A 269,362-nucleotide genomic window follows, 5' to 3' on the forward strand; every position below is an offset into this window, starting at 1 on the left:
GTGGAGCCACATGTTTTTTTTCTTCCCTTCTCAATCCAACATTTATATTATTGCGGTTTTCGCACGCAGAGTTCTACAGACTTCTGCTGTGGCTGGGTAGGCTGTCCCTGCGGGCGCGCTGGGCCAGGGGGTCGCCGGGGGGCTGAGATCCTCTCACCCATCAGGGCTGCAGGATGCGCGAAGGTGGCCCCGCGTGAGAAAGTTAAGATGTCCAATTGATGCTGCCCGGAGCCCTGACTCCCTTTTCGATAAGTAACCGGTAGGGGGGTCCTCTCCGCCCCCTCCGCAGCTGGAAGGGAAAAGGGGGGTCACGCTCCCTGGGTCCCGGGGACCCCGCCCAGCTCGCTCCCACGACGCGACAGAGCCTTCCCAGCCCCTCGGCGCCTGCCGCCCCGCCCCGCCCCTGCGCGAACTTGGCCGCACCCACTTCCCCTGGAGGCGCCCCAGTCGCGGCCGGGCTGACGTCACAAGGCACCCAGCTCGGCGCCCCGCGGTGCGCGCCCCGTGTCGGACCCGCCGCCCTCTCGGCGCCGACACCCAGGCGCGCCCGCGCGTGCCCGTCCCCGCCTGCGAGCGCCGCTGAAGATGGCGAGTCCCGCGCCTCCGGAGTCCGCCGAGGAAGGATGCCCGGCTCGGGCTGCCGGGGAGCAGGAGCCGCCGCCCCGGGCTCCCCCCGGGGAGCTGGGGGAGAAAGCGCAGGAGGAAGGGGCGGCGGCGGTGGCCGCGGGGCCGCAGGTGACGGAGGCCGCCGGCGAGGTGGCCGCCGCGGTGACCTGGCTGCTGGGGGAGCCCGGGCTGTGGCTGGGCTGCTGCGCCAAGGAGCTCCTGAGCTGGAAGAGGCCGCTGCGCACCTTGCTCGGCTTCGCTGGGGCCAACCTACTGTTCTGGTGAGATCTCAGGGTTAAGGCGGGTGTGTGTGTGGGGTTAGGGGACGTCCAGGAGGGCAGCCGACCTTAGGGCGCTTGGGGTGAGGGTGCTCGCTGGACATTGAGGAATAAGAAGTGTCAGCCTTGCCCCACTTTCTTGGTCACCTTTCTGAGCAGGTAGACACCCACTTCAGCTCTGCTCAGATGCACTGCCTGTAAACAACTGTCATCGTGTGTGTGTGTGTGTGTGTGTGTGTGTGTGTGTGTCCTGTCTCACAGGCCAGGTCGTTGGCTGACCCGCCTGCACCTGTACCAATGGGTGTGCCCACCGTACTCCGTAACTTGGGCTTCTGCTTTCTAAAACTCGCAGGTTTTGACCTGTTTCCCCAAAGCATGCCTGAGCAATCGTGCTTGAACTTGTATTCGTTCTTGCACCCCCAGCAGGCATCTCTGGACCAGCTTAGGTACATGCTCCAGACTGCCACCTGAGATGGGCACTGAATGATTTGTTTTTCCCTTCCCGGGAGGGTTGGGTATACTGTCTTTACTCCCTGATGAGAAAACAGGAGGCAGCCAGATGGATTCTATACACCCCCACCCCGGAGGTGTACTCAGTGTGGAAAACAGTCATATTTTTAGGTGAAGTACAGAGAGAATACACAGGACAAGCCCCCAATCAACAGGTTTGTCCCTCCATATAGACCCCATCACCGGCAAGGACAGGGGAAGTGTCTGGCTCCTTCCTTGAAGGACAGCTCTGTCATCTGATGGAGGGCGGAGAAAAGCCTTCTTTGTTTGCAACCCTGTCCTCATAAGAAGCATGACCCACACGGTGCAGATGAAGCAGGGTTTAGGTAACAGATACCTTGTTATAGAGCATAGATTTCTTAACCTTAAAGTTAGGAAATAAATGCACAAGACATACATACATAGCCGTCCAGCAACTCAAAGATTTTTCTTACAGATCTGTGCTAGTCCTGGCTTTCCCTAAAAACTTGCTGTATCTTATCAGGGCCCCTGAAAGTGAATTAACTTGACTTTGGGTCTCTTTGCTATCAGCATTTCTAGAGTTTTTTTCCGAATTTCTTTATCCTGTTGTGAAGTTATGTGAGCACTCAAATAAGGAGAATATGTTGTGTTATGCTAGATGGGTTGTGTCTCACTCATTTTTCCAATGTGGGACATATTTTTAAAATCATTTTTTCTTATTTTTAAATTTTATTTATTAAAAAAAAATAGCTAATAGCCTTATAGTTCAAAAGTTTGGAGGTACAAGAGGATAGACATTTTGAAAATCTCTTTCCCATGCCTGTCTCTAGTTACCCGGTTTCCTCCCAGAGACAACCAATGTTACCTGTTTCTTTGTATCTTTCCAGATAATGCTTATTTCTGCAGATACACAATATTCTACCCATTTCTGCAGATACACAATATTCTACCCACACTGAAGAATACTGCCTGTGCTATTCCTCTGCTTAGTGTATCTTGGTGATCACTTCCTTGTTCTTTTTCAGCTGCACAGAATTCCATTGTAAGGATGTCATTAATTATTGAACCTGTGTGCTACTGATGAACTAAGTTTGTTTCTAAACTTTTGCTATCTCAGTGTTACATGTAATGGCTTTGTACATGCACTATTTTGCATATATGCAAGTATTTCTGTAGGATAAATTCCCAGAAGTGGAATTGTTGGATCAGAGGGGACATGTACTTGTAATTTTGATGGATTTCACTAAATTATTAGGCTTCCTTAGAGTTCTACCAATTTATACCTCAACCAGCAATGTGTATGACTGCTTGTTTCTCTATACCCTTGCCAACAGCATTTTATCCAACTTTATGATCTTGCAAATCAGATAGGTGAAAAGGGTATCCCACTATAGTCTTGATTTTTATTTTTCTGGGGTTGAGTATTTTTCCTATGTTCAAGGGTCATTATAATTTTCTTTTCTTTGCATTATCTGTTTATCAATAACTTTTATTCATATTTCTAGTTGAGCCATTGGGGTTTTTCCTATTGATTTGTAGGAACTCTTTTTATATTAAGGACTTTAGCCTAATTTCTGTAATATGAGTTGCAAACATTTTTTCCTATGATGTATTCTTAATAACCTCTATTGAATGACTTCTGCATAAAATAATTGAAGGCATATGTGGCATTATTCGAGTGATGTCTTCTATCCATTTGGTTTTATGAGTTCTTTGGAGAGGCAAACAATGACCAGGCCTTCAACCCATTTATATCTTTGATCATCTCTTTCATTTCTTCCCAGTTTGCAGTGTCTACATTCCATGCATGTATTTTCTTTGATAGAAAAATAATAGTATTGCTTTTTAAATTCTGAAATATTTGTTAATTGGAATTTCTGACTTATTTATTAATTTCATTAAAATTTTGGACTTTTCCCCTTTGTTGTTCCTGGGGTTAAACACTTTTTGAGGACATCATTTCCTTTAAATAGTGTACTTTTTGTTGTTGTTGATAATTCTCACTTGAGAATATTTTTTTCATTGATTTTAAGAGAGGATGTAAGGGAGGGGAAAGAGAGAAAGAGAGAGAGGGAGAGAGAGAAACATAGATGTGAGAGAGACACAATGATTGGTTGCCTCCCACACGAGTCCCAACCAGAGCTGGGGATTGAGCCTGCAAACTAGGTACATGCTTTTGACTGGAATCGAACCCAGGATCCTTCAGTCCTTAGGCCGACACTTTATCCACTGAGCCAAACTGGTTAGGGCATAAGTAGTGTAGTTCTTATTAAGTGATCTTAAATGATGATGTTAAAACATTCTGTGTCCCAGTCACTCTAAAGCTCCATATTTGTAATGAGAAAAACAAAAAGATCAAGGTTAGAAATAAGAGGACCCCAAATCTTATCTTAAGCGAGAGTGATGATGTTTGTACTTTAATTAGTATTATTTCATTTTTGTGGAGACCAACTTTTCAAACATAGATTTTTGAATGATTTAATACCTGGTACCAGCAGTAGCTTTCAGGATTTTGGGTTTGAATACAAAAGCTCTAATATATATTGCCTGCCCATTATCTGCAAGATTTTAGTACTGTGAACTACAAAAACCAACATCGAGGTATGGCCTTAACAGCTACAACTCAAGGCTGTGTGAAGCAAGTATGTTAGAAGAGTCAGAGAAACGCCCAGCTGGTGTGGCTCAGTGGTTGAGCATCAACATATGAACCAGGAGGTCACGGTTTGATTCCTAGTCAGGATACATGCCCGGGTTGTGGGCTTGATCCCTAGTGTGGGGCATTAGGCAGCTAATCAATAATTCTCTCTCATCATTGATGTTTCTATCTCTCTCCCTCTCCCTTCCTCTCTGAAATCAATACAAATATATTTTTTAAAAAAAAGAGTCAGAGAAAGGGTAGGTTATCCTGATGCAGTTTCAGGGGAGTGGTGGCATTGTGGACAGAAGAGGTTGTGGGGTCTTCTTGGACCGATCTTGATGGATAGGAATGTTTTGGGTAGATCTAGTACATGGTCAGCAGCCTTCCAGCCCTTAGGAACTGTACCTGATGTTTCAATCAGTATTGCCAAACTGATGTAATGGCACACGGATTGGTAGAGAAAAGTGGGGAAAATGAGACTGGCTAGGTGTTTTGGAAACACATTTTGGGGCAATGGTTTCCTTGAATGTCATGTTATGTGTATGGACTTGTCTTTTCTTTAGACAATGGGGATAAAACAAAAGCCACCTCATTAATGTATCCGTGAATATTATAATGGGTAAGTAAATCATAGTCCATTTTTTCCTGCCATCCCCCAAGTACTGTATAACAAATAAGCTACAGTGATAGGCAACAACATGGATGAGTTTTAAAAATGTAATTTTGGGCAGAGGAAGCACACAGTAATATGTGCAGAATGATTCAGTTTTTTAAAAGTTTCAAAATGTGCAAAGCTGCACAGTATTGATTGGGGATATATACATAGGAGATAAGAAAGACATTCTTATTCCTGAAAGCAAGAGAGTGGTTGTTCCTGGGAGGAGTGAGAAGGTGTGATCACAGAGGGACATGTGGAAGGTTCTGGGGAAAGGCAGTGTTCTATTTTCTGACTTGGGTTGCGATTACATAGTGTTCAAGTTATAAGTATTTTATATCTGTGTGTGTATGTATTCTTATCTATTATCTATGTATCTTATGGAAAATACTAACGTATTAAATTATGCTAAGAAACAGTATTCACTCAGAGCTCCGAGGAGTTTGATAAAATGCAGACCACATGCAGTGTTTGCTTCAAGGACAGCATTTCCACAATAGATGGGGTAGCACTTAATAGTAGTCTGAGGGCTGTGTCTCCCTTATTGTATCAATGAGGGACATGTTTTTAAATTCTTTCTCTTAAAAAATTAAATTTTATTTATTTTCAAAAAAATTAGCTAATACCGCCTCACAGTTCAAAAGTTTAAAAGTACAATGGGGCCAACAGTTTGAAGATCTCTTTTCCCACGCCTGTCCCTGGCTACAGTTTCTTCCCAGAGGCGATCAGTGACACCCGATGGTAAACACAACATAAAATGGAATGAACCCAATGAAACGGAAAATGCCCATTTGGTTTTGGTTTTAAAGAATTAACTCTTTGCAGTATACCATCAATAAAGTGCATAGATTCTTAAGTGTACAGTCCAATGTCACTCCTGTGTAACAAAGGCAACCAAGATCCAGGCCATTCATTCCATCACCCCAAAAGATTTCCTGTCAGTATCCACCCTGGGGACTGACCTGCTTTCCATCACCACAGATTATTTTTGTCTTCCCTAAAGTTTCACATAAATGATACCATCTATTATGATGTCTTTTGTGTCTGCCTTTGTTTGCTCAGCATACAGTTTTGAGATTCACCCCGTTGTGCATATCAGTTATTTTTTTTCCTTTTTGTTGTTGACCAGGATGCCACTTCAGGGATATTCCACGATTTATTTATTCACTTGTCAGTTGATGTTCATTTGGGTTGTTCTCAGGATTGGCTATCATGAATAAAGTTATTGAAAAAAATTCCGACAGAAGTCTTTGTGTGAAATGTCTGGTTTTGGTGAGAGGAGTGGCAAGCTCTGACGCATGTTTTCTGTGGCCACATGACAGTTGCCTTGGACAGGCAAGGGTTGGAGCAAAAGGCCCCTATTCTCAGTCTCCTGGCGGGTCACAGTGCTGAAATTGGATGCCTTCCAACGCAGCCTCCCTCTTGGGGCATGCTGTCTCTGCAGCCTAGAAAGTGCCCTGGTGTGATTTAGCATTGAACCCACAGTTGGAGGCTTGGCATACAGAAAAGTCTATGCCTTGGGCTTTTTCCTTAGAGCATCTGGCATTGCATGACAACATTACCCTCCATGGGTGTGAATAGTAAAACTGGAAGAACGAGATTTGCCTGAGGTGACCACACAAGGGCAGGAGACCTTGGATACTATGCCTTTTGTGACGTCTCAGGCTAGGCACCTGTGTAATCTGGAATGCCCAGGACCCACTGGGAGTCCTTGGAGTGCTGGCGTTGATTTGGAAGGTTGCAGGATCCAACACACACTTGGTGTCAAGAGTCCCTCTATACCATCACTGATGGTTCCTCCAGCTTGTTAGAGGAAGGCTGAAAGGGCTGAGCTTAGAAGGGCGTGGGGACGGGGGGAAAGGTAGGCGTGCCTGTAGTGGACGTGGCCAGGAGTCATGGGACAGTGGTGACTAATACCTCTTTGAAGGAGGAACGGTCTACTGAGATTGAGAAGGTTGAGTGAGGACGAGGCTGGCTATATCTTTCATGGGGAAGGATAGCAGGAAATCACAAATAATTGGGGGGAAATGCTGGATGACATTGATTTCCTGGCTTTATTTATGTCTGGCCATTTCTATAGTGAATATGTTTTTATCAGGTCCCTGTATTTTCATCTTTGTCCTCATAGACCAATTTTTTTCAAGCTGCATTTTTTTTATGGAATAGTGCTAACTTTAGTATGGTGGCCACCTCTAGGCTGTTCTGTATTAGTAGTCAGTATTGTTCGGGAAATTATAGAAGCGAGCTCAAAAGTGTCCGTAGTATCTACAGCTCTTTACATACATGCTTTTAGAAGCATAAAACTCTTAAGTGTTTTTCAAAGATTCTTCAGGAACATTTTCATTTTCTTTTCTTTTAAATATAGTTGTATTGATTTCAGAGAGGAAGGGAGAGGGAGAAAGAGATAGAAACATCAGTGATGAGAGAGAATCATCGATGGGCTGCCTCCTGCACACCCCACAAGGAATTGAGCCTGCAACCCAGGCATGTGCCCTGACCAGAAATCGAATCGGTGACCTCCTGGTTCATGGGTTGAAGCTCAAACACTGAGCCATGCCGGCTGGGCAAGATTTTCATTTTCTACATGCTTTCTTCTCTGCTCATTTCAGTTTATTAGGGAAGGAAATGTTTGTCTCTTGGGGATGAAGGCAGCACTACCTAAATGAAAACACGCTGGGTGAGGTGTGGCCACTTACATGCTCCAGGCGGAGTCTCCAAACTGGGAGAAGGAGCTGCAGCCACCCAGGGGCCAGCCGGCCTCCCCTCTCTGCCCAGACACTGAGCGAACCTTTCATAGGAAAGATGAATAGATGACGCCAGCACTCACTCAAGTTGTGGCCACGCCTGGGTTACTGGATACACCGATTTGGCTGCTGTGTAACAAGCCGGTGTTCTTTTGACAAATTTGGGGGCACACTTTCTGTGGCCTTACATGACTTCACTTGGGGATACCCGCAGTGATCATTGATTTTAACAATGACCATTGATTGGGCTCCTGCTTTGGGGCGCTTGGCATAGTTATTATTTATTTCTCACACCACCCAGCAAGGGGTCATTGTCCCATTTTGCAGAGGGGAACATTGAGGTTCAGGGCATTTAAGCCACGTGCCCCAAGGTGACAGTATGTGGCAGAGCTTGGATTCCAACCAGGCTTTTGTACATTTTCCCCCTATCAGCTAGAGCCTACTGCAAGGGGAGGCTGCAGCATAAAATGAGTGTGATGTTATATGGCTTATCCCATATGTCTTCTACAGGACCGAGTGAATTTACTTCTCAAAACATCGCTGCCCCCCACATAGCTGGCTGTCTCTTATCTGCTTTCAGGAAAGAAGTTGATTTATTTTTCCAAGTAAAATTTCATCACTAACCGCAGCTCCACTCCATCACCTTTGTTTTCTGTTTTCCAGCGTTAATTGCAAAATCCAGAGTGCATCTCTCTGAGTTGTCAGGTGGTCCAGCTTCATCATGTTTGGGTGCCCTTTTGTGTTTGCCCTTTTGACAGGAGGATGGCCCTTTCTCTCCAGGTAAAAGGTCCTGTGGACCCCTGCATCTTCTCAGGTGGCTGTGCCACTTGATGGTGTCGAATAGCACCTAAAACATGTGTCCTTTGGGCTGTGAGCCTGGGTGCGTTTAGTGTTGGGGATGGCATCCTGTCTTTAAGGAGCGCTTCTGCCATACCCTGGGGGAGGGGAGCTGGGCTGTTGGCCAGCATTCACGGTGGTGTCTTTATTGACAGAGCAGGGGAGGATGTTCGGGGACCCGGATCCCCTGCTCCTCTGGCCCATCTGCAGAGCCTCCCTGCTCTGTCTGAAGCTCTTTCTGGCCCCGAGCCTGCTCCTTCCGCCTCTGAGGCTCTGCCTGTGTCCAGCATGTCACCCACAGCCCCTTCATTGGCGTCAGTCCGTAGTCACCTCAGTGGGTCATCCCTGCCACCTTCTCTGGGTCTTGCCTGTTAATTTCAATATTTAGATCTGCTTGTATTTTTCATGGTACCTGGAACAATTTGAAGGTATTTTATTTTTCTGTGGGTTTGTTTTTCTAGTTTTTAGAAACTTAGTAAAACTCTGTTGACAACCAATTACATCAAAAGAAAAAATTAAAGCTACATTTACAGAATATGTAGTAAATTATGTGGAAAGTACTGCATATGAAAGTCAGTCACTCTCTGTCTACACATACATGCATGCTTTCTCTTTTTCGCTGTCTTTCAGATCAATCAATCCCAACTGACTTTTTTTTTTTTTTTTTTTCAAATTTTTATTAAGGTATTATATGTGTACATATCTTACCATTGCCCCCCACCCCCACCCCACTCCCATACATGCCCTCACCCCCCAATGTTTTGCATCCGTTGGTTACTCTTATATACATGCATATAAGTCCTTCAGTTGATCTCTTATTTCCCCCACCTCTCCCTAACCTTACCACTGTAATTTGACAGTCTGTTAGATGCTTTACTGCCTCTGTAACTATCTTTTTGTTCATCAGTTTATAATGTTTTTCATTATCCCCAAATGAGTGGGATCATGTGGTATTTTTCTTTCATTGACTGGCTTATTTCACTTAGCATAATGTTCTCTAATTCCATCCAAGTGCCTACAAATGGTAGTAATTCCTTCTTTTTTACGGCAGCATAGTATTCCATTGTGTAGATGTACCATAGTTTTCTGATCCAGTCATCTGCTGATGGGCACCTAGGCTGTTTCCAAATCTTAGCTATTGTAAATTGTGCTGCTATGAACATAGGGGTGCATATATCCTTTCTGATTGGTGTTTCTGGTTTCTTAGGATATATTCCTAGGAGTGGGATTACTGGGTCAAATGGGAGTTCCATTTTCAGTTTTTTGAGGAAACTCCATACTGTTCTCCACAGTGGCTGCACCAGTCTGCATTCCCACCAGCAGTGCACGAGGGTTCCTTTTTCTCCGCATCCTCGCCAACACTTGTCGTTTGTTGATTTGTTGATGATAGCCATTCTGACAGGTGTGAGATGGTATCGCATTGTTGTTTTGATTTGCATCTCTCGGATAATTAGTGACTTTGAGCATGTTTTCATGTGTCTCTTGGCCTTCCTTCTGTCTTCTTTCGAAAAGCTTCTATTTAGGTCCGTTGCCCATTTTTTTATTGGATCCTTTATCTTCCTTTTATTAAGTTGTATAAGCTGCCTGTAGATGTTGGAAATTAAACCTTTATCAGTGATACCATTTGCAAATATGTTCTCCCATACAGTGGGGTTTCTTGTTGTTTTGTTGATGGTTTCTTTTGCTGTGCAAAAGCTTTTTATTTTGATGTAGTCCCATTTGTTTATTTTCTGTTTGGCTTCCATTGCCCTAGGGGCAGTATCACTGAAAAAGTTCTTTTGGCAAATGTCTGAGATTTTGCTGCCTGTGGATTCCTCTAGTATTTTTATGGTTTCCCGTCTTATATTTAAGTCCTGTACCCATTTTGAGTTTATTTTTGTGTATGGTGTAAGTTGGTGATCTAGTTTCATTTTTTTGCATGTATCTGTCCAATTTTCCCAACACCATTTATTAAAGAGACTGTCTTGACTCCATTGTATGCTCATGCCTCCTTTGTCAAATATTAAGTGCGCATATTGGTTTGGGTCGATATCTGGATTCTCTATTCTGTTCCATTGATCTATATGTCTGTTCTTGTGCCAGTACCAGGCTGTTTTGATGACAGTGGCTTTGTAATACAGCTTGAAATCTGGTATTGAGATCCCTCCTACTTTATTCTTCTTTCTCAGGATTGCTGTGGCTATTCGGGGTCTTTTTTTATTCCAGATGAATTTTTGGAGAGTTCTTTCTAGGTCTGTGAAATACGCCGTTGGTATTTTAATGGGGAGTGCATTGAATCTATAGATTGCTTTGGGTAGTATGGACATTTTAATGATGTTGATTCTACCAATCCATGAACATGGTATGTTCTTCCATCTGTTTACATCTTCCTCTATCTCTTTTTTCAGTGTCCTGTAGTTTTCCGCATATAGGTCTTTTACCTCCTTGGTTAGGTTTATTCCTAAGTATCTTAATTTTTTTGGTGCGATGGAAAATGGGATTGCTTTTTTAGTCTCTCTTTCTGTAAGTTCATTGTTGGTGTATAGAAATGCCATAGATTTCTTGGTGTTAATTTTGTATCCTGCTACATTGCCGAATTCATTTATTAAGTCTGTTAGTTTTTTGATGGAGTCTTTCGGGTTTTTTATGTACAATATCATGTCATCTGCAAATAAGGACAGCTTTACTTCTTCTTTTCCAATTTGGATGCCTTTTATTTCTTCTTCTTGTCTAATTGCAGTGGCTAATACTTCCAGTACTATGTCAAACAGGAGTGGTGAGAGTGGGCATCCCTGTCTTGTTCCTGTTCTTAGGGGAAATGGTTTTAGTTTTTGCCCATTGAGTATGATGTTAGCTGTGGGTTTATCATATATAGCTTTTATGATGTTGAGGTATGATCCTTCTATTCCCACCTTGTTGAGAGTTTTTATCAAGAAAGGGTGTTGGATTTTGTCAAATGCTTTTTCTGCATCAATTGATATGACTATGTGATTTTTATCTCTCAATTTGTTTATGTGATGTATCACATTTATTGATTTGCGGATATTGAACCATCCTTGCATTCCTGGGATAAACCCTACTTGGTCATGGTGTATGATCTTTCTGATGTACTGCTGGATCCGATTTGCTAGAATTTTGTTGAGGATTTTGGCATCTACATTCATGAGGGATATTGGCCTGTAATTCTCTTTCATTGTGTTGTCTTTATCTGGTTTTGGTATTAGGGTGATGCTGGCTTCATAGAAGGAGCTTGGAAGTGTTCCTTCCTCTTGAATTTTTTGGAATAGTCTGAGGAGGATAGGTTTTAGTTCTTCCTTGAATGTTTGGTAGAACTCTCCTGTGAAGCCATCTGGCCCCGGGCTTTTGTTTGCCGGAAGCTCTTTGATGACTGCTTCAATTTCTTCCATAGTTACTGGCATGTTGAGCTGTTTAGATTCTTCCTGATTGAGTTTTGGAAGGTTATATTTTTCTAGGAATATGTCCATTTCCTCCAGGTTGTCCAGTTTGTTGGAATAGAGTTGTTCGTAGTATTTTTTAACAATCCTTTGTATTTCGGCGGGATCTGTTGTTATTTCACCTCTTTCATTTCTGATCTTGTTTATTTGGGTCCTCTCCCTTTGCTTCTTGGTGAGCCTGGCTAGAGGTTCATCAATCTTGTTTATCCTTTCAAAGAACCAGCTCTTGGTTTTGTTGATCTTTTGTATTGTTTCTTTGGTCTCTATGTCGTTTATCTGTGCTCTGATCTTTATTATTTCCTTCCTTCTGCTTACACTGGGCTTTTCTTGTTGCTCTTTTTCTAACTCTTTGAGTTGTTGGGTTAGGTAATTTATTAGCCCTGTTTCTTGTTTTTTGCAGTAGGCTTGTAGAGCTATGAACTTCCCTCTCAAGACTGCTTTCGCTGTGTCCCATAGATTTTGGATTGTAGTGTTTTCATTGTCATTTGTTGTCATGATGTTTTTTATTTCTTCTTTGATCTCTCTGGTAACCCAGTCATGGTTTAATAGCATGCTGTTTAGTCTCCATGTGTTTGATTTCTTTGGGTTGTTTTTATTGTAGTTGATTTCCAGTTTTATGCCACTGTGGTCTGAGAAGATGCTTGATATGATTTCTATCTTCTTGAATTTGAAGAGACTTTGCCTATGTCCCAACATATGGTCTATCTTTGAAAATGACCCATGTGCGCTTGAGAAGAATGTATATTCTGTGGCTTTGGGGTGAAATGTTCTGAAGATGTCAATTAATTCCATCTGGTCTAGTGAGTCATTTAGGATTGATGTTTCTTTGCTGATGTTTTGTTTAGAGGATTTGTCCAATGGTGATAGTGGGGTATTAAAGTCTCCTACTATGATTGTATTGCTGTCAATGTCTCCCTTGATATCCTCCAGGAGTTTTTTTATGTATTTGGGTGCTCCTGTATTGGGTGCATATATGTTTACCAGAGTTATTTCTTCTTGTTGGATTGCTCCCTTTAGTATTATGAAATGGCCTTCCTTATCTCTTGTTATGTCCTTCAGTTTGAGATCTAATTTGTCAGAAATAAGTATTGCTACCCCAGCTTTTTTTTCAGTTCCATTTGCCTGGAAAACCTTTTTCCATCCCTTCACCCTCAGTCTGTGTGCGTCTTTTTTTCTGAGGTGGGTTTCTTGTAGACAGCAGATATATGGGTCGTGTTTTCTTATCCAGTCTGTTACCCTATGTCTTTTGATTGGGGCATTTAATCCATTTACATTTAAAGTTATTATTGATAGGTACTTATTTGTCGCCATTCCTATTCTTTACCCCTGTGTTACTTCTTCGCTTCCTGTTTCTTTCTTTCTTTCTTTCTTTTTTTTTTTTTTTTTACAGTAGACCCTTTAGCATTTCTTGCATTGCTGGTTTGGTGGTAATAAATTCCCTTAGTCCTTTTTTGTCTGTGAAGCTCCTGATTTCACCTTCAATTTTGATTGACAGCCTTGCTGGGTACAGTATTCTTGGATTCAGCCCCTTCCTTTGCATGACTTTGTATATTTCATTCCATTCCCTTCTGGCCTGATGAGTTTCTGTTGAGAAATCAGTTGCTAGTCTGATGGGGGTTCCTTTGTATGTAACTTTCTGTCTCTTGCTGCTTTTAAGATTCTTACTTTGTCGTTGGTGTTTGCCAATTTAATTATAATGTGCCTTGGCGTCGGTCTTTTGGGGTTCATTTTGCTTGGGACTCTGTGAGCTTCTTGGATTTGTGTGGGTTTTTTCTTCCCTATATCTGGGAAATTTTCTGTCATTATTTCTTCAAAGAGGTTTTCTATTCCTTGCTCAGCTTCCTTTCCTTCTGGAACCCCTATTATGCGGATGTTGTTTTGTTTCGTGTTGTCCCAAAGTTCCCTTAGACTCTCCTCCTGCCTTTTAATTTTTTTTTCTAGAAGTTGCTTTTCTTGGGTATTTTTTTCCATCTTGTCTTCTAGCTCACTGATGCGGTCCTCTGCTTCTTCTAGTCTACTCTTGATGCTTTCTATTGAGTTCTTTACAGCAGCGATGTCATTTTTCATTTCTTCTTGGTTCTTCTTCATTTCCTCTTGGTTCTTGCTCATATTGTCGAATTTGTCTTCCATTCTTTTCAGCCACCTTATGACCATTTCTCTGAATTCTTTTTCTGGAAGGTTGCTTGCCTCCATTTCGTTTACTTCCTTTTCTGGTGATGCCTGCTTTTCTTTCATATGCGGGCTGCTTCTTTGTCTCCCCATGGTCTCTCTTCTCTGGGTGTCTGGTTATGTAGTTCTCTCTCTCCTGGGTTGATTTAAAGGCACAAAATACAGCACTACCAGGTACAACTCACAAGGCACTGAACAGGAATGTATTCACGATATTAATAACCTCCAATAAAGGTGACCACCAGAGAAAGGCAAATTAGGTGATAGGAGAGAAAAAAGAAGAGGAAAAAAGAAAGAAAGAAAGAAAAAAAGAAAAAAGGAGTGTGAAAATGAAATTGGGAAAAGGGAAAGTAAAGAGAAAAAAAAAAGTAAGAGACAAGAAATTGACTAAGAGAGAAAGGGGAACAGACTATATATATATTGGGGATAAAACTCCAATAGAACAATCACTAATCCCAGCAAATGCCAGCAACAAGTGCCTGGGGATTAGTACAAACTACAACACCAACTAATATGGAGTGAGGCAAGGTTAAGCTGAAGCACAAAACAAACAAAAGAATAAACAAAAGAAGAATAAGCAAAACAATCTCACAAAAAAAGCATAAAAATTGGATATAATCTACATTCAAGCAAACAGCAACAAAAGGACAGAGATAAGGACAAGTTTATGGATAACTCAGACAGCGAAGGGAGATGTGTATGTGGACTTGGAGCAGGGGATTGGAGATTAGATATGTAAGTAGGGTGAAATTTTAACAAGGGGTAAACAGAAAGAATAGGGAAAATCTAAAGCAGTAAAAGGGTAAGACAAACAGGACACTGAAAAGGGGGAGGTTAGGAAGAGAGTGATGGCCTAAAGGTAGAGTTGAGATAGAGTAAAACAATGCTAAAGGAAAGATAAAAAATAGAATGTAGAACCCTAATCCCAAAATAAAATGAAGAGAAAATAAAATGACACTTTAAAAAAAAAAAAAAAAAAGATAAAATAGCAGTAGTAATAATACGGATTGAAAATAAAAATGTAATCATTAAAAAGGCAAAATCAAGTGATGAAAAAAGAAAAAAAAGTTTCTTGATTAAAAGATGCAAAAAATGAAAATTAAAAAAAAATAAAAAAATAAAAAAAATAAAAGGTAAAAATAAAATGTGGAGTAGTGAAGGTCATTCACTTCCTCTGTTTTTCTGTTTGGCACGCCTGTTTCTCAGTCCAGACAGTATTGCAGTTCCCTGCGATCCACTGCTCTTCGGTGTTGTAAGCCAGTCCTGATTTTAAGCAGGCGGTGTGTCTTAATTTCTCGTATTCCTTTATTTTTGATTACACAAGAGTCAATTTGTGATTCAGCCCCTGGGTGGCAGTGTTTCTGGATTGACTTCCGGGTCTATCTATGGCCTCTCTAGGGAGTGTTAGAGCCTTCTTTCCCTGTGGCACTCGGGCCTGTGGGAGTGGTCTGCTTCAGAGCTGACTCTCTGATGGTCACTCCCCGCTCCGATCCCCAGGTTCCAGAAAAACAACCTTCCCCTGCAGTCTCCCAGGGTGTCCCCAACTGGGTGATCCTATGTATTGGGCTTAGTAATCAGAAGCAAGGATTTGAAGAGGAAAAAGCCCAAGTGTGCGAACTCCGGGACTGCGAGTGAGCCCAGGCACCCAGGGAGCGCACGGGCTGCGCGTAAGTCTGGACTGCCTGAAATTCTTAGGGTGTCCCTGCACTTCAGATCAAAATGGGTTGCTTTTTAGAGTGCCCTTCTCTTAGCAGCTCTGAGGACCCCTTTCCACAGTCACAGATCACGCCAGCCCCTACAGCCACGGATTTTTCTAGGCACAGACTTCCCTGGTCCTCCAGCTCCCGCAAAACGCGCGTTCCTCTCTCCCGCCGGGACCAGAGACCTCACCTTATCCCAGGCGAAATCTGACCTTTCCGTGGTGGAGTGTAGAGCTTCTCTGAACCCGTGTGCTTGCGCCAGTTGGGGAGCGTTGTTCTGGGGCTCGCAGCTGTTCCTGGGGTGCCGCAGTTGTGGATTCTCAGGCTTCAGATAAGCTCCACTTTCCGGATCAAGATGGCGCAGACTCCGCGTCCAAGCCCGCAGCTCCGGGAGGGGACCCAGCCGCAGTTCTTGCTGCCAGGTCAGGGGAACCCCGTTCAGCAGTCCCCCACCTCCTTCTGGAATTCAGCTGTCTCCCAACCAGCCAACAAACACTCCTTGCGCGACCCTCAGCTGTTCTTTCTTTCTGCTCTGGGACAAGGCTCGGAACACGTCTGTCTATTCCGCCGCCATTATTCTTCCCAACTGACTTTTAATAAAAGCAACACATGCTCTTGTCCTGTCGCTTTCCACTTCCTGGTTGTTTCTCAGAGCAAATATTGTTAATGATTTGCTTTTAGCTCTCTTTAGGCTTTTCTAAAATAGTATTCTTAAAATGCCATTTTTTTTTACATTTATAAATTATTTTTAAAAATTGTGAGGTATAATGGACATATAACATTATTATACTAGGTATACAGTATAATAATTTCATATTTATGTATATTGTGAAAAGATCACCACAATAAGCCTAGTCAGTAGGTTACTTTTTTAAAAGATTTTTTTTAGAAAAATATTATTAATGATTTTAGAGAGGAAGAGGGAAAGAAATAAATATCAATGATGCGAGAGAATCATTGATCAGCTACCTCCTGCATCCCCTCTACTGGGGATTGAGCCCGCAACCTGGGCATGTGCCCTGACTGGGAATCGAACCTTGACCCCCTGATTCATAGGTTGACACTCAACCACTGAGCCTCACGTTTTTTTTAAATGCCATTTCTTGATTGAGCAATCGGAGACATTATTTTGTTCCCTCCTACCCTAATTCACACACACACCCTCTTCCCCTCCTTCATCTACTGTAATGATATCACAATTTTCGGTTTGATCACTTACCATTGTGACCGTGTAAGCATTGTTTATACATGAACTAAGGAGAATGCCATGTTTACAGTACTGTGCTTGTGCAACTTCATTTTGCTGTTACTCTTAGCGATTTTTTCTATTTGATCTTTTTAATTTTCCAGCATTTCTGGAAAACCCCTTTTGATAATGGGTCAAATGTATCAGGCTGCCAGTTTGAGTTCCTCTCTTTTTTTCATTTCCCTTGGAGCCACCCGTCTCAGAGTCCTCACCCTACTATACTGGTCTAGTGTGATTGTCCCCAGGGCCTGCTGTCCTCTTAGGTCACAGGGGTCCTCAAACTTTTTAAACAGGGGGCCAGTTCACTGTCCCTCAGACCATTGGAGGGCTGGACTATAGTTTAAAAAAAAACTATGAACAAATTCCTATGCGCACTGCGGGCCCGGGACGAGTCGGCTGCTAAGCAGGACAGGCAGCGGCACCAGGCGGGCCAGATAAATGTCCTCGGCAGGCCGCATGTGGCCCGCGGGCCATAGTTTGAGGACCCCTGTTAGGACATCCGCATCCGTCACCCCGTTCCTTCTCTCCTCTGCGAGAGCCTCCATCAGTGGGCCCATGCTGCAGACAGGGTCAGGAGAAGTCACAGCCCGAGGGGGAGGCCCCTTTTCTTCCCCTTAAGAATACTCATGATGGTTTAAGGTTTTCTTGTTTGTTAGGAGTCTCTCATTTCTGTTTGTTTTTCCCTGTTACTGGACTCTTTCTTGGGGAACTCCTTCTGTACTGAGAGAGCACATTCTCCAGCTCTGAGAAAGCACAAAGGAAATACATGTTGTGTGAATGCGTGTGCAGGAAATATCTCTGTCTCACCCTTCCAGCTGGTTGCTAGTCTGGTTTGCTTTAGAGTTCTGGGTTGGAAATAATTTGCTCTTAGATTTTTGAAGCATTGCCCTTCCTGTCTCCTCTCTTGCTTCCAGTGTTGCGTTTGAGCAGTTGGACGCCTTTTCAAGGCCTTTCCAAGCTCTTGTAGATGATCGGTAGCTGGTCCAGCTATTGATTTCTGATGGCTGGTATTTAGGTAAACAGGGAGTTGGCCAGACTGCTGTATTATCACTAGTGCTTTAGTGCTTAAGGGCAAGCTTAAAACATTTCTTTTTGGCTTTCATACTTCCAAGACTCAACATTGGCCCTATAAAAGCTGCGTATGACTTTGTGGTCCATTGTAGTCACGTGGACTTGAACACAGGGCTTCTGTATGCCTCCATGGGGTACTCACACAGAGCACGGCTTGCGTGGCACCCCCTGCGGTTGTGCAGGGAAGTTGCCCTGGCTGGGTGCTGTGGGCTTTGCTGAGTCTTACCCTGGGAGGTGGGTGGCAGGCCTGGCTTTGCAGGAACTCATACAGTCCTAGAATAGACTTCACCTAGTGAACCAAAAGGAGGATAGAATTCATGCTTTGACTTTGCATGTGCTCAAAACAAACATCCTAACTTGTCTTAGGCCAGGATGCGGCCAGGATGTGCTGAGTTGGAAGTGTCACTGCTATTTACATTTTAGATTCGGTTGGGAGCTTCAGGCCACATAGGTGCCACTTTCTGCTGGTCAGCTACCAAAAAAGCACCCTGGCACTTCTGCTCATGTTTTGCGGGTCCAGGATAGCAGAGTTCAGCCAAAGAACCATAAAAGGAATCTATTAAAATCCTCTAGGACCCCGAGCTCCCCAGTACTTGGAAGGCACTGACCTGTTTTTCCGTATTTCAAACAGCTGATGGAAGATACTTATTTCTATGATCAAGTTACACCAGCTCTGACCTAGTAAACCAGGTTGTTTTGTTAGCAGCTAAACTCTTTCAAAAGACGGCATCTGTATGAGGAAACAAAAGGTAGGGACTCCGCTCCGGCTCCGTCATCACTTCATTGCATAGATGAAGAAACCGAGGCCCAAGGCCCCACCATGAGCTGGTGACAACAGGCCCCGCCTCGGGGCCTCCTGACCCCTTTTGAAAACTGCTGAGCATTGAAACAAGCATGATGAAACCTAGGATGGCAAAATAATAATTTCCCTGGTGCCAGGATCACTGCTCCGAGTTTTCAGGTCACTGTGGAAAATTTACTGTATCGATCTAGCCACGTCTTGGGGGTTCTTGAGCGTCTGGGGCAGGAGTATGGACATATCTCCCCACGGTTTGTCAGGATCCTCAGAAGCTCCTAGCTGTGAGCTTCAGACCACATCCTCCCTCCTTACCCCCGTCCACAGAGCCGAAGTTTGTTAAAAGTCAATTTTGACAAAAGGAGACAATTGAAGACTGTCTTGCTCTCGGTTGTAATGGCGCAACTTGAGCACATCTACCTGAAACAAGATGTTTCACGTCCAGCGAGTGGCAATACCGCCTTTTCTCACCCCATGAGGATAACTGCATCCCGGACACCTGTCGTAGGGAGACATTCTTGTCACTTGAACATTCATTCACTATTCGAAGGAAACATTTTTCTATATTCCTGAACTACAAACTGATACTTGTGTTTTCTAAAACAACCCCAGGACCCGTTAAAACAGGCATGGCCACTTCAATAGTTATATTGGTTACCAACTATGATTTAAGGGTTTTTTGTTGTTGTTAATGAAACTTCTTAAAATAGCTGTTGACTTCTTCTCATCAAGCTCTCCTGTAGCTAGTACATATAATAGAGGGTGTTCACAAACAAAAACCAGGCACGCATTCACTGTTTTAAAAAATTCAAGCTTTCATGGGAAATAAAATGTAAAAGTCAGGATGAGAGAGTCCATAAGAAGGGTACAGTTTAGGGACCACGGTGCATGAGACTGCACATCACCAGATCCGGGAGAGGGGACTTTCACCACTTGTCAGAAGGTGGCCTCGTGGCCTCTCGTCTGGGGCTCAGCATGAGTTGCATACAGTCCCAGTCCATCTTTGTATGTGGAAGAAAGGGCTTAAGAGCCGGAGGAGGGACGTTAGATGAGCCGCCTCCTGCAGTGCTATCCCTGCACCCTCCCTGGGTATCTGCTGGGGTCCTGACTGTAGTAGGAAAACTTTCTATTAATTTTAGGAATGATTATATATTTTCTTATATATTTAAAAGTTCACCTTTTAAATTTAACTTCCCAAAACTTTCTGGGCAAATTCAAAACAGCAACTTGCATTGTTGTGTATAATATCAGAAAGTTTTAGTGAGAGACTTTAACCACTTTATCATTATAGTTTATGCAAAATGGTACATGAAACTCTTAACCTTTTTAAAGGAAATGATATTTAAATATTTAAAAACACTTAGCAATACAATTTCACTTTTGGTTCATGTTCTAAATTTATTAGAATCCATTTTTAAATATAATCCAGTGTAAATGGAAAATATGATTTAAAAAAATTGTTTTTCTGTGTGTGTTTTTTTAATTCACTAGTATTGGTGGACACCAGCTTTCATTCATCAAACTGGAAATGGGTTATTTCCATTAAAATTTTCACTTTTAATAATGTCACTAAATACTGGGTAGCTGAAAGTTCAGCCTGTTTGTATATTAGTGCCATGTATGTCTCAGACATTGGAATCTGTGTCTATGCTTTTAGCTCTAATGTTGCCCATGAAATCTCTGATGTGCATTGAATTTGCTTGGTGCAAACAGGTGCACGTTTTAAGGCTTATGAACCCATGATTGCCACATGCCTGTGGCATTGAAGAGCATGGCTGAGGGTCGACCCAATATGCCAAGGTTGTGGGTTTGATCCCCGGTTAGGGCACATACAAGAATCAACCAATCAATGCATAAGTAAGTGGAACAACAAATCAATGTTTCTCTCTCTCTCTCAAACAAATAAATAAATAAAATAAAAATAAAGAGCATGGCTGTTAGAAGAACTCCCAAACATATATTGTGTATTGGTGTCGCTATCTCTGTGAGCATGGCTTCTTAGACTTGAAGGGAGGTGCATCTGCTGCGCCTCTGGAGACGAGGATGCATGAGATAGCGAGGCACCATCCCTTTGATCTGACCCACCACATCATTGCAACAGGGCTTTGGCCCAGTGGCAGTTAGGAGAGACAGACTGACTCCCAATCGCTAGTGAGAAGCCAGGTCTTCCCTTAAAGAGAAAAATTAATCTAAGCCAAGGTCCGAGGGCCATCCATGTTCTCAGCTGCTTCATGGAAGGTCTTCAAAAAATTGTATAGAAGTCTTTATGCTCCTCCATACGTTTTTGTTTTTTCATTTTGGCAAACTGTTACTGTTATAATAGTGTGCTTTAGGGATTTAATGTTTGATGATTATGTCAGTTACATGCGTGATTACTTGCATAAATTGACGCACAGTCATTTAACATATATTGAATGAACAACAACACAAAATGTATTAATTGAGCACCTGCTATTGGCCAGTTAGTGACCTATTGCTGGGGTGACATCAGCAAACACAGGAGATTGGACCCTTCCCTCATGAACTTTGCAGAGTGGTGTCAGGAAATGGTAAACAACGGACAGACAAATGGACAAGTAGGAATCAAGATGAGTACTAAGAAGGAAAAAGCATTACTCCGGGAAAGCAGTGGAGGGCTCTAATTTGATTGCCGCCTGCCAGGGAGACTGGTTTTCAGAATGTGTGGCTACCGAGTGTGACAGTTGTCCACGGGATGGTATCTTGACTCTATCTCGTGCCTTTGCCAGGCTTTTGAATTTTACCTCTTGTTCTCTTCTCATCTGACAGCAGCGCAGGCCTGTGATGGAAATGTGGATCCTGTTCTATTCCAGCCTCAGAGTCCCTGCTGGCTGCGTTTGTGGTTGAACTGAGGCGTTTTCTCTTATTGTTTGTGCTTAAGGGCAAATGTTATAAGCACAGAAGCTAAGGCGCTCACATGGAGAACTTACTGGGAAACGGTCATCTTTCCTTATTACGTATTCTTTTCTTCTTCCCCGCCTTGTTTTTCACGGGCGTTGTCTGTCTTGTTTGGAGAGTTAATATGGGCCTGGAAATCTCAGGTGGAATGATCAGCAGAGACGTGTTTTCCGTTGGAGCTTGGTTAGGGCTGTGCTGAGGGACGGCTTTGTCTCCCTTGTTTAATTAGAGGAAGTTGTTAGGGTTGTTTCTACCCCTGGCACTGCCCCATGTGGGCACACAGAGGGAGCAGGGACAGACAGACCTGCTGGGTAAAGGCAGCGCCTCTAACACACCCACGTGAGTTTGAACTCAGTGTGAGGAGGTGGCTTTGTTCCCTGCTGGAACACTTCCAATCAACACTTCTCTTTCTTCCTAGTTTACAGCTCCTCCTTGGCGAACAATGAAAAGACTGGAAAGCAAACAGACATCCCCACAGAGTCACTTCTAACAAGTCAGGGTGGTTTTCGGTCCGTACTGTGGTTCCGGTCTCCCAAAGGGAGTCTGGGTGGTTGTCTGTGCACTGGCTGCTTTACTTAGTCCTTCGCTGTGTTTCATATTAAGAAGATATGGAAATGGTCTCTGTGTTAGTTTGTCTTCTCTTTTGGGGTAAAAAAGGGGATTCTCATGATGAAGCATTAAGTCTTAGCCGGAAGAGGTCTTCTTGGACCCCAGTTTGTGGCTTTCTTCTTGCAGCTCAACTCATGGCTTGAATTCTTGTGGGCTAACCTCAGAATTGAGTAATCTGTTTTGTTTATTTCCCCATTGCCAATTTTCTTATCTATTTGCACTTATTCTGTGGGATTGTGGATATTTTGGCTCTCTCCACTGCTTTTTGGACTAAAAATATAGTGGAAATAAACACTCAGGGAGATGGGCAAGTATATGCATGTGTGTGTGCATAGGTGCCTCTGTATGTGTGTGTGTCTTTGTGTGCATGCCTCTGTGTGTGTGTGTGTGTGTGTGTGTGTGTGTGTGTGTGTGTGTGTATGTGTCTGTGGCTGGGGAATAGGGGTTCTGAAATGAGGTGTGAACTAGCTTCTGGCAAGGTGAACCCAGTTAAGTGACTCAGTCTTTCTGAGCTTCGGTTTCCTCATTTGTAAAAGGTGGGGACCTCACAGAATAGCAGTGAGGATCAGGAAGACGGCAGCCTCGAGGGACGGGAAGCCACTCAGGCCAGTGCCTGGCCCTGTGCGGCCTCTCCAGAATCCCAGTTTCCCACTGAAATATGTTCTGTTACATTTTTTTCCCAGTTTCCCACTGAAATATGTTCTGTTACATTTACTGAAACTTATTTTAAAAATCACTAAATGTAAAAGAAGACACTAAAGTATTATTTTAAATAAAAATAACTTTACAGCTGAAAGGAGCCCGAGACCAGTGTGCACACTCCCTCCGTGTGTGTGTGGGGGGGGGGGGGGTTGCGGGGGGTTGGAGGGGGCAGAATAAGCTGCAGGAACCGGGTCTTTGCTTGCCCAACTTCCTGAACCTGCTGAGGGATCCAGGAGGTCCCAGGATCAGGGGCTGAAGTTGTGGGACCCTGAATAATTGACAGCCATCAGAAGAGATTCATTCTAGTTTCAGGTTCACTCTCAGTTTGGAATGTTCTAGAAATAGAGTATAGGGTATTGTGAGGACTGAGGCCTGTGAGGCAGCCAGACCACTCATGCTTGCAGACTCATCCATAGGCATTCCCTGTCTCTGGATCTCTGTATCTCTCTCTCTCTCTCTCTCTCTCTATCTCTATCTCTATCTCTATCTCTATCTCTATCTCTATCTCTAACTCTGTCTTTCTGTTTGTTTCTGTCTCTGTGCTCCTTTTTAATTGGACCCTTAGGAAAGAATGAGAAAGGGCTTTTCTGCTTGGGATGACATAGACTCTGGCCTTGAGGTTGTCCTGTCATCAAAATCCAACTGGACAGTGTCCATTGGCCTGTGGGCCCACAGTGGACGTTCCTGATACATATATTGGTGCTCAAATATTTGCAGCCACTTTTTCCCGTGCCTCAGGTTTGGCCACAGAGCAGCAAGGAGTCATAGCTCCCCAAGCACTGGGCATAACGGGTCATGATTCTCCCCTTCTTTGCCAGCAACTAGAAAGCCCGCCACTGGACACACCACAAGCTCCCCCTTTTAAAAAAAAACTTAGGTTTTGAAAACATTTCCCACCCTTGTTAGTCAGAGCAGTTGCACCAAGTTGGGTTATGATCCCTGGCTTTGAATCCCCTGTTCCAGTGTTGCCTCTCATAGGGACTGACCAAGAGTGTCATCACTGTTCTGCCACTTAAATGCATCTTTGGAAACTACAGTGACGAGTCCACATCCAGCACTGGGTAGTGTGTGATTTTCTTTTTCAACATTTCATCATTGAATAAGAAATACAAGTGGATGCTGTGTCCCTGGGATGACTTCAGGACATGGTGTCCCTGAAAGGGGCATGCCATGTGGGGAGGCTGTTTACCTGTGTTCCTAGACAGACTCACTGTGAGGTACTTTGCTAGCTCAATCTGTTAGTCTTTCTGATGAGGAAGTAAGTTTCTAGAAGGCCGTGTTCATATGTTCTGTAGTTCTCTATAATCTCTACAGTGCCTTGCAGTTAGCAGTACATGATGCATTTGTTAATTTTCTATGAATTATGATTACATGAATGTTCATATCATTACTGGCTTGGCCGATTAACTAGTATAAAATGGGCTTCAACCTCCATAGGAAGCCTCAGCGCTCCTTGTGACTTTGCCATTCCATTCCTTGATAAGTCCAATTTTCAAAAAAAGTGCTATAGGGTCTGGATGCCGTTCAAGATAAAGGATTCTTTGTTTTTCTCTGGAGAGGAGGTGGGCAAATGGACAAAAGGGTAGTGATTTTAAGGAGAAGCGGTTATTAGCAAATTGAGTTCTTAGTAACGGCTGTTTTTGAGATTGGTGGGGTGTACTAGTTAAAGAAAGAAGATGGCATAAAAGTAAAACATAAAACGGAGGACAGGGCTTCTACTGTGGCTTCTCTGTTTGTATTAAGAGCCCTGTCGCTCTGCCTTTGCAGCCTATCATAATTCTGTTTCAGGTCAATTCCATTTTCTATCTGTTAGCAGAGCGAAATTTGGGCCGCACCCAAGGTAGCAGATTCTCTGCCCAAATTAGAGGGTAGAGTAGAAAGCCTAGCACAAAAGTACACGTGGATCAAGCGCTTTTATTTTCATGACATCGATGCCTATTAAATGACGTGGATGTGCTCATATTGGGGTGACATGAAAAGTGAAATTGTTGAGTGTGTGTCAGAAACTGAAACCATTTTTTTAAAAAAATAAAAGATAAAAATCCTCAGACGGAAATGATTTGTCTGTTTTTGCTCATAGGTTCCTTGCATTGACTCCATGGAGAGTGTATCACCTGATTGCCGTCTCGATACTTGGGCGAGTTATTACGCAAATAATAAAGGATATGGTTTTGTCTAGAAAGAGAGGTAAGAAAGCTCAGAATTCATTATAATGGGGTTTAGTTTTCTAGAGCCTGAATGTCTGATTTTTGTGCAGGCATCTGAACCAAGAAGTCCTTTGAAAAGGAGCAGGAAGCCAGGTGATACAGGCATTGACTTTGCTACTTTTAATGTTGATTAAATATTTATTTATTAAACATTTATTTAATATTTGTTATTTATTTAACTGATGTTGTCCCTAGTCATAGCTACTGCTCTGGGCAAAAGGTTTATATGTGTTGGCTTCTCTTTTAGCTCTAAGCACTATTATTTAAGTACCATTTTGATATTTAAGGATATCAGTGATGATAACAGTTAAATTTTTATCACATACTACATGATGAAAATGGGCCATTCAAAAATGGACTGGTTTATGTAAATTTTTTCTACCTCAAAATGAACAAAAAATAATTCAGGGCTTAAAAAACAAGTAAGTAATGGTTAACATTTTTTTTAAAATTGGTGATGAAAAATGAATTTTAAACATTAAGTTTAAAAGCGAGAACATACATTATTTACTTTTTCTGAAGGTGTTTTCTGACTAGTTTATCATGAATCTGAGCCACGCTTTTTCATACTCGGAGGGTCCTCTTCTACCAGGGTTTGAGATTGTTTTGTAAATGGGCAAAAATCCCTCCTTGGAATAATTGAGCCCTGTGAATGTGGTAAGATTGATTTGATCAAATATAGCTAAGAGAACATTACATTTAGGTATTTGACTTGACTACACGTAATCCCAAGTGGACAGGTAATTTTGGTTGGGGTTCACGTGATGAACGTGCATAAGACCTGCCCAGAGTTCTAGCCCTGACAGGGACACTGAGGCCTCTTTGTGGGGTACACCCCTCTCCTGATGCCAACTCTGAGACCAGGGATATCAGGTATTACGCATTTACTATCATAATGTGGACTGCAATCCAGTTTATATTTTAAGTCTCTATAGTTCTTAAACTAAAATTTCTTCATTCTAGTATTCTGGGAAGGTGAACAAACTTGTTTTTGTCCAGTTATTGCTTTTCATGAATCTGTGGATTTAGACCAGGGGTGGGCAACCTTTTTTCTGCCAAGGGCAATTTGGATATTTATAACATCATACAAAATTATCTACTTAAAAATTAGCCTGCTATATTTGGTCAAACATTTAGTTAACTCACCCCTAATGCCTTGGCAGGGCCAGATCAAATGGTTTTGTGGGTCTTATAGGACCCGCAGGCCGGATGTGCCCCACCCCTGATTTAGATTATATTCTTGCATGTGTTCTTCCTTCTCACCCTCTCTTCTTCTCTCTCTTCCTTAACCCCCTCTTCTGTGTCAGAGAACAGACTCCTAACTTTTAACCCTAACAGGCACCTGCCCTGATGCTCTCTGTTTACCCAGATGTGTGAAGGCCGCCCCGAGGTGGGGCATCTCGGTGCTATGGGATCTTGTACCAGGGTCGGTGGGATCAGTGCATGGTGGTCCCCATGTCTCTGCCTTGATTCATAACTGGTAGAGGAGAGCCTGTTTTTCTCAAATATACTTTGTCACATTTTCACCCTCCAGAACCTTCCTCTTGGAAATCTTAGTAGAAATAGCCACTGACAAATTTTATCCCTAGTCATTTTAGCTTAGTAGCAGAAGTGGACTCACAGAGCAAGCTGAGCGTCTCCATATTTTCATTGGTGCATCAGATTTGGTCCCAGCACAAGTTACGAGGAACAGACAAATGTGGAAGGCCCAGGATGAAGCTGAAAGACTTCTTAACTGTCCTTCTCTCACCTCGGCCCCTTACACAGAGATTGTGTTCAGCACTGACTCATTGCTTGATGTTCTTGCAAATATGGAACTTTCATATTCACGAATTACAAGGAACCTCTGCCTTGCAAAGATTTGGTCCTTTAAAAATTAAGGTGGCAGAGTTGGGAGACTTGTAGCCTAAAGGGTCTAGTTCTTGAGCTGATTCACTCCATTTCCTAGCTGTGGAGAGACCCCATCATAGGCTGCATTTGTGCCCAATAGCTGCTATAAGAAATTACCACAAACTTGGTGGCTTAGAACAACAGAAATTTCTTCTCTCATGGTTCTGGAGGTCAGCAGTCCAAAATCAGCATCACTGGGCCAAAGTCAAGGTGTCAGCAGGGCTCTGTTCCCTTTGGAGGCTCTAGGGAAGGTTCTGATCTCTTCCTTTTCTACCTAGAGTTGCTGGTGTCCTTGGCTTGTAGCCACATCACTCCAGTCTCTGCCTTCATGATCACATTACTGTCTCCTGTCTGTGTCAAATCTCCCACTGCCCTCCTCATACAAGAACTCTGTGACTGTATTTGGGGCCCATCTGGATAATCTGGGAGAATCTCCATCTCATGACCCTTAGCTTAATTACATCTGGTAAATCCCTTTGTCCATAAAAGTAACTTTTTACAGGTCCCAGAGGTTAAAACCTGATGTCTTTGGGAGCCATGATTCAGCCTACTACACTCTCTGAACCTCTTTACTCTATGAAATGGGAGAAGCCAACCCCTACTCCAGGGCTACGTAAGGGTTGAATAAGAGGGTGAAACAGAAGTGCCTTGGGCACAGTAACAGTCTACTCTGTTCAACTCTGCCACTTAATTGGAGCAACGTGGGCCCTCATCAGTCACTGTGTGAGGGCCTTTTGGTGCCAGGGCCTGTGTAGGTGCTGGGCTTCCGGTGCGATTCAGACACACCCCTGGCCTCTCCACCCAGTGGAGCTCTTATGCTCCATCCAGTGGGGCAGACATCTGTCAGTGGCCAATCTTTCTGTCAGGGTTTTCACCGGGCACGTTGCTCTGAATTCAGCATTTCCGCTCAATGAAAAAAACAAACCTGAGAAACTGGATGAATGAATGTACTTTCCCAGCACTACCCAGTCTATGACGGCAGAAACACCGGTACCTGCTTCGTCATCTTCGCCAAGCCTTTTAGGACAAAGACCCATCTGAGGCTGTAAATAGCTGGCAGGAGCCTGACTTCGCAGGCCGTTTGACCCAGGCCCGACTGGGATGAATTGGTCTCTGGGAGGCTCAGAATCAGCTTGAAATTAGATCCAGATGCAGTTATAGGAACACCATGGCCTCAAGCAGAACTGCCAGCCGCTCTCACTGGATACCTTGGCCGACAGCAATCACAACGAGGAAAGGAGGACCCAGTCATCAGGGCTCAGGGGGCTGCTCCATCTCCTGCTATCCTTCCACTTCTCCACTTGGCTAAAGATATTACACATCCACTGTTAAGAATTTAATTGTATTCCTCCACTCCCTCCATTATTAATTTTAATACCGTCTTAGATGCTTACTCTGAAATAGGTGAGCAAAAGGATGGAGATCCTTTTAGTGTCTGTTATGAGTCACCAGCATGGGCAACCTCCATGACCACTTAGTCTTGACTTCTCCTTGACCACCTCCTCCTCTCATTGCTAAGGCACCGAATGCCCGTCCAGCTCTCTTTAAGATGCCGTGGGCTCAGAAGGGCTCCCCACGGCCACCTGAGCAGCATTTCCACCCACTGTCTCTATTTACGCCTTTCCTCCTGCAAAATCTGCACTCCTCATTTGAGCCACGTGCTGGTTGCTACAGAACACGGACCTACCAGGAATTGTGGCTCTGCACTGTAGTCCTTTGTGCCCCTCCATTCCCTGTCATTCCTGCTTGTACCCTGTTGGCTTGTATGACAACCTGGGTTCGGTCACTTATTAGTGGCCTCATCTTTTACCTTAGCTTTGGGAAGTACAGTGTCTCCAACCCCTGCAGAGGCAGAAGGTCGGTTTTCAGTGACTCCTTTGTCCAGGCTCCTGCCCCTCATTGCGGTTGGACCAGCTCTTGGTGCGCAGTTCAAGTGTTTTCCTGCTCAGCCTCTTACACGGCACGGTCCCTCAGCCCTGTGCAGCCCCAGCCTGGTCTGTGCTCTGTGATTGCAGTGCCACTGTCCTTACTGTTCTCCGTGCTAGCAGCCATGCTCATTTTTCCAGTTTTTACTGGTAATAACAAAGCAACACCCAGCACTGTGATCTCTTTTCTCCACGCTTGGCTCCAGTGTTGTCAGAGAAATGTCATATGACAAGGAGAGTTGGTACTTATAGGATTTAGCTTATCCAACCTTCCAACGTTTGTCGAGACCTCACTAGTGCTCATAATTCCTTGTATTCTTTTGTGTTGTTTATTTTGATATTCCATCTAACTCCAAAATATCTGAGGCAGCCTATAAGGAACATAAGATTGCTGACAGGAGGTCTAGAAGAGCAGGAGTCTACCATGGTGACCATAATTGAGCAACAGATTTATGTCTGGGCTTACTGGCAGCCAAGGCAAAAAGGGAAACCAAGTCAGACGTACACTTCTAATAATCTGATGAAAGGATGCAAGCAATTTTGAGAAACATTTTCCTGGGGTTAAATTTTAAGCAGAACTTGTCACATAGATCTTTGGTAGGGGACACTGAAGAATAGGAGACATCATCTTTGTCATTTGATGGTAAATGCTGAAACTGTCTTATAGCCATTTCATTTAAGCTGATAGTTGAAAGTTTAATATTAAGGCATAATCTGATGAAGAAAGTTACTGGGGAATTAAGAAAGGAAATGAGATCTAGGTATATATTTTTTCTGTCAGTTTTATTTGAGCCCAGATATAAGCTCAAAATATCTAAAGAATGAATAAATAAAAACCCCCTTCCTCAAATAAAATGTCTTAGTTCCCTGTTTGTCAGCACCATTTCAAAGATCACGTTAAATGACGTCTCTTTTGCCCTGGATGGTGTGGTTAAGTGGATAGAGCATCGGCCCATGCACCGAAGGGCACATACCTGGGTTGCAGGTTCAATCCGCAACCTGTTGGGGCGCATGCGGAAGGCAACCAATTGATGTGTCTCACATCCATGTTTCTCTCTCTCTCTCTCTCTCTCTCTCTCTCTCTCTCTTCCCCCCCCCTCCCTCTCTCTCCCTCTCTCCCCCCATTCCCTCCCTTCCACGCTCTCTAAAAATCAATGGAAAAAATATCCTCAGGCGAGGATTAACAGCAGCCACCAAAAGTACCACCTCTGTTACAGGTGCTCTGTCTTCCCAGGACCCTCATGGTTTGTGCTGCTTGTGTAGTTTCTTCCTTGGTTCGCATTTACTTGAGGGCAACTTTTGGCTGCACCACCAGACAGTCAAGTCCTCAAGACAGGACCATATGGTATATGGTTTTCCCTTTCCCATGGTACCTATCCAAGTGTTTTGCATGTAGTGGTATCTCAGTAAGTATGTGTGGATTAATTGCCTGAATTAGTTATGATATCAGAGGTATACAAGGTATGATTGCAAAGTTCTAGAGTTTAAAGATGTAAGCATTGCCTTTTAAATAGGTCAGAGTATTTCTAAGATGAGAAATGCCTCCAGAGGAAAATGCCCTGGTTAAGTTTCACCTTTCCCTTCTCCTTATTGCAGGAGCACAGCTGTGGAGAAGCCTCAGTGAAAGGTAGGAGACTTCCTTTCAGTGTTGTGGCCAATGGGGGACTGAGGGGAGAGGTGACTGAGCCGCCAAGATAGAGCTCTGAAATAATATTTTAGGGACAGGGACTTAAGTCCTATAGGAATTTACAAGAATGGGAAAAGAAAATTCAAGCAAATCCAGTGGGGACTCGTTTAAGAAATAGCTCACATCTTGCTATTATATTGGGCAAGCTGAATATGTGCTAGTGACAATGCCCGAGGACTGGAAGTGAAGAAAGGAGGGTGGACTGGAAGCGAAAGAGGGGCATTTTCATTGAGGATTTCCTTTCAGACTTCGTTTTGGGGCATGAACGGCACTGCTGGGGAGAACAGGGCGACCCTGGGCCCTGAAACTCTGCCTGAACATTCCTGAAGGGCTGACCATGTTGTCATTCAGAGGACTTTGGGGTGGGAGGAGCAGGTGCAAGGCTCTGACAGGTGCTGGTGCAGCACATGTGGACTGACCTCTTGACTCCTTGCCCAGCTGGAGACAAGTCACTTCCCTTTTCATTGGGTGTCACCTCCCTGAAGTAGAAGTACATTTCCAAATGGCAGAGAAAAGAGCCGGGCAGTTGACGAGGGGAGCATAATTCACTTGACCAGCTGAGCATATGAGAAGTGGAAAAATGAGGAAAGCGGAAAGATTAATATTCGAGTAAAATGAATTTTATGGGCACTTGTGTGTTTTTCTAAATCCTGCCTTAAAGAAACATGCTTTTATTACTTAGAAGGAGGGGTATATATATATAAAGTGGACAGCATGAAATGAATGCCCCAAAATGACCAAACTGCTGTTCAAATCCTATAAAAACAAACAAACAACAACTTGGTATTTTATGTGCCTTGAAAGCTGTGCTCTTGGAAATATTGAGTACTTCAGGTGTAAAGGGTAATTTTATGATCAGTTGACTTCTGCCTGCTTATTCCTTCATTTTGGACCCCAAATTTCCATGGACAGAATGTTTGTGAACTTGACAGGAGACTCCAGAGGGAGACACTGGATGTAAGAAGAAAATTGACACCCCTACCCTCCCATGGTTCTCAGGTGGAGGAAGGATGGGTGGGACGAATGGCATGGCCCAGGGGGGAACCAGTAAGTTTCTGACAGTCATTGTCTCGCGACATTTCCCGGGGCCCAATGTTCCAGTCTGTGTGCACCTAAGGATGGGGAGCCAACCATGGGATTAGAGTGTTGGCATTTTCAGTCCTAACCCCTGACCTCTAGGGAGGAGAGAGGGGCTGGAGATTGACCAGTCACCAATTGCCAATGATTGAATCCGTCATGCCTGTGTAATGCCTCCGTAAAACCCCAAAAGGATGGGGTAGGGAGAGCTTCTGGGTCAGTGGACGTGTGGAGAGACCATGAAAGAAGCTCTGTGCCCTTTCCCCTACCTCGTGCTATGCATCACTTCCATCTGGCTGTCCCTGAGTTAGATCCTTTGTGATAAATTGCTAATCTAGTCAGTAAAATGTTTCTCTGAGTTCTGGTAGCTGCTCTTGCAGATTAATCCAACTCAAAGAGGGGATCATTGGAGCCGCCGACCTATAGCTGATGGGTCAGAAGCACCTGACAGTGGGACTTGTGATTGGTGTCTGAAGATGGGGATTGGAGGCGGGGAGGAGGGGAAGAGATATTTTCCCATATTTTTTTCACTGCAGTTTCCATTGTATAATTTCACTCCTTATCTATTCATCTCATTGAAGATGTGAAATTAAAATACGTATTCCTCGAATTCTTTTTTAAAAATATGTATTTTTATTGATTTCAGAGAGGAAGGGAGAGGGAGAGAGATAGAAACACCAATGATGAGAGAATCATTGATTGACTGCCTCCTGCACGCCCCGCACTGGGCATGTGCCCTGACCAGGAATCAAACCGTGATCTCCTGGTTCATCCAGGGGTCCTCAGACTATGGCCCGCGGACCACATGCGGCCCGCCGATGACATTTATTCGGCCCGCTGGGTGCCGCTGCCTGTCCTGCTTAGCAGCCGACTCGTCCCGGGCCCGCAGTGTGCATAGGAATTTGTTCATAGTTTTTTTTTTAAACTATAGTCCGGCCCTCCAACCGTCTGAGGGACAGTGAACTGGCTCCCTGTTTAAAAAGTTTGAGGACCCCTGGTAGACGCTCCACCACTGAGCCACGCCGGCTGAGCCCTGGAATTCTTTTGATGAAGATTTGTTAGGTTGTTTACAGTGATTCTTGGCATCTGCTACTGGTAGTGCTTGTGTTTTTTAACATCGGAAAATGTAAAACCACTTTATTTTAAGGATAAAATACAGTGTTGGATAAGAGGATCCTTGGAAGCAAAGAGCGCTTCCATGTGCACCAGGGGCTTTCCGCTGCCAAGGTCTCAGGTGCTGAGCTCAGAACCTCACTCTCACTTGGCTGTAGATAGAATCAACACCCACACCACGGCTGCACAGCTGATTCCCAGATTAGCAACCTAGGGTGAGTTTTAACTCTCTAGCACTGGGCAAGCAGTTTGTGTTCCACTTCAGAATGAGCCAGACCTTCTCTTCATGGGGCTCTCGTTGGCTCATTTAAGGACCGTTAAATGCACTGTTAAAAGGTTAACCAAATAATGGCGCGCTCTCCCTTCATACAGCCATTGTCAAGTTTTTACATTAAAAAGGAGCTCCTCAAAAAGGGAACCCTGTGCACTGTTGGTAAGAATGCAAACTGGTGCCACCGCTATGGAAAACAGTATGAAGGTTCTTCAAAAAATTAAAAATAGAGCTACTATATGATCTAGCAATTCCATTTCTGGGTATATAGCCAAAGAAAATGAAAACAGGTTGAAGAGGTAGCTGCACCCTCATGTTCATTACAGCCTTATTCACAATAGCCAAGATGTGGAAACACCGTAAGAGTCGGCAGATAAGTGGATAAAGAAAATTGTTGTATTTACACAGTGCACTAACAAAGAAGGAAATCCTAGAAAACGAATAAAAAAAAGAGGAAATTCTGCCATTGTTGACAGATGGATGGACCTTGAGGGCCTTACATTAAGTGAAATAAGTCAAAGACAAAATACAGTATGATCTCACTTACTTGTGGAATCTAAAAAAGCTGAACTCATAAAATCAGGGTAGATGGGTAATTGCCAGGGGCTGGGGGCACGGGGGAACGAGGAGCTGTTGGTCAAAGGGCACAAACGTTTAGTTATAAGGGGATCTAATGTACAGCATGACTATAGTTAACAATACAGTATTATATACTTGAAACTTGCTAATAGAGTAGATTTTAAATGTTCTTACCAAAACAACAAAATGGTAACGGTGTGCGGTGAAGGGTTTGGTAAACATTTAGCAATATATAAGTGTACACATCACCATATTGTTCCCCTTAAACTTATACAATGTTTTATGTAAATTACACCTCAATTAAGCTGTTGGGGGGTGGGCGGGGAAGGAGTGCCTCACGTGTTACATCTAGTGGCTTGTTACTTCACAGACTGTTGTTTACTCTTTGGGAACATTTGCTCTTGTCAGCTAAGCTCAGCTTAAAGAATTTCCTTCAAAATTGAGCAGGAGGATGGCAGTATACACGCACACCTATGCATGTGTAGTTTTCCTGGACATTCTAAAGGTGTTTACAAAGTTTACTGCGTAACCGTAAAGCCAGCACCTCATTTCCAGTATTGTCATCAGCAATCAAATTTGAATAATTTTAATCACAGGCCATTCACTTTTGGTTTTTGTGCCTGGAAAATTCATTTTGTACAAACGTGATTCTCGGTGGGTAAATTCCGGGAAGCGCTCAGGCTTGACCTATTTTTTTTTTTTTTTTTCAAATAACCAATAAGCACTAACTCTACAACCTGGGAACAGGATTTATGCGGAGCAGTCTGTCAGCCTAACCAAATTAACATCTTTTATGACTCATTCCTGGTATTGGAATGAAACCTGATTCATAGTGTAATAGCTTTTTATTTCTGCATGTGACTGTGGCCGCTGGCTGAACAAAACCCTCTGTTAGCAAAGGAAAAATAGCGCACATCCCTTTTTAATAACAAAGTTGTTTCCAGTTAGGCCACGCTTTTCCAACCCTAGTTCTTTAATAGTGGTGTGCGTTACAACCCAGATGAGGGAGCTTTTCTATTCATAAATCTTGTTTCATTGTTCAGTGCCAATTTACCAAAAAAATACAGGGTTTTTTTGTGGCATCTAATGATTTTGAAAATGGTGGCTGAGAGCTGTGGGATTTTCTGACTGACTCCCCAGAATCCCCGAGCTCCAGCCGGTCACCTTCATAGGAAGTGGGAGTGTAATGTAAGCCATGTAAGGAGTGCATTGGATCTACTCTGCCCAACCTTGAGCTGACTCGTTGTGGGCACAGTGGAGGGTTAACAGTCAGTCTTTCTAGAGCCAGCAGGGGTTAGCACCAGATGTGAGCTTTTTGCCTCTCTTGAGTCAAATTGCCAGGTGAGGCCTCTCAGCTTGACTCTCTCACCTACTCTCGTTATGTGGCCCCACTTCATGGGATAAATGCCCTTGTATTGTCAGGGTCCAGCTAACTGCTAAAGTGTTGTAGCTGGATTCCCCCTCTCTCCTGCCCCGGGAAGAAGAGCCAAGAATCTTTGGTTGTAAAACCCAAGTCCTGAGCTTGCCCCACCTCGTATGCCCAGAATGAACTGGAGCATTTAAGAAATGTCTGATTAAATCCTTGAGCCCAATATTATGTTAAAAATGAAAAGTCATCTAGCGTTTGCTAAATTGTCTCCTCTGAGGAAGAGAATTTAGTGTGAGAACTGCTTTCTATATTTATGAATCATCATTCCTCATCAAAATTTCGTAGACAGGGTGAATTATCAAGTAAACAGCATCAAATAGTCATGTGTGTTAAATAACAAAAATGCAACCAAGTTCATTTTAAAGATCCAACAGGCTTTGTTGAATAATTCATGAATCGGGCAGCATTCCATCTAGCAAATAGGAGTTCCAAGGAGCTGTACAAGATGGAAGGCTCGTATAGAGAGAAGGGAGAAGGGATTGGAAAGAACTGACAACCTCAGCATCTTTCCGGGGATGGAAAGGGCCTGTATGGAAGATGACCTCATAGGTACTCACCAGAAAATTCCAGACTGACTGGTTAAGATTATATTCCCGGGGAAAGTTGAAATTGCAATTAGGTTAGGTAGGAAACCTTGCTTTGGTGATGTGGGCATAGCCCAAGTGACTCCATTTTGGGCTTTCTCCACTACCCTCCCCCCCAACACATGGTAACTTGAAAAGTTTACTCTCTTTCTTTGCTGTTAGGTATAGCAGTAATTCTGACTCATGCATTGAAACTACTAGATTTTACAGGTTTAGGATTTTTGAATGTGTCTGATAAGTCACCTTGTAACTTGTATTTTGTAACCTTGTGCTTGTACCTTTCTAATAAGGCATAATATTTGGCAACTATTTTTAGTTTAATTGCAGCCAGAACGATAGACAGGGAACCACATCTCCATAAGCTTTAAAAGAAAACCTTGCTATGAAGCATGCATTTGATTGGATTAAGTGAAAAGAAAATTTCCTCAAGAAAAGAAATTCACTTAAATTCAGAATATGCTAGATTTTAGCAGAAGCATATCTGTGCTTGGGTAAGCTTTTGGCTGAAGATGTCTGGGCTAGCCTGGTAGCTAAGCAGCACTATTAAAGTCTCTACCCTGCCAAAGTAAAAATCCGAATAGGCCTTTTATTCCTTTCTAAAAAAAAATAATAATTGAGCACAATTCTGTAGTCATGTATTGCACAATGGGGAGTCAAAGCCCCTTTCTTCCTCCTCAGGAAAGAACAGATCCAGTCATTGATGGAGAGAGAGCAGCTCTTTTAGCCAGAGCTACTGAGGTGGGGCCCGAAAGTTTCCCAAAGGTCTTCATCCGGATTCCAATCTGTTGTGCTCATTTTTGAAGTTATACTTTGAAAATTACCCAACTTGAATACAAGTATGGGTCAAAGGACCAAAAGCAGTTTTTAAAACTGTTTTGGAGGACAGTGATATGGAGAATTCTGCTTAATTTTTTACCATCAATAGTGAACCCATATAACAAATTATTTTTTGAGGTGGTTTTTTAAAAAATATTTTTTATTGATTTTAGAGATAGAGGAAGGGGGAGAAACATGAATTGGCTGCCTCCTGCACGCACGCCCTGTCCTGGGGATTGAGCCTGCAACCCAGGCACGTGCTCTGATGGGGAATCAGTGAACTCTTAGTGCGTGAGATGACGCTCAACCAACTGAGCCACACCAGCCAGGGTTATTTATGAGTTTTTAAAATGCCTCATGCTAGACATTTAAGAGCCATTCTTTTCTCTCAAGAGTATATCAAACTAAAATACATGCCTACAATGTGAGTTTGGGGTGGGGGGAAAGCTCTTCCTGAAATTGACGTGGATCTTCATAACAGTAGTTGATAAATTTCCCAAGGCATCTATATATATAAAAGCCTAAGCAACTGGAACAACCGGAATGACTGCTGGACCATTCGCTATGACACACACTGACCACCAGGGGCAGATGCTCAACGCAGGAGCTGCCCCCTGGTGGTCAGTGGGCTCCAAAAGCCAACCTTCCGTGGTCCCTTCCTCCAGCTGGCCACCCCTCTCCCCCATAGGCCTCTATCGCCCTCCAGGCTGAGGGACCCCACCTATGCACAAATTCGTGCACTGGACCTCTGGTTCAAAATAAAATGAAAGAGGAAATACAATACATTTCAGAGCCCACTGTTTTCAATTGATAAGGGCAGTAAATTGTCAGACCTGTTCCTCCATGTACATTCCATTCATGAGTAACATATTCTCTATGTTCAAGCAGGTATTTCAAGTCAAAACATGGACAGAAACCCAGGGGTCAGGCTCTGTGTGGGTCTCGGAGCAGTAGCCTTCATGTGAGCCTAAATACTTAATACTTAGGACTCCTTAAGTGAAAAGCACTCATATTTTATCAAAATTTTTGTTTTTTGATAGTTTTTAACATTTCTTTAAATTAATGTAATTTTACAATAATCTGATTTAACATTAGTTCTAGCACCCCCCCCCCCCATTATTTTAGATCTGTTACATTTTTGCCTAATTAAGTGTCATTCCCAGTGGTAGCCCTTGGGTCTCTATAGCTACTTGATAACAAATGAAAGTTCCTACTCTGATCATTTTCATCCATGTTTCATCCATCTTAACCCCATAACCCCATGCTTACTAGATTTGATTAGGTAGTAGATCTTGAATTATTAAGGATTTGAAAATGTAGTTCATTTATAAATATATAAAACTAGAGGCCTGGTGCACGAAATTCGTGCATGGGGGCGTGTGTCCCTCAGCCCAGCCTGCACCCTCTCCAATCTGGGACATCCCTCTCACAATCCAGGACTGCTGGCTTCCAACTGCTCACCTGCCTGCCTTCCTGATTGCCCCTAACCGCTTCTGCCTGCCAGCCTGATCACCCCCTAACCACTCCCCTGCCAGCCTGATTGATGCCTAACTGCTCCCCTGCCAGCCTGATTGCCCCTAACTGCCATCCCCTGCAGGCCTGGTCACCCCTAACTGCCCTCCCCTGCAGGGCTGGTCACCCCCAACTGCCCTCCCCTGCAGGCCAGGTCACCCCTAACTGCCCTCCCCTGCAGGCTTGGTCCCCCCTAACTGCTCTCCCCTGCAGGCCTGTGTCCCCCCGAACTGCCCTTCCCTGCAGGCCTGGTTGCCCCCAACTTCCCTCCTCTGTCAGCCTGGTCACCCCTAACTGCCCTCCCCTGCAGGCTTGATTGCCCCCAACTGCCCTCCTTGCAGGCCTGGTCCCTCCCAACTGCCCTCCCCTGCTGGCCTCATCGCCCACAACTGCCCTCCCCTGCTGGCCATCTTGTGGTGGCCATCTTGTGTCCACATGGGGGCAGCCATCTTGTGTGTTGGAGTGATGGTTAATCTGCATATTACTCTTTTATTAGATAGGACTAGAGGCCTGGTGCACATGTGGGGGCCGGCTGGTTTGCCCTGAAGGGTGTCCCGGATCAGGGTGGGGGTTCCCTTGGGGTGTGGGGTGGCCTGGGCGAGGGGCCTGTGGTGGTTTGCAGGCCAGCCACGCCCCCCAGTGACCCAAGTGGAGGCCCTGGTATCTGGATTTATTTTACTTCTATAATTGAAACTTTGTAGCCTTGAGCAGAGACGAAGGGAGGCCAGGGTGGGTGGAAAGCTTGGCTTCCTCCATCGCTGGGGAAACCCAAGCCTCCTGTTTGCTCCCTGGCCACAGCCATTTTGGTTGGGATTTATTTATCTCCTATAATTGAAACTTTGTAGCCTTGAGCAGAGACCTGGGCCAGCCAGGGTGTGCAGGAAGCTTGGCTTCCTCCTTTGCTGGGGAAACCCAAGCCTCCTGCTTGCTCCATGGCCACAGCCATCTTGGTTGGGTTAATTTGCATACTCGCTCCTGATTGGCTGGTAGGCGTGGCTTGTGGGTGTAGCAGAGGTATGGTCAATTTGCATATTACTCTTTTATTAGATAGGATAATTAAACTAGAGTAATTGCTAACTAGTAGCATTCTTTCTCTGCTTCAGTAAATTTACATTACCAGAGAAGGAAGACTGGTAGCTGAAATTTCTCTTAACTTTCCCTAACCTATGTTACAATTATTTGAAAATATAGATTTCACAGGTAGTTAAAAGTTCCTTCCTTTCCTCCCGGCTTTCCTACCTTCCTTCCACATCCAAACCTGTAGAGAATTTTTATAAGAGTTTATTTGTGTCAAAATTTACAAAAATGCTGGGAAACAAGATCTCAAATGCTTTGAGAATGAGTTTTCAGTTTCTTATGTACATTTGGAATAAAGGAAGAAACATAAGGAAGATTACATGCTGGTGGGAGAAAAACCAGGCAGGGAGCAGTGGTTCTCAGCCTTTCTAATGCCGAGACCCTTTAATACAGTTCCTCATGTTGTGGTGACGCCCAACCATAAAATTATTTTCGTTGCTACTTCATATATGTAATTTTGCTACAGTTCTATCTGTGTTTTCCGATGGTCTTAGGTGACCCTGCTAACAGTTCTCAATCTGTGGGTCACGAGAACCGCTGCTATAGAGCCTAAGACCATTATTATTTAATGCAGCTATAGTAACTGGAATAAATGAAATATTGTGTAGCTAATTCAGATCATGTTGTACAAGAATATTTAAGGCTGTGAAATCTACCCCTTACTGCACGTTGTAGACTTAAAGCAAGTACAGAGAGAGAGAGAGAATGCATAATCCAATATAATTAATTATATGTTGGTACATAAATGTGGTATCTCTGTGTGAAGGGAATGTAGGTAGTTTTAATTTTCTTGATTTTGTGTACCCCGTTTACTACTTTTATTCTATAATGGACATGCATAGCCTTTATCATGAGGGGGAGACAAGATATTCAATGAAGGGGGGTGTCCCATTTGGCAGGGCGGGGCCTATGATAGCAGATGTGGGAGGTAGAATGGAACTCCACAGGCAGCACCACTTTGGGTATTCAGCTCACTTAAGTGCCAAAGAGCTGTGGTCCAGAGACAGGGCTCTGGTTACGAGAGAGAGCCTGGCTGGGCTCCGTCATTGGAAACAAGGTCAGGGCCCAGGTCCAGAGAAGCCACTGGGCCCAAAGGAGGGGATGGAGCCTCAGAAATCAGTCTGAGGACCATGTGTCACTGGACACTAAGCCTCACAGGATAGGGTTATAAAAAATTATTAATGTATTATTAAGTAAGATGTTGAAATCATTAATTTCCAAGGTCAAGTGGTATCTGAAGGATGGGATAACATTTCTGAAATTCTCTCTTTCTGTGGCTTAGTGACAAGCCCCAGACTGAGCCTCTGGGTACATGTGTAGGGGCTAAAGTGCATATTTTCATGATTTAGGTGTCTATCTTACAAGTAAGTTCTATTTACATAAAATGTGGAACTTCTTGAGTCATCCAGAGTAAGATATTTCTAGTATTATGCTCAAACTATAGTCTTTGGGCAATTCAAACAAGCATGTGTTCTCTTCAGAACAACTCACCCCTGGGTTCTGTTGGCCCGTCCACCTGTCTGTCCATCTACCAGATATCAGCTGTCAATCTATCAGTCTATCAATCTACCTACCTATACTTATTTTTTAATTATATTTTAATGATCACATTTGATATGTTGAAGAACATGTGGGATATACACATAGGTTATAAGACATTATAATGAAATGAATACACACGATCCTTTCCCCCAACCAGGACTGGCGCTATTGTGTCTCCCTTCCCCCTTCTGCTCCCTCCCCACACCAGTGGTCGGCAAACTCATCAGTCAACAGAGCGGCAAACCGCGGCTCGTGAGCATGGTCCTGAATTTTGTGCTCCCTGTTTCTATGCTTTTAAAATTATATACATATTTGTGTATGTATACATGTAAATATCTATAAATATACACATACATTTAAATTGCATTGTATGTATTTATAAATCAACTTTTTGTTTTTGAAGTCTATGAAAATGGGACCATATTTATGTTGTCTTCTAGAACTAGTGCCTTAGCGTTAAATATTCTTCAAGAAGATGACTTCCATGTCGCTGTGTATAGCTTTAGTTCAATCCTTTTTGTTGCTGTATCATATTCCATCATGTGACTATACCACAGTTTATTTAGACCTCTGTTTTCACTGGACTTTGGGTGTTTTTTTAAACCAGGCTGTCCATTGCTTCTTGAGTTTGAGTATACTATATGGCCATTCCGAAGATCACAAAAAGAAAATGCCCAACGCATAAGTGAATGGTTTCCTGAGCCAGAATGCTGTTGTCAGCATAAGAAACGCCCAAACCTATAGGAATGTTTATGAGTTTATTTGAGCAAGCTGATGACAATTGCCAGGAAGCAAAATCTCAGAGGATTGAGAAAATGCTCTAGAAAATGGCAGTTATACCACTTATTTTATATATCAGAATCAAAGGGGAAGATTTAAGGGGTGCATGAAATTCATTGGTGATAGACTAGGTCAGTGGTCGGCAAACTCATTAGTCAACAGAGTCAAATATCAACCGTTCAACAATTGAAATTTCTTTTGAGAGCCACATTTTTTAAACTTAAACTTCTTTTAACGCCACTTCTTCAAAATAGACTCGCCCAGGCTGTGGTATTTTGTGGGAGAGCCACACTCAAGGGGCTAAAGAGCCGCATGTGGCTCGTGAGCCGCAGTTTGCCGACCACTGGACAAGGTAGCCAGGAGAAAGCAAAGTGGGAAAGTCTCTGGGATTGGATAAAGAGTAAAACAAATAGACACATACTTTTTTTACATAGGTGGGTGCAGGATCGTTAACAGTTAGCAGTGAACACAACAACAATAACATTGAGGGGCCCCGTGGTCTCCTGCTCTGGTGGGAGTCTGGAGAAAGGAAATTACCTTGACATTCCAAAGGTATGTTATCATAGATGCAAAAAGATAGTAGACAGGCTCAGTGAAAATGAAGATTGATGTTTGTCAAGGAAGATACTGGCCTAGGGCATGCATGACTACCCACTATGACTCACTTTTAGTTGAATGTTTTAATGTCAGACCATCCTGTGTGGTTACTTTAGGTCTCTGAGTTTGTAAGGCCCACCATGCAGGCCTCCCCTGAGCTTGTCAGATTAGTATGTGGCCCCTTTTCGCCTGCACTGTACATTTGAGAGCTTGTGCAAAATCTGCCCCATTTTCTTGGGCTCTGACACCTATTTTACAAATATTCTTGCAAGACTGCTCTAGTGTTGGCTGCCACTAGAGGGTGCATAAGAGAAGCTAAGAATAACTTGGCTATGGTGAAACCTAGCAGCTGGCTCCAAAGTGTTATTAGTATTGCATATTTCAACAGGGCAAAAATAGTATTGCTCCTAAAGTTACAAGAAGAAAATACAATTAAAAGTTATGTCAATAGCCATAGACATATCCACGTGGGTACACATCTATTTTCATGTAGTAGCAGGAGTGAAGAAAAGGAACAGGGAGTACGATAAGGGATGAAGGGTGCATCAGTGGAGAATAAGACAGACTGAGTGGGGAGGAAATCCACAAATCAGTGACAGATGACTGTGCTTCTTAGTGTAGGAACAAGCTGATGGTTTGGGAGGCCTCCAGGAACTCAGTGGTACTCTGAGTGCACCCCCATTTCTATCCACTGTCTTCAGAAATCTTTTGGAGGCTGTTTATTATGTGCTCCAAAGTCTGTCCTTCCCTAACTGGGCCCTGACTTAGTACTAACTTCTTCCTCTCTTGGAAACGAATGGAAACATGGATTTTTCAGAGCTCTAGATATTCTTGAATCATGAATCCCAGAGCATGGCTTAATTTGCAGTTGTGTGGAGAAAGGACCTCTGCATGAATTGATCTATGAAATACTGAAGGCAAAGGTCTCTGCTTGTTGAAAAGTGAACAGAAGAAAAGGCTGCAGGATTGTGTAGTGTTTGTGGTAGACTGAACACCCCTCCCACCCCCACAAAAGGTGTCTACCTCCTAATGCCCAGTATCAAGAGGAAAACCTTTTCTAGAATTTTAGCTAACTACTTCTGGCTATTGATTACATTATTGATCCCATTTTCTAACCAGTGGGAGAAAATTCATTTATTACCAGCTGTGTATTCTTTCACTGTTGGGGAACAAGGAACAAAGACAAACTTATAAGCTGACCTCTAACTTTCCATGTGTTCCCCCCTACACACACACACACACACACACACACACACACACACACACACACAAAAAAAAAAAAAAAAATACAAATTCCTCAAACCAGGAACCCTTCTCCCCTCCATGAGGAAGTAGAAGTGGCCGGATTCAGTCACCAGTCCACTTCTACTGTTCCTCCCATGATATAGGGACTTCGAAGACGTGAATAAGTTAAGGATCTTAAGGTGGGGGATGATCCTGGATTATCCTGATGGCCCCATGTCATCATGAGAGGGAGGCAGGCAGGCAGGGAGAGAAGATGCTAAGCTGCCGGCTTTGATGATGGACCATGTGCCCTTCGCTTGTTATTTTAGTCATGTCTCCTTCCTAATTGTTTTTTGAAAGAGGAAGGAATATGTAGGAAGGGGGGACATTGAGGAGAAAAACATTATTGAGAGGTATTTGGTCAAAGGAGGAAAAGAGGCATATGATGTTGTACCCTTATGGAGTAGATTACATTACTACTCATGTGCTGTTTGTTAGTTTTGTTTGTTTTTTTTTGAAGGCTATTCTTACTTGTGCTTGTTTTTAATACCTGAACAACTGGGAGAGAGAACTTATAATCCTGCAGCCATTTGGCTTGTCTTCTTGGAGAGTATTTTTAAACTATAATTTCAGAGCCATCTAATGCCGTCACAGCACCAGCAGCGCTTTCGGCATTCAGTCCTGCTGAACTGCACGCTTTAGATTTAGAGGCGGCGTCTCATTGCTTCCCCTGAACACACTTTTTAAAAAGATCTTTTCCTTGATGATTGCCTTGATTGAGGGTGGGAGGGGGTCAGTTGTTTATTAAAATGAGTGATGATATTTTCAGTCATGACTTAGGAGTCATCTGCCTGGGAAAGAAAACTGTCTAAATTCCAACACTTATCAAGCTAAACATCCTCAAGTCAGAAATGGATATTTATTTTGAATACATTGCACATTTAAATACTTCTTTTCCCCCTGTGACTAAGTTGGAATGAAATCATCTGGCTTTAAAGGGCTTTTGATGGATGCATCATGCTTGGAATAGAACATGAAGACTCAGTAATCAAGAGAAGTACGAAAAGGAAAAGAAACTTGTAATTTTAAGTTGAGCAACAAATCTGAAACTGATTTGGGGTCCAAACAGGACTGTCCCAATCTGGGGCTTCATTAAGGTGGAATGGAAAAGGCTGCCCTCCTTCACAGTCTGGTTCATATGGGAGATGCTCAGCAAATGCCTGGTGACTGAATCCGGCCACTTCTACTTCCTCATGGAGGGGAGAAGGGTTGCTGGTTTGAGGAATTTGTAGTGTGTGTGTGTGTGTGTGTGTGTGTGTGTGTGTGTGTGTGTGTGTCGGGGGGCGGGCTGGGGGGAACACATGGAAAGTTAGAGGTCAGCTTATAAGTTTGTCTTTGTTCCTTGTTCCCCAACAGTGAAAGAATACACAGCTGGTAATAAATGAATTTTCTCCCACTGGTTAGAAAATGGGATCAATAATGTAATTAATAGCCAGAAGTAGTTAGCTAAAATTCTAGAAAAGGTTTTCCTCTTGATACTGGTAACTGATTTCTGGAGTGGAAAACAAGTGATTCTCTGGTAAGCAGGGGATTTCGAGAAGCAGAGGGAGGCCGGTGAAGAAGTGGATGAGGCTGCTGTGACCGGGTTGACACCCCAATATTGCATCAATGATGTTGCGCAGTGATGTTGCCCGAGCTCACTGCCTAGACTTTGCCTGACTTCTTGGACTGGGGTTCTGTTCCTGCCCATCTCCCCCATTTGGATTTTAATAATGAGTGTAAGTAGAGGAAATTAATTGGTTGACACAAGTCCTAGGAATATAGAATTGAAGCGTAGGATGAAAGTACAGGTAATCTGAGCCTCTGAAAAAGATTTTAATGGACAGTCATAAAGATAATCTGCCCAGCACTCAGATTCCCAGAGAAGGGATTGCTTGCTAGTCCCCTTGGTTAAATAGTTCTAGCATCTTAGGACCCGCTTAGACACAAAGAAGAAATGTCCCCTTTCTTATTCTTTTGGATACTCTTTCCTACCTATTACTATTGAGCTCTGAGTGTGGGAGTCCTGAATTACAAGAGTTATTTCAAACTCTTTGTTACTTTGGTGTGCACCATTTTCTTTTTTTAAAAAATATTTTTTTATTGAATTCAGAGAGAAAGGGAGAGAGAGAGATAGAAACATCAATGATGAGAGAGAATCATTGATGGACTGCTTCCTATATGTCCCTCAATGGGGATTGAGCCCGCAACCAGGACATGAGCCCTGACAGGGAATCGAACTGTGACCTCCTGGTTCATAGGACAAAGTTCAACCATTGAGCCACACCATCCAGACAGTGTGGACCATTTTTAGTCATATACTACCTTTGCCAGTTTATATTCTGATATCTTTGGGAAATAGCCACTAACGTGGGTCTGACTTTGTGGTCAGAGCTAGGGGTAAGTGTGGGTCATGTGGCAGGGTCACCTGACATCAAGACATCATCAAGGGCAGAGCCATTAACCAATCCTGATCACCCTCCCCTCCCCCAGCCCTGGAACCTGATAGAACCTGGCTCCTCATTCATGTTACAGGAGGAGAGAATCCAGGCAAACTGCAAAAGTGGCTCTCCATAATTTTTTTTTTTTTGGTCTAAAAGGCTATAATAATTGTGTTCTCAAGATCCTTTAAAATTTTTAAGCAGCAGTTCATGTGAAAACAAATAGAAACAGTATTGATAATGAATGCATGATGACTCTGATTCGCCATTCTTTTCTCTTTATTGCATAAGGACTTACCATGGTCAGGTTTTGCTGCATAACAAGAATAACAATCACAGTGGCAGACAGTCAGGATGTATTTCTCGCTCATGACTCTGTAGGTCAGCTGGGATGCGTCAGGTGTAGGTTGGACATGGCTCTGAGTTCTGGGTTGCATCCAGGTTGCCCCTCACTCTTTCAGCCCTGTTGGCCCCAAGGCCATCTAAGGCATATTGTGATACTGGTTTTTATTCTCTGTTTAGAACATTTTTGATGTATGCATATATATATTCACTTACAGGATATAAGCTTATAAATCTAGTATCCCCATTTATTTTTGAAGATGGCTATTTTAACGACCTTTTCCTAATCCTTGGTATTTTGTAGGTGCTTCTTGAATTTTTTGTCCATAATTATTAGTTTTATCCAGAACTAATGTTCAGGAATATATTCAATATGGTATTCTTCTCTTTTTCAAAATCAGAAGTTTTGCCCAGTAATAATTTCAGGATGTGATATTGTTGGCAAATTTGACGTCTCGATGACATATGTGTGTGTTTTCATTACATTCAGAGCAAAAGGGCCTTATAAAACCTGTGGTTACAGGATTGAGCATACTGTGTGCCTTTGTATTTATAGAAGGACTTCTGTATACACATTGAAAAAAGAACATGGAAGAATCAGATATACAGGGGTGGGCTAAAGTAGTTATATTTATTGTGAGTACGTGCAACAGAGCTAACAAAGCTATTGTAATAATCATATCCTGCATGTCTTTTTCCAGACAAACAGCTTTAGAGCTACTTTTGCCCACCCCTGTATGTATTTATCCATCTATTTCTGTAGCCTAAATGAGTGCTGCTGAAACAAGAGTTAAAGTTTTTGTATTATAAATTAAATTCCCATTGTTGGAAACACTCATGGTGTAAAAGTCAACAGAGAGCCAACTATGAACGAGGCTCTGTGAGAGTCTGTTGCAAAGTGAATGTAGAATGTTTTAAAAATGTTATTTTTATTCTGAAGAAACCAAATTTTCTGATTATCTTTACAGGAGTTCATTAGCCATCTATTCTTTCCCTCCATAAAATATCTTTTATGTTGAGCCTGACTCTGAAGTTCTGCACTTAAACCTCTGGCAATATTTGTAAAGGGATGAAGCACTTCATAAATGTCAACCTTTTTGTTTGAGAATAGAGAAAGGGAGGTGACCGTTTCCCTGGGCTCCCTCTAGGTCTCTAATGGTTGCTATTTTGGGTTCCTGCTTAAACTCTGGGGCCATGGCCCCTGTTGGTGTCTTGAGCTTGATCAGTGGCCCCATTCTTCCAACACTTAGTAGACGCCTGCTGTGTATTTGCTGGAGATCTGGCCGAGTACCCATCTCATGCCAGGATCTTGTTGTAGTTCCCTTGATGTCAGAACAAGGGGAGGAGGTCTCAGTGTCAGAGAGGTGGGAGAAATAACAAGAATGGTACATTGTTAGGCAGAGTCTGAGCTGTGTCATTTCACTTTTCAACTAATTCTAAAGAGATTCCATTGCTGTTTGTTCTACATAAAGTGAGGGAGCCTGTGGCCCAGAATAAAAATAGCTGTAAGTATTACATCATCAGAAAAGGTTTTCATTGGTATGTCATGCCTTAAGGGAAAGAAGTCCATGATTGTATTTATATTGATTCTGTTTTGCTTATGGAAATGATCATTTTAAGACAAAATAAGAAAAAGAAGGGGAAGAGATCATTGAAGAAGGCCACAAAATTTATTTTGTACACATTGATCAATATTTCAAAATTGTGGTTTAGTGTTAACATTTAGGTATATTGAATCAGCACCCTATTTGTTCCTGTTTTCCAATCACTTATTAGAATTATGTCTTCTATTTCAACTGTAAAAGCCACTTCGGGGTAGCATGTTGCTTCTAACAGTGTACAGTGTTGACTGTTTCTTGTTAAGAATAGGACCTTTCAGGGTCTGTGCAGTGGAGAAGCAGAGGCACCAAAGGAAATTGTTTATCTTACTGTTGTTTTCTCTTGGGATTTTGGTTATTGAACCTCATAGCTTTACTTTTCATGACCCGTGAAGACTGGACTTAGATTTTCTCACTGAGGGGTAAAGGGTTTTAACTCGCCACCCCATATGCACAGGACATATTAGCCAACCATGAAAAATGTCTTCGTGATCACTTCACATCCCCCTTTCTGTGCTCAGAAAGGTCTTTCTGTTTGGCTCCTCACAGCCCAGACGAGCTGATGGCTGTGGGGTGTCCAGCACCCCCGATTGTCTGGAACAGGCACCTGTTTCCCTCACCTTCCTTTCCCTTGTATGTAATCAGCCATCAGTTCCAAATTACTCATTAACAAGCCTAAGTCTTTCCCAGATTTGATTTTCTTACAGACCAGAGTGAATCATTCACCAGTATGTGTGACGTTCCTGGAGGGCTCAGAATCTAAGGGGTTCCTATTCTCAATACTTAAGATCCTTTCAGTAATCCTTGAATTCATGGTAGAAAGGAATCCATTATTCAGCTGTGGCTCGTGTCTGCGGAGGACGGTGCTCCTGTGTGACAGTGACATCAGTCCTGAGCTCCAAGTCAAGCCTCATTAGTTTCCTCCCTCCTTCCCACTTAGCAGGCACACTCTGTGCTCTCAAGTTTTATCAATTATTGACTATTAATGACTGCTCAGTAAACAAGCGTAATAAGGTAATGGACTTGCTCTTAAGAAGTTTACAAGTGCTTAAAATGCATCAATAGGATAGAGATCACGGCCATAGGAAAACCTATTGTGTTGGTAATTTTTAGTTGGTCTAGGTTGAAAGGAGAAAGCTGTTTGTGTTGGATGCTCAGGTCCCGATCCAAAAGGGGTTCGATTTTGGTAAATCTGTTCATTGAATGTCTATTGTTATCAGCAGGCAAATCCTGTGTCCTAAACAAAAAGCAGTCAAGAATATAAATAAGTCCAGCGGGTGTGGCTCAGTGGATTGAGTGTTGTCCCTTGCACTGGAAGGTCGCTGGTTTGATTCCCAGTCACATGACTGGGTTTTGGGTTCAATCCCCAGTAGGGGCCTTGTAGGAGGCAGCTGATTGATGTTCCTCTCTCATCGATGTTTCTCTCTCTCCCTCTCCCTCTCTCTCTCTAAAATCAATAAAAACATTTAAAATATTTTAAAAAATAATAAAATAATATAAATAAAATAATCATAAGTTTTACATTTAAAAACATTATTTGAATGTGCATTTCCCTCATGTAGGATTCTTTTCTGTTCGTTTAAAAGTGCCATTCGCATTTTCTACTCCCAGCAAACATTACTTTAAAAAGAGAAGATATTTTAAAACATGTCATTCAGCTTAGTCACATTTAATAAGTGGAGAATCTGGCACCAGTAATTATTTGACATCTACATGTCTGGTGAATAAGCTACTCCTTCATTTTGACAATTACTCAAAACATGTTCAAGGCAAGTCAAGGAAGCAGCGAGAGCTGCCGTCAGTGACAGTGAGGTAGGGAGGCAGGATGTCCCCCCTGGGTGCCCTGGCTTTCCCCTGATGGTTGGGAAGGGTGTCGGGGGCTTAGGGACAGGGCGGCAGCAGGCAGCCGGTTGTAGGGCAGGAGGAGACGAGGCGGGGTGCAGCAGGACCAGGGGCTGTGTTTTGACCTTTCCTGTCTGGCTCACTAAGTCCTAGCCCTACATTGCGAAACATGTTCTGGAAATTATATCCAGAGGGCACACGTCCCTTTGGTGACAGCTTATTTCTGGATCCCTGGACTCTGATGACATTCAGAGGTGTGTTTCCCGGCCCATCATCTGATTAGTCACTGAATTGTAAGGACTCTCCCGCTGGCTCTGGGTCAGAGCACGTGAGGACGGGAGCAAAATAACTTGTTTATTTCCTCCAGGCTCATTCTAATAGACTGTGAAGTCAGGGCAGCCCTCCTTCCTCAGCTGTCCCAACTGTTTGGAAATGAAGTGCTGGGGCCCTTCCTTGGGAAATGGTCTCCAATTCAGAGCTCTTTGAGGCTCCTGGTAGTGACCCAAGAGCTTTATGCCTGCAGAGATGATTTCAGCCCCCTCTGAAAAATCTTGGGAGTACAACGTGTGTCTGTGTAGATTCTTACAAGCGATCGAGCCCTTTTGTTCCTCTTTGATTCTAAGGTGAGGTCCATGCTGTCACTGGCCAGCTGTCTCAGCAGGTCTCAGTGGTTGTGCTGAGAGTCAGGCAGGCCATTGTGGTTAAGACCGACTTGAGTTCAGACCTCTCTCTGTCCTTAGTGCACTCATCTTTAAAATGGGTGTAATAATAGAAACCCCGTATGGAGCTTCGGGGATGCTTGCATGAGATCACATAGGTACAGCATCTAATCTAGGACGGTGTGCATTCAGTTCATCTTAGCTGTCTGTCATCGTTATTATTTACCTTCATTGTATGTGACAAGAGCCCTTGATTGAAAGCCACTTCCATGCTCAGAACAAGACTCCCAGGGGGACCCAAAGGGCACCCTAATCATCCAGCTGCCCAAGGCTCCTTCATCCAAAGCAGTGTCTTCCCCTTCCCCTTGAGGTTGACGGCTTGGCTTGGTCTTTGTTCCGCCTGAGGTTGGCGGCTTGGTGTTCCGAGTGGAATCCGGGCTCCATCTGCTGTGTGTTTTGGTGAAGGCGGGTGGGGTGGGGGCTCTGCTGCGGCTCAGAAATCTTGTTCTGATTTGAGGCCTCCCCGAACTCACTGTGTGAGCTCACAGACCTCAGTCAGCTGACCCCAAGTGCCTTCCTGGGACTAGCCTTGAGAGCTGAGTTCCTCTGTATCGGGTGGGGCAAAAGTAGGTTTACAGTTGTGAGTAACCGAAACAGTTTATTTTTGTATTATTATTTATTAATTGTTGTATTATTTTCCCTACGAACACCTATAAACCTACTTTTGCCCCGCCCTCTATTCTGTGCACATTATACTTGAGGCTGAGAATTCCTGCCCGTTATCTGTCCAGTATTTGCTCCAGAAGCAGTGGCCCCTGCCTGCAGGCTGAGAGCATGCCCAGGTTGGGCTGTCACTCTCTGCTTAAAGGATAAAAGGCCCAGTGGATGTGAATGCACCTGCCACCCCACGTCCATGCCTCACACTGTCCTTTTCCTTTTAAAGAACTAAAGCCTTCCTTTGATCTGTGGTTATATCCACACCCATCACCCATGACCCACTCCCGTGCCCCACCTTGGAGCTGCTGCAGATGTTGGCAGCTGGCAGCCTTGGAGACCCGGAGGCCCTGGTCTGCAGCTTCAGTCGAATTGTGGAGCCATTTACAGAATGCCTCCACCTCTTTCTCAATAGGTATGTGGCCTGGGCAAGTTTCAAAGCCTCAAAGCCTCATTATTTCATTTTTAATATGTGGAAAACGCTACTTAATTCGGGAGGTCCTGGTGAGGATTAAAGCACACGAAAGCCTGCAAAGTGCCTGGCCCCTTATAAGAGCTCTTTGAACAAGTGGATCTTGTTCACAGCTGTTTGGGACCAGGTGGGGCGGCCCAGCCCTGGAGTGTACACTCTCACCCTCCGGGACCAGACGGGCAGAGTGGGATTGGCGTGGGCTGGTCAGAGGCGAGTAGGGAAACGTCTGCAGGGTGATAGGTTGAAATTGGACCTTTTGCCATGTTGGGACTCCTGAGGTGTGAGGTGCAATGAAGAGCCCAGCCCTTCCTTCAGCCACACATACACCCTCCCCCAAAGAGAGCTTAGTGTGGGGGACCTTTCCGCAAATCTGTATCTGAAAGAACATTCTTTTAGTCTGCCAGCATGCTCCTCAAAAAGAAGAGTGTGAGATGACCTTGGAAGCCCATTAGTTTCTAAAACATTTCAACTCTTACTTCAATTTATGAAAAAACGCGATCTCGGGCATCCTTTTGCTTTGGTGCCACCAACACTGTGCAATGATCTCCAGGCTCCTGGCAGGCGGCTGTGCCACGCCATGATGACTCATGGGTTTTCCATCAGCATATCTGGCACATCAGTGGCGTTTGCGTTTCCTGTTGGGTGGGATGAGGCAAAAATGAAATGAAAGACATATGTTTGTCCTGAGACCTGTGTGTCTTGGTGGTGAAGTTAAAATGTGTTGAAGTGTTGACATATCCAGGTCCCAGGGTGACCAATGTTGGCCATTTTATGTTTTGTGAGGTTATCTACTTATGCTGACTCATTTTGTCACTGTCATTGCCACTGTGAGCCATCGGATTCTTCCTAGTTGAAGCCTAAGGAGGGAGTTTGGGTTTTAATCAACACTGTCTAGCTTCAGGGCATTGTGTGAGAGGCTCTCTCTGGGAATGAACGAGAGGGTCCCCATATGTTTCTCATCCCAGCATTTGGGCGGTCCATTTCGAACAAGAGCAGTGAAATGGGTAGGAGGAGAAGGCGGGTTCCCAAGGAGGTAAAGGGCATATAAAACTCTTGCTTTGTATGCTCCCTGTGACTTTAGTTCTGGAAGATACACATGGGGGTGAGCTCTCTGTCCACCCCAATGCAGCGTGCATCTAAAGACCATAGTGCCCATTGGGCAGCTGGCGGTCTCTGCCCTGGGCGTCATTGAGATCACACAGCACACTCAAATCACATAAGGACTGATGCTGCCTGAAAATAGATTTGCCCTGGCCTGTGTGGCTTAGTTAGTTGGGCATCATCCCATGCACCAAAGGGTTGCTGGTTCAATTCCCAGTCAGGGCACATGCCTGGGTTGGGAGCTCGATCCTTAGTAGGGGGCATGCAGGAGGCAGCCAATCGATATTTCACTCTCACATTGATGTTTTTCTCTCTCCCTCTCCCTTCCTCTCTCTCTAAACAAAAAATTTTTAAAAAGAAGAAGAAGAAAAAATATTTATGTATTTGAGAGTAGGGATGGGAGGAGAGACGGAGAAAGACAAGAAAACCAATATAGGCATTCTGGTTTTAAATTTACCTCATTAGGACCTAGCTTCTCATAGCTCTTAACCAAATGCGCCTTTATGTGTTTGTTTATGCTTCACTGGTTTAATATCCAGCTTCTCCACCACCCTGGGAACTCCATGAAGCAGAGAACGTGCCTCCCATATTCATCCATGTCTCTCTGGGACTTAGCACAGTCCCGGGCACTTAATAAGTACTCAATTAAAAATGGTTGATGAATGAGCACGTGATCCTGTGCCCTTAGGAGACCATCATTTCCAGAGAAGAAAATGGTAGCAGAAGACACTGTCCTTCGGAAGTATGGTAAGGATATTTTATCGATGTAGCAACAACCCCTGGTACAGAGTCTATTTCTGAGGGGCCTTCTACTCTTAGCACATCGATGAGATGGAGATTCCAAGTCTCATGTGAAAAGTGGCCAGTGAAGTCTCAGAAAAGGAAAATGAGAGCTGGCTGGTACTGAAGTGTGAATGTTGATATGAGGACAGAAATACCCGGGCTACCCCTTCTGATTCATTCACACATTATCACATGATGGCCTTGGCCTTGATAAGGTTGGCTGAAACAGGCAGGGTAATCTCTCCTCTCCACACGCTCTATACGTCCTCGCCGCCAAGCGGAGGATGGGTGAGTGTGGAGCGCTCTGCACTCCAGACGGTAACCTTGGGGAGCAGCTCTTCACGGCTCCAAACCAGTGGGGAACTCGTATCTCAGTTCTTAGAGTTCATGTAGACAGTGTTGTTCTCACACAGAATTAGAATTGGGAATAGGTGATGTCATAAACATTAGTCTCCCAACTCTAAACACCCTCCGACGCTCAGTTTTTTGGTTGATAAAATGTTCATTATTGTGAATCCGTGGGAGTAAGGAAAAGGGTGTCATTCTTTCTGGCTGTCTTGGCCTTTGGAGGGACTCGCCCATGAAGGGGATTTCCTGCCTCATGGGTCTGCACTTTTCCAGCGTAGAAGCTGGCGTTCCCTTTCCCGGATGCCCTCGGAGCAAGGGTGTAGGCATGCGACCCAGGCTCCACAGCCAGATGCATGGACGTCAGACTTGGAATTAGAAGCCAGTCATGAAAGAAGCAGGCTTCAAGGAACCCATTCTGGTGAGGCTGCAGTCTGCACACCCATTTTCCAAGGTGGCCATGGTGAAGGCTCCAGAGTATCCAGCACTCTGTGAGCTGCCGGGTGTTTCCACTGCGCTTTCTGGTGGAGCCATTCTGTGCTGACATTTGGGCTGCGTTTTGACCTGTTCAACCAGAGTAAGCCCATCTTGGTTTGCCACCAGGAACCCTGGACACTGTGGGTCATTCTAAGCACCTACAAGGGTGTGAAATATCCCCATAACCGCCATGGGGACCCTGTTGGACCTCTGCTGGTTACCATGGAAAGTCCTCCTTCCTTCCTGAGCATCCGTCAAGAAAGTCTTGGCTCTGGAGACCTTAATGTTGGTCTGCCTTGGACAGAGTATCCCCCTCCACACACACACGCTTGAAATTTGGCATTTGTCTTGGAAAGTGGGGAGGAATGGAGTACTGATTCCAAAGTAACTATCTTCAGAATTGACATTGTTTTAAATTTCATCCCAGTCTTTCACATGCATTATATCAGCTCTAACTGTTTACAAAACAAAGATACTAATAACCACGGAGGGAACCTACTAGTAGCTTGCTCTCCCAAGGCCGATGTACCCCATAGTCACCCCGGCTATAACTTTGTGCAGGGAATGCATGCAGTTAACTCCATGTTTGCTCATTTGTAAAAGTTTCTTCAGAAATATGTAGGTAATTCAAACATTCTTTGTAAAAAAAATTAAATGGCATCTAGATAGTTGCTTTACTCTTTCTCTTTATTGTTTGCATGAGAAAACTACAGGAGGAAACAAAAAGGAAAAAGCAAAAGCATTTTAACACTAAAAAGTAGATTAAGAGGAAACCTGTGATGTTCTAGAACAGGTGTCCTCAAACAACGGCCCGTGGGCCACATGCGGCCCGCCGAGGACATTTATCTGGCCTGCCGGGTGCCACTGCCTATCCTGCTTAGCAGCCGACTCGTCCCGGGCCCACAGTGCGCATAGGAATTTGTTCATAGTTTTTTTTTTAAACTATAGTCCGGCCCTCGATCTGAGGGACAGTGAACTGGCCCCCTGTTTAAAAAGTTTGAGGACCCCTGTTTCTAAACAGCCAAAGATTCAAGTGACAAATAACCTCCTAACATTCAATGCCATTGGGTCTCCATTGGATGTCAGGACACGTTTGATCTCCGTGTGTCTATTTTTTAAGGATGATTTTCTGAGGCTAAGGAGGACATGGGTCCATTCCCCCCACCCCAGCAGTCTGAGGTGGGCCAGCCCTGGAAGCTTTGACATGTTCCCCAATGTCCTCCTAATGAATGCCACTTCCTCTGGTGTAAAGGAACCTTACATTTGCCGGAAGGACACATACAAGCCTAATTTGGTAATAGAAATCCAGGCTTAGTGGAACCTCATATTCCTCCTAACATTCTTTCTAACCACTCCCCCCTTCTCTGTCCTCAAGACGGGCCATGATTTGTCTTGCTTACACCCCCTCTCAACGCCAGCTCCAACAAATCCTTTACCATCACTGACACATCACCCCCCCCCCCGGAAACTTTTTCACCCACCACAGCTCCCCAAGCCTGTGACTCTCCGTATCTGTCCTTTCCCTATTGTAATTGAACCCATCACATTGCTTTGTAATTGCTTGTTGACTTATCTGTGTTCTTTACAGACTTAAACTTGGTGATGACAAGGACCCTTTCAATATTTGCCCCCTTAGTGCCTGGCCTGTGGTTGGCATCAGTAAGCAGTTATTAAATGAATCAGTCATTTAACAAAACTGTTTAGTTAATAAACATCTAGGTGAGTCTGAACCTATGCTCTCTATGAGCAATGGGTGATTCAAGAGAGGAGAAACATATCCCTGGCTCAGCCATTTGCAAGCTCCTGGCCTTGGGGAAGACACGTGGCCTCTCAGCCTCAGTCTCCTTATCTGAGAAATGGGATAAGAACACCACCTTCTTCAAGACTTTTTAAGGATTCTATGAAACAGTTAACATAAAGCCCTTCACACATAGTAAATACTGTGCTGCTGCATTATTACCTGTCACCAAGGGATGAGCTGGCCAGCAGTAATGAGACACCACAAATGAAAGAATGGAAAATCTGAAAAGCAGGTTTGTTCATTCATTCTTTCCTTATGTTGGTATTCTGATGAAAGTCTGAGAAGGGAAAGATCATTGCAATTGGAGAGAACCACATGGAAAATGTGAGATTGAATCTCTTTGTCTCTTGAGCATTTTTTAAAGCAAACACTTAAGTAGGAAAGTCCAAATGCCAGCACTCAGAATTTTGCATGTTTACATTCTCATGCAATTTTATATACTTAATTCAGTCCAGTCCACTTTACAACAATTACAAATGCATTGTCTTCACAACTGTATGAAGTACTGTTGTTAACCCATTTTACAGTTGAGGAAATAAGCACAGAGAGGCTAAGTAACTCTCCTGAGATCACACAGCTAGTAGAGCCAGCATCAGAATCCAGGCAGGCTGGCTCCAGGGGTCACTTGGCAGAATTGCCTCTCGGATCACATGTGCTGTGCCCAATGCAGTGAGGGGCCTGGATGCCGGAGACTCTGTCCTTCAGTGGTTCACTGCTCAGGCCAGGAGTTGCAGTCCCATTGAGAAGTAAACAAAATTTGGCACACACAGTTGAGGACGAGAGCCAGGCGGGTTTCCTGGAAACAGTCTGTAAGGTAGAGATGAGCATACAGCCCGTTTATTAGGGTCTGCACCTGGGAAGGGAGGAAGAGGAGGAGCGGGGCAGAGGGAAAATGGAGCTGTCCTGCGGCCTGGCCTTCTGGGGCAGGGAGGATAGGATCAAATGGTGGAGAGAGTACAGGGCACAGCTCTCTGGATGCAGGTCAAGCTACTTTAGGCTTCCCTTAGACTTGACACTGATTGAAACAGAGATGCTGAAGATGAACCTGACCATGATGCAAGATAAATGCAAATAGTGTCTTGAGGCTAGTGTCTGTGCACCTGAAGGACACTCAAGGTTAAAGTCACTTTCTACCCTGTTCCACGTCCAGGTCAACTCATAAAATGCACAGCAATACAATTAGAAGTGTGGAAGGAAATGAGCTAAAGTAGCTGAACTACCTGTGCATTACTTATCAAGACGTCTGATTTCCTCTGAAGTTTACAGCTTGCTGTTGAACAATGCCCCGAAAGGACCCTGTGGCTGCCTTCAAGGGGATGGTGAGAATATTCAATCAGATGGTGGTACATTGAAAGAAGTGTTTCTGGTTTATTCAATTACCACATTAACAGCGAGTGCTGCTGGTTTGATTTGCACCTGATCTGATAAGAAGCTAATTATACGACAGGGTGACCCACGTGGCAGGACGATTTCAGTCATAGCAACACAATATTTATCTGGGCAGCAAACAGTCAAGCTGCTAATTCAAGATGCAACCTTTTCCAGAGGCTCAGCCAATGCAGTAAAAAAACATCCTTTCTCCATCCCTCATATAGACAGACACGCTCCAGTTCTAAGGAACACCTCCACAGGTTATTGTCAACTTCCAGGTTAGAATTTATTTCCTGATGAAATATTAAATAATATAGTAAGTATTTATATTAAATAATCTCCATTAAAAAGTCTGATCAATTACAGGACACCAAAACACAGGATAACAGACTTTGTTTTTATTTGTAGAATTTTAAAGTTAGAATTCCAGACTTTATCTTTTTTTTTTTTTGTAGAGTTTATCTGATTACAAAAGGAATATGTATGTGGGGAAATTTTCCAAAATATTTAAAGCACACAAAAGAAAGGAAGAATCATAGAGCTAGTCACTATTACTATTGGGGTACATAATTTCTTCCAGATGTTTTTCTCTAATCAATTACAGATCGACATACTCTATTTTGTGCTGGGTATGTGTATATTATACAGCGGTTGCCTAACTATGGCTCGAACTCATTCGTTTACATTTTGTCTACATTACAACAGTGGAGTTGAGTAGTTCTGACAGATATTGACTTTGTGGCCGTTTACAGAAAAGGTTTCCAGCCTGTTTTAGTATGTAAAGCATCCCGTCAAAAATGTGCTTTTAGGAACTTTATGGTATTCAGACGAGTGGACTGAAGTCATGTTTGATTTTACCACGTCCCTATTCCACACATTTAGTCCATCAGTGAATCTGCTTGGCTCCATCGCCATAAGGTATCCTAGACCCCACTCTGTCATCTCCTTGGACCTGCTTGGGTTCTCACTCCCAACTGGCCCTCAGGCCTTCTCTTGACCCTGAAGAGCTAGCTGGCTTCCACACCCCAGCCAGAGCTATTCCGAAGACTTCCCGTTCTGCATGGAGTGCAGTGTGTGCCTGACAAGAGGTGGCCACGAATGGAGGCAGTGGCCCTCCTCTCCAGCCTGATGCAGGAAAGGCCTGTGACCATCTGAGTATACAGCTTCCTGCATGTAATTCAGAGGGTGCGATTTCCTACTCACGCTATTGCAGTCGCTGTCAAAAATCACTATTTGATAATTCAGTTATGTTGATATATATAAAATCTTACAACTTAGTTTAAAAATGCTGCTTTTCCTATTCTCTCTTCATGTCAGTTTTATTGAAACTGGGGCCACTTTTTGAGCCTAACACATTTTCCAGAACGAGTCATCTTCATTCCTAAGTTGTGTCAGAGAGCTTTATAAAAGTAGTCACTGGAAATTGTTTCAATCAATCCTTTTTTCCCCTAGTTTTATGGTTTTTTTTTTGTCCAGTTTTGTTAAGGTATAATTGACATAAAAAGTGTATAAGTTTCAGGTGTACAGTATAATGATTTTATATAAGTATATGTTGGGAAATGGTTACCCAACAAGTCTAGTTAACATCCATCCATCTCACAGAGTTAAAATTTCAGGGGGGAACATTTAAAAATGTACTGTCTTAGCAAGTTTCAAATATTATAGTACAGTATTGTTAACTATAGGCACCATGCTCTACATTACATTTCCAGAACTTATTTATCTTATAACTGGAAGTTTGTACCTTTTGACCACTCACCCAAGTCCTCACCTCCCAACCCCCAATCTGTTGCTTAATCTTCATCACATGACCACTTACTATATTACTATTTGAAGAAATTTTGAAATGCATATTTATAACAACACTTAGCCCCTTCAATTATGAGGTTACCCCCACAAATAATGAAATCGGTGATAAATGTCTTTGTCTTTAATTATATTATTATTGTTATTAACATTATTAATATATAATATTATAATAATATGCCACTTCAGCCAGGTAACCTCTTTGACATCTAAAAGCTTCCTAAACTAGCACTGATTGATGTCATTTCAGCCATTCTTCCTCCCCCAGTGCTTTTGTATTCTAAAGGAAGAAATTAAATGCGCAGCCCTGGTATATCTCAGATTTGGTTACATCACAAACTTGTGGCCACCTCCTCTGCCTGAGGGATAATTTTAAATAAAACAAAGCAAAGCATGTTTTTAGAGACAGGTAATAAATGGACAGTTATTACCCCATGGACTCAGTGAGGCACTGCTAGGTCCCCCTTTGGGATGGAATCCTGACCAGTACACCTAGGAACCCAAGGTCTGCTCTTCCTCCATCTCCCTGCTTTGCCTAAAGGGCTCCATGAATATTTGGGGGCCGTGGACACACAGGGCCAAGAAAGGCACCATCTCGTCCGCTGAAGCCTGTTTCTCAGGCTGAAGTCCTAGGAGGGGCCTTACTCTGCCTTTAAGGTTTGTGCATCTCTGTTCTTGTGAAGCCCTTAGAAAGAGCCATTTCTCATTGTTGGTGAGACTCCCTGTTTATCTCCTCATCTGAGAACAGTTGCACTTTCATGGCGAGAAGGGGACCCCATCATCCTAGAAGACATATGTAAGCACAGTGCCCCCCCCTTGTACGTCCATCCACAGATGGTGTGGAAAACACGTTGTTTCCTGGCCGAGGTCACAGCTCTGACACAGCGTGGCCCTTACTCTTCGCTTATATTTAGGACTGAGGTGACGTTTCCATTTTAAGCTGGATCAAGAGGAGTCTTAAATAGGTCATTGACCCCCACAGATTTTATTGTCTTATTAAAAAGTATAAAGTCCAGTTTGAGATAAAAACTTCACATTGATTGTAAATGAGCAGACTGAGAGCAGCGCCTGGCGGCGTGAATCCGCGGAGAGAACCCGTGATGAAGTGTGTGTCTGGCATTGCCGTGGTTTGATGCTAAAAGTGGGTACAGCTAAAGAAGCCAAGTCTCGTTTCCATTTTTAAACTGCGGACTTCCTCTAATACTCAAAATAGGAAAGAAACATGAAAGGCAAGGTGAATAGCACACATGGAAAGGAAATCTGAACTTGGTTTCAATCCTGGAAATTTTATCAGAGGGAGGGAAAAGATGGCAAGTTGCCAAGGCTTTCAGACGAACACACTGCTGGTAGCTCACGTGTGCACACAGCTCACCTCCGAGGACACGGCTCAGCATCTGGCGCCCCGCAGAGGAGGGAGCACATGCAGCGAGTGCCCTGTCTCGTGTGTGTCCTTAGAGATGGATGCACGTGTGTGGGTTCAGCCTTTCGTTCCCCTGTGTCGGGCCAGCTTTTTTCTGGGTTCAGACCTGGTGTCGCCTGGTGGCTGGTGCTGACGTAGGGTGGAAAGGAAGTCAGATAGTCTTAGAGGGGACTGGGTGCATTGTGGTTAACACCAAGCTCAGTGCATAGTTGGGCAAGTCTAGTGGAGCGGTGTCAACAGGGCCAAGAGGTGGCCTCTCCTGGTCTCTTAAGGGGTTAGAGGAGGAGTCATTGGTGAGGGCACGGTGGGCAGAAACGAGCTTGTGGCTGGAACAATTTGAGCAACAATATCAATAACATGAGCCCCTGATGTGATGTGATGTGATGAAAGGGATCCTTCAGCTTGGAGGTCTTCTTCCCCCAAACCCATAACCTCAGTCTACTTGTAAGAAACAAAACAAATTCAAACTGAGGGACATTGTGCAGAATACCTGATGTCTACAAAATACTCAAAAGTGTCAGGGTCATAAAACCAAGAAAAGACTGAGCAAATCTCAGACCAAGGTAGACTAAGGAGATATGATGTCTGATTGCATCTGGTGCCCTGCAGGGGGTCCTAGAAGAGAAAAAGGAACTTAGTGAAATACAAAATCCAGAGTTTAGTTCATATGAATGTACCAATGTTGGTTTTTAGTTTCCACAAACATACTGTGGAAGTGAGAGATGCTGACCCAAGGGAAGTTGGATGAGGGGTACATGGGAGTTCCCTATGCTTCCTCTGCAACTGTTCTAGAAAGTTAAAATGCTACCTAAGTAGCATTAAAAAAGTTCATTAAAATCAAGCAAGTTTGTTCTGCTTATAGGAGAGAGATGCTGGGGGAAACCCCTCATGATGAATGATTGTGGAGACAGGAAACTGGGGATTAACCCTGTCAGAGTCTCACTGGGCCCAGGTTCTTGTCTAAGGCTCTTCAGGGTTCAGGTTTGGGATTTCTTCCTTTTTGCTGTTCATTGAAGGGGTTTTACTCAGACCTGGTGGGAATGAAGTCACTTAAGAGACACCTTCAAGTTGTATCATTTGGAACCCTGAGGTGGCCTGTAGGAGATACACCATGTTTCTGAGAGGCCAGATTTATTATCAGACAGGCAGACAGAGAGTGGTTGAGGCAATAAGGAGACCTGGCCCAAGAAGTTGTTGGAGGGATCTGCCCTTCTACAAGAAGCACTTATGAGTTCTCTTAAGTCAAGGCCATCTTCTTTCCCCCTTACCAGGATCAGCTTTTCTTATAGCAAAGGCTTCTAAAAGGGCTGCTTCCTCTTCAAAAGTGCCTACAGGCTGTAGGATATTGGCCCGGGAGCACATTTCCTCAAACACCATTGCCAGGAGGAGAGGTTCTTTCAATGTCTGAAGAGATTTCTCATCCCCAGCCAAGGCTGGGTCAGCAGGTGGAGCTCAGCCAGCCAAGACCACAATGGGTCACATGGTGCAAAGGAAAAGGCATAGAAGGAGGCTTTCTGGCCACCCAACCCATCACCTCAAAACTAATCTGGAAATAATGATTCCCTGATGTAGGCCTAGTCAGGTGGAAAGTCTCCAATGCAGTTTGGCTTCTCCACAAAATACTGGGTAAAAGTTAGCCAAGAAGCATCCTATCAGGTGCTATGTAGGAATGAAAAGTAATTTTTAAAAAAATATATTTTGCCAAAACCGGTTTGGCTCAGTGGATAGAGCGTCGGCCTGCGGACTGAAGGGTCCTGGGTTCGATTCCGGTCAAGGGCATGTACCTTGGTTGCGGGCACATCCCCAGTGGGAGGTGTGCAGGAGGCAGCTGATCGATGTTTCTCTCTCGTCGATGTTTCTAACTCTCTATTCCTCTCCATTGCTCTCTGTAAGAAATCAATAAAATATATTTAAAAAATAAATAAATAAAAAATAAAAAATATATTTTATTGATTTTTTACAGAGAGGAAGGGAGAGGGATAGAGAGTTAAAAACATTGATGAGAGAGAAACATTAATCAGCCGCCTCCTGCACACCTCCCACTGGGGATGTGCCCGCAACCAAGGTACATGCCCTTGACCAGAATCGAACCCGGGACCCTTCAGTCCACAGGCTCTATCCACTGAGCCAAACAGGTTTCAGCTGAAAAGTAATTTTTAACATTTATCATACACAGTGTATGATAAGGAAGATCAACATATAACAAACGTATTACGTAATTCATAGTTAAACTGAAGGTTATCATTGCCCTCTATCTTGCATTGTATTTTTAAGCTGTTTTGAGCTGTGTGCCACTCTTGTTCAGTCACTCCAGAATTTTACGGTCCACGAAGACCTCTGTTTCTAGGATCCGTGATCTTAGAAATTTTCCATTTCCTTATGCTTGCTAAAAGCAGTGAGGTCTGCCAGACTTCTTTTTCTCCTCTGGCTGTTGGTTCTAAATTTCTTGGAACCGAAGACCTTTGCCCCTGAAATACTAGTACACATAGAGCCTTTGAAGAGAGCTCTACATTAGCAAGCAAAACTATTCAGGAACAGGTGTGTGCTGTGGAGGTAAGCTGGAACCAATGTTATCATTTGGCCCCCGAGGGAATTTGATTTCTACCAGTGTCTGTCCTTCTGCGGGAGTTTTATAGATTTTTTTGGACTGGGGAGGAGTTGGGGAAGGATGAGAAGAAGAGGAGATAAAAGAAAGAAACTGGCTTGATACAGAAACATATCAACTATGTTTTAAGGAGAGAAGGAATGAGTAAGTAGGTAGGAAGAAAACCAGTCTCAGGTGACTACAGCGCCTCAGAGAGGGGGATCACAAACGAGTTGGTAGGGACCGTGTTTAGTGCAATGAAATGGGTCTCAGTAAACACAGGATATAATAAAAAACAAGCCAGTGACATAGGGAGATGCCGCATGAGGTCTGAGCACCAGCCTCGTTTCATGTGGTCCTTCCTTAAGCAGTTGCTGAAGGGCCTCTTCCTCTCCATGTTTCCCGAGGCTACTCCTGTACTCACTTCACTGTCACTTCCTGCTCTGCCCCACCCTTCCTGCTGGGAACTCGCTGAATGAGTGGGTGGATGTGTTATTTGTGGAGTTTACATCCCCCCCCCCCCAACTTAGATTAAAAAAAATTTTTAAAGGATCAAATGACCCTGTGTGCACGTGGTGTCAATGATGCATTTGGTAATGACGGGTAATCACGACGTGCCACACCGCTGAGACGGTCCCCTCTCTCTTCTTTTTACTTGGTGGAGTCCTACTGAGACTTGTCCTACATTGGTGGCTTTCAAAGCAGTAAAAGCTTCCCCACCCCAAATGCTATGTTATACCAATAATCAAAAAGAGTTCCTCGGATATGTAATACTCTCAACAGCAGGTCACCTCACTTTGCTGAGCCCCAGTTTCAGTGTCTGTGGCCCTCAGGGTCTCTCCCTGTCCCTCTCCAGGATGCCCAGTGAACTTCAGGTCAGCAGTGATGAGGGAATCCTTGGCACCCCAACCCTCTCAGGGCTGAAGGCGGCATTGATGCCAGGAAGCCACACTGTCAGTCTGTCTGTGCTATCTGTGTTTTCCCTTCTTGTCTTTTGATTTCAGTAATTAACACACATATACCAAAGGGGAATTTATGGTTGAAGCAAGTAATTTATATTTTATATTAAATGTATTGGGGTGACAGAGGTTAATAAGATGATATAGGTTTCAAGTGTACATGATCTGTATATTGCATTGTGTTCCCACCACCCAAAGTCAAATCATCTTCTGTCACCGTATATTCGGCCCCCTTTACTCCTTACTCCCTTCTCCCCTTTTCCTCTGGTCACCACCATACTGTTGTGTGTGTCTATGAGATTTGGTTTGCTTGTTTTTCTTGTTGGAAGCAAGTGAGTAAAAAATGCATGAAGGAGTGCTTAAAGGAAATGTCTTAGTCACTATTTCATGGTAGTAATGGGCAGTTCATCTGTTACCGCACCGATCAGTTATCGGCCCTTTAAAATCGAGGGGCAGCTTTCAGGGACATATTCAGTCTGTAGTGACCAGCAGCCAAGTTCAGCAGCTGCTGGGCTCGGATAGTCAAGAAGTAGTAAAATAGACACTTAGGAGAACAAAAGGTAAAACTAATGGGAAAGAATGGTCAGAACTGAGAGTGAGGTCAGAGAATTAGCACTTTTGGTTAAGATTAAATAAAAGTACGGCAGTGTTCTCACTGATCATATTTTCAGTGCTTCACCTTTAAGTTCCTTAATCCTGACATTTCTAACAACACAGCCCATTGCTTCAGTGCCGAGAGGCTCCTGCACAGCCTGCTCTTCAGAGCTCTGCTGATGGCTGTTTTCTTTCAAGGTCAATGGTATTTGAGTTATGTGTGCAGGTATCTACACCAACGTAACCTTCAACTTTGAGGTCAACAACTGTAGATCTTGTATGAAATACTGAAGAAATGTCTTAAAGTGTGACATGCATGTATCACAAAATAGTTAACACTACCGAAGGAAAGCAGATGAAGGGATTTGTTTTGACTTTTCAGTTCGTTAATGCCCTAGAAGTCACTTTGACACATAAATGTGAAATACACATTAGCTATAGATGTATTGCTAGGATCAGCTATAACGTGACAATGGAGTACAGGCATTTAAAAAAAAAGAAAGGTAGATTGTTCCTTAATAATTAGATTTTGCTCACTGCCTTACTTAATGTTACCAATCAGGAAAACAAAGTAGTTCCAAGTTTTTATGCAAAAAGCGTTTAGGATATATTCCTAAAGGAATCTCAATAATATTTCTTTAGCCGTTTTGCCCCCTTTAAATGAGGCTGGAACTATACTTTCTGCTTTTAAATTGAAGTATTTCCTTTAATTGACATGTAACATTATATTAGTTTTGGGTGTATAGCATAATGAGTCAATATTTGCATATATTATGAAATGACCACCACAAATCTAGTTACCATCTGTCACCACACAATTACACATTTTTTTCTTGTGATGAGAACTTTTAAGATCTGCTCTCAGCAAATTTCAAATATACAATACAACATTAGTAACTATAGTCACCAGGCTGTCCATGACATCTGCATGACTTATTTTGTAAAGGGAAATTTGCACCTTTTGACCACGTTGGTACAAACTTTTCTCTTAGCCTTTTGGTAAAAGAAATGAAGTGATTTTTGTCCTGGTCTGAGAAGTGGCAGCAAATGAGGGTACCTAGTGATTGATGCCTCCAAGGTAGTGATGAGCCGAGCTGTGTGCCCATGTCAGGCTGCTCCCTGATGACAGAGGGCAGTCCTGCGGGAGAGACCATGTTGCCCAGAGGAGCACAGGGGCTCCTATTTGTGTGCAAACTTATTCTGAGTCGAGAAGTCTAAATGACCTAAGGAAAGATTTTCATGCAACACACTATCCCTCAAAATATAGTTTATGGGCATTTTTTTTTTCCCTAAGTAAGAGCTCTTTTGCTGAGTGGCCAAAGTGTTCTCAGAACAAACAAAGCTCTCAGCTCTGGGAGGTTCGGCCCATTTTGCTCTCCACCCTCCAGCTTCCTCCTGGGGGTTGGAGACCTGATAGCCCGGCTGAAGTTCCAAGCTCCCTGTGGCCACGCTGCCCTTCGGTGGGGTGCCTGGTCATGCCGGGGGAAAAAAAAAGAAAAAGAAAGGGTAGGCAGGCTTAGGTGAAGTCATCCCATCAAAGGTTAATAGTTGGGTGGTGACACCGTCTCACACGACTGGACAGAAAATGCGGGGCAGCTGGGCCGAGCTTGCTCCCAGCTGCCTGTCACGGTGCTGGGAGTAAGAGGTGACCTATTTATTTTTAGAAGGGGACAATCATCATAACTCAGCTCTTAGCTTCATTCAAGGCAGGCAGGCGCGTTGGAAGTTTGTAAACACCTACTTTCTGAGTAAGGGAGGAGTGCCTTTTTTTCCAAAAAGGAAAGAACTTGACTACTGGGATTTTCCCTCCTGTGGTCGCGGTAGAGTGGAGAAGAAACGTTGGGCACGGACGTGCTGCAGCCTTCTCCCCTGTCTTAGCATTTTTAAAGGGCCGACATGCCTGAAGGTGAGGACCTGGGACCAGACAAAAGGTAATTACATTATATATTTACTTCTTCTTGAGTCTATTTCATTTGCTAGTTCTCTTTAAAAAAATAGTATGACTACTTTTAAATGAAAATTAAAAAAAAATTGGAATGTAATCCCTTAACTCCAGGAAACTGAATTTTCTTTGGCATGAAAGAGACATAAAATTAACTTAATATACCCTTAGAAACATATGTAAATAAGTGTTTTTCTTCAATGAGGAAGTGATGGTGTGAAAATTTAAAAAGTATTTCTTCCTACAATGTGAAGTCTATTTGAATGTTTTGATGTTTGATTTTTAACTTTAGATAATAGTTCCTGGAAATCTAAGCTAGTGAACATTTTGTAAAATATTTGCATTTTAAAGACTTGTTGAATATTTTATAAAGGTTAAGTATTAGACCAATATACCAGTTGTGATAATACAACACTTTTTTTAAAAAACCACAGTTCTTATCTTTCAAAATGTAGTCAGTTGAAGCCCATATGCAGAACATTAATTGTATCAATGTTTTTATTAATATCTAGCTCTAAGAAGAGGGGAGAGAGATGGTAAAGAAAACAGGCAGTTATTCCTACATCACATGTGACCATATCGAAGGTCTCATTTCTAGCCCCATTGCTCTATTGACAACATTTGTATGAATCAGTTTCATTGGAATTCTAATTAGGGTCATGGAAATTCAGATATGAAGAAATAGAAAGAAAACGAAACAGAAACAAACTCACAGATACAGAGAACAAACTGATGGTAGCCAAATGGGAGGGGGTTGAGGGGCTGGATGAAAAAGGTGAAGGGCTTAAGAAGTGCAAATTGGCAGTTACAAAATAGTCACAAGATGTAAAGTACAGTCCTAGGGAATATAGTCAGTCAATAGTATTGTGGTGACTAGGTATGGTGCCAGGTGGGTGCTGGACCTGTCGGGATGACTACTTTATAAGTTACATAAATGTCTAACCATTATGCTGTGTACCTGAAACTAATATAATATGGAATTGCAATGGAAAAATAAATAAATTTAAAGCTGTTTAAAAAGGAAAAGGGGTTGTTGACAATTTTATTGTCAAAGAAGGTTGAAACGGGTAGCTCTGTATGAACAGGGGTGCCAGTATTTTTGTTGTTATTTTCTTTAAGCCCTTTTCAGCCATGGTGTTATGAAGTAGTATTTGTATGTGTGTTGTATGTGCTGATTATAATGAGTTGTCATTGTGTCCTTAAAAGCTACTTTTCTCTTTAGATTTCTAGTTTTTATTTTCATCCAGATTTCTTCCCAGGACAACAAATGGGGACATTAAGTTGATATTTAATTGGATAATAAAACAACTTTCTATGTAAAATGAGGCATTAAGTCAAGTCCTTGAGGATAGCATTTATAAAAGTGCCTATATTTAGGACAGGGACTAGCTAACTAGTTTAGAAAACATTTTCAGAGAAATATAAATGTCAATCTTGGTTTTGAGATGATGGGCTTGATCTACCTGTATTGTGTGTATCACCTCCCTCCCCCCAACAACCTCCCCATGATATTCAACATTTCTGAAGGCAGCACTTTCTCCTTTTCTCTCAGCATCTTGGCATTCCAACCAGCTCTCTGCATAGAAATTTGCACAGAATAGGCATTTTGAATAAATACCTGTTGAATGGGATTTTTCATAGACCACTACAACAAATATCTAGGGTGCCTGATTATTTTAGACATTGAAGGGAGAGATTTGGCAGAAATGTAATAAGGGTTGCCTTAATGAAATGGAACAGCATCACAATCCTATATAATAAAAGAGTAATATGCAAATTGACCATCACTTCAACACAAAAAATGGCTGCCCCCATGTGGTCAAAGATGGCCGCCCCCATGTGGACACAAAATGGCTGCCACAAGATGGCCAGCAGGGGAGGGCAGTTGTGGGCAATCAGGCCAGCAGGGGAGGGCAGTTGGGAGTGACCAGGCCTGCAAGGGAGGGCATTTGGGGGCGATCAGGCCTGCAGGGGAGGGCAGTTAGGGATAACCAGGCCGGCAGAGGAGGGAAGTTAGCGGTGACTGGGCCCTCAGGGGAGGACAGTTAGGGGTGACCAGGCCTGCAGGGGAGGGCAGTTGGGGGGGACAGGGCCTGCAGGGGAGGGCAGTTAGGGGTGACCAGGCCTGCAGAGGAGGGCAGTTAGGGACAATCAGGCTGGCAGGGGATTAGTTAGGTGTCAATCAGGCTGGCAGGGGAATGGTTAGGGGTGATCAGGCTGGCTGGCAGAAGTGGTTAGGGGCAGGCAGGCAGGTGAGCAGTTGGGAGCCAGCAGTCCTGGATTGTGAGAGGGGTCCCAGATTGGAGAGGGTGAAGGCTGGGCTGAGACAGACACACACACACACACACACACACACACACACACACACACACACACACACCTGTGCATGAATTTCGTGCACCGGGCCTCTAGTTAAATAAATAATTAATTGTGGATAATTACAGATATTTTGAACTAATAGTTTGTGATGTTTAACAACAAACATAGATTGTTTTAGAATTTGTTTTACTGGTTACAAAGGATACACAGACAAGAGGGAGAAAAATCTAATAATTATTATTATTACCAAGGACTGATAATATATTTGCTGAAAATGGGAAACTCCCTCTCACTCCTTTGAAGTAATATACCCCCACTTCCCACTGTTTTATTTTGATGAGCTAACTTCCTGCTCTGAACAGTTTATGGTTTTCTATACAATAAGCTTTGCTTTGTATGTTTTCCCCTATCTATGCAAAAAGTTAGAAAGGGTACCCTGGACAGGGTGAACGTTGAGAGCCAGGCTAGAAATAAAATGTTACTCTTGAGAAGGAATTTTACTCTTGCTAAATTTGAGATCAAGTGCCACTGGAAGACTCCTTGGATGCCACGGGTAAAAGAGAAATAACTATAAGTGGCGGGTTGCTGACCACACTTGCTATTAGGGCCTGAGAGCTGCAGGCCACGGTGGAGTCTCACACGCAGCTTCTTCATATTACCTCGGTCCCGTTTTGGACTTTGGTGACCTGAATTGCTCTGGAACTGTCAGGGAGCTAACTCTGAATGTAGTGCTTTCAATAAGTGGAAACCAAATGATAAGAAACTTCATTTGTGTGCCGGGGGCACCCTGTGCCTGCCGCTCTGTGCACTCACGGCCAGCCTTTCCCACTCACCAAGTGTGTCTGAGAGCATGCCTGCTGGGACCGCCTCCTCCTTGTTAGCTTGTCCCCAGTGATAAACACTCTGGGTTATAACCTCCAAAGGCTCTGTCCCAGTTTCAAGGTCAGGGGATGCAGGGAGAGGGTGTGAAAGAATGCCATTCTGTAGCAGACTAAGGAAGGCAGAAACCCAAGCAGGAAGCTGAAGAAGAAGGAAAAAAGTGGGGGCAGCACCTGGGGATGCCCCCAGGATCAAGAAATACAAGGAAAATTAGACCCTGGACAGAGGCCTGGCTCTACGTGGTCCCTTGTTCCGTTAGATTTGGAGCTTCACCGTGAAGGCAGTGGTGCACACCCTCAATGTGGTTAGTACCTGGATGTGGTTGGTTAGTACTTGGATGTGGTTGGTTAGTGCCTGGATGTGGTTAGTACCTGGATGTGGTTGGTACTTGGGTATGGTTAGTACCTGGGTGTGGTTAGTACCTGGGTGTGGTTAGTACCAGGATGTGGTTAGTAACTGGGTGGAGGGATGTGGACAGGTGAAACATTCCCTATTCCAGCTGCCAGCAAGGGGGATGGACCCCAGCTACCATGACTGAGTTCTGAACATGTCTTATAGAATGTGTCTTATATGACTTACAGAAATCATCATGTGCACACACTAGCTCTGTATGTGTTTATCAACTGTGGGATCTAAGCCAGTGGCTATGCCAGGTGGTAGGGTGCAGGGTTTGGCCCCGGCTCTCATGGAGCATACAGTCTGAATGGGGGAGACAGACACTTAACGCGTTGAAAAAGAAGGGCTAAGATCTTTTCAAAGGGTACTGTGGGAGACTCCCTGGCGTGTGTGTGTGGTATGAAAGAGTAGTTCAGAGGCCTCTCTGAGGAGGTGCCCTGGGTGCTGGGATGTGAGGAGCCGGCCATGAGAGGGTGTGAGGAGGGGGTACCCTGGAAGAGGCCCCGGCGGCGTAAGCTCAGACCCTGAGAGGGGGATAAATTGCTGCCTGTAGGAACAGAAAGGCAGGCGTGGAGAGCAATGAGCAGGAAAAGGCCTGGCCGGGCCCACGGCATCCCATAGGCCAGAGTGGGAGGGTAGATGCTAGTCAAGATGGTGAGACGTCATTAGAGGGTTTGAAGGAAGGGGTTGGGTGGGGCCACCTAAATCCTTCAGAGACATTATGAGGTAACATGCTTTTGTGAGTCAGACCGAGAACTTGAGCACCATTGATCACCTCTCATGGAAATGTGGAATCTGAAGTGTAAAAGTGCTAAGTTTGGGAACATAACTCAGTCCACAGTTGGAAATTAGGTGGATGTGCATTTCAGAAATCAGTACAAATTACGCATCAAGAAAACCTAAGCAGTGAGGCTGATACAGTGGAAGTTCAAAGACAGCACTGTTTATTTCAGAGTAGTGTGGGGTCACCCATTGGGTGACAGATAACTGGGTCCCCTGTATGGCCTTTAATTGGTGCTTGGAATCATGACAGAAAGAGAACCATTTTATACAGCAAGTCTGACCATTGGGTGATCTGGGGGGTGGGCTCTGAGTGTGTGACAGGCTCCGCTGTCATTCTTTTCGGACAGGTTTCTCAGATCCACGGTGAGGGAGGGCGATTTGGAGCCTTCTAACTACAGAACAGGGAAAGCACTGCTGGGTGCCCCTGGGAAGATCACAGAGAGCAGCTGGTCTTTCGATTTTTAAAAAATATATATTTTACTGATATTTTACAGAGAGGAAGGGAGAGGGATAGAGAGTTAGAAACATCAATGAGAGAGAAACATCGATCAGCTGCCTCCTGCACATCCCTGATGTGCCCACAACCAAGGTACATGCCCTTGACGGGAATCGAACCCGGGACATTCAGTCCGCAGGCCGACGCTCTATCCACTGAGCCAAACCAGTTAGGGCTGGTCTTTAGATTGTTCAAAGTACCTGTTATGTTCTACGCTAATCTCATATTTAACCAATAAGTGGAATGTCATCGAAAGGACAATATGCAGTTTTAGCGATTAAGAAGCAAAATATTGGCTGTCACTGTAGGAATCTCTAAAGCATGATTATTTGACTTGTCACATAACATAGTAAAAACATAAAACCTTTATTGGAAAAGGCCACTGGACTTCTAAAGCTGTAATTCCACAGTGGCAGTCTTGTTTGCTCACAGATCTTTCTGCTCTTGGAGTGGCGAGCTTCCATCTGGGCTCTGGATATTCCAAGGGCCATTTTATTTAAGAAAACCAAAGCCCTTTGAAGGCGCATGGCCTCGTTAGTATTTGAAAATGGCATTAGCAGTTGCATTGAATTTTATTCTTGGAGGATTTAAAAGAAATTGATTTAAATATAGTTTTTAATCCAGATGTTTTAATAATTCAGGTTGGCCTGATGAGAGGCTTAATTTTACATTGTTGATAAAGCTTATCCTTTGATGATACTATTTCTTTAAAAATATGAGATGAGGCTAAGAGAACCCTCACCAAGAAACCCGACCAGCACGTCCTACCTCAAGCTTTAGGTGAGATGGGTTTCCATAAGCAAGCTTACTTCAGCTTTTGTATGTCTGAAAAAGTCCTTATGCTGCTGTTGGCTTTGAAGAAGGCACAGAGAGATGAAGTTCACACAGCCATGGAGTGAAGGGCTTGCTCTTCGAAGGCAGGTGGCTGACTCCTGAGCCTGAGCAGTTAGACACATACATAGTCATATGGTGGTGATGCACGGGGTGGGTCTGAGGCTCAGACAGGTCAGAATGGTTGGCACAAAGGAGAAAGGAGAGAGTGGCTGGCGATGAGTGGAGAGGAATAGAGGAGCCCGTGGTTGGGCCTTTTTGGTAATGGTGTGCTGGTCTCTGGGGGAGGGGAAGCCCTTATCTTAGCTTTCGTTGATTCCTTTTCAAGACACCCCCAGGAGGTCGCTGAAAGTGGAGCTGGGATAGATGCACAGAACTGGTTCTGGAAAGCCTGTGGGGTCAGCTCCAGCTCACCAAGGACTGTGCCTCCAGCTCACAAAGACTGTACTTTGATACGAGCTAGCGTTTCCTTCTAGCATTGCTGCGTCTTCATGGACACGTCCTGAAGGCATACGAGCCATTCATGAAAGGCTTGTTGAAGGAACGAATGCCTTATTTTTCTTCCACCCTCCAGCACAGTCTTGGAAAATGTCTCTCAAGCATAGGAACTGTTTACCACTTTGGAAATCCTCTTTTGACCCAGCTGGGCTAATATTTGAAATTGATTAAGAACCCTAATCTGTCCTTGCTGCCGGAGGTTGTTTGTGTCCGATATCTTAATCTCCAGCTAATAAGCAGCATGCTTCCCAAACCCCTGTGGCTCCCCAAGCCCCCCTGTTCAAGCTGATTTCTAGTTTATAAAACAGGTGACTGATTTTTGTCATCCCTAAAATGTGATGGAGGTCTCTTTAGTTTCCAACACCAAAGGAGGCCTACAGCTGCTGTGCGTTGGGCCATGGGAAGAGCTGTCCCGGCCTGTCCCAGGGCTGCCAACAGAAGCTGTCCCTCAGAGGAAAAGTCCATTGTGTGGGCTTTCCTTACTCCCAGCCTTTTGTCCCTTCATGGGCAACTCAGTGTCTAGAATGAGCTGTGGGCAAACTACAGCCCGCGGGCTGGATCTGGCTGTTCTATCCAGTTCTCTTGCTCTCCCCTCCGCTCCTTTACTTTGAATTTATATTAGTTCACACAAACACTCCATCCATGCTTTTGTTCCAGCCCTCCGGTCCAGTTTAAGAACCCATTGTGGCCCTCGAGTCAAAAAGTTTGCCCACCCCCTGGCTCGAGATCCATCCGGTTGTCTTGCTTCTTCTCACTGTGTAAATCTGGGTCTCACAGAAGGTATGTGAGCTCAAGGGCTTGCCCGAGGGGCAAATCTCAAACACAATGTTGTTTTTCCACTGGAGAAATAAAATAGTACCTATAGGGAAAAATGAATATAAAGAAGAAAGGATTGCCCTGGCCCGTGTGGCTCAGTTGATTGAGTGTAGTCTGATGCACCGAAAGGTCTCCAGTTCATTCCTGGTCAGGGCACAATTCCCAGGTTGCACGTGCAATTCCAAATCAGAGTGCATATGGGAGGCAACCAATCTATGTTTCTCTCTCACATCAATTTTTTTCTCTCTCCATCTCCCTTCCTCTCTCTCTCTCAAAAAAAAATAAATTTTTTAAAAATAAGAAAGGATCAACTGGTATCTTACTGCCCTAAAATAATACTTATTTTCAAGCATTTCCTTGGACAGATGTTTTTTGGCAAAGTTATAATAATTATATATAATATATATATAGTTTTTTAAATCCTCACCTGAGGATATGTCTATTGATTTTTAGAGAGAAATATATATATATATATATATATATATATATAGAGAGAGAGAGAGAGAGAGAGAGAGAGAGAGAGAGAGAGAGAGAGAGAAACATCAATGCTAGAGAGAAACATTGATCAGTTGCCTCCTATATACACACCCAACTGGGGATTGAACCTGCAACCTTTTTTTTTTTTTTTTTGGTGTACAGGACATTGCATCTACCAGCTGAGCCACCTGGCCAGGGCTGATATATACCATTTTGTATGCTGCTTTATTTTTCTCGGGAGCATTTCCCAATGGCCTCTAACATTTGGAAGCATTTTTTAATGTCTGCAAAATATTCTACCCTTTGGGTTTTTCCGTATATAGTATTACTAGATTATTGAAAATGGTTTTGCCATATTGCCCAGCTGGCGTGGCTCAATGGTTGAGCATCGACCTATGAACCAGGAGGTCATGGTTTGATTCCCAGTTCAGAGCACATGCCTGGGTTGCGGGCTCGATCCTCAGTGTAGGGCGTGCAAGAGGCAGCCAATCAGTGATTCTCTCTGATTAATTCAGTTTTATCTCTCTCTCCCTCTCCCTTCCTTTCTGAAATCTGTCTACCTATCTATATGAAAATATATTTATGGTAAAACTTTCTATCTGGCTTCCTCTTCTAAAAAAATTGCTGACCATATATGGTGACAGGGGAAGATTTGACTTTGGGTGCTGGGCATACAGTGCAATATACAGATCTTAAAACATAGAAACCCACACCTGAAACCTATATGATCATGTTGATCAATGTCACCCCAATAAATTTAATAAGAAAAAATTGCTGACCAATGACATCTCTTCCTAATGGAGAAATGTATAGTTTCTTGATGAATATACTTACTTATATAGAACAACTTTCCATTTCTTTGAAGTTCACATCTTAAGGCATAAACACATATCTATTTCATCCATTGTGTAGAGTGACTCTAGGCATGGCCTTTGGAATTAAGCAAAGCTATTTCCAATCCTGGCTGCAGATCCCAGCCTCACCATTTACTAGCTGGTGACCTTGGGAAAGTTTCTTAATCTTGCATTTTGTTTACCAGTAAAATGGGGTTAATAATACTTATTTTTAGACTTATTTTATAGATTAAATATAGTAATCCACATTAAATATTTACTTTATTGAATACCTCATTGTAAGTCCTCAAAAAGTAGTTAATAGTAATAACATTTATGTAAGTTATACATTGCCTTAAACACTACTCAGTAGGTCACTTTGAGTGAAAACACCTTACCATCTGTGGCCTAATCCTTGTGAATATCCTGATTATAGATAATGTATGTGGAAGGTACTCTGTATGTACCATCCATTCTCTCTCACTAGATGGTGTTCTCAACTAGGGTCGATGCAGAATTGTGCAGTGCATGCTGGTTAGTCTGATCTGGATAGTCTGCGTGTTCTTCATGTTTGGAATATGGCCACGAGGGGCATGTGTTTGGTTCACATTGTTTTTACCCTTCGTAGGACTGCTTTAACCCAGGTGAACTTGAGTGTTGTGCCACAGACCCGTGTTAAGTGAATGTACCTCTTCTAGCCCGAAGCGAGGATGTCTGCCCGATGCAGCTGACAGTGAGCCGAGTAGCCACAGGAGGAAGTTCCGGTTCAGGGCATGTGTGTATCTCTTGTCCAATTGGTTTGTTTTAATCTTAGGAGCACTGTGAATCTTCTAAATGATCCTGTTTCCATCTCTGATACAGTCACTGGGAGGTAAAATGGCAGCTCACTTCTAGCAAGTGTATGGAATCCTTTGAAATGCATTTTTGTATACTCTTCTTCCCCTGGGTTTCTTTCCCATCAGGCCCTTCAGCGCCATTCCCTGTGGGGCCACTCCCGACCCCATGGCTGTAATAGCTGTGTGCTAAGGCATCCAGCAAAGAGACCCAGTGCGAGGGTGGCACCTGTCCCAGGCTCTGCCCCCAAGCTCTGGGCCCTGGGGGGGCTGCATTTGCTGGATGAAGGTGCTCCATTTACGCAGGTGCACCTTGCAGGCCAACAGGCTCTGCTCCCTTCGGTGTTTATTTTATTCCTTGTTTCCTATGAACTTTTATAAGCCTAAAGTTCTTTATGGAAGGGAATGAAATAAAATAATTACCAGGAAGTAGCCTTGGCCACTCAGAAGTTAAATATATACCTATATGTGGAGAAACCAAAAATGAAGTCTTCCATTCACCTAGTTTCTAACTTAGAACAAGGGGACAGAAGCGATTCCGTTCTAGAGAAGGTCAGTTACGGTGAGATAGGGTGAGAGGAAGACAGTGCTTGATGTTGTGCTTGAGAAGCATCAGCTTGCAATGCCCACAGAAAGGTTGCTTTGAAAATCAGTAATTGTCTTCAGCAGTCAAACTTCTCCTTCGGCTCAAATCCAGGGATTTCAGTTTGTCTCTGGGGCTGGTTGGCCCCGTTGCAGCCCAAACTCAGAGGAAGGACCTTCAGGCAGAAGTGAGTTAAAACTCTGTTTATGTTTTTTCAGCTGTTCTTATGAAATCACCAGTAAACTCTGAATGGGAAAATAAAAATGACCTCCTGCAGGAATATTGGCTTCTGGGTCTTTGGCCGGAGTAATATGACCTCATCCAGCATCTCCGCTGAGTGAGATGCAATCAGGCAGAAACAGTTCCAACCCTGATCTGCTCTTACCTGTATTTCTTCTGATTTTTCTCTCATACTCCCATTCATCTGTTCCTCCTGTACCTTTGTTCCTCCTGTACCTTTGTTCCTCCTGTACCTTCACACCACGGACCTCCACCACCTGCTGTCTGTGAATCCACATTGGCAAAGGCTGGAGGCAAAACCTAGATGTAGTAATGCATGGCAGTCCATCTAGGTCACAAAGTGTCCTGATGCAGAAATTGGGAAACAGCGGGAGGGGCCCAGCTGTCCCTGGGAGACACACACAAGTTTAGGTGGTGGTCAGGAGGACAGTGTTGTTGCCCGTCTTAAAAAGAGGTTCCTGTCAGTCTGCCAGGCCCCTCCACCTCCCCAGCTATAGCCTCATTTTTGCAGGATCGGCCTGCCCTGGGCGTGATTTATCACCCTGCTGGGTAAATGCCACCTAGGGCTCTTAAGGATGTTGCTGTGTAGTTTCTGCAATTTCTGGAGAGGAATCCAGATTCTGGGTTCTTTGTCTTGGATGGGGGACTGCAATTATGAATGCACATGTGGGAAGAGGTGAGGAAAGGCTTGAACCCCCAAAAGCCCCCTCTCCATGCTAACTGATGTATGAGGGGTGCTGTGTTTCAAGGGTGGAGACTGGTGCTCAGACACCCACATGGGGTGGTGCCTAAGGAGGAGGGAGTGTTGCGTAGTAATTACTGTCATGATGTGGCCTCTGGCTGGCTGTAAACAGAACATGCAGCTGAGCACAAACACTGCTCAGTGACTCAGGAAGTGACATCTCAGGGTGCTGTTCTAGTTGAACTATAGGCAAGTGCTTTATTGTGAAAAGAAAACAAACCCATCTATTACCTTCAAATTATGCCTATAAAAATTAAACATATAAATTCCATCCTGAGACAAGGTGAGGGGATTACAAAGGTGTTTGTATGTTTTGGAAATTACTAGTGTCTATGTCTTCAGAGTGTTCTAGGCAGGACCACCAATTATGTGGCATTTGTATGTTTTGATGTGGCTCTTTTTTCTAAGAAGTTAACAAAAATGTTTCTGGAGTAGCTTGTAATGAGGGTGGTGGATAACTTTCCTTCCAAAGTAATAAAACTGAACATGAATTCTAAATAGCTATAATTTCTCATAGTTTTCAAAATGTGGAAGACTTTCTTTCAGAAGTATATTTGTTTTGCGAAGGAAGGCTTTGAGGTGTGGACTTTGTTATAAAAGGAATACATACGTAGATTAGTTATAAACCTAGAATGAATCTACTTGCTTGCTGAAACAAGAAGAGATTTGCTCAGCAAACTAAAATACAACAGACATTGACGTAGACGATAAAGGAAGTAGCTGATAATCTGATAATCCCTTTTTTGGGCACAGCACAGGGGAAAATGGGAAGCTGTTGTGTTCCATAAGTCAGTTGTGACGGTTTGATGGCAAATGGCTTCATTCTTTTGTGCCAACTCCTATAAACTGGAAATGGCGCCTGGGGTTCTGATAAGGATTATGGGGCTTCCTTGAGAAGGTTCTGGAAAGAATGTTATGACAAATTAGTGTGACCTGCCATGCTTGGAGATGGTTATGTGAGTGGATCACACTGTGCCAAGGTGAGGATGGGGGTAGGGGTAGGGAGCAGTGGGAGAAGAACCTGTTTGTTTTATTTTGAAAGACCCTAAAAGTTTTCAACGATATTAATGGCACCTTGACTCCCCCCACCCCATTAGTTACCTGTATCCTGAAGCTTGAGAGGGTAGAAACTTCACCTAGAGAAAATCTGAAGGTTAGATGCCTCTTTGCTAGATCCTGGATAAACTTCTAGGGCAAGGATTATTTTAAGATCAGAAGGAAACCTTTCTCCTGCTACTACTTTACAAGTCAAAGCTGGCATTTAACATTTTCACTGGTGATCTGACAAGAAGTTGTGTGCTTCTGTTTCATTTATTATTAGCAGTAGGACTGCTTTTCAGCCCACTACTGTTCAACAGGCGTGGGAGGTTGATGGGCTGGGGCTGGAAAGACCTGAAAAGGTCTGATCGGGTGCTACCTCATCTTGTCTGTGTCTGCTTTCTCACCTGGAAAATGGGGGCATTTGCCCGCATTGTCAGTTTGTAGTGAGGATTACAGATACTACAGTGAAGCTCCTGATATAGTTCCCAGCACTTGGTATATACACAGTACATGGGAGGTGTTGTTGTAGGAGAAACTCTTTGAAAGGCTCTCAGTCAGCTTGTTGGGATAATATCCCCATCACTGCTGTACAGGACATGGCTGAAGCCCATGACACCCTGAACCTAGCAGACCCGTGCAGCCTGGAGGCCAAATGCAGCCTTCAGCCTGTTTTTGAAAATTAAATTTTATTGGAACACAGCTATGCTCTTTCATTTGCATATTGCCTATGGCTGCCCTCATGCTGTAATGGCAGAGTTGAGTACAGAGAATGAATGGTCAACACAGCCGAAAATATTTGCTATCTGGCCCTTTCCAGAAAAATGTTTGTCTACCTTGACTCTAGTATATATCTACTTCCATATTTGAGTTGTGTGCTTACCAAGTCCGATTTATTCACAAATCTCATTATGACTGTTGTTGCTATTGTAATTGCATTATTCTTATTCAATTCTTATTCTAATTACAAATTATGTAAACTGCTGAAATAGGAGATCAAAAAGAGAATTGTGGGAGATTCTGCTGTTTGTTCCCAAATACCCACCTTCCCTTCCTTTGGTAATAGAATCTCAAGTTTCAGCTGGATGATGGCCACTGGTAATTGATTTTCATTTCCTAGGCTCTCTTGCAGCTAGGCCATGTGACCGTGTTTCACCCAGTGGGAAGTAGGCCGAAGCTTTGCATGCAACTTACAGGCCATGACTTCAGGGAAACCAGAGTGCCCTCCTGATCCCTTTACCCCTTCCTGCTGGCTGTGACCGAGGATGGGGGTGGCAGGAGCTGAGTAACTATCTTGCACTGTGGGATGGAAGTATGATGGCGAGGGTATCCGGGCAACAAGATAAAACCAGCCTGGATCTCCAACATTATGGAGAACTCATATAGCCCAGGACCGCTCTGCTCTACTGTAGATGAGAGAAAAATAAAGTGGTGTCTTATTTAAAACATTGCCACTTTGACATTTAAAACAATAGGTCAACTTCTATCTTTGTACTTAACAGCTGTTGACCTCTATGAAAACTAATTGAATGCATTGGAGAGAGCCAGGAATGGCAAGTTGCTAATAAATCTTGCTTTTTTTAAAAAGTGGACAAAACAACTAAAAAGGTTGGAGGAGGGGTGAACATAAGAATGATCCTTTATGTGGATTATTTGACTTATTCAATTCTTTTTTCTCTTCAAATAAACTAGAGAGCATAGATAATTCATGGGGGGTTTGTTTATTTTATTCAACACCCGAAATCTCTCTTCCACACCCTAAATCAGTTGGCAATTTTATAACTCCCACTGCACATATACATAAGGTAGCATTTATTGGATTGAGTTGAATGCCCAGTTTTTTGTTAGTCCCCAGTCAGCATTCAGGTTATTCCCCAAATATAAGAATATTCACACTTATATCTTATTAATATGGTTTGGAATTAATGGATAATCTATATATCCTAGGTAAAAGCAAGGAGAAATTATCTAATATTGGAAAAGCAGCTTAAAATTAACCATTGTTGACAATATATAAGGATACGGTAGCCTTTTTAAACCCCATGGTGAAAATCTAAAAAAGAGGGATTTAACTACCCCCCCTGTCAGGTAATTAGGTCCTGACGCTTAGCAACCTCCCCATTTTTGGTAAAGTTACCTTTGTATTCTAACCCCCATCTCTGGAATCTCCAGCTCATGTTTCCAGTGAAATTATAGGTCCCGACTTTGTCCCAACGCAGAATTTGTAGTTGTATGTTTTGCTGAAAGGGAACAATTCAATGAAGGTTGTATCCTCGAGACCACCCTCCCAGATCAAGCTGACCGAGCCTGCAGACGGGGCAGCAGGGCACCTGCCCTGGCCTTGCAGTCACCAGGCCTGGGAATCAGCAGTCCATTGTAAAGGAAAGACTGCAAGCCTTGGAATAACCTGTTTGACACTTTACACTTTTAATACCCTCACAGCCTCAGAAAATGGAAGTTCCTGGGCTTCTCTCAGCTTATTGGGAAGCCTGTTTATGGGGAACCTCTGTCAATCTGAGATCTGACACCTGGCCATCAGGACTTGAAGTGTCACCGATAGCTACTGTCTAAGATCCTCTTTTCCATCAGTATCCCTGGGATGTTTTAAGGGATATTGCTAGCTTTAGATATTTCTCTTTCAAATGAATATCAATTTCTAAATCCATTCTTTATAGGAGAAAGTAAATGTGGTTTATTTCATAAAAGTAGAGGACTTAGTGTTTTCCTAAATTCAGCTTTTTAAGCAAGCACGTGAATGGATTACTGATGACAAAATCCTTGAGCAGAAGGTGTTGATTAGCCCATCCAGCAGTATGCAACCTGGAGCCCACAGACCCTCTGGTTTGCTGAGAGATTTCAGAGCGGGTGGCATGATTCAGAAATGGTCACTGTCCAGTCTGGTCCTGCTGCTTATTGTGCAGACCTGGAAACCCAGTGTTCCCCTGGGGACGAGAAAGAACTCTGAGTGGAGTGACTTCTTTGGTCATGGGGCTGCTCCCCTGCATATTATTATGTCCCCACATTCTTCAGCATAATTTGTTCAAAGAGCATTACTTGTATTTGCTCTTATCATTCCCAAGAGTCCATTCATGACAGAATGCACAGAGTTGATTCACTCCTGACCTCTTTGGTTACCCATTCAAAGTGAACTTCATTTTTAAGTGAACCTAATTATACTTAGTGCCTGGGTGCCTGCTGGCTGTGGTATGTACAGGGATCATGCAAACAATGTTAGAAGTGGATAGTTCAGTTAAAGACTACATAGATTAGAAGGTATAAGGCTTTTGTTTATGACAAGAGAAGCAATGGCATACATCTAACTTTAAAAACAATTGCTTTTATAATAAAGAATCCAATATTTTTTCCATTTCTTGAAAATGCATTATGCTTACATGAGCTAGAAAAAAAAAAGAGAAAAACATGCAGAATAGATTGGGTTCTGATCAAAATATAACTCTTAAGCATAGAACATACTGGAAGATAACGATTAAAGGATGTGTCTCTGTCTTTCATTGTGTGTTTGTTTAAAATAGTCATTGTGTTGCTTAATAGTAGGTGCTTTTCTTTGGCCAGCTGGCTCCGTGGTTCCGTTTTGGTTGTGCTCCGTTCCCTGAAGACTCACCTAGGGTTGTGAGCTCCCCCAAGTAGCTCAGGATAAGATGTTTAGCACCACTTAATTGATCTACTTAGCTGGGTGGAGACTCCCTTAGAATGTCCAGGCCCAGTTAAAACACTATTTCGCAGTAGTTTTGTCTCTCTGGTTTTGGATGGGTCTCTTCTAGGAAAACTAAATGAGGTTGATCAAAAAGCTGTTTCATCTCACCAGAGGGTCTTACCAAGTCTATTTCATGCACCTGAATTATAGAGCACAAGCAGAAAATGAAGCAATAATAAACTGTGTAATAAACAAGAAGGCATTTGAATTTTTACTAACTAGCAAGTCCAGTAAATAATGACCGAGGTGAAAGTAGTAAGGGATATGGAGTTAACATTGTGCCCAAGGGAGGTGGTAGGTGTGAACAACATGCATTGCTTTCCTGTGATATCTGATTTAGTGAAGGTGACTTCCAAGAAATGGCTAGAATATTGGGCAAGCAGGTCTCTGGTATGTCCAGTATTGGCAGTTTTCTCACACACAAAGCACATCTGGCAGCTGTTAGGTTCTCCTGAACACCATGACAGGAACTTGAGCTCTAGAGGCAGAGAGGGATACCTGCCACAGGTAAGAGTGAAGGAGGTATAGATGGACAGACTCTTCACTGGCACAACAGTGAGCCAAGATCATTCAGTTCGCATTTATATCCACTGAATGGCATTCATCTCACAAAGGAATAGTAATTTTTTGTGCCCTCTCTGAGGCAAGGAATACTAACTTTGAAGAATAAGGTTTTCTGAGGAAATCAATAATGTGAACGGAAATGAAATGTTGGAGGAACTCTTTAAATAAGCGTTTTTAGAAACTCTTATCTCCAGATATAAAACACACAATGACAGTTACCATGGTGATTAGAAGCATTGAGGCCGGCTGATTCCTTTTCAGTTCATTATTATACACATTCCTGTCTTCATTCTGTGAATATGACAAAGTGGGGGAAATGCATTTCTATAGAAGTTCTCTCTAAATCAGACAGGCTGTATTAATTAATTTTTAGAATTTTATTTTCCTAAAGAACCAGTTACTAGGAGAAATAACTTCTTTTGAAATTTGACCTCACTCTATAGTAATATCAACCTCTGCACACCTTCCCTAAGCAAGATTTCTTCACAGTCACACATTTCACAGACCTGCATCCATTTCTACCCAGACTGTCACATATCCCTTTCTCATTTGTGCCCTGCACACCCCCAGATACATACCCATCATCCCTGCATGCTGTTATGGAGTATTGTGTTGTAGTAATTTACTACTAACACGCAATATCCACACAATAGCTTATTCTTAAAATCTGCTTTTGAGGGAGGCTGATGGCGAGTTTGGGAAGCATTGACTCATCCTAAGGAGATTCTCATTTCTTTTGACTGAAAAGGATGATCCTCTTGGTAAGGTGTGTTCCTTTAAATGCCACATTCCGTGGCTGGCTTAAAAATGAAGAAAAATGAGAGATGCGTTCTTAAAAGAACTGAAGTGGGAATGTAGCCTATAATTGAACAGTCCAGCATCTTGAATGACTACCTCAATAACTGATGGTCACTGACTCTATATCTGCCATATTCCAGGGCATCCTCTTATCAACAAAGACTGATGACAGAGTCTCTTCAAACAAAAGACATTTTAATAGGCATTTATAATAAAAACACTTTGGAGGAACTTGACCATTCAGTCTCTGGGTTGTATGTAGCTGTACAGACCCGTGAAATGGGTAAGGTCTCTGAGAAACAAAATTAGGAGCCTTATTGTTGATGAAATTTACTCTGTAAGAAATATGCCCTTTAGTATTGTCACAGAAGTGTGCATTTCACATAACTAGGCCAAAGGTGTGAAAAGGGGACAATTACTTTTGACTCCAGTTACAGTAAATCCTGGATTGCACTTCATTGGAAATTGTGGTCCCAAGTAGAATGCAAAGAAAGGCTTATGTCCAAATTAGTCAACTTGCTTCACAATAATAATATCTGATTTCCTGGAGAAATGTTTCCTGACTCTCAGTTATTTTCCGTCCTTCAGGGATAAGGTAGAAACCTTTTCTTCCATCGAGGAGAGTGATTGAAGAAAATCTCGGCATTCACAAACGAAAGGGTGTTTAATCTGCAGGTCAAGTAGGTGCTTGTTGAGCTAGTAATGGAATTTAAATTGTTCTTGCCCTGACTTTATGACAGTCTAGTTGTTGAAAAGTTAACAAAATTGAAAAGTCTGGAAAATAACTTCCAACTGGCATCTGTTCATAGAAACCAGAATAACATAAATAATGTGATGGCGGTTGAGTGCCAACCTTCCAAATCATCTTGGTGGATAAGAGATGGTCTGTACTCCTGGGAAGTGGCAGTGCACAGACTGAGATGGAAGGGACACAGGGGCAGTTTCACAAAGTGACTGCTCTCTGATTCGTTTAAAACAGTATGAAAAGAGAGAGGGAGGGAGAGATGGAGAGAGGGGGCAGAGACAGAGGGATAGAGAGAGAGCCACCTACATAGAACCCCAAGTTTCCCTGAGGGAGATGGAGCTCAACTGCTTGGAGTAGAAAAAAGCCAGCACTTAGCTGGTGCCTCCTGGTCCCTGGCCTTGGGAGAAGTTGCTCACGAGGTCTGAGAAAGTGACAGCTTCAAGTGGAGGGCTATGTAATTTCTTAATCTTGCGTTTGCTCATTTTAATCTCCAGTTGACACATCTTATTTGCTTTGTCATGGTTCTAATGCTGTGTTTGTGCAGAGACACATACCTGTTTTTATTTTGTTCTCTGCCTACACACACACACACACACACACACACACACACACACACGGAAGAACATATTATGTGTCCACAGGATTAAAAGAAATTCTAACACATTGTGCTAAGAAATGTTAAAATCTGTAACTGGATACTGACTGACCTTTCTAAGAAAAATTCGGCAGGATTTAACCATCAACAGATGTTCGCTACCAACAGAGAGCATGAGACCATTAGTCACTCGCGGAGAATGACAGGGCTGTGAGGCTCCAGGCCAACGCATATTTATAGGTGATGGTAGAAGCAGCTGCTTGTCGTGGTTGCTAGGTGACAACTTAGGTTATAACAAATCCCCTTTTTAAAAAGTTTGTCCATATGGGATGTTGACATAATTCACTTAATCAAAAATATTATTTGGCTTCAATTTTCAATTCCTATAGATTAAAAATAAAATCAAATAGTGTAAAATAATGTGCATTCTCTGGAGGTGGTATGACAGAGCTCTTCTAAACATCTTTGGGAATGATTATCGCCATATGAGTTCTTAGGGATATGAAACATCTAAAAAGTGACTAGCACTGATCATCAGAGAGATGTAAATTAAAACAACAATGAGGTGTCACTTCACACCTGTCAGAATGGCTACCATCAACAAATCATGACAAGTGCTGGCGAGGATGTGGAGACAAGGGAAACCTGGGACACTGAGGGTGGGAATGCAGACCGGTGCAGCCACTGTGGAGAACAGTATGGAGTTTCCTCAGAAAATTAAGTATGGAACTGCCATTTGACCCAGTGATCTCACTTCTAGGAATATATCCTAAGAAACTAGAAACACAAATCAGAAAGAATGTATGCACCCCTATGTTTATAGCAGCACAATTTACAAAGCTAAGATCTGGAAACAGCCCAAGTGCCCATCAATAGATAAGTGGATAAAAAAAACTGTGGTGTAGCCAAAACCGGTTTGGCTCAGTGGATAGAGCGTCGGCCTGCGGACTGAAAGGTCCCGGGTTCGATTCCAGTCAAGGGCATGTACCTTGGTTGCGGGCACATCCCCAGTAGGAGGTGTGCAGGAGGCAGCTGATCGATGTTTCTCTCTCATCGATGTTTCTAGCTCTCTATCCCTCTCCCTTCCTCTCTGTGAAATATCAATAAAATATATTAAAAAAAAACAAAAAACTGTGGTGCATTTTTACCATGGAATACTATGCAGCAGTAAAAAAGAAGGATTTTCTATCCTTTGAGACAGCATGGAGGGACCTGCAGAGTATTCTGCTAAGTGAAATAAGCCAGTCAGAGAAAGTCAAGTATCACATGATCTCACTCATATATGGAATCTAATCAACAAAATAAACTGATGAACAAAATAGTTCCAGAGACATAGCAGCAAGAAACAGACTGTGGAAACTCGGAGGGAAGGTGGGGGAGGGTGGGTGGGTGGGTGGGAGGTGATCAACCAAAGAGCTTGTATGCATATATGCATAACCCATGGACACAGACAATAGGGTGGGTGAAGACCTGGTGGGGGGAGGGGGTGGCGGCAGGCTAGAAGGGGCCAATGCGGGGAAAGGGAGGACATATGTAGTACTTTCAACAATAAAGATTTTTTAAAAACTGACTAGAAAGGGGTGTGTGTGTGTGTGTGTGTGTGTGTGTGTGTGTTTAAGGAGACAACACAATCTGAAAATGCTCTCCAGTGGATTGAGGTGGCTCAACAAACAAAATGGGGACTCATTTTCTCTATTGCATGGGAAGGCTGGGGACTGGCTGACTTTCACAGTCTGGCCTATGCAGCTTCACAGGCCCCAGTCCTGTGCTCCCCGGATCACACATGCATGTGGGTCGTGTGTGAGTGTTGTCTCCCAGGGTGCTCCTGATTCCCAGGGAGAAGTCAAGCATTTGGACCCACATTTTGCCAGAAGGAATTCCACACAAAATACTGATTTCTAGTTATTTTGGAATAAATGAGGCATATTTCCTTATTACTTAATTTTGAAGGCAGTTTAACTCTCCATTTCTAGGGGAATAATTTTTTAAAAAACCCATTCCACATAAATGAAAGCGAGTTTCCAAATTTTGTGGGCCTTTTGCCCATTATTAGATATATATTTATACATAGAAAGGACTACATGCTCACTATTGCCAATATTTAATGTGTAGAAACATTCAGATAAGTGAATAAAAATCACACATAATGTCACTAAATAACCAGTAATTTTTTTTGGGGGGGGGTACTTTCCTCTTGGATATTCCTCCATTGTTTACATTTATTCATCTATTCACTCTTTCATGTGCTTCACAGACATCAAGCTCTGTTAGTTGCTGAAGCCAGGCCACATCTATGAATTATTTCATGGAATTTAAAATCTAATAGGGAGTCAACATTGCAAACATAAATTAACTACAGTCAATAATTGTTACAAAAGAGAATGGTATGCCGACGGGATGGGGAGGGGTTCAGGTGGAGGAGATTCAGTGGGGAGGTGCACAGTGTTACACACAGTGCTCGGCCCTGTGGAGAGCTCGGCCAATGGCAGCTGTAAGCATGGTTATCATTGGCACGTGCTTTGGAATCATTGTGTGGGTCCTGACTTAGAAACAGCTGAAGTGGTGGAGAGAGAAAATAGGAATCTAACTCTTTGGTCCTTGGTTACACCTGGGAACCAAAGCTGCGTTTTAGATATTTCTGTTTCTATAGCTCGGCATTTAAGGATTCTGTATTCCTTCCCATTTGACTGCTCTAATGTACTTTCTCACTCATCTTTGAAACGATCCCCATGTTCCCATCCGGAGAGGTCTTCCTGTGTCTCCCGTTCTGAGCAGCCTCAGTTCCACTTCCTACAGCCCTAGTCCATTGTGTATTAGTTCTGTGACCTTGAGCAAGATAGCTAATGTATCTGGGCCTCAATTTCCTCATCTGTAAGACAGAAATAACACATAGCACTTCACTCCTGGGTTGGTTGTAAGGATTGAATGTGAGATTACATTTACAGCATAGAGAACAGTGCCTAGCCAGGGGTGGGCAAACTTCTTGACTCGAGGGCCACAATGGGTTCTTAAACTGAACCGGAGGGCCGGAACAAAAGCATGGATGGAGTGTTTGTGTGAACTAATATAAATTCAAAGTAAAGGAGCGGAGGGGAGAGCAAGATAACCGGACAGAACAGCCGGATCCGGCCCGTGGGCCGTAGTTTGCTCACGGCTGGCTAGCCCCTGGTGTTAGCTACTATTCTTCTTTTTGCTGCCTGAAACCTCCTTAGCTTGAATTGTTAACCAACTGCCTTGACTTGAATTATTCACCCTATTTCCATTCTTCCATTCTACTAAAGATTGTCACCTAAATAAAACTATGATACTAATCTCTGTGTGTAATCTTCCTCCATACCTCTTTTTAAATAGTTGTTTCTGCCTCCGACTTCAAAATATGTGATACAACACTTCACTGATCCCTTTGAGAATATAGCACTTCATTTTGTGCTGCAAATGCCAGAAACCAAGCTGAAACCAACTCAAGGCCCAAGGGAGACTTGGCTCCCACAGAGGGGATATCTGTGGCTGGCTCTGCCTCCCAGGGCTTTCAGGACCCCAGAGCTCCAACTACCAGCCGTGGGCAAACTACGGCCCGCGGGCCGGATCCGGCTGTTCTATCCGGTTCTCTTGCTCTCCCCTCCGCTCCTTTACTTAGAATTTATATTAGTTCACACAAACACTGCCTCCATGCTTTTGTTCCGGCCCTCCAGTCCAGTTTAAGAACCCATTGTGGCCCTCGAGTCAAAAAGTTTGCCCACTCCTAAACTAGACCATCAGGATCCACTCATATTCTCTCCCCCTCACTCACACTCTGCTTCCTCTTCTCTCTTTCCCCATCCACCACCGCGTACCTGTCTCTTGTTGGCAATGGTCTCCTCAACCTAAAGCTCAAGAAATGTGAAAGGACTTGAACTTTGATATATTAAAAACTCTAATTTTTTGCTTTAAAAAATAACTTTCCACAATAAAAATGCTTTTTGAATTTTAGGTTCACTAGCATATTCTAAAAAGATGTATGAGCCTGTGAAATGTACACTAATGAAAAGATGGCATCTTATATTTAACAGGTTCTCCTCCCGTACTCAATTCCCAACTCAGTTTTTTATTTGTTCTCCAATAGCCCTAATTAAATGTCATTTTATAAAGGTGAGCTTCATGTATAATGAAAAAAAGTTGGGGGAGGGGGGGGGAGAGAGAGAGAGAAAGAGAGAGAGAGAAAGAGAGAGAGAGAGAGAGAGAGAATGAATCAGTTTGACTTACTGGTTGGAGAGGGTGCCTTAGCCATCCATCCTTCCTGATCCTTGGCCTGTATACAGGAATGATGACTGACAGTCATCAACTGCCTTCAATGCATGTTTATTGAAATGAATGGGAGGAAAATGGTACTGACAGACATCGTTTGTTCTATGCCAAGATTCATTTGCTTCTGCATTATTTTTTTGGAGAGCTCAAAGGCACTGGGGGCGAAAGAGATGAAACAGGTTGCTAGCAGGTGTTCTCTTTTACGAATTAGTCTATTTTTAAAGAGCAGAGGAGTGTCCCATTTATTAGCCTTATAGCACCCCCTAATGGAGGATACTGTGTGCTGCATTCTGAAACTAAAGTGCATTGGAATTTTATGTCACCCATTAAACTGTACAAAGACTAACTTGTCTTTTAAAATAAAATTTAAACCATGTTTTGTTAAGTTCATTTCTAAAGAAAAAAGGTACACAATAATTTAAAGGGTAAGCATGAAAGAAAATAAAATCCGTCAGATCCCAGTTAGACCACGTGAGCTATTTGGATCATACCAAACTCACCACTTTTTATTCCTAGGTCTGCCACAGTTAAGTAACTTCAAAACCGTTTGATCCTTTTTGGAACTTGCTTTCAAGACTTGTTAGAACCAGAGCGGCATTTAGCCTAGGATTAATTATTCTCTGCAACTGAGGCAAGGCCCTTCTGAGGACCCGATATCCACGAACTTGAGGTTTTCCAGTATGGTTGGTGGGACCAGCTGTCATTCTGGCCTTGTGTGAGCACAGGACTCTGTTCCCACTTGTCCTTTCTATGGCCGGTTCCTGGTCCGGGGTTCCTCACACGTGCCCCGGTGGCCTTCAGCTGGAGACTCCAGGGGTCCTCTTTGGTCTTCTCGTTGGACTCTGAATTCTATCTCCTCAACTCAGGTGGTCACCAGGATCCATCCTGCCTGCTCCTTGGCCTAGAAACTCAAGGCAGTGAGCGGACATCACAGCATTCACCCATCTCTCAGGGATTGCTGACCTGCCCAGTGTCTTGAAAATCAGTGTTTCGTATATTTTGTCTGTTTTCCCCCCTCCCACCTTTTTTTTTTTTTTTTTTGGTTGTTTCAAATGGGAGGGCAAATTGGATTCCTGAGCAAATTCTTGCCCCAAAGCAAATTTTCCTCTTGTCTTTATTTTTGAAATGGGAATTCTTCGTAACTTTTTCATGGAGTGTTTCTCGCAGTCACTCTTAGTGTAAGAAACACCTGTCTCAGAAACACCTGGGACACTTATTAAAAATGCAGATTTCTGAGCTTCTGCTCAGGATCTGCTCCACCACACTCTCTGGAGTGAGGCCCAGACGGCTGTTGTTTAAACAGTGCCCTGGAGGCTCACCGTCAACTAGAGAACTTTCTAGAATAGCAATTTTCAACCGATGTGCCTTGGCACACTGATGTGCTGCAAGAATTTGTAAAATATACAATACCTGACATCTTTTTCGTTAGATTGTCAAATGAAAAAATGACGTAGCTAACACAACAATAGCCATCTGATGTGAATGAATCAAAATTGTACCTAGTTTTTTGTCAGATTGGCAAGAAATATATTTTCTGGTGTGTCGCAGAATTTCAGTAGTCTATGTGTGCCATGAGATGAAAAAAGTTGGAAGGATTACTTAGGCTGGACCACCTAATGTGTGTATCTAAGTGTGTTCTAACAGGAACATGGAGGCAGAAAGAAAGGACGTTGGGTTAAAGTTCTGCTGGGAAGCCAAGCTCCCTTCTGTGATAAGGTGAGGCTGCTTGTCTGAGGAACCATACTCCTAATTTCTATTCCCTTAGAGTTTCTCAGGCAGGTGAAACCATCAATTGGTTCTTCTGCAAATAAATGCTTATCTTGACCACGTAGAATGTCTTTTGTAAAAAATCTGTCCTTTAGTTTTGTTTTGTTTTTAAGAAGGAGAACATAGCTAAATGAATCTGCCAGGGCCATAGTTTTGATACATTTTTTTAAAATTGAAAGCACTACACAGCTGCAATCCTTGGGGAAAAGCCCATTTGGAAGATGGTGTGGCCATGGAGTTGTGGCTTCTCGCTTAGAGCCACTTCAGCTGGACTCACCAAGCGTGGGGGAGGTTGGGGATGATGACCACCAGGGAGGCACTCTTGAGGGGTCCTTATCTCTTGGCTGGAGTGTGTAGGAGGTTTTCTCAGTGACCACATGAGAGAGAGAGAAAGCCGAAGGAAGCAAGTACGTGGGTGAGGGAGGAAAGAAGAACGGACAGAACGAAGGATGGACAGATGAACCAAAGAACCTTACTTCCCTTTGAAGCTGGCAAGTGCATGTTCTCTCAGAAACGAAGGGGAAAAATAAACCCTGCGTTAGTAATACTGAAGCCATTAGTTTTCCCCACTGGATGCCCTTCAGACATAGAAGAGTTATACTCTTTGGTTAAGAACTTGGGAAAGCTTCACACTGTTTTTAAGGCTCCTTTTATGTTAGTTGGATCTTACGTTGCAGGTTGATCAGCGCCAAGGATGGTGTAAAAGATCTCTTTCCCAAGCATCATCCAATATTCACAGGAGATCCTTTCTCTGGTCATGTGTTTTCCAGATAAGGCTCTGTAGGAAAACCTGGAATTTCATTATGCAGCACCCCCACTCCCTCCCTCCGTATCTCTCTCTCTCCCCCATCTGTATTAAGCGCCAACCAGCCACCAAGCATGAATCTTAGTTTCCACTGAGTGTTTGCATTCTGCACACGAAGAGCTCTTTATTGCCTAGATAGGCAGTTCCTAAATGAGGCCACGTGTTTTTGGGTTAGTCACACCTTCTTCCTCCTGACTCTAGAAAGGAGTGAGGAGGAACATTGAATGCTCCTTCTCACTCTAAGTTACAATATTGGGTTTCTTTAAAGGATGTTGTTGAATTTTTCCATCCTTTGAAGAGGGTACATGTTTAAAGGAAATAGAACTGCGTGGAAAATTAGGAGTCTTGGCATCAGGTCGGGGCTCTGCCCCAAACTAGCTGAGGAAACTTAGGTTTAACTTTCTGCATCTATAATAATAAGGGAATTTGAAAAGTTGACATCAAATGTTCCATGTCATCCTATATTATATAACTATATTAAATACAGTATATGTTACATACCTCCTTATATTACCTACATTGAATTGTGGTGACATAGCGAATGGTAGACTATGTATAATGGGAGACTATAGAAATGTATATTCCAGTGGAATTCAGAATTAATCACTGGACAATTTAAAACTATTAGGAAACTCCCAGAGGGTGAGTCGTCTGGGTCCATCTTTCATTTAGAGGAGTGTAGAGTAACATCTCTTCTTTGCCCTTGAATTCAGATTTCCTTTTCAAATTATATGTATTTCCATTAAATTGTATTCAGCACCATTTATACATTTATTGTTATCTCAAACATTTACTACTCTTTCCAAACCCATTGGCTAGAAAATATTTTCTACTTGTACACAGTGAATTTCTCATTTCTGTTGCTGATTGTAATAGTAATTTATATATAAATTAGAATTATTTACAGTTCTTATGGTAATATAAGTGTTAGTAACAATGGAATTTATTGTCCCAAAATACTGTTGCAGGAGGCTTTTTCTAAAGGGGAGAAATCCTATATAATAAAAGGCTAATATGCAAATAGATTGAACAGTGGAACAACCAGCCACTATGATGCACACTGACCACTAGAGGGCAGATGCTCAACGCAGGAGCTGCCCCCTGGTGGTCAGTGTGCTCCCACAGTGGGAGCGCCACTCAGCCAGAAGCCGGGCTCATAGCTGGCGAGCGCAGCGGCAGAAGCAGGAGCCTCTCCCGTCTCCACGGCAGTCAGACATCCCCCAAGGGCTCCCGGACTGTGAGAGGGTGCAGGCCAGGCTGAAGGACCCCCCCCACCCCCAGTGCACAAATTTAGTGCACGGGCCTCTAGTTTACTATAAATGAGAGTGTCTTCTTATGGCTGTGGAAAATATTCGTATGTTGAATATTCTCTTATCTCCTTCCCACCCAGTAGTGGTCTCTGTAGACCAGGGGTTCCCAAACTTTTTAAACAGGGGGCCAGTTCACTGTCTCTCAGACTGTTGGAGGGCCGGACTATAGTTTAAAAAAAAACTATGAGCAAATTCCTATGTGCACTGCGGGCCCGGGACGGGTCGGCTGCTAAGCAGGACAGGCAGCGGCACCCGGCGGGCCGGATAAATGTCCTCGGCGGGCCGCATGTGGCCCGCGGGCCGTAGTTTGAGGACCCCTGATGTAGACAGAGAAAGGAACAGTGCTGCAGGTATTCGGTTTTTGTTGGTTTGAAATAACAATGCTACACACACTGAATATAATGTAAGATACAGTGGGGGAACTTGATAACTTTTTATTGAATAAGGTAATGGATAGATGGATACTAAGGCTTCTTCATATTCATTTGAAGTCCACTATGAAAATAGCTAAGATCTTTAAGAGTAAAACAGAATTTTTAATTATTTTATTGTACTAAACACCTTAAGTTTTATGAGGACTTTGCTATAACATTATCTCTATGCAGATAATGTAGGTAATTTTAAGAATCTATTATTAGACTAGGCTCCTTTTCAATTTTAGGCCATTTACTTATTGGAGTAATAAAACATGTATACAAATGTGTTGTTACTTCTGAGACATGAATCCTAAGGTGGTATTATCAGAAGGTTCCAGAATCTATATAAAATACCATCTTTTCAAAAAGTTTTTTTCATGGCTCTCATCAGCAGAAATATTTTTATTTCACAAGTACATACATTGAGGCAAAAACTTAAGTGACATATTTTGACTATAGGATGTGAAGTGAGATATACTCATGTAAGAACGTTATCTATACTAATAAAAGAGTAGTATGTTAATTAGACCGGACATCCTTCCTGACAAAGCCAGGCCTGGGCAAAGCCGCCTGCCCATGGTCCCAGGCACCAGCGCCTACAGCTTCGGCCTGGGAGATGGAGAAAAGCCACCTACCCTGTGGTCCTGGTTGCATGGGGCCGGACAGAGGGAGGGAAGCCTGGGTCCCAGGTGCAGGGCTGAGGCAGAGGCTGTTGGGGCAATCAGGCAGGCAGGCAGAGGTGGTTAGGGGTGATCAGGCAGGCAGAGGTGGTTAGGGGCTATCAGGCAGGTAGGCAGAGGGGTTAGGGGCGATCAGGCAGGCAGGCAGGCGAGCAGTTAGGAGCCAGCAGTCTCAGATTGCTAGAGGCATGTCAACTGCTGGTTCAGGCCAGATCCCTGTGGACATCCCCTGAGGGGTCCCAGATTGGAGAGGGTACAAGCCGGGCTGAGAAACACCCCCTCCCATGCACAAATTTCGTACACCGGGCCTCTAGTTCATTAAATAAAAAGCACGATTATACATTTAAATAACGACACAATTTTAAATAGAGGCCATATATGTACATGTGTATATATAGGTATAGCTTTAAGAACAGTAAGTTGATTCTCATGTATCCATCACCTAAGTTAAGTGACCAATACACCTGACTGTGAAGCTTTAAATGGTGCAGTAAACTTAGAAACAAATGAGTTAATATAATATAATATTGTATGTCAACTGTAACTGAAAAATAAAATTTAAAAACAGACGTGATCAATACCTAGGAAGCTCCCCTGTGCCTTGCTGTAATTACATTCCCTACTGACCCAGCCCCCCACCCCATAACTCCTCTCTTGAATCTTGTTTTTTGTCCTTTCCTTGCTTAAACAATTTGTTAGCTTAATGTGATAGTGTGATAGTGTGCTTTACATAAATGAAATCATACTGTATATATTCTGCTGATTTTTTATTTCTTTCAATAGTATGATTTCAATATATTTTTTTATTTTTTAGTTCACTATTAAGACAAGTTTTGACTTGTCTTAGGGCTACTGGAGTTGAATCCAGAGATCAGCCTCACCCTGATAACCCTGTAATCATAGCTCAGATGATATAGCTCACTCATAATCCTTTTCTTCTACTAGGAACATGTGTTTAGTTTATGACCATACCCTTAGCTCTGTAGCAGTGCCTTCATCATGGGAGGCACTAATAATTATTTATTAAGTGAATGAATTTGAAGGCCCTAAGCAGAATTTGTTTGAACTGACATATTTTGGATGAGTTGGGATCGCAAGAGTGGGATTTGTCATTGTAATTGTAAGGAATGCCCTGTATTTGCTTGTGTTTCACTGAAGTTCCTGGGGGTGGAAATGAGGGCAGGGACCCAGTGCATGCTTGGGTCATGCATTGCATTCAACAAATTCTGTGATGAGGATCTGGAATATGTGAGTTTCTGTTGAGTTGAACAATTTTCTGTAGAGTTGACCGATTATAGTACATACTGAAAACACATTGTTGGTGTTGTTGATGATGGTGGTGGTGATGACAATGACCATAAGATTGTTGCCAAGGTTTCTTTTAAAGTACTGTGGCTTTCCCATACTTAAGCTTCGAAGTATTTCTAACAAGTCCCACAGGGCCCTGTATGACCCAGTCCACTTGCTACTTTCCCAGCTTCATGCAATGAAATTCTCCTGGTTCACTCTGCTGGAGCCACACCGGGGCTCAGAATAGTGCTTTTAGCTCCTTCTCACTGCAGCACCTTTGCGTATGTTGTACATTGTTCTTTTGGTACTCTCTGAGCCCTTGTGATAAACTCCTGCTAATCCAGATTTTAGTTTCAAGTGACCTCTTTTTAAATATATGTATCAATTATATATGTGTGTGTGTGTGTGTGTGTGTGTGTGTGTGTGTGTATATACACACACATATACACACACACACACATTATTGATTTCAGAGAGGAAGGGAGAGGGAGAGAGAGATAGAATGATGAGAGATCAATGACATCATTGATAAGGGAGAATCATTGATTTGCTGCCTCCTGCACACCCCCCACTGGGGATTGAGCCTGCAACCTGGGCATGTGCCCTGACCAGGAATCGAGGAGCAACCTCCTGGTTCATAGGTCAACGCTCAACCACTGAGCCACAACCATTGGGCTCAAGTGACTTCTTCAGAGAAGATGTCGCAATGCCCCCACCCTGTACCTCTCCCTCAGCCGCCCCTTATTGTAACTGGGTAATTGTGTAGCTGGTGGTTTAGTCTGTCTGTCTTCTCTTGCCACTTGAGCTTTGTTAGGCAGATGTCTGGCTTGTTTACCTCTGCACAGGGACTTTCCAGAGAGTGTTGCCAACAGTATGTGCTCAATAAATATTTGCTTCTGAAGCAATGAATGTTGAATTATCCAAAGTTCTGTTAAATTTTTTTGTTTTCTTTCTTCTCTCTTTAGCTGGGAAGTTATCAATTCCAAACCAGATGAAAGACCCAGGCTCAGCCACTGTATTGCAGAATCCTGGATGAATTTCAGCATATTTCTTCAAGAGATGTCTCTTTTCAAACAGCAGAGCCCTGGCAAGGCAAGTTTCCCAGTATGGGAGAATGACTGAGTATGCTTTAAATGGTGCAGTAAACTTAGAAACAAATGAGTTAACTTATTTTACCAGCTTGTAAGTGGTCTCCAGTTTAGAAGACGATCTACTAGCAACACATCCCATAAGAGCTGGTATCAGCAAGGTTCAGAATCATTCATGTGTCAGCATTAGACAAACTTCAACATCATAGTTTGAAATTGGGTTGGTTTCCTATTTTTATACCTATTTATCTAGTTCCTTAACAAAACGAATGGTGATTGGTCTTGCCATCCAGACCAAGAAGAAAAAACTATTAAGAATTTCAGTTTATAGTGTTCAGCCTGGTTCTGAAGTCAAAGGGAGATGAAATGAACTCTTAGTCATTTGAAGGGTTTTGGGGAGATAATTGGGTCTCTCTTTTAATCTAAAAAGTGGAGTTTCTTATGTTACTTATTTTAAAACCTTTGGCAAAAACATTCATAGTGATTATATATGTGGAATGAGTATTTTTAAAAGTAAGATGAAAACCTATGAGAAGTCGTAAGCTGTCTGAAGGGATTACATGGAGAAGTGCACACACATGCGTTAGTGTGTGCAGAGGCAGGTTCAGCTGTGATCCTGATAGCAAGGGTGGGGTGCAGAACCACCACGGCCCTTTACCTTCCAGTGTCATGTTCAGGTTGCTTCATCGCCCACCTGTAGTTGGGAGGAAGAGCCTAGGAATGTCGACATTTACAATCCCTCTTGTTGTACCATGTACAGGCACTCTCTTAAGTTCAATGCCTAGTACAGCTACGCTTGGACACATTTTGAGCATATTAAAGTAGCAAGGTTGTATATGGATGGATTTTTTAAGAATCACTGAAGGTGACTTTTAGAATAGATATCTATATGGTGATGGTGGGGTTCATTTTTATGCCTATTTCACCAAAACTATTAAACATTTTTAGGAGATTCTGAACTTAAAGCTTCGTTGGGCCCCAAGTCACTTAGCTTAAGAGGATGGTCCTACAGATTTAGAGGATAATATGAAATCCCTTCCCCAAACTGAATTCTGAATATACTAATGCTCTTGACTCATTTGTTCTTTCAAATTTTAAGGTTTTTCCTCTTCCATTTTACTACTAGAATGTCATATTATTCAAGGGCCCCTGCTATTTCAGAAATAACTGTTAATTTATTAACAGTTCTGAAAGTTCATTAATTCTCCTTTTGACTTAATAAATTAACCCTGTGCCGAAGAACAAGAAATCAAAGATAATCTAATTAGAAAACCCCCTTGCTCTTCCACTTAATCAGTTACGAATTCCATATTCACGTGTCTTTTAAAATGTCCTTATTTTCCTTGCTTATCAGTTTAATGCCATAATTTAAAGATAAAGCAAAAGAAGTAAGATATTTTATTTTTTAAATATATATTTTTATTGATTTCAGAGAAGAAGGAAGAGGGAGAGAGAGATAGAAACATCAATGATGAGAGAGAATCATCCATCGGTTGCCTTCTGCACACCCCATACTGGGGATTGAGCTGGCAACCCCAGGCATGTACCCTAATTGGGAATCGAACCTATGACCTTCTGGTTCATAGGTCAACACTCAACCATTGAGCCACACCAGCCGGGCAAGATAATTTATATTTAAGATTAGAGTGTGGAAAATATGTGAGACAAATTATGGGATAATTTTTCTATCTTTATGTTTAAATTTTTAAAAACAACCAAGATTTTTTGGGGGAGTTATGACTGATGGAAGGAAAATAATCATGTTTCGCTGTGGAAATTTCACTTCATTCACAGCTGGTTTCTAGGTGATGTGAATCAATTTGATACAGTTACGGAGGAGGATGATAATGGCCAATAGAGTTATCCCAGCAGCTTATCAGCTGTGCAAATTCCTGTTAGGTTTAGAGAAATGCCTCTAATTTCTGTAACATGTTTTGCTTGTAGAAGTGGTTTGAACTTTCAGACTTAGTTCCTAGGCTGCTTTATATCCCGTGGGTGATCCTGAGTAAGAGAAGTTTCTGGAAGCATATAAATCTTCAGTTCTCTGGCATCTGGCAGTACTAAAAGCCACAGGCATGATTAATGGGAGACATTGTGCCCTGTGCCAGAAATTAGCTTCTGGAACATCAGAACGATTATTACCAAGTGTGAAAATGGAGTAAGGCTGGTTGAATGCTGCAGTCATTAGTCAGAACTAAGGGCAAAAGAACACTGAAAAGGCTTCACCATAATTAATAGATCAGATACAGAAAAGTAATTGTGTGTGTATCCTGCACTCTGAAATGTCCTGGTATTATGCATAACTGGCACGTGTTATTTCTCTGATTTCTAGTTTTGTCTCCTGGTCTGCAGTGTGTGCACGTTTTTTATGATCTTGGGAAGTTACATTCCTGGGGTTATACTCAGCTATCTACTCTGTAAGTATAGCAGAACATTTGGCTAGTTTATGTGATGCACGTGGTATCACTTAACGGTCAACAAGACCATCCATAGTTTGGAAGAGGAGGGATGAGTTCTTAATTATAAAGAAAGTTGATTGTTCTTTAATTTAATCTGTCCAAAGTTTCTCCTTTTCCTCGAGATTTGTTTATATTTTAAAATTGAAAGAATAGTTGCCAAAAGGCAGGATTATAAGTAATTAATGTTACTTTAAATTATGTCTTAAAGCTATAAATAAGTATACTCCCTACCCCCACAGACACACGAATACCTTTGCCCTTGTGCATGTTCTGTGGCTCAAAAAATAGTTAAACCACAATGAGATACCATTACACCAGAATGGCTAATATTAAAAATGCTGATCATATCAAGCATTAGCAAGGATCTGGAGCAACTGGAATTCTCACATACTGTTGGTGGGTAAGTAGAATAGTACAACCACTTTGGATAACCATTTGGCAGTTTCTTAAAAACTACTTTATATCCCATTTCATAGCTAGGTGTTTACCCAAGAAAAATGAAAGCATTTTTCCACAAAAGACTCATGAATGAATATTCATAGCAGCTTTATATGTAGTAGCCAAAAATGGAACACAATTCATATGTGACCATCAATAGATGTACGGAAAAACAAATTGTGGTATGTCCATACAACGGATTTTTACTCAGCATGAAAAACATCAATATGTGCAGCAGTCTGGATAAATCACAAAATAATTAATTGAGTGGGAGAAGCCAGATTTTTTTAAAGAGTATATAATGTATGATTTATGTACCATTCAAACTAATTTTTAGTGATAAAGCTGACCAATGGCTGCCTGAGGGTGAGGTAGGAGAGGTCAGGGATAGGCAGGAGGAAAGGAATAATAGACACTTGTGGAAACGGGAGGATGGTAGATTGTTCACTGTCTTGATTGTGGTGATGGTTCCTTAGTTGTATGCCTGGCTCAAAACTTATCAAATTGTACACTTTAAATATGTATAATTTACTGTACATCAATTATCATTAGAAGATGCTGCAAAAAATGTAGATTTCTGCCATCTTTAGATGGTGTGGGCATGCTCCACTTAATTAACCCTCATACTTCCCTATTTTTCTCACACCAGCTTTTAAAACTTTTACATACCACCTTGGCTGCTAGAGGTATTTGAGTTTGCATGTCCTATTTAAAAGGTAAATAGGCACATTTCCTAACAACAACAAAGAAATAAACATAGGGAAGACAATACAACCTTCATTTCTTTTTGTTTTCCCAATGCATACCACAGATGGCAAATGGTCCGAGCTCAAATCCATTATCCCAAATAGAATTCATGTAGAGTGTCAGCCTCTGATCTGCCTTGTTCAGCAGGTAGAGGAGAAGAGAGCGGAGAAGGGGAGTCTGATATGGGCCAGGCATTATTCAGATGGTTTGCATTCGTCTCATTTACCCTTCACAACAGCCCTGAAATAACGTTATTGTCCCAATATGACTGATGAGAGGCAAGTAGATAATAATTTTCCCATGGTGCAGTTGCATTTAACAAATAAGTAGAAATTTTTAACCCAGGACTGTTGTCTGGAAAGCATGGAATCTTTGTATAAATTTTGAGGGTAAAGGATTGAAGGGAGGGAGTTGATCTAATTGTAAGTCTTTGAAAACAATGACTATAAACGTGTGTGTGTGTGTGTGTGTGTGTGTGTGTGTGTGCGCGCGCGCGCGCGCGCGCGTGCATGTAGGAATGAATGTTGTTATTACAGAGAGAAGAATTGAAATTATAAACTTATTTCACAGAAGCATTTCCCTAAGAAAAATACCTTCTGTTTGTCAGAAAGGGGGATTGAAATATTTTTGTGAAATACAGAGATGTAGCCTTTTGAAATAAAGATCATCTTACCACACTCTCTTCCTTCTTATATTTCAGTACTGTGTGCATTTTTGTGTCCACTGTTTAAGTGTAATGATATGGGACAAAAACTATACAGCAAAATCAAGTCAGTTCTGCTGAAACTAGATTTTGGAATTGGAGAATATATTAACCAGAAAAAACGTGAGAGATCTGGTAGGTAAAGTTTGACTTTCAGATTCCACACATGAAATGAGACATCAGCGGGCTATTGATTATGAAATCACCTTCTGTACATTTCAGGGTGTTTGCCTTTTACAGCATATTATTACAGAAGCTCACTCCCCTCCCCAAAGTAACATAACCTTTCCTATTTAGTTAGATTTTTATTATCTTCTGAAACATACAGTAAATGGACTTTTTAATTAAATTTCAGAGAGGGAGAAAAGAATTCAACCATTCTATATTTGCTATTTACAATTTACTTTAAAAAATGACACAGGTAGGACTAAGAATGTGGGAACCATAGAGGCATCAAAAGAATGGGAAGGGAAATAAAATACATAGAGGGAAAATCAGTGTCATCAATTTTCCCTTTTTAACTTGTCCTGTGACCTTACACGTTCTCAAACTATAGCACGCATCACAACTGCCTTTTCATAAAAAGGCTTATTAAAGCAGAGATTGCTGGGCCCGGCACCAGAATTTCTGATTCAGTTGGTCTAGGGTAGGGCCTGAGAACTTGCATTTCTAACAAGTTCCCAGTGGTGCTGATGCTGCTGGTTCAGAGACCACACTGTGAGAACATGATATGGACCATTCCCCTTGGAAATCAGACCTCTGCAAATAAGTGAAGCTTGTTACATGCAAACATTTAATTCCGTGGAAGCGTTGGAGAAAATGAGGAATGTGGGTAAGGATATGTAATAAAATACACTATGTCTAAGCTGGCCAGGAAACTGAAAGCTCCCCAATTTTTTCTCAACAGAAGCAGACAAAGAAAAAAGTCACAAAGATGACAGTGAATTAGACTTTTCAGCTCTTTGTCCTAAGGTATTTTTTTGTTTAGTTTTTCCATTTGTTCCTGTGTAGTTTGACTGTAAATTGATTTAAAGCCAGAATGATTTTCCCAATCGACTCCTCCTATTTCTCTAAGATGATTGAACAATTCTGAAAGGAAAAATACTCACCTGGTTTTTATTAGTCTGACATTTTTGGTGGTAGTATGGAGTTTTCAAAATATTTGCCACAGAAGTTTAGAATGTGCCACTGGTATTTATATTAACACAGATTAGCCTCACGGTGGCTGCCAAAGAGTTGTCTGTGTCCGACACAGACGTATCCGAGGTCTCCTGGACTGACAATGGGACCTTCAACCTTTCAGAAGGATACACTCCACAGACAGACACTTCTGACGGTATGCTCACATTTCTCTCTCTCTTTTTTATTATTCTGAGTGCATGCAGAAATATTTAACTCTATCTACTGCTGAATGGCTAACCAAAATGGGGTCTATCTATACAATGGCCTGTCACTTGGCTATCGAAATGAAGTATTAATACTTGCTACAACATGGATGAACCTTGAACACTTTAGGCAAAATGAAAGAAGCCAGACACACAGGCTAGATATATTGAATAACTCCATTTATGTGACAAAGCCATATAAATGGAAAGTAGATATGTGGCTCCTACAGGGCCTGGGGAAGAGGGAATGGTGAGTGACTGTTAATTATATGGGTTTCTTCTTTCTTGTTTTTTTTTTTTAGTATGAGTTTCTTTTTGGAGTGATGAAAATGTTTTAGCATTAGATAATGGTGATGGTTGTACAGCTTTGTGAATATATTAAAAACCACTGAGTTGTACACTTTAAAGGGGTACATTTGGTAATATCTGAATTATATGTCAAGAGCTATTATTTTTTGAGTATGAGAAACAAATCTAAAGCCAGTGTCCAAAATCTGCCTTTATTTAGAAAACATATAAATATTGACAGTGAACAAAATTAACTTCTCGAATGTCTGGTGACCTTGTTTATAGCGGTAATGGGAGGAGGGGAAGAGAAAAACCAATCGCTCATATCTGAGGCTAGCCCTCGTTCACAGGGACTGAGCATGGAGGGCAAGTCCCCCAAATCCAAAGCTGACTCCAAGGTTTCTCTTCAAAGTCAGTTTAAAAATAAACAACAACAAAACAATGCTCTTATTTTAATAATTAGGTTAAGTACAATTTAAAATAGAGAGATAACTCTTATGCAGTAATTTAACTTTAGCTAGTCTTGTTGGATTATTTCAAGTCATCTTAGCCACATACTGAAAATATGAGCAGGTTATAATGGAGGATTCTGAATAACTTACCTTCTATGTACTTTTACAAGCAAGAACACACTTTCTTTTCTTGAGGAAGGAGGGAGGCTGTACAGGGTTGGAAAGGAGACAGGTTTGGGGACTGGGAGACCCAAGTATTGGCTTGCCTTTGTAATTAGCTAATGTGTGACCTTGTATTTATGGGGACCTTAATTTCCTCATCTTTAAAATGTATTAGAACAAGAGGATCACTGGCATCCACTGAAGCTCTATAAGCGCTAAATACCCACAAAACCTAGATAACAAACCCTTTGTTTTTCAGCATCCCACCTCAGATTTACACAAGGGAAGGATGATAACCCAACCCACAGATGAGCTTTTCGCTAGTTAAACCGAAGATTTCAAATCACTGTTGTAGAGTTAACCATTATACTAAAAGATTTTCTCTGAAAAGTGAAAATAAAATCACTGTCTGCCTATGAACCTGACATTGCTTTCAAATGTACCAAATTTTACAAGTGTCCCTACATGTATTCAGGACACTAGTTTGGTTAAAATGGTATGAACTATTTTTAAAATATATTTTTTCATTGGTTTTTAGAGATAGAGGAAGGGAGAGGGAGAGAGAAATATCAATGTGAGGGTGAAACATGGATCAGTGGCCTCCTGCCCTACCAGGAATCAAGCCTGCAGCTATTTTTATGTAAAGCCAAATGTTTCCATATGCTGTGAGGTTGAATGTGGAATAGAAGGAGCAATAGCTTCTTCTAATTAATTGCTTTAAACAAACACAGGCTACAGATACTCTGATCTTCTTGGATGAAAATGCTGAGGTTGGGTAATATTCCCCATCTGCTATACCAGATACCATGAAAACTCCCATTGAAATATTTCTTATTCTGTGATCATACATATCCACAATGGCTTAAGCTAATTTCCTCCCCAGGGGCAGGATGAAATATTTGTTTATGGTGAACATTTAAATTTTAGTCAAAGCCTCAAGCTAATGTTAGGTCGAATAGTAAGTCATTATGTACACTGCTTTGTGCTTGAAGACATAGGGGGACATGTAGTATTTGTGTACTTGTGGAGAGATGGTGCCCCAGATTTGGGAGGGCTCCAATATGTGTGGTTAAGTTTATTTAAACTGAACCAGGTGGCTAGATGAATGCCAAGGTTACCCAGAGGGTTTAGATTAAAATCAGTATCTTTTAGACAGCTCTTTCATTTCAGATTTATCATGGTGCTTAAGCATGAACTTCCGTTGTACATTTCACAGATCTTGACCGACCTACTGAGGAAGTTTTCTCTCGAGGCCTTTCAGATTTTCCATCTCTAGAAAATGGCATGGGAACAAATGATGAAGATGAATTAAGCCTTGGCTTGCCCACTGAGCTCAAGAGAAAAAAGGAACAGTTGGACAGCGGTCTCAGACCCAGCAAAGAGAGGCAGTCACCAGCTGGTCTCACCCTTCCTCTGAGCAGTGACCAAACCTTACACCTGATGAGCAACCTGGCTGGGGATGTCATCACAGCTGCAGTGACTGCTGCTATCAAAGACCAGTTAGAGGGCACGCAGCAAGCCCTTTCTCAGGCTGCACTCAGCCCGGGAGAGGACACAGACACTGAAGAAGGTGATGACTTTGAACTCCTTGACCAGTCAGAGCTCGATCAAATTGAGAGTGAATTGGGACTTTCACAAGACCAGGAAGCAGAAGCACAGCAAAATAAGAAGTCTTCAGGCTTCCTTTCAAATCTACTCGGAGGCCATTAGTCTGGAATCAGCTTGTATGACAGACCACAGATAAACTACCAAAAGATTTCAAACAAGCAAAAAAAAAAAAAAAAAAAAAAAAAAGGAAAAAAATGTTTTTGAACTGTGAGCTTTACTCATTGCTTTAGATTATTTTGTCTTATTTTCCCTTCTGCAGTGAATTAATTGGATATATATCAGCTGACACTGATAGATTGATATATCTGATAGTTATTTTTATGTAATAAGCATGGAAATGAAAAATATATATATATACAATTGACCCTTGAACAAATGGGTTTGAACTGTGCGGGATTATTTCAATAAATACTATAAATGTATTTTCTCTTCCTTATGATTTTCTTAGACATTTTGTTTTTCTAGCCGACTTTCTTGTAAGAATACAGTATATAATACATAAACAAAACATGTTAATCAACTGGTTGTGTTATCAGTAAGGCTTCCAGTAGGCTATTAGTAGTTACGTTTTTGGGCGAGTCAAAGATATACACAGATTTTTGGCTGTACCGTGGGTCGGTGCCCCTAACGCCCGCATTGTTCAAGGGCCAACTTGATGTGTAAGTATATGTGTGTGTGTGTGTGTGTATACATACATATATACACACATATACATATATACCGTGTTTTCAGAGAGGAATATTAGGGGTTATTTTTAAAGCAAAAAGAAAACATGAAATTATTGAGATCTTTCCACAAGTACTCCTTACTTTTTCTTTACAATTATTTTTTCTTTACAATTAATTTTTCAAGCATGCAAGAACAGTTTATTGTAATTCACTGAAACATTAATAATTAGGAATACATGTTATATCAGCTCCTTTGTTCCTAACACTGGGAAACATAAATATTTTTGGTGGATTTTGTTGTAAAAAGATAAAAATTATCGAGGCATCTTTAGCTGAAGACTTGGAAAATAATACCAAAATTAATATCCTAGGAAAAAAATCTTAAAATGTATTTAATTCCTTTGGATAGGCTGGTACATTTCCATTGTTATTTCTGCAGTTGTAGATTTAGGCTTACTTGTAAATGGCATGCTCCATTGACTGTCAGCTCTAGTCCCACAATGGGTGGTATTAACCTATAGAAAGCCAGTAATTATATATCACGTATACCGTTGTAAACAGATATTGGGCTATGTCTTGTGGTTCAGTTATCATATATTTGTAATAGGGATATGAGTGCAGAGCTATTTGTCTGCTCAGATCTAGGGTAAGCCCTCATCTTTGATACAGTGTCATGGGGAAAACACCGTCTCTCAAAATCATGAAACCAGTTCCTGGTCTGTTCTGTGAGTGATGTGGTCATAAGCAGTAGAGAAAAATAACTGTTTTTGTAGTCTGTATAAATTCTCCTACAGGAGAAAAACTTGCTTGGCTTTAATATGTATTTATTTGCCAATGAAGTCTAAATATTTAATGTTTCTCATTTGGAAGCTAATATATGTTTTTCCATTATTTTAAACTTTTTTGATCACCTTTAAAAACCAAATTTGACAGAGATTTTTAACAAAGGACTAAAGAACAGAAATCAAGCTAATTGTGTTTTTGCGATGTAATGTTTAATAGTGTTGAGGCACCATGCCAGCAATACCAACAGTCTCTTCAATCTTCAGTACTGCTGGCATTTCTACAGATGCATACAAACATCTGAGACCCTCAGAAAGGAAGGATAATCCAAGAATATAGGAAATCTGTGCTCCCCTCCCTTCTCTTTATTTTCTAAAGGCTAGGCTAATCATAGGTAATCTGACATTTTAATGTAGCAGCTCTTATTTATTTTTTCCTTCTGAGATACTAAAATATCTAGACTGAATTTTGCCAAATGTTAAAGGGAGAGAAGTTACTGAAGACTTTGAACTCCTGCTTTTTGTGACTGACTATGCTTATATGTCACTAGTGCCTCATGACTGTGTTTGATGTCCTTTATTGATACACAGTGAGCCTGTGCCTTCATTATCTTGCCCATATTGGTACAAATGAAAACTTGGTGTTAGATCTATGAACTGTGTGTGTTTGGGAGAAATATACCTGAATTCTATTCAATAAGAGTTTCTGGACATGAAGAAAAATACAGTCACATATTTATAAATAGTGGCGACTAGAATTCCTTTTTTTTTTTTTTTTAACGTGTCTGTTTCTTCATTTAAAAAATATTTTTGGCTATAAAGTCAAAAAGTTTGAAGGTCATTTCAATTTCTTCATTGAGGGGAAAATAAGTTAAATAATCCAAATAATTAAAGAATGTGTTACAATTCAGTGGACAAGCTTACACGAAAAGATAAACTGAGGAGTTGATGGTATGAACAATGCACTAGAATCAAATGTTGTTAACTATAAATCAAAATGGTCTTCGGAATGGGGTGGAGATGAGGACAAGGGAGGGTAGAAAAATGTGTTACCAGCATTATGGAGGAGACATGCCCGCTCTCTATCGACAGTGGCTTTATCACCTTATATCTTCACTGTCTGCCTATGAACCTGGCACTTCAATGTTATTTGTTTGAGAATATGATCACAAATTTACACATACAATCATGGTATTCTTAATTCAAACTAACAGAGGGGTTTTGTTTTGTGTGTGTGTATGATTTTTTGTTCGTTTGTCTTTTGGTGGGGGAGCATTATGTATAAGCTTGTTTCTGATTTTAAGATATAGTAACAGTAAACCCTGTGGTTGATCCAGTATGGGGGGACTCTATCCCTTACCATCGGGATTGATGCAGTCATTAAAATTTGAAGCATAGATTTATTTTTTAATTATAGAGGAGTTGTAGAAAAATGTTTTGCTCATTTCCAGTAGAAAATGCTGAGCAAAACAATGAGAATAGTATACATTGATCATGCATATTGATCTGAAAAAATAAAGCAGAGTCCAAGAAGGTCAAGTTTGCTTTGAAAAGTCAACCCAGGGTTAAAGTGGTGTTTATATTCTCATTCTGAAACATCTTTGCTTTTTCCGACCCTGAAAATCTTCAAAAGTGATTTTTAAAAAATTGCCCCTCTCCAGCTTAGTATTCTTTTAAGAAAAGAAACTTGTATAAGATTTTGCAATTGGCAAACATCCTCAACACCTTTAGGCATCTCCCTCCAATATTTGAAATAAGGGCAACTTTCTTCCTTTTAAATAAGTGGCAAATGCCAGCATACTACTGATTTTAGGTCAGAAGCAAATCTACATTTAAGAAAAATAAAATTTAGTTGATGTGTTTACACTGCTCCAGCTATATTAATCATAAGGTAGAAGTGATTCTGAAGACACTAAACTGTTGTCATTGGTCATTTGTGATCATGATGAAATTAATAAGACCCAGAACTATTTTTGTGTGTATTGTTCCTCCATTTCCACCAAAGCATTTCAGCTGGAATGGAATGTCTGAAGTAGGAGTTACGGTTCTGATGTTAATATCATGGCCCTAACTCACAATGTCAAAGTCATGTAACATCCCAAGACCACCACCTCAATTTCCCCAACATGAAATTAGGAAGCTAATTCTTACCTTCTCACAGGGATATTTTGAGAATGAATGGGGGGGGGGGGGGGAAGTATCTGAAACACTTTCAGGGGATAAAAAAGCTGTATAAAACCAAGAGAGTGATTTTCCACCCCCAGCCTGTGTTTCAACTAAGTGATCTTTTAAAACATAAAAACAAAGTCAGTCAACAAGTACCTGCTTACAAGAAAACTCTGTTTCTTTCGATGGGCCTACCACTTTATTGGCCTCACAACCCAATAAATGCTGTGGAATAAAGGATGAAAAGTTTTGCAAAAATGTCTATTATTTCAGCTGACTCTGGACCATGTGTGAGATTCTTCACTAATCATTTTTAATGGTTCTAACACTGGCTGTGGGACTCTAGTCACCTAACATCTCTGCACCTGTTTCCTGTATCTATAAAATTAACATATAACACCCACCTCCTAATATGTTATGATGATAAAGTGTCTAAGACTGGGGTTGGAAAACTATGGCCTATGGGCCAAAGCTGGCCTGCAACCTTTTTGTATGGAATACCAGCTAAGGTATTTTTTTTTTTTTTACATTTTTAAATAGTTGAAAAAAATAAGAATTATTATTTCATGACATGTGAAAAATATATGAAATTCAAAATTCAGCATTCATAAAGTTTTATTAGAACATGCCACACTCATTCATGTACTGCCTATGGCTGCGTTCATGCTATAACAGGAAAGTTGAATAGCTGTGACAGAGCACATAGGGCTACAAAGCCTAAAATATTTACTATTATAGGAAATGTTAGCCAACCCTTGACCTAAAACAATGACACTTGGGATTGTGTGTAATCTTTGTGATTACCATTAAGAGTTGTTTTGTTTGTTTGTTTGTTTTCCCCCAAGAAGAACAGGGTTAAATAAGTTGCTCAGTTACACAGCACATGCTTGCGTATAACTAGGGCACACAACTCCTAGCCTGTGGCCCCTTTAACTGTGAGATACATGGGACAGGGGGCGGGGGGAATTGTTTACTGAAAATCACAATACTTAACATTTTTTTTTATGACCACAGAATTCATAGAAATTGCAAACCACTTATGAAATGTTCGTTTTATTTATTTATTTTTCAATATATTTTATTGATATTTTACAGAGAGGAAGGGAGAGGGATAGAGAGCTAGAAACATCGATCAGCTGCCTCCTGCACACCTCCTACTGGGGATGTGCCCGCAACCAAGGTACATGCCCTTGACCAGAATCAAACCTGGGACCCTTCAGTCCGCAGGCCGACGGTCTATCCACTGAGCCAAACCGGTTTCGGTGAAATGTTTGTTTTATAGTCTATATTTGTTACCCTCGAAAGGTAACCTCAACCAACACTATCTTCTTTACAGTTTTCCTATTGAAACCCAATTGCCACTGCAGTATAGGAAAGTGAAAAGTAGTAAACTGAAACCAGCAAATATTGTGATCACTACTATATCAATTGAATTGAAGGCGACCTTACTAACTTTTTTAATTACCGAAAATCAACATCGCAACATCTCCTAGCCTAGAAAGGAACCACTCATCATGGTACTGTCACTGTTACAGTGTGCACCGGAACACCAGCACTTCAGTCATTAAGTGAACTAACGGAAGGGCTATGTCACAGTATACGGAAGGAATTTTCAATATTTTCAAGTCTAAATTTTTTTGTCATGGGCGGACTCAGTTTAAATTCTTCAGTAGGATGATTAATTGGTAATAAACCTTTTTAATAATTTGTCAGCAGAGATTTGACACATTAACATAGTACCTGGATATACTGTGGAAAATTTAACTCAAAGGTCCTTTCGTCATTTGGCTTGCACTTACCAGAGAGCTATAGGCTGCAGACCTGCTCTTTTCTGGTATTTTTCTAATCCCAGCTCCTGCTGCTGGATCTACTGAAGACCCAGTTCTATTCCCGATCCCATATAAACTGAGACACTTTTGCCTCCCTGCTGTTTACCAATGAAGAATGAGCAAAAATGCTATAGAGTTCAACACTTTACCCAATGATAATTTGATACTCTCTAGTCTTATTTTCCCTTCTTTCACTGTATCCTATGCTTTGCCCAAACTGGACATATTCTAAATATGTCACTTATTTACCTTCTTCCACAGTTTTTCTTCTTTTTCTACTTGCAGATGAAGTCCTCAATATTTCTACTTGCAGATCAAGTCCCCTCTTTCAGTACCCATCTGGAATGGGTCAACAACTCCTTAATAAAAACGTTTCTGTTCTCCCTAATTGATGAACTTTCTCTATTCTAATGACCCCATTGCCTCTTTCTTTATATTTCATTGTGCTTGACCCCATCTTTATGGTATTAGTTAATTGTGTATTTCTTAACATTCATAACAAATCCCAAAATGAAAGTAGGGCTGTCTTCATTTAGAACTAGCTGAATAGCATAAAGGATAGGTGATGTGATTTATAATAAGAAATATACATTCCTGGCACAGAGCTCCTAAAACCTTTGGAATTTCCTAAGTGATGAGAGCTATAAAGGTGTCTTTTGTTATGTTAATGAGGTGACTTTTGGAAAGCACCTCGATATTCTAGCCAAGAGTGTAGGACACCCCAAACTCCACAGGGACAAAACCTTCTATGTTTGGGACCCTTCCAGGCACGACTCCAGGTATCTATTCATCTGGTTGTTCATTTGTATCCTTTACTGTCCTTTGTAATAAACTGGTAACCTAGTAAGTAAACTGGTTTCCTGAGTTCTGTGAGCTGTTCTAACAAATTAATCAAACCTGAGAAGGGGGCCATGGGAACCTGTGGGGTGTGGTGGTATCTCCAGGTAGAGAGTGACCGGAGTGAGTTGAGATATAGGACACTCCGTTGGTGTTGGAGAATTGCTTGGTGGCATGGGGAAAAAACACAGTGGAGATAGGTAGAATGGGAGAAAGGTTATGAAAACCAGGCAAAGGAATTTTCATTTCAGCCTAAGGGCAACAAATAACCATTCTTGAACAGAGGAATGACATAAAAGGAACAATGGTTTAGGAAAATCTGACTTAATTTTGCACTATAAAAATTCATTTGAAAATACTGAACAGTCTCTGTATTGCTCTAGCACGACTGTCGTGTACAGCAATGAAAGATGTCCCTGTCTCAACAGAGCTTATAGCTACTAGTATAATGCCATCCTGGTTTGCCCAGATGGAGGGGTGTCCTGGGATACTAGACTTTCAATGCTGAAACTGGGAAACAAACAGCAAGTGCTAGTGGTAGCCAATTTCTCAAAATGGTCCTCAAAACACCCCACTCCTGCCCCTATGTAGACCCCTCCCACATTAAATAAGGTCGATCTTTGTAAGTAGAGTCATGTACACAATAAGCACGTTTTGGCTAATGATGGACCACAGATATGAGGGTGGTCCCATAAGATTACAATGGAGCTAAAAAATTCCTATCACCTAGTAATATACAACACATTACTCACATGTTGGTGGTGACGCTGATGCAAACCTGCCAGTCATATAAAAAGTACATACAGTACCTACTTGATATAATAAAAGCCTATGCCACTGGTTTTTGTGTTTACTATACTTTTTATTGGTGTGTACTCTTTCTAATTATAAAAAAAGTTTGCTGTGAAACAGTATGCTGTGTTCTGCCAGCAGCAGCCTCATGCATCTCCTGTTGACCACATTTTGGTTGTATCGTTTTTTCTTTAAAAAATTTTTTTTCTTTTACTTCTTTTCTTTTTTTTTTCCATTTTCTCTTGTACTTGATTTAATCTCGTGTTGTTTTGTACAGGAACCTGCTGTACAGGCTTGTAAACCAGCAGCAACAGGTTATAACACACAGTCTAGGTGTGTAGTAGGCCATACCATCTAGATTTGTGTAAGTGCACTCTATGATGTTCACATAACAAAACTGACGAACTATGTATTTTTCAGAACTTTTCCCCTTCAATAAACAGCACATGACAGTGACAGCACATTGTGGAAATAACTGTGTGACTTCCCAGACCAGGTCATAAAAGACATTATGGCTTCCACTTTGCTCTCTTTGGAGGAAGCCAATTGCCATGTTATGAGGACACTCAACTCAGTGAGGAACCCAAACCTCCTGCTATCAGCCGTAAACAAGCCATCTTTCAGGGTGTCCTTCAGCCACAGTGAAACCTTCACATGACTTCAGCCCTGGCCCACATGTTCACTATAATTTTTTGACATCCTAAGCCACCCACATTCCTGATTTATAGAAGCTCAGTTAATCAAAGTTTATTGTTTTAAGCTGCTAAATTTTTAGTTAATTTCATAGAGTAATAAATAACTAATACAGTGCTCTAGAGAAAAGTTATGCTTGGGGATAGGCACTATCTATACTAATAATAGTCTAGGTGGTCGTCACGCCCTCATGCCATGATGCCCTCATGCCGTCACAATCCCACAATCCATCACCAGGAGGCTGCGTGTGCAGCAGGCACGCGCGGGTGGGCGGTGACTTGACGCTGCACGTGCACCGTGGAGATCAGGCCTGGCAGCCGCTCTGCACAACAAGGCCTCAGGGTCCCACGGCCCCGCACAGTGTGGAGGCGGGACCCCTGGCCCCAGCCACCTCTTTGGGGCAGTCCATCAAGGAACCCTGGGTGAGCGGGTGGGGCCTACCTCTTTGGGGTGATCAATCGTGGGGCTCCCGCACTGTGAGAGGGCACAGGCCAGGCTGGGGGACCTCCTCACCGAGTGCACGAATTTCATGCACCGGACCTCTAGTGTTTGATAAAAGGGTATGGATAGACCTCTCTTGTAAAGGTATTTGGGCAGAAACCTTGAAGGAAGTAATGTAGTAAAAGAATGTTCCATGCAGAACTTAAAGGATTTCTAAGATTTAGTACCAACAAAAGATGTTGGCTTAGCCTTGTTAGAAGAACAGCAACAGTTTCAGTATGACTGAAGTGAGCTGTGTGGGAAAGGCGGTGTGGCAGGAGGTCAGAGGTAGGGGGTCAGGGTGGTGGCAGATCATATAGGGCCTTCTAGAACAAAAAGTAGCTTAGTCTGTTCAAGCTGCTATAACAGAATGCCATCGGCTGGGTGCCTTATAAACAACAAATTTATTTCTCACAGTTCTGGAAGCTGGAAGTCCATGATCAGGGTGCCAGCATGGTCTGGAGAGGGACCTCTTCCTTGTCACAGATTCTTATTGTATCCTCTCCTGGATATCTTTGAAAAAAGCACTAACCCTATCATGAGGGCTCTGCCCTCATGAACTACTCACCTCCTGAAGACCTGCCCCCCAAAAAACTTCCCCCTACACCACCAGCTTGGGCATTAGGTTTTCTTTTGACATGAATTTGGGGATGGGGGGTGGGGCACAAAAGTTCAGATCATAGTAGAAAGATGCTTGAATTTTATTCTGAATCAAGGGAAGCCCCTGGAGGGTTTTGAGTAACCTGGGCAACGTTGCCTTGATCTAGATTTTTAAAAACATCTCTTATCTTCTTTGGGGATAAGAGCCACTTGGATTCTGAAGATGTAAGGTTCAGTCAGTAACTGTGATGACTGGTTCAGTTAGGCTGTGCAGACGAGTCTAAGAACTCTCTAAGTCTTTTTCATGTTTCCTATAAACTGCACGGCTACATCTGAGGCCATAGAGTTAACTGAGCACACGAAATGAGGCTGGTCCGAATGGAGATGTGCTGTTAATTGTACAATACACTCGAGTTCCAAATTTAGTACCAACACACAAATGTAAAATTTCATTAAATCTTTTGGATGATTACATGTTGAAATGATAATATTGTGGATATAAAACTGGGTTAACTAAAATATACCAATCTCTTTCTTTTTGCTTTTTAAAATCGTGGCTACTATTCGATTTAAGATGGCATGTGTGGCTTGGATTAGATTTCTATTGGGCAGGGACTTGGCTGGCTCTTTATCCTAGCTGGCATCTTTTCATTCAGGACTTCCCTTGAAGGTTCGCCCCATACACCCGGCTCAGGCCTGGAATCTCCGGTTTTTCCTGTGAATTCCCTCAGCCTCCGGTCTGAGTGTCCAGTGTTCCGCACTGCACTCCAGCCGAACGGCGAGAGCTCGGGTGGGCGGACACCTCGCTTTCGTGGCACCGATTCACCAGGCGGCAGGGGCGGCCCGCGCGATCCTCGGAAAAGCCCGGACCGTCGCGGGGACGCAGGACCACCCTTGGGGTCCTCCCAGGCCCGGGAGCCGCCCAGGGCGTCCCACTCTCCCTTCCGTCCAGCGATTGCCTGAACCACGTCACAGCTCTCTCAAAACCACGAAGGAAAGTAAATAGAGGAAGGTCCAGGTCTAGGAGGCTTAGGAACACCACCCACCTCGGTGGACTCAATCAAAACACACCTCTGCGCATACAATCAACACCAGGCTGATCCAATCAACGCCTGCCTCAGGCGACTGGGCGTGGCTCGGTTAGCCAATGGCATCTCTCACCTTCCTGACTTCTCATTGGAAGGGGCACGGGCGATAGGCGGGACTTCCTGTCCATCCCGGAATAACTTCCTTTCTGTTCCATCTTTTCCCTCAGATACACACGGGAAGTCGGTGCCCATTCCACCTCTTCACGGACAGTGAGGCAAATTAAGGTTTGAGCGCGTAGTGGGGTCGGAGCGCTAATTGCTAGATTTCCGCCTCTGTCGCCTCACATTTCCCGCCCGGGAATGGCGACGTACACCTGCATCACCTGCCGGGTGGCGTTCGACGACCCCGAGCTGCAGCGGGCCCATTACAAGACGGATTGGCACCGCTACAACCTGAAGCGGAAGGTGGCCGACATGGCCCCCGTCACCGCCGAGGGCTTCCAGGAGCGTGTGCGGGCGCAGCGGGCCGTGGCGGAGCAGGAGAGCAAGGGCACGGCCACCTACTGCACCGTCTGCAGTAAGAAGTTCGCCTGTTTGAACGCCTACGAAAACCACCTCAAGTCCCGGCGGCACGTGGAGCTGGAGAGGAAGGCGGTGAATCGCAGGGTGGAGATGATGAATGAAAAGAACTTGGAGAAAGGGTTGGGTGTGGACAGTGTTGACAAGGATGCCATGAACGCGGCCATCCAGCAGGTCATCAAGGCCCAGCCGTCTCCCAAGAGGGCCTCTCCAGCGTCTAGGAAGGAGTCCGGGGGTCCCGGGGCGGTGGCCGAAGGAGGACGTGAGGCAGACGACCGAGACCCGGCCGAGAAACCTCCCCGGTTACAGTGGTTTGAACAGCAGGCGAAGAAGCTGGCAAAGCAGCAGGGCGAGGAAGAGAGTGAGGAGGGGGACCTGGATGGAGACGGTGAGGGCCCGGTGTGTGTGTAGAGGGGGTTTCCAAATTGGTGCTCGAGGTTAGGCGGCCGTGGGCGGGGGGTGGGGGGAAGGAGCGTCTTTAAATGAAAGTGATGGGAGCGGTTTCGATGCTTTCTGAAGTCGCTTGTCTGTCCAGTAGCCCCGCGGGGAACAGTCTGTTTCGTTCACTGTTGTGGATTCACGGCCTGAAACCTTCCCTGGGGGAAAAATATGTCCTTAATAAACACCTGCTGAACGGATTGATGGCTTCTCTGTTGTGAACTAGGAGGCTTTTGCATAGAAGGACAAAATTCTCTTGGGTTTCTAGTTACGATGGATTTGCACTTAATTTAGTTGATTGACACAATAAAACGAGAGGTTCAAAACCAGCTAGCTAACCTGAAATGAGGAGCTGGAGCCAGCAACCTGGCTCCTTGACTTGTTTATTCCTTCTTTCCCTCGTCACACATCCTATTAACACCGATTGTATGTGTACATAGAGACACAGGGAAGACGCAAAGACTCCTTCAGGAGTTTCCTGTGGGCTGGAAAAGAAAGGTTAAGGTATTTCTTAGCCTTACAAATTGGTCTGTGGTAGAGGAATAGTTAAAATTGAGATCTTGAAAGGGGTTGTCCTGGGAGGTAAGTCAGCACTACCACCTCATGCTTGTATATTTGTGTGGTTTCTTACATTGTGGTCACCACTTTTCTTAAACTAACCTTGTTTTTCAAATCTCTGGCTTGAAGATTGGGAAGATATTGATTCTGAGGAAGAAGTGGAATGTGAAGATGCTGAATTGATGGACGAGTTGGAGGAGCAGGATGCAGAGGAGGAAGAGGCCGGGGGAGGCGCTCCTCTTGGTGCCATCTCTATAAAGGACTGCTTATTTTGTTCCCATCATTCAAGCTCCCTTATGAAGAATGTGGCTCATATGACTAAAATCCATAGCTTCTTTATTCCTGATATAGAATATCTTTCGGACCTTAAGGGACTGATTCAGTATTTGGGTAAGTACAATAGCTTTCCTTTTATGAGGAAAAAGCACATAATTGGGGGGCAGGTCTTAAGGAAACATTAGTTTTATGTTTTTCATCAATCTTTGATTTAATTGCTAGTACATGTTTATTTTGTGAAAATCAGAAATTTGGTGCATGTTTCTCTTTGAATTGTGCAGATACATGGTGAGATTGCACCTGGCCACAAGAGCTTTTTTTCATATTTTCCCCCCTCCAATTATTTTGTCAGGAGAGAAAGTTGGTGTTGGGAAGATTTGCTTATGGTGCAATGAGAAGGGGAAGTCCTTTTACTCCACGGAAGCTGTGCAGGCACACATGAATGACAAAAGCCACTGTAAGCTCTTCACAGATGGTGATGCTGCTTTGGAATTTGCAGACTTCTATGACTTTAGGTAGGTCTGTGGTTTGTAATGTGAAGCAAAGTGAAGTCATTGTCTTTGCATTGAAGTGATATTAGAAGTGCCAGTGCGTGATATGTGTCTGGCACCATATAGTCTTTACAACTCTTATAACATCTCTATATGCAGGTTATTCGCTCTTGTTTTGTAGATAAGAAACTGAGTGTAACAAAGTTAAACACATACATATGATAAAGAGAAATTCTCAGGCCCCAAACTGAAATTTGTTTGACTTGAAAACCTGGGGGCTTTTGGCGGTTTAATGATCAAAAGTTCAGCTTTGCCAGTTGACCTTATGAACAGAAGCACAGGAATTAGGTTTTGGTTTCCCTGAGAGTCCTTCAAGCACAAGCTGTCTCCTAAGGGGGTTGAGGCGGTTGCTGAACTAGGCCAGTCGTGTGCATTTGATGGTGAGATGATCCCATAGGTGGCTCACCCTTTACCAGAAACTTGTATGATTGATAATACTATGCACTGAATCTATGGTAGGCACTCTTGAACAGCTAATTCCTAGTGTCAAGATGCCGACGACCTAGCTACACAAGCAGGTGTATATAATTACAGATGTGCTACACAAGCAGGTGTGTATAATTACCATGCCAGGTGTGCTTACTCCATATGATACAAGTATTCAGAAAAGTCCTCATCTTCCCATTTGTCATTTTGCCTTTTCCTCATTTCTTTTGTAGTAAAGGAGAGTTTTTCATTTTTGTCACTTTGATGTTTTTGTCATTTTTGTGTAGTGGTATCCTATTGTGGGTTTAATTTACATTTCCCTGATGATGACCACTGTAATTGAGTTCCTTTTATATATTAGCCATTTAGATATCTCTTTGTGAAGTGTTTGAACAAGTCTTTTGTCTGTTATTCTTTTGAGTTATCTGTCTACTATTAACATTTTAAGTACATTTCTTCAATTACTTTCTATATATTTTTGAACATTTTTAGGCACATAGAGAGTCTTCTAGAACTGCACCAATATGGTAATTACTAGGTGTACTCATGTGGCTATTTAAGTTAATGAGAAATTAAATTTTAAAAAACTAGTTCTTCAGTTGCACAACCACATGTCATAGTTCAGCGCTTAACAGCATACTGATTTCAAACATAACAATTTTTCTATCCCAGAGGTCTATTGGACAGCTTTGTTCTAGAATTAAAAAAAAATGTTTTGTTCAGTTACTGTTGACATACAATATTATATTAGTTTCAGGTGTGCAACATAGTGATTAGACATTTATATAACTTAGAAAGTGACTACCCCAATAAGTCTAGTACCTATCTGACACCATACATAGTTATAATACTAGTGGCCTGGTGCACATTGAAAGGAAATTAATTAGAAGAAAGATTTTAATATTGCTATTCACCCTTCCTCTGTAATAGAAGTGTCAACCAAATTCACATTGACAGTGACAGATCAAAACACACGTGTGCGATTGGTGCCAGCGAGAGTTTATAAGTATTGTGCATGTGCAAGTCAACATTTATTTTTAAATTGCCAGTGCGCATCATCAGTACCGGATGGTTGGACGGATGGACGGTCAGTCACTTAGTCTTTTTTTTTTTTTTTTTAATTAATGTATTTTCACTGATTTCAGACAGGAAGGAAGAGGGAGAAAGAGATAGAAACATCCACAATGAGAGAGAATTATGGATTGGCTGCCTCCTGCAAGTCCCCCACTGGGGATGAGCCTACAATCTGGGCTGTACTTCATGACTCAGTGACTTTTTTTTCCTCCTTGTGACTGTTTTTTTTTTGTTGTTGTTGTTCTTTTCTAGTCTGTTAAAAGGGAAAACATTTTTTTTCCTTTTTATTTAAATAAAAACCAACCTGATTTTAAATATAATAATGTTACATGCAATAAACATTAATATTTTAAGAAAAACCATCTTAAATATAACAATACATGCAATAAACATTAATATCTCAAGAAAAATGATCTACCTAATAAAAGAGTAACATGTTAATTGACTATACCTTCATGATGCCCACTAGCCAATCAGGAGTGAGTATGCAAATTAACCCAACAAAGATGGTGGGCTAATTTGTATATGCCGGTGCCGAGTGGCCGGGGGTGTTCCGCACCGTCCCTGGCTGCTCTAGGCTTCTGAGCAGCATGGGAAGGCAGAAAGGTGTCTCCGGCCAGAGTAAAGGTGGTACTGGCAGCCAGGGAAAGGAAGGCCCATTCTGGCATGAATCTTCGTGCATCGGGCTTCTAGTTTTAAATATAATAATGTTACATGGAATCCCCTGTGACTGTTTTTATAACTGGCAATTTGTAAATCTTAATCCGTTCCCCATTTCACCCTTCTCCCCAACACCCTTCCCAATTGGCAACCATCAGTTTACAGAACTTATTATTTTAATAGTTAAAATGACGAGAGTTGCATTTCCAGCTCTACATTCTCTCCCTTTCTGGCTACCTTCCTAGGGAGAAACAAATAGGTAAAAAAATTCAATTATAGGTAATTTGCTCATTTTTTTTTTTTTTTAGTACAATTTTAGGTTAATAGCAAAATTGAGCAGCAGGTACAGAGATTTTCCATATACCTCCTGCCCCAACACATGCATAGCCTCCCTGGTTATCAACATCTTCCGTTTATTGTACATTTGTTAAAATTGATGAACCTACACTGACTCATCATTATTCAAGTCCATAGTTTGCATTAGAGTTCAGTCTGGTATTCTTCACTGAACAGATGTATAATGACAGATATCCACCATTATAGTATCATGCAGAGTAGTTTCATTGCCCTAAAAATCCTGAATGTTCCCTCCCTCTACCCCTAACCCTGGAAACCACTGATCTTTACGTACTCCATTGATTTGCTTTTCCCATAACTTCATGTAGTTTGAATCATTCAGTAGACTTTTCAGACTGGCTTGTTTCACTTACTAATAGGCATTTAAGGTTCCTCCATATCTTTATGGCTTGACAGCTCATTTCTTTTTGGTCTTGAATAATTTTCCATTGTCTGGATGCACCGCAGTTTATCCATTCACCTAGTGAAGGTCATTTTAGTTACTTCCAAGTTTTAGCAATTATGAATAATGCTGCTAAAAATATCTGTGTGTAGATTTTTGTGTTGACAGTAGTTTTTAGCTCTTGCAGATATACCAAGTAGCAAGATTTCTGGACCATATGGTAGAGAATTACCGTATGTCAGTGAATTATCATATGCCAGTAGTTTTGTAAAAAGCTGCCAAACTGTCTTCCAAAGTGGCTATACCATACCATTTTTCATTCCCCCCAGCAATGAATGAGAATTTCTGTTGCACCACAATCTCATCAACATTGATGTTGTCAGCATTTGGATTGTGGCCAAATTTAAGCATCTCATTGTTTTAATTTTCACTTCCCTGATAATATGATTTGGCACATCTTTTTACAGGATTATTTGCCAGCTGTATATCTTCGTAGTGAGGTGTCTGTAGGGTCTTTGGCTCATTATTTAATTGGGTGTTTGTTTTCTTATTGAGTTTTAAAAGTTTTTTTTTTTTTAAATATTTTGGATAACAGTTTTACAGATGTATCTTCTGAAAATATTTTCTTTTGTCTGTGGCTTATATTTTAATTCTGTTGACATTTTCTTTTCACAGAATAGATGTTTTTAATTTTAATGTAGTCCAGTTTATCAATTTTTTTTTTTCATGGATCATGCCTTTGTTGTGATACCTAAAAAAAGTCATCACAAAACCCCAAGTTATCTAGATTCTTCCTGTGTTATCTTCTAGGAGTTTTATAGTTTTGTGCTTTCTGGTTAGTTCTATGATCTGTTTTGAGTTCGTAAGTCATTTGTGCACTTTTACTTCACAGAAAATGTTAAAAAGTTGTTTTCTGCCTATAGACCCTGCAACTCTGTACTTTTTGGGTAGCTTAGTGGATTTGCCACATTTGCAAATGCAATTTATGTCTTTAGTTAAATTTGAGGTATTAGTCTATTTATTAATACCTTTCACTGTTTCCAGGAGTAGTTACCCAGATCATAAGGAAAGGGAGGAGCCTGATGAGACTGAGGAGTTGCCCTCAGAAAAGACCTTGGATTATGATGATGAAACCATGGAGCTGATTCTACCATCTGGTATGTGCATTTGTCAAAAATAAATAGCCCTGGCTGGTTTGGCTAAGTGAATAGAAAGCCTGCGGACTGAAGGATTCCAGGTTCAATTCCAGTCAAGGGCACATGCCCAGGTTGCAGGCTGATCCCCTAGTGTGGGGCGTGCAGGAAGCAGCCGATCCATGATTCTCTCTCATCATTGATGTTTCTATTTCTCCCTCTTCCTTCCCCTCTGAAATGAATAAAAATATATTAAAAAAATAAAAATTAAAAATAAATAGCTTAATTCCAGCGAGACTATTGGAGCTGCATGTTCTCACCCATTCTTTTCCGTATTGACGGGAAAAGAACATAAAACCTAAAATACATGTTTGTGTTCTCAGGTATGTGATACTCTCTGAAGGTTGCCAGTGAGCTCTGTGTTGGCTGTTTTGTTTAAATTCGATCACTGTTTTTGCTTGCTTCTGTTCTGTCTAGTCAGAATGCTTTGTCAGGCATTTCTTTTCTTTTCAAATATGTAGACTTGTTCTATTGATCAACTTTTGGGGCCCAATCTAAGTTTTTCTTGTTAATCTTGACCTTACTCTTACTTTTTGATCTGATTCCTATTTCCTTATATTGCTCAGACTTCCACATGGTAGTCTGACATGAGTGTATCTGATTGACAGCGACCAGTTTGACTGTTTCTGTTGTAGGGAGAAGTTTAAAGTTTGAATTCTGTCTTGTACTGTGGGGAACAATATTCTTAATGCCAGTAATGTAGTTCCTGCAGATCAAGTAGCTGTGACAAAGAGCAGCCAGTAGAGGGCACTGTGGGCATAATTCTGAAAACTGGTTTAGCTCTTCTGCTTGAGGTCTTCGCTCTTCAGTTTCTGTGGAGTAAGTTGCTATGAAAAACATATCTAGTGAGCTGCTGACTAGCCAGATGAAACTGTTGGTGGGTCCACAAGAGACAACTAGATAATCTTAAGAAAATTACTGTTGGAGATACTTCCCCCCCCCCACAATGTAATGTTGCTGGTTGTTGGGCTACTTGTTAGGCAAGAGTGGACAGTTCTGTTAGTGGTTATTGCTGTGGTGATGGATAGATGGACAGATTGTGACTTCACCATAACTCAGACATAACCCATCTGTTACATATTGAGCAGTCAGTCAGTATGTTCTAAAAATAATTTTCCTTGATGAGGCCTTCAAATTGAGCTGTTCTCAGCATGTTATACTTGGTGCTTAAGGTCAGGTGCTCACTGTCATTGACACAGGGCAGGGTAGCTCTAAACACAGCATGTTTTTATTCATTCTGCTAGCTGTTGGAAATGAAACCTTTTCAAGGATGTTTTTAAAAGGCAAACTTCAATAAAAATGTATTTCCAAATGTTGAATAAGAATATAAATAAATTGAGAATATAAATATAACAATATAGGACATATTATTATATCCTTATGACCAACATTATCACTTAATGATTTTGAGGTAGTCATCATTACAAACCTGGAACATTCCGACCTAACATTATAAATAGAAAATCACAATGAATAATGCTAGGTTTCCTGCTAGAGTCTCCATTTAAGTTGAGTTCATATCCATCAGCTGCATCTCACTTATTTTATTGTGGTCTAGGAGCTTCGTTAACTCTTAAGCTGCCTGAACAGTCAGGTTCGGAAACATGTTTTTATCCATATCGTTATTTAAAGACCGTATTGTCTTTGATTTAGATGTTTCCTTTTGTCATCCCTTGAGTCTGGAAGTAATTGTTTTTCCATTCCTGTGTAGCAAAAAAAATATAATTTTCTGGTAGCTTCCCAGGTAGAGGGACTAAAATAATAGACCTGACAATTTTTCATGTAAATTAAAGATCGAGGTCTTAAAAGCAAATATAAGTGTGTGCCATACTTATAGTATCCTGTACATATAGTATCCTTACAGTACCTTTCTACACAGGATTATGAAAGAAATGGCTTTATATATGTAGGTGTCAAACTTTCCTGGAAGTTGTCCACATGGCTCTACCTAGCCATATATCTTTTACTTATTTTCAGCAGGAGTAACTATTTTTTATCTTTTGTATATGCTGTTGTTAAATTTCTACACATTTATATCTGTCTGGAAAGGTGTTTGATTGCTTATTTCCTAATTAATATTCTTGTGAAAACACAACTTGTATTGAGTAAGCTCTCAGGTGATGCTAATGCCATTTGCCCAGGATCATGTTTTGAGAGCCTCTGCCCTGATGGAGTCAGGAGTTAGTCTTCACAGAGGCCTGCCCCCTTCCCTTTCACCTGCTGTGAAGCTAAAATATAGGGGTCAGCACACTTTTCCTGTAAAGAATCAGATAGTCTGTAGAAATTCACTTCTGAAAGCATGATTTCATAATCTTACCAGATCCTTCTAAATAGGCAAAAGCTATAGAGAGAATTCAACTTAATCATGTTTTAAAATCCTAGTTCACCAGGTAATTGCCATCATTTAGAGAGCAATAGGGCAGAACCAGGTCCATCTTCATCTACACCAGCACTCTGCGTGGCCCACCGCAGCATGGCCACCCCCAAGCGCCTTCCGAAGCCCATGCAACTGGAGCAGCGGGGAGGGGCGCCATTTCAGGTGCTGAGTGACGTCACGAAGCAGTCCTGCTGGTTCCACACAGAGTACCTCAAGAGTCCAAAGACACTTCACGTTGAGGCGTGGCTGGTGGAAGTGATCTTTGGCTCCGGTGAAGAGCACATTCCGCACGTTGGGTGTGTGTCACAGACCCTGCTTCGCATTATAATCAGTGGGACCCTGAAGGCAAGGCTGAGATCTTGATATTTGGTCGGCCTTCTTACCAAAAGAATGTGTCCAAGATGATCATGAACTCGGCTCACTATCACCGCCAACTCCGGGTGCAAGGCTTGGGGAAGAACACTGCCCAGGAGGTCAAGCCTCGGACCTTCTCCGCTGTAAAAAAAAAAAAAAAGAAAGAAAGAAAGCAATAGGGCAGTGTTTCTCAACCCAGGCACTATTGACATTTTGGGCCAGATAATTCTTTGATGCGGAGGGTTATCCTGTGCATTGCATGATGTTTAGCTATATCCCTGACTTCTGTCCATTAGATGCCTTATCCACTCTCTAGCTGTAACAACCAAAAATATGTCCAGTCATTGCCAAGTGTCCTGAGGTAAAGTCGCCCCTGTCTGAGAACCACTGCTGTGGAGAATTTAAGCAAAGGAAAGGTGGGTTGATTTCTGTTCTAGCACGACTGTGGCTTGTAGGCCTAAACATCAAGACTGTTCTCTGTGCTCAATCTTCTATAAAAAAAAAAAGTTAAAATCCCCTATCTCCTAGGGTCCTTATTTATTTGTATTAGTAAGTATTGCTATGTGAATTTCTAGGTTCCTATTGTACATAAATACAAGATACTGAACGCTTCAGTTAAAAATTACCATTCTCTTTAAAAAAATCTCTGCTTTTTTGTTTTCTTTCATTTTTCAATATGCTGCTTCATATTTTTTCAACAACTAGAGCACTGTCTCCTCTGGCACTCCCATTTTCCACCTTGATACCCTGTAGAGTCTGCTTTGGAAAGCCCTTGCTTTATAGTTGTGTCTTAGAAAACTATCCAACTCAGTGTTTAAATATTGCTCCTCTGAAAAACAGGTGCCAGAGTGGGCCATCGCTCCTTGATGAGATACTACAAACAGCGATTTGGCTTGTCAAGAGCTGTGACAGTTGCCAAGAACCAGAAGGCTGTGGGCCGGGTACTCCAGCAGTACAGAGCCCTGGGATGGACTGGCAGCACAGGTATGTCGGTGTGGACAGCCACAGACCAGCCCATGCACTCATTTTACAGCAGGGCTGGGGAGAGGTCGCTTCCATTTATGTCATCTTTGCTGATCCTCTATAGGGGAAACTTAGGCTCTTGGCTCTTTGGCTTCCTTTACCACTTGGTTTGTTTGTGCAGTAAACCCCAAGTTCTGTGACTTAAAAACTTCATATTCCTGTAACTTTCTAAAACTGCATCAACACCATTAACTTTTTCAGAAGATAATAATTACCAAAAAAGTATTTAGCAATCACCAAAGGTTGGAAAAACCATGGAGGTTACACAGAAGAATTAAGTATCTTTGTGGAGTCCTTTCTGATGTACTTGTAGGTTCTTATGTGATGAGCATGAGTAATTTAATTCACTTACACATCCTTTTCCTCATTTATGAAATGGTGATGATAATAGGACCTACCTTGTAGAGTTGTGCGGGTTGATTATCATAATGCATGTGTGCTATAGTATATGCACTTAATCAAGACTAGCCATCACTCCTTTATGTAACTTTCCCATTGAAAACTTAGTAAGAGTCAAGCAATAAAGCAGGCCACTGAAATTGTTGGTCTTTGATGCATCATCATTATGAAATTATTTAAGGGTATTATGATGTGTCTGCTGTATGAGCTCGGTCCTTAGCTCTTCTGGGAAAGCATCACACTAGAGGACTGTGGAGATGATAAGAGGAGAACTCTTTTTTAATGGCCTGGAAAGCTATGTCCAACCAAAATCCATTTTCAAGGCCACTGTGTTTCTATACACTTGGTTTCCTTTACTGTGGCCACCTGTGAGCTTTTATCATTAGGTCAGAACAGATGAAGTATAGGGAAAAGTAGCAGCAGGAAGGCTCTGTCATCCAATCGGCTTCCTCTGGTTCTCAGGCAAGGAGGACACCTGTTCAGGAGACGGTGACTCAGTCTGAAGAGACCCTTAGAACATCACCTGAGCCCTAAAGTGCGTCTACTTGGTGGCATTGTGACCTGGGCCACTTAAATCTAGCAGACACTGATTTTATCTTATACTTCTCAATTGTCTGACTCGATTTATAGTCTCTGCTTTTCTCTGTCCCCTTAGATCAATGGCACTTTGGCTTATGGGCTTATAGACCCTTTTCAGATGATGAAAACTAAAGTGATTCATCCCAGAGAGAAGTATATATATAGATGTCCTGATATGAAGTGTATATAATATACATATATAGATATGAATTCTGGGGTACACATAAACCCCCAGCCCACTGCATGGAGATCCCAAGTTAGCAACTTTTCTTTAAATATAAGAACCCCAAACTAAGTTTGAGATTCTCTGCAAAGATTGGGTTTTCTCTGATCACAACAGACATTTGCTTCATTCTTATCTCCTTTCCCACCACAGGAGCAGCTCTTATGAACAAACGGGACATGCAGTATGTCCAGAGGATGAAGTCAAAATGGCTGCTGAAGACGGGAATGAAGAACAATGCCACCAAGCAGATGCACTTTAGGGCCCAAGTGATGTTCTAAGGGTCTGCTGTGGATTGAGGCATTGTCTCCTGCACAGGGGTCCTTGCCTGAGAACCAGCAGAAGCTAATTGTATGACAGTCCTTTTGCTGCTACTTCTTCCTGTACTTTATCTGTTCTGACCTAATAATAAAAGGTAGAATCATAATGGCTCTTGAATATCATTTCTGGTCAGAGTTTAAAGGTTATGTTTTCACAAAGTGTCTACTCGACTCAGGACTTGCACTACTGCTGGGAAGTGTCTATTTCCTTAGCCTTTATCTGATTTATGGCTGTCAGAATAATATGGGAAACTCACTAGTGACTTGTCTGTTCCAAAGTTTAACTTTCAGAAGAAGGACTTAGCAGCTTATGTCACTGGAACCTAGTAAGAGGGCTTAGTTGAACGTACCCATTTGAATGTACCGTGGCTCATGAGGTGGTGAAAGTCTGGCTCGTTCATTAAATTCAGGCAGTTAAAGAGCATGTCAGTGGCTCACTGTACAGGCTCTTCATTTCTAAATATGAACACAAGAATGACGGGGCTGTGCACTCAGTTTCCAGTGCTGCTTTTATTTGAGCAGTTAGTTCAGGAAGGAAATTAGTGTTTACATCTCATTTTAGAAACAAGTTACCTGGGGGTGAAATCTCTGAAGTTGGTTGAGAAGAAACATTCAAATCCATTGAGCTACCTTTGTGCCTAGAAAATTTACTTGGTTTTTCAATCCATAAAATGGGGTGTTTACTACCTCACAGGTTGGGATTAAAATTTTCTAGAGGACCCATCACTCATCCAGTCCCCAGCATAAAGTAAGTGCCAAAAGTCTCTCTGGTTGACCGAATGGCCTGTGTTCTGGTCAGAGCAATGTTCTGAGTAGTGGGTGTAGGGATGCCAGGAGACTGTGCTTGTCCTTAGCATGTGTTCACCGGCCCTCATTTGGGAGAGACAGGCCTTGTCTTTAAACTTGGGATGCGCAGTTGAGTTAATTGTCTTTCCTCTGTACACCGGTCCATTACCCTCCACAGTGAGGGATCCCTGACTTCAGTTTTGCTCCTTCACCCTGTTTTCTAAATCCTTGCACAAGTGCCTGCCCTCTTGTGTTTGACGCATTTTAAATCTGTATCCTGGGAAATGAGGTAGTGCTTCGCCTGAGGTATGTTTTTAATTTACACTTAACTGAATTACATGATACTGTGCTATGGCCCGTCAGTTTCCTATTCACTCAATATGATAAACCTGGTTCATTGCTTCTGACCACTGTGAGGTATCCATAGTGTGTGACCCCTACCTGGTGCTTACCTCTCCCTGAAGCTGTTACCACACCAGCCCAGCACTGAAGTGTACCTCGTTTGTACCTATATGCCTTTAGTTTTGAGCATTTTTACCGTGGGGGACAGTGAGGATAGTATGTGTGCTGACCTATAATACTCTTGCCACTTTTTCCCCAGACTTTGTGAATTACCTTCTTAGTTTTGATTCTGGGTTTGTGAAGCAATCCACTGTCTCACCTCTTGTCTACATCATAATTTTATAGAATTCAGTTTTTTTGCCTTCCTGGAGTAAAATTCTATTGGGAGGGAGGGCAAAGAAAAGAGATTTAGACATCATCTCCTTAGAGTGGAATGAACCAGACAGGAAACATGACAAATGTGCTCATATAGGGGACATCTTTGTGGAATAGGGAAGCATGGTAATGTCTGATGGTTTGTTTCCTGGTCATTCTTCCTTGGGTGTTTTTCTGTCTTTCCCTAGATACACTGTTTCCCGTTCTGTCTTCTGTAGTTAGGATTCCTTGGGCTTCCTAGACCATCCCTACACTGATTTGCTACTATTTTGTTCTTTCATAGCAACATGCTATTTTTTTTAAAGGTTTTAATGGACCAATTACTCTTCAAAGCAGAGTTAGTTTTTATTCTTCTTTAAAAAAATATTTTTATTGATTTTAGAGAGGAAGGGAGAGGGAGAGAGAGAGAGAGAAACATCAATGATGAGAGAGAATCATTGATTGCCTCCTGTAAGCCCCACATTGGGATCAAGCCAGCAACTTGGGCATGTGCCCTGACCGGGAGTTGAACCATGACCTTCTGGTTCATAGTTCGATGCTCAACCACTGAGCCATGCCGGTCACATGTTCTTTTCTTGATATCTCATGGCCATTGCATTGGAGAAGTGGGTAGAGAACCTGCTTAAGACCTAGGGAATGCTGCTATCCCTAACTTCATGCTTGATCATTTTTAATTTTCCTACTTAACATATTGTTGTCATTGGTCTTTGGTCTCTCCAATTTTTTATTATTCACAATTCTTTTTAATTAAATTTAAAATTAATCCAAATTAACCCCAAATTTGATCATTTGATCCACTCATTGCCTGTTGTCTTTAAGACAGCCGGTTGTCTACATTTACAGTGGCTACAGAGTAATTGTATTACAGGTTCTTCATCAGTACGAAGTTGGCACTGGCTGCTGCAGCTGGCTGTCCATGACTGTGGAATCTTCTCTCCTGGGAGTAATCTCAGGACCACATGGCCCTTGCAAGTTTATGTGTCTGTCTTTAGTTTGAGACATCAAGACTGGGATCAACACTGATTGTAGTGATGGCGACACAACTCCGAATCTTCTAAAAGCCAATGAATTGTACGCTTTAAATGCGTGCAGTGTCTGGTGTGTGAATTATACCTCAATAAGATGTTTCTTTTTAAAAGACCAGGGTTAAAATTCAGAGAATATAATCTATCCCCTCTCCATAGGTGTTACCTGTGGCTGTGCTGGTTGTTTGCACTGCATGTCTACAGGCTTGACCTATTCTTCCTGCTTTGCTGGATGTGAATTTGTGGTTTAGTGAGCATAACATGCTTTTATGCACCATTTTTCTCCTCCACTGTGAAGTGTAGGTAGCATTCTTATTTTACAGATGAGGAAATAGACTCAGTGAAGGTCTTAATATTATAATGCACTGATACAGAATCCTGGGCCTCGTTTATTCTACAGTGCACACTTGCACACTCAGTGGCTGTAAACATTTACTCAAGACCATGAGATTTGCAGCAGCTCTGGAAGAAGCTTGTTCTAAATCTAGAAATACATGGAATCTAATGTTTACATTATTGTTACATACATGATACACACATGAGTAACATGTTACAGGCATGAAAGGAGAAAACCACCTTTTCTTGCCTAGAACATGAATGAATTTGAATTTTGCCCCCCACCAATTTTGGTCACTTGTGGATTCATAATTGTTAAGCTGCTCTCCTCCACCTTAGTTATTTCTAAACTCTTTTAAGATCCCATTGGACATTATTAATTTGGAATTCACAATAATTTGTATGCAGGAGACCAGCTGTGTTGCCAACTCAGTGTGCAGACTTTTTTGCAAGATAATCTGTCAGTCTAGAGAAATTTATAAATGCTTTGAAGAATACACATTTCATTTAGCCTCATTTGTAATCAGCACATTATTTATGACATAAAAATTGATGGAGTTTAGGAAGATTTGGTTAGCTTGTTAATACTGCTGCAAACATTTGAATGTTCACATAATAATTTATTGATCACTTGTGGGCTGAACCTGGGTGCTCAGGATTGTATGTTGAGATTCCTCTGCGGTACAAACATATCAGTAACTGACAGGCCAAGGAAAACCTATTTCTCCTCCCAGTAGTACATATTATACTGGACACGACTACTCTGCAAAGTCAAAACTTTTTCAGCTCCTTCAGAAAACCTTTTAGTATAAGCTATTTGCTGAGTAAACACGATGCATTTCTTTTGAGGAAAGAATGCCTTTATATTTAGCATATACCTAAAACTACAGGCAGAGCATTAAAACTATATTAAAAACATCAATTCTGTTTCCTAAATCTTTAATGATTATTTCATTGAATATGACCTCTAAATCCTGAATTCACGGCATTCATTATATTACTCCCTTATATTTTATTATTAATGACCACATTTGCTATTTTATCCTCAAGTACCCCTTTCACCTGCAGTGATGTGTCTCCCACATGTTGCCCTGCCTAAGCTTACCCATTTTCTAACACAGCATCTGCAAATGTGGAAAATGCGACTCTACTTATAAAGGCGAGGGATTTGAGTTTTTTCTGAAGAGCATTTTAGAATGCTTAGTGCCAGATAATGAGAATATTAAATTGACGATAAATGCTAACTATTATAACATTTATGCCTGAAGCATGACTCTCCAAGAGGTCTTCGCTATTTCTAATTCAAACGAATGAGCTCTATTGGTACAAGTTGTTAGTATATATTTTTTATTCGTCTTAAGACTTGGGGGAATTCTTCCTGGAAATAAACACAAAAATATATACTATGTGAAAATCAGTAGCTATAAAGCAAAAACAAAATAGCTTATGTGCCAGATATTGTGGTAGTCACATTGCATGTATCAGCTAATTTAGTCCTCAGAACATCTCTGAAGGAGGTAATATCTTCATTTATCCAGGTGGGAAAAGTGAGGCATAAAGAAGGCTCTAGTAAGTGGAAATGTTGGGGTACAAATCTAGGTAATTACCTCCAAAGTCCACACTCTTAACCACTACAGAGGAGTTCTTCAATCTTTCCATCTTGGAACCCCTTTACACAAAGGTCCCGAGGACCCTGAAGAACTTTTGTTCTTGTTAGTTGTATCTGTTAATATATACCATGTTAGAAATGAAGATTGAGAAAACTTTTAAATGTCAATTTAAAAATAATACAGTCATGTTAACAATATATTTTTATGAAAAATAGCTATAATTTTTTAAAAAATCTGTAGTGAGAAGAATGAATTGGTTTTACAGTTTTGCAATTATCTTTCACATCTTGCTTCACAAAAGATGACTGGGTTGGTATATCTGCTTCCTTAGCTATGACACACATCACATAGACACTGGAAACACCGCTGTGACTTAATGGGAGGGAGGACAAGGGTGAAAAGTGTAGATACCATCTTTAGTGAAGTAACATTTGTCGATGTTTCTCTCCCTTCCTCTCTTAAAAAAAAAAAAAAAAAAGCTTTGTCTTGACAAACCCCTGAAAGGGTCTCTGGACCCCCAGGGATTCCCAGATCACACTTTGAGAACCTCTCAGTACACAGGGTAAGTGTCTTGGCTGAATACTAAGTGCTCCTTTAAAAATAGTATTTCTTCAAGTACAGCCCAGCCTGGTGTATGGAAGGAGCAGCAGCTGTGACTAGAGACTGGGGTGCCACTGTGTTCGGCCCTGGTAGTTTTTTACCTTGGCTAAGTTGTATTGTTTCAGTCTCAGATTCCGCATCTAAAAAAGGGCTAGTTACAAATCCCTTGTAGAGACATTGCAGGAATTCCAAACACTAGGAGGCCAGGTGCCTAACAGGTGCTGACACACTGAGGATGGGGTGCCTGATCAAGGGAAGCAATTATTCCAGATTGACCAATGATGGCCAGGGAAGGAAGGAGGGGGGTCATGCTGGCAAAAAGGGAAGGAGAAGGGAGAGAGCCAACAGGCTGGTCCACAAACCCTAATCTGAGAACTAGATAGATGTCGCAAGTCAGATGTGTCCAGAGATTCATTAATTTGGAGTTTTAAAAAGTTAAAACTGTGCCCATCCTATATAGTAAAGAGGTGATATGCAAATTGACCATCACACCCTCACACAAGATGGCCATTCCCATGTGGTCACAAGATGGTCGCTACAAGATGGCCGGTAGGGGAGGGCAGTTGTGGGTGATCAGGCCTGCAGGGAAGGGCAGTTGTGAGCAATCAGGCCTGCAGGGGAAGGCAGTTGGGGACGACCAGGCCGGCAGGGGAGGGCAGTTGGGGGCGATTGAGCCGGCAGGGGAGGGCAGTTGGGGGCAATCGGGCTGGCAGGGGAGCAGTTAGGCATCGATCAGGCTGGCAGGGGAGTGGTTAGGGGGTGATCAGTCTGGCAGGCAGAAGCGGTTAGGGGCAATCAGGCAGGCAGGCAGGCAGGCGAGCGGTTGGGAGCCAACAGTCCCGGATTGTGAGAGGGATGTCCGACTGCTGGTTTAGGCCAGATCCCACAGGGCCAGCAGGGGAGGGCAGTTGGGAGCGACCAGGCCTGTAGGGTAGGGCAATTAGGGGTGACCAGGCCAGCAGGTGAGGGCAGTTAGGGGCGACCAGGCTGGTAGGGGAGGACAGTCGGATGTCCCCCGAGGGATCCCAGATTGGAGAGGCTGCAGGCTGGGCTGAGGGACACCGCCCCCCACACCCAGTGCACGAATTTCATGCACTGGGCCTCTAGTCTATATATACATATATCCCTAATATGCAAATAGACTGAACGGCAGAACAACTGAACAACCGGTCACTATGATGTGCGCTGACCACCAGGGGGTGCGCGTGGAACATGGCAGGCATTGGCTGCCATGGGATGGTGGAGTAGGTGAGCAGGGGTGCCAGAACAAGGCAGGGTGCCCATCACTGTCATCAGGGCAAGCCTCTGGTAGTTACTGAAAATTCTTTGTTTCTGTGCACCACGGTCCTGTCGGGCGCTTGCACCTGCTGCCGGCACCGGCCCCACTTGCACCCGCTGCTGGCTCTGGAGCCGCTACTCACACTCACTGCTGGTGCCCGGCACCAGCCCTGATCGCTCAGTGCCATCAGCGGGTGCGAGCGGCAGCTGCTGGCCCCGATCTCCCCTGAGGGCTTCTCCACCTCCTCCTGCTCCTGAGGGGTGATTGGGTCAGCAGCCACTGCTTGCACCCACTGACTAAAACCATTGGTGTCTGGTTGGTCCAAGGAAGGAGGCTTTAAAACGAGGGCACCGTCACTCAGGATGGGTGGAGTACTGGTAGCCTCGGGCATGCTGTAGCCCTGTAATTGTTAGAAGTTTCACTGTGGTGAGACTCCTGGGAGGGAGTGCATTGGTGGGTGCAAGGTCGTGAGGGGTTCAAGGAAAGTGGTAATTTTAAGTATAGTAAGTCCTCAGTGTTGTCAATAGTTTCTTAGAAACTGCAACTTTAAGCAAAACAACATATAATGAACCAAAACCGATTTTACCATAGGCTAATTGAGAGAAACAAGAGTTAAATTCCTGTGTCGCCTTATGGTCACACAAACATCACCAAAAATCCAAAAAAAGACTCCAAATACTTCTAATATTAAACATTGAAATAAATGTGAGCTAAACATACATTTAAGGAAGATTGATAAAAACAAGTAAGATTATTATTTTCCAATCTGCTGATTCCAGTTAGGTTTGCCACCTTTAATACACTCAATACTGCAAGTCCTCATTTTAATTCCCATCTGTCCCCCTCCCCCATCAAAACCAGTGATCCTGATAATTGTGAGCAGACTGCCATAAAAGTCAACTAATTCCTAATGTGTCTATGACCACAACTGAATATCCAACCTACCAGCAACAGAAGCGAACACTGAGGCCCCAATGCAACATCCTTTCCTAAGAAGAGCAGACAGTTACTTGTGAGCCACTTGCCTGCATTTAATCCCTTTCAATATGGAAGTGGCAATGATGAATCTTGACTGGAATTGGCATATTCCAGAAGTGGCTTTGCTTTTTTCTGCTCCAGGAACTCAGCCACCACCAGCATCCATGAGCTTGCATATTATTTGATAAACTGACATAGGACCCCACATGATGTAACCCAGGACCATAGATCCCATTATAATAGCAGAGGAAGAGCAGCAATGGGCATAAATGCCTGGATCCCACCCACACCATACGATCCACCCAGAGCTGCCTGCCCAATAGAGCCTTTTGAAACCACAGCTTAGGTGACAGCCTGGAGATGATACCCTATGAGGATGCAGTGGCATTGAATCAATGTCCATTATATAATGCTGTGCTCCCAATAGGTGCATTAAACAAGAATTGGAAGCAGGCCTGACCCCACTTACCATTACTCCCCATGACTTGCTGGGGGATTTGTGCTTCCTGGTGACTGCACATTGAGTCTCTGGGGTCTTGGTCCCCAGACAGGAATGCTTCCATCAGAGTATACAGCAAGGATTCCATGAAACTTTAAGGTACAACTGCTGCCTGGTTACAGCCACATCTACCCAGGAGATTCACTGGGTTGTTCTTGGTACTCCCTTATCAAATGTAACTAGAGGCCCGGTGCACGAAATTCGTGCACGGGGGGGGAGGGGTGTCCCTCAGCCCAGCCTGCACCCTCTCCAATCTGGGACCCCTCGAGGGATGTCCGACTGCCCGTTTAAGCTCGATCCAATCGGGACTAAACGGGCAGTCGGACATCCCTCTCACAATCCAGGACTGCTGGCTCCCAACTGCTCACCTGCCTGCCTTCCTGATTGCCCCTAACCGCTTCTGCCTGCCAGCCTAATATCCCCCTAACCACTCCCCTGCCAGCCTGATTGATGCCTAACTGCTACCCTGCCAGCCTGTTTTCCCCTAACCACTCCCCTGCCAGCCTGTTTTCCCCTAACTGCCCTCCCCTGCAGGCCTGGTCACCCCTAACTGCCCTCCCCTGCAGGCCTGGTCCCCCCCAACTGCTCTCCCCTACAGGCCTGGGTCCCCCCAACTGCTCTCCCCTGCAGGCCTGGGTCCCTCCCAACTGCCTTTCCCTGCAGGCCTGGTCGCCCCCAACTTCCCTCCTCTGCCGGCTTGGTCACCCCTAACTGCCCTCCCCTGCAGGCTTGATTGCCCCCAACTGCCCTCCCCTGCTGGCCATCTTGTGGTGGCCATCTTGTGTCCACATGGGGGCAGGATCTTTGACCACATGGGGGCAGCCATCTTGTGTGTTGGAGTGATGGTCAATCTGCATATTACTCTTTTATTAGATAGGATGGTAAGTGAGCAAGTATAGTAGCAATGGCTTGCATTTGGCCATTTACCACCACAGCTATGTCTGCATGCTGACCTAGGGATCAGAGCACTCAGGAATGAGAACCTGGGTCACCCTACCAGGTAAGCAACCCAGACTAGCAGGAGTGCTATGTGCCTAGAAAGGGCAATAGAAGAGGGAGATAATGATATCAGCTATAGTGGCAAGAATTGCATTTTATCCCCAAAACTTTCTCTTACCAGCTTCCCTGGAAAAACAGATAATTCAGAATCATATGGAGCTAGTTTCAGATGGGATGAGAGTATATGAAGGTATTAGAACTGAGAGGCTCAGGGGGTGGACTGTAATGGGTGAACAGTTTTATCCCCTAGACCTCCCAGTCAGGACCAAATAATTCATTTCCCAAGCAGTGAGAAGAGCTGGCCATGACTCCTGCACAGGGACTCATCAGGGAGTCCTACTCAGGAATGGCCCACGGTTACAGTCCATTACCAGAGATGGACTTATGTGAAGATCGGAAGGCTTGGCACCCTTGCCTCCAATGAGGACAGCTCTGAAAGGCCACTCCCATTTTCCTGTGGTATTGGCTAAGAACTCTTTGCACTTGCATCACAGCTCAGCTTCTCCCTGTGCCCATCTGCTCGTCTCACCTTCACAGGTATGTTTCTCAGAGCACGTCCCAATAAGCCCCTGTATGTGACCTTATATCTCAGAGTCTGGTTCCCAGGAGCCTGACCGAAGTGCGTACTCTGGTTTGGTTTAAGCATCTTATAGATGCCTTTATTGTCCCAGTTGCTTTAATACTGAGGTTAGAAACAAACTAGAGGCCCGGTAAATAAGAGTAAATAATTTCTCCTTCACAAATTGAAAATTAAAATATTCAGTAGGTTCATTCAGCAGAAAACTTTTGAACACAAAGGGCTTTGCTTCTATGGGAAGGCTCCCCACATAGCATCGTTCCTTCAGTGAGCTTTTGGTATTTCAATTATTTATTTTCCAATCAAGTTCTAATCCATTGTTTAGATAGATGTTTCTGAAGTATTTTGAAAATGTAGTGTGTTCTTAAAATTAGATCCCCAGCTGTCATTATACGGAATGTGTGTGGGCATATGGTGAATGGTCTTATTTTTAACCCCTGAATGCTGTTGGCTTGCTTCATTGTATCCCTGGAAAAGCAAGGCTGTCCAAGTGTTCTTTTTCTCACTTCTAGCACAATTTTGTTTCACTTTGTTACCCACAGCATCAGATTTTTTTTGGGGAAAAAAATCAGCACCTTCACCTCTTTAAAGAAGATCACAGACAATTGATCTGTGGGATTTATGTTCTCTTTCTGTCTCCAAATTATTTCTTTTCGACAGGAAAGACATGTTCACTGAGCATATCATAGATCTTTTAATTCACTTAATTTATTTCTGAAATTGATAGTTTTCATGCTCTTTCTATTTAAAGTTTCGGCAGTGGGTAACAAAGAAACATAGTTTATCTTTTTTAAATCATCAGTTTCAAAACTAGTCAGATAATACGTGCAGTGTTCCATTTCAAATATAGATAAGAAGTCAGCAAGAAGCATATGGAGCAGGTTTTTCTGACAGTTTTCCCTCAGATTATTTATGGAATATACCAAAACCACAAAGATAGACAAACTAGTATCATGAACCTTCATGTACTCATCACTCAGCCTCGACAATTATTAACACTTTATAAATCTTGTTTCATTTATCCATCTCTACCTCCTGCTCCTTCCCATCATACTCACACGCTCATACTCTCTCTCTCTCTCTCTCTCTCTCTCTCTCTCTCTCTCTCTCTCTCTCTCTCTCTCTCTCTCTCTCTCTCACACACACACACACACAAACACACTTTTTCTCCTGGAATAATTGAAGAAATACCAGATGTTGTGTCATTTTCCTCATAAAGTACTTTATGCATTTAAACAATAAGACTTTAAAAAGGTAACCACCTGGGTATTATATACCCAACAAAAATGTCTTAAATTCTAATACCCAATGCATATTCCGATGTCCCCAATTGTCTCTGATTTGTTCTTCTACAGTTGCTTATTCAAATAATAAGAACCAATAAAGTCCATAGTATTCAGTCTACATAGTTCCTGCTCCCCCTCATGCCATTGAATTTGTTGGTGAAATCGAATTATTTATCCTCTATATTTTCATATTCTAGAATTGCACCATTGTTTTTCTGGGATGTCTTTGACTTGTGCCTCTGTTCTCTGTATTTCACATAAACATGGTTAGGTCTGAGGCGTAATTCGACTAAAGTTCAAATGTTTTTTTAGGTCATGATATTCCTTATCCTGTGAACTTTCTGTTGAGTCATATCAGGAGCTCATGCTGTCAGTGGCCTCACTTTCAGTTACGTCAGTAAGTAGTCTAGGTGGTGTCAATACGCCCCGTCCTCTGCGAGTTTCTTATACACATTTCACCTGGGGCTGCAGCGTTCCCTGACAACCGTGCCTCATTAAGGATTGAAATGGCACTTCCCCCCTGTCATTCCTTCCACATTAATTAGCCATAATTCTTGTATAGAAAAGAATTTATCCTCATCAATTATTAGGCTGCTCTGAAATACAATTTGTATAGGAAAAACAGGATAAATTCTTGATTCTTTGTACATGTTTATAAATTTTCAGAGTAATGAGTTTGTAAACTTGTAACAACCCACACATTTTTAAAAAAACATTAGTATGAATTCATGAGTTTTTATGTATTTAACATTTTAATTGAGTCTGATTATTATTCTTTTTGATAGTCATATTGTGCCTTGTTGACTGAAGTTGGCTGTCTTTTGACATGACCTATTTAGTCTTTAATAGTTCCTTGCTTTTCTGCATTTCAAGATGTCCCAGACTTGTCTTGTACATTTCAGATTCCATATGGATTCATAGAAGGTGACTTACTGGGCCAAAAGGAATGACTATTTTTAAGGAGTGGGACATAGTGGGAAGAGTATGGGTTTTGGAGGTGGATTAGAGTCTTAGCTCTATTGCTTACTAGCTCTGGGGCCTTAGAAAAAGCTTTATGTAAAAAATGAGGATAATACGAGTCCCTATAAGGAAGAGGATGTTATAATAACATAGCCAATTATTTTATTATAGTGTTAAGTAGAAAAGCAAGATTCACAGTTATATAAAAAACACAGAGAGAAATTATTGTGATCAAATATGCTAACATGTTGATAGTTATGTCTTTTGGTGATGGGACTCACAGATCATATTTATCTTCTTTATGCTTTATACTGTATTTTTCCACAGAGTGGAAATAAGATAACTGTATTAAAAGAAAATGAAATCTGCACCACAAAACCTATAGTGTTGATTAGAATTCATTTGGGATATGATTCATCATATATATTTTTGTATCTCTCATGGCCCATTTAATCCTCTTGTCTTGTAACAGAATTTAATGCAAATTATATAATAAAGAAAAATATTGATGTAACTGTACTCCACCACCTGCTTCCTTTCTCTATGTCATGTCATATTGATTTCAATAGACCAGGTCAAAGCTGAGTGTTTCCTGCTTTCAAGAATGACCTCTGAAGGCCTCAGACTATTCTGCCTCCTCGCTCTCAGGGGACAGCCTCTAAGTTCTGGGTTGGCAGCTGAAGATAGAACAGTAAAATCAGGAAGTAAAAGAAAATCTCCATTTGACATGGTTATAAATCAGTTTTCTCAGGGGACAGAACAGCTGGTGTTGGTGCTCATTGAAAATAATCTCATTGATCAGAAAACTAAACCATAGGATTCAGATGACTTGTCAAAGATGAATTAATTTTATAATCTTGTAATCCTTTAATCCTTGCAAATGATAAAAAAGTTTTGTGAATAATGTCTGTGGAGGTTTTTAACCTAGGATTTAGTCTGATTTTCAGGAATGGTATTTTGATCCTGGAGTTGAGGGTCATAATTTCCTCTTTTAAAATGGGCCATGAGCCCTGGCTGGTGTGGCTCAGTTTGTTGGAGTGTTGTCGCATACACTGAAAGGTCTCGGGTTTGATTCCTGGTCAGGGCATATACCCAGGTTGCAGTTCAGTCCTCGGTCAGGACATGTAAGGGATGCAACTGATGGAAGTTTTTCTCTCTCTTTCTCCTTTCCCCTTCCTCTCTCTCTAAAATCAATAAAAACATATCCTAGGGTGAGGTTTAAAAACAATGAGCCCGGCCAGAATGTCTCAGTGGTTGAGTGTCAACCTATGAACCAGGAGATCATGTTTTCATTCCCGGTTGGGGTATGTGTCTGGGTTGTGGGCTCAATCCCCAGTGTGGGGCATGCAGGAGACAGCTGATCAATAGTTCTCTCTCATCATTGATGTTTCTATCTCTCCCTCTCCCTTTCTCTCTGGGAAAAAAAAAGGACAATGAAACTCTACAGACATCGGAGATCTAATGGAGAGTGATAGTCACAGATAACATTTTTCTTTATATTTTATTCTATTTAAATATATTTTATTTTAAAAAGGAATTCTTGATTTTAATTTTAAAACAGTGTAAACTAAGTCTTATGTTGTGGAAACTTCACTATGGTGGCCTGCTCAATTAAATGTGAACAATGTCTTGCCTTTGACACTCTTTAGGTGGCGGTACTCACAGAAACATGTAAAATAAAGCATCCTAGTAACTGCAAATGACTGGTAAGGGTTGTTTTTCCTCTTTATTTTTCTTTGCCTTCATGTTCCTCCTCTTCGATGAGCTGATTTGGATGCTGATCTGTGGATGAACCAAACCCAAGCATTCAGCATCAGGACCGTTGTCACTAAAAGTGCTGCTTCATTCAACAGCACATCTTTAGTGGGCTCTTGTTCCTGGTGTAGGTTCTCTGTTGGATGTCGGAGGCATGTTGATGATGGAGACAAGGTGCCTGTTCACAAAGACCTTGTAGCCTAGCTAGCTGGATTGGACACATACACACCGATAAATAAGAGGTTAGCAGAGGCTATACCAAGAGTGTTGTGTGCTATGCGATGTCTGTTGACAGGAGCTATCCCTATGATACTGGGCTAGGGGTTCTCCAGACAAACTGAACCAATGCATCTCTTTCTCTATCATCTCTAGCTCTATCTCCTTCATTATTTTAAGGAATTGACTCGTAATTGTAGTAGGCTGGTAGTCTGAAATCAAAGGGTAGGTGAGTTGGAGACCCAGGGAAGAGTTGATGTTGTAGTCTTGAGAGTCAGAAGGCATTTCTGAGGCAGAATTATCTCTTTCTTGGGGAGATCTCAATCTTTTTCTCTTAAGGCCTTCAACTGATCGAATGAGACCCACCTTCAACTGGTTGGACGTGGTCCATCTAATTCATCATAGCACAAGTTTAATACTAAAAAAGGTATTTATACAGAGAAAATAAATATTGCTCTCATTCCTGACCTCAGGCCACCTTAAGTCCTTACCAAGAGGCAGTAACTATTACTAGATTGTTTTTTTTTTAAATATATTTTATTGATTTTTTACAGAGAGGAAGGGAGAGATAGAGAGTTAGAAACATTGATGAGAGAGAAACATTGATCAGCTGCCTCCTGCACACCTCCTACTGGGGATGTGCCCACAACCAAGGTACATGCCCTTGACCGGAATCGAACCTGGGACCCCTCAGTCTGCAGGCTGACGCTCTATCCACTGAGCCAAACCGGTTAGGGCAATTACTAGATTGTTGAATTCCTTGTGAACATATTCTATGCATATATGAGCAAATGAGTATAGATGCTTCTTAAACAATATACCAATAGCACTTTGCTTTTTTTTCCCAGTTAACAAAATACCTTGGAAATTATTCCCTTTAAATTTATTTAAAGCTTCCTTTATTTTTTTTAACAACATGATATTCCATTGTGCAAATATACCATAATTTGTTTAGTCAATTCCCCATCTAAAGTGTTTCCAATCTTATGTTTATACAGACATAAAGGCCATAAATATCCTTGTACACACATTTCTCCCCATTCTTCTTTTCTTTTTTTATGGAACACTTCACGAATTTGCATGTCATCATTGTGCAGGGGCCATGCTAATCTTCTCTGTATTGTTCCAATTTTAGTATATGTGCTGCTGAAGCGAGCACTCCCCCCATTCTTTAGGATATATCCCTAGAAGTAGAATTGCTAGGTCAATGGGTATGGGCATTTGAAATTTTGACATATTAGTAAATTGTCCTCCATAAAGGACTTCCAGTTAACACCCCTACAATTGGTCATTTTCATTTCCAAATTACAGATGTAGAAACGTGGCATCACTGGTGTTATTTTCAAAGATGGTGATGGATTTGGGCTGATCCACTTTCTTTTTTTTTTTTTTTCCCTTTTCCATTTTTCTCAAGCCACTGGTGACCAATCATCAGCATTTGGGAGTGGCTGCTTGGGTGCAATGTGAGGAAAGGGAAGAAAGTGAAGGGAACTCACCCATGGAGGCATCTACCCCAGAGCTGTACCTTATTACTATTGGGCTTTGATCAGGTACCAACATATCTCAAAGATATTGTGGGTTTGATTCCAAACCACCACAATAAAGCAAGTCCTTGTTTTTTTTGCTGCTGGTGGGTCTTGTCTTCAATTTGTAAAAAAACGCAACATCTGTGCAGTGCAATGAAGCAAAGTGCAGTGAAATGCGGTATGCCCGTGCAAGAATGTGGTCTCTTCTTGTGACTTGCCCAAGGTCACACAGCTCATAAGTTTCAGGAGTAGACTTGAACCCATACTCAAGTTTTTGTTGGTTATTGTGACACTCAGGATCATAGATTTGTGTCCATGCCTAAATTAGATGACTTACCAGCATCATTTATCAGCTAGTTCATGCTCATCCTTTAAGAGCTGGTTCATATACATGTTTAGGGCAGTGCCTGGTACGGAGTTGGTATGGGTTGAGTGGGGTGGGGGAACTGGACATTGTTAGGCTGGGGACTGAAGCACCAAAGTTGGCAAGGACAACCTCCCTGGTCCTTCCAGCCTGTGATTCACAGAGTTGGGAGCAGCGTTTGAGTCATGGGGGCGGCTGAGCATTTTTCTTAATTGAGCAGGAGCTAATGGGAGCTGTATTTCTTTAAATCTGCCCATTGGATGAGAACAAACATTAATTATCTCTGGGCTGGAAAGGCCAGATACAATTTACCGAACGAAAGGGCATCTTCCCCCATCAGTTATAAAACAGTGCAGAGGAGCGGTGCGCGCTTTCCCACCACGCAAGTCCATCACGGGCTGCAGAGTTAAACACAGACTGAAGGCCCCATTAACCAGCCTCCACGCGTGAAGCAATTAAACGTGGCCCTGCCCCCTCAGCAACGCTCCAGCAGCTGCCGGTCGGGTCTTTCAAGGCTCAGCAACTTGTAGGGTGACAGAGGAATAATAATGCGTTGGTATTCTCTGGGGACACAAAGAAGGCACAGTGGGAGCTGGTCTCTCCTAAGGAAAGCAAGATTCGAAAGGTGTTGTCACCGAGGCGCATTTGCCACATGTGGTGGGAAACCCAGACTCCGGGGGGTAGGAATAGTGATTTGGCTGCTTCTTTCTCATAGTTAAATGCAACCTACCATTTCACGCACTACATCCCCCCTTCCACCTAAGGCCCACTTTCCTACTTCAGTGTGGGAGCCAAGAGAGTACTTCTAAGTCTTTTGGGCTCAGTGAGGTTGGTGGTTATTCTGAGGATGTTTCTGAGACGATGCAGTTAGCTCACGTTATAATAACTAAGACTCTGAAGCGGAGGCCGGTCCAGGACACAAAGCTGAACCCGTCAGCCTGCGCTTATGGAAAACACCTGTCAAGGAAGGGCAACACACCAGCTGCAGTTCTCCACCTCAGCTCTGACCGGCTCACCTTGCCTTAGGGAGCAGGCCCTGCAGGCCTCCTAAGGAGATCCCGACCTCCCAGCCAATCCTGCCCTACTTCCATGTTGCCACTTTATACAACACTATACAACTCTCTGTTGCCCAGAATCCCACGGGGAGCCCCACTGCTTAGGAGGTACTGTGTCCCACCTCCCCCCAATCCATCGATTATTTTCCCTTGAATGCAGGACATCAAACTCACTATTAAATCATTTTAGTCTTGTTGTTTGGCAGTTTGGAGGAAGAGTAAAGGAGAGCACACTGTATGGGGTTTCTCTTTCTCCTCTTTTTGACCTTTTTGTTCAAGAGCTGGGAGCCCTTGCCGAAACCGGTTTGGCTCAGTGGATAGAGCGTCGGCCTGCGGACTCAAGGGTCCCAGGTTCGATTCCGGTCAAGGGCATGTACCTTGGTTGCGGGCACATCCCCAGTAGGGGGCGTGCAGGAGGCAGCTGATCGATGTTTCTCTCTCATCGATGTTTCTAACTCTCTATCCCTCTCCCTTCCTCTCTGTATAAAAATCAATAAAATATAAAAAAAAAAAAAAAAAAAAAAAAAAAGAGCTGGGAGCCCGAGTCCCATTGACAGCAACACATGTCTTCAGAGCACGCTGTGAATGGAAATTGTCAGGAGCTGTGTATGTCAACGGAACTGTAAATGGAGCTGGGTGACCATAAAGAAGTTTGCCTATGCGCATCCCACTCATGAACTCTTGAACTTCCAACACCTCCCAGAATTTCCTTGTCTACCCACCCCCACCTTTTTAATGCAGTAAGAAAACTTAATCTTTTTTGTATTATGAGGTTCCTTCTCTTTTTACATTAAAATATTTATTTGATAGGATTTTTTCTTCTAGTATTGTTAAAAACCATAGACTGAGACATATTTAAAGTGTTGAGTTTATTTGAGCAAAAATCTATTGGAATCCTGCAGCTCCAAAGTGGAAGTGGTTAGGAGCACTTGGCTGACAGGAGCTGAGAGACAGAGAAAAGGATGAAGCAAAGTAGGGAAATGATTCATTGGCTGTAGCTTAAAGCCTAGTTGACTGTGATTGGTTATCCTTCGGTTTTAGTTTTGTAACTTTGAGGCATTTACAGGCTTAGACTTTAGTTTGCTTATGTAGGTGCCAGGTGAATTGGGTCCACCTGGGTTTGAAGGCCTCCGTGTTTAATTCATTTAACAGTATCAATTGAATGGTAAATAATTTAATCCTCTACATTTCTTTAAAGAATAATATATATTTTTTAAGAGTAGAAGTTCATTGAGGGGCTACATTTATTATTAACTGAGCACAATCTCCACTTTAAGGGGGTGAGTCCACCATTGGAAACCAATGATTAAAAACTCCCACTCCTTACCTCTGTTTCTGAGTCAGTCAGCCTGCCTCTCTCCCTCTCTCTCTCTCTCTCTCTCTCTCTCTCTCTCTCTCTCTCAGCCTCTCTCTGTCTCTCTCTGTCTCTGTCTCTGTCTCTGTCTCTCTCTCTCTCTCTCTCACACACACACACACACACACACACACACACAGAATAATTGATGGACTGTTGTCACTCTGTGATTTTCTTCCAGTTGAACTGGGGTTCCAGGGTAGAGATCCCCACAGTGGGTCTGGATGCACTCATTAGCAATATCCCCCCGAGGAATTTACCGGGTTACTCTGAGCCCTAGTTTCCTCATCTTTAAAATGAAGTCTCCTTATTCTATAAGGTCATGTTCTGTCCTTATATCCCACAATCCCACAACTCCCTGGATTTAGAAAGAGCTACAATTTATAGTGGCGATTAATACACAATCAAGTAAGGCAAGTCCTTATTTGCATATAAATAGAATGCTAATCAAGAGGTGCAGATAAAGCTCCTCAGAATCAAGATGGGCTGTAAGGACACCATCCTTCTGGAGGTGCCCAGACAGGGCAAGCGGAGGCAGGAGAAATTAGATTTAACAAGAGCAGTAGAGTGTTGTGGGTTATCCACCGTCACAGGCACACTGAATGGCTTCTGGCTCCTAATGTACAGCTTGGGGGAAGCCTTTTCACTCTAGTCCTGGAATTTGGGACCATTATCTACCAGAGCAGAGGGATTAAAAATAATGTTTGGGCCTGATGGGCAGTGGCTAGCAGTCAGCCACATGGGGACATTTATTGTTTGATGAAAGGGGCTTTGGCAGAGAGGAAGCCAGGAGGCCACAGTAAGTGATTTAGGACCACTAGCAGATTACCAGGGTCACCTCTGCAAAGTTCATTCAATTTCTCTGCAACTAAAGTTTAGTTTTCATTTTGTAAATAGTTATTTGATTCCTTCTCATGAAGAATTAAATTCCTTCTTATCTCACTGTGTTGTTATATATTTTTCACTTATTTGAGATAATATAATCTTGACATATATTTTAGTTAATATTACATAAGCACATTCCCATGTCTTTAAAAACTATTCCTAGATATAATTAATGGGTACATATCATTACACAGGGCTTGGCAAAAGTAGGTTTATAGTTGTGAGTACATGAACAGTTTATTCTTGTGTATTAATTATTGTATTATTTTTCATACAAACAACTGTAAACCTACTTTTGCCCCCTATATTGAAAGAAATTATGATAATCTATTTAACCTGTATTTCAGGATTTAGTTTCCTTCCATTATAAGTAATCTTAAGATAAACATCTTGCCTGGGTAGGAGTGGCTCAGTGGTTGAGTGTTGACCTATGAACCAGGAGTTCACAGTTCAATTCCTGATCAGGGTACATGCCCAAATTATGGGCTTGATCCCCAGTGTGGGGTTTGCAGGAGGAAGCTAATCAATGATTCTCATCATTGATGTTTCTATCTCTCTTTCCCTTTCCCTTCCTCTCTGAAATCAATAAAAATATATGTAAAAAAATAAACATATTTTTTAAATAATTTGTATCATGTCTCAAAAATTGAATTATTGTGTAAAAAAGTATAGGTGTAATTTTATTTAAAAAATGTTAATGCAAAATTTTAAGTATATCTAAAAGTAAGGAGATCTTATGTACCCAGCATGCCCATCACCAGCTTCAACAGTTATCAATACCCAGACATTCTTGTTCCAGCTCTTCCCTCATCATCCCACAATTATTGAAGCAAGTCCTAGATATTATTTCATATGTAGATTTTCAGTATGAATTTGTGAAGTTATTTATATTGTCAAATACCCTGTCAGTTTATACTCCTTGGTTGTTTTTTTCTATTTGATTCAGCATTCAACTAAATTTCATACACTGTGATTGATTAATAGGTTTTTTTAGATCTCTTTATATCTATAGATTCTCTGTCTCTCTCTTTCTCTTCCTCTCTCCTCTCCTGTTTTCTTCTAGAAAACTAGGTCATTTTTTCCTAGAGTCTCACAATTGCTAATTGCATCATCAAAGTAGTTAGTATGTTTTTTTCTTCCTCATATTTCTCATAGGTTGATAATTAGCTGAAATTTGATCAGACTCCAGTTCTCCCAGATTGAAGTCTTCTTCCCAGTTCTTTTCTCAAGTTGGAAGATTCATTCTGCTTGAACAAAACAAAGTTACATATTCACATTGACCTATCAAACTTGGTGGCCAAAAAAAAAAAACCATGATGAAATTATTCTGATTGATTTGCAGAGGGAGGGGCATTCATGCAAAACACCTGGACTGCTAATGAGATGTTGCAGGGGCAGGGAGGTCCTCAAACAAAATTGGGGCTTTTAAATAGAGATTATTGAACATAGTGTGAATGGAGGCTGTGATGGTTAATTTTATGTGTCAACTTGACTGAACTAAGGGATACCCAGATAGCAGGTATGTGTTTGTGAGGGAGTTTCTGGAAGAGATTAACATTTGAATCAGTAGACTGAGTAGAAAAGATGGCACTTACCAATGAAGATGGACATAGTTTCTTTTTTTTTTTTAAATATTTTTATTGATTTGAGAGAGAAAGGGACAGAGACAAAAAACAGAATGAGCCCTCAACTCAGGAATGTGCCCTGACCAGGAATCGAACCCTGACTTCCTGGTTCATAGGTTGATGCTCAACCACTGAGCTATGCCGGCCAGGCTAGAAATGGTTTCTTTCTTTATTCTTTGGTATCTCTCAGGATTTCTCATTGATATGAGTACAAGGCAGACAAGTCTCTCTGGTAACTCTCAGGTATCTCTGGGTGGGGTAGGCTGTGGTGGATAAGGTGAGGGAAGTGAGAGAGACCTTGTGAGGAAAGTATTTTACATGAATGTTTATTCAACTTATTCACGGAAGCATCAGAATGTATTGAGGAACTCTGAGGGGGTAGGTGTTAATTTAAGGATTTGTCTCAAAATGCATCTTTTTAAGGGAGGGGAGAGGATATAAAGCAGCTGCTGTCATCCAGGAGCTGGCCCTATTGTTCTGCTCACGTAAACAAGCTCACAGAACACAACATCAGACAAGGTCGCTCTGAGACTGTGATGAAGTGAGACCAAACAAGGCCACTGTGCAGCCCCATAAAACACCAAACATCCTCTCTCTCAGCTGCAATGAGTGAGTGGCTGCTGCTTCTTTACCAATTACAGCTTTATCCTTGCTCTAGTCTGCTCTCCCTATAGGTGAGTTTTATTAATATATCCAACCACAGACTTTCCCCCACTTTCTGACAACATCCAGTCTAGACCAAACCCCTGCTTCCTTAGCACTGGCTTCCGGTCCCTCCCCACTGCCCCCATCTGCCAATTACCCAGCCGAAGCCCAAACCCTAGAATAGGTTCCTTCTGACACCCTCTTACTGAGGTGCTTCAAGGTTCCTCTTGGCCAGCATACCCCTCCCTGCTGTGAATAATAAACCCAGCTTGTTCCAGGATGGTGTGTTCCTGATGGTCTTTGGCTGGAGGGCATTGACAGTGGGTAAATGTATAAAACTTATCACTTACTTGTCATTAAATCATTGACCAGTAACATTGAAAGGAAGATTTGAGACCATCCCTTCCATCATTTTTTGTTTTGCTTTGCTTCATTTTATTATCAAGCACAGAGCTCTTTATGTAGACAAATATCTTAGGTGATGTCCTAATATATAAAAGAGATCACAAGGGAACTTCTCCAGCCTGCACAGAGGGGCTCCTGAGCCCCATCAGGTTACACCACGACGCACAGACAAGATTGGACTCAAGCCCAGGTTAAGACCAGTAAGCCCCTGCTTCAGTCATTACCTGTTGACATTCTTCCTTGTTAATTCTCCTTATCCACAAATTTGCAGGTTTCACCAGCTCTAGAGTGAAATTAACTTTGGTAATAGTGCCTTTATCCATTCCTTTCCCTTCCAGCGATTATTCAGTGTGCTCGGTGGATTCCGCCCACCATTAACTAGAAGTTGAGCTGTGAGTCCAGGCACTGGAACCCGCTGTTTCTCCTCTTTTCCCTTTGGCCTTGCTATGTTCTGAATGTTTGCCCGCTCCCTTCCACATACAGTAATTCATCTGTTGAAATCCTAACCCTCGGTTAGGAGATGGGGTCTTTGGAGGGTGATTAGGCCATGAGGGTGGAGCCCATAGGAATGGGATTAGTGCTCTGCTAAGAAAAGACATGAGAGAGCTTGCTTTTCCTCTTTCTGCTCTCTGCCCTGTGAGGACAAAGCAAGAAGAGGGCCAACCGCAAACCTGGAAAAGGGCTCACATCCTGACCATGCTGGCACCCCAAACTTGGACTGCCCAGTCCCCAGAACTGTGAAAAATAGATTTATGTGGCTTAAGCCACCGAGGCTATGACATTTTTGTTCTAGAAGCCTGAGCTAAGACAGGCCTTTAGAGAATTTATGGTTTTATGTGTCTGCCCCTAGGAATATAATGCATTCCTGGTGTCTAGAAAGATACAAAAGAATTTTTATGTCCTTAAGTAGTGACCACAAATGGCAATGCCTGAGTATTTGGCCATTTGCCTCTAAGGTATGCCTAGATATGTGGAGATGGTAATTTCCAAAGTGGCACAAAGAGGAACCATCACACATTCAGGCAGGAAAATTTTCTATCCCTCTGCCCATCCAGTCCTGAGTCCCTGGGACAGTCAGTGACGGCTGTTTACGCAACAGTCCTTCTACCCCTGCCACTGCCCATGGCTTCATGTTTCCTGGTAGATCCAGCTTCCCACCATGGTACACAAATCCCAGATATGTTCCTACATTCCCTTCAAGCTAGTCCTGGCTAATGGGTCCTATGAGGAAAGGATGCTGTATGTCTGTGCATAGGTAGCAGATCTTGAGGAACAGTGGATTCCATAATAAAAAGAGACTTGCAAGAGGAAAACACCGATATTTGCACTGGATGCCGTCACGTCTGTGGTGGTGTCTGGATCTGTGGCAGCTAAATCTTGCAGCACTGAGGGTGGTCATTACAACACCGTGCAGGGTAAACAGATGGGAAGAGCCTTGGATGTTCTCATTGAACTGTTGCAGCAATCCAGGAATCACCTTTCCTTTGGTCTTCTTGCTTTATGAGGTAAATGTCCTGATTGTCTGAACTAATTATAATTGAATACTTAGGGGCCTGTAGCCGAAAACATCTGGTGAAACGCTTTTCACCCCAACTTCCCTTGTACACTCATTCTTGGAGCTGTGCCCAAGGCAGCTCCCTCCTCACAAACACTGGCATAGTACATAGTTCCAGGCACATTCCTTTCAGCACCAGGCTTAAGACTGAACACACACACACACACACACACACACACACTGAACCTTGATTCACTTCCTTCTCGTTCATTGCATGTGTGATGTATTTTCAGGTCCCAGGGACCACTGATGAAAGGAACAAAATGCACAGATGTGAAGTGGCAGCGGCAAGGACGGGCTCTGAGTCGTAGCCAGGTCTGGGTAATGAATGAGATGTTCCACAGCTGTGTGAGCGGACGCCTGGCGTCTTTATTCAGAGATTGCTCGCGCTTTCCCCCGGGCTCTTGCCAAGAAAACATTTGCATTCCGTTGATGCAGCACTAGCAGGAAAGTGCCAGGCCAGCTAGATTTGCTTTTCAGGGCTAAAGATGCCCAAGCAGTGGGCTCCTGATAAGGGGCGAAGGGCCTTTATAGTGGGGACCGGAATGAGAAACTGCTGTGTGGGATTTGCATGACTAATTAGAAGAACTGTTTGACATGGTGCAGAGGATGAGGGCTTGGGAGACAGTAGTCATGTGACCGAGGAGTAAGAGCTAAGCATGGGTCAGGTATGTACTCTGGATGTGAGGAAATCAGGTGTCTAGGTTCCAGGGGAAAGAATATGTAGGAGGCAAAGGTCATCCTGGCTTATGGGAAAGCTGGGCTTGGCACAGTCGGTGCAGAGGATGGGACAGTCTAGGAAGGGCAGAGCTAGGAGCAGGTGTGAGACAGTGATGGGTGGAGAAGGATGCAGTCAACTCCAGGGGGAGGAAAACCACCCAGTGGACATCTGGAACATTACTGGTCACCAGAAAGTATGGCCATAGAAAGCAGGCATTGGTTGGGGTCAGTCAGTGCTCCTCACAAAGAAATAGACTTTGAATGGGGCCCAAGGCTGATAACACATAAGAATTATTAAACGGAGAGGTTTTGTAAAAAATGCATGCAGAGCCTCTGAGTCCCATCTGCTGGAGAAGGTCATGGAAAGGACATGAACTCAGTTTACCCTTGAGCTGGACAGGGGATATTGGTGGCTCCTCCCCTCCTCCCCTGTCCTTGGAATGTACATTCTGCCCTCTGTTCCCATAGGGGGAGCCATTTCATGATGCAGCCTTGAGAGAGGAAAGTGCTGCTGAGACCATCTGGATGGTACATGTGAGTAAACCCTGTCAAGACCTCTACATAAACTCTTAAGATTCTGGTGGGCAGAGCGGAGACTTACTTGATTTGCAGCCACTGAAGTCAAGCTTCGTAGGTAAGTTCCTTACTTGTTAAACATGTCACCTACCAATCTGGATGGTCTGCCCTCAGGTATGGGGGACATTTATGAGCCATCACTGCTCTACTTCTACCGCTGGGATTCTGATTCAGTCATTTCAGAGGATCTGATGTAATTGGTCCCTGAAATGTATATTCTGAGAAAGATTTTCAGGTGATTCTGATGATCAGTCAGGTTTGGGAACTTCAGGAATTGGCGGTAATAGTGTTGACATGAGGGTTTGGAGCAGATGGTGGATACATTGAGTGAGCAGACAGTCAAGCCTCGGGGATCAGGGGTCAAGGCTATAAACTCCCTTTTCTAGAGAAATTATCAAATTGTGCAATAGTGGGCTTGACATCAGCAATCCTGGCGAAAGTCTTCCATGTGCCCATTGTGTGAGGTATGCTGTAATTAATGTCCCATTTTATCTCTGATGAAACTGACATTCAGAAAAGATAATAGATTTGCCCAAGACACCTAGTGCAGCCCATGGTGGACATAAGTGGATCGGGTTTTTCTCTCGGCCAGTGACTGTGAAAGGGTGACTTCAAATCAGAGGGGGGACTGGCCAGGTGCACACAAAAGACACAGAAACTGCAGAGGAGAAAAGAAAGGAACAAGAAATATGTGGGAGTAGATTAGAATGAGAGCAAGGCAGGGGAAGAAGAGAAAGGTGTTAAAAATGAGAGAAAGACCCCTTATTTCCTGAATCTGGCTTTGTTTTTTTTTGTATTATTATTTCCATAATTACAGTTTACTTCCTTAACTCTCAGTTCTAGCTAGCTTCCTGGTTGTATGAAATTCTTCTCCTTGTCCCAAACCCAGTGATTTCTTCTTTTTATGCCCTATTATGCAAAGCATTTCCTTATTTATAACATACCAACTTATTCTAAAGCAGTTTACTTTCTTCTGTGGTTGAGTTTAATGAGTTTCTTTTCTAAAGAACCATAAAAGCATGCTTGGAGAAAGGAGACTGTTTTGTGTTTTTAATAAGCAATGCAGCTGTCACCAGATGTTATAAAGATTGATTACTAATGCATTTTAATGCCGATAATTTATTAGATAATAGGATATTTTCTTCTCCAAATTTCCAGTAGGAGGAAATCATTGAGTTTTTCCATTTTAAATTAAAGGCTTTCTACAATTGGTTTTTCACTAACCTTAAAATGGATGATCAAATTCAATTATGTAACAGCACACTTAGGATGAAACCCACTGCTGATGCTTCTTCTCCTTCAGCCTTTTATGTGTGCTTGTTTCCCCACAAACCTCTTGAAAGCAACCAAATACAAGCCATACCCTAACCAACGTGCCTAGCAGAGTGCTATTAGTATATAGTGAGTGTTCCATAAGTGTTTGTTGGATGAATAAATGTCTTATGCTATTGTTTTATTGGAAACACTAATTCAAAATTCCTTCTGCCGAATACACTGTCATAAGCTCGTTTATCAGTGATGGATTGCTATATAGGATTCACACTTCTTTTTTTTTAAAATATATTTTATTGATTTTTACAGAGAGGAAAGGAGAGGGATAGAGAGTTAGAAACATCGATCAGCTGCCTCTTGCACACCCCCTACTGGGGATGTGCCTGCAACCAAGGTACAAGACCTTGACCGGAATCGAATCTGGAACCCTTCAGTCCGCAGGCCGACATTCTATCCACTGAGCCAAACCAGTTAGGGTGGATTCACACTTCTTCATGTTTCTCTCCATCGTCTTCCAGTGGCCAGGAAGGGAGCAGGGTGCAGAGCCAACCTCAGACTCAGGTCTCTGTACTCAGCAGACATGGTTAACTCCTTTGCCTACTAGGGTTAATAATTACTAAGCCCAACTGTGTCCTATCGACTTTGCTAAGGGAAGTTGAAAGTGTTCTATCCTAGCAATACCAAGTGGTCCCGCTGTGGGTCGGCTTCATTGAAACAGCCAATGGAAAATTTCCCATTCGAGGGGGCCAAAAGCTTAAGATGACCGAAGTGAAGCTCCCACAGCAATTCTTCTTCAAGTTTTATATCTAATGGCAAGAAAGGTAAGTTTAAGAAGAATTATCTATGGGAGAGACTAGGGCACACAGCCCATAAAGGTGTATGGAAAGAAAAATGTTTCCTTAAGGTATCGTTTATTTTTAAAGTGAGTGCAAGTTTACATCATAAACCATAATATAGCTGTTTGTTGCAATAAAATAAAGCAAAGTAAACAAAGCAGAAGTTTCCCCTCATCTTTGTTTAATATGGACTTGAGTATTGTTTCTGGAGAAGTAGACTGATTTCAAAAGAACTGACAAAGTTATCACCGAGGACAGATGCCAGGATGCAGCCACCAAGCTCTCATGAGACCACATTTGTAGCCAGTTTGTGACACCTTGGTGAGTGTCCCTTACTGAGAGGTCAAGCCACTTGCATCATGTGAGGGTTGATGTTCTGTGTTAACTTGGCTAGGCCATGGTGCTCAGGTATGTCATCAAACATTGTTCTAGGTGTTTCTGTGAAGTTATTTTTTTAGAAGAGATTAACATTTTAATTAGTATACATTAAGTAAAACCAATAGCCTTCCATAATGTGAATTGGTAGGCCCCATACAATCAATTGAAAGCCTTCTCCCTGGGGAAGAAGAAATTCTGCCAGGAAACGGCCTTCAGAATCACATTGCAACCACTCTTCCCTGAGTCTCAGCCAGCCGCCTACACTAGAGTGTGGTCTTGCCAGTCTCCACAATCACAAAAGCCAGTTCCTTAAAATCAGTCTCTCTCTATACAGCCACATGTCCCATTGGTTCTGTTTCTCAGGAGAACTCTGACTCATATAGCTGGACTGAAAGGGTAACTTAGTCAATGGTCATCAGTCAAGGGATTAGTCACCAAAATTTTTTTCAGAGACAAGAAATGACCAATGATGTTGTTCTCTACCAATGCTGAAATTGCAACACCTGTGTGTGAACTGTCACAAAAGCCTCATTACCTCCCCTGTGATGAGTTCCTTGTCAAACTTCCAAACCACATTTTCTTTTTTTAAAAATATATTGTATTGATTTTTTACAGGTAGGAAGGGAGAGAGATAGTTAGAAACATCGATGAGAGAGAAATATTGATCAGCTGCCTCCTGCACATCCCCTACTGGGGATGTGCCCGCAAAGGATCTAACCTGGGACCCTTCAGTCCTCAGGCCAATGCTCTATCCACTGAGCCAAACCGGTTAGGGCCCAAACCACATTTTCATTGTGGCGGCTTCATCACAGGTGGTATGACACAGCTGTGCCTTGATAAGATGTGTGAGAGAAGTCATTCTAGATTTACTAAGACAGCCAATGAACGAACACTGAATTCATTGAATGAATCCAGTTTTTGACCTTTTGTAAAGATGCCCTTTGTTCTTACTTTTTTTTTTAGTTGCACACTTTTGTTTTAGTTGACACATTTCCATTTTGTAGTTGACGCTGGCTACCATTAATGATGTCTCCCTTTTTTTCTGTGACCGAATATTAAGAAATAAAAGGGACTGATTCTTTTACCAAGTGACATAATTGTGAGCCCCTGCACCCTAAGTCAGGTGTGCCAGATCCTGCTTCCAGGTGAACCAGCACCAGCCTGCGTCCCAGTCACATTTGCACAATTTGTTCCCTCTCCAGGATGGCTCCCAAAACAACAATGATCTCACTCAGTTGCCTGGTAATGCAAAAGAACCAAATTACCCAATCACTCTCAGCACATGAACATTTTTATTCCTGTCTCACAAAAATCATAGTGTGTTTTCCAAAATGGAAAGTGGGATCCTTCACATTTCTTTTGACATGTTTCTCAGAACATATCCCAGTCTCCAGTGGCATGACTGCAGAGCCATGGACTTGTTTGTTGGGGGTGGGGGATGCATTTCCACCATCAAGACAAGATTGGGTAGCCAATGGGATTTGGGAGTAAAGGAGAAGTAGGAGTCTAATTTGACAGCAAGGTTGGAAGCGATGATATTAGTTATTACAGTGTGGGAGTAAGGAATTGGGAGGCAATTTGGGAAGTGCATACAGAAGCTTCCAAGGTATGACAACCCCTTTTGAGGGCAAAAATTTCCAAGTTTTTCCTTAAATAGTTGTTAAAATCAATGTCCCTGAAAATGTATGGTAGACTTAAGGAGGTTAGGGAAGCATTAGGGTTGTTCTCAAGGACAATGGCCTTTGCTGTCTGTTCTGTTATCCTCAAGGTTAGGGATAAGATGAAACAAAATATCTTTTGAACTAGGATTCAAAAATGACTGTGGCTGAGATTTATGAAGTGGTATGTGTAGTCCATTTTTGGGTCCAGTAATTAAAAGGCTAAAGGCTAGAGAGAGAATAGAGGACTAGCAATTCTAGCTGTTTGTAAACATAGCAAAGATTTCAAATAGTCACAATTGCTACCAATGGACTCAATTGTGTGGACTCTGGACTACATTCTTTTTTAAACATCTTTATATCCCTTCAGCTCCTCATCCAGGACCCTGAATAAGGAAATGTTTAATAATAATAGTGGACCCACTGCCAGCAACTTTAATTTGTACAAATTAATGAAAAGAAATGCTAAGTCTGTTGTCACAGTTCCTTTGTGTATGCTGTATGTACCTGAGACAATGAGGCTAGCATGGAAATGGGGTTAAACAAACACAAAAGTTCTCTCACTGCAGCAGCTGGGTGTCCTCTGCCCTTCTGTACTACATATTTTTTCCCTTCTTATTTCTCCACCCTCGTGACGTCAACAAGAGCCTCTTTCTTCCCTCGCAGCTCTCTGGGGCCAACCACGCATGCGGACATGACAGTGGCCTTCTGAGAGACCAAGAAGCACTGAGCCTTTTTCTCCTCTTCTTCTCTCTATCCTCAGGCAATATTTTCTTTCCAAAATTCTCTGCTACCGTCAGTATTCCAGTGCACTTAAGTTTGCTCGGTGGGCAGATACCCTTTTTCTTTCTTAGAGTGTTTTAGTTAATGAAAAAATTTAGAAATCATCCAGAGTGCAAATGTTTGACAAATAACAGGTATGGGCTTCATTTCAATTTGAACTTTTAGATCCATATTTGAATTTAATTCAAACATTCAAAATGTTTTTGAGGTTATGTTGATGAATTAGAAAATGCATGTCTATTTCTCACATAAAGGTGACCCAGTGACTAAGCTTATTTTAGTAGATTACAGATTAGGTCACACAACCTTGAATCATCGGTCTGGTGATGACACAATTCTGATATAAAAACAGGACTAAATATATGAAAGCTTTTTGAGCCATTTGGAAAATATGCTTATGATCCTTCAAGCTCTTGGACTTGAAGTTCCTATTAGCTTGTTTTCACTTGTATTTATAGCCAAGAAAGGACTGATGTAAGCAAGAAAATAAGGGCATGATTTAATTCATAAATATCTGTACCTTGGCTCAGAAAGGGGCAGTTGTAAATAGCCTAAATTCATTTTACCGGCTCTAAGTACTTGATTTATTTGAGAGCACATTTTAACACTTAAAAATCCTTTCCTTTCTCCCTTTCCCCTTTCAGGACAGTCATCTACCTGGTTTGTCTACATTGTTCAAATAGTGTAATTGGCATGAAATCCAGTTGCTCTACTGGTGGTATTTACCACTTGCTGCCTTAAACAAACAAACAAACAAAACAAAAACTTTCCATGGTATCTAAACTGAAAATATCATGATTGTTCTTTCTTTTTAATAATTTTATTACCAAAGCACATGTTTTCTTTAATTAGTAATAAAAGTATTTATTGAGCATTTACTATGTGCCAGAAACTGTATGAGATGTTTTATACATTTTCGTTTCAATACAGTAAATCCCCACTTAACATTATCCATAGGTTCCTTGACTTTAAGTGGGACAACATATAACAACACCAGTTTTATCAGGGGTCCTCAAACTTTTTAAACAGGGGGCCAGTTCACTGTCCCTCAGACCATTGGAGGGCCGGACTATAGTTTAAAAAAAAACTATGAACAAATTCCTATGCGCACTAAGGGCCCGGGACGAGTTGGCTGCTAAGCAGGACAGGCAGCGGTACCCGGCGGGCCGGATAAATGTCCTCGGCGGGCCACATGTGGCCCACAGGCCATAGTTTGAGGACCCCTGAAGAGATAAGATCCTATGACATCTCACTGACTGTTTAATGACTTTGAATGAAATGATGTTATTTGAGGACCTGCTCTATTTGACTTTTATAATTTTATTTAATCTTCAGAAATATCCTGCAATGTATTGTTTACCTTGGTTCACAGAAGATGAGACAGAAACTCAGAGAGTTGGAGTAACTTGCCCAAAGTCACATTGCCGTTAAGTGCTCAGAGTGGTACTTAAGTTTTGCTTCTGAATCTACAACTCTGTCCATTCTTCACCATGCTGGAGCCCAATCAACTGTTTCCTCATTCACTTAGCTTAGTTCCTGGTTTAATCCTCAATCATACAATTTAGTTAAGTTAGCAGACATAGGTTATGTCCATTAAAAAAACCCTCTAGCAATATTTAAGCATCTGTAATGTACTGGGCCCTATGCTAAGTGTTTACAGTCATGCGATGCTTAACAACGGGGATATGTTCTGAGAAATGCATTGCTAGGTGGTTTTGTTGTCACATGAACGTCATAGAGTGCATTTACACAAACTGAGATGGTATAGCCCACCAAACACCTTTTTGGCTGTATGGTATATTGCCCCTTGTCTACAAGCTTGTGCGGCATGTTACTCTTCTGAATACTGCAGGCCAGTGGTCGGCAAACTGCGGCTCACGAGCCACATGCGGCTCGTGAGCCGCGGTTTGCCACTCTGTTGACTAATGAGTTTGCCGACCACTGACCTAGACTCTCGATTCCAATAATTACAGGCTGTTGTTCCTTGTGCTTAAGCCCCTATCCCAGTGGTCGGCAAACTCATTAGTCAACAGAGGGGCAAACCGCGGCTCACGAGCCGCAGTTTGCCGACCACTGCTGTAGGCAATTGTACCACAATGGTAAGTATTTGTGTATCTACACATAGAAAAGTTACAGTAAAAATGTGGTATAAAAGATATAAAATGGTACAGCTGTTTAGGGCAATTACCATGAATGGAGGTCACAGGACTGGAAGTTGCTCTGCATGAATCAGTGAGTGAATGTGAAGGCCTAGGGCTTGGCTGTTTGTTACTGTAGACTTTATAGACACTGTACACTTAGGCCACACTAAATTTATAAAGTAATACCAGATTAAGTCAAACACAGAGAAAATGATGCAGTAAAGTTGAGATATATGTACAAGGCTGCTGCAGATGTAACCTGGCACACTGTTTACAGAAAACTTTTTTGTTATTGTTAATCCTCACCCAGGGATATTTTTTCCATTAATTTTTAGAGAAAGTGGGAGGGAGAGAGGGAAGGCGGGGGCAGAGAGAGAGAGAAAGAGAGAGATGTGAGAGAGACACATCATTGGTCGCCTCCTGCACGCGCTCCAACTTCGGCCAGGGATGAACCCAAAACCCAGGTATGTGCACTTGACTAGAAATCAAACCCATGACCCTTCGAACCACTGAGCCACACCAGCCAGGGCAAAAACCTTTTTTTTAATGAATAGAAAGAATACAATCTAAAATAACAATAAGAAGTATAGTGTAGTAAATACGTAAACCAATAATATAGTTTATTTTCATTCTCGTTATACAACTGGCAGTGAGGTAGGTTTGTTTACACCAGCAGCACCACAAACACATGAGTAATGCATTATGCTACTATGTGTTACCATGGCTACAACATTGCTGGGTGACAGGAATTTTTCAGCTCCATTATTATCCTACTAGAGGCCCGGTGCATGAATTCATGCACAGGTGGGGTCCCTCGGGGTGGCTTGTGGGGGTCAGGCCGAAACTGGCAGTCCAATGCCACCTGCTGCTCCTGCCTGCTCCTCCCGCTCATCCCGGCCTCACTGCGCCTGCAGCAGGCTCACACCCAGTTAGTCCCGATTGGGAGAGGCTCGCGCCGCAGCAATGGTGCTCGCCAGCCATGAGCCCTGTGTCTGGTGCCCGTCCTGAGGGGGTTGGGGGGCCGGGGCACAATTGGCCCTCCAGGGGGGTGCTGAACTCCCTTATCAGCTCAGGATCCAGATCCGTTTTGCTGATGTTTGCACAGGTTGTTGGGATCCACCTGGTGGCTGCTTTTATATCGTTTCTTCCTTGTGGAGCATCAAGGGAGGGGAAGAGGCGGCGGTGCCCAAGGCCAACTTGCAGGAGGCCTGTGGAACTGTTGGGATCATGCCAGTGGCACCGGTCCTTTGGTGCCTGGCCTATTCTCCAGAGATTGGACCTACAGGACTACTGAGGGAGTGAGTGGCTGTCGCCAGACTGGTGGGCCACAGGGATGGGTCTGTCAGCTGAGCGGCACTCCTGCTATGAGAGCGCACTGACCACCAGGGGGCAGCTCCTGCATTGAGCATCTGCCCCCTGGTGGTCAGTGTGCTTCATAGCGACCGGTCTACCCGTCATTGGGTCACTTAGGCTTTTATATATATAGGTGGGACTGCTGTTGTATATGCAATCCCTTGTTGACTGGAATGTCCTTATGCGGTGTATGGCTGTACCTGTATCTTCACAACTGGGTGCACCCATGTGGGAGGGTTGGGAAAAAAGGACAATGGATAAACGAAATTTCTGCAAATATTAAGATAAGTGTGTAAGTGTTGGTAGATTGACAATAATAACTTTTAAAATTGTCAAACTATTTTCTCTGCATTTCTGAGCATAGGCAGTGCAGGGAGGGGCCACTTCTAAGAATGACACCTTCAGTCTTGTTTAGTTGGTATTCGGCCCCACCCACACACAAAAAAAATGGGACTCTGGTGGTTTATATTAGAGATCCGGTAAAGATCTTTAAACAAGAGCCCATTGCTGCTCTGGAATATTCATTTTCTTCCTGACCACTTTCAGTTAATAGAGTGAAAGTTAAAAGCATCAAATGCATGCAAAAGCTTTTAGGAAAATGAACGTATCAAACAAATGGATCTTTAAAAAAATCCGAGAGCTGATGCACACTAATAATATTAGCTTCAATTATATTTAGCCTTTTTCAAATGAAGCCCTTGCAAACAGATAAGAATGGACTGCTTCCATTTCCGCTCCTCCCCGCCACCCTTCCCTACACAGTGTGACTCACCGCTGAGTCTGCGGCCCACACAGAAGGGAAGGGTCAGCAGATGAACAGAAGGAGGATGGTGCTTCCTCTCTTTTCCTCTTTAAGTGCTGACACCAAAGTCTCCCTAGAGAGGCTGAAATTGGTCACGATACTGAATTCTCTCTATCTGGCACATTTCTTGCTTTTATACTTATTGTCTTCCTCTCTCAGTTGTCGTTCTCTGCAATTAGGTAAAAAAGAAATGTTAGCGCCATTAGGAGACTGAAAAAATTCCACGGTGCATAATAATTCACCCTTGTCTGTCTGTAGTGGCTTTTCAAATGCCAAGCCTAGCTCACTTTGCTTCTGGATCTTTAGAAAACACTATTTATAATAGTGGAGACACTTTCTAGAAGATAATAAACCTTGCCGTGTTTGTACAAGAGGATCTGTCTCAGTAAATGACAGCTGTCCCTTTGCACACCGCTAGTGGTAACACCTGCAGACTGGGCGGGAGAAGGAAAAATAGTTTGCAGATGTCTGATAACTGATCGCGAGGCTTTATCGTTTTTGTTTTTTCCTCAATGAGTCACTTGTCAGAGGAAATTATGTTAGTAACTTCCATGCAGTTGCATTGATAACAAATGAACATTCCCAGTGACTGTATGCATGAGTTTGTAGCCACAAAAGTCCACGTTGTTCCTCAATATCTGGCTAATAATTTCCATCACTGAGCAGGAACAGTGAGGAGGCCACTTGCTCGTTTGAAAGCTGGCACTTTTATTTCCCTGCTTTCCATTTCTATTCCCACCATGAAATTGTTGATTGCAGGGTGTCATAGCAGTGTATGACACTACTGATTACAACCTAATGATTCTTCTTTGATTAAATGTCATTTACCTGAGGTTGGCAAAGGTGGACCAGGAGGCATGGGAAAAGAAATTGTAACCACTAATGAATGGTAGGCCTATAGCTACCTATCTGGAAGGCAAAGGCAGAGTACAGAGAAAGAATTTAAGGGCAACACACAGGGCTAACGCATTCATTTTCTAAAACGAATTAACAGTCAGTTCAGTAAAACAACTGGTATGGTGAATTTTAAAGTTCACATCAGTTAATCTAATCAAACTGAGTCTGCAAATCATCAAGCTTATTATTTATATAACCATAAGCCCAAGAATTTTTTTCCAGTGCTGTCTTTATCATTTTGGTTTTGTGTACAAATCAAAATGACAGTTACGTTGACAATGGGAAACTCAATTAACAGCTTGGCAAAGCAAGCCTGTCTTTTTGTTCTAGTCATAAATCTGCAGTCAGCACTCAGCTAGTAATTGTATGTGTACAAAAGCAAACTGAATTATCCAGAATATTCCTAGTTAAGAGTTTGGTACATGCTTAATGAATTAACATATTGAATTAAACTAAATTACATATGAAGAACCCACAGAAAACCAACTCACAGACTAAGGAGTTGGTTCAATTCCTGGAAGATGTTTTTTTTTGTAAATTGATGGGGCAGTCCTCTTAGGGGCTGGGGTGGGATATGAGCAAGGACATACAATGAAACAAAGAATGTTCAAGAATTCAATTACCTGATGCAATAAATATAGAATATATGTTGATTTATTCAAGAGACTGAAGTTTATCTTCATGTATTAATCACAAGATATTTGACTAAGATATGGAACAACCTGGAACTGTTCAAGTTGTTAAAATTAGGAAACATTCAAAATCACTCATTACATATAAATATAGTTGACTCTTGAACAAGACAGGTTTGAATTGGGACTTTTTTTTCCCATAAATACAGTTAGCCCACTGTATCTGTGGGTTTCGTATCTGTTAATTCAAGCAATGGCTGATGGTAAATGGCATTTTCAATTCAAGGTTGGAAATCCGTGGATGCAGAGGACTGACTGCATGCATTGTTTTACACCATTTGAATAAGGGATTTGAACATCTTCAAATTTTGGTATCCAAGAGGGGTCCTAGAACCAATTCTTTGAGGATACTGAGGATTAACTATAGTTAGGTATTTGAGGAGCCAAAAGTTATATGCCGATTTTCAATTGCATGGGGGTTGGCACCCTTAACCCCCGTGTTGTTCAAGGGTCAACTGTACTTTATATGTTCTAATTATATGTGATTCTTAAGTAGTCATTAAAACAAAGTCACTTGGCCTCACCCTAACCTATACTTTGTTGGTCTATTTCACATTACTGCATATTCCTGAAACAGAAAATGAGCTTGTGAAATCTGAAATCCAAGTTTGCTTTTCGCCCCATTAATGTACATGATTAAATTTTACCTTAATGATTCTCCTCTGGTCCAGGGTTGAAGCAGAGCTCAGCACATCTGTTTTAGGTCAGCTTCCATGGAGTTTTGGCTTCCACTGCACACAGTTCTTCTGCAGGACCAGAGAGGAGTTATGAAGGAATTTCCTTCTCAGGTCACTCTGCCAAGTACCCCTTCACCGTCATCATAGGATGGTTCCAGTTTTTCTATGGTCACCTCCAGGGTGGGCAAACTTTTTGACTCGAGGGCCACAATGGGTTCTTAAACTGGACCGGAGGGCCGGAACAAAAGCATGGATGGAGTGTTTGTGTGAACTAATGTAAATTCAAAGTAAAGGAGCGGAGGGGAGAGCAAGAGAACCGGATAGAACAGCCGGATCCGGCCCGCGGGCCGTAGTTTGCCCACGGCTGCCTGTCTGCTTCTCAGTTATGCCTACATATTGACACTAAAACCCCTCTACCAAACATGCTCATTTATCAACAAACCAAAACATACATTAAATTTCTCAAGCCACCACCAGGCACTCAACCTATGCATCTTTTTTTTTTAAATTTTATTTTATTGCTTAAAGTATTATATATAGTAGTACATATATCTCCTTATTTCCCCCCATAGACCTTCCCCTAGCCCCCCGTACCCCCTGTCACATGCCCTCATCCCACCCACCCCCAGTGTCTTGTGTTCATTGGTTGTGCTTATATGCATGCATGCAAGTCCTTTGTCAACCTATCCATCTTGTCTTCACTCCTTGCCCCGTCCAGGCAAATTTATTAGCTGATCTCCTTGTTTCTTTTCTGCCCCTTCCTGAACCATGCTTCTATTCCAGCGGTCTCTGCCTTCCCCTGAAATAGTAAGTCTCTTCTGACAGTGTTTAAAAATTTACATACCACTCCAGGTAAAGAGGTTAGGGCATCTAAAGAGAGGAAGTGAGGGTCAAAACTGATCATCTCATTTATGTGCCTGATATAAAATAACAAATTCCCCTGGGTGAGGCTAAATGAATTAATTTCACTCCTCAAATGGCAGTTTATCCATGTGCTGATTAAAATCTACACAGGGCTGCCACCCATAATGGAGGATGACATATTTTTCCAAGTTTGCAAGGGGGGTGAGCCATCCATAGTTAATATTTAATTTTTAATATATACTTATTACAATATTATTGACTATATTCCCTATGCTGTACTTTACCTCTTCATATTTTATATTTAAAATCAAATCCAAAACTATGATCAGAATATTCTATTCTCACTGAGCATATCTCGATTTTTAAAAAATAATAAAAATACACAATAAGTGCACTGACTGAATAGCAATCAGGCTTTGCCCTGAGTGGTGGGCATATAGTAAGTGGTCAGGAAACATTGGTAACTATTATTACTTTACATTATTGATTTATTTGATCCTTACAACTACCCTGTGATATGGGTTCAATACTATTCCGTTAGCAGATGTATTAGTTTTCTAGGGGTGCCCCAACAATATCACAGAAACTTATTTTCTCACAGTTCTGGAGGCTGGAAGTCCAAGATCAACCAGTTGGTTGGGTTGGTTTCTTCTGAGGCCTCTCTCTTTGGCTTGTAGGTTGTCTGCCTCCTTACTGTGTCCTCACTTGTGTGCCTGTTTCTTAATCTCTTCCTCTTACAAGGACAATAAGTCATATTGGATTAGGACCCACATCAATGACCTCTTTAACTTTACCATCATAAAGACCTTATCTCCAAATATAGTCACATTCTGAGGTGCTGGGGGTTAGGACTTCAACACGCAAATGAGGAAACTGAGGCACTTCCAGACCCAAGCTGTGGTTCCAGGTAGTCAGGCTCTGGGGCTGTTTCTTTATCCACTACACTGTGTAATACTGGATGAAATGTAAATATTAGTGCTTTCAAATCCCAAATTGCACATAGCTAAAATATTTTAATTTCTGTGTAATTTGTATTAATTAAAATAATCAGGAAATTAGATACCTGAGTTCACTTTTTCCCAGTTCATTAAGTATTAAGCATAATATTTTTTTACTTCATACTTGTTTAAAAATCTCCTAGGCTGCATATCTCCTTTCTTTCTTTACTATACAGACTGTGGCAATGACTAAAATCTTATTTTGTGATGAGGGCTTTGTTTTATGATTTGTGGACAAGGTGAGTTTTCTGAGTGTATCTCTGAATGTACTGACATAGCTGTGGATAGTGTGAGTGGCTGAACCAACCCCAGGACATAACATTTTCTTGTCATTTCCTCTTTCTCACAGCATGAATATGTGGCTGATTGAGCCTGTTGGTAGGTTAATCCTAATTTGAGGATTTGAGTCCTGTCTGAAAAAGAGATTTTGTTAAGATTTAGTTTAACAAATGATTCTATTTTTTCTTGATGACATTTTCTTTTGCCAGAAAAAAAAAATTCCTTACTCCTAGGAGAAACAACTAATTATGTAGCCACAGTAAAAAGTAGTCACCAAAATGGATTTTAAAACTGCTTTTTCTTTCTTTCTTTCTTTTTTTTTTTAAAGACAATTTTATAGCATGGAGTGATCAGAACTAGTTTAAAACCCATTTAATCAACCAACAACTCATCCCAGTGAAGTGCTTCTGAAAACCAACTAATCGGTGTTGGCCTTTTGCTTTGGAAAGTCAGCCAATAGGAACTATTGGACTTGCTCCAGTGAACAGGCTTCTGAAAGTAAACCCATCAACACATCTCACCTGAGTAACTGTGCTTCTCCAGCTGATGTCACCCTACACCTGCTTCTGAAAGCCCACCAATCTTGAGGTCTACATTTTGCAGATATCATATCAGGTTGGTTACCTACTCTTCTCAGAGAGACTGTGCCCACCAGCTTAACCATCCCTGACTTAAGGAAGTAATACATTCAGTTTTTTAGTTTGTTGTTGTTGTTTGTTTGTTTAAGACATTAAGCAGTGGTTTCACTCATCATTCGACTCTTGATTGCTTCCTATTAATATAAAGTAGTGACTCATCTCATGCCCATCTATCTTTCTTTAGATCCCTTTGGGGTAGACCATGTGGATGGAACAAATAATAACTTGGCCTTCTTAACTCCTTTATTCCAACTGTATTCTTTCTCGATTGATCATCTCAAACATAAGGCATAAATAAGTGACTTATCTACTTTGTGGCATGATATAAGACTATAGCTCTAACTTCCAATTTCTGTGAAGTAGTGGTTTAGAAGTTCAGAGAGACCTCTCCTAGCACAGCACACCTAAAACACTGTAGAAAAACTCAACTTCTCACATCTTTTATAATGCATGGTTGAGCTCAGAGAAAGCAAAATAATTTCTTAGGGTTTTTTTCTAAAAGCCTCATGAAAATACAAATCCAAAAGAGCAAGGTGTGTTGGAGCCAGTGTTTTCCCTGGGCATATCTGTTAAAACTTGGTGCCTAATACCTGAGTTTTAATGGGACAAATGCACAAGGACAGGAGACAAAGCCTGGACCCCAAAGAGGGAAAGGGGGTCAAGTCAGAGTTTCTTCATAAAGCTAGCATCTCTAAAGAGACAAGTAGGGGCCCTGGCCTTATTGCTCAGTTGGTGAGAACGTCATCCCAATGTACCAAGGTTGCAGGTTTGATCCCTAGTCAGGGCACATACAAGAAGCAACTAATGAATGCATAAATGAAGGAAACAACAAATCCATCTCTCTCTCTCTCTCTCTCTCTCTCTCTCTCTCTCTCTCTCTCTCTCTCTCTCTCTCTCCCTCCCTCCCTCCCTCCCTCTCATCAATCAAATAATTTTTTTTTTAAGTAGACAAAGTAGGAAAAACTTGCCCTGCTGGTGGAGGTGTTGGAGACATATGCTAGGGATACATCCTGTCTCATGCTTGGCTCAATTTTCACATATAATTTCTAACCATGAACCTGCAATCACAAGGGTTTGGGACGAAATTTCCCTTGCCTGTTAGGTTTGGAGAAATTTTAGCTTGGAGTAGTCTTGGGTTGGTAGTGTCCCTATGAGGCTGGCAGAGACCAATGCAAACACTCCTTAGAGAAACACAATTTAAATGCTATCTTCAAAGAATTCCCATAGATAAACTTGCAAGAACATGAGTTTATAACTTTAAAAAGATTAAGCAAAACAAGCCAGTATAAACAAAAGTCAGCAGTAAAAAGCAAAGAACCGAAGCTGAGCTAAGAGCTACTTGCAAAGCTAGTAGACATGAAAATGATCAGAAACAGAATGAAAAGTGGATATGTTTGATATCCTATCTAATAAAAGATTAATATGCAAATTGACCGTCACTCCAACGCACAAGATGGCTGCCCCCATGTGGTCAAAGATGGCTGCCTCCATGTGGACACAAGATGGCTGCCACAAGATGGCCAGCAGGGGAGGGCAGTTAGGGGTGACCAGGCCGGCAGAGGAGGGAAGTTGGGTGCAACTAGGCCTGCAGGGAAGGGCAATTGGGGGGACCCAGGCCTGCAGGGGAGAGCAGTTGGGGGGGGACCAGGCCTGCAGGGGAGGGCAGTTGGGGGGGGGACCTGGCCTGTAGGGGAGGGCAGTTAGGGGTGACCAGGCCTGCAGGGGAGGGCAGTTAGGGGTGACCAGGCCTGCAGGGGAGGACAGCTAGGGGCAAACAGGCTGGAAGGGGAATGGTTATGGGCTGATCAGGCTGGACAGGAAGAAGCTGTTAGGGGCAATCAGGAAGGCAGGCAGGAGAGCAGTTGGGAGCCAGCAGTCCTGGATTGTGAGAGGGATGTCCAACTGCCCGTTTAGGGCTGATCCTTTTGGGATTGGGCCTAAATGGGCAGTCGGACATCCCTCGAGGGGTCCCAGATTGGAGAGGGTGCAGGCTGGGCTGAGGGACACCCCCCCCATGCACAAATTTTGTGCACCAGGCCTCTAGTATTTTAATAAAGAAAGTATTGAAAGTATAATGAAGAAACAAGAGATCAAAATATACTAGGTGGCCCGGCTGGCCTGGCACAGAAGTTGAGCTTTGACTTATGAACCTAGAGATCACAGTTTGATTACTGGTCAGGGCACATGCCTGGGTTGTGGGCTCTATCCCCAGTGTGGGGCATACAGGAGCGAGCCAGCTGATCAATGATTCTCTCTCATCATTGATGTTTCTATCTCTCTCTCTTTCCTTTCCTCTCTGAAATTAATTTTTAAAATGTACTAGGTGGATGTAAAAAGAACCAAACAGAATTTTATGATGTAAGAGATACAGCAACTGGAAGGCAGGAATGTCATGTTCAGAGGAAGTACGAAGGGCACCTCTCTACATGAAAGAGTGCTGGTCTCCCGTGGACATTTGTACAGCTGGCTTTTCCCCAGGTGAAACAGGAAAATCAGGGAAGCTGATGTAAAAGGAAAGATCCTGATGCTTTACTTACATTAAGAGTCAGAAATAAATGGCAACCCATAGCTGTCCTGCGGTTTGGTTTTTATTGTCAGGTAGTCATTCTGTCCTCTTATTGTGTGATCCATCAAGAGTTTAGGTGGTCACAACTGGGCCTTTTCCTCCCAGATACATAGTTAGCAAGCTGGGCATGCTATGGTGGAAGTGCCCTATCTCTGAAAGGTCCAATGTCTCGCTCTTGGAATACAGGCCAGCAGAATAATTTCCTCCACCTAACTTTACCTGACTATATTGTACCTTACTCCTGGAAAAGATGCCTATTGTCTTTTGTGGATGTCCCTAAAGCTGCATACATTCATAGTTGACAAATATGTCTTTTCATCTTTCACCCTGTTGTTATGGTCCTCGTTCTGGTCCCCATCGCTCCATTTGTATCTTCAGCTCATATTTTCTAATTGGTCCAACTCTCTGTAGCCTTGTTTAACTCAAATTCTTCCTATGTAAAAACACTAGGATGATCTACCTAAAATGCATATCTGACACATTGTCCAATTCAGTCCATTCTGGTATCTCCAGTTCAGATATTCTGAGGTGAAATTAAAGGACAACATTAATAAAGCACAATACTACAGTACAACAACATAGATATCTGAATTTGATATCCAAACCTTCCCTTATTATACATTTCCCAGCAGGAAATGAGAGTCTAGAGATTAAATCTCCTTGCTGGTTGAAGTTCAAATAGAGGTAGGAATTAATGCCTGAAAGTAAGTTCTGTTTTTCTGTGTGAGTTAAAAATTCAAAGATTTTATAATTTCTTCATCCCTCAATTTCTTATTCTGGTGGTTTAAGCCAGAGAGTTCTCGTTGTCTAGGTTAGTAGTTTGCAAACTTTTGATCTTAGTACACCTTTAAACTCTAAATAATTCTTGAGAACCCCAAAATCCTTATCAATGTTTATTATATTAGAAATTAAAACTGAGATATGTAAAAATATTTATCAATTCACTTAAAAATAACAAAATAAGCTAATTTCAATTTAATATGGAGAACATATTTATTAAAGCTAATGGTATTGTCCCAAACAAAAATAAAGTGAAAAAGAGTGGCCTTTTTTTTCCCTACATCTTTGCAAATCTTTTTCACATTTGGTTTAAGAGAAGAGAAGACTTCTGGATACTCATAACCACTTCTGCATTCAACCTGTCGCAATATGTTCTTTTGGTTGAAGAATCTGAAGAAACTCCAGCCTCATGTATATATGCAGATGAAAAAAGGAGGTGTATTTTCCAACCTGTTTCAGATAATGGTGGGTTTTCTTCTTTGATATTACACTAACACTTAACATCTAGTTTCTTAAAGATCAGTGTCCATGTAGAATCTGAAATCCTACCAGTGTACTTTGTAACATTAAAATTCATTGATAAAGCTTGCATTTTGAAAAGACCTTTACCCATGCATAATTTTGTTAATATTTTGTTCCATATTTTGGTCATTTGGGAAACATTGGTTCATAGAGTTAGGCAGCTCTCCTGAATGTTGTCATTATTTCACTTTACAATCCCAAAATATCACATTTGTTAATATCACCATCCATCTCATCTGAAAATATTTTTTAAAAAATATTTTTAAATTGATTTTAGAGAGAGAGGAAGGGAGAGTGGGGTTCGCACCCGCAACCTAGGCATATGCCCTAACCAGGAATCAAACCGTGACCTCCTGGTTCATGGGTCGATACTCAACCACTGAGGCACACCAGCCGGGCCAAGAGGTCTTTAAGACTAGGAAATTGTCAAGCTCAATACACATTTTTAAAAGTTCTAATGTTGACTTGGAAGTTTAATTGTATCATTGGTGACAATTATTGTCTGCTGTTTTGCTTGAACTGACATGCTCTTTGTTCATTTTTGAGCAAATAGTTCCCCAAATACCCAAGTTTAGATGACCATAGTAGTTCCTTTAAGTAAAAATAATGTTCATTAAAAAAAAAAAAAAAAAAAAAGCTAGTTCAGGGCAGACTTCAAACAACTGCACAGGGCCTGTCCTCAGGACAACCTTCACACCGTGGTACACAGCAAAAGGATTCCATGTGCACATTTCATTTTGTAACATAAAATATTAAAAGGACTTATACTCAAGGGATGTAACTTAATAGCATTAATATTTTTCACAGTTCTTTTTTAATCCTCACCTGAGGATACGTTTTACTGATTTGAGATGACCAACTTATTGGCTGGGTATTGGTACATTTGAGGTTATATCCCAATTATAATCTCTTATGCCCTAGGCCATAGGAATTGGGGCTACTTATTTTTAAATTTAATAAATCTTTATTGTTCAGATTATTACAATTGTTCCTCTTTTTTCCCCCCATAACTCCCCTCCACCCGGTTCCCACCCCACCCTCTGCCCTTACCTCCCCACCACTGTCCTCATCCATAGGTGTATGATTTTTGTCCAGTCTCTTCCTGCACCCCCATACCCCTTTCCCCCCCCTGAGAATTGTCAGTCCACTCCCTTTCTATGCCCCTGATTCTATTATATTCACCAGTTTATTCTGTTCATCAGATTTTTAATTCACTTGATTTTTAGATTCACTTGTTGATGGATACGTATTTGTTGTTCATAATTTTTATCTTTACCTTTTTCTTCTTCTTCCTCTTCTTAAAGAATACCTTTCAGCATTTCATATAATACTGGTTTGGCAGTGACGAACTCCTTTAGCTTTTTCTTATCTGTGAAGCTCTTTATCTGTCCTTCAATTCTGAATGATAGCTTTGCTGGGTAGAGTAATCTTGGTTGTAGGTTCTTACTATTCATCACTTTGAATATTTCTTGCCACTCCCGTCTGGCCTGCATAGTTTCTGTTGAGAAATCAGCTGACAATTGTATGGGTGCTCCCTTGTAGATAACTAACTGTTTTTCTCTTGCTGCTTTTAATATTCTTTCTTTGTCTTTTGCTCTTGGCATTTTAATTATGATGTGTCTTGGTGTGGTCCTCTTTGGATTCCTTTTGTTTGGGGTTCTATGCACTTCCTAGACTTGTAAGTCTATTTCTTTCACCAGGTGGGGGAGGTTTTCGGTCATTATTTCTTCAAATAGGTTTTCAGTATCTTGCTCTCTCTCCTCTTCTGGCACCCCCATAATTCTGATGTTGGTACGCTTGAAGTTGTACCAGAGGCTCCTTACACTATTTTCAAATTTTTGGATTCTTTTTTCTTTTTGCTTTTCTGGTTGAGTGTTTTTTGCTTCTTTGTATTTCAAATCTTTGACTTGATTCTTGCATTCCTCTAGTCTGCTGTTAGGTCTCTGTATAATATTTTTTATTTCAGTCAGTGTATGTTTAATTTCGAGTTGGTCCTTTTTCATATCCTCGAGGGTCTCACTAAATTTATCGGCCTTTTCTAGAAAATTCTTGAAAAACCTTATAACCGTGGTTTTGAACTCTATATCCAGTTGTTTGCTTTCCTCCATTTCTTTCATTTGTGATCTGTTTCTTTGTCTCCGCATTTTTGTTGCTTCCCTGAGTTGGTAAAGTAGCTTTGTGTGCTAGGTGTCCTATATGGCCCAGTGGCTCAGCCTCCCCAGTTACCTGAGGTGGACACTCTTGGTACAACCCTTTGTGGACTGTGTGTACAACCTTGTTGTAGTTAAGTCTTGATTGTTGTTGGTATCACTGGGAGGAATTGACCTCCAGGCCAATTGGCTATGAGGTTCAGCTGTGTCTACGCCGGGAGAAACTTGCAAAATTGCAAAAGCCTCTGTGCTCAGCTTGGATGGGGCGGAGTCTCAGGGCTGAATAGACAGCCTTGACTTCCCATCAGCCCTGCCCTAATAGGCCCCTGTGTCTCAGTGTCCCGTGGTAATCGCTGCAAGCACCTCTGAGAGAAAGCTGCCCTCAAGTTTTGCCCACTGCCAGACATTCCAGTTTCTCCCCCAATGAATCTGGATTCCCAGATTCTCACCCGGAACTGGAGTTCAGTGCAGTCGGGAGCTTCTGCCTTCCTCCTGCTAGAGAAAGCCAGTGGCACACTCAGCAGTCAGTCCTCTCTGCATGCACTCACGTGCGCGCCTCCAGACCTCTGTCTTTTGTGACTCCCCTGAGTTTCCATGTGCTCCTCTCTTTTCCCGACAGTCCAGACTTCCCCCGTATGAGTCTGGGACCCCAGGGTCTTGCCTGGAACTGGAGTTCAGTGCAGTCGGGAGCTTCCGTCTCTCTCCCGCTAGAGAAATCTAGCCACGCACTCAGCCGCCAGTCCTCTCTGGCATGTGCGTCTCCATACCTCAGCCTTTTGCAGTTCCTCTGGGTCTCTGTGTGCCCCTCTCTTTCCTTCTAGTTGTAGAATTTCCACTCAGCCAGCTTTCCTGTGGTTCTGGATGATGTCCATTCTGTTGTTTTGAAATTGTTGTGTGAGGCAGCAGTTTAGGTGTTCACCTATGCCACCATCTTGGTTTCTCCTGGGGCTACTTATTTTTTAAAATATTTTTTATTGATTTTTAGAGAGAGAGGAAGGGAGAGGGATAGATAGAAACACTGATGAGAGAGGAACATCAGCAATATGCTGCCTCCTGCACAGCCCCTACTGAGGATCGAGCCTGCAACCAAGGTACATGCCCTTGACCAGAATTGAAACTGGGATCCTTCAGTTTTCAGGCCAATGCTCTATCCACTGAGCAAAACCAACTCAGTCAAGGGTAGGGGAGGGCTACCTCTTAGACTTGCTGCTTAAAGGAACAGAGCTCAGGGTCTCTGCATAGGAGGAAGGGAAGGGAAAGGGAGGGGAGAGAAGACGAAAGCTCGTCCAAATTCTCCTTCCAAACTAAACAATTGCATTGAGATGCTCCATGTCCTCTGCGGAGGAAGAAGTAAGGGGACAGAGAGGGCTGGAGTGTTTCACTAATAGGGTTTTTTCCTCTTGAAAGAAAACACTAGGGGCAGAAGTATGACCGTGCAAACATTTTAGCTTAGCTTCTTACTTACTATTTGTTACTTTAATTTCCATAAGCTATAGTTTTATGGTCTTTAAAATGGAGATAGTAATACCTACATGGAATGATCACCAGAATAATTAGAGATAATGCATGTAAAGCTAGCACATGTGTACACAGTTGGCCCAGAGGGGAGAGAAACATTTACAATTGGATATATTACAAGAAAGAGTGTGTGGCATGTACTACAATAAAGGAAAAACTAAACTACTATAAAAGCCCAAATGAAGAAAATTTTAATTTCACCTAGGCTTGGGTGGGTGGATGATTTCACGAGAGGAGTGGCTCTGGAGTTGAGTTTTAAGGTATCACAGGTCCCTTCATTATTCAGTTCATTTCTTCTAAACAGAGATGTAAAAGATAAATAACAGAATTCCAGAACCTGTAGACCCAGCTAGAGAAACATCACACACAGCACAGACACAAGAGAAATTCATCAAAGTATGTATCTGCAAAGTCATGCAAAGCATTCATGCTCGGTTTGGGCAGAAAATGCAGGAGAGATAGATCCAGAAGTGCTCATCTGAAGTGCTCCCCTAGAAGCTGACAGCTCCAATATTAAGGATTAATAAGAAAGGGATGGGAGAATGGGAGAAATGTTTGGAAGCACGATTATTTAAGTCTCTGCACAGATAGAGAAGCAGTGGATGGGATCAGAATAAGGAAGGCTTCTTGGAGGAGGTTCCTTTGGAGAGGTTTGTTCCTATGGAGATACCCAAATTAGGTTAAGAATTTTCATGGGGCTCAAAGAGCAGTAGGAGCATGAGCAAGCCATTTCCTAGCTCTGGGGAACCATGTTCTTCCCATCAGGATATTCCTCTTTACATCCAAGATCCTCAAGATCATAGTTTTATCACAATTAAGTCCGTTTAGTAAGTCTGTCAATGACGCAGGACCCATTTCACTGAAGGATAGATAGGGATGGTGATGTGCTGTTTCCATAATATATTATTTATGTTTGAATATTGAACTTCTTTTGAGGTAGGTAAAGTTAGAAAATCAACATTATTTAATAATCTACACTTAACACCTATTTTGTATTTCAATTCATGTAGAGAAATTCAATGAAAGGAACAAGCAATTTCCTGGCTTACTTAATGGATGGAAATATATTTAATGGCCTCCAAGATCTTGGCTTTAGTTAGAGTTTTTGTCTGAAGGAAAGTAAATTGCATGGTTGCAACTCAGCAAAGGACAGACGGTAGTCTGTGCCATATATCATTAAGCTGGTGACCAGGGGCTCATCCGTGGAAAGGGAAAAGAATTCTCCCCCAGTGAGAAGAGTGTCTATCCCCAGCTGGCAGTGCTGCCCAGTAGAGAGCTTGCATCATTGAACAGAGATGGCAGTTTATTCCCCATCATAAACCTAAGTCTCACTGAAGCTCAGAATAATTCATTAGTATCTTGAAAGTTCATAACAGGAAAAGGAAGTAGGGAGCAGCTGCAGAAACAGAAGAGTGAGCTAAAGTGCAGTGATTTGGACAATGCAAGTATTAAATCAGGTCTTCCCTGCCCAGGTGTGCCCCTAAAAGTCATATGCACCCATTCCAATGACCCACCAACATTTGGGAAGAGGGTAATTGGGAGTTACTTTTGCCACTCTTTTTTAAAATTCCCTTATGCGATGAAAGTGGAAATTTGACTGGGGTGTAGGTTGCGTCCTGTGGCCTCAGAATAGAGGAAGGCCAAGAGCACCCCTGTGGCTGGTCTTGTGCTATTGGTTCTCCAGAAAGGCTACTCCCCATACATTCTTGGGTGGGATCATAAATCAGCTAAACCAGACTCACTGCAGTTTGTCCCTGCAAAGTAGTATATGCCTGGTAGTGTTCATTACTCAACTCCATTCCCCAAACCTCCAAATTGGTACTGTGTGTTTTTGGAAGGATGACATTGAAACTGTTAGACTGTTTTCTCTCATACTATGTAAGAGAATATATTTCTATTCGATGTTCCAAATGCTCCTTGATTAGCTTAACAGGGTTGTTCTACTGAAATCCAGCATACCCTAGAAAACACATTTTTGTCGTTTTTATGAAATGGTGCATAGGGACAAGTCCACCATAATCCTGATTTGATTGCAAATTAGTCAGTGTAATTCATTATCCTCTATTTCCCCTATTTCCCCATCTATCTCCTGCACCCACCTCCTTCCATCAAATGGCAAACATTCTGCCCTCAGAAAGAAAACAAGTTGTTAGGAATGTGGCTAATTAAGTGTCTGAGGCAGGCTCATTTCTATACACCAGTTTTCCTCATTTGAGACTTTATACCACGAAGTGAATTGGCACTTAAAATAACCACACTATCTTGCAGCTGACACTGTGATCTAGTTATTCTGTTATGCAGACAAGCAATCAGAGATCACAAGGAGACAATCAAGTCAGCCTGGTCCAGTTCTTCTCTGTTGGCAATAATGGAAGAGCAAGGATGGAGCTGAGCTTGCAGAGACCTCCTTTCACAAAGTATCTGGCGGAGGAAGAACCGTGGGGACTGCCGTCAGGAGGAATCGCTGTACTAACCCTGCTTGAGGTGGGTGCTCCCTGCGCTGCGGGATGCACAGATTCTCCCATTAGTATAATGGTCAACAGGTGTGATCAGGAGGGGCTTCCAGCAAGAGGGGTGGAATGTGGAGACACAATGCCACTGATCCAGCAAATCCCCATCTTCCTGGGTGTCTTCACTGGATGCTGTAAACTACTGGCTCATATCCGGTGGGCAGAGGGCCAGCGTGACAGATGGTGAGGCGGCCGGCAGCTGCCCAGAGATGGAGGCTGTAGCTGGAGGGTTGCACTGGGGAAGGGCAAGCTGAGATCTTCTGCAGAAGTTGGAGGAGGCACAGCTAAAGAAGCCCATCACTAACTGAAAACATGTCGGTAAAGACGCTGGAGGAATTCTGATGCTTGACCTTGCTTAATTCCAAAAGGCGGTGAAATGTTTCTGATCTTCATTGTGATTCTTGTCTTCATTAGGGGAGGAGGGGTGTAGGCTGAACAACTGGACACAGATGAAAAGGATGAATGTGAATTAAAGCATATTTCAAAGCAGGTTGCATGTCCTAGTGTTGTGGTCGGCAAACTGCGGCTCGCGAGCCAAATGCAGCTCTTTGGCCCCTTGAGTGTGGCTCTTTCACAAAATACCACGGCCTGGGCAAGTCTATTTTAAAGAAGTGGCATTAGAAGAAATTTAAGTTTAAAAAATTTGGCTCTCAAAAGAAATTTCAATCGTTGTACTGTTGGTATTTGGCTCTGTTGACTAATGAGTTTGCAGACCACTGTCCTAGTGGATTAACAGATGGAGCGTCAGTATAACTTTTTGTCAGCTGTAGTCCTGTGGGAGAGGCTTGGGGAGCATGGACTGCGAGTAGGTGCACATCTCTGAGGCCAAGTGCTGTGGAGGGGCTCTTGTCTGCATTTGAGCCCAGGCACAGAGGCGATGCAAGCTGACATGCGTGTCTCAGAAGCAGCCGTTGCTGTCAGGTTCGGTTTGTGGAGCGGAGAGGAGTGGTATCAGGCAGCAGAGAAGGGCCGGCCTCTCTCTCTCGGGACCTTCCTGTGCTCGTCTGGCTTTGGAGAAGAGCCTCAGCCCTTCTCTGCTCGTCTTCAACACTGTATTTGGAATGTGGGGCCCTTGGCACTTACTGTTGTGTTCTTGGCCTTTAACTAAAACAGGGATAGTAGTGTCTCCTTGCAAGGTTACTGATAATGGAACAAATATTGTTTGACTATGAAATGGGGGTGGATCTTGGCAACAATCCCCTTCCCAGAATCTATATCTCCAGAGGCTGGGGACCCCCATGTAGAAGGATGCACAAATCAGGTCCACGGTTGGGATTCAGGAATAAGAGGCATGATTGTCAGGCATGCTTGACCTTTGATCTTTGGTCATAGGTCAGATGGAAAAAGTTTTGTTCTAACATTCACTTGAACATTTCCTCCTGAACAGGATAGTGGGAGAATGTGGAGTGAGCAAACGAGAGAATGTGACTACAAAGAGGGTGGTGAAGACGGGTCATGTAGGTCACCATGAAAAAAAACATCGCTTTCTTGGCAAAGGTGACTGCCTGGAGGTGATTTTTTTTATAATTGTGGGGTTTTAAATTCCGAGTTCTTGGAATACAATTTTAAAAATTCTCTACGTATTTAATATTTGGTCTACTAGTTTGTGATAGTCCTTGGAATACAATTTTAAAAATTCTCTATGTATTTAATATTTGGTCTACTAGTTTGCCTAAATCCTTGAGTTTCCTATAAAGTCTGTTCCTTTTTTTGAGCAAATTATAATTTCACATCAATAAGGGAAAAATGAAAGAAAAAATATGACCCATGATGCTGTCATCTTAACAAGATAACGCTTTTGACCTTATCACATTTCATACAGGAAGCTTTTAACTAAAACAAGGATAGTAGTATCTCCTTGCAAGGTTGCTGATAATGGAACAAATATTGTTTGACTATGAAATGGGGGTGGATCTTGGCAACAAACCCCTTCCCAGAATCTATATCTCCAGAGGTTGGGGGCCCCCACGTAGAAAGATGCACAAATCAGGTCCACGGTTGGGATTCAGGAATAAAAGGCATGGTTGACAGCCAAGGAAAGTCCAGATGCAGCCAGGTTGCTAGGAGGGAAGACAAGCCACTGAGGGGAAAAGTTACCATATGATAAAAGAAGATCGGAATCCCCATTTCATAGAGGAGCAAACCAACATTCTGAGTGTGATCCAAAATCTGTTTCCTTTCACCCTTGTTTGAGGTCATCTTCACCCAGATAACACCAAGGGAGGGATTGCTGGGTGCCAGTGGGAGCTAATCAAAGGACAGAGGCCTGAGAAGGGGAGTCAGTCTCCTTAGTGTGGTGTCCACGGATCTCTGAGTCCTGCAGGCCACCAGAGGCTACCTCGATAGACCTGAGAGAGGCCCAGCTCACACTGATCCCCACAGTGACTCCCCGAAGTCCTTGGGTGTAGGGAGTGGACTTTGCGAGGCACTGGAATGCCTGTGCAAGCCAGAGACAATTATTTGTTTGAGGCTTATTTAGTTGAGAGTTGGGGATTCAGATTAAATAATGATTAGAAACAACCCACACAATATAAAAATGGAAACCATGATTTCTATTTTCTTCTTCTTATATTTTAAATTAAATAGAAGCCAATGCCATTAACAAAACTCACTGGATATGAGCAACAATTCATAGCAACAAATATTTATTGTGCACTAGCTGGGCTCCCCTACGGGGCAAGGATTGACATTTAATTATGTTGATCTAAATTGTGGGGGTACATAAAAGTGTTCCCTTATGAATAGAGCAGAAGGCTATGTTAAGTGACAAAAGGTCATCAGTCACAACTAGTGGTCCAATCAGATTGCTCCTCAACATGCCTTTGGCAGTGGTAACCTTTCTTAGTTCCAGTGGGACTGTCCAGCTATTCTGGTGAGTCTTTGAGCTACTCAGTAACCTTCTTTAAAAATACTTACTTTGTTGTTGAAAATAGCCAGAGTGGTTTCTGTTGGTGGCAATAAAAAGGACAGACCAATATCCTACTCGACTGGAATTATCAGCTTCTCAAGGGTACAAACCATGTCTTCTTCATCTTTTATTGCTCCAGGGCCTGGTCCATGACATATTTAGAATAAATGTTAAACTCAATGAACAAAGTTCAGTCTGATCTTCATAACCCCCTACGAAACAATGTACGAGACGTTGTGTATCAGATGCAGTGTCTTCCAATGCTGCATACTACATCTTCCATTCTGTCATACAGGATAAATTAATTAGATTGTCAATGTAATATTTGTGGATGTAGTTATCCTCTTAAAGGTGCTGAAGAAAAACATCTTTAAAGTCTGATGTCATCTACTCCCAGGCCTAGCCAAGCTTTCCTGGGTGATATGCACTGAGTTAGATGCAAATACTGTCAGAACCAAATCCTTTTTACTTCCCTTTCCTGCTCTCTCCATCTCACCTCTCCCTTTTCCTGCCCCTCCTCTTCCATTTGCTTTGACAGATTGCTGACTTCACAGCAACCAATGCGGAATCCCAGACTCCTGGCTCCCTGAAGGCACCACATCCTGGTAGACTGCACACTCATTACAGGATGTGCTGAGTCTAGACATTTGCCATCCACTTCAGGTCTTATACCCACAAGATCCACAGTGCACATCGTCTCAATGAAAATGAAAAGTTCTTGGACCAGGAACAAAGGGAAGCTGAGAAGGTAAATGCATGACAGCCACTCCCTAATCTTAATTGTATTTCTGTTTCCACTAGACTGCCCACCTCTGTTTTCCCGCCCCCCTCTCTCTCTTCCTCATCGCTGTCTCTATCTCTCTCTCCCCTGTCACTGAGCTCCATTTTAGAATGGGAAAATAGCCACTGGTTGGTAGCAGAAACAGGGAAGGAGAGGTGTGTGGGGTGGGGTGGGTTGGAGTGCAGAGAGAAATGATGAAGAAAAGAGTGGCAAGAAGGAAATAAAGGCAGAGCATACCCACCAAATTAAAACTTTTTGACATTAAAGGAAAGGTCTGAATTCTGCCAGGAGTTGCACTAAAAACACAGGACGCACTGGCATAGTCTTTTCTCAGAGAATTCACTGATGAGCAGTTAAACCATCATTTTCATATTTCACTTGATTTTTTTTCCTCATCTGCTTCCAGTTTTGAACAAGTGCTACCAATGACTTGGATCCATTATTATGCTAGTAACCAGTGGAAATGTACCCCTCTATTCTAAGCCTTGATCTGCATCTAACATAAGATGAAGATTTCTCAAATCCTCATTCAGAGAAGCAGCTGGATTGCACTGGGGGAAAAGAATCACCCTATTCCTACATCCTATATAATAAAAGCCTAATATGCTAAGTGTCCGGTTGTCCAGTCGGCTGTTCAACCAATCAAAGCGTAATATGCTAATGATATGCTAAGGCCACTCAACCGGTTGCTATGATGTGCACTGACCACCAGGGGCCAGATGCTCTGACCGGTAGATTAGCTTGCTGCTAGGGTCTGGCCGATCGGTCCCTCCCTGGCTGGCCAACCTCCCACATTCCTCCCTGGCCCCAATTGTGCACCAGTAGAGTCCCTCAGCCTGGCCTGTGCCTTTCCGCAATCTGGGGCCCCTCGGGGATGTCAGAGAGAACCGGTTTTGGCCCAACGGCAGAACGACTTGTCACTATGATGCACACTGACCACCAGGGGGAAGATACTCAATGCAGGAGCTGCCCCCTGGTGGTCAGTCTGCTCCCACAGGGGAGCACCGCTCAGCCAGAAGCCAGGCTCATGGCTGGCGAGTGCAGTGGCAGTGGTGGGAGCCTCTCCTGCCTCCACAGTAGCACTAAGGATGTCCGACTGATGGCTTAGGCCTGCTCCCTATAGGAAGCAGGCCTAAGCCATCAGTCAGACATCCCCTGAGGGCTCCTGGACTGCGAGAGGGTGCAGGCTGGGCTGAGGGAACTGCCCCCGCCCCCCCACCCCCGCAGCACAGGAATTTCGTGCACTGGGCCTCTAGTCTTGATATAAAAATGACATTTAAGTCAACCCTTCCCTTTATAGATAAAGAAAGGCGACACAAACATTTGAGCACCCAGTCATTTGACAGAAAATCCCAGAAGAGATAATTTTCTACTGAGTCATGATAAGATTGGCAAGGATAAAGTCAAAGAGGAAGATAAGATGATTAGGTTGGGGAAGCTTGTGTTAATAATTCATTCTGTATTTGTGTTGTTCAGAATTTGAGAATGCTTTTTGATCAATTATTCATGGCGGAAGAAGGTAAAGAAAACATCAAATGCCATAGGAGGTCTGATCTGACCCTTTTGAGAAGAACCATTTCCTGGGTCTAGCATAGTGCAATGAAATTAGTCCATCAAGGGTCTTTGAATGTATTCAGTGAGCATCTTTCATAGACATCCTGAAATACCCTGGAAGATAAAGGCAGCATCCATCTCAAGGGAATATTTTGCACAATAAGCATGATGAACTGTCTGTTTCTTGAAGTTAGGTGATGACCCTTCTCTGAGAGGGTCACTAGGTGAATGTGAAATGCTGGGTTTCTGCAAATCACAAAGGCAAGAGACTTGCTTTCGAGCTGTGAGGGATATTAATGAAAACAAGATAGGAAATCATTACTGGTGAGCTGTACTGTTTTAATACCTAATTCACCTCCATCTAACTAGATGCTTACAAAAAGGCTCAATGAACAAAAGGTGAATCAATGAGTGAATTAATGAAAGAAAACTAGTGACCACTTTCAGGGAACAGAAGACAAATCTCAGCATATAAGGCAAGGTTATCTGAAATGCTAGACATACATTTCAACTTTTTTTCTAAGGTCTGTAGACTAGGAAAATTGTAGACTGAATGTGAGACTAAAAGGAGTCAATCTTAAGTTCTATTAGATTAAAATTGTGTATATAGCCCCTCTACTATATGGGTAAGCTATGTGATACATTCCACAGGGCTATGTAACAGGGAAGTAGATTATAATCTTGAAAGCAAGTAATAAGTCTTTCAGAAATAGAAATCTGTATGAAAGGGTAAAATGATTTGACTTGGGTAGCTGGTTGGGCATGGTGAATATTTTCTATTTCTGACTTTTAGGTTGCTCAAACTAAAGAAGAGAATTCCAGAGGAGCATTTGTAGGTCTGGAATAAAAGAATGGGGCAAAATCTTGGGGTTAAGTGAATTATATATATTAATGAATAGACAAATGTCTCTATATAATAATATCACGAGGTTAGAAGAGTTTCATTCTTGAAAGTAAAATGAAAAATAAACAGCGGGATAGTTTCTGAAACTGAACTATAGCTGTATTTTATTTGTAGGTCTGTTCAACAAATGGAAGTCGTCATTCAGCTAGTTTGCTTTGGCCTCTGTGTCCTCCCACCCCAACCCACTCCACTTTCATTCCCCCAAACAAATCAATGAATTTGTGAATACTGAGTTGGAATTCAGCCATGAATATCTGAAAATGCCATCTCACATTGCCTGAAACTACAAGGAGGAAATTTTTCAGACGATTGATGCTCCTCAGGGCAGCACGTTAAATTGATCCTTTGGCAAGAAATACCTCATGTAACTTAACACAGCAATTCCCATAAATACCAATGTGATTATCAACCAGAAGTAAGATTTACCTATGTCTCGAAACGAGACAAGGAGTTCTGTGTACATTTTTGTGTTGTTGTTATGTTTAATATGTGTGTATCTTGGCTCAAACCAACCATGACATAAATTACACTAATGAAAGTGCTTTGTCAAGCATGCAATGTGCTTTGATGAAACACTCCCATTATAAGACTTTGTTCTGAGTACTTACCTTTCAAGTAAAATCACCCTCTAGATTGACATTTCTTCTTTGGCTTTTTCTTGGCTAAGTGGAATTCTCTTTTCGACAGAAAGGTTTACAATATTCCCTTCCAGGACCTGAGTATATTTTAATGCTCTACATTTGCAGAGCATTTTAAACTTTCGTTTTTATGTATTTTAAACTATTATTTTCTTATTATGAACCTAAAGTGTTTGTAAAAGTTTTTTCTCCCTGGAATGGCATTTCTTGCACATCTCTGTTTATTCATACATTTATCTGTTCATTCATTCAATAAATACTTATTGGGTGCCTGCTTTGTGCCAGATCTAACTGGTTCTAGGAACTGGGTATCCACTAGTGACAGAAACAGACACCGGGTAATGAAAAAGGTCCCAGATAATGATAAAAGAAAAATGAAAGAGAATTCAGTAAATGAGAGAGGCATTGGTAACAATGCCAATTTAGAGAGGGTTATCAAGGCAGGCTTCTCTGGGGACATAACACTTCTACAGAGACCAGAATGAAGTAAGAAATGAACCAAGCAGATGTCAGAGGGGGAAGGCTTGAGGCAAGCAGAACATGTACAGCAAAGATCTTGACAAAAGCACAATGGGCATTTCTATAGGGTGTGTGTGGTTTCCTCTTTACTTTTCAAGAATGCCTTCTTTTAAAAATATCTGAGTTATTGGTCGGGTGGAATTAATTGCTTCCTGATTTTGGATAGAATGCCTGTTCTGTTGACCATTTATTTTAGTGAACGTGGCTGTTTTAGGATGTGAGAAACAGTTATTCCTGATTTGGAGAGAGCAGCGGTGGATGAGAGCGTTGGCAGGGACTTGCCCTGGCAGAGCTGGTGAGTGAAACAAAGAGATGGATAATTAATGGTTCTGTGACGATTGCGTGAGGAGGTTTTTTAAAACGTTTCATATAAAAATAATTAAAGTAATACTTTCCCCCAATCATTGCCAGGCATGTGATGATCTATCTATAAAAGGCTTCACTGGGTTTGGGGAAAGACAGTCCTCTTTCCCCCACCCCAATAATAATTAATCTAGTTGTACATTTTACTCTATGCACTTGTGTAGGAGTTTATGAACTAAACAGAAGGCAGTTTTCCTAGCGTGCTTTTATTATTTTTTATTTATATATATTTTTTGCTGCAAAAAGCTTTATTGTTTCATTTGGTCCAATGCATGGGAGAGGGCTTCAGGGTGGTTAGAAGAATGGCTAGTGGTTTGGGGAGAGGCTCAGGTAAAAGTCACACACCAGGGGATACAGAGGGGCCCCTCTAAGGCTCTGGGCTCCAAAGGCTCCTGGCTGTGCTTGAGGGTGAGCCTTTCGAAGAGATCCTCGCCCAGCCCAGCCTGGGGGCCGGCAGCCTGCGGAGGTGAGTCAGGTGTCGCCCATCTTCTTGATGAGTTTCACCTCTCACCCCGGAAGTGGTTCTGCAGGAAGTCACAGAGACCAGGGCCTGCAGGAGAATCCAGGGCCTGCAGCTCCAAGAGGGCCTGGTTCAGGTTCCTCTCCAAGGCCAGGGTGGCTTCCCTGGTGTCCTGAGTTTTGCCCACTCCCCCCAGGAAGGCTTCAGCACGTCCTGGAAGAGAATGTGGCCACCGCGCTGGTTTTAAGAAATGCTCAGCGTCCTCGGCTTCTTTTCCAACAGCTCTCAGAAGCAGCAGCCCACGCCCTCGAGAGTCAGGTCAAAATTGAAGCCCAGAGAGAGGTAGGTGTGGGGCCTGCAGATGCAGATTGGCCAGGTGGTTGACCGCAGCCTCCACCTGGGTGGAATAATTCTGACGAATTTGGGAGCTCATGGTTGTTTGGCAATAAGGAGGTAAGGTGAAAAAAAAAAAAAAAAAAAAAAAGGCAGTGTTGCCTGGTCTCAGTCTGAGGGTGGCTGAGGTGGTTCCAGAGGTGGTAACTAGAAAAGATCTTGGAGGGGGGTCAGAGGCTGGAAGAAGGGGAGTCCCTGGGTCTGTTCCATCCAAATACTGTGGAAGCAAGAGACAGATCCGAGACTGCCAAGGACACTGTGTCCATAGTGTGTTTTTAGCAGTCAGAATTTTACAGGCTTTTGGCTGTTCTCTAAACAGATATGCCATAGGGAAGAATACCTCATAGGTTCTCACTCATTTGTCATTCGATAACTACAAACTCTGCATCTCTCTAACATCCTACTTTAAAAATTCTCTCCCAGAATCAGTATCCTGATTCTGACAATCCAACAACCCTGCTACCCGCAAGGGTCCTACCATCTGCTCACTGTCTCTTACTTTCCACATGTCCTCACTGTGCTCCTTAACTTCCAGGATCAGTCATTACAATCATTTCCTTGCCTATATCTTCAACCCCTTTGTTTTAAGCACAGCCCAAATAAGCAGTTTGTTTTTGTTTGTTTTGTTGTGCACCTTTTCTTTGTCTCCATGAACATAGCTGGAGAAAAACACACAGTGATGGGAATTGGTGCCACTCTAAAGTCATGTTTGATAACATCAAGTAGGCCCAGATATGTGGCTTGACAATCATCTTGTTTCCCCAGATCATTCGAATCTCCTGCTCTCTAGGTGACAATTTCATCCATTCTCCTTCCTTCTCAGACCTCCTCATCTCAGCCAATAAACTTCTTCCTATTTCACTGAAAAGACTGGAGGAAGGTTCAAGTTGCATTGCTCTGAAGCATGCCATCCATTCATTCATTCACTAACTTTTCACCTGCTCTGTGCCAGGCACTGTTCCAGGCATTGGTAATCCAGGAGTGAGCAAAGCTGAGGAGGTTGGTTTTCCCAGGTGGCCCCCAATTTAGCAGAGGAAAGGAGAGCACACATATAATTTAAAAAGTAAGCGCATTTCAAAGTGAATTAATTGCAGACTGAGATAAGTCCTGTTAAGGCAATAACAAATAAACAAAGGAGAAGTAAGCCAGGGGGGCAGGAAACCATCAGGGCACCAGAGAAAACACAGGGACAGGGACGGAGCTCAGGTAGGACATGGCATCAGCGGTAAAGTAATAGTCTGCGGATCACAACCCCAATCTCCATGAAGAGCCATGGAGTCATAGCGGGGGATGGGCTAGCATTGCTATGTGAAGGTGAATTGAGGCGTGGCTGAGCAGGAACAACAGCTCTACGAAGAGACAGAGGATGTGTAAGAAAGAGATGGTGTTATACAAATGAGCCAAAGGTGGCCTCTATGTATGGACCCCTTAATTTGTTTCTTCACAGCAGGCTGAAACCCATTAGCTCAAAAGCCTGTCAGACCCAAACTCAACTTTTTACACATCCAGTTGTTTTAAGCACAGCCCAAATAAGCAGTTTGTTTTTGTTTGTTTTGTTGTGCTATTTAGAGCTCACATTGTTTACATACCCTGTGAAACTGCCCAACACCTGCTAGCCATATATGATAAACCCCAAGATTATAGAGACCCCAAGTCACTGCTGCTGCCTTTGTTTTTTTTTTTTAATTTTTTAAAAATATATTTTATTGGTATTTTACAGAGAGGAAAGGAGAGGGATAGAGAGTTAGAAACATCGATGAGAGAAACATTGATCAGCTGCCTCCTGCACACCTCCCACTGGGGATGTGCCTGCAGCCAAGGTACATGCCCTTGACCGGAATCGAACCTGGGACCCTTCAGTCCTCAGGCCGACGCTCTATCCACTGAGCCAAACCGGTTCCAGCTGCTGCTGCCTTTGGAAGCCCCTTGACCCAGAGACCCAGCTGTCCTGCTGAGTAACATCATCTAAATGAGAAGGCCCCTCTTTTATCTCCCTCTCCCCTGGAAGCTCCCTTGCCCTCTTCCTCTTCTGGATGGTGGCCCCAGTGCTGTAGCCTCTGGACAGTCTCATGCAGTGAGGGACTTTCTTGCATGTGAACTTGTCAAAGCATCACCCAAATACAGCTTGTGTGTGCTACTGCCACCTTGTGGTCATATCTTCTTTCTTGATCAGCCCAGAAACCCCTCCTATTCTCTATGGATGGGAAAACCAGTCATAGCTTGTCTAGTCCAGGAGTGGGAGAGGGCATCTTTCACCTGGGGGCAGACGGAGGGACCTTGAACCATAGAGCTAAAGGAGTTTGTTCATACAAAACTGTATGTATTGGAAGGGCTGGAGAATCTCTGTTACAAAAAATCATTTTCCTCTTTTATTTTTGTTGGAAAACCTTGCTAATTATATAAAAATCTACAATCCAGGTATAGTTCAGAAGTGAATCTTAAGCTTTCTGACGTCATGGAATGAACCATTCCTATATCATTGAGTGCTGTAATTTTTGCCATAGGTGAAAAAGGTAGACAGCTTCCTACCTGTCTCAATAAGTGGATGTGGAATGTGTGAACATAGCTGCATTAGACTTCATTAATTGTAAACTTTGGGCCATTGCATTTTGTAAGATATAATTATTTACACTTTTAATATGATGGGATAAGAATAGTCAACTCTGCTGGGAGCAGAGTCGGTACAGCTTCTTGAAGTGGTTTTTGTGCACAGGTTTCTGAGACAGTAAATTGTGATTCTTGGTGTCTTCCCGTCTGTCTCTCCAATTTAGGGGGTAGCAGTTGGCCCCGTGACCTCCCTTCTCTCATGGATCTGAGAAGAATTGTTGATCTGAGAAGAATTGTTGATTTTTTTCAGTTTGTTCAGCTTTTTCCTTGTTAGGACAGAACGATGACTTCTAAGCTCCTTACTTGCTGCACTAGAAACCTCCAAATTTATTTTTAGGTATTTTGGTAATGATATTTCAATTTTACTGGTTTCTTCTGTAATATTCTTTATTCTGTGCTGTAATAAAAACACACAGCTATTATTCAGAATTTATAGATTTCACAAAGGGGCTCCATTGTACAAAAAAGGTTTAACAACTCCTGATCTAAATGTATAGGATATGAAAAAGTATATGCTTTGTGCACAGCACTCATCCTCCACCTGTGCTGAGGGCCAGCTCAGAGCTGCTGTGGCCTGACCTTGGCTCCTCTTGAACAATGCTTGGACCATTAGTGAGCATGGGAAGGGAAATCAATGAAGGCATCAAAATAGGATAAAATCTGTTGAAGAAAATAATTGCCTGTAGAGGCCTGATTTGTAGGCCATTCAAGAATGTTTTCCCAATGGAGAACAGAACACTGACTCTTCCAGTGTAGGCCACAGCGGTTATAATGCAGATTCTCACTTGATACTGTCTCAGGCCCAGTGCATTGTTTCAAGCAATTAAAAATTCTCATTATCAGATAGGCTTTCGGTTGTGTTTCTATCCAGTCTCTTTTGTAACAGCTACTCCCAGCTCAGGAAGGAGTGAGGGTCATGCTGACTCCGATCTGGAGAGAGACTCAAGAAGGAGAAATGCAGACAGAGTGTCCTTATGGTCCGAAAGCCAGGTGTCTCTCTATTGGACAATTCCTGCTGCTCCTGTGGACGAGCCTGAAGGCAGACCCCAGGCTATTCCTCCACCCAGGCTCCTGGCAGAAGCCAGGATAACCATGCTCTCCAGAAAGGCCAGAACAAATTAAATGTCCCGCAGAGAAGGCTGTGGCCTGAGCCCATTTTTCAAAGTGAAAATTGAAGCTGTGCTTTTGGAGGATATGGCCACGGATCACTGAAAGAAGGTTTAGTTTAAAAGGGAAAAAAAAGTAATAACAGGGCACACTCCATTTCTTGCTTCAGCTGCTCTATACAAGATGGCAATCTAAGGAAATGGCTTAGTTCTCACCCAAACCCCAGGTGCTAGTATGTATGTTTCATAACACTGAGGTTTGTGTCTTTTGTAAAAAAATAAGCCACTAAAAGATTCCATGATTTCTTTATTCAAGTTATTTTCTCATTAAAATAATTGGGGAAAGAGTTTTTGAGGGTTTCTAAATGGACAGCTTAAATAATCTCCAATGATCTTTCAGCTCTTCTTTCTCATTTACCAGAGGGGTTATTAATCTTGGATTTCATGGCAAACAGCCAAACATTTTCAAGCGCTTCTCAGATCAAGAAAATTCTCAATCCAGGATGAAAAGAATGTTCCATATATGAACCTGCATAAGCCAAAGAGAGAAGAGAAGAGCTGAGGAACTGACAATGCATGATTTTTAAAAATTGCCCTTAGGATTTAGTTTCACGATTCAGGTGTGTGGGTTAAGCAGCTTTCATTAAGAAGGAAAAGACCAAGCAATTGCTCTGAACATAGAGTAACACTGGTTTATCTCTCTACTCCCCATCACGAACATTGTGTGGTTAATGAAGAGAAAATAGAAAGACATGGAGCTTCGTGTGCTTATAAGCTTTGTTTTAATTTCCCCTGCACAGGGGTATTCTAGTTAGTGTTATTAGTTTGGGGAAAAAAGATATAAAATTAGTTAAAATGAGTTATTTATGGAGGACATTTATTTTAAAAAAATACTTGCCAACAACCCAAGGCAGAATATAACTCATTGGTTAACCAGGTGGATTAAGAGCTGATGCTGGAGGAAGTTCCAAAGATAAGTAAATCATCAAGATATGGCTATATATACAATTAATGAAGTCTTAAATTTAAATTCCAAATTGATTATATACACTATATCTAAAGCAGTATCCTATATAATAAAAGCCTAATATGCTAAGTGTCCAGTCATCCATTCAACCAATCAAAGCATAATATGCTAATGATATGCTAAGGCTGCTCAACCGCTCACCATGATGTGCACTGACCACTAGGGGGCAGACAGTTGACTGGTCAAACAGCCGCTATGATGTGCACTGATCACCAGGGGGCCGATGCTCTGACCAGTAGGCTAGCTTGCTGCTGGGGTCCAGCTGATCAGGACTGAGTGAGATGGGCTGGACACACCCTAGAGCCCTCCCATGTCCCTCCCCGGCCCCGACTGTGCAGCAGTGGGGTCCCTTGGCCTGGCCTGCGCCCTCTCGCAATTTGAGACCTCTCTGGGGATATTGGAGAACTGGTTTCAGCCCGATCCTGCAGGCCAGGCCAAGGGACCCCATTGGTGCACGATTTCATGCACCGGGCCTCTAGTTCTTCTATAATAGAAAAATGTGTTGACTTTGTTAGAAAATTAGTCTAAGTATCACAAATTCCATTTAAGCATCTAAGAGTATACACTATCCAGAGAGGAATGGACTCATCACCATGAAATTATCCAAGAACCAGAGTAGCAAGGATCTGACAACTTCTGGCACATAAATAGGTCCAAATAGGGCATTCTAATTTTTTAGAGCAGATTAAGTTACTTTTTACCGTCAACAATGGCAGAGACAAAGTCCAGATAAAGACTCTGGAAGCATTTAATCTATACAGCAGGCTTTTGGAAGCACTAGGCGATACTACAGAGGATTGCAGGTCCCCTTGGCAGCACTGTTTTCTTTTTACACTCGTCCTCTATTTTCCATTCCTTTTTTTAATGCTAATATTCCTTCTTACCTTATATCCTCCTTACCTTATTTTTAAATAATCTTTTTTTATTGAAGCAAACATAAATTCAGAAAATGTTTACATATATTAACATGTATCTCAATTAATTTTATACATAAAATGAACACAACATGTAATCAAACCCATGTCAAAAAACAGAGCATTACCAGAAGCAGCAGACCCTTTTGTGCCCCCTCCCAGTTACTGCCTTGACTTCCAACAACATATATTAGGGCCGCCTCCTCCCCCCACCCTCTCCTCTCTAGCAATCACCACACTGCTGTTTGTGTTCACAAGTTTCAGTTTTATATCCCACAAATGAGTGAAGTCATGTAGTTCTTAGCTTTTTCTGACTGACTTATTTCACTCAACATCCATCCATGTTGTTGCAAATGGCACTATTTCATCCTTTCTTATGGCTGAGTAGTATTCCATTGTGTATATGTATCACATCTTCTTTAGCTAGTCCTCTATCGCGGGACACTTTGGTTGTTTCCATGTCTTGGCCTCCATGAAAAGTGCTGCAATAAACATAGGGGTGCATATAACTTTGTGAATACATGATTTTGAGGTTTTGGGGTATATACCCAGAAGAGGGATTACTGGGTCGTATGGTAGCTCTATTCCTTTATTTTCTCTTTTAATTAATTAATTAACTAATTAATTAATTATTGTTTAAAGTATTACATATCTATTTCTAAATGTTTGAAGAATCACCAGACTGCTTTTCATAATGGTTGTACCAGTCTACATTCCCACCAGCAGTGAATAAGTGTTCTCTTTTTCCCACAACCTCTCCAACACTTGTAATTGCTTGTATTGTTGATAATGGCTACTCTAACAGTTGTGAGGTAGTATCTTATTATAGTTTTGATTTGCATTTCCCTAATTGTCCATGAGGTTGAACATCTTTTCATATACTGTTGGCTGTTCATATGTCTTCCTGGGAGAGGTGTATTTTCAGATCCTCAGCCCACTTTTTGATTGGGTTGTTCATTTGTCTGGTGTTGAGTTTTATGAGTTCTTTATATATTTTGGAAATTAAATCTTTGTTGGAGCTACTGTTTGCATATAAGCTTTGTTTTAATTTTCCCTGCACAGGGGTATTCTAGCTAGTGTTATTAGTTTGGGGAAAAAATATCATCTCCCATCTGGGTGGATGCCTCTTTGTTTTGTTGTCAGTTTCTTTTGCTGTGCAGAAGCCTTTTAGTTTGATATAGTCCCACTCATTTATTTTTCCTTTACTTTCCTTGCCTTTGGGGTCAAGTTCATAAAATGTTTTCTACAACTATAAGTTTGGTACCTATGTTTTCTTCTATGTAAGTTATTGCTTCAGGTCTTATATTTAGGTTTTTGATCCATTTTGAATTTTTGTACATGGGAATAAACAAAGTGTCTCATGTACAAAAAATAATTCAAAATGTTTTGTAATCTTTAAAAATCTTTCGAACATTGGGCTTTATTCATAGTAAATGCTCAAGGTTTTTTTGAAATCCACAATGGAGAGTTGTTTTTTTGTTTGTTTTTGTTTTTAGAGAGAAAGTGAGAGAGAGAGAGAGAGAGAGAGAGAGAGAGAGAGAGAAAGACATCAATCAGTTGCCTCCCATACACACCCAACCAAGAATCAAACCCAAACCTTAATTTGGGCTCTGACTGGGAATTGAACCCACTAGCTTTTGGTGTGCAGGATGACACTACAGCCTACTGAACCACTCAGCCAGGAAAAATGCTCAATTTTTACTGAATAATTGCTAGTCACTCTAATCCTTACGTTAGCTAAAGGAAGAACATGCTCATGGGCAATTGGCAGGGACATTTTCTTGGCAGCAATTAAGAATAGAATAGACAGCTGGTTTGGCTCAGTGGATAGAGCATCAGCCTATGACCAAAGGGTCTCAGGTTCAATTCCGGTCAAGGGCATGTACCTTGGTTGCAGGCTCTTCCCCGGCCCAGGCCCAGGTCGGGGAGGCAACTAATTGATGTTTCTCTCTATCTTTCCCCCTCTCTTCCACTCTTTCTAAAAATCAAGGGAAAAATATCCTCCGGTGAGGATTAACAAAAAAACAACAAACAAAAAAATAATAGAATAGACATTTTTCTGTTTATAGTCTTAGAGGGACTCAAAGAAATGGACTAGGAACATCATGACAGTGTCCTTCAGTTCTGTGGCTTTTGTATGTGATAAAAATAACAGGCAAATTATTATTTGGCCTACCCAATACAAAGCAACTCATTTGACTTTTTTTTTTAAAAAAACACAGCATTGACTAAAGTACCCAATTGTTTTGTCTTTGTGTAGACAGAGCCTCGGATTCTATTGATGAAACCATATTTCATGCTCGTTCTCTGGAACAGCTGTAGTTCCCTGATTTGAAATAACTTAATGAGGTATTGATTTTGTGGCTCAGTGTGCTCTGAAACAACTTCCAAATCATGGAAGGCAACATCGTAAGGAGAGGGCAGAAGGAAAGGGGCATTTCTAATGAATATGACAGATGAGTTTCTGTCAACTTGATGATTTGAATTGGATGCTTTAGAATTAGAGGAATGTATTATTTAATTGGAGATGAAAAATAGGAGTTCACTTTGCGCATTTAGAATTCGGAATTGAAACCGAAACACATGCAACTCCAGAAAACATAAAAGTTAAAAAAAAAACTAGCTCAGAGATGAATTATAGTGGTAAGTTATTTTCCAAGTCAATGTTTAGTGGTTTAAACTAGAAGAGATGGACAAAACCTTGGAGTGGAAATACGACTCCAGGGAAAGGAAATAAAGAAACCGTTCCTTTTGCCTCTTTCCTAAATACTCCTTGGTGGCTCCTAATGAGCTGCATTATTGTGTTTTGGTCCTGGAGTTGGAAGGAGCTTTGCCATAAATTAGCAAGATGGAAGGAATTTAAAGGAGGGTACTGCATAGGCAGGCATACTGGAAACCTATCCCCCATATTGCATTTAGCAAGATTCTAATTCCATCCATAAACGGTTGGCATCTTGAGGGCTATCTTTAAGTTCTCTAACTTTGCAAAGAACTTTCTAGAATCTTGGGTCAACAATTATGCTAATCAGGTAAATTTACACTGACCAGGAAGGTTGCCCTAAGCCACTTTCCCACTTTCTTCCCAATCACCCCATGTTATTTCATTAAAACACACACACACACACACACACACACACACACACACACACACACACACACCACAACGATTGATTGTCTGAATACAATAAATTTGGTGTTCCCTATGAACATAGAGTGCTACCATTAAGCAGATTAGAACGGGAAAGGATGGCACAGTTTATCACAAGGGGAAATGGTCATGTAGCAAAGCAGTGGAAGTTAGAGGGTCAGAAGGAAGAATTTGTAGTGAATTGCATATGGAGAGATCTCCTGGGTCAAGAAAACCACTGGGAAGCAAGCAAGCAAGCTCCCAGTGTACAAGAGGAGTCCTCTTAGGGCTGGTCAACTTTCAGATGCTTTCTTGAACTTAAATTTGATTTGTCTTTTTAGTTTCGAGCATATTCCTTTAAGGCAGTGGTTCTCAACATTGGACTAGGGTGGTTTTGCCTCTCAGGGGACATTTGGTGATGTCTGGAGATATTTTGGTTGTCACAACTGGGGAGTGAGGAATTGCTACTGGCATCTAGTGAACAGAGTCCAGGGATACTGCTTAATATGCTAGACTGCACAGGACAGTCCCCCCCACAACAAAGATTGATCTAGCCCCAAATGTCCAGAGTGACAAAGTTGAGAAATTCTGGAAGGAAGAACCAATTTCTATGGTCATAGAAGAAAGAAAACTGATGAAAATTAGGAAAGCCTTAAGTTCTGCTGACTAAAGGAGAGAAAGAAACACCAGCCAGGAGAGGCAACGACGTGACAAGATACTTTAATATCTTGTCAGGTGTATGGAGTTACCCGACAGTGATGTCTGGACTGCTTGGCTTAGAATCACTTTGGCTACTTGCCCAGAGCCTCAGGGTTGTAACTGATTTGCTTATAACGATATGTTTACATGGAATATATAGTTATAATGAATACAAACAATGGTGGGTAGTTTACTTTTAAAAAATGTATGTTTTCCATTGTCAGATAATAATCATTTGTTGAGCATCAGCTGGGCCCTGGAACTGTGTTCAATATATTTTTTAAAGCTATTCGCACTTGGTTTCTTTTTGTTTTAAAAACAGCAACCTATCCTTACGAGGATAGTTTAATTGTTTGAGAAACAAAAGGAACTTCTTTTGGGTGCCTTGCTTTTCCACATGTAGAGTAAGTCAGTACAGAGGAAATACAGCTTTGAGACTGAAAGATGTTCAGGGTTCCTTAGCATGGAAAAATGGGTCTTATGCACTTAAAATAGTACCAATCCTAAGGAGCTTAAAGGGATTTATATGCCACAAATTCAACAAGGTTATTCTAGGTCTATTTCCTCAAGTTTAATATGAGAAGTTGACTCTGATGAGCTCTAAAGGCCCTCCTCTCCTAAGAGTTGAGGATTCTGTCCTCTGCCAGCCAGTAAGAAGTGACAGGGGGTCATGCACTCATCTAAGCATGCTGTAGGATTTGTAACCATTTATTTCAGAGCTTTAGGAAGCTGATAAAATTGGATGCCCAACGTTTTGAATATGTGCATTTTCCTGGAGTGACTTGCCATATCTACATGATGATGTAAATAGACTCTGACCCTAAAAAAGTGAAGATCTCCTGCAGTAGGGCATGATGCTAATAAATTCAGGATTATAAGCTTCCATTTTCCATAGCTATTAAGAGAGAAAACTCTATCCTGTAACCCTAGACCTTACAACCGACCCTGGGGAACTACATGCAAATGTGTGCCATTAGTCACAGAGGTGCAAAGAAAAGGAGCACATTCGTGTCAGGACCCCACATCACCTTTACTTAACATGGTAGTCACCCATAAAGAAGAGTTGCTATGAAGCCAAATCATTGAGACCTACATGTGTGAGTTTGGAGGACCAATAAATGAATCATCTCTCCATCCAGATTTTGGAGCCAGTGGAGTGACAAAACAGAGAAGGCAAACAGATGGGGAGTTAAAAAATTGGCTTTATTATTGATTAAGCTGGTAGAAAAATATGGCTTTAAATGTGAGCCAAATAGGCTTAGTAATACTCCCCCTGATTTCAAAAGGTTTACTCTCGCTGGCTCTGCAATATTCAGACAATCATAGGGGAGTTCCTTCCAGCTGAACAGGATGTCTGGTCTGTAGAAAGCCATCATCTCTCTGAAGGGACTGAACCTGGCATTGCTCAGCTCTGTCTCCCGACCACCTGTCTGATATGTCTCTCTTCCACATCGGAGCAATGAATGAAGGGTGGAGAGCACTTTCCGAGACTTGGTTGGAAAGTTTGTAAGGAGGACATTCTGATAAAAGGGAAGTGTGTGGAAGGCCACCTGCCCTGTTTATCAGAATTCCAACTTAGGGGAGTGTCAAAGGTGGCACCCCTAATTATTCCTTGACCTTTCCAAACAAGCCTGTGCATATGCAGACCTCCGGGTGTTTACTGGAATCCTTATGCTTACTCCCTGGGTGCCCTTGCCTCGAGGACAAAGTAAACACATGTGTCCTCCTAAGATTACTCACCCTACTGATTGTATCTAAAGATAAACATTCCAAAAAAAGGCTAACAAGGCAGACAATTGAGGCTTCTCTGGCCGCTAGAGCCAGGAGCCCCTTAGCCCTCTCTTTCACAATCAAACTGTGTCTGAGTAATCTGTTCATCCATTGTTCAGGGGCTACTGGTCAGCCCCAGCATTTCCCCAATAACTTTCCCTTCTAGTATGTTGAATGCATATTATCTGCTCTCTTTAGAACATCAGAAAATAGGAATAAGTTTTTTTCTTCAAATGTAAATGAATCTCTGCATAAACTGCAGATTGAAATACAATATTGGTCAGGAGATAATCATGAATGGCTTATTTTTTAAAAATTGAAATAAGACCCCTTCAAGGCCATGTAAAGCATAAAATAATCGTCAGAGACTGCCCATAGTAAGGGGGATCTCTTAAGGCCAACTGGTGAGAGTTAGACATTGTTAAGTAGAGCTTAATGTGCTTCAGAGCGAGAAGTATGGAAGTATGGGAGTAGACATCAGAGAAGTGTTCCCCCAGGTTAACTGTGAGCTAAAGATGTGTCACATTCTGGGAGAGACTTTTCCTTCTGTTTTCTTTAATCTAATGTTACCTTCCTTGATTCTACAAAAAGGTCTCTGACTTTCTTTTTAACATTGTCACTCTTCTGAAATAATAACTGTACGTAACCTTTGGGAAATGTCAAAGGTCTTTGGGGGGAGGCTGGGTATTCATGAAGGGCTTCCGGGTTCCTTTCTGTATGGCCCAATGTCCCAATTTGTTTGGTGGGCCTCTGTTTATACCTTGTGTCTTTCCTCCTCTATCCCAACATAACTATTAAATGCACTTCCATTCACCCTCAGGCATGTCCTGGTTTGGATACTAAATTATACAGTCATTTCACTTTTATTATTTAGTTTTTTCTTTTTAAAAAAGGAATGGATTTATTGTTACTTGTAAATTAAAATTAGTTTTATAAAAGGCTATGGCATGATTTCTGCTTTCACGGAGAACCAATAATGTAAAGCAGGTATTGATATGGTGCTTTTCACATTACCAAATACTTTAATGAGTTTAAGGGATTGCCCATGGTTGAGGTTAAATGTGTTTTGAGTTGATGAATAAATAGGTGAAGCTGAAGTGATAGGTATAGCAGGCATTAGTATATTAATTCACATAAATCATCTCATACTTGTGTAATTTTGACCCTACTTATCCTAGTGACTCTATTGTGTGAAACTTCTTTCTTATCTTCTTCTAGGTGGCCAATGATACTTGAAATTGTGTTGATCTTTCAAAATGTCAGAATTTCTCCCCAACTCCTAATTCATGCTTTCTTTAATCTCTAATTAGAACTCTTTATTTTATTTTTCCAGCCTCCATCAAGAGGAATTATTCATGAAGATAAAACTAGTATGTGGTCTCAAACTGGTCTCAAAACAAATTCCTGTAGGTCCTTGTTTCCCAGTTTCTTCTGTCTGACATGGATGGCCCTCCAGTCAGATCTTCCCTACTATATTGTGAAACCCAGCCTGTCATATTCCATTTATTAATGGCTGTGTCACAGAAGAGGAGAAAAACCTAGATAAATTAAGATGGATTGCTTCTCTCTTTTTCTTCCTTTTGAACTTGCTATTTAGGGAGAAGGATTGGTATGGCATTGGCAGCATCTGGATTCACATGAATGGTTGTTCTCAGACTGATTGCCAACCCATGGGCCCCTAGTATTGTGGTACTGATGGTTAAACCAGAAAATTATTGCTAGCCAGCATGACTTAGTGGTTGAACATCAACCTATGAACCAGCAGGTCACGGGTTCGATTCCCAGTCAGGCACATTCCCAGGTTGCAGGCTCGATCCCCAGTGTGGGACTTGCAGGAGGCAATTGATCAATGATTCTCTCTTATTATTGATGTTTCTATCTCTCTTTTTCTCTCCCTTCCTTTCTGAAGTCAATAAAAATATATTAAAGAAAAAAAAAGAAAATTATTTCTGAACCAGTTGATAAATAGCCACTGTTCCCAATAATCTATCCAAGTTGTCTTGTCCCCAGTTTCATTTACTCTCCCATCAGATACCATTGTATGTCCCCAGAGCTGGCAAATAAGGGTCAACACCTAGCAAAGCAAGGGGCTATGGGGACCTGGCTCCTGCCCATTTTGATTAGCTGGTGCCTGTGTCACAGGAGTTGTTGAATTTACTGCTAGTTGTTCTCCAGTATCTCCTCTTTAAGATGCTTAACCATGACTTTGAAATGACTTTCCACAATTTAAGAAATAGAAATAAAAACTAGTACTTTGGAATTGAGCTTAACTCTTTCCCAGTTGTGTGTGTACCTGCATAGCAATGGCCCTGATTCATTTTTATCTTTTAGGATGTTTGCAATTAACATTGCTGCTCAACAATTTGGCCAACAGTTTTGTTTTCATAAAATATACCTTTTTGAGGTATATTTTTCAAACAAAACAATGGACTTTCACCTAGTACCTATCTGATAGATGGTCATCTAGTTTGGATAACCTTGGTAATGGAGAATTCACTATCCCTGGAAGTCATTTCCCCTCTGAAGTAAGTTATACAGGACGACTTACACTCATTTCACAGAAATGTGTTTGTTTTTTTAATCACAAAGAGCCTTATCTTATAGTCAGTAACAGGATTATTGTCTCTCTGGGTAGAAATGTTTCTCTGGATGATCTTCTTTTAGACATTCTCTCCATATGCAGATACATGAACACTTCATAACAATTGAGAAATGTCACAAACCTAAAGACATAACATGCTCCTGATTCCTGTCTTTTGGCTCAGAAATATGCTTTGTACATAGTTTGGTAGTTGGTCATTAGACAATCAGTAATTTCTATCAGATGAATGAATGAATGAATGAATGACCTCAGGCAGAAATTATTTTTAGCCTTTATAGAAAATCCCCAAAGATAGAAATTTCATAACTTCTGATTAGCCTATTTCAATATTTTATCATAGCAAGATCAAGAATTTTCCCTTATGCCCAACTGAAATCTCTTCACCTTTCATTTAAGCTAATTTCTTTTTCTTCTTCAATACTCTAGGTGTATTTCCTTTGTCTGGCTCCATTCCCATATCATCTTTCATGTAGACAGGGCAGAGGCAGGAGAAAGAAAGGTCAAACATGTATTATAGAAGTGTGGCATTCTAGAGAACTTTATTACTAAATTTATGTCTCCATATAGTAAGCATTCACTTTAGGGAGCATTTGTCTTTATCATTCTAGATATCTGATTATGTTAAAAAAGTTAAAAATGCTATTCGCTTTGCTTATCAAGTTGGGCCAAGTCTTTTTATATAGCAGGCCATATTTGAGCTTTGGATATTTAGAGAAAAGGAAAAGGCTGTCATTGTAAACACGTAGGTGACTGCAATTTTTTTCAAATTTTCTAGAAAAAACTATTACAATCTATGCTCAAATATAAAAGTAAAAATTATATATTTTGCCTCTTGAGACCAACTTTCTGACTTTTATTTAGGCCAAAGTATAATTAGTAAAGCACATATGAAACTCCCAGTTCTAGGACTTGTAGTTCTGGTTATGTACAGAAATGTATCTATGGAATCTTCACTGGCAAAACTCATGGTTTTATTTGCCTTTCAGTGTCTCTGACTTTTGAAAGGATCCTATGACTAAAAGGAACTTTGTAGAGCCTATAGTTCCACCCTCTTCCTCTGCAGAAGGGGAAACTGTTGCTCATGCATTGACCATAAACAAATATGCTTCCTGAAAGGATTGAGCATTGAGGAGTAGCATAGAACAATATTTTCCTGTTGAGATAAATTTGGATCAGATTAATCTCCTGTCACCTCACCATCATGGCCTCCATCAGTTAGAAATATGTAGAAAGGAGGAGTACAATGCATCCATCAAATGTTCCTGGTTTGGTTGAGGTGTCTCTTAAGACCTCTAACCATTTTTAAATGACTTCTCTGATTATGGAATCACCTCTTGATCTCTGAGCAGGCTTGCCTAGTAGGAGGGAGTTCTCTGAGCAAAGAACAGATGTAGAACATTTCCTGATATGAAGTAAATAATCACCATTCTGATGTGTAAATATTTCCTATGAGTTTGATTATTTTGAGCTCTGTGTGACCTTGAGTTTCCTACATGGATTCTTTTAAATATGCATTTACTGAGTGCCTACCATTCATTTATTTATTCAACAAAAATGTATTTAGTGTCTGCTATTATCAGAACTGCTCTAGGTGCTGGGGATATAGTAACAATAAAAGCAATTCCTACACTCATGGAGCTTTTGTTCTTGTTATAGACAAGATGGAATCTGTCCTTGCTTCTCTGAGCTTGGAGCTTAGCAGGAAAGCAAGATTTAAATTAATTGCTATAATTAGTGTGATGAATATTTGTTATAGAGATAACAGAAGGCATAGGGTATTAAGGGAGTAGAAAATGGATTGGACTGAGTCCTGAGGTCAAGGAAGGCTTCTTGAGAAATATAGAGAGACATTTAAGCTGATATCTAAAGATTGAGTAGGTGTTCAGTGAACTGAAGGGTTGGGTGAGAGAATGCTTCACCAAAAGGAAAACCATTGAGGGAATAAACAGCACATTTGAAAAACTGGAATAAGTTTGGTATGATGAGCAGAAAATGCATGATGGGGAAGAGTTTTGAAATGAGGTTCTATTGTTGAGGGCTTTGCAAACCATTTTAAGGAGATTGTACTATATTTGAAGGGCAATGGGGAGCCATTGAGGGTTTTAAGGCCTATTTGCATTTATGCTAAGGATTATTTTTGGAGTAATATGGCTAAAATAATGGAAGGAAAGAAGACTAGATTAAAGGAGTTACAAGACAGTATACACGGTATAATACATTATCCAGGTAGGAAATGGTGGCTATCAGAACCAGAGTAGTGGCAGAGAGAATGGAGTGAAATAAATAGATTTGAATAACATTTGAAAAGTAGAGTGATTAGAACAATTCAGTGAATGAAAAGAACAATTTAGTGAATAATTATATGCACATGAAAAGGATAACTCAAGGGTAACTTCTAGAATTTTGGTTTCTGGATTCAGTCAATTACAAGTCTGAAGTCTAGACCTGGGACTGTGTAATTTCCCATCCCTCTTTTCTTCCTTTATTTAAGGGCCTCCCTGTATATCTAGTTAGCCAGATAGTAGGTGTCTCTTACAGGTCTCTTGGCTTAGACTTGTCACAGGTTCCAGTGAGACCTTTTGTTAATAAAGCTACAAAATTTCTAGATAATTTTAAAGGGTGGCCAACTTTCTTTTGCATTCTATTCAATAGTGAATTTTGCTAAACTGAACATCTCAGAATGGCTATGTCAGAATTATCTATGGCTCTGACTACTTACTTCATGCTACCAATTGGTCATTGCTCAACTGTTTCAACTCAAACAGCAGGTTAAAAATTCTGTTTTTCTTTTCTGAATTGACTGTTGTTTGAAGCAGAATTGCATATCATCCATTGCTTTCATATTGTGAAAGCTCAATATATCTACTCCCACACTAGGTCAGAAGGGGACAATTTGGATGAATATTTTATTATTTTAAAAATGCCTCCAAGATACTCTCTGATTCATTCTCATAACAATTTGGGGCAACAGGAAGGAAGCAGGTAAACACATAGTTTTTTCTTAATGGTGAATTTAGTGCTGTTTGGTCGAAGATGAAAAATTAAGAAATTATTCATGTGGAATCTAATTTAAGGTCATCATTTTTTATGACATTTATGACTTGCTTCTGGTAGGAATTCTGTTTGTTGTAGCAGCATGAGGAATATTCTACTCCTTGCATTTGAAGGTGACACCACTGTCCCTCCATTAGAGGCACATGTGCTGTGAGATGTCTTTCTAATGGAAAGGACAGATTTTCATTTAGCCATTGGCACTTTTTCTTAACAATGTGATGTTTGACACACATTTCTGATGCTTGACTTGATAGGTATTACAGCCATCACCACAAGCAGAGAAAAACAAATTGCCTGCCTGGGGACTTGAACTTTTGCCACTGGCCTCATTAGTACGATGTGCTAACCAACTAGGGTAGCCATAGGCGTGTAATTATAAAACAGCATGACTTAAACCTGGTCTAGGACCCTGAAATTTAATCTTTGAATAAATCCATTAGCCTTGACATATCTCCATGGAAGAATGTGGCCTCTCTCTAGAAGCATATACTGCAACATGGTTTGCTATTATCTTTTGTAGAAATTTGTTTTTCAAGTTTAGTAAAAATAGAAATATTGATCTTGAAATAAAATTTAGTGTTTCTATAGTACTAGGTATTTATTTCTGATTGGTATTTATAAATATGTTATTCATTGGTGACAATTTCTTTCAATAACTTCTTTTAAATAATAGGAGCATGCTTAAACCACGTCCAAATTTATATTTATTCACATGTGGGAAGAAATAACATTTTAGAATTAGATTACAAATGTCAGAACACTACTCATAGTGGAAACTTCATAGAAATGTTAGAGCATACAAAGTGATCCATGAAGACATTATATAAAACAAAAAAGCAGATTCTTTTAGTTAACATATTCTTGTAAACTACTTTGAAAATGAAGCTTTTAATGACATTGTAGTTATTATTGATTTAAAACTGGCTGAGATTATATGAATATAAAACCATTCAAGGAAGTGAAAATGGAAATGAATGTTATATTTATGAACTCTATTAGTTTGCTTGGGTGATATAACAAAATAGATATAGAATGGGTAGCGGAAACAGTGGACATATACTGCTGACGGTTTTGGAGTGTGGAGAATCCAACATCAAGGTTGGACCTGCAGATTCAGTTCCTAGTGAGGAAAGCTTAACCACATGGTTTTTAATGTATCAAAAATTAAAATAATAGTTAAATGATTACAATGTTGTTTTTTTCCTGAGGTTCAGTTTTCCAAGATCTGTGTTCATGATCTATAAAATTAGGAAATAAATCAAAATGTTTTTTTATAAAAGAGTTTAAGAGGCTTTCAATAAAAGATGACCAATTTCTATTTTTGGGTAAATGCTTACGAGGAATAACAACTTGTAATAACTACTAAAAATTGCATCTCTGTTTTCAATTCACTGTTACTTCTATATACATAAATATAATTTAATCTTCACATTATATTTTTGTAACACAAATATAATTATTTAAGTATTATGACTAAAGATCAGAATGGTTGAGTGGCTTTCCCGAGGACACACAGGATAACATAGTAGTGAAGTAGTGTCCCTAACCTGGTTCAGCCCCTTCCACTGAATGTGTCTTGAACTCCAGTTAAACACTCTCTAAAGAACTGTCTAAATTATTATTGTTTAAATATAATTTTGCTGCATCTGATATTTCTAAAAAGAAGTGGGTTGTCAGGGAAGATTTCTTTTTTTTTTAAAAAAAATAAATCTTTATTCAGATTATTACAATTATTTCTCCTTTTTCCCCCCATAGCTCCCCTCCACCCATTTCCCACCCCACCTTCTGCCCTTACCTCCCCCCCACTGTCCTCATCCATAGGTGTATGATTTTTGTCCATTCTCTTCATGAACCCCCCATACCCCTGTCCCCCTGAGAATTATCAGTCCACTCCCTTTCTATGCCCCTGATTCTATTATATTCACCAGATTATTCTGTTCCTCGGGTTTTTAATTCACTTGATTTTTAGGTTCCCTTGTTGATAGATATGTATTTGTTGTTCATAATTTTAATCTTTACTTTTTTCTTCTTCCTCTTCTTTAAGAACACCTTTCAGCATTTCATATAATACTGGTTTGGTGGTGATGAACTCCTTCAGCTTTTTCTTATCTGTGAAGCTCTTTATCTGCCCTTCAATTCTGAATGATAGCTTTGCTGGGTAGAGTAATCTTGGTTGTAGGTTCTTGCTATTCATCACATTGAAAATTTCTTGCCACTCCCGTCTGGCCTGCATAGTTTCTGTTGAGAAGTCAGCTGACAGTCGTATGGGTGCTCCCTTGTAGGTAATTAACTGTTTTTCTCTTGCTGCTTTTAATATTCTCTCTTTGTCTTTTGCTCTTGGCATTTTAATTATGATGTGTCTTGGTGTGGTCCTCTTTGGTTTCCTTTTGTTTGGGGTTCTGTGCGCTTCCTGGACTTGTAAGTCTATTTCTTTCACCAGGTGGGGGAAGTTTTCGGTCATTATTTCTTCAAATAGGTTTTCAGTATCTTGCTCTCTCTCTTCTTTTGGCACCCCCATAATTCTGATGTTGGTACGCTTGAAGTTGTCCCAGAGTCTTCTTACATTATCTTCAACTTTTTGGATTTTTTTTTTTGCTTTTTGCTTTTTCGGTTGAGTGTTTTTTGCTTCTTTGTATTTCAATTCTTTGACTTGATTCTTGTGTTCCTCTATTCTGTTTTTGGGTCTCTGTATAATATTTTTTATTTTAGTCGGTGTATGTTTAATTTCTAGTTGGTCCTTTTTCATATCTTCGAGGGTCTCGTTATATTTATCGGCCTTTTCTAGGATATTCTTAAAAAGTCTTATAACCGTGGTTTTGAATTCTATATCCAGTCGTTTGTTTTCCTCCATTTCTTTCATTTGTGATCTGATTCTTTGACCCCGCATTTTCACTGATTCCCTGAGTTGGTAAGGTAAATATTTTTGCTAGGTTTCCAATATGGCCCAGTGGGTCTGCTTCCCCAGTTAACCTGAGGTGGACACTCTTGGTGCACCCCTTTGTGGACTGTGTGTACAGCCTTGTTGTAATTAAGTCTTGATTGTTGTTGGTATCACTGGGAAGAATTGACCTCCGGGCCAGTTGGCTGTAAGGATCAGCTGTGTCTATGCTGGGAGAAGTTCGGTGCTGGAGACAGCCTTATAGGATTAGACTTGCCAAATTGCAATAGCCTCTGTGCTCAGCTTGGATGGGGTGGAGTCTCAGTCTTGGCTTCCTGTCAGCCTTGCCCTTGCGCGCATGTGCGCTTTCAGTCCCCCGCCTTCCCCGGCTCCCGAGTCTCCGCCCGAGAGTCCAGACTCCCCCCACAAGAGCGTGGGTCCCCAGGGGCTCGCCTGGAACTGGGGTTCACTGCAGTCAGAACTGGGGCTCAGTGCAGTCAGAATCCTCTGACTCCCTTCCACTAGGGAAAGCCTGTGGCAACTTCCGCAGCCTTTGTGCGCACTGGCGCGCGCGCGCGTGCGCACTTTCAGTCCTCCGCCTTCCCCGGCTCCCGAGTCTCCGCCCGAGAGTCCAGACTCCCCCCACAAGAGCGTGGGTCCCCAGGGGCTCGCCTGGAACTGGGGTTCACTGCAGTCAGAACTGGGGCTCAGTGCAGTCAGAATCCTCTGACTCCCTTCCACTAGGGAAAGCCTGTGGCAACCTCCACAGCCTTTGTGCGCACTGGCCCGCGTGCGCCTTCAGACTTCTGCCTTTCCCAGCTCGAGTCTCCGCCCGAGAGTCCAGACTCCCCCCGTAAGAGCGTGGGTCCCCGGGGGTTCGCCTGGAACTGGGGTTCAGTGCAGTCAGAACTGGGGTTCAGTGCGGTCGGAGGCTTCCTTCCCCCTTCCGCCAGAGAAAGTCAGCCAGGCTCTCAGCCACCCTTCCTCTCTGCGCGCACAAAGCCCCTTTGCCGTACCTCCAATTCTCTGTGAGCTTTCCTCTTTCCTTCTAGTTGTAGAATTTTCACTCAGCCAGCTTTCCTGTGGTTCTGGATGGTGTCCGTTCTGTCTTTTAGTTGTAGTTTTGAAATTGTTGTGTGAGGCAGCAGTTTAGGTGTTTACCTATGCCGCCATCTTGGTTTCCCCAGGGAAGATTTCTTAAGAGTCTACACTCAACTCTTTTCAGTTTCCCCACTATTATCTCCTATCTTTGATAGGAATGCCTGGAGATTCTATCACCTTTCTCTCTTCTACCAAGAAGTAGAAGGATTTTCTCCAAAATATGTGTCATCTGAGAATGTCCTTGAAAAAGAAAATAATAAGAGAATGAAATGTATATACATATACATATATATACATATATTTAAACCTCTTTAAAGACTGTGAAAATGTTTATTTTTCTTGTGGAAGCATGATTCCTCTACCATATTCAGCCCAGTTAAGCCAAGCATACTTGGGAAAATATGCCAAAATCTATGCTATAAAATCCAAGTTATACATGCTTACTAGCTTCTGATAGGTTCTTTCAAAGAATTCTGCCTTAGCAACTTCCTTGGGATTGGTTTATATGATTGATTCTCTGCAAGCTATCTGTCTTAGCAATATCCATACATTTTAAAGTTCACTTTTCTCATGTGTGTCCTTCATTGCCCACCCAGTTGGGTTGTCTTAGTAATTTCCACCTGCTGGGTTCCCCATTTCTATTTTCCCTTCCCCTGGCCCCACCCCTATCTACCCTAGCTTCCTTCTGTCTCCTCAATAGGTGCTCCATTAACATCTGCTGGGTGGACTGGAAGAGAGCAGTAGGATTAGAACAAACTTCCAGGCCAGCTCCAAGCCAGTTTCCATACCTGGCTCTATCAGCACCTAGAGAACTTACTGATTCTCGAAACTGTGACACTTGCTCTTGGACCAGAAAGTTGTAATGCGTGATATCTCATCTTTCTGGAAGTTTTCTTAAAAATTCATTTTTGAATTCATGTTAAGAGATCAGAACTAGTAATCAGGATTAATGTTAGCCATCAGATGCACACACATCCTTACTGTCATAAAAGAACATTATTAGTATTGGAAAATAGCAAGTCTCCATATATTGCTCCTATTAAAACTTCAACACAAAGCTCTTCCAGGATGTTTTAATGATCAGTGAATGACTTAATGAATTTTGAGCTGCAAGCTATTAACCCTGACTCTGACCTCTATTAGCCATGAATTAAGGCAGGGATGTAGGCTGCTAAGAAGGGATCAGAGTAAATATGGAGAGTAATTAAGCTTCAGTGGGCCACTAGATTTTTGCATTTCCCATTGTAGTGACCTGTGTAATTGCCAAAGAGAGTTGATCACTCTGAAGCTTAAAACAAAGGATTTCTTATGCTTTGATTCTGGATTTATATGCAGATGAAATGGCATGCATTCTTGCTCACTTTGAAGAGAGAAGTGGGAGAAGAGGCTTCAGTAGAAGTAAAACTGATGATACAGAAAAGTAACTGCCGTGCTTTCTACTATGTAATAGTTATCTAGGGGAAATATCTTAGTATCATGTTTTCATCCCAATAGACTTCTATAATTGGCCAAGTGCAAACATAGAGGTTTTCAACTTCCAGGAGAATCAGACAAAGCACATTTCTTCTAATCAACAGGATGTCTGATTAGGCAACATGGTGTTCAACTCTGATTGATCAAATTCAGTGTTCTTTGGATATTTATGAATCATGGGGCATTCTGGAGGTCAGCTAGGTCAACATATCTACCTTATAAGATTTTACATTTGTTTTCTAATTTGTAGCTTTTGAACAAAACAAAAATCATTCCTGTAGGTGAGGATTTGAAGGCAATTTTCCCTTTTATGAACTAAATTGGGTCAAATATATTTCTTTGTTTTTAATCAGGTTTTCCAGAATGGAACTTTAAAATTCTGGAGACTTTTAATCCCACTTTTCATTAGGAAGGAAGAAAGAAAGGAAGAGAGGAAGGAAAGAAGGAAGGAAGGAAGGAAGGAAGGAAGGAAGGAAGGAAGGAAGGAAGGAAGGGAAGGAAGGAAAGAAGATAGAAAAGGGGGAAAAAGAAAATAGACCCTTTCATAAAATTAAGTTCTTCTTTAAAGGACAACATAGAAGCATACAGGTTCCCCTGGACTACAAGATATGAAAACTCGTGTGAGGGGTTGACTGTTAGTGATCTGGGGAGTCCCTAGGCAGGAATAGGGGCTCCATGATCTGCTGGTCAATGCATAGAACTTATAACAACACCTAACTCTTGGATTTCAGTTCCAATATGCATCCCATATAAAAGTAAATGGTAAATGGTAAATGGTACAGTTCTTTGATAGGAATGCCTACAGACTCTATCTTCTTTCTCTCTTCTATCAGGAAGTAGGATTTCCTCCAAAATATGTGTCATCTGAGAATGTCTTTGAAAAAGTAAATAGTAAGAGGAATGAAATGTATATTGATATATACTTATTGTATATCTATGTGAACAAATACACACACATACATATTTAAACCTTTTCAAAGATGGTGAAAATGTTTATTTTTTCTTGTGGAAGCATGATCACTCTATTATATTCAGCCCAATTAAGCCAAGCAGACTTGAAAAAAATATGCTATAACACTCAAGATATTTGAAACCTGAAAAAAGTACTGTGTGCTTAATAGTGAGTGAGGAAATATTGACTTATTTTGTTGCTGTGGGTGTTCTTTATTTTGGAGAATTTATTCGACAATGCTAAAATATTATATACCTTAGAAATTTGAAAATCTCTGACTCAAAAAACTGAAGTGTCCCCACTGATTTGTTTCTCCTCAAAATGAAATATTTCAAACAATTAGAAAAGTATAGCTTGTAATATAATAAACACTCAGCAATCAATTTGTTAAGTTGTGGGTTTTCCCCCCCATATTTTCTCAAAATTTCCTTTCCTTTTCTCCCCTAAGAAATAAAATCTGATGTCTATGGTAGCTTGTATATGCCTCCTCAAGCCCATGATCCTTTTCCCCTCTCTGTTAAGTACTCTTCTAAATTTGCTGTTTATCCTTCCCATGGTTGTTTTTATACTTTCATTAATATGTATGTATCCATAAACAATTTATAGTTGCTGTGCAGATTTTTAAAACTTCACATAAATATTCTACTACACATATCCACCTGAAACATTTTTTTTCTGTTGTTAAAAATTACGTTTTTAGGATTCATCTATGTCAATGCACATAGCTTTGGTTACTGTAGTATTATGGTACACATCATTCCTTGTAAATATCTCCTGTATTTACAACTGAGAGTTCTGTAGGATTGCTGCCCAAGAGTAGGTTCATGTATCTTCAATTTTAACAGAAATTAACCTATTGTTCTCTGTTCTCTAGTTATGCCAATAATGTGAATTTTCCATTAAATGGCATATTTCTTATGAACTTGCTTTTTTTTTTTTTGCACAAAAATATCACTTGGTCTGACCACTCGCCTCCAATTCCATTGTTCCTTCTGAGTGACCTCTGATGTCCAGAAAGCTCCTCCATATTCAGAGGTTAAAGTTCTATGGCACACTGAGCAGTTTCTAAAGGATTTGACATAGGGTCTGAAAGCAATATCATGAAAGGAGCCCTCCAAATATTTTAAGCAATAGTATAGTATCATCACTAAAATAAGTACTTTATATATCGTCCAGAGCTTACAACTCTGCAGAGCTATTTCTCGTGTTGATGTGTAAATGTATTGCTCAATCTAAAAATATGACTTAATAGATACGTTAGTAGAAAAAACTGCAAAAAGACAAAAAGCTTAGAAGAGAAATGAGATAAATATATTGTAAAATCAATTTAATCAGCATCACCTGTGGATTCTTCTTTCTACCCCAAGGATCATAAACCTGAAAAGTCTTTGAAAAGGATTCCTGCTGCCCCAATTAGAGCCAGGTTTATGGGGAACATTTTTGGGAGGGTTGTCAAAGCAATATATTCATCATGCAGGTCAGTCTGCATTGCCTCCGAAACCCTCCCCCAAGCCCCTCTGTTGCCCATCTACCAATACTTGGCAACTTCTATTATAATGTTTTACTTCAATCAAAAGTAAATCTTGCCCAGCTGGCATGGCTCAGTGGTTGAGCATCGAACTATGAACCAGGAGGTCATGGTTCGATTCCCGGTCAGGGTACATGCCCAGGCTGTGGGCTCAATCCTCAGTGGGAGGCATGCCGGAGGAGGCCGATCAGTGATTCTCTCACCATTGTTGTTTCTATCTCTCTTCTTTCTTCTCTGAAATCAATAAAAAAATATATTTTTTAAAAAGTAAATCTTATCCCCTCCTCTTTCTATTTCCCAGTTTTCCACTTCCACTCTCTGACTTTATCAGCTTTCTCTTTTTTAAATTTTTCCCTCCATCCTCAAAATGAAATATACAAGACATGCTAAGATGGGGAGAATATGTCCACGTTCATGTTTGGATAAGGCTGGGAAAAAATAGGGGCTTTTTCCTTCACCCCAATTTTTGCCCCCATACTGAGCTTAAACATTCTTCATCTCATACCCTTTAAATTGTTCAGTCTTATTTTCCCCAAAGCCATTTTGGGTTAATCAATGGCTGATGCTCTCCAGGTCTCTCTCACTACCAAGAGTACCTTATATTTCTTTTTATGCCTATGGCAGTGGAGAAAGAACCTGGTTAGATAGCTGATTTTAAAAAATCAGAATAATTTGTCTATAACATTAAACTCCTATTAGTGAACAATGTTGTTTTGGTAAGAAGTGCCACTTTAATTCAAGGCAACATAGTCCAGATGTGAACATACATCTGTTGCTATTTCCTAAGGAAGTAAGATTCAGAAGGTCATTTGGTAGAAAAGAGCTTTGTCAATACCAAACTTAATACATGGCTGTGGCTGTGTTTTTCTCCTATTCTAAAGCACAAATGGATTTTGTAAAAAATGCTTAGGTAGACGGAGGTTAACATTTTTCAGAACTTTAATGAAATTCCTGAACTTGCTTTTCTCAGGATAATAAGAGGACTCAACCTCAATGGAAGAGCCATTTAGAAAAATATATGCAGGCTTTCTAGCTCTGCAAACACTAATGGGGAAGAATGGGGTAAATTAATGGATTTATCTTCATGTACCCAAGTGGCTGAACCAATGTTGCTCAACTTTTATGTCATTCGTATAATGTGTGTTAGAGTAAGGGAATGACTTTAAATGGCTCCCTGAATTTTGCTTTATATGGACAGCTTAAGGGTATGAGAAATTTTGCACTCATAGACTCTAGAAGTAGTTGGGTTAATTCAAAATACATTTATTAACTGCTGACAACATGTCTAGCATCATGGGTGAATCTCAGAAAATAATTCTGAAGCCCTAGTCCATTTTTCCAGTAAGCTTATTACTAAGTGTATTAGTTTCCTTGGGCTACAGGACAAACTGGGTGGTTACAACAATATACATTTATTTTTTCACAGTTTAGGAGGCCACAAGTCCACAATCAAGATGTCAGCAGCGTTGGCTCCTTCTGGAGGATCTGAGGTAGAAACTGTCCCGAGCCTCTCTCCTAGCTTCTGGTGTCTGACAGCAATGCTTGTTGTTACTTAGGTTGTTACTTAGGCATCACTCCAATCTCTGCCTCCATCTTCACACACCTTCTGTGTCTCTGTATCTTCTCTTCTTCTTACCAATCTTTGGATTTACAGTCCACCCATACTCTTCTAAAAGGTCTTTATAGAGCTTATTCTTATGGGTTTTCTAGGTCTCTTCGCCAATGGCACTTAACCACTTTAGCTAAAATGGCTATCCCCTGTATTGATTTCCTTGTTTTAATCTTGGATTATTTTGATTCATAACAAAATACCTAAGATTACATTATGTACTTATCTCCTTACTTGTTTGTGTTCAGAATCCTCCTCTAGAATTTTTGTTACATGAATATATGGACTTATTCTATTTAGCGTACTGATTTCTCATTAAAACCTTAATGAAACCTTAAAGCTTGGAACATAATAGGTTCTCAGAATTTGCTGAATGAGTGAATGAGTCTAAGAACTATTTTCATATAACCCTCCAATATTCCATAAATTATCGCTGAAAAGTGTAACATGATATGTATCTCACAAACTACAATTCTATAAGGCAAAAGCTTGCTATAACAAGGTTAGCAAATAATATTGGCATTATGTTTAGCTGCAATCCAATCTAAAAATCTGAATTCCACTCAGATTAATTCTTCTAATGACAGTACCCATGTTTTGGTTTATGACCTAAAACAACAATTGACCTGAGATATTCCTTATTTAAAAAAATTAATTGAGGTAATTTTTTTGTCTTGCCAAGTTGCCTCATCCAAAAGGGAAAAGTTACACTTAAATGGGAACAGGAAAAATTGTACCCAAAGGGGAAAATTGCATAATGAGGAGAAAGTTTCTCAATGGCAAAAGAAGGGAAATCTGTGTGACTAATGCACTTAAGAGTGTGAAAGAGAACTCCATATACTTTAAAAAGTAACTGATGTAGCATTATTCTTTCCTAATGTCATTTGAGCAACCAGTAAAATTTCCAGGGTCAACAAGAGGAAAGTTAAGTAATTTATCATGATGGAATTTATTCAGAAGGCAGAAAAAAGTGAACAAGGGAGAAAAGTACATTAATAATTTGTCCTTTTGATGAGTAGGACCCAAAATGTACTTTCTGAAAAGAACAGGAGAAATATTATTTCTCACTATAAGCTAAATTTTACTCTCTAGTTTTCACATTAAACTGACACACCGAAATATTTCTGTGGGAAGTTATATGCGATTTGCTTTAAAATCATTAAGGAGCAGGGGTGGTCATGGTGGTTATGGATGAAGCAAAATTGCTGAAATTGGAAATCTATCTTGCTATTTTCTCTACTTTTGTATATCTTTGAAAGTTTCTACACTAAAAAGTATAAATAATGACAACAAAAAATATCTGGGGCTTACACTGAGTTTTCAGGATGACACACACACACACACACACACACACACACAAAACAACTCACAAAAATAAATAAATAGAACCACCAAAATGATAAAAACAAAACCAAAAAAATCCCACCAAACTCCTCCTATATCTGTAATAGTTTTCCTTGGTCCCCACTCCCAGAGGATGTTAATGACTGAGCAAGAGAAAGGAAGGACCCTCAAAATTAATTGAGGAGAAAAAGGAGGAGAGGGCCTTAGACACCTCTTAATGGCCAGATGCAATTTTTGTAGCGTCAGTGAGTGGCCTCTCAATGGAAACCTGGACCTGGAAGTGTTTGCAGCCAACTCCCCGATTCCATCTTTGTGTTTTGGCTTCTGATTTGTTCTCTCTCTTCCTCATAGATTCTTTTTCTCTAGAGAGAATCTGTACCTTTTCTCCGAGGTCAGTGGTCGGCAAACTGCGGCCGCTCTGTTGACTAATGAGTTTGCCAACCACTGGTATAGGGGCTTAATCACAAGGAACAACAACAGCCTGCAATTATTGGAATCGAGAGTCTAGGTCAGTGGTCGGCAAACTCATTAGTCAACAGAGCGGCAAACTGAGGCTCGCGAGCCGCAGTTTGCCGACCACTGTCCTAGGTTATTATCTATCTCAGAAGGCTACTTCCTTTTAGTTCTGGCCCTGATCTACTTCTGGTTTGACAGGTGATTGATTCCTCCCTAACCATCTCTTGGTTAGACAGATGATTCCTTTGCAGATTTTGCCTGATGTCACATTCTCCAACCACATTAGTTACCTAGAGTAGGAGGGGAATATTCATCTGAAGGCTCATCATACACTCCATCTGTCCAACAGCTAGGACATGAGTAAAGCCCCCATGGGCAACTATAGATATAGAAGGCACTCAAAACATCTAGCAGCTGGTACAGCAAGGACGCCAATCAATGCTTAATTCTGGAAACAGACGCTGTCAACGCCTGGCCTGGGCTTACCACTGACAGCTCCCTTAACGTCAGCCCTGCAGCTGGGGCTCCCCAGATTTTCAAATAGTAAATTCCTATTGGAAACTGGAATTCCACTTTCAATTGATGAAACAGCAGTTCAGAAGAAGATACATAAACAACCATGATCATTTATGAGGAGATAGAAATTTCTTCCCTTCTAGTAGGTTTAGTAGTGGATGAAGCCTTGATATAGTTAATGAAACTTCTAAGAAATTTTATGTGATAAGGAAGGAATTCTAGTGGAATGACTTTAACTCCTATCTAGCTTATTGGGTGATGACAATGTTCTAAAGGAGGTATGATCAAACATGCATTATACTGTTGGCCTACATTTGCTCAGACTTATATAACACTTCTATAATTAAAAAGTAATGCAACTAATTATTTTTAAGCACACACTGACATGTACCTTCCCACATGATTACTTCTGGACAACACAGTTAGATGGCTGAGCCATATTCTGTAGCTCCTCTTGGAGAATTTCACATAGATCCTTTGGAAGGTTTGTGGTCATAGTGGCAGGTTGTTTTACTGTGAAGATAGATTTAAAAAATTGTTTTAAACAACTGTATTATGAGTTCCATTTGTAAGTGGCTCAGCTCCAAAGTAGCAACATCTCAGACTAGTTGATTTTTCTCTCTCTTAAGAATCTATATCATGGTTCTGCTCTGTATCATGGTTCTGCTCTGCAGAGTCTCTAGGGGGCCCAGGCTCCCTCTATTTTGTTGATCTGTCATCCCCATAATACCATTGGCTGTTTTACTGGCTCACAATCCAGTAAAATATACCATTGGGCAGAATCTGGCCATATGACCATGCCAGCTAGCTGTGTGGGAAACGGAGAATCTATCTTTATTCTTGGTGGTCATGTACTACAATATCAGTTAAATATCAGGAGGGTTATTGTTACAGAAAATGGAGTGAACTACTATTGGGTGATGACAGGAAACTTGGATAATATATATTTGATTAAAAAAATACCCTCCCCCAATCTAGAATGATGATCTTGTAATCATTGGCTTTTATGTGCATGAGCATGTGCATGTGTGCATGCAGATTTGTGCATGTGAGAGAGAAAGAGAGAGAGAGAGATAAACTCTTGAAAGACTGATAAACTCCTCCCAAAGAAGCTCAAAAGTTTTGAAGGGCATCATTGGAATAAGTCTATAACCTCCCAAGGCGATGACTTTAGAGAGGACATCAATAATTTGAACTCTTGATGCCTACTGTGTTCATACTTCATACAAATTACCTGAGGATGAGCCTCATACTCTGTGTATTGGGAACATGACATAATTTATACCTGCATAACCAGATATGTAGTATAACAAAGAACTTGTAAATTTCCTTATTAGAATAAGTAATCATGACTGTAAACAGCTATCATTATGATTACAGGGTTTAGTGATATCTATGGATGATGCAAGATTGATTTGGGGGTAATGGACTCTCTTCCTCCCCCTTTGCTTTGCCTTGACTGCTGTTTAATGCCATCCTTTTAATCAGCCTTGATTGCTTTGCTTTGTTAGGAGACTTGCTTAGGGACTCCTCAGAGGCACATTGTTGGTGGGAAACAGCTGTTCTTCCTAGCTCAGACTGACTGGAGTTATATATAGTGACGATAATAAATTGCCTACACATACGCACACAACACAGGGGACCTACTGATGAAAATTAGTGTTTTGTGCATATGTAGTGCTCTCCTTTGATTGCATTTACAAACATTCAGCTTACCTCTCCCCTCTAGCTGCTGCAATGGACCTACTCAGCTCACAGAGGGAGCTGAAGTCCCTTCCTCCAAGGCTCCCTTGCAATTTACTACTTAACACATTTACTGTTTACTAGTAAGTTGTCCCTTCCAGGTCTGTTGTGATAGAAAAACCATTCAGACCTCTAGGTTTTTCATTCTGCTTCTATTCTGTGAATATAAAGCAATTTCTAGATAAATTCCACTTCCAAAAATGCAAGGTGTGTGAAATTAATATGTTTGTAAAATTCAGCCATATTTTCTCTTCCTATGTGGCACCAGTGACTGTAAAATTACTTTGAAAGTCTTGATTTCCATTGGGAAGAAATATTTAACTAGATCCTTATTGATTTGTTTGATAATAGTTGTTTGTGTAAAATAGCAATGCAAGTTTTTTCACTGATCATATAGAATTTGAAATAATCATATACTAAAAATGAAGACCACTTATTTTAAATAACATACAGTGTCATTTTAAAACACTTCCCCCCTCCCCCCAGTGCCATGTATTTGCTTGTGGTGTCAGCCTAATTAGGTCTTGTATATACAATGACAAACGTCCCCTCTCACTGCCAAATTGAACATCTCTAAAGCAGAAAAATATGACTGTTCACCACACTGGCCTTTCAGTAACAACCTATTTTGAAGTTGACAGTTGTATTAAAGGGCATGATATTCACACTCTGGCAAGCATTCTTCAGAGTCTCCGGTTTTTATTTACCTTTGGGTCTTCATATTAACGTTACATTTTTCTTCCTGGATTTGCATATCCTTATGCTAACTTTTCATTGGCATTGAAAATCCTGTTATTTTTCCTTTTTGCATTTTAGACATCACAGCATCGTCTTTATTGCAATTTGCCTCCCAGTTGATCACAGCAGCTTAAATCAAGGCCATGATCACTCTATCTCCTGCTTGATTTTCATTGTGACTATTACTGCAGGGTGACTTAGATGGCCTTCCTCCAAAAAAGGGACTTGGAGAATGGAGTACCGTGTGTGAGGCCAAAGTGAAGGCACGTCTAGCAGGAACAGCCAGATGTAACCCCGAGGGGAAGCTCTTTCTTGATCTAACAAGGTACAGGGTCTGAGGAAAAGAACCCGAGAGTCTGGGTATCCCCTGTGTAAATCAATCAACATTCTCTCTTTCTTTTCTTATCCTTTATGACAGTAGAATACGGAAGGCAAGCTAGTGAGAGAGGTCCCTCCTGGGTACAGGCAGGAAGGGGGTGCACTGTTTTTGAGCACTGCTAAACAGCAACAACACTGGACTAACAGTTGGTCTCTTTATGATCAGCATGTACCACCAATTCCAAGCCCTTAGTAATCATCAATTACTCCTTCCCCAAATGTAGTGTTGGCATAAAATCTAAACATTCTGCATTTACCATTGTTTTTTTGTTTGTTTGTTTGTTTTTTAAATAAATGTGTAGCCCTAGCCGGTTTGGCTCAGTGGATAGAGTGTCGGCCTGGTGACTGAAGGGTCCCAGGTTTGATTCCGGTCAAGGGCACATGCTCGGGTTGCAGGCTGATCCCCTTGTGGGGGGCATGCAGGAGGCAGCCAATTAATGATTCTCTCTCATCATTGATGTATATCTCTCTCCCTCTCCCTTCCTCTCTGAAATCAATAAAAATATATTTTAAAAAAAGTAAATAAACACTGTTATACTAGTTATTCATGACTATGATGGAACAATGCAGGCAAAAATGTTTTGCTCTTTTTTGAAAAATGTATTTTTGTAATTAAAAGTACTAATTCATTACTGTGTTAGTTTCCTACCACAAAAATGGGTGACTTAAATAACAGAAATATATTTTCTCACAGTTCTGGGGGCCAGAAATCTGAAATCAAGGTATTGGTTCCATTTGGAGACTAAGAGAGAATCTGCTTCGTGTCTCCCTCCTAGATTCTTGTGGCTGCTGGCAATCCTAATTTCTGCCGCCTTTTCTCATGGCCTTCTCCCCTGTGCTTGTGTCTTCTTATGAGGACACTTATTATTGGATTTAGAGATCACTCAGTCCAGAGATCTCATCTTTATCACTTATTATATCTTCAAAGACCATGATTCTGTTATCAATGGAAGTGGAGTTCTTGGGGTGCCATGAGGAAAATAATTTCCTGAGCCCCCACGGGAGAATGAGTATTCATGGAAAGCTTTATTGGTGATGCAAACTTAATGGGGTTCCCCTCCAAGGTCCCATCTCCATCCATTTTGCTATGGAAGAAGTCCAATCTTGTCTTCAGCAGAGCCAGCGTCAAGGCCACTGCCCAGAATTTCTGTTCCATATTAAAGTACAGTATCTTGCACAGCCATGAAGTCTGCCATGCGCTGCTTAAGGTTGCATGGCTATGCAGAGAGAACAGGCAAGTGCACGTCTTAGTGTGGGTCAAGGAGCCAGAGAGAGAGAGAAAGCACACAGGAGCACAAGAGAGAAAGCTCCTTTGTCTGGGGATTTTAACATTCCATGATTTCCTGTGCTTCTGATAGGATCCATGCCTAGCCGATCCATTGTTCTCCAGGCTGGACCTGGCAGGCAGGCACCTCTCCTGCATGTTCCTGCCTCCCCTTTGTTCAATCCCTTCCCCCATTGATCTGCTGGGAATGGACCATGGTTCCCTGGGAGAGTGAAGCTGTAGCTTCCTGTTTTTTGTTGTTTTTTTTTTGTTTTGTTTTTAAATATGTTTTTATTGATTTCAGAGAGAGGAAGTGAGAGGGAGCGATAGAAACATCAAAGATGAGAGACAATTATCGATTGGCTGCCTCCTGTACCATGACCTCCTGGTTCATAGGTCAATGCTCAACACAACGGCTTGGCAACACCTATATCATTTTGATTAGAAATTAATTCTCAGTATCCAACTTTTCTTTTTTTTTTAAATAAATCTTTATTCAGATTATTACAATTGTTTCTCCTTTTTCCCCCCAGAGCTCCCCTCCACCCGGTTCCCACCCCACCTTCTGCCCTTACCTCCCCCCACTGTCCTCATCCATAGGTGTATGATTTTTGTCCAGTCTCTTCATGAACCCCGCATACCCCTTTCCCCCTGAGAATTATCAGTCCACTCCCTTTCTATGCCCCTGATTCTATTATATTCGCCAGATTATTCTGTTCCTCAGGTTTTTAATTCACTTGATTTTTATGTTCACTTGTTGATAGATATGTATTTGTTGTTCATAATTTTTATCTTTACTTTTTTCTTCTTCCTCTTCTTTAAGAACACCTTTCAGCATTTCATATAATACTGGTTTGGTGGTGATGAACTCCTTCAGCTTTTTCTTATCTGTGAAGCTCTTTATCTGCCCTTCAATTCTGAATGATAGCTTTGCTGGGTAGAGTAATCTTGGTTGTAGGTTCTTGCTATTCATCACATTGAAAATTTCTTGCCACTCCTGTCTGGCCTGCATAGTTTCTGTTGAGAAATCAGCTGACAGTCGTATGGGTGCTCCCTTGTAGGTAATTAACTGTTTTTCTCTTGCTGCTTTTAATATTCTCTCTTTGTCTTTTGCTCTTGGCATTTTAATTATAATGTGTCTTGGTGTGGTCCTCTTTGCATTCCTTTTGTTTGGGGTTCTGTGCGCTTCCTGGACTTGTAAGTCTATTTCTTTCACCAGGTGGGGGAAGTTTTCGGTCATTATTTCTTCAAATAGGTTTTCAGTATCTTGCTCTCTCTCTTCTTCTGGCACCCCCATAATTCTGATGTTGATACACTTGAAGTTGTCCCAGAGTCTTCTTACACTGTCTTCAACTTTTTGGATTTTTTTTTTGCTTTTTGCTTTTTTGGTTGAGTGTTTTTTGCTTCTTTGTATTTCAATTCTTTGACTTGATTCTTGTGTTCCTCTAGTCTGTTGTTGGGTCTCTGTATAATATTTTTTATTTCAGTCAGTGTATGTTTAATTTCTAGTTGGTCCTTTTTCATATCTTCGAGGGTCTCGTTATATTTATCGCCCTTTTCTAGGATATTCTTCAAAAGCCTTATAACCGTGGTTTTGAATTCTATATCCAGTCATTTGTTTTCCTCCATTTCTTTCGTTTGTGATCTGTTTCTTTGACGCCGCATTTTCACTGCTTCCCTAAGTTGGTAGGGTAAATTTGTGTGCTAGGTTTCCTATATGGCCCAGTGGGTCGGCCTCCCCAGTTAACCTGAGGTGGACACTCTTGGTGCACCCCTTTGTGGACTGTGTGTACAGCCTTGTTGTAATTAAGTCTTGATTATTGTTGGTATCACTGGGAGGAATTGACCTCCAGGCCAGTTGGCTGTAAGGATCAGCTGCGTCTATGCTGGGAGAAGTTCGGTGCTGGAGACAGCCTTATAGGATTAGACTTGCCAAATTGCAATAGCCTCTGTGCTCAGCTTGGATGGGGTGGAGTCTCAGGGCGGAGCAGACAGTCTTGGCTTCCAGTCAGCCTTGCCCTTGCACGCACGCGCAGACCTCTGCCTTCCCCGGCTCCCGAGTCTCCGCCCGAGAGTCCAGATTCCCCCTGTAAGAGCGTGGGTCCCCAGGGGCTCGCCCGGAACTGGGGTTCAGTGCAGTCAGAACTGGGGTTCAGTGCGGTCGGGGGCTTCCTTTCCCCTTCCGCCAGAGAAAGTCAGCCAGGCTCTCAGCCACCCTTCCTCTCTGCGCGCACAAAGACCCTTTGCCGTACCTCCAATTCTCTGTGAGCTTTTCTCTTTCCTTCTAGTTGTAGAATTTCCACTCAGCCAGCTTTCCTGTGGTTCTGGATGGTGTCTGTTCTGTCTTTTAGTTGTAGTTTTGAAATTGTTGTGTGAGGCAGCAGTTTAGGTGCTTACCTATGCCGCCATCTTGGTTTCTCTCCCCAACTTTTCTTCTGTAGCTTCCTGTTGAAACTGCCCAGATGAGCACACTTACAATGTCTGGCTTCCCTTTGCTTTCTTTTCTTTATTAATATTAACTAACTAATTACAACAATAACAATACCAGTGGTTAAAACTTGGACAACTCTTGTGGGGAGCCAAATTCAACCCAATGCAGTGAATGTGTTCCCATTTTGTGCCGCAATATTTATTTCATGGGTTTTTTTCTTTCTTTCATTTTTTTTGGGGTGTGATTTTATATGTAAAACTCCATAAATGAAAATTTTCAGTCTATTTCTTTTGAGCCATTTATCATTATTAGTTTTACATTGTGATTATTCCTAAAAGTGCTAAAAATGATTGTGATATATAGAGGAGGGGGTTAAAACCTCATCTGCTCCTAGTGTCAAATAGCTAGATGTGGACTGCTCATGGGCTAAGATGTCAAAGGGGCAAAACAGAAAGAGGAGTGCATGCTGCAAAGGGGAAACTGGGAGAGGCAATGAAGAATTCATCAGTATGGTGATCTCACTGTGCAGAGCCTAACAGCATGAGCTTTAGAATCTGACAATCAGGATTCATGACCAAACCTGCCACCCTTACAATGATATGTGATCTCATCATGAGTTCTAAGTACAGACTTCTCAGAAGAGGGTGCAGGGAAGGAAACATAATCATTTCAAAATCGTTGTGCATACAGGGGTACAAGTGTAGGGACTGGTGGGCCCGGAGAGCTGGCAAGAGCAAAGCAAATACAGCTGCTCTGGGTTGAGGAATGATAGCAGAGCTGGGAGGAGAAGCCAGCTACCCTGTGTTTATTGCAGTGTTTCTTCTTTCATCCGTAATGAAAAAATGGAAAATAAAAGAAGAATGAGTGAGATACACAATTAGTAAGCCATGGCATATCAGCTCTAAATGTTCCTTTAAAGAAAAAGTCAGCCAAACTCGTTCATTCTCAAAGAGGAAATGGGAAGTTCACAGAGGTCTAGTGTGTTATCAAAGAAAACTCATTGTGTTGGTGTGGAAGCCCCTGTTCCATGGTGCAGGGAACACGCCCTTTGCACCTACCTACACAGTAAGTTGTCATCATCTGATATGGGGACTTCTTTTAACTCTCAACTACATATTTATGTGGAATACTTGGCCCCAAGCAAATATGCCTTACAAGTTTTGCAACTACAGTCTCAAATTTATTAGAGGAAGAAAATAAAAATAATAAAATAAAATATAATGTAAAATAAAAACAAACCCAGGAAAACCCAGGAAGTAGGCTGGATAGCTTGAAAGCAAGCCTGCTTATTCCCCAAAACCAAGAAAATATGTGGAGGATTATCAGGGATCTTGGGGCAGTTGCTACTGGAGCCCGCCCGTCCACTGCATCTCCAAGGGAATATTATTTTCCTTCACCCCAATCAGTCTTGCCACTACTCTTAAACTTAAAAAATAAAAATAAAATAATTGAGTCAAATAATACACTTTATTCAGAAATACTTACCTTATGTAAATTTAGTCTCAGATACGTTAAATGACAACCACTTTGAAATGCATTACAGAACTCCTTCAATAAAATCTAAAATCCAGAGTTAATAGCTATAAATATGTATTTTAATGGCACACATTTATTGCTGCCCATAACTCATTGCATACATTAAGTATGAAATTTCCTGTCGGCAATAATAAATGTGATTTATAAGTCACAAATTTGTGTGCAGTCTATTATTCTGTTGAGGACAGTTTCAAAAACCATCAAAAATTAGAAAAAAGTAAAAAATAATTGTAGATTTATTTGTGGAATTATTTTTGTTTTAGAAAATTCTACAAAATATGTTTTAAAATGAAATTATCTTATTTATATTTCTACTATAAAAATTACACAAAAATTAAAAGATGAAAATTTGAGGATTTCTTCATTTTAAGCACCCAAGGAATATACTAATTTTTAAATATTTTGAGTAATTTTCTTTTGCATTTTTAAATATAAAATGAATTTTCACTATTACAAAATCAGTGACTATAAATTATACAAAAATAAAAAATAATAAAATTAAAATACTATATTCCCAACAGTAATAGCACCTTAATGAATACAGTTTTAAATTTGTTTTTACAGTTTTAAATTTTTATACATATTCATTTTTAACAAATGAAATAGTAGGATATGTATATATAGTGAATGATCTGCTTTTGTCAGTTTAAGATTTTCTATTTTTCTATGTAAACAAAGCTATCCTATCTAGTATCCAAATCATACAAAATTGCCCCAATTATACCTCATATGTCTTGATAGCTGGTTTGTTCCAAGAAGAATCAGACCCAGAGAGAAACCAAGATGGCGGCATAGGTAAGCACCTAAACTGCTGCCTCGCACAACAATTTCAAAACTACAACTAAAAGACAGAATGGACACCATCCAGAACCACAGGAAAGCTGGCTGAGTGGAAATTCTACAACTAGAAGGAAAGAGAAAAGCTCACAGAGAATTGGAGGTACGGCAAAGGGTCTTTGTGCGCGCAGAGAGGAAGGGTGGCTGAGAGCCTGGCAGACTTTCTCTGGCGGAAGGGGGAAGGAAGCCCCTGACCGCACTGAACCCCAGTTCTGACTGCACTGAACCCCAGTCCTGGGTGAAACCCCGTGGACCCAGGCTCATACAGGGGGAGTCTGGACTGTCAGGTAGAGAGAAAGGCACCGGGAGACTCGGAGACCCGGGGGAGACCCGGGGGAGCCCCGGCAGGCAGGGTTCTGGAGGCGCGCGTGCCAGTGTGCACAAAGGCTGTGGAGGTTGCCACAGGCTTTCCCTAGCAGAAGGGAGTCCGAAGCTCCTGACTGCACTGAACCCCAATTCTGACTGCACTGAACCCCAGTTCCAGGCGAGCCCCTGGAGACCCGCGCTCTTATGGGGGGGAATCTGGACTCTCGGGCGGAGACTCAGGAGCCGGGGAAGGCAGAGGTCTGCGTGTGCGTGCAAGGGCAAGGCTGACTGGAAGCCAAGACTGTCTGCTCCGCCCTGAGACTCCACCCCATCCAAGCTGAGCACAGAGGCTATTGCAATTTGGCAAGTCTAATCCTATAAGGCTGTCTCCAGCACCGAACTTCTCCCAGCATAGACACAGCTGATCCTTACAGCCAACTGGCCTGGAGGTCAATTCCTCCCAGTGATACCAACAATAATCAAGACTTAATTACAACAAGGCTGTACACACAGTCCACAAAGGGGTGCACCAAGAGTGTCCACCTCAGGTTAACTGGGGAGGCCGACCCACTGGGCCATATAGGAAACCTAGCACACAAATCTACCCTACCAACTCAGGGAAGCAGTGAAAATGCGGCGTCAAACAGATCACAAACGAAAGAAATGGAGGAAAACAAATGACTGGATATAGAATTCAAAACCACGGTTATAAGGCTTTTGAAGAATATCCTAGAAAAGGGCGATAAATATAACGAGACCCTCGAAGATATGAAAAAGGACCAACTAGAAATTAAACATACACTGACTGAAATAAAAAATATTATACAGAGACCCAACAACAGACTAGAGGAACACAAGAATCAAGTCAAAGAATTGAAATACAAAGAAGCAAAAAACACTCAACCGAAAAAGCAAAAAGCAAAAAAAATCCAAAAAGTTGAAGATAGTGTAAGAAGACTCTGGGACAACTTCAAGTGTATCAACATCAGAATTATGGGGGTGCCAGAAGAAGAGAGAGAGCAAGATACTGAAAACCTATTTGAAGAAATAATGACCGAAAACTTCCCCCACCTGGTGAAAGAAATAGACTTACAAGTCCAGGAAGCGCACAGAACCCCAAACAAAAGGAATGCAAAGAGGACCACACCAAGACACATCATAATTAAAATGCCAAGAGCAAAAGACAAAGAGAGAATATTAAAAGCAGCAAGAGAAAAACAGTTAATTACCTACAAGGGAGCACCCATACGACTGTCAGCTGATTTCTCAACAGAAACTATGCAGGCCAGACAGGAGTGGCAAGAAATTTTCAATGTGATGAATAGCAAGAACCTACAACCAAGATTACTCTACCCAGCAAAGTTATCATTCAGAATTGAAGGTCAGATAAAGAGCTTCACAGATAAGAAAAAGCTAAAGGAGTTCATCACCATCAAACCAGTATTATATGAAATGCTGAAAGGTATTCTTAAAGAAGAGGAAGAAGAAAAAAGTAAAGATAAAAATTATGAACAACAAATACATATCTATCAACAAGGGAACCTAAAAATCAAGTCAATTAAAAACCTGAGGAACAGAATAATCTGGTGAATATAATAGAATCAGGGGCATAGAAAGGGAGTGGACTGATAATTCTCAGGGGGAAAGGGGTATGGGGGGCGTTCAGGAAGAGACTGGACAAAAATCATACACCCATGGATGAGGACAGTGGAGGGGAGGTAAGGGCAGAAGGTGGGGTGGGAACTGGGTGGAGGGGAGCTATGGGGGGAAAAAGGAGAAACAATTGTAATAATCTGAATAAAGATTTATTTTTTTTTTTTAAAAAAAAGAATCGAACCCAGGACTAGCCTATATATTGGAGGGTATTGTTATCTTAAGTCTGTCCTCTAGAACAAGGGCAGCAGGACAATTCTAGGCTGCCTGTCTTTGTAAATAAAGTTTTATGGGAACACAGACACTCATTTATTTAAGTTCTGTCTATGGCTATTATCACCCTATAAAGGCAGACTTGAGTAGTTGTAACAGAGGCCATATGGCACACAAAGTCTAAAATATTTACTATCTGGACTTTATAGGAAAGATTTGTTAGTATCTGATCTAGAATAGTCTTCTTTTTTCATGAAACTGAATTGTTATGTCTGGGCCAGTTGTCCTCTAGAATGTCACATCTAGATTTATTTATCTGGTTGCTTCTTATGTATCTTCGCTTATTCTTCTTATTGGATATTTTTGCCCAGTTCACTCCAATAATCTTAATTACCTTAGTGTCAGTATGACTGGGCTTTTCTACAGACTAAAATGACCCATTAAATGGAGTAAGTGTAGGGAATTTTGGGGGCCTGCCAAATATTTCTTAGTTTTCTAAAATTCCTTTAACTCAGGAAAAGTCATTTCATTTTACCAAGAGAAAAAAATTTCGAATGAAAACACCTTGGGAGAAAGTATAATGGAGCAGACAGCACAGGTGAATGATGAGACTTTAAGGCAGGAAATGAGGGGAGGTGGGAAGAGAAATCATTGTTGGAAACCCAATCACACCAAGGTGTGTATGACTGATAAGGTCCCTGCCTTATAGAAGCAAGAAGCCTGCAGGCGGGCTTTGGTTACCTGAAAGAGTGAAGAGAAGAAAAAGTATAAAGAAAAGAAAAATGGGAAAAAGAAGAGACAAATTCTGTCTATTCTAAAAATTTGCCTGGAGTGAATTCTGAACAGTGATTATTGAGTGGATTGCCCAACCATTTCAAAACTTATTCATGTTTTCACCTTCTCTGTGGGGCCCATAGAATAGTCCTAGAGAGCCATAAAGAAGGCATGCCACTTGTCCAGTACAGTTTGGATTACATTTCTATAAGGTGATCTATAAGCTCTGAGTATCTTTAGAGGTCTAACTTGTCGTTAACATGCAGTATTCAGTAACAGCCAACAACTTACTGCAGTATAATTTGAAAACTATCATAAAGCTTGCTAAAACACTAGCTTTTAAAGTACTAGATAATTCTTTGATTATAGCATGTTGACTGACTCCTGCCCAAAGACCCGTTGATTAGCAAAGCTGAATGCACTAAAGTTTCTGCAGCAAAGATTATCACCTATCATAAAAGGAAGACGTTAGGGAAGGTTTTTTCTTCTTTCTTAGTAGGGTTTTGAGGTCTGGGCCAACTGTTTAAGGTAGGTCTTTCAAAGCAGGGACTGAGGAGGATTGGGTAGGCCCATGAAATAAAAACGCAGTTTTGGTGAACATAGCAAAGCAAGGTTCTGATGAGCAAGCTCCTTGTATAGGCAAGCACATTGTTGTTTGATGGGAAAGCTGTTAGCCCACAGGAGCAAACTGCCTTGATAAGTTGGTTTGCAAGAATTTCCTGATGCAAATGGTGAGGTTAATTATTGGTTTACAGTCTTATCTTCCAAGGCATGAATTACCTGGAATAATCGGGTCATAATAACATAGGTGGTCTCAGATCTCAATTTTATATAAAGTAAAATTAAAAAACAACAACTAAGACATAAAGTTATTGCCTTAATTGCTTTTATACATTAACCAGAGGTATTTTTGTTCTACTAAAATTACGTTGAAAAATTTGCAATTTGTTTTTAGTAATTATTTTATTTATTATGATCATTTATTTTGAGTGATGAAATTTGTTATCTATAAGAACAAATACTAGAGATTTGATACCAAAGATACAGGGGCTTTTCCCTTAGTGGTAATTATAACTCCTTAGACAACTTTTTCAAATTAAGAGAATGTCTCAAAGCTAGCATGCTCATTGAGGGCTTCTGAAATGTTGTTTTTAGTACAACAGGAGAAAGAAACCTATGGTTTTAATTAGATATGTAATAAAAATTTTTCCAATTAAAATTATTTAGATACTTTGCCCAGCCAGCATGGCTCAATGGTTGAGCATTGACCTATGAACCAGGAGGTCAATTCCCAGTCAGGGCACATGCTCAGGTTGCAGGCTCAATCCCCAGTGTAGATCATGCAGGAAGCAGCTGATCAATAAATCTCTCTCATCACTGATGTTTCTATCTCTCCCTCTCCCTTCCTCTTTGAAATAAATAAAAACATATTTTAAAAATTATTTAGATACTTTATATAAAAAGATCAATTTTTTCTTTTATACTTTCCCTTACATAATAAGTATTTATTGACTGTCTACCACTTGCAAGGCAACAAATAAAGTCTCTAGAGAATTTCAAGGTCAATTTTCCAGGGTCCTGACCTTCAGAAGCTGATAGTTTGATAAAGTGGATATCACAGAAAACTGTAAGTGAGAAAAATTTTATAGAAATTAAGAGAAATCATACAAAGTCATTTAAAATGATAGTGGTAAAGTATAATTTTTAAAAAATTAAAAATATGATTTTCATGCAAATACAAAGGAGTCAGAGTTTTATTAACTCATTAATGTGGGAGCCATTAAATGGTAAAGCTGGCCCAAACATCATTTTGAGAAACTGAGTATTTATTGGTACTTTGAGAAATGAAAGTTAGAATATGACAGTAGATTAGATATAAAATTGGTTAATGTTCTGCAGGGCAGTAAAATCATAACCTTGAGAATTATGTTTCCTACCATAATAAAACCTACAAGTAAACATGTAATATTATGTGATTTCACTTATATATGGAATCTGAAATACAAAATAAACAACAAACTGATGGTTGACAGATGGGAGGGGTGTTAGGGGACTGGGTGAAAAAGGTAAAGGGGTTAAGAAGTACAAACTGGTAGGTAAAATAGTCAGGAGGTAGAGAAGAGAAGTTTCTGGACTCCTTGACATGGGAGCCTCACAAACTGTGGTATCAAAACCCACTTGTGAAGCCCTGGTTTGGGCTACAATTAGATTGAGAGAACATAAAGGTTGCTCTCCCAACAAAAGGTTTGATGGTATTATGAATGTTGGGATGTTTACTAGTAAGCAGGCTTATGCAAATAACTTGTGTCTTTTTTACCTGAATACTTTATGGGAATGGATATTCTGTAGATCTGAAAAATGTTTACCCTACCAATTGTTGTAAACCAAAACTGTTAATAAAGCCAGAATGGAGGCTGTGGTTAAGAATGTAAGAGGTGACTGAATGAAGGTGAAAGTTTAGAGGATATCAGTAATGTTTCCAAGGAGGGAGGGGGGAGAAGAAATATAAACTGGTAGTTACAGAATAGTCAGAGGGATGTAAAGTACAACCTAGGGAATATAGTCAATAATACTGTCATAACTATGTATGGTGCTTGGTGGGTACTAGACTTATCGGGGGACCACTTTGTAAATTATATAAACGTTTAACCACTAAACAGTGCACCTAAAACTATTATAAAATAATATTAAATGTCAACTGTCATTGAAATATAAATATTTTAAAAAACATGTAATTTCACAGTGTGCAAGTCCTTAATTAATAGTAAATAACAAAGTCAAATGCAGGCATTTCTATGATAATTAAATAATCTTAATATGAGCTTATAATATACCACATGCCCAGTGCATGAAATTCGTGCACTGGGGGGGGGTGGGGAGTGGGGAGAGGGGTGTTCCTCAGCCTGGCCTGTGCCCTCTTGCAGTCCGGGAGCCCTCAGGGGATGTTTGACTGCCCTAAGCTGGCAGTCAGACATCCTTAGCACTGCCACGGAGGCGGGAAAGGGTCCCACCACCGCCACTGAGCTCGCCAGCCCGACTTCTGGCTGAGCAGCGCTCCCCCTGTGGGAGTGCACTGACCACCAGGGGGCAACTCCTACATTGAACGCCTGCCCCTTGTTGGTCAGTGTGCATCATAGTGATTGGTTGTTCCATTGTCAGACCAAAACCAGCTCTCTGACATCCCCCAAGGGGTCCCGGAATGCGAGAGGGCACAGGCCAGGCCGAGTGACCCCACCAGTGCACAATTGGGGCCAGGGAGGGACATGGGAGGTTGGCCAGTCGGGGAGGGACCACAGGAGGGCTCCAGCTTGCTCAGTCCTGATTGGCCGGATCACAGCAGCAAGCTAACCTACCCGTCGAAACGTCTGTCCCCTGGTGGTCAGTGTACATCATAGTGAGCAGTTGAGCGACCTTAGCATATCATTAGCATATTACGCTTTGATTGGTTGAACGACCAACCAGCCGCCCCTACACTTAGCATATTAGGCTTTTATTATATAGGATGACATTGAAGGTAGGTTTTCATGTGGGAGTTCTTAAGTGATATTTGTTGGGGATGTTTTTATAAATCCGAATCCCCCCCAAATCAGTTGAGATAATGGGAAGCAGGGAAAAGTATTCTCATTCTCCTACAAGAATTAAAGCTTAACAGTCAGTGTAGAGACATTATTAGTTCAAAGGAATCCACTGACCTCGATCAGAAAGCAGGAGCAGTAAACGATCATACACAGAGTAGAAAGTTAAGGACAATATTTCTAGAAATGGAGAAAATTTTAGGCAATTTTTCTTAACGGAATGAGAAGATGGATCAGAAAACACTCTGAGGGAACTGTGAACAAGGTGTAATTGAAACAGGCAAACACAAATGGGGTGTGGGGAGGAGAAAAGAAGGGCTTTCTAAGCAGAGGGAACTGTGGACAGAAACAGAATGTTTGGAAAGTGTGAGGAATCCGCAAAACCTATAAACAGGAGGAAGTGAAGGTGGGAGCAGATGGTAGAAGGTCTTGAAATTTCAAGAGAGGATTTGCATTTTATCCTGTGAACAAAGTTGGGTTTTGTGTGGCTAATTAAGGCTGCAGATAGTAGGGAATGGTGTGAATGACGTGAGGCTGAAGGAGATTGGAGTCAGAAAGATGGGTTAAGACAATGTCATCACTGTTTAGGTTAGATGTAACTTTGGTCTAAGCTAGGTTAGTGGCAGTGGCAGTAGATTCCAAAAGGCAGGTCAAATGCTTGAATAAATATGTGGGTTAGGAAGGGGCTGATAAGAAGGAAAGAAGAGTTAAAAAAACAACTGTGAGATGCAAGGATACAGAGAACAGACTGGCAGCTGTCAGAAGGCAGGGGTTGGTGGCTGGGTGAGAAGGGTGAGGGGATTGAGCAAAGAAAAAAAGAAAGACTCATAGACACAGACAACAGTATGGTGATTGCCAGAGAAAATGGGGAGTGGGGGTGGTAAAAGAAGGTAAAGGGGATAAATGGTGCTAGAAAGAGACTCGATTTGGAGTGGTAAATGCACAATGCTATATACAAAGAATGTATTGTAGAATTGTATACCTGAAACCTGTATAATTTTACTAACCAATGTCACCCCAATAAACTCAATTTTAAAAAGTAAACAATAATAAAACTCTGAGACTGAAATACTTACACAGGAAATATGGAAAAAGCAGGTATTTTCTGCTTCACCATTAAAATGACTTATTTTGATGATTTGTCTTATCAATAAACTTGAATATTTATCAAAAGAAGAATTTTCTATAAATTATTTCATTTGAAATAAATTTTGTTTCTGTGTCAAAGTTATAGAAAAATTAAAAACATTTTTTTCCCAAAATATATTTTTTCTTTTGCAAGATAAGGTCAATTACCAGTGAACTGTGAGGTCAATGGTCTTTGGAATTAAGCCAGACCAGATAGCAAGGATCTGGACCAAGCATGTCAAACTCGTGGCCTGTGGGCCACATGCCTCATTTATTTGGCCCGTGTTAGCCTTTGAGTTTGACATGATTGAACAGAATGGCAACAGTTCAGTACCCCACACTTGGGTTCTCTTCAAGTCAGTCTGTGTTTTGGTCAACATGAATGGGCAGTGAGAAAAACAAGAGAGAGAGTTTTGAAGGGAATACTAGTATGTTGGGGGAGAGAGAGTCTCAGCAGAATAAATTTCCCCCCAGCTTGAACAGCATGAGAAGAAAAGAATAGACTCTATTACCGTATATACCCATGTGAAAATGGAACATTAAAATAAAGGCTTACATAGTCACTCATCAATTTATCCAGTCCTATGTAATTAATTCTCATTCTGAGGATCTTGGATTAGCTGTCTGCTTTCATGAAGTTTTTTGCTTCTGCACTAAAGGGAGTCATGGTAACCTGACTCAGCACACTTTTGCCCTTTATTTTTCTAAGCTGTAGAATTGCTATACTTTTTGGGATGTGTATATACCTATACCTATACCTATACCTATACCTATACCTATACCTATACCTGTACCTGTACCTGTACCTGTACCTGTACCTGTACCTGTACCTATATCTATATCTATATCTATATCTATATCTATATCTATATCTATATCTATCTATATCGGGATGTGTATATTTTGGATGGGTGTGTGTCTGTATATATTTATGTTATTTCTAGACTATATCATAGTGATTGCGATGGATGATTCATCTCTAAAAAACTGATGGAAACTTTCACCAGATGTATCCTACTGCAGGAAGTCAAACTCCTCCATCACACTTTTCAGAATTCATTCATTTTGTTTTCTGAGTGGATTTTATGTGAAAGGATAGCATGCTCTTTCTGTATATATAAAGCAGAGAGAAAGCAGCAAACAATATACTCCACAAAAACCATTGAGCTCAGATGGGGAGATTATTTTTTCTTAGAAGACACACTTTTCAATCACTCCACTGATATATCTGACACATGTCATGGTAATCTAGTTTAATCATCCTAACAATAAGTGAATGCATATCTAGCCTTCTCATTCCCTGCTCCTATGAAAGTGTCATTATTTGTACTCCATTCATTTATTCACTCATTCACTCATTCATTCAAAGTAAAATAATGACTTCGGTGCAATCATAGCCTTTGGTGAAGAGCTCAGCAGTCTGCTTCGAACAATAAAGCTGAACATTTGAGAGGATTCAAAGATGACATAGAATGGGCCATAGGGGTCATCATTTTACACAGGAGTTCCAGGGAGGGTAGAGTGATTCACCAACATTAGTCAGTGATAGAGCTGGTACTCAAGCATAGTCAGGCCTTCTGACGATCATGACATTTGGAAACTGTTTTCTTTATCAGAAAGAAAAGTTTCTATTTTGATATTCAAGTTTGCATCCACCTACTGCAATCCTTTCTTAAGAGTGAACAACTGGGATGAAGTCTAGTTCTCAAAGAAAGGGCCATAACCATGGAGTTAAACATTTATGAGGAAAGCATTCCTATTTGCAACTGCCACACAAGAATTTGGGAACAGCTGTAGCATAATGCTATAGTACATAATGCCTCCTCTCCCACTCCAGTGGCAAAGCCAAGACTGTCTTTGCTAAATCCCTAGGCGATTTCCCCTGCTTTACATTTTATCCGGATTTAAAATGTCCAGAACACTCTACATGTAATTTTGCAGAATTGACAGCATTTAATGATGAATTATTACTCTGAAAATGCACACCTAACTGCCTGGCCAGAATAAGGAAAGATGTTTGCCTCATCAGGCTGTTTAGATGTTAAAGTGGATCGATCTGCTGGGAAAGAGTTTATATGAGAATGTTCTGTGTGTTTTTTTCTTTTAAGCTAATTTTTAAAAAAATTTGCTGCATAAGAATAATAAAATGAACTCCAATAAGATTAATTTAGTATAATGATTTCTAGAATTAATTTCCAACTTAAGACCAGTACTGCAAATATCAATAAGCAATTAAATTAAATATCTTTTATCTAGACTCTCATAGTCTAATAGAAAATCTATGTTGAACCAAGAACTCAGTTATTTTACAAATGGAACATCTTTCACATGATACCAAACTATAAAATAGACATCTGTTAAAGTTTTGATAAAATCTAAATACTTTGTCTCCTTACATTTATTTTATTTTTTAAAAAATATATTTTTATTGATTTCAGAGAGAAAGGGAGAGGGAGAGAGAGATAGAAACATCAATGATGAGAGAGAATCATTGTTTGGCTGCCCCCTACAGGACCTACACTGGGGATGGGGTCCGCAACCCAGGCATGTGCCCTGACCGGGAATCGAACCATGACCTCCTGGTTCATAGGTTGATGGTCAACCACTGAGCCATGATGGCCAGGTTCCTTCTTACATTTTAAACATATTCTCTTCCCAAACCCTGTAATTTAAAAATATTGCTACTTTTGTATGAAAATTTGGGAGAATATCTTGATGGTTAATGTTGAGTAGTTAATTAAAAATCTCCAAATCTTGATTTAGAGGATTTGGGTTTTCATCCCAATTCTACAACAAAATAGCTTCTTGACAAAACCACTTAATCTCTGTTTCATTACCTGTTAGATGAGACGTCTATCTGTCCAATAGATAATACCTGTATTGCCTGTCCCATTCAGTGACTCTATATGGATATCAGTCTTTGCTCCAGCATATACATGAACATTTAGCCCTTGCTATGATTATTATCATCACACACTTGGAGAGCTTATACTGACTTAAGTAACTTTGATAAATAATCCTATATAATAAAAGAGTAATATGCAAATTAACCATCACTCTGCTACACCCACAAGCCATGCCCATAAGCCACGCCCACAAGCCAATCAGGAGTGAATATGCAAATAAACCCAACCAAGATGGCTACTGACACAGAGAGCAGGAGGGAGGCTTGAGTTTCCCCGGCAATGGAGGAAGCCAAGCTTTCTGCCTGCCCTTGCCGGCCTAGGCCTCCACTCAAGGCTACAAAGTTTCAATGATAGAAGATACATAAATCCAAACAGAAATGGCGGCAGCCACGGAGCTGGAAAGAGCAGGAGGCTAGGGTTGCCCCGGTGACGGAGGAAGCCAAGCTTTCCGCACACCCTGGCCAGCCCAGGCCTCTGCTTAAGGCTACAAACTTTCAATTATAGAAGATACATAAATCCAAAAAAAAAAAATGGCTGCCGCCACGGAGCAAGCAGAAGGCTTGGCTCTGCTCTAGGCTACAAAGTTTCAATTGTAGAAGATAAATAAACCCCAGATACCAGGGCCTCTGCTTGGGTTGCCAGGGGTGTGGCCGGCCTGCAAACCACCACAGGCCCCTCACCCAGGCTGCCTCACGCCCCAAGGGAACCCCCACCCTGATCCGGGACAACCTTTAGGGCAAACCAGCTGGCCCCCACCCGTGCACCAGGCCTCTATCCTATCTAATAAAAGAGTAATATGCAAATTGACTGTCACTCCAACACACAAGATGGCTGCCCCCATGTGGTCAAAGATCCTGCCCCCATGTGGACACAAGATGGCCACCACAAGATGGTCAGCAAGGGAGGGCAGTTTGGAGAGACCAGGCCTGCAAGGGAGGGCAGTTGGGGGCGATCAAGCCTGCAGGGGAAGGCAGTTAGGGGTGACCAAGCTGGCAGAGGAGGGAAGTTGGGGGCGACCAGGCCTGCAGGGGAGGGCAGTTGGGAGGGACCCAGGCCTGCAGGGGAGAGTAGTTGGGGGGGACCAGGCCTGCAGGGGAGGGCAATTAGGGGTGACCAGGCCTGCAGGGGAGGGCACTTAGGGGCAAACAGGCTGGCAGGGGAGCAGTTAGGCATCAATCAGGCTGGCAGGGGAGTGGTTGGGGTGATCAGGCTGGCAGGCAGAAGCGGTTAGGGGCAATCAGGAAGGCAGGCAGGAGAACAGTTGGGAGCCAGCAGTCCTGGATTGTGAGAGGGAAGTCTGACTGAATGGGCAGTCGGACATCCCTCGAAGGGTCCCATATTGGAGAGGGTGCAGGCTGGGCTGAGGGACACCCCCCCTCCCCCTGTGCACGAATTTCGTGCACCAGGCCTCTAGTTTTATATAAGGAAATAATTTTATAGATACTCATTTTTAGTAATCAATAGTGGCCTTTTAAACTCAAGTCAATCCTATTTTAAACCTCAGAAAAATCATATTCTCAAATTATGGTAATACATATCTTCCTAGGAGACATTTTCTAAATGAAAGGAAATATTGACTATAAATAATCACTTGCAATTAGTGAAGAAGGACATCAGGCCTCTTGTGGTTTACCACAGGAGAAAAGCTTAGTTGGATGTTGTTTATTTGAAATACACTTCATGATACAGCTTTCTAAGTTGGCATTTATGCAAAGATTTTGCAATCAAAGACTACCCCCTCAAACAAATATTTTCCTGTCAAATAAAACATGGTAGAAATATCACATTTGATCATTGACCAACTGCATGAGTTAGACAAGATGCATATTTATATTATAATTTTACAGAAGAAAAACTGAGTTTCACAGAGTTTAAAAACCCTAGCCAGCCCTGGCTGGATGATTCAGTTGTTTGGAGAGTCATCCTGTGCACCAAAGGGCTGCAGGTTTAGTTCCCGTTCAGGGCACATACCCGTTTGTGGGTTCGATCAATGGTCAGGACGCTAATGGGAGGCGACCGATCCATGTTATTCATATTGACGTTTCTCTGTTTCTCTCCCTCTCCCTTCCTCCCTCTCTAAAATCAATAAAAATATATCCTCTGGTGAGGATTTAAAAAACAAACAAATAAATAAATGGAATGAAGAAATTAACAAAACAACAGCAAATTGCCCAAAGATACTTGAGTGAATTTGAAAATATTAAAATAATTTGTTTCACATATAATTAATTACTCTAGCTTCTCTGTCCCTTCTTAGAGATGGAATTTATTTGTTGAAAAAATAAGTTCAAAGTACATTTTTTAATAAGTAATGTTAAGGTTTGAACTAGGCAATGGCAGGGTAATATCCACTGTGGAGGAAAATACTTCTACCCTTCATATCTAGACTATAAGGCAAGATAAAATATATACTATGAATGAAGTGAAGATGGCAGTGATCCTCAATAGAGCAATGGAATAAAACCTGAATAAAAATTGATTCAAACTTACATAGATTACAATATACAGGGTTGCTAGATATTTAATTAAGAATTGCAAGTAAGAAAAATTACCAACAACTGATTGCAGAACAAATATAAATAGACTGTTATATTAAAATTTCTCCAGATAAGAAAACACAACTTTTAATACTTTAAAGATATCAATCTAATGTAGTCTGTCTTCTAATTGTTTCTAATGAGGTTAGCAGTCACTCACTTTTTTTCTGACTCCTTTTAAGATTTTCTTTTTATCCCTTTTATCTATTTTGGAAAATAGTTCTTTCCAAAAAAGGTATAGTTTCAAAACATATAAAGATTGAGATTTATCCCATGTTGCTAAAAATAAACTATTTTTTTTTTTTTTGAGCCAAGCAATTCCTTCAGAATATCATCAGGGATAGCACTTTCCCTTCCCCAATTAAAGGGCTTATATATGTTAAAATGAACGCGCTTCTCTCAGTAATCTTATAATCACAGAATCATAAAACATGAGATCCAGGGACACCATAGACCTGATCTGAGCCAATATTTCATTTTACAGAATTAAACACGCTCATGATGACCAACTCCAGGAGTTCATGTGCAATGCAGATAGAAAGGCACTGTACACAAATCAATTAAATTAATGCCATGGCCATGTACAAGTATAGAACATACCACTTTGTCTTCAGGAGTTATTTAATCTGTTAATATTTTCATCGCTTTTGTCATCACTAATGGACAGCACTTAACGCTCAGTATTTTGAAAAGTTACAAAGAAAATGAATGATAGTGGTTCTTCTTTCAAAAAGCTTATGCTGGGATGAGAAAGAAAGCCCAGTGCAAGGAGATTGCATTACCATTTCTGTATATATATACATCCAGGCAGCTGAATTGAACTTAATTTCAGGCCCTAAACTAAAGGAAGCTGTCTGAGGATGAGACAATTACAACTGTGCATCCATCTTGGGACTCTGAAATAACAGGCATCCCAAGATGGATGCACAGTTGTAATTGTCTCATCCTCAGACAGCTTCCTTTAGTTTAGGGCCTGAAATTAAGTTCAATTCAGCTGCCTGGATGTATATATATACAGAAATGGTAATGCAATCTCCTTGCACTGGAAGTGAGAGCCAACTCACTAAGGGCTGCAGACAAACCTGGAAATGTGTGCCTCTCTCTACTTTTTATGTGACAAATTATACCTGATATAGACTGAATTGTGTCTCCCCCACAGCCTTCAGATTCATATGTTGAAGCCTGAACTGCCAATGTGACTATATTTGGAGATAGGATCTTTAGGAGGTAATTAAGGTTAAATGAAGTCATAAGGGTGAGGCTCTAATCCAGGGGTGGGCAATCTTTTTGACTCGAGGGCCACAATGGGTTCTTAAACTGGGCCGGAGGGCCGGAACAAAAGCATGGATGGAGTGTTTGTGTGAACTAATATAAATTCAAAGTAAAGGAGCGGAGGGGAGAGCAAGAGAACCCTCTGCTCTTTCGGCTCCGCGGGCCGTAGTTTGCCCATGGCTGCAATCCCATAGGACTGGTGTTCTTATAAGAAGAGGAAGAGAGCCTAGCTGGTGTGGCCCAGTGGTTGAGCATTGACCTATGAATCAGGAGGTCATGGTTTGATCCTGGGTCAGCACATATGCCCGGTTTCCGAGCTTGGTGCCCAGTAGGGGGCCTGCAGGAGGCAGCTGATCAATGATTCTCTCTCATCATTGATGTTTCTATCTCTCTTCCCTTTCCCTTCCTTTCTGAAATCAATATATATATATATATATATATATATATATATATATATATATATATACATATATATATATATATGTATATATATATATATATATATATTAAAAAGAAGAGGAAGAGAGAAAGATTTCTGTGTCTGCACAAATATGAAGGAAAGTTCATGTGAGGATATAGTGAGAAGGTGGCCATCTGCAAGCTAGGAAGAGAACTTTCACCAGGAACTGAATTGGCTGGCAACCTGACCTGGGACTGCTAGCTTCCAGAATAATTTTTTCTGTTATAAGCCACCCAATCTATAATATTCTGTTATGGCAGCTTGAGCTGACTAATATAAGACCCTATATATTATTGAGAGAGAGAGAAAGAAGAGAGAATGGAAGAAAGGAAGGTAGAGAGGGAGGGAAGGAAGGAAGAAAGAAGGGAAGGAAGGCAAGTCAAATTAGGAGAGAGTGACATGGAAATTAAGAAAGACAGATTATTTCTAAATGTTGAAATGCTCAAAAATCTCTAAAGACTTACAAAGATCAAGCTTAATAAGACTAGAAATAATTTCAGAAGATCATTGTTGACCCTAGCAATTCAAATGATGCGGCCAATATCCACATGACACCAGAATAAGGAAAGAATGAATAGGAATTGAGCAAGGGAAAAGAATATTGATAGTATTTGCAAGAAGGTTGGTTGAAACAGAAATATAAGGAGTTATCTAAAGAGATGCAAAGATAAGGAATAGTTAACCTTTAGAATAGTAATGCAAAAAAAAATTATAGGCAGAGGGTCAATAGTCAGGAAAGAGAGACTGAAGATGCGGGAAAAGGAGAAAAATTTATAGAGAAAATCTCCAAGAAGTCAGCAAGGGGTAGGTTGAAGAAGAGAGATGATTTTGACTTGGAATGCTAGCAGACACATCATTCTCAGATAATGAAAAGAGGAAGTAAAGAGTGTGTTTTTATAAATTAGGAGAAGAAATGGGCAGCAGAAGCCAGAGAAATGATATTATTCTTTGCCCTCAAGTGGGAGATAATTTGCTTGCAGAGAATGAAGGGAGCAGATGCTGACCTGAACGTGGAAGTGACCATATTCTACATCCTTGGACATGCTCAAACACCTGCCTTTTGGCTGACTGAAGAGTGGAATTTGCCCAAGAATGTGACCCTGTTAAGTTAAGCATCTCATTGCATCCAAGTGAATGATAGGCCATTGGAGTTGCTGCTATAATTAGTTTAAAATACATGCCATAGGGCTTTATCAGGATTTGTCATGATCCCAGGAGATATGTGACTATATCAGTAGAAAAAGTAAAAGATGAATTAATAGATTGAAAATAAGGTGCCCAGCCATCATGACTCAGTGTTTGAGCGTCGACCTATGAACCAGGAGGTCATGGTTCCATTCCTGTCAGGGCACATGCCTGGGTTGCGGGCTCGATCCCCAGTGTGGGTTGCGCAGGAGGCAGCCAATCAATGACTCTCTCTCTCTCTCATTGATATTTCTATCTCTCTCTCCCTCTCCCTTCCTCTCTGAATCAATTATACACACACACACACACACACACACACACACACACACATAAAGAAAAAAAATAAGGAGACAATTTTTACAAGATTACTTTTAAAAATGATTTGTATTTCTAGGGTTTGATGTCTTGTGACTTGATCCTATCAGCCTATGGAATGATGAGCAGTTTTTTAAAAAATTAAATACGTGTGTAGTAATTTGAGCATACTGTGTATTTTCCTAGCCGTTTGCTTATATAGGCCATTTGCCTTGGAGAAAGCATGATTCTGTTATTTTGATAGCACATTTAGGAAAGATAGGCAATCTTGGTAGCATACTTGGGAAAGGTGATCCTTAAAAGAGATCTTGGGCCGCATGATCAAAATATTAAAATATGAACATAAAAACTAGGCATGATATTATTAACTATTATTTTCTTCTTTTAAAAAAATCTTTCTTTCTTCATTTTAACTATTATTTCTTACTGGTTTATTAACAGCCACCTACTTGGCTGCTTCTCATTTTGTACTCATTGTCCTTATTTGGTTATCAATTACCATAAAAAGAATCACTCCAAAACAACAAAGATCACTTTATTATTTTCTATCATTGTTCTGAGTGTTACTGGGCTCAGTTAGTTAGTTTTTCTTGGGGGATTTAATGCTTTGTAGCAGATGGTGTTTGGGGCTAGAGCCATCTTGTGGTTCACCTACTCATATGTCAGGAGGTTGATACTGGCTATTGGCTGGGACCTCCTGGAGCTTGAGCCAGAAAGTTACCCCTGACCTATGTGTGGACTTGCCACTTCCTCACAGCATAGTGGTGGAGTTCCAGAACAAGTGTCCCAAGAGGAACAGATGAAATTGGTATGGCCTTTTATGTCCTGGCCTTGGAAGTTCCATAGCCTCAATTCTGCTGTCATCACAGGACCGTCAAGATTCAAGGGAAGGAATAAACTCTCCACTGCTCTATGGGAGGAGTGTCAGCATCACAGAGGAAGAAGAAATGTGAGATGGGAGCTCTTATTGCAGCCACCCTGGAAAATACAATCTGCATACTGCTTCATTGACAGGTGGCACTCTGTCTAGACTACAATCTTAAGACAAACTCCTTACATCTCCCAACCCTAGTCCCTCCTTCAGAGATTTGTTGTCTTTGTGGGCCTACTAACAGTGCCTGCTTGGGCAATAAATGGCATCTACATATGCCATCTGACAAGTTACGGCTGGGGTTATTTCTTGTCAGACACTTTTTAAAAAACAGAGTTTAATTTTTAGAGCAGCTTTAGGTTCACAGCAAAATTGAGTTGGGGGAGGGTATGAAGATTTTCTACATACCCTCTGCTCTCACATATGCATGGCCTCCTCTCATTGTCAAAATCTTCTTGCCAGAGTGGTCCATTGATGAACCTCAATTGACACATCATAATTACCCAAAGCCCATAGTTTATATTAGGGTTCACTCTTGGTGTTGTACATTCTATGGGTTCTGACAAATACATGAGATGTATCCACCATTAAAATATACTGAATAGTATTACTGCATTAAAAATAATCCTGTGCTCTGCCTATCCATCCCTCCCCTGACTCTCCCTTCCCCACCCCTGCAACCGCTGAGACTTTTTAACTGAAGCATACTGGCTCTTCCTGATTTCAGTCTTGATTATACATTGTTATCAGAATTATATTTCCTTAAAAAATTCTAAACACATTTCTCTCTGATCAAAAACCTTAAATGATTCTCTATTGTATGTAGATTAAGTTGAAATGCTTCTTTTTTTTTTGTTCCTAGGTTCTAATAATTAAACAAAAATCAGTGGATTGACAAATAGTGGGCATTCAATAACTAAGTTTGGGGATTACAAATATAGCAAAATGGTATTCTTGTATTTCTCATTCTTCAATTTCTGGCTGACCTCCTTCCTGGGTATAATACACACCTAATTCTATTCTCATGCTCTGGCCTGAAGGAACTAAGTTAGAAGAAAGATTCCTTTGGTAAAACTAGAAATAAGAGAGACACTTCAGGCACAATAGCACCCTATAGTTATGCTAACAAATTTGTCTTCTAGATCCTTCACCTTGAGGGTCAGATAAGAAAAGACCTATTTTTTATTTTATTCTTACCTCCAAAATTAGGTACTGCCCCAGTTCATCAAGGCAGGAAATCTGATGGTTCCAAATAACTAAAATTATTTGGTCTAAAGACAGATTAGGAACAACTAAGAGTCTTTGGGGAAGACAGAGGAATTGGTAGATAAAGAATAGGAGCCTATAAACAGGGGCCCCCAAAATTAGGGTCCACATCTGATCTACCATCTGCTGTTTAAATAGAATTTTTTTTTCATTAAAAAAAATTAATGCTTATTTATGTGTTATAAAAAATACAGCATGGTATTTCATCAAATTTAGAGTACAATCAAAGTAAAACCTATAGAACAATAAAAACAATGACAACGATTACCCTAAGTAGAACTGTGCTCCAATAAAAGTGCTAGTACCACTAGCAAAGCATTAAATAAAGTTTTATTGAATCACAGTCATACCAATGAATTCCATATTGTTGATGACTGCTGTCATGCTACAACAGCAGTGTTGAGTAGTTGTGACAAAGATGATTTGGTCTGTGCAACCTAGAATACTATATGCTCCTTTTCACAAAATGTTTGCTGGCTCCTGATCTAGAAAACCATGGTGAAGAGAAAGGTACCAAAAGCTACAGAGGGGAAACTGGCTTGGGAACCCAGAGACGGACTCATTATAGGAGGAAGTATTGTTAAGGGAAATGCATGAACTGTTTGGTATCAACTTCTGGATTTCAGATAGTGTTATGGTAGTGTGGACACATTCTGGAAATGGCCAATATGCTTATGCCTTTCCAAATGGAAACAAGAAAAGGGGTTACAGAAATATAAGGCATTCTATCCTGTTACAGTTTTATTTCCCACTTCATCCCATCACATCTTCTATACATTCCATCCTAGAATGGAATCTGAGCCCTCAGTTGCTGGGACTTTGTGCAAATTCTTTCCTGGGTCCATAGGGTTTCTCCCTACCCCCACCTTGCTGAAGACCTTGAAGCTTCACCTGAATTGCCACCACTTCAGAAAACTTTCCCAGATATCCACATCCCTCCTCACTCTCCTCTCCCCCTCCCCCATGAGTTTGAGCTTCCTGTGTACCATTTAGCACAGCTCAGTTTGTGCCAGATTATTAGAGCATGTCTATGTCTCCCCTACCAGATATCTGCAACTGGAAGGCAGAAATACAGTGATATGAGGCATTAAAGCAACGACTAAATGGAGATTATATCTGGAGAAGGAAGCACTGTAGAAGCTGCCCTCCCTCTTCTAAACCAAGAGGAGGCCAGACCCTCCCCCTTTACTGACATCTACTCCATGATTTTCCCCTTAAGTCAAGATCAAATCAGATGCAAGGCTGAGTCCAGGAAGCCTGAATGGGATATTTTTATCCCAGCAAGTAAGTACATTTTGTACTAAGAAGGGAGAGAGTACTGATTTTGTACTTGGGGAAAAAAAGGATCCCATTCAAATACAAATTAATTTCTTCTCTTCAATGCTGGTGGCCTTCATTTTCAAATTGATATGTCATAATTACAGTCATTTTGGGATTTTCATTAGCACAGGAGAAAGCAACCAAATCAACTATATCACATTTTTAAAATACATCATTTTGGACCTGAACAGATAATAGAAAGTTTAAATCAAAGACTATTTTTCTTAATAAGACTAATAGAAGCTTAAATGAGGGTATTTATATCATAAATATAAATATGGCATTTCTACTGATCTGTATAATCTTTGTTATTCTAAATTCCATGTAGCTTATTTTTCTACCTTGAGTTTAGTCTAATATTGAAGAGTCAATATGAGGGTTAGAATGATAGCACTCAGAAGAATGGCGAGTAAGGGATGGTTGCAGTGAATGTAGTTATAACAACAGCAAGTGCATTTTAATTGTTTATTTTTTTTTTCTGAAAATGTGAGTAAATGGATTTTACCTTAGGGAGTTTTAATCCTATATAATAAAAGGCTAATATGCAAATGGACTGAACGGTAGAATGACCGTTTGCTATGATGCGCACTGACCACTAGGGGGCATATGCTCGATGCAGGAGCTGCCCCCTGGTGGTCAGTGTGCTCCCACAGGGGGAGCACCGCTCAACCAGAAGCCAGGCTCACGGCTGGCAAGTGCAGCAGTGGTGGAGGGAGCTTCTCCCATCTTCGCAGCGGCACTAAGGATGTCCGACTGACAGCTGTCTATGTCTAAGCTGTCAGTTGGACATCCCCTGAGGGCTCCCAGACTGCGAGAGGGCACAGGCCAGGCTGAGGGACCCCCCCCCCCCCCCCCGCAAGTGCATGAATTTCTTGCACCAGGCCTCTAGTATTTAATATAAAATTTACTTATAAGTTTGGGGAGAATGTTTCTTTTCTAAAACATATTTGCTCTTAGGAGGTTACTATTTCAACATAGTTTATTCCACTCATTGATTTAGTCTTAGAATATCCTCTATTATCATTCTAGCAAAGAATTATAATGCTTGTTTTGATATAAAGAAAAAAGAGCATATTGTATGCAAAATAAAACCCTGAGTAATACTCTATTGAAGATCATCATGTTGATGTATGAGTCAGCATTTTCCTGGCTTAGCCCAGTGAAGGGAAAAGCTCCATGTCTGTGTCTCAGCCAAATACTCTTTAAGAGCCACGCGCTACAAATACTAAATTCCCCTTTACTCAGATATAAACCTACTGCCTAATGTTAAGCAATCTCCATGGAATTGATGATCTTCCTCTCAACTTATTTTACTTAATCATATTTATTAGGGAAGCTTAGCACATCAAAAGCACATTTAAAAATAATTCCATGGCTAACCTTAGGGCAAAAAAGTTAATGCAATGTATATTGCCGAGTTTATTAACTATCTTTTCAATATAGCTAACAACTGTGTGATGAAGACAGTAGTCATCAATTAAATGAGCTGTGATCTTGAGACCAGAGTTTTCAGCAGGGAATAGTCAGCTAAGTTTTGGGCGTTGAGAGGCAACCACTGGACTGACATATTTCCAAGCATTCCTTAGTTCTATGTCTTATAGAACAGTATTTGTGAAAAGCCTAGGCAAATTGGTTAATTTGGAAAGTCAAAACACATTTACATGGTTTGGAAATGTTTTAACAAAAATTTATTTTTAGAATAGCATTTAATACAACATAATTATATATCCACACTCAAAAGTTATTTAAGGCATAAACAGATGTATATAAAAAGAAATATAAATTATTAAGCTTGCAATCATCCTTACTCTTTCACAGACAGATGTCATTAAAGGCAGCAACTCAACACTTTGGTGGGCGGGAGTATTTGCAAGAAGAGAAACTAGAATCCTATCCCCTGACTCAAAACTTGCTTACAGAGGCTCAGAGACCCACCTCCTGCTACTACCAGAGAAAAGAAAAGGTCAGTTCTTGGAGAATCTGGGATTGGGGTGGCAAAGAGTCTCTTGCCCAAATTTTGGTTGGAGAAGTCTGAAGATAGGATGCTGGCTGGGGAAATGGCAATGGTAGGGTGAAGGAGGGGCTTAGTGGGTGGGGCACCAGTGTGGGAAAGTGCCCAAAGACCTTTTGGCTCTGCAGAAGGCAGCACGAACCAAGACTGTGAAGGAGACCCCACCCAAAGGCTGCCTGCTGAAGAAGAGGATCCCCAGAATGTGCCGTGGATGGAGGAGCTGGGGAGGTAGATCATGGGATGCATTGCTACATCAGGGAACAGTGTGATATGGTGGTTATGGTAGTGGTAGGGTGTCTCTAAAGAATATATGATGCACCCTACTGGGAAGGGCTAGTGCTTGTCAGCCATGACAGAGGGTGTTTGAAAGCAAGAGACAAAATCAAGTCAAGACAGCACAGGCATGTAAACCACCCATGGCATCTTCCTGCTAATCCCTCCTCACTCTGTCTCCAAGCAGAGGAGGTAGGTGTTAAAAGGGAGGAGACACAATGAAGAGGGAGAGGGAATGGAAGGGTTTGAGCTGCCCAGCGGGCATGGCTCAGTGGTTGAGCATTGACCTATGAACCAGGAGGTCATGGTTTGATTCCTGGTCAGGGCACATGTCTGGGTTGTGGGCTCGATCCCCAGTGAGGGGCATGCAGGAGGCAGCCAATCAATGATTCGCTCTCATCATTGATATTTCTATCTCTCTCTCCCTCTCCCTTCCTCTCTGAAATCAATAAAAATGTATTTTAAAAAAAGGGGGTGGTGTTCTAGCTGCCCCTTGAAGCACAAGGCTAGGGGGAGGCCCAAGCTTTACACTGAGAGGGAAATCATATGGTTTTTTTTAGGAAGTGAGTAGAAAGCTGAGAGCACTGCCTGATATTGCTTTAATAGGGGGGAAGAGCAGTTGACAGAGAATTTTTCAGAACTTTGGCAGGAGAATGATAAAGCTCTTTTCTGATTATACCCTCCCAAGGTTAGCCCATTCAGTGATAAGTTCAAAAGCCGAATGGGAGAAACAAGTTTATTATGTTTGAGGGTCTGAAAGAAGGCATCTGTGGCAGGAAAAGGATGAGCAGAAAGTGAGGGGACCCTGGTGTGGAATGAGGTTGGCGAGGACAGGTGGGCTGAGGTTCGATCCACTTTTACTTTGTAGCCTGGGATGAAGTGTTCTGAATTTTGGTTTTAGAAAGCCAGAGTTTGAGGCAGGAAAGTAACAGGGTCTTATTTTCATTAAAAAAAAAAAAAAAGATAGAAAACCCTCTGTTTGCTCTTTGGAGAATGGGGAGCAGGGATAAAAGTGGGAGCTGGGATACTCCTGAGGAGGCTGTTGGAAGAATAAGGTGAGAGGTGGGAGATATTGATGAGAATGCTGATGGATGGAGGATTTTAATCTTCAAAGCTCTTTGATAATTGGGTGAGAGAAGTGACAGAAACATTTGATTTTTTTATTTGACACATTAAAGACCATCTAGTTAAGGTTAAAGTTACATCTCAGTGCTTTGGACTGAACGTATAAGCAGTTCTCAGACCCCAATGTGTATCAGAATCACCTGGGCAGTGGTTAACATCCACATTTCTGGGTCTGTCCATAGCTCTTCTGAGACTGCAGGAATGATGTGAGGCCCTGGAACCTGCACTGGGAAAGCACCCGTATTCTCCTGCAAGTGGTCCAGGAACCCTGAGAACTCCTGAATTCTTACTCTGGGAGAGTCTCCATGTCCCTCAGACTTTGGCTTTCTCATATGTCTCTTTAGCTCTGCAGTCTGAATTTCAACACTTATCAAACATATTCTTTCATTGCTTTCTATTTCTTTATCTCATTCCCCTCCCCCCCAACTGTTGCACTTGAAACAGTTGCACTTTGAAAGCTAGCTTTGTGTCGTCGTCTTCTTTCTCTCTTTTACGTTTTCCTCCTTAAGGAACAGAATTTCAGAATTGAGCACTTTTTAACTGTTTTGAAAGCAATACAGTGCTCACAATGTAAAAGACATTTAAAGGACAATGTATCAATTGCAAACAAAACAACAGAGAGACCAAGCACGTGACTTAGTGACATAAAATAAAGGGCCCGTTTTCTCTAGGAAGTAACAGAGACACAGTCTCTAACTTTCCCCTCTCATAACTTAAGACATTTTGAGAGAACAGACTTCCAAGTCATAGGCCATAAATGGTAAATGAAAATATACAAATGTCTTTATCAGGCATTTTAATCTAAAAAGTGAAAAATACTCCCTCAGGTAGCAGACGTTTAATGCTGTGCTATCGAACCTAATGTAGGACAGCTTGCTTTTACCTCCAACTAAATGGAATTTGCTCTAGATAGCTGGATAACCTTGATGCAGGAGGAAATGTGTGATTCAATCATGGGGGAGCGTAATAACTCATGTTGGTACAGGCCAAAGTGAGCAAATATCCCAAACTGTCCGAGACAGACGGGGTATCTCCTGGATACCCTGGAGGCTGAGTCATTCAAGTCATTGATGGAGACAGAAGAAAACCTAGGTGTTACAAGAAGTCTATTATTTTCTTCCAAGGAAATAACTTCCTTTAAATTTCCTACCACCAAAGAAAGTCCAAATGACACTCTAAAAACAAAATATTTTTTCTAACAAAATTTGTAGAGGAAAAGCCAAGAATTAGTTTGATCTCAGAGGGAAGGGGTGGGAGGGTGAGGGGGTGGGTGGGTAGAGATCAACCAAAGAACTTGTATTCATATATGTACAACCCACACTGACTCAGAAAACAGTGTGGTGAAGGCCTGGGGCCGGGGGCAGGGGGGGGCTAGAAAGGGTCAATAGGGGGAAAAAACGGACATCTGTAATACTTTCAATAATAAATGTTTTTTAAAAAGGAATTGGTTTAATCTAATCAAAACACTTGATAAAAAGAGAGACAGTGACCTCAGAAAAATGAGTTTTTATGTATGATTGCCTTCCTAAACCCAGAGAAAATGCTAGTCAATGCAGACACATTATCAGAGAAAATGTATTTGTCCCAAACTGAGGCCAGATCAACATAAAAACAACGAACTCATATATGGCATTCAGCAGACCTGGAGAGCAGGTGGGATACCTGGTACAAACCACATGAGGTATTCAGTCTTTTGTTCTGCACCACGTACTTCAGACAGGGAGCCCTGAACGACAGGTCCCAAGCCGAAAAGGATTCAACGTGCCCTGTGTAAGCACTTATTTGATTGTTACGCATAGCAGACAAGTGGAAAGCAAATCTATCATTTCTGTTCCCATAAGTTGAGAAAACATTCACCTGAAACAAATAAAATGTTACCTTTCAGTTGCAGGCCAAGAGCTGGATGCTTAATTGATACACATCTGGAATTATGTAGGAAAAAATACTTCCCTAATAATAAAGTGTTCTTAATATGATTGAATTTTATAATAGAACATGGTACTTTTTGATGTTATATCTATAGAAAGGAAGAGTACTAATTTTTCCCATTCTGGAGTAAGTCAACTTCTTTAGGCAAAAATGATTTAAAAAAGTATTATAAATGTGAAAATATGGTTGTCTCTGGTGTTTTATGGAGACACGGTATTCAGGAAAGAAGTTAGACATTTGTGGAGCTAATCACGGTTTTTTTTTTAATTCTTTAAAATTCTTTATAAAAAATAGTTTGGAGCCTGAGTGGAACCATCCTAAAGTACAGTCAATTATTTCAGTGGCATTAAAACCCAAGATGACACAGAAAGGTTTGAGATGATTGATCTAATATCTCAAAGTAATGTCTCTGCCAGAATCTACTTGATAGTTTTTACAGACTCTGGATAAACATTCAATTTGGAAAAAGAAATTGACATGTCTGGACTATGTGCAGAAGTATTATGTCATTCATTTCTCTTCTCAGAATAAAGCCCTTGGGATCAGGATGGTTTTTATGTCAATGTTATCAGATTGACCAAGCCATTGGAGCACACATTTTCAATTGAAAAAGGAATGTGTCCAGTAATGTTAATTAATACAGTGAGCTTTTGATGACAAGGGGGCAAGCCAAGCTCTAACCTCAGAAAAGAACCTTTATGAGAGCACACTTCATTACCTCCATGTCTCTGGGAAGCCTGTAAAGCAGCAAGGAGACGTCGAGAAGGAAACTCTAACCTGGTCATTTACAGAATTTTCCCGAGGGGGATGATCATACTTTGCCCACACCTGTTTCCCTTAGGTCCCATGACATTCCTTTCGGGTATTTACCTTTATAAAAAGAATTTCTCCATTTCCCCAGCAGCTTAAAATTATAAAAGAAGGCCGATACAAGCAAAAGGAAGCAACTACACGGTGAGACTTTTTAAAATGTGCTCTTCTTATATTCCAGCGTGTGAAATGATGCAATAATGCTACATAATGAGTGAATGGAAAACGTTTGTAATCTAAAAAAGTTCAAGGCGATATCTGGCCAGGAAAACCAGTGCATAAAAAAGGAGAAACCACTGTTTAATTTTGTTTGTTTTTGTAGCTAAATAAGGTGATTGTCCCAGATATATTCAAATTTACCATCTGGCTCTCTCTCTGTATTCTCTTGGTTTAAAAAAATTACTAGATCCAGGACTGCCTATTAGGGCTATTCTGATTAAGAAGAGATGGGAGGACAGATGGTGGAATGATGTGGTGGAGAAAGTGATAAGGGATAATGAACTACTTAAAATTAATACTGTGCTAGCATAGAGACTGATGGATTGTTGGGTGGGAACTCTAAGTTGAATATCATGTCTAGAAAAATTCTTGTGCAAAAATCATCTTGAACAGAGGGTAAAAAATTCTTGACAAAAATATAAGTACATTAATATGAAAAACCCAATTTTGTGTGGATCATTATTATTGTCTGCGTGGTTAACTCTGAGAATTTACATATCAGTGATTGTACTGATTTTTTACATGCACCATCTCATTCACTCCTCAAACAACCCTAAGAACCAAGTATTCCTATTACTACATTTTTTTTAGACCAGGAAACTGAGACTTTTGCCCAAGGTCAAACAACTTGTAAGTGGCCTCATGGGAGACTCCAAACCAGGCTGATGTTGAGGTTTTTTAACTACTAAGCTACACTGCTTTCTGTAATCTTGAAAAATTGCTAATGTGGCCAGTTCATATTTATCTGCTTTAATCCTCCACTCAACTTGTGTTCCCCAATGTCAATTCTCTCCTTTCACTCTTCCTTTGATATATGCCTGTGTCTGTGATTGAGGGAGTTTCTAAGTGATAACACATCCAATATAATATTGCATTCTGAGTGTCATCTTGGCAATCTTTTACTTTTTCTTTCCTGACGGTACCTCCTCACCTGCTGTACAGAACAACATTGATCATTTTCTAGCCCATCTCAGTTCGGCTGGCATGCATGATTAACTTGGCCATTACCCTCAGGCCGTTTAGGACATTAATATTTGACTGACTTCACTCATCCATTGACAGTCCATGTTTTGAATTTATTTTTAGTTTTCAGATAGACTGGATTGTAATGTACCAGGTAAAATTTCAGTTACTCTGTGTTTTTCTCTTCAAATTTTTCCTGTCATTGCAGCAACTTCCGATTTAGGATCAGATTTCATCACTGTGGCGTTTTCGCCTTCTTCCAGGTTGTCATTGAAGATGTTAAAGCAGACCTTCAAAGTGACCCTGTGGTTCCTATGTGTATGCTTTTTCAGGGAGCCCATCCAGGGGTAGCTCAGAATGAATACAAGCTGTGAAATCAGAGAGCTAGAAGCTTCTAAACTTGTTATCCAGGGTCAAAACAATTCCCCATGTGGTAATCAAATAAAAAAAGGCTTGGGATGGTAGGATTAGAGCATGAAGTAAGAGATGGAAAACACAGAAAAGAGGATGAAACTAGTTCAGTTCATGTTGCTAGAGATGTATGAGGAACAATGTCTAGAGTGCCTAGAATATTGTCACTAGGTTTAAAAAACAAATTAAAGTTTCCCTATATTAAGAAATAGTTAAGCCAGCCCAGTGTGGCTCCGTGATTGAGCATCAGCCTATGAGCCAGGAGGTCACAAGGTTCGATTCCAGGGCCAGGAGGTCACAAGGTTCAATTCCAGGTCAGGGCACATGTCAAGGTTTAGGCTCAATCCCCAGTAGGGGGTGTGCAGGAGGCAGCCAATCAATGATTCTCATCATTGGTATTTCTCTCTCTCTCTCTCTTCCTTCCTCTTTCTGAAATCAATAAAAAATATATTTAAAAAAAGAAATAGTTAACATATTACTTTCACAGCACAGGTTTTTTTTTTTTTTTTTTTTTAATCTCTTTAAAATCATACCAGAAGATGAATGTCATTTCCATTCAAGGCATAGCAATGGTGACTCAACAAAGCTATTCTCTCTTTGGCATCAGATCAAGGTCCACTAATCTCCACTAGATCTTGAGAGATATTGAAATTTACTTATGAAACTAGTGACTATCCATAATAAATGCACAATAAATATGTTTAATAAATATTTAAACAGATCCAATCAGACACTGTCAAGAAACTTTAAGAGATGTGTTTCTATAAGTAGACCACACCATGATCTTCTCCCCTTACCTCCTCTTTGTGTCTGTGGGACATTTGATAGTTATTGCCGTCTTCATCTGCTTGGGCTTTCATAACAAACACTGCAAACTGGGTGGCTTAAACAACAGACATTTATTTTCTCACAGTTCCGGAGGCTGGAAGTCCAAGATCAAAGTGCTCTCAGGGCTGGTTTCTGGTGAGAGCTCTCTTCCTGGTTGTAGATAACCACCTTCTCTCTGTGTCTTCACATGGCCTTTCCTCTTATGAGTGGGCAGAGAGAGAACTCTGGATTCTCTTCCTCTTCTTATAAGGAAACTAGTCCTATTGGATTAGGGCCCCACCCCTAGGGCTTCATTTAACCTTAATTACCTCCCTAAAGGCTTTCTCTCCAAATATAATCACATTGAAGGGTAAGGCCTTAATATATGAATTTGGAGCATGGCGGGGGGGGGGGGGGGGGGGGACAACACAATTCAGGCCATGATACTTGCTGATGCTGCCTGTGGCCTCCATAGTTGAGATAAAGTCTGATATAGGTGTGTTCCATTTCTCTTTTACCCACCTCTTGCTATTGCTCCAGTCACAACCCCACCCCCAGCTAAGGGTCAGCGTCTCCATGTATTCAACACTCTTTACCACCATACTGCAGTGCCATGCTTTAGAAGACCAGGAGGCAGTTCGTAGCCTCTTGAGTCTTTCTGTGCCTGTTCTGCATGATGCTGATTACTTGAGAGAGCAGTCCCTTGAGGAGAACTGTGCAGACTCCTTGGCTACTGTACTGGGTTGTATAGTGTCCCCCTAAAATTCTTGTCCACCCAGAGGAAATAAGTTAAGATGAGGTCATGCTGGATTAGGGAGAGCTCTAAATCCTGTGACTGGTGACATTATAAGGAGAGGGAAGACAGCCCTGTGAAGACAGAGGCAGAAAGTAGAATGATGCAGCCATAAGTCAAGGTGCCAAAGAGTGCTGGCAGCCACCAGCAGAAAATTCATGATCAATTTATTTTCCTCCACATGTTCCTATCCAACTTACATGCAACACCCATTGAGGACACTTCTAAGCTGTGTCCTGAATTTGACCACTCTTGCTGTCTCTATTCCTGTTGACCTCATCTGAGCCATTGTCAGCTTTCATAAGCTATTGTGATAGTTTCTTAATTTGTCTCTCTGCTTTCACTCTTGACACCTTATGCTCCATTCTGTGCACAGTGGCCAGGGTGACTTTTTAAAATTTGAATCTGATCTGATCACTCCTCTTCTGAAAACCTTACAAAGACTTCCCATAACACTCAGGATACAATCCAATCTCTTTTTCCTGTTTACATTTCCAATTTCACCTTATATCCTCCCTGCTCATCCACCACATTCCAGCCATATCTATCTTCTTCAGTGCATAGAATACTTCTTTCCTCTGCTTGGAATGTCCTTTCTCCCAGATCTTCACTTAATCTGTTTCTTACTATTGTGTATACTTGCTTAATTTAAATATTACTTTCTTGGAGAAACAGCCTCTGGCCATGCAATTTAAAATAGCCTTGATTTATCACAACAGGTCTTAATAGAGCACTCAGTCACCCTCTGACATTTTTCTTGTGTATTTGTGTGCTTGTTTTCCCCCTCTACTGTAATGTAAGACCCATGAGAGCAGGTGTAGTTTCTGTCCTGTTCACTGCAAAAAATAAATGATGTGAACATGGATTGACACAGAGTAGCTGCTCGATAAATATTTGTTGAATGAATGAAAAAATGTGGAGCTGAAGAAATTATTGTCATGATTGTACCACAGAGATTTCCAAGGATCACCAAATCGCAGGAAAGCCTCCTTCCTTTCTTTTGCTGAGAAGTTCTCTGTAGCCACCAGCATTGCCAATAGCCATTATCAATCATCCAGTTTTGTAATATGCTTATTCTTTATCATTCCGAATCTTTCAGTAGTCAACCCTAAGTTGGCTAAGTTACCAGCATTGTCAACATTGTCAAATGGTATTTTTTTGCCTGCCTTAAGAACGACAAGATAATCCTATATAATAAAAGCCCAGTGATCGAAACAGTGGGATGACCAGAACAACCAGAGACCAGAATGACTGTGGCCCCTTGCCCCAGCCAGCCCCGCCCCCCAGCAGGGACCTCTACCCTGATTGGGGGCATGGCTTGCTTAAAAACCATGCATGGCCCCTCGTCCTGGCTGGCCCCGCCCCCCAGCAGGGACCCCCACCTCGATCTACTGCTCCCATCAGGGCAGGCTGGCCAGCCCCCTCCTGTGTACAGGGCCTCTATCCTATATAATAACAGGGTAATGTGCAAATTGACCCTAATGGCAGAACAACCAGAATGACCGCTCGACCAATCACTATGAGGCGCACTGACCACCTTTCAGTCTCTTTCTTGGCCAGCAGGCTCCGATCGCCCGATGGCAAATGGGGAACCAGGGGTGGATGGTGGGGGACATGGGTGGTGCCAGGCCAAGGCCCTCACCCTGCCAGTCATCCCACACACACAGGGCAACCTGTGGCAGGGGTGGGGCTGGCGAGTGGGTGGGAACAGCTGAACTGTTGGTCCCTTCCCCCAGCCATCAGGGCTCTGATCTCCCAATGGCTTACGGGGAACCAGGAGTAGGAGGTGGTGGGGGGCGACTGAGGGCAGCCGGGGAAGATGGACCTGATCACAGGCCAGGCCTAGGGACTGTACCTGTGCATGAATTTCATGTGCTGGGCCTCTAGTTAAAAATATGTAAATACACAAGTGTAGGTATGTGATTGGGCAAAAAAAAAAAACAACAAAAAATGTTCCTTGACTGCTCAATGATGCCTGAAATTCCTTTACTTAGGCAAAGCTTTTTGTTCTAAGTTAGAGATAAAGTTTAAAGATAGGAGACCTGAAAGGAGGCTTGGGCAAACAGGCATTTAACACCTGAAGAGGGTGGGGTGAGGGTGGTGGTTGGGGAGATCTGAAGATCAGTTTCTGCCTGTTGCTTCGTTCACAATTCTTAATCCAGTGTAGAAGTGAAAATGTGGGCCATGGAAGCTTATGATTCTGAATTGTTGGCAAATAAACATATAATACTCCATTTTGCATTATAACGGCTTCCTAGTCACTTCCTTCCATTGTTTGTTCAAATTTTACTCTTCCCTTGCCCATATATATCTTTTCTTCATTTTCTCCAGGTCTTGATATTGCTTTTCATCCTATAAATATTCTTAGGCTGTTCCTTGTGTGTGAAAAACATATTTCTCTTAGGCTTTTCTCAGCAAAATCCCTCTTCTGCAAATTTGTTTTCAGAATTATGTTTCACCAAATCTTTTTAGTCCAGTCCCCTAGTAAAATGCTCCCCTTAGAAAAAGAAGGAATGAGAGAGGGCTCAGGAAAGAAGAGAAATGGGACTGAAAGTCACTAATATTGCATCTGTGAAATCTGCCTTCCTTCCGACTCACGTTTCTGACTTACTTATTTGCTCTGTTTCCTGTTTTGTCCTTCAACTGAAGTCCCAGTGGATAAGGGCTGTACCCTCCTTGATGTTCTCAAAAGCACCTATAAATAACAAGAATACCTACTTTGTGGTAGTTTTCTAATATAATCCGAATTGCTTACCTATCACGTACTTTTTCACAATGATAAAATATCCATACTATCCTGATTCAACATCTATTTTCAGTGAGACACACAAAGTTGTTGTTAATTCAAGGGTTTAAAGCACAGAGCAAAACACCCGGGATATGAATCTGAATGTAGCAGCATCCATACCTGTACACTGGAAATTGAAATTCAGGCCGTATTTTATCTAAGAGCCTCTATTTTATATGTAAGTAAAGGGAAAAGGCAAGATAAGAATTGTATTGAAACTTAAAATAAAAATAGATATTAGTGGAATCAAAAAAGATGAAGCACATGGATTTACCTTATAAGGCATATTTGTACACAATATAAAGCAATAGTGTATTGTACTGATAGTTGACTTTTTTACCTTCAAACTAGATGATTGTTTTAATCTTTCAGAGAAAAATTAGTTGAATTTTCTACTGAGTAGAAGAACAGGAAGGGGAAGAGCAGAAAAAGATAGCTTCGCTCTCTACTCTGTGATTGTGGTTGAGGGTAGTGACAATTTGCTAAAAAAATAAAAATGGGTGGAGAATCTACTTACTTATTTTCTGAATATGTTCTGAGTATTATTTTATTATCTTTATTTACCCAATTATAAATAAGCCAGTTAAGATTATATATGCCCAGTCTATGTCCTTGTAACAGTGGGGAATTGTAATCCACCCCACCATTCTTTCGACATTGCTTCTGTAAATGCTGACTGACTAATACGTAGCTTGTAGATAAATAGAGTGTTTGTATAAGAATCCTAGGACTAACTTCAGAAAATACAGACTCTGACCTTCAGTCATCCCATCTCCAAACAAACCTTGGTTCCAGTTACATCCTGTTCTCAGAAAAGTATTTACTCCTTAAAAAAAAAAAAGTGTCGCCGAAACCGGTTTGGCTCAGTGGATAGAGCATTGGCCTGCGGACTGAAGGGTCCCTGGTTCGATTCCGGTCAAGGGCATGTACCTTGGTTGCGGGCACATCCTCAGTGGGAGGTGTGCAGGAGGCAGCTGATCGATGTTTCTCTCTCATCGATGTTTCTAGCTCTCTATTCCTCTCCCTTCCTCTCTGTGAAATATCAATAAAATATATAAAAAAAAGTGTCATTAGTCATTCATGCTATTACTTGAACTAATTTAAAGTGTCTGATATATATTGTCCAAAGTTACTGAACATTTCAATAGTTTAAAATCTTTGTTTTCTTAAATTTGGTTAAATCCCAACATCTCTGAGAAGAAAGAAAGCCAGAAGTGTTACCCACTTTAGGCATGAGCAAACTGAGGGCCAGGGAAATTTGCAACTAGAATTACAATCAGTGGTTAAATGTTTAAGCACCAGATTTCCTGGGGAGAGGGGAGGAAATCCCCCAATTCTGATTTGTAGTATTTGCCAATTCGTATGGTGTAAATACTCCCACCACGGCAGACCTCACGCTATCAATGTGAAGTAACTGCACATGAAGTTGGGAAGAGATGCACATAATTCGTTCTTGCAACAGCAGCTCAACACCCTACTGTTTCATGGAAATTAAATGCAGCACCTTTAAGAATGCAGTTCACTCTTCTAGGTTATTTTGAAGGAAGTTACAGCAACCAAGAGCCAGTGTGAGCAAAAAGAAAAGGAAGAACTCATAGTACAGATATGGTTGTACAGTGGTTTTTCATGGAACACAAAGAGGAACTGACCCACTGGGCCTCACCATGTGTGGGGACAATAGTATCTCTGGGGGCTTCTGCAATGGAATTTCAGGGCTGCTGTCATGTACTTGTTTCAGTTACTAATAACTCTTAATTCTACCATCTGGGTTCAATGTCCAAATTCCAAGGGGAGATCATCTGATTGGCCCAGCTTGGGTACATTATCCAGGGCAGGGGTATTCATGGCATAAAGGCAGCTGTTGGGGCCTCACCCTCATGGTCAGATGCAGTTTCTGGAGAAGCAGGAATCACAGTGCCCTTCAGTTAGGAATTAGGTATCTAATATGTGCTTGTGCTGGGTTGTCCAGCACCCATGCACCCTTTCCAGACATTATGATGTTAACATGTCCTCCCTATTTGAGTCCAGACTTCGCAGGATCCTGTGTTCTTTGCCTGAACTGTGAATATAAGCACCACCAGTCCCCCCAGTATACCACCATCAGGGAAGAGAAGAAGAGAGACAGAGAACTTCTATTTTAAAGAGGGAAGGAAATAAAAGAGACATTCAGTTAAACATGTAAATTGGTTACGTATGTACAAACAATTTTGCTGCTTCCCCAAATCTCGCTAAGATGAAAATAACAGAGATTTTGAAAAGTCAAAGGCTCATGTAATAAAAAAGAATAGGACTAGAGAGGATAACAGCATAACTTTGGAAGTTAGAAAGGCAATGGGCAAGTGGTCACTGAATTAGTAATGCAGAGGAAACTGAAATATGGGCAGAATCAGAAGCTTTTTCAAAATAACCAGTCAGCTTTCCATACTTTCCAGGATTGAATTGGCTTCCACTCCCCTAGCCAATGATCTTTTCCCAGGTTAGACTGACAGTCCTCTATGGTTACGTACCTTCCCCTGTGCCAGTTTTACTTTATTGCGCACGTGTTTACCTCCCCCTTTATTCTATCCCTTCCCCCAGTGGTCTTCTGGAATTGACTGGTGGTTTCCTGTGGGCAGTGTGAGGCTGTAGCTTCCTGGTGTACAATACCCTTTGCTTCTTCCTTTTAATAATTAGCTAACAATAGTAACACCATTAGCATCTTGGATGGAACATTTCTTAATTATGGAGGTTTTGTGCCTTTGTTCCTACCTGCAAAATGCCTATGGGGCTCCCAGTAATTATGACAACAAACAAAAAAAACCCTTAACTCCTGATAGCTCTTCTTTCAGGTGGTGCCCTCACCGGATGTAACCCCTATTCTAAACAAGAATTTTGGCTGGATGCTTATTGGATCTCATAGATAGTTAGAATTGGGGCTTTACATCCTCCCAGGGACCAACTGCTTGCCCTAAATTCTCAGGGCCTTTTTCTCCTTGAATCTGTTCAAAGCCAAGTTGAGACAGTGGATGGTCCCTACAGTGCCCCAAATTTGGGGGTGGTTATCTCTCTCTTGTTTTCCCACAGATTAGATTGTAACCTTTTGGAATCTCATCTTTATCTAGACCATCACCAATTAGACTTCCACCGAGGGGCCAACCCTGGGCATTTTGTTCTGTTACCTGCATCACGGCTTGAGGCTATGAAAACTAAAACTCAAGTGTGTCAGTTTTGGCAAAACGACCCCAGTGCAAAAGCTGGATCTAGTGCTTTTCTGACCTCAGTGTCTGGCCTGAGAATTAATTTCTTGTTTTGTATTTATAGTTTATTTAAGATTTCTAGTCATTTTCAGAGGTTGGAGTAGTCTAACAATCTAACTTACTCCATGGAAATCTTTTAAAGGATTCAGTAGTTACCTAGCTTGATGAGAAAAGAAAAAGTTATAAAAATAAGTACATTTATGATGAAGGCAAAGAAAAATCATGGGGTTTGGGAATAACCCTAATAGCTTGGTATAATAAAAACAAAACAAAACAAAACAAAGGCAGAGTGTGGGAGCCAGACAGACTTGTGTTGGAATCTCTAGTATACCACTAACTATCTACATGGCTTTGAGGATTATGAAAAATATCTTTAAAGTTAAATTTCTTCCTCTGCAAAATGGGGCAAAAATAACACTTTACAGGGTGGCTGAGAGGATTGAAGCGATAGTATATGTTAGTCATTGTCCCTTCCTCTCTACTTCAGTTGTCAGGGATCCCCCAAACCTCTTGCTCATGTTCCTTTTCTTTAAAAAAAAAATTATTGTCCTTTTGTATTTGCAGTGGGGCTCTCAGTGAGATCTGGACACTCCCATATGCCAGATTAAATTTTACTTAGATTTGTAAGTAAAAGCTCAGTTGGGGAACAAGTTAAAGCTTGCCTCAGAGATAGAACTTAGCATCTCTTTTTTTAATTACAAATATTTTATTTCAACTTTCTATTGTTATGAATCCCAAATTCAAGCTCAACTATAGATCACAGACTCTCTCAAAAGCAGCCCAGGTTGTCAGTAAACTGACCATTTTCCACTTCTCAAGTTTCCAATGTATTTCCTCAGACGGGTACCATATGGCTATTTAAGAAAGTGATCTAAAGACAGAACCATAGGTAATGCCATCGGGTCTCTTCTATGTTCATTGAAATATAGAAGAAATAGACAAATCCAGTTTGCTCTTATGTGATCACAGTAAAGAAAGTTCAGAACTCCAGCATCGAAATCAGATGTGTGACTACTAGAAATGGACAAGTGTTGGAATAGGTTGAGTAGACAGATGAGCTCTTGGTTTTAGTTGGGGTTGTAATAAGCTATAGAGAACAATTTTTAAAACTTCCAGTGTAGGCACAGAATATGCACATTTAACTTCTATGACAAGAGAAAGAATAGAATGTTGTGGTGATTCTGCCCATTACTCCACATAAGAGCATGGACTCTGAAGTGAGAATGAAATCCGATGTTGACCTCCGGGACCTCTGCTTGCCTGATCATCTCACATCACTAAAGTAATTCTTGTTTTATAGATATATATATATTATTAACACAAAATGGCCCTTAAATGCAAGCCAGTAACTTAACTTGGTGTGGATCCGATGCAACCGCCATCTGTGGTAACGAGAGAAGAGATTTGGACTTGGGAGAGAAGGAATGCCTGCCTTTATTTGGGTGAACATCAAGGCTAATTTTTTATACATGACTTTTGCCCAACAGGCTGACTTTAGACTCTAACCTGGTACAATGCAACTTCACTATGATTGAAATGTATATGCTTTACACATTAATCAATGTGTTGTGTTAACACTTGGATAAGTAAAAGCGAACATGATTTTATATACATTAGGAGCTTTAAAAAAGTAAACATAATTTGGATGAAATTTACCAACAGCTAAAGCAATCTACCTTTAAAATTATATGATAACCCACTTTTCTTTCCAAATCTCAACCTCAGTGCAAGAGTTTTTATCAAATACTGAAGAAATTAAGTTACAGCTACTATAAAAGAAATGTTGATGCATCTAAGTGTAACCCCACAGGGGTAATGTTCTAAAAGGTATGTGAAATCTCACAAAAAGCGATTCAGAATCAGAATTTTTCAGGGCTAAGTAGAGCACTGTCCAGGGGGTGGAGCAGAGAATTTTCCATTTCTTATCATCTAACAGATAACTATGCTTAAGCTTGGTGAGCATGCAGCGGCACCAAGGGGAGCCGAATCCTTCTGTAGGTTATTTTATCCAGATGGTGGTAGATTGGACACTCTGGCTATAGAGAACTATCCTCCTTGGAGGTCCTGATTAAAGTTAGAGGGGACCTTAGCACAAAATCCTAGTAGAATCAATGCAAACTATTAAATATTGAGTAAATGCCAAAGGTTCTACAGCAATTTGTTGTCTGAAAGAATATATTCCATATAATTATAAAATTGAAACTAACCATCTGCTTCAATATCATGGCATCATGTTGGTCAGCATTGTGAAAATGAACATCTTGTTTTTGATGAGCGCCATTTAGGTTAATCTGAACATGTGAAACACTAATGGTAATTTAAATCAACACTTATTGTGTGCCTAAAATGTGAACAGCCCAGCTTGTGTGTCTCAGTGGTTGAGTGTCCACTTATGAACCAGCTGGTCACAGAAGGGGGGCATGCAGGAGACAGCCAATCAATGATTCTCTCTCACCACTGATGTTTTTATATCTCTCTCCCTTCCTCTCTGCAATAAATAAAAAATTATTTTTAAAAATTTCAAAAGAATCACTTAAAAATGTAAACAGCATGGTAGAAGGCAGTGGAGACAAGAGTTCCTATTCTCAAAGTGTTTGGCCAGCAAAAGAGACAAAGAATATATGCAGATGGCTCTCATAGACAGAGCAATGGGGTTATTTATTTAAGACATTCATTGAACACCTAATATAAGCCTGGCACTATGCATACAGCTGCAAATACAGACATCAAAGATAAAGTCCCTGCTTTCAAGGAGGTGAAGATAAGGTTGCAGGGAGAAGCCGGAAGAGACAAGACTACAGAAAGTCACAATACACTGTTCTAAGTGTTTTGGAAAAATTGAGAGTATTCTGAGTCACAAGGCAGGATGAGCCTACTCTATTCTCCACTGGGAAAGGCTATCCAAAAAGTTGACAACTGGGCTGAGTTTTTCAAGTTTGAGCATAATTAGGAAACCAGGAAAGGGGTAATGTGGGAAGAGCATATGACAGAAAGAAGAAAAACAATAGAGCAAAATATCACATTGACGAATCACAGACAGGAGAGAGAATGGTGTATTTGGAGATCTGCAAATATATTTCATGTGCCCATGTACAGGGGCCAGTGTGGCAAGAAGTGACCTGGCAAGGTGAGCGGGGACCAGACCAGGAAGCCCTGAATGCCAGTTTGAGGAACTTGGACTTTATTCTCAAGGGGGATTTTAATCATATCACTAAGAGGAGTAAATGTTTTTATTGGAAAGATGAATTTGGCAGTGAAGTAGAGAATGGCTAGGAGGGAGGGCAAACTTGGAAATGGTGGTTAATTAGAAAGCCGCTGCAGTAGACCCGGGGAGAAATGAAGAGCACATGAGCTAAGGCAGAGTCAGTATAGATAAATGTGAGCTAAACTAGGGAGGCGGAATCCTTAGCACCTACTAATTGATAGGGTACGGAGGCTCTGCCAGATGCTTCAGTGAGAGTGGTGCTATTCCCCCAGATGGAGAGCTCAAGAGGGACATGTTTAAACAGGCTGACTCTGAGTTTGGTCTTAAACATGGGGTGTTTGAGATGTGTCCAGAAGGCAGAGGAATTTGTGAAAGGATCCTCCCTTTATAAGTGGGAAAGGCTTCAGGTTATTATTTTAAGAAGGGGGGGGAGGGAGGGAGAGAGAGAGAGAGAGAGAGAGAGAGAGAGAGAGAGAGAGAGAGAGGACAGGGAGAGGTTTCAGAAAAAAAGCCAGAAAAAAAAGCACTCTGTCTCCTAGAGCCAGGAGGGGATATGGATCCAGAGTAGAGAGAGAGTGGCTTTCGGTTGAAGACAGAACAACTTGCTCAGTGAAAACGAAGTTAAGGAGATATGATGGTTAATTTTATGTGTTACCTTGACTGGGCTCAGGGATGCCCAGATAGCTGGTGGGTAGGTAGAAATAACTGTGTGAGATAGAAAAGATTGAAAACAGTGTAAAGATAAAATTGCAGAAGTCAAATTGTCATTGGAAGCCCAGTTGATTACTGCAGAAAAACAAATTATTAGGTGAAACAGACACACACGTACCTTAAGACACACAGGGAAAAGATAAAAATACAAAGAAGCTGAGCAAAAAGGAAATGGAGGATGGAGAGCAGAAATGAAAAAAAATGCTGGTCTTGATGAAGACGCTAAATGGAATGTAATTAACAGGATAATGAAGACATTATAGCATTCAGATTTCTTCACTGCAAGCTAAAGAAAACAATTTTGGCTAATTTAACCAGAAAAAATTTACTTAAAAATAGGGGTTAGCTCACAGTCTCCAAGAAGGTCTCAGAATCAGGCTTGGAGACTAGGGAACCCAGAAGTGTGTGGATAATCAGGCAAAGGTATTGCATTGTGGACAGCAAGAGTATTGACTGCTGGATCTGCAATGCATCCACTTCACTGCTGTGTCTGGTACTGGGCACCTGCTTCTTCCCTTAGTGACTTCTGGTTCCAAGTCAGCAGCAGTGCATCTCGGTGGATAAGTATACATCTTATATGTACCTGTAACCCAGCTGCCAGGAAGGCAGTGAATGTGTGGTGTCTGCCACATTCTGTAGAGGCAGTCAGACTTTTCCAAATACACTAGGAGATTCTTAAATGTAGGCAAAGCCTACCGCAGGACCTGGAGACTTGTTTCTAACAACCAGAATACAGTAAAAGCGATGGAATATCACTTCCATGATTAGGTTACAGAAGACAGAGTTCTCTGTTGCAAGACTCCCTCTGGCTCTTTCCACCTGCTCATTTGATGAGGCAAGCTGCCTGGCTGAGCTGCCCACCTGTCAAGGAACTGCAGATACTAGAGGCCAATAGTCACAGAGGAATTGAGGCCCTCAGTTCAGCATCCTGTAGAAAAATGGAATCCTGCCAACAGCCATATGCGTGATCTTGGAGGCAGATCATTTCCCAGTTGAACCTTGAGATGGTTTCGTCCCGGCTGACACCTTAATTGCAGCCTGAGCCAGATCCTGAGCCAGAGGCACACAGCTGAGCCACACCTTGCTTCCCCACTCTCTGAAATGGTGAGGTAATTATGTTACAGTTTTGGCCTACCACGTTTTAGAGACTTTGTTACAGAGTAATAGAAAGCCAGTAATAATAAAAACAACCACAATATACCTCCTACTGATTGTTAGGTCAACTAAAACGAAAACTATTGATTATTTAGGAAAAAAAGAGCAATGAAGAAACAATCACACATCATACATATGAGTGAACGTTCACTTCTGACATCAAGGGTGTAGTTTTCAGCAGACCAATGCCTCAGTGAGAACAACCAGAAAAGCTGGATACATTGAAAGAAAGGTCCTGAGTGAAGGTGTCAGAGCCTCTTGAAGCTTCTTGCACTCAAGGGGCCAAGCTCCTGGAGAGAAGCAAGCTTATTGGGTTAAATTTCTGTCAAGGCTGGGTACGAAATGATGGTCCAAAGTCTCAGAGAAAAAGATGATGGAAGCTGGCCCCTTCCTGGCCCTCCCTTCCCCTGAGAGACCATCCAGAGGTGGTGCAGTTTACACAGTCCTCAGGACGGCCCCTCAGATGGGCAAGCCCCTTGCAACAGCCATCTCAGGAGGGAACACTCACATGACTCCCCCGTCTCCCCAGCCTCACTCCCCTTGTCCTCTTCCTACTCCTGGGAATGGGGATCCCTAATAAAGCAATGGCTCATGAACCCTCTGCCTGAAGCTTTGCTCCGTATTGAAACTAGATTCAAAACAAACAAACCAAAAACTAAGCCATTTTTAAGACACCGGTGATAGCTAATTAAGAAACATAATGGGAAAAAGCACCCCGTAAGTTTTACTGTGTTGTATTGTCATTAGCAGTTCAAAATATTTTCTAATTTCCATTGGGATTTCTCCTTTGGAACTAGAGGTTAATATACGTGAAGTGCTTAAAAGGTACATGGTAAGCATCCTCTAAGTGCTAGTCTTTATTATAGAAAAGCACAGAGATACATACACAAACTCCTGTATCTATACACATACATATGCAGCATTACAAGTAAAAGACAACTTCTATAATATAAATGACAGACAAAATAATAATAACAGCTAGCATCTATGGAGTGTCCTGTACATGGACTCTGTATGAAAACACTATGTACTGTCATCTACATTTTATAAATGAGGAAACTGAGGCATGGTAATTTGTCCAGGTCATACAGCTGGAAAGTGATGAAGGCTAATTTTGAACACAAGCAATCTTACTATATAAAGAGCTTTTGAATTATGGTCCAGAGAGGCACAGAGAGGCATCGTAATCAGTTTCCCTTCTCAGATCCTATTAAAACAAAATAAGAAATACCTTAAGTAAATCCATAAGATATTGAAAAGCCAATGGGAATGCCAATGGCATAATAAAACAGGAAGTTCTGGAACATACAAAGCAGCTGGTAATCAATGTATAATAAATGCTAACAGAGCTGAGAAATTACAACCTTACTACAGTGTAACCTGAGTTCCAAAAAATGAGCAGGACCAGGAAAAAGCACTCGCTGTGGTGGCCTGCTAGATACCACAAGGCAAGGGAGAGCTGTTTGGTCTCCAGCTCCACCTCAAAGAGACGTTGCCTCTGGAATCGATTCCCAGGCTGCTGGTATAAAGTGAAAGTTCCAGAAATAGGCCCTGGGCTGAAGATGAAAGTTTCCTTAGGGTCCAGGTTCCCAAGGCCGTCATGAGGGACTTGGAGATCTCATTTCTACAAACATGGAAAGCCAGTCTCTCCGTAGATAACTACGTGGTTTTGGGGAACGCCACAATCAAGAACCTGTCTCGGCAAGCACAGCTAGCAGCTGCTGAGAAATTCAAAGTTCAAGGCGAAGCCATCTGAAACATGCAAGAGAAATACAGACTTCTGATTAAGCGGAGAGTGAAGAGGGGACGCTAATGAAACAGATGTGAACATGAAGGACGTGGAACTGGTCATATCCCAAGCAAATGTGTCAAGAGCAAAGGCAGTCAGGACAGCAGTAATGACACTGTAAATGCTATTAGCAATTACAAATGCAGCCACCTGAAAATGAGAACTCTTGTTTATTTTTGTGTTTCCAAAGGGTGACTGCAGTTTGGTTTGAAATTTGTGTGTGTGTGTGTGTGTGTGTGTGTGTGTGTGTGTGTGTGTGTTAATCATTAATACAGTTATGTCTTCTATTTTCTGCTTCTTGGCCCATAGATACTACTTTAAAGGAAATGATCAGAAAAATGCAAAGAAAAATTTCTGCATGGATGCTTACACAAACGTTATTGATTATAACCCTGGCCCTCCCCTTTTCCCATAAAAAGAACAAAAAAACAAAAAACAAAAAACCACCCCCCCGCAAAGAGATAAAAAGGGGCAATAACCTAAATGTCCTACGAGAGAATAACGGTACATGCATGTAATATATGCCATCTCATAGATAATACGTGTATTTTTAGAAGAATATGAGAAAATGATCAAAATACTCTTGTCAGTGGAGAATTCCCTTAGTGGAGCCATAATGTTTGGGAAGACTAGAGGGTTTCGTTAATTAACTAAAGAAAATCTTTCTCAGCATGCATTCCTGAAGACTAGCTGGTGGAGACAACTTATTATGTAAATGCATTCTTGGTCCTTAAATCACCTCCTACAGGCATTGATTAATCTCTCTCCTCTGGTTCTCACCCCTGGACCCCCGGTTGAAACCCATCTTAAGGTTTCCTCCTCTTTGTCTTCACTGGAGTCTACAAATAGTCGATTGGTACTGTCCCGGTGGAGTGCATGGGGTTAGGGAAGGGATCTCCAAATCTTCTGGCTCATCAGAGAGAAACAAACAAAAACAAAATAAAAAAGGAAGCCCTTGCACAGCACATGGCTCCCCTCCTAGCAGAGACACCTCTCTAACTCAGCCTCCGCTGCGTGATTATTCCAACAATGACAGTGGCTCCTTCCTCCTCTCACCAACGACCCCCTCCTAGGAGGGGGCTTCTGCAGTGGAGAGAAAAGCTTCTTGGCTGTAAATGCACGTTTGTTATTCCTGGATGGCAGACTATCTCTTTCGTTTTCAGTATTTTTCAAAATTTCAATAAATAGCATGTAAGTAGGAGAGGAAAAAAGAATTTCCCCTCTACCCTTCTAAGTTCTTGGCGGAGACTCCCCTGTAATAAAGAAGATTAATAGAAGAAAAGCAGGCAGAAGTTTACTGGTAATAACATGTATACCTCCTGTACTAGTGGGTAGCTCCTCTAAATGGCCAAGCCCAGGAAATGTCCTGTACATGGACTCTGTATGAAAACACTATGCACCTTAAATGACAGCTAAATGCACCTTAAATCTTCAGCTAAAGACAAAAAAAAAAAAAGATTTTGGAGGAGGGAGGTGACCAGAAAAAGCACAGTAAACTAGTATATGGTTATTATGCAGATTTAGGTCATTACCTTCTCCATTGATAAGAGTTTCTAGAGATTTAGAGTCAACCTTCTTACAGAGCTGTAGGCACCCTACAGACAGAGATTTTCCTTATAAATGTAAATATCCTGGCTGGGGGGAAGGGTGCTAAGGGGGTGAAAATGGGGGACATCTGTAATACTGTCAACAATAAAAAAATAAATTAATAAAATGTAAATCTCCTTTTATTAAAAGTAACTTCTTGGTTTTTAGAGCTTTTCCTTTATCTGCTGTTTCTGAAAAATAATCAGTTCAATATAATCCTTATGCAAAGAGGCAATTTTGGGGTGCCATATTCTGCTTCTTTTTATTTGCAAATGATAAAATTTGAACAAAATTCAATCAATGTCATATTAAATATTTTCTTTTTGTCTGTTTAAGAGTTACGAACATAATCTCTTTGACAATTGGGGATTTCTTGTGTGTGTTTTTAGTTTTAAAACCCACTTTATTAGGATTAACATTTTCCTATAAAATTTTTTTCTTATCGCTACCACCCGTAGGTATCATTCTCATTACTGTCATCAAAATATTTCTTGTTATTTAGTAAATGGATTTCAGCATAAATATATAAAAATAAATTGTATATATTTATTTTAGAAGTTTTAAAATCTAAATTCCTGGGAGTTTATCATTTTTCAAGTGTAATATTTAGCTTCCATAAAGGTCATCTTAAAACCAAAATATCTTTTAAAATCAGGGGAAAGTCTGTCCACTGAGCACTGAAAAAGATAAGAAAAACAAGCTGAAAGGAGGTAAATCTCTCCACTGTTATGAGTTACCTCTTGCACATAACATTACTTTTAATCTATTTTAAATTAGCTTTTTATTCTGAGCATATGTTCTTGCATTATGCATAGCCTGTTCAATTGTTGGCAGCGATGCAGGCTCTGGGTTCTTGACTTTGTGCAGGAAAGTTTTCACAGTAGGAGCCCAGGTGATTTTGAGAGTACATTTATTAAAGCTGGGCACAGGGAAAACAAAGGAAGGGCTGAGATAGAAGAGGCAAGATTAGAGCAATAGTAGTGAGACTAAGCATGGCTGCTTTGGCCCTTCAGAAAAAAAGTCACAGAGAGAGAAGTGAGCCAGCTGGCTGGGTGGACTCAGGAAACAAGTTACCAAGGCAAAAAAAGGGGTCCTTGGAGAAAGAAAGCAAAGATATGTGCCTTAAGAAAAAAAGTGGTGGTGGGGGGGCGGGCAAAGGGGAAGGTACAGATGTGTGTGTGTGAGAGAGAGAGAGAACTAGGTCCTTTGCCTTAAGGGTTTTTATCTTTTTCCTAAAGGCAGTCCTTATAGGGGACGTCTCAGGAGAGGATCTCAATAGAATATTCATCAGCTTTCCTGATGTGTCCTTTCAGGGGTGTGGTCTCTACTGATTGATCTGTGCTAGAGTAGGGGGTCATTGTTCATTTTATCTAGTCCTGAGGTCAGCCATGGCATTGCTTGTTCGCTTCATCTGGTTTTGCTGCTTTCCTGGGCCTCGAGCTGATTTGAAGCTGATCAGAACCTCATTGTCTTAATGCTTGAAGGAGAGGTCTTACAAGGGAGAAGGAGGCAGGTGAGTCAGGGTGCTGGATGGGGCCGGTTTGAATCAGTCATCTCTCTCAGTCTCCCCATTCCATTTGCCAAGGAGTTTTCCTGGATTCTTACTATCCTGCCTCACAATTAGTCTTTGTATGCTGTCCTTTTTCCCCTAATTGTTTCTCTTAAGATTTAAAAAAACAACAACCTACGTTAATATTTAACCTCTCTTTTTTTTTACTGCCGAAACCTTTTTTAATAGAATATCCTTCTTTATGTAGTTCATGATTTCTTTTTCAGTGTTGCTTTTAAAATTTTGACTATTTCTTTTATACTCAGATCTTGGAAAGAGTTTTGCTATTACTTAGGGTGGGTGTTCTCTATCATGGCACTATTGAAGTTTTGGTCCAGATGATTTTTTGTTGTGGGGAGCTGCTCTGTATATCACAGGATCTTCAGCAGCATCCCTGGCCTGTACCCAACTCCATTCCAAAAGCACCACCCACTAGTGTGACAACAAAAAAATGTCTTCAGACATGGACAAGTGCCCCCCAGGAATGGGGGTGGGGTAGGGAGTGGGAGGGAGAGTGGTCCAAGTTGCTCCCTGTTGAGAACCACAGAGCGAGGGTGAGTTTTAGGCTTGTGTTACCATGTTCAATCGTAATTTATAAACAAATTATTATCTGAAACATTAAAGTGAACAGGCCTTTTGCAGCAGGATATTGTTTTCAGACAGAAAACAGATAAGAGCCTAGGAAATATCACACTTACTCAACAAAGTGCCCCACTCACTCCTGTTATTTTCTTCCTGCCAGTGGCATCAAAAACAATTTTGAGGAAGCTTGGCTATGACGCTTCATGCTATCAATCAAAAGAAAGGTCAGACATGTAACGCCTCCAATCCTACTCCAGTATTCTAGTTTTGCCTGCTACGAAGGAGCAGAAATGCGGAAATGTAGATGAAATTCAAGTTTACCTCTTTTAAAAACAAGACAGCAAGCCCCAAATGGAGTTGCTTAATTACACTTTCTCTCCTAGAAATAAAATCTTAAACCAGTCAATCAGGTATCACCCAATTTGCATTAGTTAGGTCATCTGACAGATAGGCCCCTGCAATCCCCTAAACCAGCAATTTTCAACCCTTTTCATCTCATGGCACACATAAACTAATTACTAAAATTCTAAATAAAGCACACCAGATATATATATACTAGAGGCCCGGTGCACGAAATTCATGCATGGGGTGTGTGTGTCCCCCTCAGCCCAGCCTGCACCCTCTCCAATATGGGACCCCGTGAGGGATGTCCGACTGCCCGTTTAGGCCCGATCCAGGACTGCTGGCTCCCAATTGTTCACCTGCCTGCCTTCCTGATTGCCCCTAACTGCTTCTGCCTGCCAGCCTGATCACCCCCTAACCACTCCCCTGCCAGCCTGATTGATGCCTAACTGCTCCCCTGCCAGCCTGATTGCCCCTAACTGTCCTCCCCTGTAAGCTTGGTCCCCCCCAACTGCTCTCCCCTGCAGGTCTGGGTCCCCCCACAACTGCCCTTCCCTGCAGGCCCGGTTGCCCCCACCTTCCCTCCTCTGCCAGCCTGGTCACCCCTAACTGCCCTCCCCTGCAGACTTGATTGCCCCCAACTGCCCTCCCTTGCAGGCCTGGTCCCTCCCAACTCCCCTCCCCTGCTGGCCATCTTGTGGCGGCCATCTTGTGTCCATATGGGGGCAGGATCTTTAACCACATAGGGGCAGCCATCTTGTGTGTTGGAGTGATAGTCAATTTGCATATTACTCTTTTATTAGATAGGATAGAGGCCTGGTGCATGGGTGGGGGCCAGCTCGTTTGCCCTAAAGGGTACCCCAGATCAGGGTGGGGGTTCCCTTGGGGTGTGGGGCAGCCTGGGCGAGGGGTCTGTGGTGGTTTGCAGGCCGGCCACTCCCCCTAGCGACCCAAGCGGAGGCTCTGGTATCTGGGATTTATTTATCTTCTATAATTGAAACTTTGTAGCCTTTAGCGGAGCCAAGCCTCCTGCTTGCTCCATGGCTGCAGCCATTTTTGTTGGGATTTGTTTATCTTCTATAATTGAAACTTTGTAGCCTTGAGTGGAGGTCTGGGCCAGCCAGGGTGTGCAGAAAGCTTGGCTTCCTTTATTGCCGGGGGCAACTCAAGCCTCCTGCTCTCTTCAGCTCCGTGGTTGCCACCATTTTTGTTGGGATTTATTTATCTTCTATAATTGAAACTTTGTAGCCTTGAGTGAAGGCCTGGGCCCGCCAGGGTGTGTGGAAATCTTGGCTTCCTCCATTGCTGGTGAAACCCAAGCCTCCTTCTTGCTCTGTGGCCACAGCCATCTTGGTTGGGGTTAATTTGCATACTGCTCCTGATTGGCTGGTGGTCATGGCTTGTGGGTGTAGCAGAATGATGGTTAATTTGCATATTGCTCTTTTATTAGATAGGATGTGTGTGTGTGTGTGTGTGTATATATATATATATATATATATATATATATATATATGCTGATCTGACAAAAAAATAGGTATAATTTTGATACATTCACACCAGACAGCTATTATTGTGTTGGCTGTTGTGATTTTTTTATTTGACAATCTAAGGGAAAAGAGGTCAGTGCCCCTGACTAGATAGGCAGATTAGGCAGATATTTCATGTTTTAAAAATTCTTGCCACATACCAGATGACACATGGGTGGAAAATCACTGCCCTAGAGAAAAGTAACCTTATAACAACCAGCCTGATTTTTTGCCTAGTATAACTTCCTTGTTCCTGTTCCCTCTGACTATAAAGTCTTTTTTTTTTTTTTTTTTATATATATTTTATTGATTTTTTACAGAGTGGAAGGGAGAGGAGGGATAGAGAGTTAGAAACATCGATGAGAGAGAAACATCGATCAGCTGCCTCCTGCACGCCCCCCACTGGGGATGTGCCCGCAACCAAGGTACATGCCCTTGACCGGAATCGAACCTGGGACCCTTGAGTCCGCAGGCCGACGCTCTATCCACTGAGCCAAACCGGTTTTGGCAGACTATAAAGTCTTAAAAACCTGAATTGTTAAGCCTGGCTGGTGTGGCCCAGTGGTTGAGCATAGACCTGTGAACCAGGAGGTCATGGTTTGATTCCCTGGTTCCATACCTGGTTGGGCACATACCCCAGGTGTGGGCTTGATCCCCAGTGTGGGGTGTACAGGAGGCAGCCAATCAATGATTCGCTCTCATCATTGATATTTCCATTTCTCTCTCCCTCTTTG

The 269,362-nt window shown here is 41.6% G+C and overlaps 2 protein-coding genes across 7 annotated transcripts; both read left to right on the top strand.

Moving 5' to 3' along the window:
- The first annotated feature begins 471 nt into the window (after positions 1 to 471).
- On the top strand, positions 472 to 106,060 carry RETREG1 (reticulophagy regulator 1). Of its 6 annotated transcripts, XM_080682334.1 has the most exons (9): positions 472 to 887; positions 24,953 to 25,059; positions 30,491 to 30,521; positions 96,171 to 96,297; positions 98,626 to 98,710; positions 100,638 to 100,775; positions 101,548 to 101,612; positions 101,850 to 101,976; positions 104,144 to 106,060. In XM_080682334.1, the coding sequence occupies exons 1-9, from the start codon at positions 586 to 588 to the stop codon at positions 104,635 to 104,637; spliced, it is 1,476 nt and encodes a 491-aa protein (XP_080538460.1). In that variant the 5' UTR covers positions 472 to 585; the 3' UTR covers positions 104,638 to 106,060. The 6 variants fall into 6 exon arrangements, with proteins under 6 accessions (XP_080538460.1, XP_080538464.1, XP_080538461.1 ...); XM_080682335.1 differs by lacking the exons at positions 472 to 887; positions 24,953 to 25,059; positions 30,491 to 30,521 and adding exons at positions 66,094 to 66,461; positions 73,332 to 73,454; XM_080682337.1 differs by lacking the exons at positions 472 to 887; positions 24,953 to 25,059; positions 30,491 to 30,521 and adding exons at positions 66,094 to 66,461; positions 90,569 to 90,653.
- Positions 106,061 to 114,612: 8,552 nt separating this feature from the next.
- Positions 114,613 to 126,291, top strand: ZNF622 (zinc finger protein 622). The gene is made up of 6 exons (XM_080682340.1): positions 114,613 to 115,377; positions 116,115 to 116,375; positions 116,614 to 116,776; positions 120,756 to 120,868; positions 124,476 to 124,619; positions 126,013 to 126,291. Exons 1-6 carry the CDS (start codon positions 114,771 to 114,773, stop codon positions 126,138 to 126,140), a joined length of 1,416 nt encoding a protein of 471 aa, XP_080538466.1. The 5' UTR covers positions 114,613 to 114,770; the 3' UTR covers positions 126,141 to 126,291.
- The last annotated feature ends 143,071 nt before the right edge of the window (positions 126,292 to 269,362 follow it).

This window comes from Plecotus auritus (genome assembly GCF_963455305.1).
Source record: "Plecotus auritus genome assembly, chromosome: 7".
NCBI classification, from domain to species: domain Eukaryota; kingdom Metazoa; phylum Chordata; class Mammalia; order Chiroptera; family Vespertilionidae; genus Plecotus; species Plecotus auritus.

Bases quoted from the DNA above. Each gene is read 5' to 3' on its own strand.
- RETREG1 (XM_080682334.1), top strand. From the start codon at position 586: ATGGCGAGTCCCGCGCCTCCGGAGTCCGCCGAGGAAGGATGCCCGGCT. The intron at 30,522-96,170 runs GTAGGAGACTTC...TTCTCTCTTTAG, and splicing joins TGGAGAAGCCTCAGTGAAAG to CTGGGAAGTTATCAATTCCA. The intron at 101,613-101,849 runs GTATTTTTTTGT...ATATTAACACAG, and splicing joins TTTCAGCTCTTTGTCCTAAG to ATTAGCCTCACGGTGGCTGC.
- ZNF622 (XM_080682340.1), top strand. From the start codon at position 114,771: ATGGCGACGTACACCTGCATCACCTGCCGGGTGGCGTTCGACGACCCC. The intron at 116,777-120,755 runs GTAGGTCTGTGG...CACTGTTTCCAG, and splicing joins GCAGACTTCTATGACTTTAG to GAGTAGTTACCCAGATCATA. The intron at 120,869-124,475 runs GTATGTGCATTT...TCTGAAAAACAG, and splicing joins GGAGCTGATTCTACCATCTG to GTGCCAGAGTGGGCCATCGC.